The 288,358-nt window shown below is 43.8% G+C and overlaps 3 protein-coding genes across 7 annotated transcripts in view; 2 read left to right on the top strand and 1 right to left on the bottom strand.

Annotated features, from left to right (window-relative positions):
• Positions 1 to 53,645: 53,645 nt before the first annotated feature.
• MED12 (mediator complex subunit 12) lies at positions 53,646 to 214,423 on the bottom strand. 4 transcript variants are annotated; one of them, XM_056537578.1, is made up of 44 exons: positions 214,276 to 214,423; positions 175,233 to 175,337; positions 174,234 to 174,425; positions 171,469 to 171,628; positions 171,210 to 171,382; positions 170,959 to 171,069; positions 170,631 to 170,885; positions 170,347 to 170,493; positions 160,836 to 160,935; positions 160,576 to 160,712; positions 159,751 to 159,882; positions 159,536 to 159,665; positions 150,433 to 150,662; positions 149,453 to 149,533; positions 142,347 to 142,511; positions 135,954 to 136,098; positions 135,750 to 135,868; positions 130,655 to 130,798; positions 130,394 to 130,557; positions 123,981 to 124,112; positions 112,275 to 112,502; positions 112,033 to 112,177; positions 111,621 to 111,741; positions 106,295 to 106,396; positions 106,092 to 106,205; positions 100,029 to 100,192; positions 94,312 to 94,491; positions 84,770 to 84,841; positions 82,962 to 83,119; positions 82,708 to 82,869; positions 82,334 to 82,445; positions 81,473 to 81,562; positions 75,454 to 75,563; positions 73,613 to 73,748; positions 73,324 to 73,485; positions 60,868 to 61,242; positions 60,580 to 60,724; positions 59,824 to 60,017; positions 59,646 to 59,723; positions 55,788 to 56,008; positions 55,542 to 55,683; positions 55,296 to 55,451; positions 54,938 to 55,019; positions 53,646 to 54,732 (listed from the first exon to the last, which is right to left on the bottom strand). In XM_056537578.1, the coding sequence occupies exons 1-44, from the start codon at positions 214,372 to 214,374 to the stop codon at positions 54,689 to 54,691; spliced, it is 6,414 nt and encodes a 2,137-aa protein (XP_056393553.1). In that variant the 5' UTR covers positions 214,375 to 214,423; the 3' UTR covers positions 53,646 to 54,688. The 4 variants fall into 4 exon arrangements, with proteins under 4 accessions (XP_056393553.1, XP_056393551.1, XP_056393552.1 ...); XM_056537576.1 differs by having other exon boundaries at positions 53,647 to 54,732; positions 55,296 to 55,457; positions 59,646 to 59,720; XM_056537577.1 differs by having other exon boundaries at positions 53,647 to 54,732; positions 55,296 to 55,454.
• Positions 214,424 to 214,488: 65 nt separating this feature from the next.
• Positions 214,489 to 222,250, top strand: LOC130290243 (uncharacterized). Of its 2 annotated transcripts, XM_056537579.1 has the most exons (5): positions 214,489 to 214,549; positions 219,809 to 220,556; positions 220,662 to 220,759; positions 220,836 to 220,982; positions 221,301 to 222,250. In XM_056537579.1, the coding sequence occupies exons 2-5, from the start codon at positions 220,428 to 220,430 to the stop codon at positions 221,851 to 221,853; spliced, it is 927 nt and encodes a 308-aa protein (XP_056393554.1). In that variant the 5' UTR covers positions 214,489 to 214,549; positions 219,809 to 220,427; the 3' UTR covers positions 221,854 to 222,250. The 2 variants fall into 2 exon arrangements, with proteins under 2 accessions (XP_056393554.1, XP_056393555.1); XM_056537580.1 differs by lacking the exon at positions 219,809 to 220,556 and having other exon boundaries at positions 214,497 to 214,549.
• Positions 222,251 to 238,723: 16,473 nt separating this feature from the next.
• Positions 238,724 to 288,358, top strand: part of LOC130291895 (G-protein coupled receptor 143-like) — a 190,717-nt gene continuing 141,082 nt past the window's right edge. Inside the window, exons 1-3 of the mRNA XM_056541328.1 lie at positions 238,724 to 239,011; positions 266,155 to 266,221; positions 274,623 to 274,714. Coding sequence (XP_056397303.1) covers positions 238,724 to 239,011; positions 266,155 to 266,221; positions 274,623 to 274,714 — 447 coding nt within the window. The remainder of the gene's footprint in view (positions 239,012 to 266,154; positions 266,222 to 274,622; positions 274,715 to 288,358) is intronic.

Here is a 288,358-nt window from a genome sequence, read left to right on the forward strand (position 1 = left end):
GCATACGGCGCAAAAATGAGCCGACCGGACCGAACGTTTCACTCCGGTCGGCTCATTGAAATGAATGACATACGGGAGCGCATACGGTTACATACGGGAGCGTGAGGTTTTAGCTCCCTCCTGCCGTATGCGCTCCCGTATGGGACAAAACGTAGTGTGGACCCAGCCTTATCCTGTGTCTTTCAGGAACTACTTGCCTCACTGACGCTTCAGGCCTTGGCCCTTTAATTTTTGGATGTTTAGCAGTAGTTAAATACATGCTTAATGCAAATTTCAACATTGATCTTTAGTGAAGGGGTTATGAAACCCTCTTGGGTACTGTGAATGCTTGCTCCTGACTCATCCTGTGTCTTTCAGGAACTTCTTGCTTTACTGATGCTTCTGGCCTTGGGCCTTACATTTTTGGAAGTTTAGCAGTAGCTAATACATGCTTAATGCTAGGTAGTAGATATAGGCGGTGTGTACAAAGGGCAGGGACTTAATAAACCCGAGCTTATGACCTGCACTTAGTTGGAATTCTTCTGTCATGGCAATAATTGCAATCCCTGATCCCTATCACGAACGGGGTTGAGCGGGTTACCCGCACTTGTCGGTGAAGGATAGACACACGCTGGTCCGTTCAGTGTAGCGCGCGTGCAGCCCCGGACATCTGAGGGCATCACACACCTGTTATTGCTCGATCTCGCGATTGATCAAGCAATGTAAGGGGTTATGAAAGCCTCTTGGGTACTGCTGATGCCTACTCCTGACTGCTCCTGTGTCTTTAATCCTGGGCCTTTAATTTTAGGATTTGTGAAATAGATACATACATGCTTAATTAAAATTTTAACATTTATGGTGCAATGTATGGGGTTATTAACCTCTTCAGGACATAGGGCATATGGATACGCCCTGCATTCCGAGTCCTTAAGGACCGAGGGCGTATCCATACGCCCGTGGGAATTCCGGTCCCCACCGCTAGCCGGTTGGGGACCGGAGCCAGATGCCTGCTGAAATCGTTCAGCAGGCATCCCGGCATATCGCCCAGGGGGGGGTCATTATGCCCCCCCATGTCGGCGAAGGCCGCAGATCGCTGGACAATTCAGTCCAGCGATCTGCGGCGATTCCGGGTCAATCGGGTCTCCAGTGACCCGGTATTATTGGCAGATCGGGGCCGTCAGAGACGGCCCCGAACAGCCGGAGCCAGCAGGATTACCGGCCGACCAATCAGGGCGTCTGCAGCGGGTGTCACTCCCGCAACCCGCTCCGCCCCTCTTCCGGAGGACGTGAGCGGGTGCGGGACGTGCACCCCGGGTGCTGGGGACCCCGATCCCCGGCGTTAATGTTGGGATCGGCGGGCCCCAGGAGCCGCGGAGGCGGCGGCGACGAGGGACTGACCTCTGCGGCGAGGATCGTTGGTGGTGAGTGACAGCCTCCTGCTGTTGCTTAGCAACAGCTCCCAGCATGCAAAAAGGGCATGCTGGGAGCTGTAGTTATGCAACAGCAGGAGGCAGACCACCACAACTCCCAGCATTCCCTTATGGGCATGCTGGGACTTATGGTTTTGCAACAGCTGGAGGCACATTTTTTCTATGGAAAAGTGTACCTTCAGCTGTTGTATAACTACAACTCTCAGCTTGCACAAACAGCTAAAGTGCATGCTGGGAGTTGTAGTGGTGTATCTGCTGGTTGCATAACTACAACTCGCAGCATGCCCGTTGGCTGTCGGTGACTGCTGAGAGCTGTAGTTTTGCAACAGCTGAAGGCACACTGGTTGTGAAACTCAGAGTTTTTTTTACCTAACTCAGTGTTTCACGACCGGTGTGCCTCCAGCTGTTGCAAACTCCAACTCCCAGCAGTCACCTTACACCATGCACCGTACATGCTGGGAGTTGTAGTTTTCCAACAGCTGGAGGCACACTGGTTTTGAAACACTGAGTAAGGTCACAAACTACGTGATACATAACCAGTGTGCCTACAGCTGTTGCAAAACAAAAATTCTCAGCATGTACAGTCTGTCAGCGCATGCTGGGAGTTGTAGTTTTGCAACAGCTGGATGTCCCCCCCCCCCCCCCCCATGTGAATGTACAGGGTACACTCACATGGGCGGAGGTTTACAGCAAGTATCTGGCTGCAAGTTTGAGCTGCCGCAAATTTTCTGCCGTAGCTCAAACTGCCAGCGAGAAACTAGTGTGAGCCCCCGCCCCTGCGACTGTACCCTAAAAACACTACACTAACACAAAATAAAAAGTAAAAAACACTACATATACACATACCCCTACACAGCCCCCCTCCCCTCCCCAATAAAATTGAAAGCATCTGGTACGCCACTGTTTCCAAAACGGAGCCTCCAGCTGGTGCAAAACAACAACTCCCAGTATTGTCGGGCAGCCGTTGACTGTCCAGGCATGCTGGGAGTTTGGCAACAGCTGGAGGCACCCTGTTTGGGAATCACTGGCGTAGAATACCCCTATGTCCACCCCTATGCAATCCCTAATTTAGGCCTCAAATGCGCATGGCGCTCTCACTTTGTAGCCCTATCGTATTTCAAGGCAACAGTTTAGGGTCACATATGGAGTATCGCCGTACTCGGGAGAAATTGTGTTACAAATTTTGGGGAGTATTTTCTGCTTTTACCCTTTTTAAAAATGTAAAATTTTTGGGAAAACAAGTATTTTAGGTAAAATTTTTTTTTGATTTTTACATATGCAAAAGTCGTGAAACACCTGTGGGGTATAAAGGTTCACTTAACCCCTTGTTACGTTCCCCGAGGGGTCTAGTTTCCAAAATGGTATGCCATGTGGGTTTTTTTTTGCTGTCCTGGCACCATAGGGGCTTCCTAAATGCGGCATGCCCTCAGAGCAAAATTTGCTTTCAAAAAGCCAAATGTGACTACTCCTCTTCTGAGACCTGTAGTGTACCAGCAGTGCACTTTTCACCTCCATATGGGGTGTTTTCTGAATCGGGAGAAATTGGGCTTCAAATTTGTAGGGGTATTTTCTGCTACTACCCTTTTTAAAAATGTAAAATTTTGGGGAAAACAAGCATTTTAGGTAAAAATTATTATTATTTTTTTTTTTACATTTGCAAAAGTCGTGAAACACCTGTGGGGTATAAAGGCTCACTTTATCCCATGTTACATTCCCCGAGGGGTCTAGTTTCCAAAATGGTATGCCATGTGGGGGGTTTTAGCTGTTCTGGCACCATAAGGGCTTCCTAAATGCAACATGCCCCCCAAAAACCATTTCAGAAAAACGTACTCTCCAAAATCCCCTTGTTGCTCCTTCCATTCTGAGCCCTCTCCTGCGCCCACCGAACACTTTACATAGACATATGAGGTATGTGCTTACTCGAGAGAAATTGGGCTACAAATACAAGTAAAAATGTTCTCCTTTTACCCCTTGTAAAAATTCAAAAATTGGGTCTACAAGAAAATGCGAGTGTAAAAAATGAAGATTGTGAATTTTCTCCTTCACTTTGCTGCTATTCGTGTGAAACACCTAAAGGGTTAAAACGCTGACTGAATGTCATTTTGAATACTTTGGGGGGTGTAGTTTTTATAATGGGGTCATTTATGTGCATAAATGCACTTCAAACCTGAACTGGTCCCTGAAAAATATCGAGTTTGAAAATTTTGCGAAAAATCGGAAAATTGCTGCTGAACTTTGAAGCCCTCTGATGTCTTCCAAAAGTAAAAACTCATCAATTTTATGATGCAAACATAAAGTAGACATATTGTATATGTGAACAAAAAAAATGTATTTGTAATATCCATTTTCCTTACAAGCAAAAAAATTTTCAAATTTTCATCAAATTTACGGATTTTTCACCAAGAAAGGATGAAAGTATCGACAAAAATGTTACCACTATGTTAAAGTAGAATATGTAACGAAAAAACAATCTCGGAATCAGAATGATAACTAAAAGCATCCCAGAGTTATTAATGTTTAAAGTGACAGTGGTCAGATGTGCAAAAAACGCTCCGGTCCTTAAGGCCAAAATGGGCTTGGTCCTGAAGGGGTTAAACCCTCTTGGGTACTGTTTTTTTCAAATTTTCTGATAATTTTCTCAGTAATAAACTTGAATTTTCCAGAATAATAACCATTGAACGCTTGTTGTGTGTCATTTTTTAATAAAAATTTTCAAAAATAATACGGAGATGGATGAACTCTGCTTCTTCATTTCAGAAAACATTACTTTAGAGAAGAATGTCTTTTTGTGGTCCACCGTCCTGCATTATAGAGTCTTCTGGACTCTTGGATATGCGCATGTTCTTAAACAAAAGGTACAAAAAAAAAAAAAAAAGGGCCAGTCAGGGCAATGGAAACGTAGCGCCTACATCTCACGGCCACATGAGCCCTGTGGGGGCTTGTTGGATTTGGTGGGGTATGGGACACTCAAAATTTGATTTAAAATTCTAATTAAAAAATCAGACATTTCAATGGTCTCCTCATGCATCAGCCAACTCCAGGCTGTGTCAGGTAGCATCCGCTATCCAAAATATTTTTTCAAAAATTTCTAAAACTGTAGTGTTTTTTTGGGGGGGGATTGTGAAGCCCTGATGTGTACTCATGCATCAGCCAACTGCAGGCTGTGTCATTCAGGCAATATATGGTTTACTGATGCCGCTGCTGGGCCTGGGTCAGGGAATTTCAAATTTTATCATAGGTAGCATCCGCTATGCAAAATCTTTGGTTTAAATTTCTAAATTCATCTTTTAATCTTAGGGATTGTGAAGGCCTAGTGCCTACTCATGCTGCTGGCAACTCCGAGCTGTGCCACTATATGGTCTCCTCATGCTGCCAACACCTCTACGCTGTGTCATTCAGTCACTATATGGTCTCCTCACACTGATGCCACCACCAGGCTCTGTCATTGTGCTGCTCTGCCGGGATCCATTTCTTTTCTTATTGACTATCCTACCCACGAGCACCACCTCTATGACGAAGTGCCGACAAACCATCTATACCATCGTGCGGCTCTGCGGCAGCGATTCTAAAAGCGATGCCGGTAATCCGCATGTTATTCTGAATAACAGTATTATTTCACTACCCAAGCACGCTCGATATGCATTTTAGAACACAGCAAAGTGTTCTATACTCCTATTGAGGCTGTCTGTAGGCTAGAAATAGCCTTTTTTAATATAGATTCGCCGTCAAAAAGTTTGGATCGAAACAAACTTTCGGAATATTTGGCGAATCGGCCGAATCAAATTTTTCAAAAGTTTGCTCATCTCTAGTGCCTACAGCTGTGTTCTAAACTGCAACTCTCAGCATGCATGGTCTGTCAGTGCATGCTGGGAGTTGTAGTGTTGCAACAGCTGGAAGTTTGCCCCCTCCCCCATGTAAACAAACAGGGTACATTCACATGGGTGGGGGGATATAGTAAGTTTCCACTGCAAGTTTGACCTCGAACTAATTTTCAGCCGCATCTCAAACTCCCTGGGGGACACTCTGTAAACCCTTATCCCTGTTAATGTACCCTAAAAACACTACACTACACTACACAAAAAGAGTAAAAAACTACATATACACCTTTACACTGTTACATCCCCCCTTCCAATATAAATGAAAATCGTCTCATAAAACATCTGTTTCCTAAACTGAGCCTCCAGCAACAACTCCCAGCATTGCCGGACAGCCATTGACTGTCCAGGCATGCCGAGTTTTGTCACAGCTGGAGGCACCCTGTTTGGGAAACACTGCCGTAGGGCATTTTTGGGGGAGAAAGCAAGCACCATCCTTGCATCCGGGACCACCCCTATTCGAATATCTAATTTAGGCCTCAAATGCGCCTCTCACTTGGGAGCCCTGTCGTATTTCAGGCAACAGTTTAGTGCCACATATGGGGTATTTTCAAAAATTTTCACACTAAGATGCTAGTGTTGCCTCATACTTTTAGAGGTAAAAGGAAAAAAAAGACCCCCCCAAAATTTGTAACACAATTTCTCCCGAGTATGGATATACCATATATAGGCACGTAAAGTGCTCTGCTGGTGCACAACAGGGCTCAGGAATGAGAGTGCACTATGTACATTTGAGGCCTAAATAGGTGATTTGCATTGGAATAGCTATTAGTTGTGCGCTTCTGACAAACCAAAAAAGCCAAACAAAAAACACAGACATGTGACCCCATTTTGGAAACTATGCCCCTCAAGGAACATAACAAGGGGTGCAGTGAGCATTTACACCCCATAGGTGATTTTTTGGAACTATGGTCAGAAAAAATGAAAACTGTAAATGCTCACTACATCCCGTTACGTTCCTTAAAAGGTGTAGTTTCCCAAATAGTATGCCATGTGTTTGTTAGTTTTTTATGTTTTTTCCTAAATGCGACATGCCCTCAAAAACCATTTCAGCAAAGTTAGCTCTCAAAAAGCCAAATTATGCTCCTTCTCTTCTGAGCATTGTAGTGTGCCCGTAGGGCACTTTATGTCCACATATGGGGTATTTTCATGCTCAGAAGAAATGGGGTTACAAATTTTGGGGGCATTTTTTCCTAATACCCCTTGTAAAAATGAACAATTTGGGGGAACGCCAGCATTTTAGTGAAGAAAAAAAAAAATCGAATTTTTCATTTTCACCTCCCACTTAAATGAAAGTTGCCAAGCACCTGTGGAGTGTTAAGACTCAATGTACCCCTTGTTACGTTTCTCGAGGGGTGTACTTTCCAAATAGTGTGCCGTGTTTTATTTTTTGCTGTTCTGGCACCATGGGGGCTTCTTAATTGCGACATGCCCCCCAAAAACCATTTCAGCAAAATTAGGTCTCCAAAAGCCCATGGTCACTCCTTCCCTTCTGAGCCCTCTATTGCGCTCGCAGAGTACTTTACATCCACATATGAGTTATTTCCTTACTCAAGAGAAATTGGGTTATACATTTTTGGGGGACTTTTTCTCCTTTTACAATATGTAAAAATGAAAAAAAAAAATGGGGCTACATGAACATGTTAATGTAAAAACTTGAGTGGGTTTTCTCCTAAACTTTCCTGTTATTCCTGTGAAACACCTAAAGCGTTAACAAACATTCTGAATATAATTTTGAATACTTTGAAGGGTGCAGTTTTCATAATGGGGCCAATTATGGGGGGTTTATAACATAAAGATGCTTAAATTCACTTCAAAATTGAACTGGTCCCTGAAAAATTCAGATTTTTAATTTTCAAAACAAATTGCTGCTGTACTTTGAAGCACTCTATTGTCTTCAAAAAGTAAAAACATTTCAACTTTATGATGCCAACATAAAGTAGACATATTGTAAGTGTGAATTAGTAATTTATTTGGCATTTTTGTTACAAGAAGAGAGTTTCAAAGTTCGAAAAATACAAAATTTTCTAAATTTTTCACCAAGAAACGATGCAAGTATCGGCAGAAATTTACCACTAACATAAAGTAGAATATGTCACGAAAAAATCTTGGAAACAAATTCATAAGTAAAAGCATTCCAGAGTTATTAATGCATAAAGTGACAAAGGTCAGCTTTGCAAAAAATGGCCTGGTCCTTAAGGTGAAAAGGGGCTTGGTTCTCAACGGGGTTAAAGATAAAAATGGGGTATCCTATTCCAAAACAGGAGATGACTTCATGGCAGCTTTAGAACCTCCCCCGCCACCGAAGTCACAGTTTTTTCCTCTGCAGTTACGAGGACCATATATTGAATCTTTTTTTTGGCATTGTAGCCTCCGAGTTTAGAAGTATTAATTCGGGTGTTTCTATAAAATATAACTTAACTCCAAAGGAAAGGTGTGTGTTGAAAACACTAGCAGACAACCGCTCTATAGTCATTAAGGGAGAAGGATAATTGTCCAGGATAGGAATATAAGGAGGCCCACCGCATTTTGTCAGACCAAGATTATTATAGTATCCTAGAGAAGGACCCCACTTCCCAATATATACTGGAGTTTGAAGAACCGATTAATGACACATTTATGAAGGAAGTACTAACGGAAAAAAAGTGAGTTTCTTAAAGTTAAAAACCCTAGGATGCCCATGTACTATCATCTGCCCAAGATTCATAAAGACAGATGTAATATACCAGATCGCCCTATTATAGCAGGCATTAAAGGGGTATTCCAGGCCAAAACCTTTTTTTATATATCAACTGGCTCCGGAAAGTTAAACAGATTTGTAAATTACTTCTATTAAAAAAGCTTAATCCTTCCAATAGTTATTAGCTTCTGAAGTTGAGTTGCTGTTTTCTGTCTAACTGCTTTCTGATGACTCACGTCCCGGGAACTGTCAGGCTCCTATGGGGACATTCTCCCATCATGCACAGCTCCCGGGACGTGACATCATCATTGAGCAGTTAGACAGAAAACTTCAGAAGCTAATAACTATTGGAAGGATTAAGATTTTTTAATAGAAGTTAACAAATCTGTTTAACTTTCCGGAGCCAGTTGATATATAAAAAAAAGTTTTTTGCCTGGAATACCCCTTTAATTCTTTAACCTCAAATCTATCACAGTATCTTGATGTACAACTCCAAAAATATGTAGTTAAGCTTAATTCATATCTTAAATATACACCTTTTACAGTTATTTCAGGAATTTAAGTGGTCCGATACCTACCAATGGGCCACTTTAGATGTTGCAGCTTTATATAGCAATAATCCCCATGATAGGGGCATCAATTCCTTTAGAGCTTACCTCAAACAAGATATAGAGATGCCTGATGTGCAGAAATATTTTATGTTGAGGGGCATAGAATATATATTAAAACATAACAGCTTTGAATTTGAATCCAAGATTTATGTGCAAAACCATAGCACCATGTTGAAGACGTCCAAAGGATAGGGAATAAGATATCTGATCACAGGGGTCCCACTGGTGTGACCCCCGCACTCTCTGTGCAGCACCCAGTTTAGAAAACTGGATGCTAGGAGCGAGGTTGTGATGTCACAGCCACGCCCCTTGTGACATCATGCTATGCCCCCTCAATGAAAGCCTATGGGAGGAGGAGTGGCGGCTCACAGCCCCTCCCATAGACTTGCATTGAGGGGGCGTGGAGTGACTTCACACCACACCCCCTCAATGAAAGTCTATTGGAGGGGGCTTGATGGCCGCCACGCCCCTCCCATAGACTTGCATTGAAGAGGCATTGCTGTGATGTCACAAGGGGCGTGGTCAACCCCCACAGCATGAAAACAGCATTCGGAACATTTACTTCTGAATGCTGGCCAGTGGAGTAGCCCTTTAAGTAGTTTATGAACTGTAGCACCTCATATGTCATCTATTTATTGGAATGTTCTTGTAAACTACAGTATGTAGGATACACCACGATGAGCTTGAGGATGATGGTTAATAGCCATTGTTTAAATGTGAATAGAGGCTATGATCTCCATAGTGTTTCCAGACATGCTTTCTCTGCATCACAATCATGATTTATCAGCTTTTACTATTACCACTATTGAACATGTCCTCCCTCAAATTCCAAGTAGATAGGATGTACAGTAGGGCAAAAAAGTTTTTAGTCAGCCACCAATTGTGCAAGTTCTCCCACATAAAAAGATGAGAGGGGCCTGTAATTTTCATCACAGGTATACTGTGATATAATGAGAAAAAAAAAAAATCCATGAAATCACATTGTCTGATTTTTAACCCCTTAAGGACTCAGACAATTTAATTTTTACGTTTTAATTTTTTCCTCCTCGCCTTCTAAAAATCATAACTTTTATATTTTCATCCACAGACTAGTATGAGGGCTTGTTTTTTGCGCGACCAGTTGTCCTTTGTAATGACATCACTCATTATATCATAAAATGTATGGCGCAACCAAAAAACACTATTTTTGTGGGGAAATTAAAACGAAAAACGCAATTTTGCTAATTTTGGAAGGTTTTGTTTTCACGCCGTACAATTTCTGGTAAAAATGACATGTGTTCTTTATTCTGAGGGTCAATACGATTAAAATGATACCCATTATTATATACTTTTATATTATTGTTGCGCTTAAAAAAAATCACAAACTTTTTAACCAAATTAGTACGTTTATAATCCCTTTATTTTGATGACCTATAACTTTTTTATTTTTCCGTATAAGCGGCGGTATGGGGGCTCATTTTTTGCGCCATGATCTGTACTTTTTTTTGATACCACATTTGCATATAAAAAACTTTTAATACATTTTTTATAATTTTTTTTTAATAAAATGTATTAAAAAAGTAGGAATTTTGGACTTTTTAAATTTTTTTTCGTTCACGCCGTTCACCGTACGGGATCATTAACATTTTATTTTAATAGTTCGGACATTTACGCACGCGGCGATACCAAATATGTCTATAAAAAATGTTTTTTACGCTTTTTGGGGGTAAAATAGGAAAAAACGGACGTTTTACTTTTTTATTGGGGGAGGGGATTTTTCACATTTTTTTTACTTTTACTTTTACATTTTTTTTACACTTGAATAGTCCCCATAGGGGACTATTCATAGCAATACCATGATTGCTAATACTGATCTGTTCTATGTATAGGACATAGAACAGATCAGTGTTATCGGTCATCTTCTGCTCTGGTCTGCTCGATCACAGACCAGAGCAGGAGACGCCGGGAGCCGCACGGAGGAAGGTGAGGGGACCTCCGTGCGGCGTTATGAATGATCGGATCCCCGCAGCAGCGCTGCGGGCGATCCGATCGTTCATTTTAATCGCGAACTGCCGCAGATGCCGGGATCTGTATTGATCCCGGCACCTGAGGGGTTAATGGCGGACGCCCGCGAGATCGCGGGCGTCGGCCATTGCCGGCGGGTTCCTGGCTGCGATCAGCATCCGGGATCAGCCGCGCATGACACGGGCATCGCTCCGATGCCCGCGGTTATGCTCAGGACGTAAATGTACGTCCTGGTGCGTTAAGTACCACCTCACCAGGACGTACATTTACGTCCTGCGTCCTTAAGGGGTTAAAGGATTTATTTGCAAATTATGGTGGAAAATAAGTATTTGGTCACCTGCAAACAAACAAGATTTCTGGCTCTCACAGACCTGTAACTTCTTCTTTAAGAGTCTCTTCAGTCTCCACTCGTTACCTGTATTAAAGGGGTACTCCGGCGCTAAGACCTTTCACGCAGCACCCCGTTACCATCAGCCCCCGCAGCATGTTCGCTCCGGGTCTGATGACTGCCGATCACAGAGCCGGAGTATTGTGATGTCACGGCTCCGCCCCTGTGTGATGTCATGCTCCGCCCCCTCAATGCAAGCCTATGGTAGGGGGCATGACAGCCCCCTCCAATAGGCTTGGATTCAGTGGATGGAGTGTGACGTCACAATACTCTGGCCCCGTGATCGGCAGTTATCAGACCCAGAGCGAACATGCTCCGGGGGCTGATGGTAACGGGGTCCTGCGTGAAAGATCACGGGGTCCCCAGCGGCAGGACCCCCACGATCAGGCATTTTATCCCCTATCCTTTGGATAGGGGATAAGATGTCTTAGTGCTGGAGTACCCCTTTAATGGCACATATTTGAACTTGTTATCAGTATAAAAGACACCTGTCCACAACCTCGAACAGTCACATTCCAAACTCCACTATGGCCAAGACCAAAGAGCTGTCGAAGGACACCAGAAACAAAATTGTAGACCTGCACCAGACTGGGAAGGCTGAATCTGCAATAGGCAAGCAGCTTGGTGTGAAGAAATCAACTGTGGGAGAAATTATTAGAAAATGGAAGACATACAAGACCACTGATAATCTCCCTCGATCTGGGGCTCCATGCAAGATCTCACCCCATGGTGTCAAAATGATCACAAGAACGGTGAGCAAAAATCCCAGAACCACACGGGGGACCTAGTAAATGACCTGCAGAGAGCTGGGGCCAAAGTAACAAAGGCTACCATCAGTAAGACACTACGCCGCCACGGACTCAAATCATGCAGTGCCAGATGTGTCCCCCCCCTGCTTTAGCCAGAACATGCAATGGACAGGGATGGCTTTGAGGAGGGACCCGGCTCAAACGGCACTGACCGACCAGGACAAGGTATGGAGGATAAAAGAGTATTTTATTGACCAAGATGCAATGTGTAACAAGGCAGGAACCAGACACAGAAATTAACCCCCTGTGTGTCTAATATTACCCACATTGCGAGTTGCCACAGGCATTCGCAAAATGCGAATCCTGTGGCAAATCGCAATGTGCAGTTAACACGAGAATTATCACCGATATATGAAGTTACAAAAATGAAATAAAAATTACAAAATTATTACAAAGCATACATGTATTTTTATAAAATACATACATAAAAATTATACAAAAAATGTATAACAAAAATTAAATATACCGTATATACTCGAGTATAAGCCGAGTTTTTCAGCACGATTTTTCGTGCTGAAAACACCCCCCTCGGCTTATACTCGAGTGAACTCTCCAACCGCAGTGGTCTTCAACCTGCGGACCTCCAGAGGTTTCAAAACTACAACTCCCAGCAAGCCCGGGCAGCCATCGGGCTGCTATCTTCACCGGGGAGGCCTCTTCTAAGCGCTTCGGGCCCGGCCTCAGAATAGTCACGTTGCCTTGACAACGACGCAGAGGTGCGTTCATTGCCAACGTACTTCTGCGTCATTGTCAAGGCAACGCCTCTATTCCGGGCCGGAAGCGCGGAGAAGAGGCGTCCCCGGTGAAGATAGCAGCCCGGAACCACTATCCCACCGGACCACCTCCTCTCCGGACAGCCCTGCAGGACCGGACCAGCGCCGAGCGGAGGTGAGTACTGTACAGAACTAAAGGGGGGTGAGAGGGGGCTGGATGATGTTGAAGGCCGCAGTGGTCTTCAACCTGCGGACCTCCGGAGGTTTCAAAACTACAACTCCCAGCAAGCCCGGACAGCCGATGGCTGCCCGGGCTTGCTGGGAGTTGTAGTTTTGAAACCTCTGGAGGTCCGCAGGTTGAAGACCACTGAGGGCGGATGATAAGAGGATGATGAAGGGGGGATGTGGGATGATGAAGGGGGGGTGTGGGATGATGAAGGGGGGTGTGGGATGATGAAGGGGGGGTGTGGGATGATGAAGGGGGGGTGTGGGATGATGACAAGAGGATGATGAAGGGGGGTGGGGATGATGACAAGGGGATGATGACAAGTGATGATGATGAGGGTCTGGATGATGACAGGCGGTGATGATGATGAGGATGTTAATGACGGGTCTGGATGATGACGGGGGTCTGGATGATGACAGGGGGGGGATGATGTATTTCCCACCCTAGGCTTATACTCGAGTCAATAACTTTTCCTAGGATTTTGGGTTGAAATTAGGGGTCTCGGCTTATACTCGGGTTGGCTTATACTCGAGTATATACGGTATATACAAACACAATACATGCAGCAAAAACATAAAAAAAATAATATATATATATATATATATATATATATATATATATATATATATATATATATATATATACACACACACACACACACACAGTACTGTAAATAATCACCGAACATTCTCTATTGATTCATTAAGCCCTTGGGGGGTCAATGTGGCAAGCTTAAAAATCCAATAGGATTCACGGTTAATTAGTTTTTGATAATGATTAGGAGTTGTTTCCTGGATAGTTTCTAAAATTATATGATGTTAATCATTAATGTCATTATTATGTACACTAGAGAAATGACGGAATACACTATGTAATTAAAAGTTGTTTTTAATATTTGATCTGTGTTTGCACATACGTGATCGCACAGTTTGAATTGTGCAACCCATGTATTGGAAACGACAGCTACAATACAACAGATATACCACGAACTGAGTATCACAACTCACCCTATGAGTAATAGAAAACATTCGGTTAGTTTGAAAAGAATCAAATACAGTTATGGGTGTACCAATCATGGAACAGCATAAGCATCGTACCTTATTACAGGGATAACAACCCACCATTGTTCATTTAGAAGAAATTTGGATCTCATCAATGCTATTTTTTAATCTAATCGGGGATACTAAACTTTGCAAATTTCTGGACTGCCTAAATGTCACAGGAACAATATCTTTTAAAACAGGATCACTGCAAATAATAGGCCAATTACACCACAAAATACTTCGATATTTCGGTAGCTCCACAATTAAAATTGGTGATAGAATTATACTTCAATTTATTTATTTTGGTCTTTAATTTTATTTGTATTTTTATTAATACATTTTATCATCTTTTTCTCCTTTTGTTGTGATGGTATTATTAATAGTGGTGACTGAGCTTGTTACTCCAAAAAAGAATGAAAATGAAGATCTAAATAATTAATAATACCATCACAACAAGGAGAAAAAGATGATAACATTTATAAAAAAAAAAAATACAAATAAAATTAACCCCTTAACGACAATGGACGTAAATGTACGTCATGGTGCCGTGATACTTAAAGCACCATGACATACATTTACGCTACAGCCATGACTGCGAGCATCGGTCCGGTGCTCGCGTCATGCGCGGCAGATCCCGGCTGCTATCAGCAGCCAGGGACCCGCCGGTAATGGCAGACATCAGATGCCGTGATCAATACAGATCACGGCATCTGCGGCAGTGCAGTACTTTAAATGGATGATCGGATCGCCCGCAGCGCTGCCGCGGGGATCCGATCATCCAGCATGGCAGCCGGAGGTCCCCTCACCTGTCTCCGGCTGTCTCCCGGGGTCTTCTGCTCTGGTCTGAGATCAAGCAGCCAAGAGCAAAAGATCACTGGTAATACTGATTAGTGCTATGTCCTATGCATAGCACTGAACAGTATTAGCAATCAAATGATTGCTATAAATAGTCCCCTATGGGGACTATTAAAGTGTGTAAAAATAAAAAAATAAAAAAGTAAAAAAATTTAAAATAAAGTAAAAAAAATAGAAAAATTCCCTCCCCCCAATAAAAAGGTAAAACGTCAGTTTTTCCAATTTTATACCCAAAAAAGCATAAAAAATACACATATTTGGTATCACCACGTGCGTGAAAGTCTGAACTATTAAAATATATTGTTAATTATCCCGTACGGTAAACGTAAACGTAAAAAAAAAGGTCCAAAATTGCTGCATTTTTGTTACATTTTATTCCATAAAAATGAATAAAAAATAAAACCTAATCGAAAGTGTTACTGATAAAAACTACAGATGTTGGGGCAAAAAATGAGCCCTCATACCACCCCGCATATGGAAAAATGAGAAAGTTATAGGTCGTCAAATTAGGGCAATTTCAAACATTCTAATTTTGTTAAAATAGTTTATTTTTTTTAAGCGGTACAATTATAGAACATCATGTAACATGGGTATAATGTTAATCGTATTGACCCACAGAATAAAGAAAACATGTCATTTTTACCGTAAAGTGTACAGCGTGAAAACAAAACCTTCCAAAATTTGCTAAATTGCTGTTTTCTTTTTAATTTTCCCACATAAATAATATGTTTGGTTGCGCCGTACATTTTATGGTAAAATAAGTAATGTAATTACAAAGTACAATTGGTGATGCAAAAAACAAGCCCTCATATGGGTCTGTGGATGGAAATCTAAAAGAGTTATGATTTTTAGAAGGCGAGGAAGAAAAAACAAAAATGCAAAAATAAATTTGGTCTGGTCCTTAAGGCCAAAATGGGCCTGGTCATTAACACCTTCACGACGTACATGTACGGCGCCGCAAAGTGTCACTTGGCGCGCGGCGACGTACATGTACGTCGCGGGGTTCCGGGATCGCCGCGTCACCGGTAGCGGTGATCGGGCCGGGATGACTGCTGTTATCTAACAGCAGGCATCCCGGCACATCGCCGAGGGGGGTCCTGAGACCCCCCCATGACCACGATGCGCGCAAATCGCAGGTCAATTCAGACCTGTGATCTGCGCGATTCCGGGTCATACGGGTCACTGGTGACCCGGAAAATAAGAGGGATTGGGGGTGTCCGAGACACCCTCGATCCCCCTAAAGGGATAGGAGTTTGGTGGCAGGGGTGCCACCCCTCCTATCCCTGCTATTGGTCGGCCGAGCGACCGACCGATAGCAGACCGGGGGAGGGGGGGGGGTTAAAGTTCGGTTCCCCCGCTTTGCCCACCTATCGGTATCCGGGCAAAACGGGGGAACCGTCCAGGTAAGGTTGGCGCCGAAGGTCCCTACCTGGATCCCGGATCCCCGTTCGCGGTCCTCCCCCACGTGCGGCGGCGGCAGCAATACTTCCGGGTCCTGTTAGGTGAGTTGTTGCCTAGCAACATCCGGAGGGCCACAGTTTACAGTGGTCTCTAAACCGTGGCCATCCAGATGTTGCAAAACTACAACTCCTAGCATGCCCAGACAGCTGTTTGCTGTGTGGGCATGCTGGGACTTGTAGTTTTGCAATATTTAGAGGGGCTCAGGTTGTAGATCACTAAGTGGGCTCAAACTGTAGCCCTTCAGATGTTGCAAAACTGCAACTCTCAGCATGCCCAGAGAGCAGTTTGCTGTCTGGGCATGCTGCGAGTTGTAGTTTTGCAACATCTGGAGGGCCACAGTTTTGATACCACTGGACAGTGATTTACAACCTGAACCCCTCTAAATCTTGCAAAACTACAACTCCCAGCATTCAGGAACAGCATAAGGCTGTCTTGGCATGCTGGTAGTTGTACTTGCGTGCCTCCAGCCATTGCATAACTACATCTCCCAGCATGCCCTTCCGCAATCAGTACATGCTGGGAGTTGTAGTTTTGCAACAGCTGGAGGCACACTGGTTGGAAAATACTGAGTTAGGTCATAGAACCTAACTCAAGGTTTTCCAGCCAGTGTGCCTCCAGCTGTTGCAAAACTACAACTCCCAGCATGCATGGTCTGTCAGTGCATGCTGGGAGTTGTAGTTTTGACCCCCCTCCCATGTGAATGTACAGGCTACATTCACACTGGCGGCAGATTACAGTGAGTTCCCCGCTACAAGTTTGAGCTGCGGCAAATTTTCCGCCGCAGCTCAAACTCCTAGCGGGAGACTCAGTGTAATCCGCCGTCAGTGTGAATGTTACCTAAAAACACTACACTACACTAACATAAAATAAAGAGTAAAACACTAAATATACACATGTACACTGCCCCTCCACCACCCCCCTCCCCAATAAAAATTAAAAACGTATTGTACGGCAGTGTTTCTAAGATGGAGCCTCCAGCTGTTGCAAAACAAAAACTCTCAGCATTTCTGGACAGCAATTGACTTTCCAAGCATGCTGGGAGTTTTACAACAGCTGGAGGCACCCTGTTTGGCAATCACTAGCATAGAATACCCCTATGTCCACCCCTATGCAAGTCCCTAATTCAGGCCTCAAATGCGCATGGCGCTCTCACTTTGGAACCCTGTCGTATTTCAAGGCAACAGAATAGGGTCACATATGGGGTATCGCCGTACTCGGGAGAAATTGCCTAACAAATTTTGGGGGGCTTTTTCTCCTTTTACCCCTTATGAAAAGGAACAGTTGGGGTCTACACCAGCATGTTAGTGTAAAAAAAAATTTTTTTTTACACCAACATGCTGGTGTTGCCCTATACTTTTCATTTTCACAAGAGGTAAAAGGGAAACACGCCCCCCAAAATTTGTAACGCAATTTCTACCGAGTACGGAGATACCCTATATGTGGGCGCAAAGTGCTCTGGGGGCGCACAACAAGGCCCAGAAGGGAGAGTGCACCATGTACACTTGAGGTGATTTGCACAGGGGTGGCTGATTGTTACAGCGGTTCTGACAAACGCAAAAAAAAAAAAACACACACACATGTGACTCCATTTTGGAAACTACACCCCTCACGGAATGTAATAAAGGGTACAGTGAGAATTTACACCCCACAGGTGTCTGACGGATCTTTGGAAAATGAAAAATTTTGCACAGCCCACTGTTCCAAAGATCTGTCAGACACCAGTGGGGGGTAAATGCTCACTGTATCCCTCATTACATTCTGTGAGGGGTCTAGTTTCCAAAATGATATGCCATGTGTTTTTTTTTCTGCTGTCCTGGCACCATAGGGGCTTCCTAAATGCGACATGCCAACCGAGCAAAGTTTGCTCTCAAAAAGCCAAATATGACGCCTTCTCTTCTGAGCATTGTAGTTCGCCCGCAGTACACTTCAGGTCCACTTATGGGGTACCTCCATACTCAGAAGAGATGGGGTTACAAATTTTGGGGGTCTTTTCTGCTATTAACCCTTGCAAAAATGTGAAATTTGGGGGAAAACCAACATTTTAGTGAAAATTATTATTTTTTTTTTACATATGCAAAAGTCGTGAAACACCTGTGGGGTATTAAGGCTCACTTTATCCCTTGTTACGTTCCTCAAGGGGTCTAGTTTCCAAAATGGTATGCCATGTGTTTTTTTTGCTGTCCTGGCACCATAGGGGCTTCCTAAATGCAACATGCCCCCCGAGCAAAATTTGCTCTCAAAAAGCCAAATATGACTCCTTCTCTTCTGAGCATTGTAGTTCGTCCGCAGTGCACTTCAGATCCACTTATGGGGTACCTCCATACTCAGAAGAGATGGGGTTACACATTTTGGGGGGTCTTTTCTGCTATTAACCCTTTAAAAAATGTGAAATTTGGGGGAAAACCAACATTTTAGTGAAAAAAAAATTTTTTTTTTACATATGCAAAAGTCGTGAAACACCTGTGGGGTATTAAGGCTCACTTTATTCCTTGTTATGTTCCTCAAGGGGTCTAGTTTCCAAAATGGTATGCCGTGTTTTTTTTTTTTGCTGTTCTGGCACCATAGGGGCTTCCTAAATGCGACATGCCCCCCAAAAACCATTTCAGAAAAACGTACTCTCTAAAATCCCCTTGTCGCTCCTTCGCTTCTGAGCCCTCTACTGCGCCCAACGAACACTTTACATAGACATATGAGGTGTGTCCTTACTCGAGAGAAATTGGGCTACAAATATAAGTATACATTTTCTCCTTTTACCCCTTGTAAAAATAAAAAAATTGGGTCTACAAGAACATGCGAGTGTAAAAAATGAAGATTTCGAATTTTCTCCTTCACTTTGCTGCTTTTCCTGTGAAACACCTAAAGGGTTAAAAAATTTACTGAATGTCATTTTGAATACTTTGGGGGGTGCAGTTTTTATAATGGGGTCATTTATGGGGTATTTCTAATATGAAGACCCTTCAAATCCACTTCAAACCTGAACTGGTCCCTGAAAAATTGTGAGTTTGAAAATATTGTGAAAAATTGGAAAATTGCTGCTGAACTTTGAAGCCCTCTGGTGTCTTCCAAAAGTAAAAACAGGTCAATTTTATGATGCAATCATAAAGTACACATATTGTATATGTGAATCCAAAAATTTTTTTTGGGAATATCCATTTTCCTTACAAGCAGAGAGCTTCAAAGTTAGAAAAATGCTAAATGTTAAATTTTTTCATCAACTTTTGGGATTTTTCACCAAGAAAGGATGCAAGTTACCACAAAAATTTACCACTATGTTAAAGTAGAATATGTCACGAAAAAACTATCTCGGAATCAGAATGATAAGTAAAAGCATTCCAGAGTTATTAATGTTTAAAGTGACAGTGGTCAGATTTGCAAAAAAGGGCTTCGTCCTAGAGGTGAAAATGGGCTCCGTCCTTAAGGGGTTAAGGGGTAAAAGACCAAAATAAATATAAAGTATAATTTTATGACCAATTATAATTGTGGAGCTACCGAGATTCAAAGTATTTTGCAGCGTAATTGGCCTATTATTTGCAGTGAACCTGTTTTAAAAGATATTGTGCCTGTGACCCCTGGAGTGATATTTAGGCAATCCAGAAATTTGCAAAGCTTAGTGGCCCCGAATAGGTAAAAAAATAGCATTGATGAGATCCAAATCAACAATGGTGGGTTGTTATCCCTGTAATAAGGTACGATGCTTATGTCGCATGATTGGTACACCCAAATACTGTGTTTGATTCTCTTCAAACTATTCAAACGTTTTCTATTATTCATAGGGTGAGTTGTGATACTCAATTCGCGGTATATTTGTTGTATTGTAGCTGCCGTTTGCAATACATGGGTCGCACGATCAAACTGTGCGATCACGTATGTGCAAACACAGATCCAATATTAAAAACAACTTCTTATTACATAGTGTATCCCGTCATTTTTCTATTGTACATAATAATGACATTAATGATTTACATCTTATCATTTTAGAAACTATCCCGGAAACCAGGGACGTGCACAGACATTTTGGAGGGCAGGGGCTCAAATAAAATAAAGGGCACTTTTCATATTATATATATATATATATATATATATATATATATATATATAACATTTTTTGTAAAAGCCTTACATATGTTTAACCCCTTCACCACGAGCGACGTACATGTACGGCGCAGCAAAGTGTCACTTGGCGTGCGGCGACATACATGTACGTCGCGAGGTTCCGGGATCGCTGCGTCATCGGTAGCGGTGACCGGGCCGGGATGACTGCTGTTATCTAACAGCAGGCATCTCGGCACATCACCGAGGGGTCCTGAGACCCCCCCCCCCATGACAGCGATGGGCGCAAATCGCAGGTCAATTCAGACCTGCGATCTGCGCGATTCCGGGTCATACGGGTCACTGGTGACCCGGAAAATAAGAGGGATCGAGACACCCTCGACCCCCCTGAAGGGATAGGAGTTTGGTGGCAGGGGTGCCATCTCTCCTATGCCTGCTATTGGTTGGCCGAGCGACCGATAGCAGACTGGTGGAAGGGGGGGGGGGGGGGGTTAAAGTTCGGTTCCCCCGCTTTGCCCACCTATCGGTGTCCGGGCAAAAACGGGGGAACTGTCCAGGGAAGGTCGGCGCCGAAGGTCCCTTACCTGGAACCCAGGATCCCGGAGCGCGATCCTCCATGCGGGGATCCCGCACGTGCGGCGGCAGCAATACATCCGGGTCCTGCTAGGTGAGTTGTTGACTAGCAACATCCAGAGGGCCACAGTTTACAGTGGTCTCTAAACCGTGGCCCTCCAGATGTTGCAAAACTACAACTGCCATCATGCCCAGACAGCTGTTTGCTGTGTGGGCATGCTGGGACTTGTAGTTTTGCAATATTTAGAGGGGTTCAGGTTGTAGATCACTAAGTGGTCTCAAACTGTAGCCCTCCAGATGTTGCAAAACTACAACTCTCAGCATGCCCAGACAGCAGTTTGCTGTCTGGGCATGCTGCGAGTTGTAGTTTTGCAACATCTGGAGGGCCACAGTTTTGAGACCACTGGACAGTGATTTACAACCTGAACCCCTCTAAAACTCCCAGCATTCAGGATCAGTTTAAGGCTGTCTTGGCATGCTGGGAGTTGTACTTGCGTGCCTCCAGCCGTTGCATAACTACATCTCCCAGCATGCCCTTCCGCAATCAGTACATGCTGGGAGTTGTAGTTTTGCAACAGCTGGAGGCACACTGGTTGGAAAATACTGAGTTAGGTCATAGAACCTAACTCAAGGTTTTCCAACCAGTGTGCCTCCAGCTGTTGCAAAACTACAACTCCCAGCATGCATGGTCTGTCAGTGCATGCTGGGAGTTGTAGTTTTGACCCCCCTCCCATGTGAATGTACAGGCTACATTCACACTGGCGGCAGATTACAGTTAGTTCCCCGCTTCAAGTTTGAGCTGCGGCAAATTTTCTGCCGCAGCTCAAACCCCTAGCGGGAGACTCAGTGTAATCTGCCTCCATTGTGAATGTAACCTAAAAACACTACACCAACATAAAATAAAGAGTAAAACACTACATATACACACTGCCCCCCCCCACCACCCCCCTTCCCCAATAAAAATGAAAAACGTATTGTACGGTAGTGTTTCTAAGATGGAGCCTCCAGCTGTTGCAAAACAAAAACTGCCAGCATTTCTGGACAGCAATTGACTTTCCAAGCATGCTGGGAGTTTTACAACAGCTGGATGCACCCTGTTTGGGAATCACTGGCAAAGAATACCCCTATGTCCACCCCTATGCAAGTCCCTAATTCAGGCCTCAAATGCGCATGGCGCTCTCACTTTGGAGCCCTGTCGTATTTCAAGGCAACAGTATAGGGTCACATATGGGGTATCGCCGTACTCGGGAGAAATTGCCTAACAAATTTTGGGGGGCTTTTTCTCCTTTTACCCCTTATGAAAAGGAACAGTTGGGGTCTACACCAGCATGTTAGTGTAAAAAAATAAACATTTTTACACTAACATGCTAGTGTTGCCCTATACTTTTCATTTTCACAAGAGGTAAAAGGGAAAAACGCCCCCCAAAATTTGTAACGCTATTTCTGGAGATACCCCATATGTGGGCGCAAAGTGCTCTGGGGGCGTACAACAAGGCCCAGAAGGGAGAGTGCGCCATGTACATTTGAGGTGATTTGCACAGGGGTGGCCGATTGTTACAGCGGTTCTGACAAACGCAAAAAAAAAAAAACACACACACGTGACCCCATTTTGGAAACTACACCCCTCACGGAATGTAATAAGGGGTGCAGTGAGCATTTACACCCCACAGGTGTCTGACGGATCTTTGGAACAGTGGTCCGTGAAAATAAAAAATTTTGTGAAAATTTTATTTTATTTTTTTACATATGCAAAAGTCGTGAAACACCTGTGGGGTATTAAGGCTCACTTTATCCCTTGTTACGTTCCTCAAGGGGTCTAGTTTCCAAAATGGTATGCCACGTGTTTTTTTTTTTTTTTTGCTGTTCTGGCACCTTAGGGGCTTCTTAAATGCGACATGCCCCCCAAAAATCATTTCAGAAAAACGTACTCTCCAAAATCCCCTTTCGCTCCTTTGCTTCTGAGCCCTCTATTGCGCCCGCCGAACACTTTACATATGAGGTATGTGCTTACTTGAGAGAAATTGGGTTACACATACAAGTATACATTTTCTCCTTTTACCCCTTGTAAAAATTCTATAATTGGGTCTACAAGAACATTCGAGTGTAAAAAAATTAAGATTTTGAATTTTCTCCTTCGCTTTGCTGCTTTTCCTGTGAAACACCTAAAGGGTAAAAACACTTACTGAATGTCATTTTGAATACTTTGGGGAGTGCAGTTTTTATAATGGGGTCATTTATGGGGTATTTCTAATATGAAGAACCTCCAAATCCACTTCAAACCTGAACTGGTCCCTGAAAAATTGTGAGTTTGAAAATTTTGTGAAAAATTGGAAAATTTACTGCTGAACTTTGAAGCCCTCTGATCTCTTCCAAAAAGTAAAAACATGTCAATTTTATGATGCAAACATAAAGTAGACATATTGTATATGTGAATAAAAAAATTTTTTTTGGGGAATATCCATTTTCCTTACAAGCAGAGAGCTTCAAAGTTAGAAAAATGCTAAATTTTCTAATTTTTCATCAAATTTTGGATTTTTCACCAAGAAAGGATGCAAGTTACCACAAAAATTTACCACTATGTTAAAGTAGAATATGTCACGAAAAAACATTCTCAGAATCAGAATGATAAGTAAAAGCATCCCAGAGTTATTAATGTTTAAAGTGACAGTGGTCAGATTTGCAAAAAAGGGCTTCGTCCTAGAGGTGAAAATGGGCTCCGTCCTTAAGGGGCTAAGGGGAACTCTAGTACAGAACATCTTACTCTGTCCTACTCACAGGATAGGGCATAAGTATCTGATTACAGGGGATCCGACCACTGGGACGCAGTGTTCGGCGGGCGCAGTAGAGGGCTCAGAAGGGAATGAGCAACAGTGGGATTTTGGAGAGAGTTTTTTTGAAATTGTTTTTGGGGGGCATGTCACATTTAGTAAGCCCCTATGGTGCCAGAACAGCAAAAAAAAAAAAAACACATGGCATACCATTTTGGAAAGTAGACCCCTCAAGGCAACGTAACAAGGGGTCCAGTGAGTCTTAACACCCCACAGGTGTTTCACAACTTTTTGTTAAAGTTGGATGTGTAAATGATTTTTTTTTCACTAAAATGCTAGTTTTCCCCCAAATTTTTAATTTTCCAAGGGTTAATAGGAAAGAATGCCCCAAAAATGTGTAACCCCATCTTTTCTGAGTATGGAAATACCCCATGTGTGGACGTCAAGTGCACTGCGGGCGCACTACAATGCTCATTTTTGCTGAAATGGGGGGGTATATCGCATTTCGGAAGCCCCTATGGTGCCAGGACAGCAAAAAAAAAAAACCCACATGGCATACTATTTTAGAAACTACACCCCTCAAGGAATGTAACAAGGGGTACAGTGAGTCTAAACACCCCACAGGTGTTTGATATATATTCATGAAGTGGGATGTGAAAATGAAAAATTAGATTTTTTTACACTAAAATGCTGGGGTTACCCCAAATTTTTCATTTTCACAAGTGGTAAAAGGAGAAAATTTCATTGTAAATGTGTAAATACATTTCTTAGGAGTAAGGACATACCTCATATCTTGGAGTAAACAGCATGCACACCGGTCTCAGAGGTGCCGGAGATCAGTGAGGGTCCTTGAGCTTTGGCTTTCTCCTATGGAGCCAGAACAGTGGGACCCCCCCCCCCCCCCTCAAGGGGCATAACATGGGGTAAATAACTGGGGTACACTAAATAACTAAAATGGGGTACAGTGGGACATAAAATTATAAATTATGTTCCCAGAATGATGACCCAGAGCATAGCCAAAACTAAAAAATATGCCCACCCCAAACCCTGTGCTCTGAATCATCATTCTGGGAATGTGATGTGTGTGGCCGTCCCTAAACCTGTTGCCACAAATGCGCACCCCACTCAGGTAGAGAGAGAGAGCGCTGCGCATTTGAGGCAACATAAAAAGTCCCCGATGATAGTGACTCAGTGATCCATGACCCATTTTTTTGTAAAAAATACCACCAGAGGTCTTATCAGTTTTTTTTTTTGCCCAAGATAAAACATTATTTTGGGCAATTTAGTGGTTTATGGGATTAAAACTTGGAATGTAGTCTGGACTTTGTACATTGGGGTCAAATTATGGAAAATTAAAATGAGAAGGGAAAATGTAGTACTCCATGGAAGTGTGATACTCCCTGAAGCAATCCTTAATGCAGAGGCCCGGATGATCGGGGCAAGTGTCACATTGAGTGGTGGTATCCTTCCGTATCCCCCTCTTGTAACACACTCTGCATCTTTTCTGGGTTCGTCCCTTCTTTCCAGTGTGGGGGACTTCACCTGGAAAGTGTTGGCCTGGGACGATCCTGGCACCTATTACTCCAGTTCCTTGGGAAGTCCGGCCTGCTCTTTCCCGATCGCCAAAGATCAGGACCTTTAGGACTTCTTCTTGGAACTGGAGGAATGTCCCTGTGTTGCCAACATGCTGGGACAGTACAAAAGCGTTGTACATGGCAACCTGTACCATGTAGACCGCAACTTTTTTGTACCATTCCCATGTTTTGCGCATGGCCATGTATGGCTTGAGGACTTGATCAGAAAGATCAACTCCCCCCATATACCGATTGTAGTCCAGAATACAATCGGGCATGAGGACCGGTGTTGTGGTACCTCGCACAGGGACAGTTGAGCTGCCGTTGAATGAATAGTGGTCAGCATAAGGACATCCCTCTTATCCTTATACTTGACCAACAACAGGTTTTCACGGGCAAGGACACGGGACTCACCCTTGGGAATAGGTGTCTTAACAAAATTTAGAGGGAGGCCTCTCTGGTTTTTCCGCACGGTCCCACAAGCGGACGTCGATCTGGCGGCAAGGGATGTGAAGAGAGGGATGCTGGTATAAAAGTTGTCCACGTACACATGGTAACCGTTATCCAGCAATGGGTGCACAAGCTTCCAAACGAGTTTCCCGCTAACACCCAGAGTAGGGAAACAATCTGGGGGTTCAATACGGGAATCTCGTCCCTCATACACTCTAAACTTGTAAGTGTACCCGGAGGTACTCTCACAAAGTTTATAGAGCTTCATGCCATATAACGCCTGCTTCGAGGGAATATACTGGCGGAAGATGAGTCTCCCCTTAAAACGGATAAGAGACTCAACCGAGAGGTCCCTGAGCGGTACGTAGGCCTTCAAAAATTTGGCCCCAAAGTGATCGATGACCGGCCTCACTTTGTAAAGTAGGTCATAGGTGGGATCACTTCGGGGTGGACATGCCTTATTATCTGCATAATGAAGGCATTTCCGAATGGCCTCGAACCGCTTCCGTGTCATGGCCATACTGTAAAACAGGGTCTTGTATAAGACGTCCCCGCTCGGGAAGTGCCTGACACTAGGCTTTTTGTCCAGGCCCATATGCAGCAAGAGGCCCCAAAATGTCCTCATCTCTGCTGCATCAATGGCGCGCCATTCATTGGGCCTGGCCAAAAAAGAATCTGGGTGGTGGACGATGAACTGCCTGGCGAACAGATTCGTTTGCTCCAACATTAGATTGACCAGGCCGTCACTGAAAAAATAACTGAAATAGTCAATTTCAGTCGCCAACAAACTCCGGAACCCGTGGCTGATAACCCTCTGGGGGTCTCCAGACAGGTTCACCGGAAGGGGGCTCCGGTAAACTTGTCTGGGGGGTCAGACTCCTAGTACCAGCGGCATTGTCGCTTGTACTAGTGCCGGCCACTGGGCCACTATCATGGGGGATGCAAGGCCTCGCCTGGCAGCATCTCCGCCGCCGTACAGGGGACTCATCATCAGTACTAGATGATGAGGAGGACGATGAAGAACACAGGAATGTTGGACCTTCATCGTCCTCACTGGCAAATTCGGAATCGGAGGCAAAAAAAGCGTATTCCTCCGCTGCCGAAAATGCCTGGCCATCGCCTTTTTCTACAGTAGAGGGGGGTGGGGGTGTCGGGGGGTGGGGGTGTGTTGGGGGGGGGGGGGGAGCATGTACTGTGTGTGATTGGTGTAACTATAAACTGTATGGGGGGGAAAAAAATGGGGGGCCAAATGCAGTGCCCTGAACCCCTAATAGGGCCCGGGTCACACTGAAAAATTGCGGCGGACCCATGGGGACCTATTAGGGGGTCAGGAATTTTTTTTTTTACTTTTATTTTAATTTTTGCCCTACCTTTCCCTGGGCTGTATTCTTTCCCTGATCTATGGGGGGCTTCTTTCCTTCTGTGGGGACTCCGATCTCAGCAGAGCGGGGGTCCCGGTCTTCCTCCAGCAGCTCTGACCGCTGACTGAACCCAGCCAGCCGCGGGAGCTGCGGTTAACCCCTCCCCTGCCGGCTGCTATTGGCTGGACGATCATGGGGGGGTGACAAAATCGCTACCTCCCCATAGATACAGGAGGTGATCGGGGGTGTATCCTACACCCCCGATCACCTTGTATCTCCAGGTCAGTGGGTCACCAGTGACCCGCATCACCGAAATCGGTGCCTGCTAAATGATTTCAGAAGGCATCCCGGTCCGATCCCCGCCCGGCGGGGACCGGAATTGTCCATGACGTACGCCATGGGTCCTTAAGTATCAGGGTGTCATGACGTACGCGTACGTCAAGGGTCCTTAAGGGGTTAAAGTAATATAATAAAATGAGGGTCTGAGGAAGCGTGCCTATGCGCACGTGCATTGGCTGTCACCCCTTCGTTAGAGCCATGTCCTTGTCTGTATTGAGCACCTTGCCCGCTGTTGTTTAATTTGTTTATCAATGATATAGAGGATGGTATTAACAGCTCTGTTTCTATCTTTGCAGATGACACCAAGCTTTGTAGCACGGTACAGTCTATAGAGGATGTGCATAAGTTACAGGATGACTTGGATAGACTAAGTGTCTGGGCATCCACTTGGCAAATGAGGTTCAATGTGGATAAATGTAAAGTTATGCATCTGGGTACTAATAACCTGCATGCATCGTATGTCTTAGGGGGGATTAAACTGTCAGAGTCACTGGTAGAGAAGGATCTGGGTGTACTTGTAGATCACAGACTACAGAATAGCATGCAATGTCAGGCTGCTGCTTCCAAAGCCAGCAGGATATTGTCATGTATCAAAAGAGGCATGGACTCAAGGGACAGGGACATAATACTCCCCCTTTATAAAGCATTGGTACGGCCTCACCTGGAATATGCTGTTCAGTTTTGGGCACATAAAAGGGACACTGTGGAGCTGGAAAGGGTGCAGAGACGCGCGACTAAACTAATATGGGGCATGGAACATCTTAGCTATGAGGAACGATTAAAGGAGTTACAATTGTTTAGTCTTGAGAAGAGACGTTTAACGGGGGATATGATAAACGTATATAAGTATATTAATGGCCCATACAAAAAATATGGAGAAAAACTGTTCCAGGTTAAACCCCCCCAAAGGACGAGGGGGCACTCCCTCCGTCTCGAGAAGAAAAAGTTTAGTCTCAAGGGGCGACACGCCTTCTTTACCGTGAGGACTGTGAATTTATGGAACGGTCTACCTCAGGAACTGGTCACAGCAGGAACAATTAACAGCTTTAAAACAGGATTAGATACATTCCTGGAACAAAATAACATTAATGCTTATGAAGAAATATAAAATCCCATCCCTTCCCCAATATCGCGCCACACCCCTACCCCTTAATTCCCTGGTTGAACTTGATGGACATATGTCTTTTTTCGACCGTACTAACTATGTAACCTTGCACTTTGTTGGATAAATAAAACGGTTTTCGTCTACGGCAATGGAGTGCGATCAGTCTTCTTTACATTTATATAAATAAAACCTACATAAATTGGGTATCCTTGTAAATTTATGAACCTACAGAATAGACAAAAGGTGTAATTTTTTACAAAAAAGTGCTCTGTGTAGAAACAGAAGCCGCAAAAAAAAAATTAAATGGCGTTCTTTTTTTCTTCAAATTTGTCCTACAAATAATTTTTGTAGATTTTGTGGTGAAATGACTGATGTCAATACAATGTACTATTGGTAGCACATAAAAAAAGTTATCATATAGGTCTGTTGGTGGAAAACCGATACGATTTTTAGAAAATGAGGAGGAAAATACAAAAGTACAAAAAAGGAAAAACGCTCCTTTTTTCTGTTAATGTTTACTTATCCGTATGAGGGCTCATTTTTACACCGTGATACGTAGTTTTTATTGGAATTTTTATTCAGTTTATACATTTTTTTGTCATACACAAAGTTATCAAAAATTTGCAATTCTGGACTTCAGATTTTTTTTTACTTTTATGCTATTGACTGTGCGGATTATATTTCAATTTCCGTGGTGATACCACGTTTATTTTTGTTGTTTATTTTGTATTACATTATTTAATTTGAAAAATGGGAAAAGTGGGGGTGATATAAACTTTTATTAGGGAAGGGGCTTATTCACATTTATTAACACTTTTTTGAAATATTTTATTTACTATTTTGTATTACCACCTCTAGTGTTTGGGGCAACAATGCACTACAACTCCCAAGTGCATTACAAGCTCACAACCTCCAGCACACAAGGCAAGAAGGCACTACAGACTGTGTAGTGCTGGAGGTTATGAGCTTATAATGCACTGTAGTTTTACATACTGGGAGTTGTAGTGCATTGCCACTTTACATGTTGGGGGTTGTAGTGCATTGTCACTTTACATGCTGGGGTTGTAGTGCTTTAACCTTTTGCACATTAGAGTCTGTACTACAAACTTCAATATGTATGGTGACAAAGCACTACAATCCCCAGCATGTATAGTGACAAAGCACTACAATCCCCAGCAAAGCACTGCAACCCCCAATATGCAAAGGGACAAGGCACTACAATCCCCAGCATGTATAATGACAAAGCACTACAACCCCCAATATGCAAAGGGACAAGGCACTACAATTGTTGTAGTGTTTTGCTCCTTTGCATATTGAAAGTTACACACACAAAAAAACACTAAATTAAAACTATTACCGTGGCAGGCAGATCACCAGAGACACTTCAGGAATGCAGACACCTCTGCTGTAATGCTGCGGGGGTCACGTGACCTAGCAGACGTGCGCACGCCTTTTACACAGGCAGCCCCTGCGCTCTAATGTAAGGATCTGGCTAATTAAGAGGAAGAGGACTCCCGGAGGCCTTGGGATAGTTCAGGTACTGGCCGGACTTGAGATAGAGAGCGAGCAAACCGGAGGGGGAGGGGAAAGAGAAGGAGGGGGGCTTGTCGGGGTTGATAATTATGTTATGTGAATCAAGAGTTCTGCTGACAATCTGTGGAGGTTGCGCTGCCCTGACTTGGGCAGTGCTGTAGATGTTTATTTATAAAAAAAAAAAAAAAAAGGGCATTAAAGGGGCAGATGCAAAAAAGGGCAGGGGCTAGAGCCCCCTTTGAAGCCTATGTGTGCACGTCCCTGCCGGAAACAACTCCTAACCGTTATCAAAAACGAATTGACCGTGAATCCTATTGGATTTTTAAGCTTGCCACATTGACCCCCCAGGGGCTTAATGAATCAATATAGAATGTTCAGTGATTTACAGTACTGCATATATATATATATATATATATATATATATATATATATATATATATATATACACATACACAATAGAGATGAGCGAACTTACAGTAAATTCGATTCGTTACGAACTTCTCGGCCCGGCAGTTGAAGACTTATCCTGCATAAATTAGTTCAGCTTTCAGGTGCTCCGGTGGGCTGGAAAAGGTGGATACAGTCCTAGGAAAGCTGAACTAATTTAGGCAGGATAAGTAATCAACTGCCGAGCCGAGAAGTTTGTGACGAATCGAATTTACTGTAAGTTCGCTCATCTCTAATATACACACACACACATTTTTCATGTTTTTGCTGCATGTATTGTGTATATTTTAAAAATATTTTTTTGTATAATAATTTTTTATGTATGTATATTTTATAAAAATACATGTATGCTTTGTAATAATTTTTATATTTTATTTTTGTAACTTCATATATTGGTGTCAATTCTCATGTTAACTGCACATTGCGATTTGCCACGGAATTCGCATTTTGAGACTGCCCGTGGCAACTCGCAATGTGGGTATTAGACACACAGGGGGTTAATTTATCCTGTTTTTTGTCTGGTTCCTGCCTTGTTAAAGAAGGGGTAAATTCTTACCTTTATAAACATGCTGTTGTACCTACTTTGTTATGCCTGAGGAAGCTGAACAAGCGCAGTGAAACGCGTTGCATCTTGGTCAATAAAATCCTCTTTTATCCTCCATAACTTGTCCTGGTCAGTCAGCGCTTTTTGAGCCGGGTCCCTCCTCGAAGCCATCCCTGTCCATTGCATTTACTGGAGGGCAGCAGACGACCTATTATTTGTATGCTATCATCATTGCTGTGTATGAAGCTACACAACCCCCCAGGGTGAGCAGTCATTAGTTTTTTTTCCTCACACTAGGCCTTAACAATATTACCCTATGGAGCGCTTGTTTTTCTACTCCTCAGCCAGAACATGTCCGGGCCCCTCTGAAGTTTGCTAGAGAGTGTTTGGATGATCCAGAAGAGTATTAGGAGAATGTCAAATGGTCAGATGAAACCAAAGTAGAACTTTTTGGTAAAAACTCAACTCGTTATGTTTGGAGGAGAAAGCATGCTGAGTTGAATCCAAAGAAGGCCATGCCTACTGTGGAGCAGGAGGGTGGAAACATCATGCTTTGGGGCTGTTTTGTTGCAAAGGGACCAGGACGACTGATCCGTGTAAAATGAAAGAATGAATGGGGCCATGTATCGTGAGATTTTGAGTGAAAACCTCCTTCCATCAGCAAGGGCATTAAAGATGAAACATGGCTGGATCTTTCAGCATGACAATGGTCCTAACACACTGCCCGGGCAATGAAAAAGTGGCTTTGTAAGAAGAATTTCAAGGTCCGGGAGTGACCAAACAGTTCTGCAGATCGCAACCCCAACGAAAACCTTTGGAGGGAGATGAAAGTCTGTGTTGCCCAGCGACAGACCCAAAACATCACTGCTCTAGAGGAGATCTGCATGAAGGAATGGGCTAAAATACCAGCAAGTGTGTGTGAAAACCTTGTAAAACCTTACAGAAAACATTTGGCATCTGTCATTGCCAACAAAGGGTATGTAACAAAGTACTGAGATGTACTTTTATTGTTGACCAACTACTTATTTTCTACCATAATTTGCAAATAAATTATTTTAAAAATCAGACAATGAGATTTTAGTCCAACAGATGCAGTAGGTTCAGCTCACCCTATTGCCCTCACCTTGACACGGACAGGACCGGACCCCAGTCCCGAGAAATAGCAGACAGAGTAAGGAAGGTCCAGCGAGGTAATTCAAGCAATGCACAATGGTTTATTCAGCAATTAGTCAACATAGACAGGTGACGCGTTTCGGCCACGGTATGCGGCCTTAGTCATACCCATGACTAAGGCCGCATACCGTGGCCAAAACGCGTCACCTGTCATCTATGTTGACTAATTGCTGAATAAACCATAGTGCATTGCTTGAATTACCTCGCTGGACCTTCCTTACTCAATGTGATTTTAAGGATTTTTTTTTTCTCATTATGTCTCTCATAGTTGGGGTATACCTATGAAGAAAATTACAAACCTCTCATCTTATCAAGTGGGAGAACTTGCACAATTGGTGGCTGACTTAATACTTTTTTTGCCCCACTGTATTATGAAAACTGGAGAATTTTAGTTTTTTTTAATGGAATGTTCTAACTCCCAATGGTCTTAATGAGACCATTGAGAGTAATTTTTAAGATAAGCATTCTTTGAGAATTTACTCTTTTTATATTCTTCTATTTTTATGTATAAAATGTACACACACACACACATATATATATATATATATATATATCTATATATATAAAATATTTTTTTCTCTTTTTTTAAGTATAGGATTTATGAATGTTTTGCAGTTATATATCTATATATATGACTATTTATCAATTGTTGGTTAATCGGTATGTTACTATGAGCCATATAATGATGCAAATTGACTTTGCTAGCTGATTAATCTGAAAGTTATAGTATAGTATATTGCATTGTATAGCCCCTCACATGTACACACAGGCTGCCACAACTCCCCCTGCAAAATCTTATGTGCAGATGGGTTGTTGCTCTGTCTTGTGTCACTGCCGATATTCCTGCTGTGTGATTTGTTAGAGCGAACAAATCCGGCATTGAAACTTATAGTCACCCTGGCGAAGCTTGTGTTCAATGACTTCAGCTCATAGCTTGCATTCCATTGCCAACAGGAAGTGACACAGGCCTCAGAGACGTCACTTCCGGTGATGCTGGAATTGCTGCGAACAGCTGCCACTACAGACTGGCTTTTGGGATCATGCAAGTGTTTGTATATACACTGCTCAAAAAAATAAAGGGAACACTAAGATAACACATCCTAGATCTCAATGAACTAATCATATGAAATACTTTCGTCTTTACATAGTTGAGTATGGTGACAACAAAATCACACAAAAAATATCAATGGAATTCAAATTTCCTGTTGATCCATGGCAGCACACAATGGGTTAATGTTTCCTCATTGACCTGGAAATAGAAGTTAGTACAAGCAATAGAGACAAGTAATTAGCTTTAACAAGACCCTCCTGGATACTATATAGATCCCCTGAACACAATGAAAAGGCATATTTTTTTCTCTTCTTGGAAGACAGAAGGTTATAGAGACAAGTTACCCGTTAAACAGGATGTTTACCTGGTCCCTGGTGTGTCCATCGGTGGGCCGCAAACAGGGGGGTTATCCCTGTTCCTCGGCCGCTCCACTGCCTGTACCCTTAGCAGGGTCAGAAGGTAGGAAAAAGGCTTGGTGCTTCTGTGGGGGATTCAGGGAGGTAAGAGATCCCATCCCCTTAGAGCCAGTGTGCAGCAGATTTGGCCAGGTTATGGTCGGAAGCCCGCGACGCGCTGAAGAGAGGGGGCGCATGCGCAAAATTTGAATTTCTGGCGGGAATATTTAAAAATGCCGGGATTGTCATCAGTGGTCTAGCACTCTGCCAATGCAGCAGATCCACTGATAGGAAAGGAGAGCAAGGGGACAAGAGAGGGAGGGGAGAGGATAATACCTTAACCTGTTACTTCTATGCTCCTTTTGCCTCTTTGATGTCGGGAATAGGAGGACAGAGGAAGAGGAAGTCCAAGCATACCGCTTGTATGAAATGTCGGCAGCCCCTGCCGGAGGCTTGGAGTCGGGGTATTTGTGAAGATTGCATGCAGGGTGACCAGCCAGCCCCCATGGATACAGGTGCATTCCTGGGATGGTTTAAAGGGGAACGGACATCAGCTTTCCAGGAGTTGGAAGCCTTGTGCTTCTAGAGAATCCCCAGAAAGGTCAGGATCATCCAGCGCCATTACGGTGTCAGACTCTGGGAGCGAAGAGGAAACAGAGGACCTTTATCTGCTACACAAGGATAAGATGCCAAAGCTTATCTCAGCAGTAAAAAGCGTACTGGAATCTGACAAGGATGTTTCCTCCAAGCCAGCTAAGGAACAGCTGTTTTATTTTCCCCCTAGTATCGCAAGGAAATTACCAGGTCACCAGTTGATCTCGCAGTGGCGCGAGAAAGACTGGGACAAACCGGAGAAGCGTACTGATCCTGGGGCAAAATTCAAACCTTATAGAAAGGGATACAGAAGATCTCCTAGGAGCAGTATTCCTTTCTCAGACTGAAAGGAGAAGGCCGGAACCGGCACCTAAGAAGAAGCCGTTATTCCCCCCCAAAGGCCAATGACGCCAGCCCACCGGTCGGCACCAGGCTTCTGGATTTTGCTAGCATCTGGTCCAGAACTTCCTCAGATGCCTGGATCAAGACCACAATAAGAAGAGGATATTCGCTGGAACTCAAGAGGAGTCCTCCAGGAAGATTTGTAATCAGCAAAACCAATACAACAGTCATTCACCTAGTGAATCAGTTTTGTTCAAAATGCGTTGGAAGAAGTTCCGGATTCAGAAAGGGGCAAAGGACACTACTCTCCGGTGTTCGCAGTCCCCAAATCAGGAGGAGACTGGAGGCTGATTATAGATTTGTCATTTCTGAATCAATTTTTCATCAAGAAGACATTTCGTATGGAATCCATTCGGTTGGCTGTGCTAAACATCCAGCAGGGGGACTACCTAGCATCCATAGACCATCAGGATGCGTACCTGCACGTGCCAATACTGAGGGGTCATCGGAAATTTCTGCGGATAGCGATCCGGGATGGTCAGAACGTTCATCACTTCCAATTCAGGTGTCTCCCGATTGGAATCACCTCAGCCCCACGAGTATTCACGAAGATCGTGGCAGTTATAGCAGCAGATCTCAGTCTCAAGGGAATTCAGGTCACTCCGTATCTAGACGATTGGCTGGTGAGGGCTCCATACAGAAACTTGTTGACTACCCATCTTCAGATGACTATCCAAGTTCTCCAGGATCATGGATTCCTGATAAATCTGAATGAGTCTCATCTCACTCCAACCAATTGCCTCACATATCTGGGGTTTATAATAAACGCACAGGATATGATGTTGCAAATTTCCAGCGAGAGAAGGGTGAACATCTGCCAAACTCTGAGGTTTTTTCTTTCTCTCAGCAGCTGCTCCATAAGATATGCCATAGGACATATAGGTCATAGGACTCTTAACATTTACACTGGACGCAGTTCCCTTGGGAAAGGCGCATATCAGAAGTCTGCAGGAACACATCTTGAGTTCCTGGAACAAACCTCAGGACACCTTGGACTGTTTGGTCAACATCCCCAGCTTTCTCAAGAATTAGAATGGTGGCTGGTTGCAGAGAGGTTTCTTCAGGGCAAATCAATGATCTATGTTCACCCAGTGGTACTAACCACGGATGCATCATCGAAGGGATGGGGAGCCCATATCTCGGATGCTTGGGTACAGTGGACCTGGACCCCGGAGGAAGCGCTCTCTAGTCCAATATGAGGGAATTGAAGGCCATAGAGTTGGCCCTATATCACTTCAAACCTATCTGGACCAAAAAGTTCAAATACAAATGGACAATCTACCAGCAGCATTCTACATCAACAAGCAGGGTGGAACCAGGAGCAAGTTGATGCAGAGAGAATGTGCACAGGTTAGGAGCTGGACAGAATCTCTTCTTTCCATATCTGCAGTTCACATAAAAGGGTCTTTGAATACAACAAAGGACTGGCTGAGCAGGAACATCATTCTTCCAGGAGAGTGGGAGTTGAACCCCAAAATCTTCAAAATCCTGACAGCCAGATGGGGTCTTCCGGAATTGGATGTCATGGCGACTCGCCTGAACAGGAAGACCAATCGGTTCTGCTCAATATCAAAGAAGGACAACCCGGATTTCCTAGACGGTCTGTCTATAGGTTGGAGTCAGAGGTTAATTTATGCCTTTCCTCCTATACCTCTAATCCCCAAAGTATTGTGGAAGATCCAGAACGAGAAAGCGGACGTCATAGCCATCCTCCCGTACTGGCCCCACAGGGCTTGGTTTCAAGCCGCATCAACGCTATCGAAGGGGGAATACTGGGAGCTCCCGGCAAACAAAGATCTCCTCCTTCAATTGGGGATGTTTCATCCGGAGCTGGCCAGGTTGCGTCTGACCGCATGGAGAATGAGAGGTCACTATTAGTTCAGCAAGGTCTTCCGGACAAAGTAGTCTCCATCCTTTTGGAAACCAGGAAGCCTGCGACCAGAAGAGTGTATTCTAGAATATGGGGTCTATATTCTAGTTGGTGTTCCAGATGTAAAATCTCCACATCAGAAGTATCATCTCCCTTGGATTTCCTACAAGAAGGATTTTCTAAAGGATTGAAACCTAATACCTTGAAAGTACAGGTGACTGCAATCAATGCCCAGTTGAACGGGATCTTTGCGAATAATCCTCTCATCTCCAGATTCTTTAAGGCGATCTTCAAGCTCAGACCTTCTTACCATGATCCAGTTCCATCATTGGATCTACCATTGGTCCTAAAACATCTCTGAGAGCATCCGTTTGAACCCATGGATAGCGCTTCCCTAAAACATCTTTCCTTCAAGACTATATTCCTGGTTGCCATTACCTCAGCCAGAAGAGTCAGCGAGCTGCAAGAAAATAAATAGTTCTTCCGGTTTGCACATCTCAAGAAGGAAATATGCCCCTATTAGATGTGAAGAGGGCTATATTGATCTATTTGGAAAAAAAACAGCATCATTCAGATCATCTGAAGGTCTATTCCTCCAATTTCATGGGCTAAATAAGGGTAAGAAGGCGAGCAAATCCACCTTAGCTAGGAAGCTTAGGGATGTCATCCAATTGTGCTACTCCATGGAAGGAATTCAGTCTCCACTCACACTTAGAGCTCACTCTACAAGATCTACGGCAACTTCTTGGGCGGAAAGGTATCATATACCTATGGACCAGATATGCAGAGCAGCAACATGGGCATCACCTACCACCTTCACCAAGCACTACAGGTTGGATGTCGCTGCCTCTCAGGGATTGGCCTTTGGCTTCAGTGTTATCCAAGGAGCTGGTGGCCGATAAAGAATATTTAACCACCACCCCTTTTTTTTGTTTGGTTCCTTGTTACTGCTGGAACTGTCCCATTGTGGGCTGCCACGGATGAACAGGAAGTGGAAAATTTACCTTGTCTGAAATTTTCATTTCCTAGAATCAGTGGCAGCACAAGTATACCCACCCAATAAATATAATTACTGCTGCAAAAAATACGTCTATTAATAGTGTTTAGGGGATCTATATAGTATCCAGGAGGGTCTTATTAAAGCCAATAACTTGTCTCTATTGCTTGTTTTTCCACTTTTCAACCCATGGAGATTTTGTACATGGAGTCACACTCAAAATCAAAGAGTGTGTGTGTGTGTGACCCCTCCACGTGCCCTTACTCCCTACAATGCCTGGGCATGCTCCTGATGAGATGGCGGATGGTCTCCTGAGGGATGTCCTCCCAGACCTGGACTAAAGCATCCGCCAGATTCAGGTCTGGCGAACGGGCGGGCCAGTCCATAGCATCAATACCTTCCTCTTGCCGGAACTGCTGACACACTACAGCCACATGAGGTCTACCAAGGACCAACCACACTAGCATATGGTCTCACATGGGGTCTGAGGATCTCATCTCGGTACCTAATATCAGACAGGCCAAATTAATTGTCTGGTGGATAAAAATAATAATAATAATAACAGTTATCCCTAAATTTCTCAAACTATTTTCTAGTCAATTGCAGCATACATGATGCATCCTACTCTAATTGAACCCATTAAGGACCATGGCCATACGCGTACGTCTAAGCTCCCTGGTAGCTGCTGTCTGGGCATGCTGGGATTTGTAGTTTTGCAAGATCTAGAGGGCCACAGTTTGGAGATCACTGTGTAGTGCAAAAAACTGCAAATCCCAACATGCCCAAACAGCAAACAGCTGTCTAGACAAGCTGGGAGTTGTAGTTGCGTACCTAATCTATATATTATATTTGGGTATTAGCGTAATATTTAACTTTTAGTGGATATTCCCTACAGGAGGGCTTTGGAGTATAATAATATAATAACTACATCTCCCAGCATGCCTTTTGGCGATCAGTACATGCTGGGAGTTGTAGTTTTGCAACAGCTGAAGGCACACTGGTTGGAAAATACTGAGTTAGGTAACAGAACCTAACTCAAGGTTTTCCAACCAGTGTACCTTCAGCTGTTGCAAAAGTACAACTCCCAGCAAGCACGGTCTGTCAGTACATGCTGGGAGTTGTAGTTTTGAAACAGCTGGAGGTTTCCCCCCCCCCCCCCCCATGTGAATGTACAGGGTACATTCACATGGGCGAGTTTACAGTGAGTTTTCTGCTGCAGCGCAAACTCCTAGCGGGAAACTCACTGTAAACCCCCACCAGTGCGAATGTACCCTAACAACACTACACTACACTACCACATAATAAAGGGTAAAACACTACATATACACCCCTTACACTGCCCCCCCAATAAAAAAACATATCGAATGGCAGTGTTTCCAAAACGGAGCCTCCAGCTGTTGCAAAACAACAACAACTAGGATTTCAGGACAGACTGTTCAGGCATGCTGGGAGTTTAGCAACAGCTGGAGGCACCCTGTTTGGGAATCACTGGCGTAGAATACCCCTATGTCCTCCCCTATGCAATCCATCAGGGAGAAATTGCACTACACATTTTGGGGGACTTTTTCTCCTTTTACCCCTTATGAAATGGAAAAGTTGGGGCTACACCATCAAAAAAATAAAAAAAATAAAAAGTATTTTTGTGTACTCACCGTAAAATCTCTCTCTCTTGTAGCCTTCATTGGGGGACACCTAACTGATGGGTATATGCTCTTGCCACTAGGAGGCGCTGACACTAGGAAAAAAAAAAAGCCGTCTCCTCCCTGGCAGGATATACCCGCCCACCTACAATGAGGTAATCAGTTTTGTCACAAAGCAGTAGGAGAAGTTAACAAGGAAATACGTCTGAAAGACCAAAGAAAGGAATCCCGGATAAAAACCTAAGAACCGGAAAGAATAGTCCGGAAAAAAAAAAGATGAAGAAATGGGTGGGTGCGGTGTCCCCCAATGAAGACTACAAGAAAGAGATTTTACGGTGAGTACACAAAAATCCTCTTTTCTTGGTCGTTCTTCATTGGGGGACACCTAACTGATGGGACGTACCAAAGCAGTCCCCTAGGGTGGGAAAAAACAACCACCGGAGAAAAGGAATCATTCCTAAGACTGGACTCACGTGTCCACAAGGCCCGCGAACGAGGCCCCCAGGCTGGAAACACACTAGGCCCATAAGTTGGACTCCTGGAAGAATACCCGTCCAAAGGAGATGGACTAGGACGGCAAGGAAAAGGCCGTCCCTGTAGAGACCCAAGACACCCGGGTCACAGAGAGAAAAAAAACCACAGGAAAAAAGAAAGATGGAAAACAAACGTGCACGAAAAATTATCCGGGTGACAAAACTTCCGTGAAGTAGTGCCGAACAGAAAAGACCGCCTCAAACTAATGGGAGCGCGGAGGATTCTTGGCAGGAACGCGCCACATGCCCAAAGCCTGAACCATCACCCAGGCCCGAGGAAACCGGAAGAGCCGCCAAAAAGGAAGGTACGCCTCCGCATCCTAGGACAGAGTCCAAGCGAAAGAGACCAACCAGTCCTAGACCCTGGAGGTCTAAGCGGTCCAGTGCACACTAAAGAAACATCCTGCCAGAATGGGAACGGAGGGAGGAACAAATGAGAACCCAGTTGGGAGTCTCAGGATCTATGCACAGGAAGGATGACTCCAGAAGACTTTGGTGTCCGTGCAGTACAACTGACACCGACAAAAGGGAAGGAAAAAACACCCCCCTACCAGGGAGATTGTACAAACTTCAACAGAGGAGAGAGCCAGACTGCGGGAGCAGCAGTAGCCAATCAAAAACAGAGAGGGAGCCAGGCTGTGATAGTGGACTGTAAGCCCACAAGCCTAGACAGGAAAAGGCACTGTTGAATGCTTTTAGCAAAAAACAAGAGTCCCGCCAGCTATTCCACCTGTACAGCAGGAAACGACGAGACTGAAACATCGCGGCGGCAGAAAAAATTAAACAAAGTGGACCCTCCAGAGGAGGGAAAACAAGGGTGGTCAAGAGGAAAAAAACTCAAGTACAGACTCCTGCCTAGCACACTGATCCCTGTACCCCCTGTAGAAGGGGAATTGGCAAAGTGCCCCAGGCGCAGGAGGAGCTGGGAAATACTGCCCCACAGCATAGGACAAGCACTGGGAGGAAAGGGCCCCCAGTCCTGACGGAAACCCATCGCTGTCTGGAGGAGCCACCTTGTGTCCCAGGAGGGATCGGAATCCTGTACACTGGGGCTGGCAAAAAACTACAAGATGTGTTGAGAGCCAACCCAGAAAGTGACGGATAGGTGCCTGAGCGACCCCGGACCGAAACCCCAGAAAATATGCCTGGAGGCATAGGGAGGAGCTGAGCTGACTGTCGTCCCAGCAGGCCCCATGTCAGAAAAAAGTGCTCAACCGCCGCAGAACTTGCGGAAACCAAATCACCGAAAACCCTGAGGTACACCCCACCGAACAAGGGGAAGGTGGACTCCAAACCTACAGGGTGGTCCTGTAGCACCTGTAGGAACACAGACATAAGTACCCCCCAACAGCAGTGGGATACTAAATCTGCGGACCCGAAGAAAACCGCAGATATCCACAAGATCAGCAGGAAGGGAGGTATGCCTCTAGCAGACCAACAGTGCAACCTAAGAAAAGAGAACAGAGTGATGCTGCTGTTGCTGAGAAACTCCTGGGACCTGTATAAAAAAGGGGGCCCACCTACCAATGGCGTCAGACACCAAGGCTGCGAACGCAGACTCGGGAGATGAAGAATGAATGTGGAGCAGGAAAAAGTGCAGACACAACGTGACCAACCGGCAGAAAGGGTCCCAAGAACCCACCGGTACACACTCTATGTAAACTGGGGAGATGACCAGGTGGATTAGAACACCATGTAGACACAATCTGGCTATGTGGCAAAGGGACCGTGGCCACGCCGAATTCCGCATATGAAAACACACAGTAAAGTGAGAGAGTAGACAGAGTAGCAGGCAGCAGAGAGGGGCCTGACCTGTAAACCAGTATGTGGTGCCTTGTATAAGGCCCATGGGGCAACCTGTGGAGACCCACTCAAAACAACACCATGGTAGTGGGTAACCTGGACTACCGTCCACTGTGTGAAAGTGTATGGTAGTTGAGTCGACATTGTAAGCCATGCGGAAACCCGTCCGGTCGGCAGGAGTAGGATTCCTCAGCACCATGGTCACTCCAATCAACCTCCCTCGAAAACGGGGTACTGGAGTGCGGACTAACCAACGGGCGCCCCAGTGGAGTAGAAACCAAAAGACAAAGGATTGCTCAACTAAAAGCAACCCCGAAAAAACTTGCAGGGACCCTACTACAGATCCCGCCCCCAGCAGTGAGGTACGGGAAAACTGACTATATCAGCAGCAGCCCAGGAGGTCAGAGACAGATGGCGGCGGAAACACAGGCAATAATAGTGCGCCTATGTCATAGGTGGGAGGGCGGGGAGGCTGAGAAACCCAACCCCCTGGGAAATAGAGGGCGGCAGGGGAGCCGTAAAAAGCAGCCATGACCTCTCGTATAGTGTCAATGGGACACGTTGGTCAGTTGTACGTATACCGCGCACAGCAGTGGAGTATCGGAACACCAGCCGCTGAGATGAGGGACAGGCAGTGTAGTAAACTATGCAGACCGCTGTGTGGCTTACTGGTATGGAGCCATAGCGAACAGCGAGTCACTCCGAGGGAAACCCCGCACAATAGAGAGGTACCAGAAGACCAGTCACAGATACATCAGCCGTGTGATGTTCGACAGATTGAGAAGGAAACCTGCAGACCACTGTCTGGCTTATATAAGTCATTTCATCGGCACCTCGCATAGCAGTGAGGTACCGGAACTCCAACCGCAGAAACATCAGCCATTTCATGTGTGACAGGCGGCGTAGGCGACCATATAGACCACTGTCTGGCTTACTGGAAGAGTCCATAGTAGGCAACGGGACACTCCGTCGGACGTCTCACAAATAGTGAGGTACCGGAAATCCGTCCGCAGATACATCCGTCATTTGATGTAGAACAGGCGGTGTATGAAAACCATGCAGACTAATGTCTGGCTTACTGGTATGGGTCCATAACAGACAATGAGTCATCTCGTCGGCACCTCGCACAGCAGAGAGGTACCAGAACGCCAGTCGCAGATCCAAAGAAGTCTGATGTAGGGCAGGCAATGTAGGCAACCATGCAGACCAGTGTCTGGCTTACTGGTATGGGTACATAGTAGATTTCGATCCATCCCGTTGGCACCTCACACAGTAGTGAGGTACCGGAACTCCAGCAGCAGATACATCAGACGTTTGATGTATGACAGGTGGTGTAGGGAAAAAAAACCTGCAGACTACTGGTATGGGTCCATAGAAGACCATGGGACACCCCGTCGGACACCTCCTACAGTAGTGAGGAATAGGGATACCAGCCGCAGATGCCTCAGATGTATGACCGGCGGTGTAGGTAACTATGTAGACCACGGTCTGGCCTACTGGTAAGGTTCCTGGTAGACAACGGGACACCCCACAAGTAATGGGATACCAAGTGTGAGCTGTGGACGAAGCAGCCATGAATTGAGAAACAGGAGAGACTGGCATAAAATCAGGGCTAATCCATGCCCGCAGGAAAATTCCCCTGCGGACCGTGTGCTGTATAAGAGGACCCGTAGTACTAGCCCTGGATGCGCTAGCCTGTGGAGAAGGAAATCCCATAGCATGACAGACCAAGAACCCCCCCCCCCCGCCCCCCTAGGATGGATGGATAGCAGACCTGACAGATGAGGAATCTTAAAAGAAACCTGAGCGACTGCCAGGAACGCCAAATAACTCGCCCGCTGTATGGGAATCAGTGGCAGAAGGGAAGACAATAATGGAATATGACCCCCCGATTTCAAGGGGACTAGAGTCCCTGGTAACAACCCGCCATGGCAGATATCATGTGCGCCAAGAAGTGAGCAACCATAAAAAAAAGAAACTATAATACAAGTGTTGGCCACAAGAGGGCGACAAACACCAAAAAATGGTCTAAGTGACCAAGAATTATGTACATTTATGTATTACAATTATAATTTTTTATTTTTTTTACAGAAAACATTGAAGTATGGTCTTCAGCCGTCCATAACTACGGGAAGGGGAACATTGCCCAAATGGAGCTTATAAATTATCACCCCGCTAATTTATTTGCCATATGTCCTGGGATCTGAACCCAGGACACCAGCACAACAATGGAACAGTGCTAAACAGTGAAACACCATGCTGCCCTTCCATAAGCGGCAGCAGAAAGTCCCTAAGGAGGGACGGCTCATAGCAGTGCTACAAGAGTCTGCCAAGCCGCGGCTCCGGAATGGGACAGCTGCGGGCCGGACCGCGAGCTCTCGACAGCAGCTGCCGCGGGAGCCGAACCCACTGCCCATGCCAACTCATAGTTAGTACGGTCGAAAAAAGACATATGTCCATCAAGTTCAACCAGGGAATTAAGGGGTAGGGGTGTGGCGCGATATTGGGGAAGGGATGAGATTTTATATTTCTTCATAAGCATTAATCTTATTTTGTTCCAGGAATGTATCTAATCCTGTTTTAAAGCTGTTAATTGTTCCTGCTGTGACCACTTCCTGAGGTAGACTGTTCCATAAGTTCACAGTTCTCATGGTAAAGAAGGCGTGTCGCCCCTTGAGACTAAACTTTTTCTTCTCCAGACGGAGGGAGTGCCCCCTCGTCCTTTGGGGGGGTTTAACCTGGAACAGTTTTTCTCCATATTTTTTGTATGGGCCATTAATATACTTATATCATATCCCCCCTTAAACGTCTCTTCTCAAGACTAAACAATTGTAACTCCTTTAATCGCTCCTCATAGCTAAGATGTTCCATTCCCCATATTAGTTTAGTCGCGCGTCTCTGCACCCTTTCCAACTCCGCAGTGTCCCTTTTATGGACAGGTGCCCAAAACTGAACAGCATATTCCAGGTAAGGCCGTACCAATGATTTATAAAGGGGGAGTATTATGTCCCTGTCCCTTGAGTCCATGCCTCTTTTGATACATGACAATATCCTGCCGGCTTTGGAAGCAGCAGCCTGACATTGCATGCTATTCTGTAGTCTGTGATCTACAAGTACACCCAGATCCTTCTCTACCAGTGACTCTGCCAGTTTAATCCCCCCTAAGACATACGATGCATGCAGGTTATTAGTACCCAGATGCATAACTTTACATTTATCCACATTGAACCTCATTTGCCAAGTGGATGCCCAGACACTTAGTCTATCCAAGTCATCTTGTAACTTATGCACATCCTCTATAGACTGTACTGTGCTACAAAGCTTGGTGTCATCTGCAAAGATAGAAACAGAGCTGTTAATACCATCCTCTATATCATTAATAAATAAATTAAACAACAGCGGGCCCAGTACAGAACCTTGGGGTACACCACTAATAACCGGGGACCAATCAGAGTACGAATCATTGACCACCACTCTCTGGGTACGATCCATGAGCCAGTGTTCAATCCAGTTACAAACTAAAATTTCCAAACCCAAAGACCTTAACTTACCTGTCAGACGTCTATGAGGGACAGTATCGAATGCTTTAGCAAAATCTAGAAACACTATATCCACAGCCATTCCTCTGTCAAGGCTTCTACTCACCTCTTCATAAAAGCAAATTAGATTGGTTTGACAACTTCTATCCTTAGTAAAGCCATGCTGGCTATCACTTATAATACAATTATCCCCTATGTATTCCTGTATGTAATCTCTTATAAGTCCTTCAAACAATTTACCCACAATGCACATTAAACTTACCGGTCTATAGTTTCCTGGGGAAGACCTAGAACCCTTTTTGAAGATTGGCACCACATTCGCCTTGCGCCAGTCCCTTGGCACAATACCAGACACCATAGAATCTCTAAATATCATGAACAGGGGTACAGATATTACTGAACTTACCTCTCTAAGAACTCTTGGGTGTAGTCCATCCGGTCCTGGGGATTTGCTTACATTTATATCACTTAACTTACCTTGTACCATCTCTACATTAAGCCAGTTCAGTACATTACATGATGTGTTACCAGCACTGACCTGTCCAATGTCAGCTCCTTCTTCCTTAGTATATACAGAACTAAAGAACCCATTCAGTAGCTCCGCCTTCTCTTGATCGCCTGTGACAACCTCCCCATTATCATTATTAAGGGGTCCTACATGCTCTGTCCTTGGTTTTTTTGCATTTATATGTCTAAAAAAATATTTAGGATTAGTTTTGCTTTCTTTGGCCACCTGTCTCTCATTTAGAATTTTTGCTGTTTTTATTACATTTTTACAGATTTTATTAAGCTCCTTGTACTGTTTAAATGGCCACGGGGAAGGAGGGCAGCGAAATAACTCCCTTTGCAGCACGCAAGCCAGAGAGGAGGATCTTCGATCTCCCGGCTTCACGCGCTGAGCCGGGGAGGAAGAAGGGCGAAGTTATACCGCCATAGTGAAGGGGAAAGAAGAGAGGCGGCCATGCGCCGTCAGGACCCTGCACTCCCGGAAGCTGAGTTATACATATGCCGCCGCAGAGTGGAGTCGCCGAGAGAAATGCCCGGCGAGAAGGAACAGCGAGGCAGTTTACGAGGTGAGCTGGCAACAGCTCCTGTGGAGGGAGCCGCCATGAATGCGGACAGCTGTCCTCCCCAGGACTCAGTATACATAATACACAATCCCCCCCCCAGGGAACCTGAGGGAGCCCCATATGAACCCCCAATAAATGATACAGTCCCTATGAACCCCCAATAACCCACAGGGAGGGGGGGGAAATATATATATACATACATACACACATACATACTCACCTGTCTTCCTATACTTACCTGAAGATGTCTTCAGCCAGCTTTTTAGTCACCTGCATCCCGTCATGCTGTTTTCTCAGACCAGGACGAGCAGGGATATAGGGAGACCCGGACCCTAGGTGCAACCCCAGGCGCTGGCCGTTGGCGGGAAGGGGTTAATGGTGCATTTGGGCTTTATGTCCCATGCTCCTTAGCCGCATATGGCGTTGGCGGGAAGGGGTTAACGGTGCATTTGTATCTTATGTCCCGTGCCCCTTAGCCACATATTGCGGAACAGGTAGCGCCATGCTCCTGAACCCCCACCTGAAAAAAGGAAACAAAAGGGAATAAAGAATCTAACTAAACAGCCCTTACTAAAAAACAAAAATATCAAAAAAACACAAGGTCTGGGGAGCTCCCACACCTGTGTCTTGCCTCCTAGCTGACACTAGTTAAAACGGATTACCTCATTGCAGGTGGGCGGGTATATCCTGCCAGGGAGGAGCTGACTTTTTTTTCCTAGTTTCAGCGCCTCCTAGTGGCAAGAGCATATACCCATCAGTTAGGTGTCCCCCAATGAAGAACGACCGAGAAAAGGAGATTTTTTTTAGACTTACCGTAAAATCTCTCTCGAAGGATCCATTGGGGGGGACAGACTCTGGGTATATGCTGCTGTCTCTAGGAGGTTGATACTATGGTAACCAAAAAGTCGGCTCCTCCCAGCAGAATATACCCGCCTCCAGGCCACTGAGCAATTCAGTTTCGTCTCAGAGCAATAGAAGGAGACCGACAGGTCAAAGGAAAAAAAAACATGAACTGTCCAAGAACCCAAAGTAACAAAAACTTAACACTCCCTCGGACAGATAACGAAAAGGAACCCCAGAAAAAAGGGGCGGGAGCTGTGTCCCCCCCCCCCCAATGGATCCTTTGAGAAAGAGATTTTACGGTAAGTCTAAAAAAATCTCCTTTTCTCTATCGGCTCCATTGGAGGGACACAGACTCTGGGACCTACCAAAGCCGTCCCTTGCGTGGGCGGAGAATAAAAAAAGGTCAGGCAGTCGGCTGTACCACCGCCGCCTGCAACAACTTACAGCCCAGACTAGCATCAGCCGATGCGAAGGTATGATACTTATCGAATTTTTAAAAAGTGTGCAAAGACGACCAAGTGGCCGCTTTATAGATCTGCGAGGCCAAAGCCTTGTTTCGGAGAGCCCAGGATGCCGCCACAGAGCGGGTGGAATGAGCCAGAACCCTTAAAAAGGTGGGGTCCTCCCCTTGCAGCAGTAACCTTCCGAAATAGCACATCGGATCCACCGAGAAATGGTGGCCTTAGAAGCAGGCTGTCCCTTCCGACGGCCTTCCTTAAGAACGAAAAAAAGAATCGCACTGACAAAAGGAAGAGGTGACGGAAAGATAAGTCCGAACCGCTCGAACCACATAAAATTTGTGAAGCAAACGCTCCCTGGGATGAGAAGGAGCGGGACAAAAGGACGGCAGGACGATGTCCTCTTTGAGATGAAAGGCCGAAACGACTTTAGGCAAGAAGGACGGATCTGGTCAGAAAACAACCTTGTCCTGATGAATTATCAGGAAAAGGGAACGGCAGGAGAGAGCTGCCAGTTCAGAAACTCTCCTAATGGAGGTAATAGCTATGAGAAAAGCCACTTTCCAGGAAAGGAGGCGAAGGGGAACCTCCCTAAGGAGCTCAATGGATGCGCCCTGGAGAGCGCCTAGAACTAAGTTCAAGTCCCAAGGGGGAGAAGGGGACCGGTAAGGAGGGGCCGCATGTGCCACTCCTTGAAGGAAGGTCCGGACATGAGAATTGGAACCAGACCACGTCGGTGTACCATGCCCTTCGAGGCCAGTCTGGAGCCACCAGAATGGCGGGGACTCCTTCCGCCTTGAGCTTCCTTAGAACCCTGGGTAGGAGAGGGAGAGGAGGGAACAGGTTGGGCAGGACAAAGCCCAACCACAGAATTACTAAGGCATCCGTGGCTAGAGCCAGGGGGTCCCTTTTCTTTGACACAAACTTCAGAACTTTCCGGTTGTGTCGAGACGCGAAGAGATCAACGTCTGGGGTCCCCCAGAGGTCGCAGACCTGCGAGAACACCTCCGGAAGAAGAGACTCGACTGAGGACCGACTGAGGAAATCCGCTTCCCAATTGAGAACTCCCGGAATGTGAATCGCCGAAATGGCTGGAACCACTCCAGAGGAGGATCTTCGACACCTCGGACATGGCCGCTGAGCTGCGAGTGCCGCCCTGCCGATTGATGTATGCCACGGCAGTGGCATTGTCCGACTGGACACGGACAGGGAGACCCAGAAGCAGGGACTCCCAATGCTTCAGACACAGATAAATCGCCCTCAGTTCCGGAATGTTTATGGAAAGAAGGGCTACTTTGGGAGGCCAGAGGCCCTGAACCGTCTGATTCCTGAAAACACCCCCCCCCTGCCGGACAGGCTGGCGTCCGTCGTGACCACCTGCCAGTGGAGGGGGAGGAACGAACGCCCCTGAAGAAGAAGAGGGGAGCGAAGCCACCAGCGCAGAGACCACCGAGTCCGGACCGGAAGAAGTATCCTGCGATCGAGAGAGAGAGAGGGGACCTATCCCATCGTGCAAGAATCGCCAGCTAAAGAAGACTGTAATGAAACTGGGCAAAGGGTACGGCCTCCATGGCTGCCACCGTCCGACCTAGGACTTCCATGCAAGTACTGATGGAGACCGTGGATGGTGTCCGGAGGGAGCGGACTCCCGACAAGAGGGCCAGACGTTTGTCCGGCGGAAGGCGAATCCGAGCTGAGGCAGAGTCGAACTGAAGCCCCAAGAAGACCAGAGACTGGGTGGGGGAGAGAACCGACTTGTCTCGGGTGACCATCCACCCGAAGCAACATAAGGTCTGAAGAGTGATGCTCACATTCTCCAGAGCCTGGGCTCTGGTGGGGGCTTTGATGAGAAGGTCATCCAAGTAAGGTATCACTGAGACCCCTCTTGACCGTAACAGAGCTACCACAGGCGGCAGAATCTTCGTAAAGACTCGTGGCGCTGTGGCCAGACCGAAGGGGAGAGCCACAAATTGATAATGACCTTCCGGAACTGCAAAGCGGAGGTACCGCTGGTGTCCGGGAAAAATTAGAACGTGAAGGTAGGCATCCTTGATGTCCACCGAGGAAAGAAACTCCCCTTGATCCATAGATGCCACCACCGAACGGAGAGATTCCATTCGGAAATGGTGGATCAGAAGATGTTGGTTGAGACGTTTGAGATCCAGGATTGGCCGCACAGAACCATTTTTCTTGGGGACCACAAAAAGATTGGAATAAAAACCCAGAAAGCATTCCCTTGAAGGAACTGGGACAATGACGCCCTGGACGAGAAGGGACTGAAGAGCCTCCCGAAATTCCCTTACAAGGAGGGAGACCGGGGAGCACGGGACTGGAAAAAAACGATCCCTCGGAAGGGAGGCAAATTCTATCCGGTATCCATTGGATACCACATCCCTGACCCAGGAGTCCTGAATGTGCGTGGTCCAAACGTCTCAAAAAACCAAGAGGCGACCTCCCACCTTAGAAAAAGCTGCGGGTGGGGGCGTCCCTTCATGCAGAAGTGGGTTTGCGGTTGCCCGATTTGGCCGCAAAACGGTCGGGACGGTTGGTGTCAGACTTCCACGAGGGATGCGCCTTGAAAAAAGGGGACCTTCTTGTCCCGTGGAGGCGCCTGGCTTGACCCTTTAGAAGGGCCAGACGTCCGAAAGGAAGAATACTTCCTGCGGAAGGAAGTGCTAGACTTGTTTCGAGGTAATAAAGAGCTCTTGCCCCCTATCGCCTCAAAGATAATCTCATCCAGGCGCTTTCCAAAAAGTCGGGAACCAGTAAAAGGAATCTCTGTAAGAGACTTAGATGCAGCGTCCGCGTTCCAAGTTTTAAGCCAAATGGAACGATGGAGGGCCACTAGATTACCGGTGGCAAAGGCAGCGCAGCGAGCTGAGTGCAAGGAAGCAGAACACAGGAAATCTCCAGCTTTGGAACATTGGAGGGCCAGAGCAGACCGTTCTTCCGGGGGAGAACCTGAAAAAATGCCCTGACAGAGTTGGGAATGCCAAACCGAGAGGGCCTAAGACACCCAGATGGAGGCGAAGGCAGGAAACAGGGAACAACCCGCTGCTTCAAAGGCATACTTCGCTAACAACTCAACCTATTTGTCTGCAGGATCCTTGAAGGCAGCTGCATCCGCCAGCGGCAAAGTAGTTGCTTTAGAGAGACGGGAAATCGGAGGATACACCGACGGAGAGGAAGTCACTTTGGAGACAAGGTCCTTGGCGAAAGGATATCACGCTTGGACTTTTTAGAATCTGCCTGGAAGCACCCTGAGAAGTTTCAGGGACTAAAGAATGGCCTCAAATTCAGCGTGAGAGCTGAACACCTTGGGTGCCGGTCGGGCACGATTTAAGGATACTTCTGGAGCTGTGTCCGAAGTTCCTGCGTCCTCTAGGTTAAAGGTGTGTCTAATGGCCATAACCAATGAGTTCACCGTGTCCACTGAGTCCGAACGGTCCTCCGAATCGGAACCCTCGGCCGCTAGCTCTCCAGGAGAGTGAGAACGAGTGGAGGCGGCCCTGGAAGAGGGAGACTCCGACCTAGTACGTGGCTCGGGAGAGCCATAGCGGCGACCACGGGAACGTCCTCTGGAAGAGTGACGCGTGGGCCTGAAGAAGTGGTCGGGCGAGACCTGCGAGAGGAACGCCCATGTCTACCAGAAGACTCGGGGGACGAGTCAGAGGAGAAACCCCTATTACGCTTATGCGAAGCGTAGGGAGAAGGGGAACGGGACCTTCTAGAGGGCCGGTGAAGGGTAGACCTCTCCAAGGCAGTCACCACAGAACAGGAGACCTGTGCCAAGTCGGATATAGACGGGTAGAGGGAGGAAACTCAGGCTGGAGGGGCGGCCGAACCCACCGGGTCTGAGAGGGCACCTGCGTTAGAAATAGCAGGGGGGTCTGGGAGAGCAGTGGAGCAGGCAGAACAAGTGGGTTCAGCAGAACCTGGCATTTTTGCAGAGCAGTTTTTACAAGTGTAATGGGTAACTAATATTCCCGATATCTGCTTAGAGGGAGGAACAGTTCTGGGCACGGACATGACTAAAAAATTAACAGTCTCACCCAAGTCTGTGTCCCAAGGCAGCTGCTGTGAGGAGAACTCCGCACCGTGCTGAGGGAAGAGACGCCGGCCAATAGGAGGAAGAGGCCGGGTCAGGGCAAGGAGCTCTGTGATTGGCCCCTGCACGGCCCCAGCACACGTACCGCGCTGATTGGTGGCCATTTCACGCCATCGAGGCTCTTATGCGGCCAGGTGGGCGGAGCTAACGCCCGCCGAAGGATACAGCGGGACTCACTCTGTAATGGCGCCTGCTCCGAACCCCGAGCGCACACGCTGCCTGCAGTGAGTTCTGTGCGCCCGGGGACGGAGCAGGCGAAGTGCCGTCGGCAGCCGTGGCTGCCAAAAGTGAAAGTAAAAAAAGTGCACCCGCCCGCAAGGAGAAGCCTGCTGCGCGTGTACTATAAAGCACACACACTTAATAAAGGCCCCCTTATTGTGCTTGTACTGTAGCCACTGCTCCCCCAATAATAAAAAACAATACCCCTGCAGGGAAATAAGATAACTCAGGCCAGCCCCAGCAGGATAGGGCCAAAAACTGTTGCAAGACCTAGGGAGTAAAAATTTGTCCGGAATTGAAGGCCATGTGTGTTAAAAAGCCCCCATAGTGCCACACCCCTCACAGAATGTAATAAGGGGTACAGTGAGCATTTACGCCCCACAGGTGTCTGACAGATTTTTGGAACGGTGGTCCGTGAAAATTAAAAATGTAATTTTTCATTTGCTCAGCCCACTGTTCCAAAGATCTGTCAAACGCCAGTGGGGTGTAAATGCTCTCTGCACCCCTTATTAAATTCTGTGAGGGGTGCAGTTTCCAAAATGGGGTCACATGTGGGTGGGTCCACTGTGCTGGCACCACGGGGGCTTTGTCGACGCACATTGCCCCTGACTTCCATTCCAAACGCTCAATGGCGCTCCTCCTCTTCTGAGCATTGTAGTGCGCAGCAGAGCACTTGACGTCCACAAATGGGGTATTTCCATATTCAGAAGAAATGGGGTTACAAATTTTGGAGGTGATTTTCTCCTATTACACCTTGTAAAAATGAAAACTTTGGGGAAAAACCAGCATTTTAGTGAAAAGGCTAAGGTGTTAAGGCTCCCTGTACCCCTTGTTACGTTCCTTGAGGGGTGTAGTTTCCAAAATAGTATGCCATGTGTTTTTTTTGTTTTTGCTGTTCTGGCACCATAGGGGCTTCCTAAATGCGACATGCCCCCCCCAAAAAAAATCTGCAAAATTTGCTTTCCAAAAGCCAAATGTGACTCCTTCTCTTCTGAGCATTGTAGTTCGCCCACAGAGCATTTTACATCCTAACATGGGGTGTTTCCATACTCAGAAGAAATGGGGTTACAAATTTTGGGGGGCATTTTCTCCATTACCCTTTGTAAAAATTGAAAATTTGGGAAAAAAACAACTTTAGTGAAAACATTTTTTTTTTTCATTTACACAGCCAACTTTAACGAAAAGTCGTCAAACACCTGTCGGGTGTTAAGGCTCATTGGACCCCATGTTACATGCATTGAGGGGTGTAGTTTCCAAAATGGTATGCCATGTGGGGGTTTTCTGCTGTTCTGGCACCATAGGGGATTCCTAAATGTGACATGCCCCCAAAAACCATTTCAGAAAAACTCACTCTCCAAAATTCCATTGTAGCTCCTTCCCTTCTGAGCCCCCTTCTGCGCCCGACAAACACTTGACATACACATGAGGTACTTCCTTACTCGAGATAAATAGGGTTAGAGATTTTTCTCCTTTTACCCCTTGTAAAAATTCAAAAACTGGGTCTACAAGAACATGCGAGTGTAAAAAATGAAGATTTTGAATTTTCTGCTTCACTTTGCTGCTATTCCTGTGAAACACCTGAAGGGTTAACACACTTGCTGAATGTCATTTTGAATACTTTGAGGGGTGCAGTTTTTATAATGGGGTCTTTTATGGGGTATTTCTAATATGAAGACCCTTCAAATCCACTTCAAACCTGAACTGGTCCATGAAAAATTCTGAAAATTTTGTGAAAAATTGGAAAATTGCTGCTGAACTTTGAAGCTCTCTGATGTCTTCCAAAAGTAAAAATATGTCAACTTTATGATGCAAACATAAAGTAGACATATTGTATTTGTGAATCAATATACAATTTATTTGGAATGTCTATTTTCTTTATAAGCAGAGAGCTTCAAAGTTAGAAAAATTCAAAATTTTCAATTCTTTCATAACATTTTGGAATTTTCACCAAGAAATCATGCAAGTATCGACAAAATTTTACCACTAACATAAAGTAGAATGTGTCACGAAAAAAACATCTCAGAATCAGAATGAAAGGTAAAAGCATCCCAGAGTTATTAATGCTTAAAGTGAAAGTTGTCAAATGTGCAAAAAACGCTCTGGTCCTACAGTGAAAATTGGCCTGGTCCTTAAAGGGTTAAAGGTATTTAATTTAAGTATTTCGTTTTAATAAATTTCTGCAAAGTCAATAAATAATTTGTTTGTCAAATAATATATACTGTATCATTGTTTACTATTTAAATGCAAATCAAATATTTGCAGGTCTATATATATATAAAAAATGCAGCTCGAGACCCAACAGCCCAATATAGCTTAAACTAAAAGTATTTTGAGTAGAATATTTTTAAATTTATATTGGCATGTGATTTTCTTTAATTTCAACAATGCCAATTTTTCCAACTGCTTCAAGTGGTGCAGAAACAAAATGAGAAATCTAGTAATAAAAACAAAGTATAGTTGCTTTTCTGAATGTCGTGATGACAGTGACCGCTATGAGGAAGGTATGAACTCCTACTTTAGGCACGTACGCAAAAAGAAATAATAATAAAAAAAATTATCAAATGGTGTGTGCATATAAATACCAAAACAAAATATTGAGGGGAAGGTCTAATTTCATCATGAAAGCAATTAAAATACCAATCAGTTATGTGTGCCACCAATTGAAAAACATCTATATAGATCATATATATATATACATACATACACATACACACACACACACACACACACACACACACACACACACACACACAGTCATTTAGGGCATTTTAGAGTCTATAATTAGCTGCTTACAGGAATGGGGAAAGAGTTACCACGTTCATACATGTGCCTGAGATCAGGTTGCCATATAAATAGATTAGAAAATGACAATTTAATCATTTGATTATCAAAATAATAAAAACTTTTTTTTTTCTTTTTTTTTCCGAAAGGTAAAAGATCCACAAGACTTAAAAGCCCTTGCTCTTAATTTAAGGGGAGCAATGTGGCAATCTGGTCCCCCCCTCAATGATATACAAGAGTCCAGGTTTACTAATTTCATGTGCCATGACACCTAGTCACTGTCTTTCTCCTTCACAGCAGTTCAATAACACTACTTGGCTTTATTCAGTTTCACAGGTCTGTCTTCTGTCTCAGGAGGAAGCCAAAACATCACCAATAGGCTAGGAGCCATAAATCAGAAACGCCCAAATGGATTGGAAGCTTGCTGTGGTTGTGTGTCTGAAAAAAGAACGTGAATATTAGAAAAACTGCACCTGCAGGCTACTGAACAGGAAGGGAAACAACAAAGCATAACATGCAGCATACACTGTTGTAATAGTTTTCACAGTTTCAGGGCACTCAAGTAAGTATGCATTATTTAAAGCAAGGTATACAGGGATAGACTAGGTTAAATGGAACATGCACTCGTACAGGGAGTACTCACTGGATAGCTGCTGTTGTAGTTGTCTTACAAGAGCTGCTGTCTGTTGCTGCTGCTGAGTTTGCTGGAGGCCTTGCCTTGGAAACTAAATATAAAAAGCAAAATATATAGAAAAACCAAATACATATGTTTGATTTAAATATTCCCTTGAAGACTATTTACTCAAGCTTTGTTTCTGGTGTTGCATTTGTAGAAGACAGCCAGAACATAAAAGCCATAGGATAAGTCTTTATTGTCACATATCCCCTGATTGCTACATTTTTTTTTTTTAATATTATTTTAAACAAAAGTATTTATCTTCATTCAATTATGTTTGAGTCTAATGGAAAACACATAAAACTTAAAAAGGTCACTATTTTACCATAGGCTGCTGTGGAGCCAGTGTCTGCATGCCAAGTCCTGGGGGCTGTCCTTGTGGCTGGGCCTGTGGTACTGCTGCTACCTGCTGAGGTGGTGGCTGTGGTTGAGGAGGGGCTTGGGGCTGAGGAGGGGCCTGAGCTTGTTGCTGCTGCTGCTGCTGCTGCTAATGAAGTCATGAATACCTGTTACATAACTAGATTTAAAAAAACTTAGACAGAATGTTTCTCCAAATGTTCAATGCACTTACCCGTAAAAGTTGTTGCTGCCTCAAATACTGCTGTTTGTCTGGTAACATCTGAGTGGGCCGTATTGTACCTGGTACATTTTGTGCAGTCATATGACCCATTCCAGTCATCATACCTGCCTGTTGCATTTGTTGGTGTGGAAATCTAATGAGGGACAAACGTACATTTTACATTTTTCTTTAATAACATTTATATCTCTAAATTGATATGAAATCACAACCAAAAAAAATTATACAAGGTTTACATACCTCTGTCCTGTTTGGGGATTATGACTATAACCAGATGCCTGCTGATGGACATAACCACTTGGCCTTTGCGGCATCTGTCGCACAGACTCAAGAAGTGTTCCACTGGATGGTGGAAGAGTATTGGGATATGACTGTGTATTGTATGTAGATGCCCCTAAACCACTTGTTTGCGATTGAGGAGGATGCTGTTGCATGGGCAGGGAAGTGTATGTTGTATAACCCTAAAACAAAAAGTAGTGTAAAATCAGAAAGCAGGACATGTTTTCCCATGTTTTAATTTGACAGACTGTGTTCCAAGGTGGAATCAAAGCATAAACAAGTCAGTCATTCTCAAGAGATTTTCAAATGTTTAGAATTCTCATTATTCATAAAGTATCTACTTTATTTTAAAAATCAAGCATTAAGTAATGGTTAAAACAAAATTATTTTACATAGTTTCACTAAAACTAAAGCGTACCAGTCATTTCAGGTGACTTATCAGGATAAGCTGCACTGTGTGTATGTACATGAGAAGCAGCACTGTTTCTAGCAATTATTTAACTTGAATACGGTATTTTTCAGTGGATTTCTGTCCTGCAGGCTTCATATCTAATTTGCATTTGCTCCCTACTCCATATACTTCTATTGCTCGTCTTGCAGACACAGGACAAAGCAGAGCTAATCAGTGTAAATGCATTAAAGTGTACCTGTTTTTTTCTAAAACTTTTTAAATAAACATTTTTAGCCAATGCATATTACAAAAATACATGTGAAGTTATCTATTTTTGGTGAAAAAAAAAACCCCTGGCTTGTCCCAGCAGCTATTGCCTGCGTTTGTCTGTGCAGAGACAAAACACAGGAAGTGTTGGTAGACAAGTAGGTGCACTGAGGCTCTGTGACACCCTATCCTGGCTCACACAGCAGGTTAATTGACGAGCCAGGAGCCTATGCAGAGCCCCCACTTCCTGTATTTTGTCTCTGCACAGAGACACAGACAACAGCTGCAGGGACTGTATTTTTTCACTCAAAAATATACCTTTTTTTCAACCAATGGATATTGCAAACATACATATGTTATTATCCACATGATATAAAAAACTTTTGCAAATGACAGGTGTTTGTAATACACATTCTGTTTAAACTCTGCTGTGAGACAACTTAGGAGAAGCTTAAAATGCTGTCCCCTTAAGAAATAAATCTGTGTAGTGGAGAAGGATAAGGAAAAGGCCAATCTATTAAATGCATTTTTCTCTACTGTATTTACACAAGAAAATCCAATGTCTGATAACAGGGGAAGGCATAGTGTAAATCCCTTCCCCTGGAGCAAAAGGTAACATTAAGTCTGTGCTGCTCCATAGCCACTCATACAAGACTGTACAGCTTAAAAGATATTAGGAATCTGGATGGCAGAATTCCAGATCATTAATTTTTTTTTCTCTTCACTTTTTTAAATAGAGTTTTTGGAAAAGTTTTAATCTATTTTCACTGGTCAGGCAATATAAAAAATTTTATCATTTTGTCATATTTTCCAATCCCCAAGTAATGAAAACCTGCATAGAGGAAAAGTGTAGTTGCCTATAGCAACCAGATTGCTTCTTCCATTTTTAAAGCACCACTCTTCCTCTACACAGGTTTTAAGAACTCTCTTCCTATGGGTGCCCTATACTCACATAGGAAAAATATTTTGCAGATTTTGCAAGCAGACAAGAGTACCACCATAAGATGACATACAGAAAGTGCACATCAGCGTTTGGAAGCTCATTTACATACTTCGTTTAGGGCCACAAAACAAAGATGAACGTGTCCATTGCCCAATGGACAACAATGGATCCTGACAGATCCTACTGACTTTAACCCCTTAAGGACCGGGCGTTTTTCCGTTTTTGCTCTTTCGTTTTTTCCTCCTTACCTTTAAAAAATCATAACTCTTAAAATTTTGCACCTAAAAATCTGTATTATGGCTTATTTTTTGCACCACCAATTCTACTTTGTAATGATATCAGTCATTTTATCCAAAAATCTACAGCGAAACGGGAAAAAAAAATCATTGTGCGACAAAATTGAAAAAATACAGCCATTTTGTAATATAGACTTTTGGGGGTTTCCGTTTCTACGTAGTACATTTTTCGGTAAAAATGGCAACTTATCTTTATTCTCTAGGTCCATACGGTTAAAATGATACAAAATCAAACCTCTACAAGTAGGGTATTACTTCAGAAAAAAATCATAACTACATGCAGGAAAATTTATACGTTTAAAATTGTCATCTTCTGACCCCTATAACTTTTTTATTTTTCCGTGTTCAGGGCGCTATGAGGGTTCATTTTTTGCGTCGTGATCTGAAGTTTTTGTCGGTACCATTTTTGCATTGATCTGACTTCTTGATCGCTTTTTATTCATCTTTTCATGATATAAAAAGTGACCAAAAATACGCTATTTTGGACTTTAGAATTTTTTTTGCGCGTACGCCATTGACCATGCGGTTTAATTAGCGGTATATTTTTTTAATTCGGACATTTCCGCACGCGGCGACCACATATGTTTATTTTTGTTTTTATTTACACTTTTTTTTTATTATTGGAAATGCCGGGTGATTCAAACTTTTATTAGGGGAAGAGATAATTCAAAGGGTTAATGATTTTTTTACACTTTTCTTTTGCAATATTATAGCCCCCATAGGGGGCTATAACATGGCATTTACTGATCTTTAACACTGTTCAATGCATCTCCATAGAGATGCAATGATCAGTGTTTTCGGCGATTGATTGCTCAAGCCCGGATCTCAGGCTTGAAGCATTCAATCGGCGATCGGACTGCAGGAAGGAAAGTAAGAGACCTTCTTCCTGTAGTACAGCTGTTCGGGATGCCACGATTATACCGCGGAGATTCCGAACAGCTCCCTGAGCTAGCCGGGCACTTTTACTTTCACTTTTAGCCACGTGGCTCAGCTTTGAGCGCGCTGCTAAAGGGTTAATAGCGCGCGGCACCGCGATCAGTGCCGCGCGCTATTAGAGGCGGGTCCCGGCTTCACTATGACGCCGGGCCCGCCGTGATATGATGCGGGGCTCACCGTGGGACCCCACATTATATCACGGGAGCGGGACCAAGGACGTACTCATACGTCCTTGGCCCTTAAGGAGTTAAATGGGTTCTGTAGAGTTTCCCTTAAGTGTCTGTTTAGTTTCAGGATCTGATTGGAGAAAAAAAAAAATCTTTTTACAGAATTTATTTCCTCCACTCACATCCCACATTTTAAACTGAGTAAGAACAGAGTTTAGTAGTGAGGTGCACTTAACATATCTCATCCACATGGTGAGAAATTCTAATTAATGATGGGAGTCAGCTGCACTTAGCCACCCATGTACAGGCATAAACAGGTTAATAAAGAGGTGCATGGTTCACAGTATAGTGTAAACTTCTTCCCCCAGTTACCTCCAGAGCTGGCTTTCTGTAGACTGTAGGGCAGATCAGGACAGGAAAATATAAAGGTTATTTATTTCTACTAGGTTACTTCAGGAGCAGAACAACCATCCATGGCTTTTGGTCTCCATGAATGGTGCTTAGCTCCACTCTACTACTTCAGACTATAAGTGACCGGCCTTTTGCTGCTGATCATGCGCAAGTGTGGTTGAAATGTAACTAAACAGGATGACAGCCATACATTATGTCTTATACATGCTGTACAGCATCTGCACCTGTGTTGTGCAGTGACACAGGCACAGATGCTATTAGACATGGTAGCCCTGAATAAGTATTGATAATAAAAATAAAAAAAATAACTATAACACTGAATAAATTAGCATTTACATGTATAATAATATATTACAAATCTAATAAAAATGATTTTATTAAAAATGATGACAGTTTCTTTATAGATACCTGGGAGGGCTGCATAGATCCATATGGGGGGGTTGGAGTCATCTGTCGAATAGGTTGAGTCATCATACCCTGTGTCTGCTGAGGAAGTGAAGACAAAAGTAATAAAATACAGTGGTTGACAGTTTTGTTTTAATTTTTTTTATTTTACACTGGTTTTATGCACTCTAATATCACTCACCAATTTTGCCTGAAGATGCTGTCTTAGTAATTGACCCTGGGGAATAGGAGGCTGTTGTCTGTACATTATAGGCTTGTAAGGATCCATCATGCCCCCTACGCCTGGTGGGACACCACCACCATACGGAGGTCGCGTCTGAACCACCTTTACCATATTCATACGAGGAGGTCGGTATGGGTCCAAACGAGGCCCACCTGAACAATGGAGACAAATTGACAAAACCAGACTGCAATGCAAGCAACAATCAAACTGTTCTCGTGCTGTGCCGAGTAGCCTAGTTTAGAAAGTATTTTTTTCTCCTTGGTTTATTGTTTAAAGTGTACCTGTCGTTAACAAAAACGTTTTATATAAAAGTAGCTAATACCATACATTGGTTAAAAAGTGTGTACATTTTTTGTCCCTACAGCTATTGCCTGTTTGTCTCTGTGAGGAGTTCAAATACAGGAACAGGGCACTGTGGACTGAGGACAAGCAGGACTCTGTGCAGTGAGGCTCTGTGACATAGCCCCGGCTCACACAGCAGGATGATTGACAAGCCAGGTGCCTGCACACACAGACAATAGCTACTGGGACTGCATTTTTATCATCCAAAAATACACACATTTTTCAATGTATCTTACACACACAATAGTATTATCTACATTATATCAAAAGTTTTTAACAACATGTACACTTTAACCCCATTCTCAATTTTATTTTACAGAAGTGACAGCACTCTAAAATTATGGGATTACCCAGACTAATCTTAAAACTCACCAGGAGGTAAGGGTTGATTCTGTGTATACACACTCTGTGCTCCATAAGGCAAACGAGACATAGACCCAGCTCCTTGGGGGTGTAGAAGGTCAGTGGGAACTCCCATTTGGTAAGGAATTGAACGTCCTCCTCCAAGCCCATAATCCTGAAAAAATAAAAAAATAAATATTTTAATCTACAAACATTTGAAGTGCTTTTCAAAGCATTTCCAAATAGAAAATAATCTGCTACCTAAGACATGCCTAGTAAGGAAGTACATTGACAGGTATTTTTCTTTCTTATATATACCTCTCCTTTGTTTGCTGGTTGGCGAGCCTTCTTGTTTTTCTTGCCTTTATTCCTTTTTTCATCACTTGCACCTGTGCCTCCTCCACTCTTATCCACCTTAAGTGGCTCACTGAGCTTCTTGTCTGGCTCACTACTAGTTGGTGTTGGTGGCTCCTCATCTTCAGGAGGAAGAGACAATGGCTCCAAATAGTAATTGCGTGGCTTAGGCTTTAAGTGTGTATGATACAAAAGTAATCTCTGTTGCTCCTCCAACCGAGAAACACGTCTGTCTACACGCACTGTACCAAACCATCCCCAGGAAAGAGGAGCAGATTGTTTTAGGCCTTCAAAAAGGTCCCAAGGGGAAATTTTCTGCTTAGTGGAGACTTGAAGTCCCTATAAATGTAGTTCAAAAAGAAAAAAAAGTTATTGCAAGAATAAGGCTGTGTTTCCATTTGCACCAGAGCTCCTTTTGGGGAACTCTTAGATTTTGTTTATTTTGCAGGATCTGCAAGCAGTAGTTTTTTGTCCAGTCAAATCCTGTTAAATAGACAGACACCAATCAGACTCCACTGAAGTCAATGGGATCTCTTGGAATGAGTCAATGTCTATCTAGCAACATACCATCCGGCTCAGTTTTCTAGCCCTGAATGGAGTCTGCAATGGAGGCCCCTAAAATAGCCCCAGCACAAAAGTGAACTTTTCCTAGTAATATGTACAGCTAAATATTTTAAATATTTTTGATGATAAATTCAGCTAGCTTTAACTTTTCACACAAGACGTTTAAAATTCTTCAGGTGTTAGCAAAAGCTTAACCTGCACAGGCCAAACTCTTCCCATAGGTTAGGCTCCTTTCACACTATCGGTTGTGTCAGGTAGGCCGTTAGGAAGATCGCGGGAGAAAAAAATTTGTGTCTGTGCCTTCTTTTTCTCCCGCTATGTTCGGCCACATTAACGGGTGTAATAAGGGATATCAGAGAATCCCATTCAAGTGAACGGGATCCTCTTTGCTCGTTATTACACCCGTTCTGCTCTGTTACAATAACGAACGTTAATGGCAGGAAAAGTAGGGGGGAAAAAAAAAAACCATTAATGTCCGATTGTAACGGAGCTTTAAACAGTGTGTTAATAAGGTCTACCATTTTTTTCTTTTGCTGTATACATTTTAATGTACCAAAGAAAAAATTTGTGGCTAACACACTCTATCAAATATAAACACAGCGTGCTTTACTGCTGCAATTTCTTGGAGGTCATGCCTTCATCCTCATGCACAGCTTCCAAAATGTTGCAGCAGGAGGGACACAGTTTACAACATAGAGGTTTGTGTAATAAATATAGTTTCTAATGCTAGATTGCCTGAAAAGGTGTGATCTGGAAACCCCTATGTGCTCATAATGCATTGCAAGTTAAGATCAAGGTAGAGCTACTGAATGTGTAGTGTACTGCTGAGATTTGATATTTTTGCTGTCTTTGTGTGGGCTACACTTATAACATTTTCACTTAAATTACTGCGAGTATGCCCAGCCATTTCCTTCAAAGATAGGACTAGAAAGTAGGAATCAGTTGGGCAATAGCTGGTAATTAATGCTTATAATGGCAATTGGTTATCACGATATCTTACATTAAACCTATATTCATTTATCTGTTCTGCTACAACTAGTTAGAAGAAATGTATTTTTAGCTAAATATAATAAAAATAATTCAACCACGATTTCAAATTAGGCTTTTTTGCAAAAACTACACTACAAACAAAATTTACAAACATTGTGCAAAATAAAGTATACCTGTCATGTGCAAAAACTTTTTATATAATGACGATATGACATGTCTTGTCCCTGTACAAAGACAAAATACAGGAATTGAGGGCACGACAATAGGGCTCTGTGCAGGCTCCTGGCTTATGTGTCAGCCTGCTGTGCACAGAGCCCTGCTTGTCCAGGGATGTGGAAATTCTATCGCCCGACGCCCAGGACAAGTAGTTTTGGGCGCCGGGCAGGTGAATTGTTTATAGATTTAGCCCTGTATCGGGCTAGCAGGGAGAGACCAACTTCCCCCTTATTTTTCTTTACTGCCGGTGTGAGGCGCAGGAGCGAATGCAAGTCTGCACCTCACATCGGCGCTCAGAGTGCATGGAGGGGGCGGCGGCAGCCCCCAGCTGACCGCAGAGCCCGAGGTCGCACGTTCGCATTACATAATTGAGCCACGCCCCTTATCTAATCCTCCCGGAGGATGGAGGACGCAGCTACACATAACACAAGAAGACAGGGGGAGAGAAAGGATGTCCACAGCTCGGCACACAGCTCCTCCCCTCCTCCGCACACAGCTCTATCCCTCCCCCTGCTCTTTCTTCACAGGACCTAATCCACCACGGGGAGGTTGCATGTTTGCACAGGGAAAACACAGAGCGGGGGAGGGGAGAGAAGAGAGGACGTCCGGTGAGGGGAGATTCTCAAACCCATGCAACCTCACACCGGCCGGGACTACAGCTCTGATGTCCACTCATGGCCGGCTCAGGTGAGGAGGCAGAGAATGCAGGCGGCAGGAAGAGTGTATGTAATGTATAATGTGTGTATGAGGTCTGTCTGTGTGTGATGTGTATGTAATGTATAATGTGTGTATGATGTCTATCTATGTGTGATGTGTATGTAATGTATAATGTGTGTATGATGTCTGTATGATGTCTGTCTATGTGTGATGTGTATGTAATGTATAATGTGTGTATGATGTCTGTCTATGTGTGATGTGTATGTAATGTATAATGTGTGTATGATGTCTGTCTATGTGTGATGTGTATGTAATGTATAATGTGTGTATGATGTCTCTCTATGTGTGATGTGTATGTAATGTATAATGTGTGTATGATGTCTCTGTGTGATGTGTATGCAATGTATAATGTGTTTATGATGTCAGTCTGTGTGATGTGTATGTAATGTATAATGTGTATGATGTGTATGTAATGTATACTGTGTTTATGATGTCTGTCTATGTGTGATGTGTGTATGTAATGGATAATGTGTGTATGATGTCTGTCGATGTGTGTATGTATGTGATGTATGATGTGGGGTGGGCAGCGGTGTATGTATGATGTGTGTGTATATGTATAGTGTGAGTGTATGTGTGATGTGTGTATGATGTCTGTGTGATGTGTGTGTGATGTGTGTATGTAATATATGATGTGGGGGGCAGTGGTGGGTGTATATGATGTGTGCATATGTATGGTGTATATGTATGGTGTGAGTGTATATGTGTATGATGTATCTGTGATGTGTGTATGTAATGTATGATGTGGGGGGGGCACTGCCGCCGCCAGTTGTGCCATCTAATTTTATTTATTTTTAGTCTCTTCTGGCCACCCGCACTGAATTGCACCCCCAGAATAACACCCCCTTCATACTCACCCGCCGACCAAGCGCCCCACGGATGCACACAAACACGCCTGAACCAAAACTACAACTCCCAGCATGTTGCACCATAACCTAAACTGTAGAACTATAAAGTGCAACATGCTGGGAGTTGTAGTTTTGGATCAGGTCAGCTGCAGAGCCATAGGCTGCATCAGGGCATGCTGGGTGTTGTAGTTACTAACTGCAATTCCCAGTATTCCCTGACACAGCCTATTTCTCTGCAGCTGACACAAACCAAAACTACAACTCCCAGCATGTTACACAATAACCTTAACTGTACTACTATACAGTGCAACATGCTGCAACACCCACACAACCATAGGCTGTATCAGGGCATGCTGGGAGTTTTAGTTATCTAGTAACTAAATGCAACTTCCAGCATTTTCTGGCACAAAATGCACCACAAACTGGAGAAGCAGAACCCCCCCCCCCCCAGTAACACATAAGTCCCTATGAAGACTGAAAAATTGTGATTAAAATATTTTAAAAAGTGCGTATATATGTGAATAAGCCCCTTTCCTAATAAAAGTTTCCAATTTTCTTTAAATAAAAATAATGTACAAAAATAAACATAAGTGGTATCGCTACATGTGGAAATGTCCAGGCTATTAAAATATAATGTTAATTAAATCGTACGGTGAACAGTGTAAATGTAAAAGAATAGTCCAGAATTGTTCATTTTTGGTCACTTCATATTAGAAATTTTTTATGGTGATCAAAAAGTTACATCTAGACTTTTCTGTGCTTGTCTTGGGCGTAAAAGGAGCTACAGCCCTCCCGCCGCTAATAGCCTGGCATGCTGCGATCACCGTGGCCGCTATTAAACCATTAGATCACCGCTGTCTAAGTTGACAGCAGTGTCTAAAGGAATCTAATATCCATCCCTGGTAGTCTAGTGGGGGGGATCAGACTATTTTGGTCGAAATTATTTTGTCTACCAGGACAAGTGGATTTTCTTGAGGGACAAGTAGATTGTGTTCCGCTTTAGTCCCTTGGACGAGTAGTTTTTTTTAAAAATTTCCACACCCCTGTTGTCCCTCCCACGCTTCCTGTATTTTGTCTCTGCACAGAGACACACAGGGAATAGCTGCAGGGACAAGACAGTTTTTTATTTATTTATTTTTTTAACCAAAATATATATACACATTTTTTATTCAATGTATATTGCAAATATACATATGTTATCTGCATAATATAAAAGGTTTTTGAAAATGAAAGGTAAGCTTTAAACAAGAACAATTTATATAGCTTAGCATAGCTAACATAACACGTGGTTTCTTCAAATTCAACCCAATCTGACACTTTTAGGGTCTATTCACACGTACAGTATTCTGCACAGATTTAATGCGCAGGATTTCAAGCTGAGTTCAGTTTACATAGAAATCTGCAGCAGAAAATCCTACGCATCAAATCTGCGCAGAATGCTGTACGTGTGAATAGACCCTAAACCTCTAGAGGACGCAGGACGTAAATGTACGCCCTTGCCACCTGGTAATTAGGGCACCAAGGCATACATTTATACTCTGCAATGTGGACTATTTATAAAGTGTCCACATTGTCAATAATAGTGCCCTATGGGGTCTAATAAAATGTATAGTCTGTAAGCGTAATTCATAGTTTATAAGTTTGAAAAAAAAAAAAACATCAAGTCTATGAGTCCATCAAGTTAAAAATAGAACTCTATTATGCTGATCCAGAGAAAGACAGTATCATCCCATATGAGGCTGATGTCAATTTCCCCATAACAGAGAAAAACATTTCTAACCAACTCAAATATAAAAAATAAAAAACACACCTGGATCAACATTTTATACCCATACATCTAGCATCCTAAGCTTGTAATATTATATTTTTCCAGATAAACATTCAGGCTTCAACACAAAAAAAAAAAAAAAAAACACACCAAACTGTTATATATTACTCAGTACCTAATTCTGATCATGTCATTTTTATGTCTATAGCACCCATATTTCACGAAAAAATTGCATATTAACACTGCTCACTTTTATCTTCTCATAGGGAGGGGGGGTGTCGTCCTCTTGACTGCACTGTGCATGACTAAGCATTCTCCTTCACTCTGCTGACTTACTGCACTTGGGTATGAGCCTGGCAGCCCTGCTCTGTAACCCTTTCCTCTCTGGTTTTATGCTGTACACACACACAATGATTATTGAAGATTGCTTGTACTCTACCACCAAATACAATATGGCGAATGTATAATAACTTAGATCTTCCTAAATTAGTGCAAAAGTTCAGTGCTAAATTTACAGTGCATCATGGGGTGCATCAATAGGGGCATAGCTGCCCATGACAAGGAAATAACGCTACCGTTATACAAATCACTAGTCAGACCACACATGGAATACTGTGTACAGTACAGGGCACCAGTGTACAAGAAAGACAATATGACCAATAAACACTGATCAGTGCTATGCCCTATGCATCGCACTGAACAGTATTAGCAATCGAATGATTGCTATAAGTAGCCCCTATGGGGACTATTAAAGTGTAAAAATAAAAGTAAAAAAAAAAATATGTGAAAACCCCCCTTCCCCAATAAAAACGTAAATTGTCCCATTTTCCCTATTTAAAAAATTTTTTTTTTATATACATATTAGTATTGCTGTGTGCGTAAATATCCGAACTATTAAAATATAATGTTAATGGTAACGTACGGTGAACGTAAAAAAAAAAAAAAAAGTCTAAAATTGCTGCTTTTTTTTTAATAACATTTTATTCCCCCAAAAAATTATAAAAAATGTATTAAAAGTTTTATATAAGCAAACATGGTATCCATAAAAAGTACAGATCACAGCGCAAAAAATTAGCCCTCATACCGCCGCTTATATGGAAATGAAAAAGGTCTAGGTCTTCAAAATAGGGGTATTTTAAATGTACTAATTTGGTTTAAAAGTTTGCAATTTTATTTTAAGCGCAACAGTAATAGAAAAGTATGTTATAATGAGTATCATTTTAATCGTATTGACACAAAGAATAAAGAACACGTCATTTTTACCGTAAATTGTACGGCGTGAAAACGAAACCTTCCAAAATTTGCAAAATTGCGGTTTTATTTTTAATTTCCCCACACAAATAGTATTTTTTGGGTTGCGCCATACATTTTATGGCTAAGTGAGTGATGGCATTACAACGGACAACTGGTCGCACAAAAAACAAGCCCTGATACTAGTCTGTGGATGAAAATATAAAATAGTTATGATTTTTTTGAAGGAGAGGCTGGGAAAAACGAAAACGTTAAAATAAAATTGGCCTAAATGGGCTGATTCCTTAAGGGGTTAAGTTATGTACATCTGAGTGTGGGCATGAGGACCTTAAGCCCACGTAACTGTTACACATTGCATTTCACGCTGCGCAAAATCTGCTGCTGCAGACGGCTTTCAGACGGCTGCCCTGTGTGTGCAGTGAGTTTGGGAGGCGAGGCCGTACGCCACAGTCACGCTGGAGTGCGGCCCCGCATCCAAAACTCACTGCACACACAGGGCTGCCGCTGGAGTTACCTCCTTGTAACATAATGTGCTTGAGGGTTAAGGGAAGGGGTGTAAGTGAAGGAAATGGTTAGATAATTAAGGACCCTTCTCTTTGGGCCACAATGGCCAGAGGGTCTTAAAGCCTGGCCAGGTAAGCTCAGAGCTTCTGGTTCAGGGAGACACAAAGAGGACAATGTCGAGGTTACCCACCTGTGGCAGATAAGGTGAAAGATCTATGAGTGAAGGGACCATTCTCTATAATCCAGCCTTTTTCAACTGAGAAAAACTGCATCCCAGTTGTCCACTTCCACAATGGGAACTGCAGTGACCTAAAACTCACCCAATAAAGGCTTTCAGCACCCTCTTGCATCACTACATGGCATATGCCTGCTTGGTGGTTCAGATAGGTAAACATGGAGAAACTGTTGGTCTGAGCTCTGACCAGATGATTCTGGAGAAGGTGCGTCCAGTGGGTAGGGAATAAGAATATGACCCTCAACTCCAGAAGGCTAATATAAAGAGAAGTCTGTAAATCTGCAATCACTGAGCCATGAGGGAACAGAAGAGTGCACCCCACAACTGGAGGGGATGGCATGAGTGGATAGCTCTTAAGAGAAAAAAAATAAATAACAGGGAAGCCAACACCACTGCTGGCCTAGGAAGTCTCATTAGATACTTACACGTCTGACAGCTTCAGGCACGCGCCCGTAAAATATACACACACACGGGGCTACTGGCACTCCAACTGCAGGAGCAGTAGTCAATGTGATGGGTTACCAGAAAAGCATGCAGTGTTTCATGGCACACTCAGGGAAAATACATTTAGAGTGGAAGCCCACTGTGAGGACACCACAAAGGGGGTATATATAATCATCATAATTAATGGACTCCTCATAATTGCTAAGGCACAAACATTTAAAGGGGTACTCCGGCCCTAAGACATCTTATCCCCTATCCAAAAGGATAGGGGATAAGGTGCCTGATTGCGGGGGTCCCGCTGCTGGGGACCCCCGCAATCTTTCATGCAGCACCCCACTATCATCAGCCTCCGGAGTGAACATCGCTCCGCGTCTGATGAATCACGATCACAGGGTGGTGTATCACAGTATGGTGATGTCATGGCTCCGCCACCTCAATGCAAGCCTATGGGAGGAGGCGTGGCGGCTGTCACACCCCTTCCAATAGGCTTGCATTGAGGGGGAGGAGCGTGACATCACACGGAGCAGAGCCATGATGTCATGATACTCCGGCCCCATGATAGTGATTCATCAGACCAGGGGCGATGTTTGCTCCGAAGGCTGCATGAAAGATTGCGGGGGTCCCCGCAATCAGGCACCTTATCCCCTATCCTTTGGACAGTTGATACGATGTCTTACGGCCAGAGTACCTCTTTAACATTTCTTAATTTATAATGCTACCACTAATTAACCACTAATGTTTGAGCTGTGATTGTTTTGAGCGGTATACAAGAGTGTGAAGTATACAAGTGAGTGTGGGTATAAAAGTGAGAGGGACTTAACATGAAGGGACTTTAAATTCAGGGAGTTTAATTGACATATTTGATTGTTTTATTTTTATTTTTTTTATTTACTGATATTTTTGCAATCCCCAAACCTAGAATGGCCTCCATGTTGGAAAATGCAGTCTGGTGTGCATCTTGTACAATGTATGCAATCCTTGAGCAGCAGTTCGAGGGTGAATATTGTTGTGTGAGATGTGAGCGAGTGGTTCGTTTGGAAGCCCAGATCCTGGATCTAGAGGAACAACTGGCAACATTGAGATGCATTGACAACCCGGAGAGGAGTCTCCTGCTCACTGAGCAGGCACTCTCGGGGGTAGAGGTGGGGGAGGACAGTGGGACGGAGTTACAGGACAGTCAGGCAGCTAGCTGGGTTACAGTTAGAAAGCGGGGTAGGGGAAAAAGTGTCAGGGAGGCTAGTCCTTAACTGGCACACCCCAACAAGTTTGCCCGCTTGGCAGATGAGGGGGATGCCATTACAGAGCTAGCAGAACTGCAGCAGGATACTGCCTCTGACCACCAGGGGGGTGTCTGCTCCAGTAAGGAGGGAGGGAGGAGTGCAGGCAGGCCAGACAGGTACTAGTGGTGGGGGGACTCAATTATTAGGGGGACAGACAGGGCGATCTGTCACAAAGACCGGGATCGCTGAACAGTGTGTTGTCTACCTGGCGCTCGAGTTCGGCACATCGCGGATCGGGTTGACAGGTTGCTGGGCAGGGCTGGAGAGGACCCAGCAGTCATGGTACATATTGGCACTAATGACAAAGTAAGAGGTAGGTGGAGTGTCCTTAAAAATGATTTTAAGGACGCTTAAGGCAAGGACCTCCAAGGTAGTATTTTCTGAAATACTACCAGTACCACGAGCCACATCAGAAGCAGCAGGAGATTAGGGAGTGGCCACAAGTGGCTCAGAAGCTGGTGTAGGAAGGAGGGGTTTGGGTTCATGGAGAACTGGGCTGACTTCGGACTTCGCTGTCGGTTACCGGCTCTACCGTAGGGACGGGCTGCACCTCAATGGGGAGGGTGCAGCTGTGCTTGGGGAGAAGATGGCTAGAAGGGTGGAGGAGTGTTTAAACTAGGGACTTGGGGGGAGGGAACCTACAGCAAAGAGGGGGAAGATAGCATAGATAGAGAGGTGGGAATTATTAATGTACCTGGGGGTGGAGCGAAGGGAGGGGTTAGAATAGTTAATAGGAATAGGCTTCATAGGAAAATAAAACATATACCCTTGAATCCCATTAACCCCAATAACAAAGGATGGAAATGTAAAGAGTATGTTCACAAATGCCAGAAGCCTAGCAAATAAAATGGGGGAGCTGGAGGCCTTGATACTGGAGGAACATATTGATATAGTTGGAGTTACTGAGACATGGCTGGACTCCTCGCATGACTGGGCTGTCAATCTGCAGGGGTTTACATTGTTTCGCAAGGATCGAATGAACAGGAAATGTGGTGGAGTCTGTCTATGTAAGAAGTGGTATGAAAGTCAGTGTGAAAGATGCCATCGTGTGTGATGATTCTGAGGATGTGGAATCACTATGGGTAGAATTACAAAAGGAGGGAAATACTGAAAAAATAATATTTAGTGTAATCTACAGACCCCCTAATATCACTGAAGAGATAGAAGGTCGGCTGTATAAACAAATAGAGAGGGCCGCCCGGGCAGGTACAGTGGTAATAATGGGAGATTTTAACTATCCAGATATAGATTGGGGTCGGGGGTTGGCTAAAACTTCAAAAGGGCGACAATTCCTAAATTTATTGCAGGATAATTTTATGGGCCAGTTTGTGGAGGACCCAACAAGAAGTGATGCCTTGTTGGATGTTATCATTTACACCATGCAGAGCTGGTTGGTAATGTAACTGTGCGGGAAAACCTTGGTAATAGCGACCACAATATAGTTACTTTTGATTTAAAATGTACAAAACAAAGACAGACGGGGAAGGCAAAAACATATAACTTTAAAAAGGCAAATTTCCCTGGGCTGAGATCTGCACTACAGGACATAGACTGGGGGGAGGTATTCTCAAATATTGATACAGAAGGTAAATGGGACATCTTTAAATCAACTCTAAATAACTATACAGCTAAATATATACCAAAGGGGAACAAATATAAACAATTAAAACTAAATCCTACATGGCTGACAAATGATGTTAAAAGAGCAATAAACAACAAAAAAAAATAGCCTTCAAAAAATACAAATCTGATGGGTCAGCTATAACATTTAAACAGTACGAAGAGCTTAATAAAATCTGTAAAAATGTAATAAAAACTGCAAAAATTCAAAATGAGAGGCAGGTGGCCAAAGAAAGAAAAACTAATCCTAAATATTTTTTTAGATATATAAATGCAAAAAAAAAACAAGGACAGAGCATGTAGGACCCCTTAATAATAATAATGGGGAGGTTGTCACGGGCAATCAAGGGAAGGCGGAGCTACTGAATGAGTTCTTTAGTTCTGTATATACTAGGGAAGTAGAAGGAGCTGACATTGGCCAGGTCAGTGCTGGTAACACATCATGTAATGTACTGAACTGGCCTAATGTAGAGATGGTACAAGGTAAGTTAAGTAAATGTAAGCAAATCTCCAGGACCAGATGGATTGCACCCAAGAGTTCTTAGAGAGGTAAGTTCAGTAATATCTGTACCCCTGTTCATGATATTTAGAGATTCTCTGGTGTCTGGTATTGTGCCAAGGGACTGGCGCAAGGCGAATGTGGTACCAATCTTCAAGAAGGGCTCTAGGTCTTCCCCAGGAAACTATAGACCGGTAAGTCTAACGTGCATTGTGGGTAAATTGTTTGAAGGACTTATAAGGGATTACATACAGGAATACATAGGGGATAATAGTATTATAAGTGATAGCCAGCATGGGTTTACTAAGGATAGAAGTTGTCAAACCAATCTAATTTGCTTTTATGAAGAGGTGAGTAGAAGCCTTGACAGAGGAATGGCTGTGGATATAGAGGGGCATTTACTAAGGGGTTTAGTAATTTTTTTCTGACAATTTTCGGCACTAAATTGTCGCAATTGCCCCAAACCTATTTTTCGTGCGACTTTCTCTAGCAAGAGCTAGAAAGTCAAAAAATGTTTTCCCACTTGATTTACGCTAGTTTTCCTTTTTGACTTGCAGTGGTCAGGTATTAACTGCGACAGTCGCAGCTGCGCAATAAACTGTCGCAACGGCCGTAAAAATTGACAAAATTTACTCCAGGCCGGTGGGGGTAGGGGGGTTTGGGTGTATGCTGACGGACCCCCCCTGACAGACTCCTATATCCCCTAATCAGGTCACTGTTCCGGTCGGGTCCTGTGATTGGCTGCTGGTCCTGGCCAATCACAGGACCCAGCGGGAAATGTGAAATGACAGCAGGGGATTTATGAGTCTGCGGCGCCGGTATGTTATAAGGAGCCAGGGCTGACATTACAGTGCAGCCGCCCGGGCTCCCGATACTGCCTCCCTGCTACCCTCACGGGGACACTGATATCCCCGCCTTGTCTCCCGGCCGCGTCGCTCAGCTCCCGCTGCTACAGAACTACAACTCCCAGCGTGTCCTCACTGTAAGGGCATGCTGGGACTTGTAGTCTTGCAACAGTTAGCAGACAGATGGGAGTTGTGTGGTGCTGGCAGGTGAAGGGGGGGGGGGGGGATGTAAATCACGGCAGTGTCCCTGTAGCGAAGTGAGGGTAGCGGGGAGAAAGTATGTCGGAGCCCGGGCGGCAGAAGCTTTTCCTGCTCCGTGTTGGAGCTGGAGTAAATTTTGTCAATTTTTACGGCCGTTGCGACATTTCATTGCGCAGCTGCGACTGTCGCAGTTAATAAATACCTGACTAAACCAAGTAAAGTTTTCAAACCCACGTACCGTAGTCAAAAAACAAAACTTGCTCTTCTTGCTCGCATAGATGATTGTCGCATGAAAAGTCAAGGTAAGTCAAGTCAAAAGTCAGTAGCGACTTTTTTGCTTCAAATTTACACAGAAAATCTCGGATAAAAGGGTTGATAAATGCCCCTCTTTGTCTTCAGGTGACATTTTTTTTTTTCCTTTTTAAAACACCTTATATTCACCTCTTTTTTGAAGATAGAGTCAAAACCAGCAATCTTGTTTCCTTTGGTGTCAATGAGAGATCCCTGAGGTTCACAAGTTATTACATCCCGCGTCTGCTTTGGTAAGGGCAACAGCTGGCGTACTTTCTCCAAACTTTCTGACTGTCGGTCACCTAACTCTTTCTGCAATAACATAGAAAAAAAAGAGGAAAAGTGTAAGTGTGTGCAAATGGGAGAGTATGGGAATGAGAAAGATGTTTTGGATAACATAAATATACATATAAACATATTTAAGTAGAAAAATAATTACCCTGAGCTTTTTCACTAAATTCATATATGCCCTTTTGTTCTCTTCCATGCTGCCTTGTGAGATACTCGACATATCAGCAGCCAAAGTTCCATTAATAAGCACACTCAGCATGTCCAGGACAGTGGTGAAAAGCTCACTGCAAAGTAAAGAGAAGTTAATACAAATTTTAAGACATGGAACAGAAATTTCATCAAGAACTTCAGAAAATGGCTTAGCTTCCAGACCTCTAAATTCTATTGTTATAAGGACGTGCGCCCCTTGTGAAGAATGTAGTAAAAATTTCTGGTATACGGTAATGGAATCTCATTCAGTAGATTGTGTTGAGCTGAGAGGGTTAATTTAAGTGTTATGAACCATAAACATTAAGTAAAGATCCAATTGTTTAAAACGCACAAAACCCAATGTTTCTGGTCTAGGAATAGACTCTTCATCAAGTTAGTGCATCTAGTTGCACTAACTTTAACCCCTTAAGGACGCAGGGTTTTTCAGTTTTTGCATTTTCATTTTTTTCTCATCACCCTCTAAGAATCATACCACTTTCAATTTTGCACATAAAATTCCTTATGACGGCTTATTTTTTGCGCCACCAATTCTACTTTGCAGTGACAGTCATTTTACAAAAAAATCCACGGCAAAACAAAAAAAAAAAAAAAAATTAATTGTGCGACAAAATTGAAGAAAAAAAATTTCATTTTGTAAATTTTGGGGGCTTCCGTTTCATCGTAGTGCATTTTTGGGTAAAAATGACACCTTATCTTTATTCTGTAGGTCCATACAGTTAGAATGATACCCTAGGTTTGATTTTGTACTTCTGAAAAAAAATCATAACTACATGCAGGAAAATTTATACGTAAAAAATTCTCATCTTCTGATTCCTATAAATTTTAAATTTTTCTGCGTACAGGGCGGTATGAGGGTTAATTTCTTGTGCCATAATTTGAAGTTTTATCGGCACCATTTTTGTATTGATCGGACTTTTTGATCACTTTTTATTCATTTTTTCACAATATAAAAAGTTACCAAAAATACGCTATTTTGGACTTTAGCCAACTAAAGTTGTGTAGTTCCTTCCAGTCTGACCCAAGTGCTCACTGCTGACACCTCTGTCCGTGTCAGGAACTATCCAGAGTAGAAACAAATCCCCATAGCAAACCTCACATGGACAGGACAGAGGTGTCAGCTGAGAGCACTGTGGTCAGACTGGAAAGAACTACATAACTTCCTCTGTAGTATACAGCAGCTGATAAGTAAGGAAGGCTTAAGATATTTAAATAGCGGTAATTTACAAATTGTTTAACTTTGAAAATATTTTTATCCCACCGGAGTACCCCTCCAATGTTTAAGATTCGTGACATTTGAATTAGCGCCTCCAAAGAAAGTGCAGCCTGGAGTGCTGAGGCGGGTGTGTCCAGCCTCATCCAGTCATAGCTCCTCACATTTAACTGCCATATGCTGTTGGTTGGACACACACACCCTCAGCACTCCAGGCTGCACTGCCTGTGTTTGGGCTTTGGTCCAAAGTCTGTGTCTGGGATGGGGGGAAATGTGCTCTTGAGCTTTTTTTAAGCACAAATAAAACATAGAAAACTTCATTTTTTTTTAAACAAAGTATATTAAAAATATTTTTGATTTACAATAAGGAGTGCAATAGCAAAAATAAGTTTTAATGAGAGTTACCATTTAAACATGTCTTAATGCAATATTTGTGGCTAACAACTTCTGTTATCTTTTAAGTTGAGAAAAAAAAAAAAAAAGAAAAAAAAAAAGTTTGTCAAGTATCTTTTGCCACCTCCATTGGGTGAGAATGAATTACAAATTCATAAGGTGCACAATGTAATTACTTATTAGACTGCATGTCCACAGTGCCACTGCTTATAATATCCAGAAGAAGTACTGCCCACTCTGTTGTCTGTAAAGTGCTGCGCTGAACAGTATCAAACATTCCACCGACCTGAAGATTCAAAGAAATATATTATAATAAAAAATACTAATATATGTGTTATAATATATATATATATAACTTAATATACATTTATACACTATATTTTTGGCCCAAATACAATATTATGAAATACTCCTGTTTGCCAGTATATTGCAACTTTGGCTGCCGCTTCTTTACAAATTTTCTCTGCCCCTGACCACTTTCTATGCAAGGAATCGCACTGCCCCATACAAGTTCTTGTGATTGGCAGGAGTCCCAGGGGGTGGACTGCCACCAACACTGTAAATCATTCATTTTCCTGTGTGAATCCAGGAGAAGAATTGATTTGCTTTTTCCTCATCACAGTCTATAGTTGCTCTGTTTTAAGTTTTAAAGGGCCAACGCTTTCATTTTTAAACCTCTTTTTATCATTTATGTAGTTAAAGAACATTTTGCGGTTAGTTTTACTCTTTGGCAATGAGTCTGTTCACTTTTGATGATTTTTTTTTTCTTTTCCCTATAGCTTTTTTTTTTTTTTTTTTTTTTAAAGCTCCTTCGCTGATTTCCTATTTTAGTAGCATGAATGCTTTTTTGCCATTTATTACCCCCATGACATTTTTTTTAATTCACATTGGTTTTCACCTGTTCCTTTGTTTTATTTCCATGAGGTATGTACCTTTCACAATGAGAATACACAATATTTATTTAACATCCCATTTAGTGTCTGTACTCATGTTTTTGAGATCATCATAACAATTTAAAATGTTTGAGTACTGAATGCACAGCATGTATGTTATGTCTAAACCTTGGCAACAAAAGGGAGTACACCCATAAGTGAAAAAGTCCAAACTGGGCCCAAAAAATGTTGTGTGGCCACCATTATTTTCCAGCACTGCTTAAGCTGTGGAGTTCAAAATAGCTTCATAGGTTGCCACTGGAGTCCTCCTCCACTGCTCCATGACAACAAGAGCTGGTGGATGTTAGACACCATGCGCTCCACCACCTTCCATTTGAGAATGCACCAAAGATGCTTAATAGGGTTTAGGTGTGGAGACATGCTCAACCAGTCTATTACCTTTACCCAGCATTTTTTTTTCTTTTTAGCAAGGCAGTGGTCATCTTGGAGGGTCATTATGACGATGGAATACAGCCCTGCGACCCAGTCTCTGAAGGGAGGGGACCAGGCTCTGCTTCTGTTTGTCATAATACATGTTTGATGCAGCATGTGGTATATCGTCTGGGCACTGACAGGCTGACGACCCCCCCCCCCCCCCCCCACATACGTCTATTTCCCAAAGACAACCTCTGCATATGACGAGCTTGCACATAACCTCTTTGGTTGACCATGGCAAGGCTTGTTCTGAATGGAATCTGTCCCGTGAAACCACTGTATGGTCTTCTCCACCATGCTGCGACTCATTTTCAGGATTTTGGCAATCTTATAGCCCAGGTCATCTTTATATAGAGCAACAATTTTATTTTATTTTTTTCTCCAGATCCTCAAAGGGGTCTTTGGTATGAGGTGCAATGTGGAATTTCCAGTGACCAGTATTAACCCCTTTACTCAATAGCCTGTTTTAACCTTAACCCCTTAAGGACAAGGCCCATTTTCACCCTTAGCAACAGGCCAATTATTTTCGTTTTTTCCTCCTCACCTTCTAAACTCTTTTATATTTCAATCTACAGACCCATATAAGGGCTTGTTTTTTGCGTGATCAATTGTACTTTGTAATGAAACCTCTCATATTACCATAAAATGTACAGCAAACCCCCAAAAATATTTTTTTAGGGAGGAAATTTAAATGAAAACCACAACCACCTATAACTTTTTCATTTTTCCGTATATAGGGCGGTATGAGGGCTCATTTTTTGCGCCACCATCTGTACTTTTTATCAATACCACATTTGCATATATAAAACTTTTATATCTTTTTTTTATAAATTTTTTATTTTTTTATAAAATGTGACAAAAAAGCAGCATTTTTGGACTTCAATTTTTTTACGTTTACGCCGTTCACCGTATGGGATCATTAACATTATATTTTGATAGTTCGGACATTTACGCATGTGGCGATACCAAAAATTTTATTTAAAAAAAAAATAACGCTTTTTGGGAGTAAAATGGGAAAAACTGACAATTTTTATTGGGGGAGGAGATTTTTCACTTTTTATTTTTACATTTTCCAACTTTTTTACATTTTATTTACACTTTTTATGTCCCCATAGGGGACTATCTATAGCAATCATTTGATTGCTAATACTGTTCAGTGCTATGCATAGGACACAGCACTGCTCAGTATTATCGGCTATCTCCTGCCCTGGTCTGCTCGATCTCAAACCAGAGCAGGAGACGCCGGGAGATGGACGGAGGCAGGTGAGGGGACCTCCGTTCGCCATTACAGATGATCGGATCCCCGAGGCAGTGCTGTGGGCGATCAGATCTATTTTATCATGCACATTGCAGCGATCTGTACAGATCACGGCATCTGAGGCGTTAATCGCGCGGATGTCCGCCATTACCTGAACCTACTGTGTATGACGTGAGCACCGCTCCATTGCTCGCGGTCATACACAGGACGTAAATGTACGTCCTGGTGAGCGAAGTGCCGTCAAACCAGGACGTACATTTATGTCTGTGGTCATTAAGGGGTTAAAGGGGTACTCCCGTGGAATTTTTTTTTTTTTTTTTTATCAACTGGTGCCAGAAAGTTAAACAGATTTGTAAATTACTTCTATAAAAAAAAATCTCAATCCTTCCAGTACTTTGTAGGGGCTGTATACTACAGAGGAAATGTTTTTCTTTTTGGATTTCTTTTATGTCACGACCACAGTGCTATCTGCTGACCTCTGCTCTCCATTTTAGGAGCTGTCCAGAGCATCATATGTTTGCTATGGGAATTTTCTCCTGCTCTGGACAGTTCCTTAAATGGACAGCAGAGGTCAGCAGAGAGCACCGTGGTCGTGACATAAGAGAAATCCAAAAAGAAAAACATTTTCTCGGTAGTATTTAGCCCCTAAAAAGTACTGGAAGGATTAAGATTTTTGTAATAGAAGTAATTCACAAATCTGTAACGTTCTGGCACCAGCTGATCAAAAAATAAAAATAGAAAAATGTTTTCCACGGAAGTACCCCTTTAACCCCTTAAGGACCACGGACGTACCGGTACGCCCTGAGTCCTTTCCCTTTCTATAACGCGGGGCCACAGCCCGTGGCTAATAGCGCGCGGCAGTGATCGCGGTGCCGCGTGCTATTAACCCTTTAGACGCGGCGTTCAAAGTTGAACGCTGAGTCGAAAGTGAAACCATGCTGTTCGGGATCGCAGCGGCGAAATCGCGGCGTCCCGAACAGCTGTTAGACACGAGGAGGGTCTCTTACCGGCAAATGACTGCTCAGTGCCTGAGATCCAGGCATGAGCAGTCAAGCGGCAGAATCATCGATCACTGGTTTTCTATGAGAAATAAGTGATCAATGTAAAAGATCAGTGTGTGCAGTGTTATAGGTCCCTATGGGAGCTATGATGCTGCAAAAAAAAAAAAAAGTGAAAAAAAAAAAGTGAATAAAGATCATTTAACACCTCCCCTATTAAAAGTTTGAATCACCCCCCTTTTCCCATTTAAAAAAATAAAAAATAAAAAAAACAGTGTAAATGAAAATAAAAATAAACAAGTCGTATCCCCGCGTGTGGAAATGTCCGAAATAAAAAAATATATCGTTAATTAAACTGCACGGTCAATGGCGTACGTGCAAAAAAATTCCTAGGTCCAAAATAGTGCATATTTGGTCACTTTTTATATCATGAAAAAAAGAATAAAAAGTGATCAACAAGTCCGATCAATACAAAAATGGTACCGCTAAAAACTTCAGATCACGGTGCAAAAAAAATTAGCCCTCATATCGACCCATACGCGGTGGGTCAATTTTAAACGTATAAATTTTCCTGCATGTAGTTATGATTTTTTCCAGAAGTACGACTAAATCAAACCTATATAAGTAGGGTATCATTTTAATCGAATGGACCTACAGAATAATGATGAGGTGTCACTTACTGCGTAGAAACAGAAGCCCCCCAAAAGTTACAAAATGGCGTTTTTCAATTTTGTCTTACAATGATTTTTTTTTCCGTTTCGCCGTAGATTTTTGGGTAAAATGACTGATGTCATTACAAAGTAGAATTGGTGGCGCAAAAAATAAGCCATCATATGGATATTTAGGTGCAAAATTGAAAGGGTTATGATTTTTTTTAAAGGTAAGGAGGAAAAAAGAAAGTGCAAAAATGGAAAACCCACTGGTCCTTAAGGGATTAAGGACCATGGCAAATTTTCAAAATCTGACATGCGTCCACTTATTTGGTAATAACTTTGGAACGCTTTTACTTATGAAAGATTCTGATATATTTATAAGTTTTGCATCAATTTTCCAGATTTTCAAGAAAAGTTCAAAATCTGATTTTTCAGGACCAGTTTAGTTCTGAAGTGGAACTGAGGGGCCTGTATGTTAGATACCTCCATAAATCACCCCATTTTATAAACTGCACCCCTTAAAGTAGTCAGAATTATATTAAAAGAAGTTTATTAACCCTTTAGGCGTTTCACAGAAATGAAAGCAAAGTGGAGGCGTATTTAGAAATATCCCATATGACGCTTTTATGCGCTACATGTCTCTCACACAGGCCTCAGACAAGAAGGTGTGCTGCATGAATTTTGGGGCGTCCGTTGACGCTTTCATTGGTACCATTCTGGGGTACATGTGAGACACTGATCGTATTTTATTTTTTATGAGGTGATATACATGAACAACCAAAATTTATTTTTATAAAAAAACAACTGCAGAATAGATTTTTTTCGTCATGCAGTATAAATCACATGTTAACTTTACTCTGCAGGTTGATACGGTTATGGCAATACAACATTTTTATACATAATTTAAAATTTTAGTACATAGCATGAAAACTTTTTTTTTTTAAATCACATTGTAAAAGAGTCGCCGTATTCTGTGAGCAATAACTTTTTTATTTTTTTTCACTGATGCAATTGCATGAGGACTCTTTGTGGGACCTGACTTTCTTTTGGGGGGGGGGGACTATTTTTGGGTTTTATATATAAATAATTTATTTTATTTTTTATTTTATTTTACTTTTTTTTTTTTTACCACCCCCCCCCCCCCACACACTTTTTTTTATTACATTTCTTTCACTTTTTACTTCATTTTTTAATTTTACTATTATACTAATTCAATGACATACACATCTGTACTCTGTTGAATTATGCCTATGTCTGACATAGGATAGATCAGTCACTACCTTAGGTAAAGACTGATCTGTTGCCATGACAACGGAAGCTATTGTCAGTCCTCTGGTTGCTATGGCAACCATCGGCGCTCTGCTTTCACTTTGCAGAGCGCCGATCGGTGACAGAGGGAGCTCCCTCCCTCTGTTACACTAATAGATGCTGCGGTCACAGTGACCACAGCGTCTACAGCGCAGCTCCGATCCCGAGTGCCCGTGGGTGGCCTACTCCGATGAGGCCCCCCTCACCACCGATCACTTCACTATGTGAAGCGACAGAGGAGCAGGGGAAAGAAGGAGACCCCCGCCAGATCCCTGCGATAGGTCCGTCTGTAATGACAGACCAATAGAAGCGATCTCCGGCCGGGGACCGCTGTGATTGGTCCCTGGCCGGCTTCAGGGAGGCCCAGCTTTGCAGCAAAGCCGAGCTCAATAAACTGTCACAGCGCCCGGCAGCGCTGTGACAGTTTACTCTCATCAGGTACATGTACATGGTGTTTTGGGAAGTCATCCCTAATCACCACGTACATGTACCCGATTTTGCGGGAAGGGGATAAAGAGAATGAGAACACCAAAACACCAAATTTAAAAACACCTGCTCCCTCATCTGGGCTATGCCGGGAACTCAGCTAGCATGGTAATACATTTACTCACCAAGTTCAACCTGAGCTTTAATACATCATGAAGAAGCTGAGGAGTTTTACAGTCATCTTGATACTGATCATCTCGCCAGTTGCTAACAATCTAAAAATATACATGCCATTATTAAAAAAAAAATCTAAACCTTTCAAATCTTTTCAAAAGTTAATTATAGATGTGTATTTATTTATTAATTTTTTATATATAAAGGATTATAGTGTTTCGGAGAATACCAGGATACCTACAAGCCCTGTTCCCTTTATATTACAGTTTTCTGCCAGCGGTACTGTCATATACTTGTATGTCCTGATTGAAAGCTTCAAGGTATGCCGCTATATACAAAGTCTCAATTGTTCTATACTGCAAGAAACTAAAATTTATGACAACATAAGGAATGCCAAATAGAAACTATTTTGGCCTTTGTTAGGTGAACAGAGCCCTATGGAGATGTTTGACATTTGTCAGCTTTCCCAGAATATGTAGGGCTTTTATGTGATGTTAACAGACCTATACTAGCACCAACTTGACAGTTCACTGCCAAACATTTCATGAAAGAGAAACTGAATGCCTGCCTCAGACTCTCAGATAAAATACATTGAAACACTATTATAAGCCCTCAGACTGACATAGAGGCAAGTCACTAAACAAAACTAGACATCCATGCAGTTTAGTGTATATTTGAAAACCGCACAAATTACTTTATTGTACATGTGCCTGTTTCTGAACCACTGGCCTATATAAAGTTATTTTCAACACTGATTTTTATTCAAAAACTAAAAAAATATATATAAAATTAAATATGACACTGCACACTGTAGAAGCAAAAATGGTCAAGCAACAAACTGTAGGAAAGACTGCTTTATCAGAATCACTTACTTGTTGCACCTGACTGTACAAAGAAGTCAACAGCCCCTCCCTCTGTTCATCTTGCCCCTTTAAACAGGTTAACACCAATGATAAAAATGGTTGCTGACTGAGTAGAGACATACTGCCAGGAAAGAATGAGGAAAAAATGTTACCATTATTTAAAACCCAAGGAAAACAGTTCTCCTTCTGAGAATCCACACCTCTGCTGAAACATGACAGGGTTACACTTCGGTGTAAAATCTACAGTGAAAACTAGACAAATTGAAATTCTCTTTCCAAATACATAAATATACCGTAAATGTTACAGAGAAAGGTCTCTGTTCAATGCCATTTCCAATTTATTACTTCATTTTCCAAATAAATGCATTATCATTTGTACTGACCTTTTCTGCTTTTGGCGGTCACGCTCCTTACGAGAAGATGATCCAAGATGTTGTCCTTTCTCCAGCTCCTCCCCAGCTGCTTTGAGAACATGACCTTGAACAGATGTTGGCAGCTTGGCAATCAGTGGAGCTACAAGCCAAACACCAGACCTCTCCAAAGCACTGATATAAGACGAAGTAGAAGAAAGGAGCCTGCAGTTAGTAAAACCGCTATGTGCAAGTCAAGGTTATAAATATTAACTATCTGCATTTACCTGAGCACAGGCTTAGATTTAGCATTGGGAGTTGCATTGCTACTTGGGATATTGTTAGGGGGTGCAGTGTTAGCCGGAGTTGAACAGACATTTTCTGCTGATTGTTGGAATACTTCAATCGTAGCTTTAGCAATATTTTCCAATAGTGAATTAATTTCCTATATTAAAAAATGAAATAAAAAAACATGTACATAAAATAAATATGTACAAGACACTACTAACTGTTGAAATGTTAGCGAAATTCTCCTAATCCAGGTAATTACATCACTTGTGTACAATATTTCTAAAAGGGAGGTTTATTTTTCCTTTTTGAAATTCTGCAAATACTAGACCCATATGTTAGTACTAGTCACCGACTCCTGCTGCAATAGATAGATGCAAAGATGCTGCAATAGATAGTTTTGGCGATTTGAAAAAGCACTGTTCCCTCAGATATCTAGATCTAAGAATATGCACCAAATTAAAGGGGTATTCCAAGAAAAAACTTTTTTTTATATGTATCAACTGGCTCCAGAAAGTTAAACAGATTTGTAAATTACTTCTATTAAAAAAAATCTTAATCCTTTCAGTACTTATGAGCTTCTGAAGTTAAGGTTGTTCTTTTCTGTCTAAGTGCTCTCTGATGACACCTGTCTCAGGAAACGCCCAGTTTAGAAGAGGTTTGCTATGGGGATTTGCTTAATTTGGCATTTCCCGAGACAGGTGTCATCAGAGAGCACTTAGACAGAAAAGAACAACCTTAACTTCAAAAGCTCATAAGTACTGAAAGGATTAAGATTTTTTAATAGAAGTAATTTACAAATCTGTTTAACTTTCTGGAGTCGGTTGAAATATAAAAAAAAGTTTTTTCCTGGATAACCCCTTTAACATTCTTAGCACAAAAATCCGAACACATAGGCCCACCCAACAGGGTGGAGCCATTTAAGTTGGGATATGATCAGCTTTTTAAGTATATAAATAGTCCATACAAAAATATGGGGGAAAAACTCAGGTAAAACCCCTCAAAAGACAAGGGACACTGTCTCACCCCCTGCCAGCTGTCTCACCCCCTGCCATAGACTTACATTGAGGGGCGGAGCGTGAGGTCACGATACTCCCTCCCCATGATCGGCAGTCATCAGACCCGGAGCGATGTTCGCTCCGGGGCCTGATGAGAGCGGGGTGCTGCGTACGAGATTGCAGGGGTCCCCAGCGGTGGGACCCCGCGCGATCAGGCAACTTATCTCCTATCCTTTAGATAGGGGATAAGTTGTCAGCACGGTAGTACCCCTTTAATACATATGCAGAAATAAAGATTTACATTCCCTCTTCTTCATTTACCCATGCATATTTATTTTAACTCCTTCGTTGAACTTTATAGACATGTCTTTTTTCAACCATACTTAATATGTAACTATGTGGTTATGTTATGGCACCTCTAATTGGCTGTTGTCTAGTGAAATTGTATTTGCCTTGGTGTAATATTTTCTTTTTCAGTAATAGCATGGTGATTTTATTTTTCTGTTAGTGGTATTATTTGGTAATTATCGCTATTACTCTCACAGACACCTCTGCAGTAAAAATACAATACCTGGGTGGAGGAGGTGTTTCAGTATATCTGTGCTACATTTTTCTCCCCACAACTGCTCAGATCTTTTTTGCTTTGACTACTTTAAAAGCATGGTTTAAATTATAAACATATGTCTTTATTCAACCGTACAAACTATAATTATGTTACATTAACCTGACGAAAGAGTTTTTAAAGCAAAATTCATCCTATAGATTTTATATCCTCACTTTCCTAACATGCACAAAACTTTACTACTTACATTATTAGATGTCTGTTTGATCATCAGCTGAAGCTCCAGTGCTGATTGACGCATTGTCCACTGATCTAGGCTCTGATGGGTGAAAATAATGATAATACATGTAGAAATAATGAAAAGTTGTACAGGTACATACACGGTTTTACAAGATAGAAGTACAGTGACACAAAGACTTGTCCCCAAACACAGTACATTCACTAGAGAATCAGCCAGTCTAATAAAAGATAAATCTTTAGCCACCAAACTGAAGTGTTGCATGGTAAATAATTGACTAACTGGTGTGCTGTCCATATCTCTTCTATTCAAAGTGGGCCCACTATGATTGTGATAGAATTTGCCAACCATGATGAAAGTATTTTTTCCTCAAGCCTCAATCTACATGGAAATTGAAATTTACACTACCCTTCAGGAGAATATGACAAACTAGAAAGAGTCCCTTTGTCTCTAAGGGTCCCATAGCAATTGTATGGTCTGCCTCCATGGTATACACCTCCTTGGTATGCTTAACATGAAACTATTTAAGTGAAACCGCTTATAGCTTAAAGGTCCTGGGAGCTCAATATATTTACAGCAATACAATTTGACATTGCCAACTAATATTCAGGCTCGAAGAATGAGAAAAATTGTAGATATGAAAAGTACAGGATCAGAAACAGGAATATTAAATGATCAAAAACAGGTGTCTGTCTAGATAACATCAGTCACAACAAGCCTCTTAAACCCTAAGGACCAAGTCTAGTTTGATGTTAAAAGCTTTTTTTTTTTTTTCACAAAACAAAGCTGGTAAAGTTTGTATATTCAGGCGTGTACCACATACATATACAATGCATTTGGAAAATCTTCAGACCCTTTCACTTTATGCACATTTTGTTATGTTAAAGGACCTGTGCTTAAAGGGGTACTCCAGTGGAAGACTTTTTTTTTTTTTTTTTTTTTAATCAACTGGTGCCAGAAAGTTAAAACAGATTTAGAAATTACTTCTATTAAAAAATCTTAATCCTTCCAGTATTCATCAACTGCTGTATGATCTATAGGAAGTTCTTTTCTTTTTGAATTCCCTTTCTGTCTGACCACAGTGCTCTCTGCTGACACCTCTGTCCATTTTAGCAACTGTCCAGAGCAGGATAGGTTTTCTATGGGGATTTGCTCCTACTCTGGACAGTTCCTACAATGGACAGAGGTGTGAGCAGAGAGCACTGTGGTCAGACAGAAAGGAAATTCAAAAAGAAAAGAACTTCCTGTAGATCATACAGCAGCTGATAAATACTGGAAGGATTAAGATTTTTTTAATAGAAATTATTTACATATCTTTTTAAATTTCTGGCACCAGTTGATTAAAAAAAAGTTTTCCAGAGGAGTACCCCTTTAAATAAATCATCAAGTACCCGCCATCAATCTGCACTCAAACCATAATGCCAACGTGATAACAGCCTGCCCAAAGTGTACTACTCCTCTAACAGATACGTGGCACGGGGTGTGGTCTTGCCCCAGGACGGTGGAATATTGGCGTATGGTCCTAGGTTACATCCGTGACACCTGGAACCTTACCCTTCCCTTTACACCATGCGCATTATTCTTTCACCAGTTCCGCCCCCCCGGAGGATGATTCCATGCCACCTCCAAAAGGTACCCCACTTAGTGCATGTGGTTCTGCTAGTAGCTTTGCGTTGCATTTCGCTTCCTGGTTGTCCTCTACCATCCCTACCCGTGATATGTTACTTTCACAACTCAAATTGTTCTGCCATGTTGACAGGCAAGACACGGAAAGACACAAAATGACTCGCACAACCAAATTTTTTGCAAAATGGGAAGTCTTTATGACGACAGCGTATACCACGGCTGAAATTGAGGACATAGTGAGACCTTTTAGATTTACTGAGTGGTATAGCAGAGGTGACTTGAGTGACTCTAGGGGCCCTTCGACTTTCTATGATCTGATGGCTGATTGAATTCTGACTCTCATTCTGTCACAAGTGCCTTTGGTTATTCCTTCTTCTGTTTTATCTGACGGTATACCTCATGTAACCCATTTAGTCCTGGAAAATGTACTGTTTTCTCAGCCCTGATGTTTTGGGCTAAATGTTTGTTATACTGCTCTTTTGTTGTTTTACTTGGAAAAATTAATAAAATGTGTTTTAAAAAATAAATAAAAAATAAACCATAATGAGGACGTGAAAAATTTGTGGGGTCTCCAATTTCTCTTGACCATCTTTGAAATGTTACTACAACCCCGATTGGAGTCACCTGCAGTAAATTCAGCTGATTAGACTCAATTTAAGACCAGGCCAGTTTCTTTTTCACACATTCACCCTGCAGTCAAACTAATGTGTTATCTTGATACTTTAGGTCGGCACAATAGTTTGCATCATGTTTTACTAATTTAAAAAAATTCTAAACTTTTTAGAAAAAAAAACATTTTTGAACATGCCATTTTCTGACCACTACTACTTTTTATTAATTTTTTATTTTGTTTACTGGGCTCTATGAGGGCTCGTTTATGCGCCGTAAATTGTAGTTTCTATCGGTACTATTGTGGTATTGACTGGACTTTTTGATTGCTATAAATTTTTTCTGGGGTATGATGTGATTTAGAAAAAACGCAATTTTGGGCTTCGGTATTTTATTACAGGAAAAATAATGAACATTTTCATAGTTCTGACCATTACGCACGCGGAGGTACCAAATGTGTTTATTTGTATTAGGTTTACAATTTTTTTTATATGGGTTTTTGGGAAAAGTGAGGTGATTTAAACTTATGATATAGAAGGGGTTAATGTATGTGAGTTATCCTTTTTTTTTCCTTTTTATTTCAACAACAATTATACATTCCTTATAAAATCATATACATTTCCATTTTTCTTTGTCTTATCAATATTTCAGAAGAATTTTCCTTTTTACCCTTCCCCCCCCCCTTATACATTTCTCCAATCCGATTCCAGTGCCCTGTCCGACCCTCGCCATCTGAATATTCCTTTTGCCTTATCTAATACTAACTCTCCTCCTCTTCCCCACCCCCCTTCCCCTTAATAAACCTTCCTGTAACTTATTTTTTTGGGAGAGAAAAAAAAAAATAATAATATATTATTCCCACATTATACCTTTATCTAAGACTCTCCACCAAACAATCTCTCTCTCTCTGTCATACCTTCAATCCACCTATCCCAAATTACGTGGAACTTAGCCAAGCACCCAACCTTAGCTGCCAAACAGAACTCAAAATTCATCATCTTGCTTACTGTAGCCTTAAGTTAGTCAATATTTGGAGCTTCTTTAGACATCCATTTTCTTGCCCCCAATAGTCTTGTTGCAAATTGAACTTTCCCTCTTAAAATCTTGTCCGTCTTTCATCCTTCCGTTCTTACTCCCCCTAATAACCAAGATATCAATTTATCTCCTTCCTTCAACTCTAGCCTTCCTTCTGTCATCCTTACCACCTCCATCCAGAATTCTGTAAAGGGTAGCTCCCACCATCCTATTTTTTTTTTTTGCTAGCCCGTTCCCCCCCCCCGCATCCCCCGCTACAGGACTAGCCAGTTCCCTCCTCCCCCACCTCCGCCCCGCCTACCCCGTTTCCTCATTACACTTGCAGTTACTGCAGAGTCCGGCAGCGGGCGTGCAGGGACAGCGGCGGCAACGAGGCGGCGGCGATGTGCGGGAGGAATGGCCTCCCAGCCAATGGCCGCGGAGCCAATGCGTTCGCTCCCGCCTGTCTGATTGACAGGCAGGGAGCGAGTGCAGCCTAACTGAAAAAGGACTGATTGCCACTCCAAAATCAGTCCTTTTTCAGTGGCCGGTTTATAAATGTAAATTAAACCTTTTTAATGAAAAAAAAAATTATAAAAGTATATTAGAGATATGTTGTAGTACTTAAGTACTACAACATATCAAAAAATAAAGCTGGTGACAGTGCCCATTTAAGCACGGGACACTCATAATACATATGGAAGAACCCCATTCCTTCATTCTCACATCTTGGGCATTTGTATTTTTTACATTTGTCTATTTTTCCCAGGAATTGCGGCGTGTAAAAAACTATGTGTTATAAAAAAAATTGTGTAACTCTATGTGAGCTATTTTTAATAATATTCAGGTTCTCTTCCCAAATCCCCCTCCATTCCCTTTCTGTTACTTGTCCTATATCCTTCTCCCATTCCTTTATACTAAAGTGCTTTTCTCCCTTATTTTTAATATCCATCTTTTTCTTTTATCCATGCCTTCTCTTAACACCTTCATTATTGGGCAGTCATTAATTCTCAATCCTTCTTTCTGATCTATCTGCAGATTTCCAAACAATCTTCTCACATTGTCTGCTGTAGTTCTTTCACTCATGAATCCACATTGATCTTTTGAAATTAATAGGGGCATTACCTTCGCCAATCTCACTGCTAGAACCTTTGCCAATATCTTCGTATCGATATTCAGCAGCGAGATTGGTCTATACGCGTCCGGCTCTTTTCCAGGTTTAAGAATTAACGTTATTACTGCTTCCTTCATTGAGGGGGGCAGTGTTCCTCTCTTTAAAATGTCTTTAAATAGTTTCACTAACCTAGGAACTAAAATACTCGCATAATTTTTATACATATCGAATGGTATCCCATCCGGGCCTGGAGCATTTGATCTGGGTGCCTCTTTTACCACCTTCCATACTTGGAATTCTTTCCTGTTCTTTCACTATCCGACCCTTTTTATCCTTAATGGCTGCTATTAACGTTTTTCCTTTTCCTTCTTCTATAAACCTGGCCAACCACCTTCCTGGCTTCCCTCCTTCTAAATCTCTCTTTTCTGCCTGGAACAGTTTTTTCTTTGCTCCCGTTGTTAATATTTCTTTATACCTCCCTACTACCTTCTCCCATTCTTTTCTATCTTTTTCCAGCCCTGTTGCTACAAAGCGTTGTTCTGCTTCCTCTACTTTACCATCTCTTCTTCCTCTTTCTCCGATCTTTTCTTCATCCTTACTATTCTCTCCTTACAAATACCTCGCAATACCGCCTTGAAAGCATCCCAAATCATCTGTTGTCTATCCCAACAACTAGCCTCAGCTACCACCTGCAGTCATTTTCAAACACTGAAATAAATGTCTATCATTAATCGAGTATTACACTTCGGGCAGGATCAAGCAAACATCAAAATACATCAGTTTTTAGAGTTAATCATTTAGAATTCCCAGCCATAGGGGGAAGCTATCCATCAAAATCCCACGAAGGGGTAGCAAGTTCTAATGACATGGTTACTTGCAGTTTTTATATCAGTATTAGACCTATAACTGAGCAATTAGAAGTTAGTCACTGAGTATAGAAGTTAGTAAAACATTAACATGTGACAATTCCAGAGATCCAACCTGGAGCAGCAAAATAAATTATTAGGGGTTATTCAGAGAGTCCTAAATAGCACAGCAGCACAATCATTCCAAAAGTGAGCCAGATTTCCTGACCAGACCTAAAACCGTAGTTTACTACGGTTTTAGGTCCGATCCAAAACCGCATACGGGTCAAAACTGAGCCGACCGGAGTCACCGTTTAATGATCCGACCGGAGTCAAAGTAAATGGAGTAACAGGCTGATCTGGCCGGGGTACAGGAGCGCCCAGTTTGCCCCTCCCCCCGCCGGATCCGGCACCCATATGTACAAAACGTGGTGTGAATGCACCCTAAGTTATTAGTTGTTAGTAGGGAAGTCGCAAACACCACAGCAGAACAACCATTCCAGGAATGTGAGCCCGCGTTACAAGTCAGATTGTTATCTATAAGACAGACCCCATATACCGCTGCTAGATATAGGTTCAGCAAGCTGCCAAGTATCCATTAACAGTGGTATAGGCCCCTCTCAGAAATCTAATTACCCCCTAAACCCAAGGCCCCCTTACTGCTAAAAACAAATCCAGGAGTTTTCCTATTGTTAGTTCTTTGTTCCAAGTTATACACAGTCTGGAGCTCTGGCCCTCTCACCACCACCGCTCCTTACTCTCCACTCTGTCTCTCCACTCTCGCTCTCCAGAGCCGGCAACCTACGTGGGTCTCCACCTTCTCTCACTCCTCAGAGTACAGCCGACGTCTCTCTGCTCCTTCACCAGTCTGGTCCCACAACTCCTGAGGGCTCTCAACAGCAGCAGTCCCTCCACGGCGACCTCCTCACTTACAGCCTTTTCTTCACACCAGCGGCAAGCGGCACTGGCTATCGCCACTCAGGTACGGCGCTCTTGGGATCCCAACAGCTTACTTGCAGCGCTCAACAGCAGCAGCACACAGGCCCTCAATCACAAGTGCAGGGGATCAGCTCATCCGCTGGCTAACTGCACCGGGTGCTCAGAGTGGAGTACCCCTTGAAATAAATCATCAAGTACCCACCAATCTGCATTCAATAAACCATAATGAGGACGTGAAAACAATTTGTGGGGCCTCCAATTTCTCTTGACCATCTTTGAGATGTTACTACAATCCCGATTGGAGTCACCTGTAGTAAATTCAGTTGATTAGACTCCATTTAACCCCAGTCAATTTAAGACCAGGGCAGTTTCTTTTTCACGCATTTACCCTGCAGTCAAAATAATGTGTTATCTTGATACTTTAGGACGGCACAACAGTTTGCATCATGTTTTAGTAATTTAAAAAAATTCAACACTTTTTAGAATTATTATTATTTTTTTTTAAATTGCCATTTTCTGACACTATTACTTTTGTACATTTTTTGTTTTGTTTACTGGGCTCTATGAGGGCTCGTTTATGCACCATGAGGTGTAGTTTCTATTGGTACTATTGTGTTATTAACTGGACTTTTTGATTGCTATTCATTTTTTCTGGGCTATGATGTGATTTAAAAAAAATGCAATTATGGGGGTTTGGAATTTTATTACAGGAAAAATAATGTACATTTTCATAGTTCGGACCATTACGCACGCGGATATGAAAGAAAGAATTTCCAGCGCAGGATACAATGCAACAGGTTCTTTATTCCGAATCACATGGAATGCACAGAAAACACCAACGTGTTTCAGGTCAAGCTGGACCCAAGTTCTGTGGACCGATGAGGTTAAAATTGAACTTTTTGGCCGGAATGAGCAAAGGTACGTTTGGGGAAGGGGAACAGAATTTAGTAAAAAGAACCTCTGTCCAACTGTTAAGCATGGGGGTGGATCAATCATGCTTTGGGGTTGTATTGCAGCCAGTAGCACAGGGAACGTCTCACGAGTAGAAGGAAAAATGGATTCAATAAAATTTCAGCAAATTTTGGATGCTAACTTGATGCCATCTGTGATAAGCTGAAGTTTAAGAGAGGATGGCTTCTACAAATGGATAGTTATCCTAAACATACCTCGAAATCCACGGGGGATTACATCAAGAGGCATAAACTGAAGGTTTTGCCATGGCCTTCACAATCTCCTGACCTCAAAATAATTGAAAATCTATGGCCTTAAAAGAGCAGTGCGTGACAGACAGCCGAGAAATCTCAAAGAACTGGAAGACTTTTGTAAGGAAGAATGGGCAAACATACCTCAAACAAGAATTAAAGACTCTTGGCTGGCTACAAAAAGAGTTTACAAGCTGTGATGCTTGCCAAAGGGGGCAGTACAAGATATTAACTCTGCAGGGTGCCCAAACTTTAGCAGGCACCATTTTTTTGTTTTCTGTTATTTTGAAAGTGTAAATGATGGAAATAAAATCTAACTTTTGTTGACATATTATAAGAATGTCTAATCTGTAATTTGATGCCTTTTGGAGATTTTTCCATATTTCCTTGGCTTCTTTATGCACATTAATACAAATTTTTACCTGGGGTGCCCAAACTTTTGATCCCCACTGTGTGTGTGTATATGTATATGTATGTATGTGTGTGTGTGTATATATATATATATATATATATATATATATATATATATATATATATATATATATATATAGATATATATATAGATATAGATATAGATATAGATAGATAGATCGACAGATAGACAGAGAGATAGACAGACGTTTGAAGCCAAAATGATACTGTTTTTTTACTCTAAAAACAGTGGACTCAATATGGATTTGAGCTTCTTACCTCATTATCAAAATTTTTTATAACATGTACTGGATTCTCTTTTGCATGTCACTTTGTCCTGCTTATTTACCAGTCTCTTCCCCGGTCCCCCTCCCTTCCCCTTTTTTTTCTCATCCTTATCTATTTAGTCAATGTTCCTACAGCAGGACAATTTATGGCCCATCTTAGTGTGAATTCTCCACATCTATTGTCTTAACACCGGAATCCTGAAAGCTTGTCTCTACAAAATTCTGTTAGTCCAATAAAAAAGGTATTACAAGATACTGCAAATTTTTTGATTTACAGCATGGTAGTGATCACCTGAGTATGCCTGATGAAGCAGTCTTACTGTGAAACGCATTGCATCATGGGTGAATAAACGTATCCCTTTTCTTTTTGCTGTGTGTCCAGCTCCCTCTTACTACTGTCGTAGGTTTGGAGGAAGTATCTATATTGTGCTTGGTTTCATTAGACGTGGAGCGGCTGCAGGCTTCTCTATCATATGCTTTTTCCATGGTTACACTTGGTGGAGTGTAACTATATGGGATAAGCGCCACCTTACTTGTTATTACACCTCGGAGCGCTGTCTCTATTTTGTTTTAAAATTATAGCCTGGCAGGTATATACTAAAATCCCCTTATGGTGGATAACCCCTTTAAGTTTTTACCGAGTAAAGGGTCTAAATACTTGTGTCAAAGCAATATTTAAGTTTTTTCCTTTTAAATAAAATTGCAAATATTTATAACATTCTGTTTTCACTTTGTCCTCATGGTGAATTAAAGGGGCTGTCCAGCGAAAACTAACCTATAGGGGATAGTTAGCTGATAGCAGGTGGGTCCGAAGCACTACGATTTCCAAAATGGGACACCACCTCTCAGTGAGGAGCGTGTGGAAAATAAAACGCACTCCATTCATTTGTATGGGAACACCGAAAGAGACACGCAAACAGCATTCGGGCATCTCCACCGCTCCTATAGAAATTAATGGAGTGTGTGGCGTCTACCGCACATGCTCCTCACTGAGAGTCAGGGGTCTCATTCTAAAGATTGCAGGGGGTCCTCAGCAGTCAGACCGCCTGCAATCAGGTGCTTTTGCTGGAAAAACCCTTTAAGTGCAGAATGATTGGGGAGACCACAAATTTTCTAAATAAAAAAAAAAGAAAAGCCACACAAATTTAAAAATCACTGCAGAATTGTCTGAGCCATTAAAATGTAACATTCGTGATCCTGTATGGTAAATAGCGTAAAACAACGGGGAAAAAAAATGCCAGAACTGTGTTTTTATTTTTGTCACATCACATTCCTGAAGAAAAATACAACAAAAAGTCCCATCTACCCGAAAATGGTAAACATAAAAAGTAAAGATCATAGCACAAGGGGAAAAAAAATGTTTGTAATTTTTTTTTTTTTAAGTAGTAACCAAGGTCAGCAGGTTATCAAAACAAATCAAGCACAGGGAGATTAGGAAGTAAATATATATCTCAAATAGGAATTTTTGCAGAAAGGTTTCATTTACCATAATATTTGACTATACCTGTAAGATATGTTTGATGCGTTGTCTTTGAGGATTGTCTCCTTGCTCTGCATCACTTAGTCTGTGTGGATAACAAATCAACTGCATCAGACGTTGTGCCTGGGCACTGCTAAGAACCGGGTCCTGAAGATCAATAGAGTCTTCACATAGGGAGCGAACACATCTCTCCCCTACCCATTCCTGAAACATGGAGAAAGCAATGACAAAACCTCAAGAGATATGTTAAAGGGGTATTCCAGGATTTTTTTAATTTTTTTTATTTGACAATGCTACAGGGACTGTAAAGTTAGTATAGTTCATAATATAGTGTCTGTACCTGTGTGACGGTGGTCTAGCAATTCTTATGTATTTCTGTCCCAATATTTATTTTTAACAGCATACATACAAAATTACTCCTGTCTCGGGATTTCCCAGGTTGCAGTGCGTTGAGACCTAACATCCCTAGTCAGGTGTGCAAAGGGAGCCAGTCTTGCTTCAATGGGTGGAGCTACAGAGAGATCATTTTGCAACAGCTTTGGGCACCCTGATTAGAAAACACTGATCTTTTAAGCTTATTTGTGCAGCAATTTGTGGGGTGGCTGATGTGTGAGAGGGAGGAATGTAACTTCACACTTGGGAAATGTAGCATGGAAGTATGGGAAACTCCAACAGCAAATACCCAGATAGCCTGGCAGGTATGTACTAAAATCACTTTATGGTGGATAACCCCATTAATTCCTTCAGGACGAAGGGCGAACCAGTACGCTCCTCGCCCGGTCCCAGTGTTTAAAACGGGGTCACACCGGGTCGGTCCCGGCTGCTAACAAAAGCCGGGACCCTGGGCTAATAGCGTGCGGCACCAATTGTTGAGCCGCGTGCTATTAACCCTTTAGACGCGGCAATCAAAGTTGATCGCCGCATCTAAAAATGGAAGTAAACTCTTCCCGGCAGCTCAGTAGGGCCGATAGGGACATAGCAATAAAATCATGATGTCCCGATCAGCTAATACGCGAGCAGAGACCCCCTTATCTCAATCGAGCCCTTATCTCGCTGATCCATGCAAAGCTATGGCTTTGCAGGGATCAGGGTAAAAGATCAGTGTGCACAGTGTTATAGCCCCCTATGGGAGCTATAGCACTGCAAAAAAAAAAAGTGAAAAAAAAAAAAAAAAAAGTTAACGAAAAGGTCATTTAACCACTTCCCTAATAACAGTTTGAATCATCCACCTTTTCCCATAAAAAAAAAAAAACTGTAAATATAAATAAACATGTGGTATCGCCGCATGCGGAAATGTTCGAACTATAAAAATAAATCATTAAACCGCACGGTCAATGGCGTATGCGCAAAAAAATTACAAAGTCCAAAATAGCATATTTTTGGTCACTTTTTATATCATGAAAAAATTTATAAAAAGCGATCAAAAAGTCCGATCAATAAAAAAATATGGTACCGATAAAAACTTCAGAACACAGCGCAAAAAATGAGTCCTCATACCGACCTGAACACGGAAAAATAAAAAACCTATAGGGGTCAGAAGATGAGAATTTTTAACATATAAATTTTCCTGCATGTAGTTATGATTTTTTCCGAAGTACGACAAAATCAAACCTATATAAGTAGGGTATCATTTTAACCGTATGGACCTACAGAATAAAGATAAGATGTTATTTTTACCGAAAAATGCAATGCGTAGAAACGGAAGCCCCCAAATTTAGAAAATGAAATTTTTTCTTCAATTTTGTCGCACAATGAATTTTTTTTCTGTTTCGCCGAGGATTTTTGGGTAAAATGACTAATATCACTGCAAAGTAGAATTGGTGGCACAAAAAATAAGCCATCATATAGAATTTTATGTGCAAAATTGAAAGCGTTTTGATGTTTAGAAGGTGATGAGTAAAAAATGAAAATGCAAAAACTGAAAAACCCTGCATCCTTAACCTGTTGGGGACGAAGGGCGTATCCATACGCCCGTGGGAATTTCGGTCTCCGACGCGCGCCGGGCTGGGGGCGGACCGGGGTGACTGCTGATATCAATCAGCAGGCACCCCGTGCAAATGCCCAGGGGGGCGGTCATTAGACCCCCCCCCCATGTCGGTGATCGGCGCAAATCGCAAGTGGATTCACACTTGCAATTTGCGCCGATTCCGGGTCATACGGGTCTATGGTGACCCGGAATATAAGGGGGATCGCGGTTGTCTAAGACACCCACGATCCCCCTGAAGGTAGTCTAGACGCGACCACCAATAGCAGATCGGGGGTGGGGGGGTATAACTTTCGTTTTCCCCTCCTGCCCACCCACAATAGGCGGGGCAGGACAGGGAAACCGGCGGGGATCGGCGCCGAAGATCAACTTAACGATCCGGAGGCTGCGGGCGACTGATCGGCGGGCGGCGATGACATGCGGCAGAAGAGGACGGCTCTCTGGATCCTATGGAAGCCGGTAAGTTGCCTAGCAAAATCTGGAGGGCTACAGTCTGAGACCATTATACAGTGGTCTCTAACCTGTAGCCCTCCAGATGTTGCAAAACTACAACTTTGAGAGGATTGAGAGCGCACCATGTACATTTGAGGCCTAAATTGGTGATTTGCACAGGGGTAGCAGATTTTACAGCGGTTCTGACAAACGCAAAAAAAAAAAAAAAAAACACCCACATGTAACCCCATTTTGGAAACTACACCCCTCACGGAACGTAACAAGGGGTATAGTGAGCCTGAACACCCAACAGGTGTTTGACGAATTTTCATTAAAATTGGATGGGAAAATGAAAAAATATATTTTTCTTCACTAAAATGCTGGTGTTACCCTAAATTTTTCATGTTCACAAGGGAAAATAGGAAAAAAGCCCCCCAAATTTGTAACCCTATTTCTTCTGAGTAAGAAAATACCCCATATGTGGATGTAAAGTGCTCTGCGGGCAAACTACAATGATCAGAAGAGAAGGAGCGCCATTGGGATTTTGAAGAGAAAATTTGTCCGGAATTGAAGGCCACGTGTGTTTACAAAGCCCCCTTAGTGCCAGAACAATGCCCCCACGTGACCCCATTTTGGAAACTACACCCCTCACGTAATGTATTAAGGGGTGCAGTGAGCATTTACGCCCCACAGGTGTCTGACAGATTTTTGGAACAGTGGTCCGTGAAAATGAAAATTTTTATTTTTCATTTGCACAGCCCACTGTTCCAAAGATCTGTCAAACGCCAGTGGGGTGTAAATACTCATTGCACCACTTATTAAATTCTGTGAGGGGTGTAGTCTCCAAAATGGGGTCACGTGGGGGGGTCCACTGTTCTGGCACCACGGGGGGCTTTGTAAACGCACATGGCCCCTGACTACCATTCCAAACAAATTCTCTTTCCAAAAGCTCAATGGCGCTCCTTCTCTTCTGAGCATTGTAGTTCGCCCGCAGAGCATTTTATGTCCTAACATGGGGTATTTCCATACTCAGAAGAGATGGGGTTACAAATTTTGGGGGGCATTTTCTCCCATTACCCTTTGTAAAAATTGTAAATTTGGGGAAAAAACTACACTTTAGTGAAAAAAAATGTTTTCTTCATTTACACATCCGATTTTAATGAAAAGTCAAACACCTGTGGGGTGTTAAGGCTAACTGGACCCCTTGTTACGTGCCTTGAGGGGTTTAGTTTCCAAAATGTTAGACCATGTGGGGTTTTCTGCTGTTCTGGCACTTTCTAAATGTGACATGCCCCCCAAAATCCATTTCAGCAAAATTCACTTTCCAAATTGTCGCTCCTTCCCTTCTGAGCCCTCTACTGCGCCCGCCGAACACTTGACATACACATATGAGGTATTTCCTTCCTCGAGAGAAATTGGGTTACAAATTTTGGGGGGCTTTTTCTCCTATTACCACTTGTAAATATTCAAAAACTGAGTCTAAAAGAACATGCGAGTGTAAAAAAAAATGAAGATTTAGAATTTTCTCCTTCACTTTGCTGCTATTCCTGTGAAACACCTAAAGTGTTAACACACTTGCTGAATGTCATTTTGAATACTTTGAGGGGTGCAGTTTTTATAATTGGGTCATTTATGAGGTATTTCTAATATGAAGGCCCTTCAAATCCACTTCAAAACTGAACTGGCCCCTGAAAAATTCTGATTTTGAAAATTTTGTGAAAAATTGGAAAATGGCTGCTGTTTGAAGCCCTCTGATGTCTTCCAAAAGTTAAAACATGTTAACTTTATGATGCAAATATAAAGTAGACATATTGTATATGCGAATCAATATATAATTTATTTGGAATGTCTATTTCCCTTACAAGCAGAGAGCTTCAAAGTTAAAAAAATGCAAAATTATAAAAATTTTCATCAAATTTTTGAATTTTTCACAAAGAAATGATGCAAGTATCAACGGAAATTTACCACTACCATAAAATTTAATATGTCACAAAAAAAACACTCTCGGAATAAAATTTATAAGTAAAAGCATCCCAGAGTTATTAATGCTTAAAGTGACAGTGGTCAGATTTGCAAAAAATGCTCCCGTCCTTAGGGTCATAATGGGCTCCGTCCCCAAAGGGTTAAGGGGTTAAAACTACCATAAGAAAAAAAAAATCTATACAAACAAGGTCATTTTTTTTTCTCTACTGTTTAAAGGGAACCAAGCATAATATTTTACCATATATAATGCTAGGCAATGCGTTATATATGACAAAATCATTATCCTCACCATCCAAAGGGGACGTTTTTGCCCCCAGGGATGGTGAGGCTATGAAGTTTGTAAGTCATCCCCTGAGCGGGGAGCTATACAGTGACCCCCCGACTTATGATGGCCCCGACATATGATCATTTCAACATATGATGGCCTCTCAGAGCCCATCGTATGTTGAAGGCAGCATCGACATATGATGCTGCTGTGTGTCGGGGCCATCGTACAAACAGCTATCTGACAGCGCTGACAACTTCAGCAACTGACAGATAGTTGTTTAATGTCCCCATGTGCCCCGTTCTGCCTCCTGTTACTCACATGCTGTCCTGCTAACTAACGCAGGCTTCCACTGTTAGCTCCGTGTAAGCCCCCCCAGTGCAGCCATAGCCAATAGCAAGATGCTGCAGGTGTCCAATGAGCTGCTGGCTGCCCTCCCCTTCCTTTCCTATAGAGCTGTAGTCGGCAGGATCGTAATGGAGGACATTCTGTCCCCCCCTGAAGGTATTTAAAGAACTGTACAGTACTGTATGCGATGTCACACATCACATACAATACATATACACACACAATACATGCCATACATCAATGTTTCCCTATCAGTGTGCCTCCAGCTGTTGCAAAACTATAACTCCCAGCATGCCCAGACAGTCAATGGCTGTACATGCAGTCTGGGAGTTGTAGTTGTGCAACAGCTGGAGGCACCCTGGTTTGTTAAACACTCCCCATACACTCCCCATACAATGGTCATCCCAGAACCAATTAGCAGTTTCCCATAGAGATATGTATTCAACATACAATGGTTCCAAGGCCCCAGAACCAATTACCATTTTTACATAGACATATGTACTCGACATATGATGGTTTCAACATATGATGGTTCTTCTGGAACTAATTAATATCATATGTTGAGGGACCACTGTACTTAGATAGTCCTGCCACTCTGGCAGTAGTGACACCCTCTTAGCATGATTGACAGCTCGCGTCACTGGTCTACTCAGTCTTCCAAGCGTTATATATGGCAAAATCTAATGCTTGGTTCCCTTTAAATAGACTAACATGCTAACAAAAATTTACCTGTTGGCAGATGCTGCGTAAAACATATTTGGCATACACATCTAAACTTGCAGTCTCTATGGATACAGACCGTCCACCTGCCCTGTTTGATGCTAAATCTTCATCAGCAATATCATCTGTACCGGCAGGTAATGAAAAGCCAGAGCCTTGCAACTCTGCATCACCTAAAAAACAAAAAATATGAGACATGGAAATTTTATTTACAGTTATTGTAAGGTTAGATTAACATTAGCATAGACCTATTTTGGGGTCCGTATTGTTACTACAAATCCCAGTTGTCTGGCAGCTGTTAGTTAGGGTCATCAAACACACAGTCATGACATGTAGCCATATTAAGGACACAATAATGCGCCCACATTATGCAGGTGTGAGCAACCCCTTAAAGTGCTAACATCTGAATTGCTGTTCAACGAATGTATTAACCCTTTACTGACTGCCAATATGCTATTTTTTGGTGGCTTGAAAGGCATTAAAATGAGAGTAGGCTCAGGTGCTGTGCCTGCTCCATATGCAGTAAGTGTCGCCTTGCCAGGAACTGACTGCAGTTCGATCCAAACAGTTTAATTCTTTAGATGTCATGGTCAATAGTGACCACAGCATGTAGAGTGTTATCTGATAGGTGTTCTACATGTTAGGGTGCTGATCAATAGCCTCATGATGCAACACGGAATTTTGATAGGTGTAATAAAGGGCTCTTTGGCTGCTACATAAGCTCTATTACAGCCTGATCAAACAAGGCTGGTGGGGGCAAGAAGCTGATAAGGACCAACGCAATGACTTGTTTAGGCAGCATGAAGGTGATGACCGATTCCTTTGAAAAGCCTGTTCGCTTGAACTAAACCCAATACACTGTTTATGGTGGGTGTGAACAGCATTATAACGACGGTTCACTTACATAAAATCGGTCCAGTGGATTAAAAGTTCTGCCTCCCAGTAGCTGCAATGCTACAGCACTTCTGTGCAAAATGGAGGCAGGGATTCTCGAGATATCTTCCTCGTTGCTGGTATGTTCATGTTTAGCTCTGCACAATGGAGGCGGGTAACAGTTTACCAAGCTGTATCCCATCCCTTGGGTCCTGCTCTCCCATGCACCTCCCCACAGGGAGCAAAGATATCATGCATATTCATGATGGGGGAGAAGAGAGTGGGACCCAGGGTATGGGAAACAGCTTGCTAAAAGTGCAGGAGCCAGTCTCCATTGTGCAGAGCTAAACATTAGCAATGAGGAAGATATCTCAACAATCCCTTAAAATATCAAAACCAGGTAAAAGCAGTTTTTAAAGGGGATAGCCCCCACTATATACATGTATATTCAGGTTAGTGCAGGTGATACGGCAGTCAATTTCACTTTAATTTTGCCAAAGCAGTTTAAGACTACAAGTGGAGCTCTACATGGTTGGTATGGGTAACAAGGCAAGTTTTTATTTTAAAGCGGTATTCCAGGATCTTTTTGTATTTGACTATGCTAAAGGGGCTGTAAAGTTAGTGTAGTTCATAATATAATGTCTGTACCTGTGATCTCACAATTCTTCTGTGATTATCGCCCAAATATTAATTTTTTTAATAGCATACAAAATTACTCATGTCTCAGGATTTCCCAGATTGCAGTGCAGCAAGACCTGACATCACTAGTCAGGTGATCAGAGGGAGTCTGTCCTGCTGTACTGGTGTATTGCACTGAAGAGATCACATGTGTGTTTCAGTGGGTGAGGTGGCTGATGTGGTGGAGGAAAGCAACTTCATACTTACAAACTATGGAACTATGGGATGTGTAGTTTAGAGAACGAAATTCAACAGGAAATAGTTCTGGCAGGTACGTACTACTAAAAATGACCTTATAGTGGGTAACCCCTTTAACCCCTTAAGGACTGAGCCCTTTTTCACCTTAAGGACTGAGCCCTTTTTTGCGATTCTGACCAGTGTCACTTTAAGCATTATTAGTTTGTTTTTTTGTGACATATTCTACTTTAACACAGTGGTAAATTTTCGGCGCTACTTGCATCCTTTCTTGGTGAAAAATGCCAAAATTTCATGAAAATTTAGCATTTTTCTAACTTTGAAACTCTCTGCTTGTAAGGAAAATACCAAACCAAATAAATTAACAAACCAAATAAATTATATATTGATTCACATATACAATATGTCTACTTTATATTTGCATCATAAAGTTGACAGATTTTTATTTTTGGAAGACATCAGAGGGCTTCAAAGTTCAGCAGTTCAAAATCGGAATTTTTCAGGGACCAGTCCATTTTGAAGTGGATTTGATGGGTCTTCGTATTAGAAATACCCCATAAATGACCCCATTATAAAAACTGAACCCCCAAAGTATTCAGAATGACATTCAGAAAGTGTGTTAACCCTTTAGGTGTTTCACAGGAATAGAAGCAAGGTAATGGAGAAAATTCAAAATCTTCATTTTTTACACTCGTATGTTATTGTAGAGCCAGTTTTTGAATTTTTACAAGGGGTAAAAGGAGAAAAAGCCCCCCAAAATTTGTAACCCAATTTCCCTCGAGTAAGGAAATACCTCATATGTGGATGTCAAGTGCTCTGCAGATGCACTACAAGTCTCAGAATGGAAGGAGCGACAATGGGATTTTGGAGAGTGAGTTTTTCCGATATGGTTTTTAGGGGGCATGTCCCATTTAGGAAGCCCCAATGATGCCAGAACAGCAAAAAAAAGAACAAACAAAACATGGCATACTATTTTGGAAACTACACCCCTCAAGGAACTTAACAGGGGGTACAGTGAGACTTAACCACACAGGTGCTCGACAAATTTCCGCTAAAGTTGAATGTGAAAATGAAAAATTAGATTTATTTTTCACTAAAATGCTGGTTTTACCCCAAAATTTTTATTTTCACAAGGGGTAATTGGAGAAAAAGCCTCCCAAAATTTGTAATCCCATTTCTCCTGAGTATGGAAATATGTGGATGTAAAGTGCTCTGCGGGCGAACTACAATGCTCAGAAGAGAAGGAGCGCCATTGAGCTTTTGGTGAGAGAACTTGGTTGGAAAAGAAGTGGGAGGCATGTGCATTTACAAAGCACCCTTGGTGCCCGAACAGTGGACCCCCTTCCCCCCCACATGTGACCCCATTTTGCAAACTGAACCCCTCACAGAATTTAATAAGGGGGGCAGTGAACATTTACACCCCACTGGCATTTGAAAGATCTTTGGAACAGTGGGCTGTGCAAATGAAAAATTAAATTTTACATTTTCATGTACCATTGTTCCAAAAATCTGTCAGACACCTGTGGGGTGTAAATGCTCACTGTACCCCTTATTACATTACATGAGGGGTGTAGTTTTCAAAATGGGGTTACATGTGTGTGGGGGGGGGGGGGGTGTTCTGGCACTATGGGAGCTTTGTAAACACACATGGCCTTCAATTTCGGATACATTTTCTCTCCAAAAACCCAATGGCGCTCCTGCTCTTCTGAGCATTGTAGTTTGCCCGCAGAGCACTTTACATGGGGTATGTTCTTACTCAGAAGATATGGGGCTACAAATAAATTTTTTAAATTTTTTATTTACATATCCAATTTTAACAAAAATTCGTCAAACACCTGTGGGGTGTTAAGGTTCACTATACCCCTTGTTACATTTCGTGAGGGTGTAGTTTCCAAAATGGGGTCACATCTGGGTATTTGTTGTTTTGTGTTTATGTTAGAACCGCTGTAAAATCAGCCACCCCTGTGCAAATCACCAATTTAGACCTCAAATGTACACGGCCCGCTCTCACTCCTGAGCCATGTTGTTCACCCGCAGAACACTTTACACCCACATATGGGGTAGTTCTGTACTCAGGAGAAATTGTGTTACAAGTTTTGGGGGTCTTTTTTCCTTTTACCGCTTGTGAAAATTAAAAGTATGGTGCAACACCAGCATGTTAGTGTAAAAATTACTATGTTTTACACTAACATGCTGGTGTAGACCCCCAACTTTACCTTTTCATAAGGGGTAAAAGGAGAAAAAGACCCCCAAAATTTGTAACACAATTTCTCCCGAGTACGGAGATACCCCATATGTGGCCCTAAACTGTTTCCTTGAAATACGACAGGACTCCAAAGCGAGAGAGCGCCATGCACATTTGAGGCCTAAATAGGGGATTTGAATCCTCCACAAAAATACCCTACAGCAGTGTGTCCCACATGCGGTGTCTCCAGCTGTTGCAAAACATCCAGCATGCCTGGACAGTTAGTGGCTGTCTGGCAATACTGGGAGTTGTTTTTCAACAGCTGGAGGCTCCGTTTTGGAAGCAGTGCCGTACAAGACTTAATTTATTTTTATTTTTTTTACTGGGGGGGGGACTGTGTAGGGGTATGTGTATAAGTAGTGTTTTACTTTTTATTTTGTGTAGGTGTAGTGTTTTTAGGGTACATTCACACGGACGGGTTTATAGTGAGTCTTGCTGGGAGTTTGAGCTGCGGCAGAAAATTTGCCGCATCTCAAACTTGCAGCAGAAAACTCGCTGTAAACCCTCCTGTGTGAATGTACCCTGTACATTCACGTGGGGGGACCTTCAGCTGTTGCAAAACTACAACTCCCAGCATGCACTGACAGACTATACATGCTGGGAGTTGTAGTTATGCAACAGCTGGAGGCACATTGGTTGCGAAACACAGAGTTTGTTAGTTACTTAACTCAGTGTTTCGCAACCAGTGTGCCTCCAGCTGTTGCAAAACTACAACTCCCAGCATGTAGTCTCTCAGTGTGTGCTGGGAGTTGTAGTTTTGCAACAGCTGGAGGCACACTGGTTGCGAAACACTGAGTTAGGTAACAAACTCTGTTTCGCAACCAATATGTCTCCAGCTGTTGCAAAACTGCAACACTCAGCATGCATTGACTGTTGAAGGGCATGCTAAGAGTTGTAGTTTTGCAACAGCTGGAGGCACACAGCTACAACTCCCAGCATGCCCTTTGGTAGTCTGTGCATGTTGGGAGTTGTAGTTATGCAACAGTTGAATGCACACTTTCAAAGAATAAATGTGTCTCCATCTGTTGCATAACTACAACCCCCAGCATGCACAGACTACCAAAGGGCATGCTGGGAGTTGTAGTTGGAACTCCAGCTGTTGCAAAACTACAACTCCCAGCATGCCCTTTGGCTTTGCATGCTGAGAGTTGTTGCTAAGCAACAGCAGGAGGTGAACAGGCCTCACCTCCTGCCACCGGGACCACCGTCGCTGCTGCCACCGATCCTGCTGCTCCTGACGCCGCCACTGCTCCTGAGTGGACCCCCCGCCGGACCAGGGAAAGGTGGGAGATCCCCGCCAGCCCCGATCGCCGTCCCGATCACCACCCTGCAGGGTCGCGATTGGTCGGTCGTTCCGTCCAATCAATCACGTGATCGTGAGGCGGCACCTGTGCCACCTCACTTCTGTTGGGTAAGGGTGAATGGAGCTGTCTCGGACAGCCCCATTCACCCTTTTTTCCGGGTCACGAGAGACCCGATTGACCCCGAATCGCCGCACATCACTGGTCTGAATTGACTCAGAACCCCCCCCAGGGGTTTGCACAGGGTGCCTGCTGATAGATATAAGCAGTCACACAGGTCCGGTCCCCGCCCGGCGAGTGGCTGGGACCCGAATTCCTATGGGTGTACCATACGCTCTCAGTCTTTAAGGACTTTGAAACTGGGGGCGTATGGATATGCCCGGCGTCCTTAATGGGTTAAGATGGTTTTAATTTATCCCCCCAATATTGTTAGTGGGATAACTCATAAATAAAAAGTGTGCCTAGTTGCGTAAGCTAACTTACCCTGACAATTAGCTCATTATAGTATCTATCTCTGTACAGTAATAGGGGATATTTATAAAAACCTGCCTAGAGGAAAAGTTGATGAGTCGCCCATAGCGACCAATCAGATTGCTTCTTTCATTTTTCAGAGACCTTTTCAAAAATAAAAGAAGCAATAGATTGGTTGCTATGGGCAACTCAGCAACTTTTCCTCTGGAACGGTTTTGATAAATCTCCCCTATAGTCTTTTACATTAAGGTAAAATGACCAAAAAAATCCTATATTACAAAACAAAAAAGACAAGGAAATACAACTTACCCAACATAAATATTGCTTTAAGCACTGCAAAAAGCGCTCCTGGTACTATGCGATTCTGAGATGCTGCTAGAAGATGACGGTCACAAGAAGAACGAATTCCAAATGTTGCTTTATCTGAAATGAAAACATAGGTAAAACATAAAATATTTACCTGTCATGCATTAATTATTAAGAGGGGTACACATTTAAACTCTAAAACTTACTGCTGTCGGGTTCATATGGATTTAGCTGAGGAGTTCTAAACAGATGAAGCAAAATACGGCAAGTGAGACGCGCTCCAGATTCAGAATCCTGCTCACTACATGCTGTAAAAGAAACAAAAGCAGGTGTTACAATAGCTAACAGAAAGGATGACAGATGAAGTGGAAAGAAAACATCTTTACCAAGTATGCTCATGAAATAATGAGAGGGACAATATTTCATTAACAGCAAACAATATTACCCTCTCTCATAAGTACAAACAATTGTAAAGTAATTAAGGGGAATGTGTAATCATACACAACACCTTTCAATTAATTCTCAACCTGCTGCTCTTTTTACACTTCCCACTCAATGCACAATATTGTATGTACGAACAGGAAGACTATCTGCAGAACCCTAAAATAATTATTTTCTATCAATTTACAGCTAATCAAAGACATCAGGTAAAAGAACAAATTGCAATAAAGATGTTCGTATTAACATCTTTAATAAGAATGGCCTACTGTTTAAGTTTTAAAAGTTTATGTTAAACATTAAAGAGTACTTGTCATTTGCAAAAACTTTTTACATAATGTAGATATTGGCCCAGATTTATCACACTGTGTAAGAGAAAAAGGGGAGTAATTTTCCCACAGCAACCAATCACAGCTCAGCTAACGAGCTCTGGTAAAGTGAAAGCTGAGCTGTGATTGGTTGCTGTGGGAAAATCCCTCAACTTTTTCCTTCACACAATATGATAAATCTGGGCCAATATGTTTATTTGTAATATACATTGTTTAAAAAAAAAAAAAAAATGCTATATTGCCTGCGTGTTTCTGTGCAGAGACAAAATACAGGAAGTGTTGGCGGACATAGCCTCGGCTCACACAGTAGGCTGATTGACAAGTTGGGAGCCTGCAACAGAGCCCTGCACATTTCCTGTATTCTGTCTCAGCACACAGACACAGAGGCAATAGCTGTAGGAACGACATTTCCGACAGCTCAGTCGGGCTTATCAGGACCACCTCAGTGAAATAGCGATATCCTGATCAGCTAGGACACGAGCAGAGGGTCCGTTCCCTGCCTCTGGAGGCACGTAAGGGGGCACCCTTGTTGGTTTCACTGGAATCTGTCCAGGTACTGCTGTACTCTTTGGCACCCCTGATGTGGTTTACAACTTCATTTGGTTTCTTTCTTCATGCAACTTGTACTGTACTATCTGGCTCTCTAGAGACCGGTTTGTTTTCATTTCCTCCTTTAACCTGTTCTCTTATTCCTAATCCCTCTTTCTTGTCTGTCTTTCATCCAACTGATTTCCGGTGGTGGGTTGCCCAAAAATTGACAATAGTCTGACTTCACAGTACGTTAAAAAAAAAAAAAAAACACTTTTGAGACCTTCACTGATCCATTTCATCCGCCTGTCCTTCCTACTCAAATTTTTTTCATATTTAGGTACGATTGTTTCGGGTTGGTGTCTCTATCACTATGTCTCTATCACTATGTCTCTATCCCTATGCTTGAGCCTTGCATTCACCCCTTTCTAAGGGCCTCCTGTCTTTATACTATGCCAAACTTAATGCTCCTAAAAAACCAGAAGCTACGCTTTATGTTACAATGGGAGGACGACATTCAGTTTACTCTCACACTGCACCCTTGGCAGGCCTGTTCTGATGTTCTCAGTAAAAGGTATTTGGCAGGTATCCCTGATGAAGACATCTCTGAAAATTCTGAATAGAGCTTACAATAAGCCTGCATGTCTCTATTTCATGTTTTCTAGCTCCTCATCTTTCTGTTTTAGGGGTTGTGCCCAGATCGAGGACATGCGCCATATGTGGTGGACTTGCTCAATGGTGCACAGCTTTCGGGATCTATTTTTCTCCCTTATTCATATTGTTACTGTTTTTTAAAGCTCCTTGACCCCTGCTTTCTGTTTATTGAGATCTCAACGCTCCCGTATACCGATCAAGCGGTTTCTTCTCTCTAACTATATTAATGATGGCACAAATACATGTTAGAACTCAGTGGAAACAGCCTGATTTGTCCCATTATAAGGTTATCACCCGGGTTAACTATTGTCCTTTCTGAGAAGCTGAATGCTTTGAGGAAATATACAATGAACAAAATGAGTGTGGTGTGGGAGCCCTGGATGCCCTTTTCTCACTGCTCAGACCTAGGCTACGGCTTGTAATTATATTGCTACCTTTGATTTGTCATTTATCCCTGCCTGTCTTGAACCTGGACCTCCTGGATTGTTTGCTGGCCATATGTGTTCCCTGCTTACTTGTTGTGGACTCTTGTTGTATACTGTACTTTAACAAGTTATGCAAGTCTATGGGACTTCCGGGCAATCTCCGCAGCCCGAGTGTAACACGATTAAGAGATGTAATGGGAGTTTTAGGGTAGGGTCACACGGAACGGATCTGCATCGTATTTTACGCTGTGGATCCGCTGATGATCCAGACCCTGAATTGCTCCGCTCCGAACAGCCTGCAAGTCACCGTGCATACTCGCAGTGTACTCCCAGACATTGCAAAGCTCCCACAATGTCCCTGTGTGTTACACGGGGGAGTGCATGTGTGTGTGTGTGTGTGTGTTTGGGGGGCTGGGGGTTAGGGACAGCTGGAGGCACAATTTAGGGTTGGGTCATCAAAGGATCCGCAGCGTAAAATACACTGCAGATCCGTTCCGTGTGACCCTACCCTTAAACATCCTGCTACCAAGCCAACATCATGGCAGAGTTGACAGGCAGGTGTAAAGACTAGTTGGTGCGGGAAAAGAAGACTTTATGGGTTAAGAAAATAGTGAGGGGTGGGGCACATCAGTGCAGGGGCAGGAAGAAGGCATGCAGTGTGGAGTGCATGGAGGACACATATATGTTGGCTAAGTTAACCTCACTTCGGATCTGTGAATCCGTTCTAATCAGCTATTGTAACATATTTTGCTCTTTTTAAACATTTACAACTTGTGAAGCAAGATGGTAAAAATAAGCCTAACGTTGCATAGAAGTTATAAAATACAATATTCTTTAATCAAATAGAATATTTTTTTTTATTGTAATTTTTACTAATAAAATATTGTGTTATTTATATTTGCTTTCCTTTTCCACAAGGTTTAGGTTGGCAACGCCAGGAGCTTAGCTAGTATGATTATATAAAAATACCTTATACAAAGTCCAGTAACCATAATTATGTATGCCATTAAAGGAGTAGTCCAGTGGTGAAAAACTTCCCCTATCCTACAGCAATCTCCGGCTCTGCCATAGCAATGTATTGAGGAGGTGTGTCGGCCGCCGCTTCGTGTGGTGGTCAACACGTGCTATCTGGCCAGCGAGCCGGGGCCCTGTACAGAGAGATTGTGGGGGGCCCCACTGGACTACCTCTTTAAATAAAACACATCTTATAAATAAATGCCAAAAGCATGATCCACAGGTGAGCAACTGTTTCAGATACATATGAAGCCGATAAGGATAATATAGTAAGTACAAATGCAATAACTACATCGACCTAGTCACCTTAAATATCTAAAGTGCATCTCTATTGGGCTCATGAGTGTGGTCCTATAACCTCCTATATGATTTACCAGCTCAATTTTTGGGGCTAGGAGATAGTTAAATAAATACTTCTAAATACCCAAGGGCCACACCCCCAAGTATATTAACGATAGATATATAAACTAAACCATGGCATGCATACCTAAAGTAGAATTGTGTGGGCACAACCTGCATGCCAAACACACGTTTCCAGATTTCTTCAGGGGAGTGCTATCCTTAGTATGCCCTGTTCTGTTATTTATACTTATGGAGATCCCTAGGTGTGTACTGGGATTTCTGAATGTTGGCATATGAGTTGGGACTCAAGGGAGTATTATGCATCTCCGATTCTTTTGTTCCAACGTCAATGATGTCCAGAAGCTAAAAGCTAGACTGGACATGCGCAGTGAGCCTAGGATCACTGGGAGGAAGCACATTTCAAAAAGAAGGGCCCAGCGTGTGTGCACTGATGTAAGCTACTTTATCTTTTAAAAAGGATTTAAATAGGCACTGTCAGATAGAAAAACTTTTGATATGTTGTAAAGCATGCAAAACCAAGAGATTTTGCAATTGCTTTCATTAGAAAATTTTCTGTATTTCATACTGAAAAAGCCAGTCAAACAACTTCCCCCCCCCGTCTGCTTGGACACATACTAGTCCTGCTGTGTCCATGCATCATCACCTATGTCATGGACACACTTCCTTGACTGACAATTGTAAGCGCAGGGCTCACAACTGGAGGAAATATCCTCCCACTGTCAGCTTGTCTCCCGCTACTCTCAGTGAGGACAAACTGGGAGTTGTAGTTTTACTAATGCTAGGGGAGATGTGATCAGAAAGCATACTGAGGGAGGGGGCGGAGACCTGCACAGTGAGGACACGCCCCCTCCCTTTGAGAGGAATTCAGACTAGTGAGCTAAATTAAAAGTGTAATAAAAAAATAAAGATGCTAGACACATAAAAATTAGATGTAAATGGTCTGGATTAGGTACGCTTTAGTCAAGTTTTTGCCTGCATAAATGTGTCTGTTAGATTTTTTTTTTTTTTTTTTTTTAATACATAATACACAAAATTAAGAAAATGTGTCCCAACATGTATTGCAACTTCTTTATATTTCGAAATGTTAAATGACTCTAGTGAACCAATTACTACGTTCTAGGCAACATCAATACAGTAACCCCCCGACCTACGATGGCCCCGACATATGATAAAATCGACATACGATGGCCTCTAAGAGGCCATCGCATGTCGATGTCAGCATCGACATACGATGCTTTTATATGTCGGGGCCATCGCATTAACTGCTATCCGACAGCGCAAAATGCTTAAGCTGCTGTCGGATAGCAGTTTAAGCATCCCTGGCAGGTTCGCTTACCTATTCCCGCTGCTCCGGGTCCACTTCGCGATCCTCCGGTGTCTTGCGCATCTTCTCCACCCCACTCCACACGCCGCGCCGGCGCAGCAGCGTAATAACGTCACCAGAAAGCGAGGCCCAGACCCTGGAGAAGATGCGCAAGACACCGGAGGATCGCGAAGAAGAAACTGGAGGATCGCGAAGAAGACACCGGAGCAGCGGGACAGCATCGGGAGCCCCTGGGACAGCATCGGGAGCGGTGAGGACCTGGTCCGGAGCGACGGGGACAGGTGAGTATAACTTCCTATACTTTACATTGCACGGATCCCTCAACATACGATGGATTCGACAAACGATGGGTCGTTTGGAACGAATTACCATCGTATGTTGAGGGACCACTGTACTTGCTAGGCAAATTCATATAACTAATGCCCATAATGCAAATAAGAGCAAATTTTGGACTTACCTGCTGTAAGAAGGGATGGTATGGCTGCACAACGGATAAGATCCTCAAGTGGAAAACACTGACGAGCAACAAGAATTGCAACAAATGTTGCAAGCGAATCATGGAAAGACAAGTCACTGACCTATAATAGTTGTAAAAAATATAAACAAAAAGTAAAGCAGTGAACTGTTAAACAATTGCTTTGTATGATAAGCTAATTTAAAACTAAGGATTTGCAGCACTGTTAAATTTTGTTCCTCCCAAATATCTCATTAACATAGAAAATACGATTTGCTTTAATAATGAACACTTTCAAAAGTTTTGAACGGCACACTTATTTTAATAAGTGGCAAGCATTTAACGCCATATCAATCACTTTCAATGAAAAAAAAAACAAAAAAAAAATTGTGGAAACAATGTAAACAATACTCACATCTACATTACACAGCAAGTCATTGAAGCCACAGGTTCCATTATTAGATGAGCAGCACAGAGCTTTCAAAACACCAAGCCATTCAGAGCTCAGATCTTTGCAGGATCCAGTCAACTCAGCACACAGAATAGCAATGTCATTAATTCTGTACAAGGGAAGAACATTTTAATACAATTAATTAGCTCTGTAGTATGATTTTACTTCTGCCCCTACTGTAAAAATCAAAAAGGCTAAATATTTACCCATCAGTGTCATGGTCTCCAGCACACACATGTACAAGTGCATTGCACACAAAGCTATAGCGATTGGTAGGAGAATCTCTCAAAAGCTTTCCAAGCATGCCAAAGTTATAATTATGTTCAGTCGGATTAGAGATGGTTTCTAACATAAACTCCTGTTCCCACAACATGTTTGAGTCAGATGGATCCACTATACAGTAAATAGTGTTCTTTACTTTGGAGCAGAAATCACTATATTAAAAATAAAAAATGAAAGTTATTTCTGGAGAGCAGTCACTGATGGTAAAGGAAAACAGTGAACAGATTAAAATTTAACAAACATCTTTATAAAGCCTACCCAGAGGAAAATAAAATAAAGGCAAGTTATGTTCTCTAAAACTCATAAATAAGCCTTTTACACTGCATCATACAGCATATGTCAGAGAGATTCCCTGACTGATATAGTGCACACAGCATAGGTTTTTTTACTGCACATCTTTGTATGGAATAGCACAACAGACCGCCGTATACCTGACATGTATCAGGCCAACAGATTCCAAGAAGACATTCTTTTGGCATCCATAGTGAGAACAGGAATCTATGGACAAGTATGTACAGGTAGTAAGTACACTGTGAGAAGTGCTTGAGCCTCAGAGACAAGAAATAAACAGACTGTTCACACACTAATCAAAGTGTAGATTGTAGGGATGTGCAAAAAGCGCTGCCACGAATCAGGTGCAAAAATTAGAAAAAGTGCAATTACAAACATGTAACGCGTTTCAGGGATGGTCCGCCCCTTTCATCAGACATGTAGAACATAGACAAAACCATCAGTTAATACATACAATATGACCGGAATTGACGTTACAATCAAAGCAAACATGCAAAAAAACGGAATAAAAGTAAAAAACGGAGTACAATCCATCAACTTCCACTTAACTTTGCATTGTTCTCTCAATGGTCTCATTAAGACCAAGCGGCCAAAAGAGTAAATCTTGAAGATCCAGAATGATTCACAATTGACAAGTCTCTGGCAACAGTCGGAACAACTTTCAGGTACATTTTCTAAAACACACAGCTTAACGCAATCTAGATTGCCATTATGCTCAGCAGCACTATGCATCACAAAGATTCATCTAGCTCTAAAAAGTGCTTTATTGCACCTATTCCCTTATCCTCCAAAAATCTGGAATATAATGAGCTAACATCCAATGTCAAGAAAGCAAACTCATTCTCCAAAGGTAGATTGTAAAGTTCATTAATAAGTTGCGTGAATCATTTAAATGAGTGGGGAGATTCTGAACATAAATCTTGTCAAAACAAGTCCACATAGTGAGAAAGATGGCTACTTATTGCTCCGATCTATTCAATATTGCAGACACCCCCCCCCCCCTTTTGTCAGCTGGTCGACTAATTATCTGAACATTGTTTTTCAGGGTATTTAAACCTTCTCGTTCAGACTTTGTTAAAAGGAGATTTTTTTTGTACTCACCGTAAAATCTCTCTCTCGTAGCTTTCATTGGACACCTAACTGATGGTTATATGCTCTTGCCACTAGGAGGCGCTGACACTAGAAAAAAGAAAAGTCGTCTCCTCCCTGGCAGGATATACCCGCCCACCTGCAGTGAGGCAACCAGTTTAGTCACAAAGCAGTAGGAGAAGCCAACGAGGAATTACGTCCGAAGGACCCTAGAAAGGAATCCAGGAGAAGCTGAGAAACAGAAAAAGAAATGGGTGGGTGCGGTGTCCCCCAATGAAAGCTATGAGAAAGAGATTTTACGGTGAGTACAAAAAAAATCTCCTTTTCTCGGTCGCTTTTCATTGTGGAACACCTAACTGATGGGACGTACCAAAGCAGTCCCCTAGGGTGGGAAAAAACAACCACCAGCGAAAGGGAGACAGTCCCAAGACTGAACTCACATGCCCGCAAGGCCTGCGGACGAGCCCCCAGGTCGAAGACACATCAGGCCCAGAAAGAGAGCTCCCAGAAGAACTCCATTCAAGGAGATGGACCAGGAACCAAGGAAGGGTCCGGCACCTGTAGCGACCCAAGGCACCTGGGTCAAATAGAGAGACAAGAAAACATAGGAAAAAAGGGAAACAGATGTCCATGAAAAACTCCCCTGGCGAAAAAACGGCCATAAGAAGTGAAGGAGTGCAGAACAGAAAAACTGCCAGACGAATGGGATCGCGGAGGAGTCGGGGGGCCGGCCACTACAAATGTCCAAGACTGGAACCATCACTAAGGCTCAAGGAATCGGAAAGCCGCCTGAAAAGAAGGCACCCGCAGTAGTGCAGGACAGGGCCCCAATAAGGACCGAGTAGACCTGAGCAGTCTTAACATCCCGTAGAACGGGAATGGACGGAGAACCGATGAGAACCCAGCTGGGACTCCCAGGGTCTGGGCATAGGAAGGATCACTCCAGAAGACTGCGGCATCAATGCAGTACACCTGACAAGACAAAAGGGTAAGAAGGACACACCCCTTCCAGGGAGAGTACTAGGCTGTGATAGTGAACAGAAAGCACACAAGCTGAGGCAGTAAAAAATCACTGTCGAATGTACTGCAGCAAAAAAGCAAAACAGTCCCTCCATAGGAGGGAAAAAAACCAAGGGTGGTCGAGACGACAACTCAAGGACAGACCGACGACAAGTGCCCTGAACCCCGCACCCCTTGTGGAAAGGGGATTAGCAAGCGCGCTAGGCGCAGAAGGAGCAGGAAAAAGCAATGACTTCGTGGTAGAAGCCCCCAGGTTTCAGCAGCAACCCTCACCGCGTGGAGGAGCCACCTTGCGTCCCAAAAGGGATCGGAACCCCATACACTAAAGCTGGGTAACAAATTCAAGACAAATTGAGAGCCATTCCAGACAGTGACCAGTAGGCACCTGAGTCACCCCGGAAAGGAACCCCCAGAAGAACAGGGAGGGGCTGAACCGACTGGTGCCCCAGCAGGCCCCATGTCAGAACAGAGGTACACAGCCACCTCAGAACCGCGGGAACGAATCACCGAACCAAGGGAAGGAGGGCTCTGCTCCTACAAGCGGTCCTAGCATATGTAGGAACACAGACATTGGGAGCCCACAGAAAAAGAGGCGTACTAAGACTGCAGACACTAAAAAAAACACGACCCACAGGGGGGGGTGAGGAGAGAGAGAGAGAGAGAGACACAGAGACAGAGAGAGAGAGACAGAGAGAGACAGAGAGAGACGGTGTAGGCAGCCATGCAGACCACTGTGTGGCTCACTGACATGGATCCACAGAAGACAACTATTCCTAACAATCGGCAACTAGCTCAGTAGTGAGGAACCGGAACTCCAGTTGCAAATACATCAGCCGTGAATTGTGTGAGAGGCGATGTAGGAAACCATGCAGACTACTGTCTGGCTTACTGGTATGGGTCCTAAAGACACATCGGGTCAGTTCTCCATATACCGCACCCAGCAGTGGGGTATCGGAACTGCAGCCCCAAACACAACGGCCGTAAGCCGTGGCACAAAAAGGCAGAGGAAACCATGCAGACCACTGTGCGGCTTACTGGTATGGGTCCTGAAAACACATCGGGTCAGTTCTCCATATACCGCACTCAGCAGTGGGGTATCGGAACTGCAGCCACAGATACCTCAGCTGTGAGACATGTGACAAACGGCAGAGAAAACTATGCAGACCACTGTCTGGCTTACTGGTATGGGTCCAGAGCAGACAGCGAGTCATTCCATCGGACATCTCGCACAGTAGTGAGTTACCGGAACTCCAATTGCAGATACATCGTTTGAGTGATGTGTGACAGGTGGTGGACAGGTGGTAGAGGAAACCATGCATCCCACTGTGACTGACAGGTATGGGTCCCTAGTAGGGAACGGTCAGGCCTTTGGACACCTCGCACCAGCAGAGAGGTACCGAGTGCCAGCTGCTGACACAGAAGCTGGGAGATGAGAGACAGACGAGACCACTGTTTGGCACAAAGACGTCAGGAGGAAACCCTGCCCATACAGGGATATACCCATGGAGACCTAGAACTGGATGTGAGGATCCGGAGCACTAGACGCCTAGCCTGTTGAGAAGGGAACTTATAGTATGTAATGCTAAGAACACCCCAGGGTGGGTGGCAGCATATATGACAGATGAGGAGCCTCAAAGGCAACCTAAGTGTCTGTCAGGAACGCCAAGAGCTTGCACAAGGTTAGGAAAGCTCATGTATAGCATACATCAGGACACCATCTGGGGACAAACAATTAAAGCAGCCCCGATGCAGACTAAAAGAAGAAAAGATCTTGTCGGTCGCTAAGGCCTCAATAGAATTAGGATGCAATACTAAAATTTGGCAACAAGAGAGCGCCAAACTACACCAAACGGTCTCCAAGGCTGCATTTAAAAATGTAAAGATGTATAGTAAGTAATCCTACAGGAGGACTGAATAAAACTTCTCGCACATGGCCAACTAAGGCGGCAGTAGTGCAAGATTGCCATATGGGGGAGCTGGAACCCAGACCGTGGAGAGCATTTATTTAGATATATATACACACACACATATTATATAAATAGAATGACCACTGCCCCAACTCCAACCAGCCGGGGTGCGAAATAGAACCCCACTTCACTAATATAAAAGGGGAGAGAGGGCAGAGATATGTGCCGACAGCGACACAGCCGCCGGCATCAGAGAGGCTGCGGGAGAGGGACAGCACCTGGAGAGACGGGTCCCGATATGAGGAGAAAGGGACGGGGGCGGAGCAAAGCTCCGAGTCCCCGTCCATCCGGTGGCAGAGGGAGAGCTGCGGAGCCCGGCTGGGAAGTATCCCACCGGCTAGAAAGTTACGGCCCCAAACCAGGGAGTTAGAGGATTGATACAGCCTCTGATATCCCTGGTAAAACTAAAGACCCCTGCAGCGCGCCAGACCAGAGCGCTCACTGCGGGGAGGAGGGGGCGGAGCTAGGCTCCGTTAGGAAAAGCACAGATTCTCTCCTGTCGGCGCTGTGAGGGCAGCGCCGGCACAGGGACCCCACAGTAGAAGACACAGTAGTACACTGATCCCCGCTCTGAACTCGGGAAGAAAGGGGGTGGAGCTACTAGCCGCCATTATGGCACCCACCGGCCACACAGCGCCGTAGGAGCCGAGAGCCGCAACTGCGGCTCATAAAGTATAGGGGGCTGCCGCAAAGGTCGCCGACTGCCCTGAGACATCACAGAGAGGAGAGTCTTAAAGTGAGAGCCCGGACCCCATTAAAGAACAGGCCAATGACCTCCATTAAACTGCCCCAAACGACCCATGGGAACCAAATAACCCCATAATTTCTGTGGGGGGAGGGGGGCACATACTCACCCATGGATTCCACCTTTGTATACTCACCTGTCTTCTTATTCTCACCCAAGATGTCTTCAGCCAGTCGCTTACATCACGTCATGCTGCTACAGCCCAAGACGAGCAAGGAAAATAAGGTACCTGGACCCACGGTGCAACCCCAGGCGCTGGTCGTTGGCGAGAAGGGCTTAACGGTACATTTGTATTTTATGTCCCGTGCCCCTTAGCCGCATATGGGGGGAACAGGTAGCGCCATGCTCCTGAACCCCCACCTGAAAAAGGGAAACAAAAAGGAATAAAGAACCTAACTAAACAGCCCTTAATAGAAAATAATAAAAAAGACAAGGTCTGGAGAGCTCCAGACCTGTGTCTTACCTCCTAAGTGACACTAGCTAAAACTGGTTGCCTCACTGCAGGTGGGCGGGTATATCCTGCCAGGGAGGAGCCGAATTTTCTTTTTTCTAGTGTCAGCACCTCCTAGTGGCAAGAGCATATACCCATCAGTTAGGTATCCCCCAATGAAAAGTGACCAAGACATTTTTTTTTTTTTTTTTTAAAGAGGTTGTAGTTTCATAGTTCTAAATTCACTACTCACCATAGCATAAAAAGCATATAAAATTCTATAAAAAATGGATCTATGATGAAGATCAACATGTTAAGAAACCTCATTATCAAAACTCCCCGAATGCATGGGATCATTATCTGTAGTTAATTTTTTTTGTGTTTTGGATTCTTGTATAGAAAAATATCTAGCTAAAGTCAATTTTCGAGTATAATCATTCAGATTCAAAAAAACTGAAAGGGATCAGGTAATGAGAGGTGACAAAATGATAGCCCCGTGGATAATAATAAAATGTCTTTATCACTCAGCATATGGTCAGATAAATTAAACAATATAACTGTAAATGGGGTATTATCTATTTTGATGGTGTGTTGTGGGCTCTCTTTCTTCCCTCTCGGAACCCTCATTTTCTATTTTTCTTTTTCCTTTTTGTGGTGTTTTTATTGGAATTTTTGAGTTTTTTGTGGAAAAAACTTATCTTGTGCAAGTGAGATGGTTCATGTTTAGATTGACTATCATGAATAGTACAGATGGAAAGATCAAGGGTTTCACTAGTATTTTCCATTTCTGGTATAATTGATTCAGAAACATACATAGGTCCCATTTCAGATCTTAACGGTAATTTTTCCCTGTCAAAACAGTGTATAGAGGATACGTTACTGTTCAAAGGGTGAGAAACAGATTGTGATAGAGCTAACATAGTATTACCGAGATTCAGACCCCCATTGTTGTATGATTTAAATTTTTCATAACATCTCGGAGCAGGTTTTTCCAAGAAGAATTTTCAATGGTTCTAATACCAGAAGGTGGGTACGTGACACCCTGTGTCTTAGAGTATTGATGTAATTTTTTTGGATCTATATTTGGACCATGGTATAGCTCTGCGTTGACTCCAGATGCTCGTTGAATAGTCCTTTAAGGACGATGTGGCATTTACGAAGGCATGGGAGCTGTACATGGAAAAATGCTCTGTGGAAATGATGTTGCGTTTTAAAGTAAAAAGACAGGCTTTAGCTTTAGAATACATACAGAAAATTCAGAATATAATAAAACTATTACCATATCAGAAAACAATGGAATTTCTAAAACTTGATAGATCTTTAGTACATCATTTGAATAAGCTTGAATCTGTGATTATTAATAAAAAGACAGCAACATATTATAGAGACAGAGGATTATGCAACTAACCAAATAAGGAAATTGCCAAAAAATAATTATCATAACAATAATAATAAAAATGATAATATAAACAAAGACCCATAGTAATAAATTGAGGTTGGGAAAAAATTAAAATAAAGGCTACACCAGTAGGCATATATGATGATTCTCTTACAGGAGATTTATCAATTACTGTCAACTCAGTGAGACCAAAGAGAACTGATGTAAGGGATGGTTCCAAATCCTACGATGCTAAGAGACAGGGTGTCACGTACCCACCTTCTGGTATTAGAACCATTGTAAATTCTTCTTGGAAAAAAACTGCTCCGAGATGTTCTGAAAAATTGAAATCATACAACGATGCGGGGTCTGAATCTCGGTAATACTATGTTAGCTCCATCACAATCGGTTTCTCACCCTTTGAACAATAACATATCATCTATACACTGTTTTGACAGGGAAAAATTACAGTTAAGATCTGAAATGGGATCTATGCAAGTTTCTGAATCGATTATACCAGAGATGGAAAATACTAGTGAAACCCTTGATCTTTCCATCTGTACTAGTCACGCTATACATGAACCATCTCTGAACTTCCCTGACATCTCTATTAGTTTTTTAGACTCCCATCCTGTCCTTGTGGACACTGCGACGATACATACCCCGATTTTGAATCAGAAAATGCACAAGATAAAGATAAAATTTTTCCACAAAAAGCCAATGTAAACATGAAAATTCAAATAAAAACACCACAAAAAGGAAAAAGAAAAATAGAAAAACGAGGGTGCCGAGGGAGGAGAAAGAAAAAGAGCTCACAACACACCATCAAAATAGATAATTCCCCCAGTTGTTACAGTTAAAATAGTTTAATTTATCTGACCATACACTGAGCGATAAAGAAATGGGGGTTATCATTCTGTCCCTCCTCATTACCTGATCCCTTTCAGCTTTTTTTTGGATCTGAATGATTCTCGAAAATTGACTTTAGCTAGATATTTTTCTATACAAGAATCCAAAACAGTAAAAAATGTAACCAGGGCTGTGGAGTCGGACCAAATTTTGGGTACCTGGCGTCTGAGTCAGCAAAAAATGCACCGACTCCGACTAAATTTTGATTGGAATGTCCCAATTCACAAAAAGTTATAATTAATGGCTTCTCTACTGTTAGAATAAAGAAAAATGCATGAGATGAGGTGCCTCACGTAACCGCAAAACGAACATGTTAAAGGGGTATTCCGGCCAAAAACATCTTATCCCCCTGTGAAAGCATATATACAACAGAGTGTAGTAAACAAGAAAAAATATAAAAGTTTATAACCACTTTTAATTCTGCAACACAAAAAATTAGAAAAAAAATGAAATATTTTTAATAAGCACTGACCGATTTATTCAAAATGAAATAAAATCCTCCCTAAAAAAAACGGGTTTAACATTTAGATGTGCTAAAACACTTCGTAACCATCTAGCTCCCCAGCCGTCTAAAGGAGATTAAAAATAATGTAGACAAAGAGAATGCTGTTTTTTTTTGGATGCACCAGGCACTTTCCATTGTGGGAAAACCCTCTGCTTTATTGATTCCAGTACCCGCAATTCACTCCATAAAGCCCCATTCTTCGGGTGAGAAAATTACTGTACAATTCAGCCATTACGTGCCCATATGAACAAACAGACACAACATAAGCAAAAGGTTTCCCCTACACAGCTCGTCGCGACACATTGCTGCTGAGCATAATGACAATCTAAATTGCATTAAAGGAAAACTGTCAGCTTGCTCCCCCCGCACTAAGCAGCGGTACTGGCTGATCAATTTGATGCCTACTGTGCCCGGATCTGCCCGGCCGCAGCACCACCCAGCTCATCAATATTCCTTCCCCTCCCTCCACCTCTCCCTCTATTCCCCGCTCTGTAATGTAGAGGGAGAGGCGAACGGAGGGGAGGAATATTGATTAGCTGGGCGGCGCTGTGGCCGGCGACCGCTGACATCAGAGTGCCAGTTAGCACTTAATTAGCATATAAGGAAAAATTTAGATTTTGGCCAGGCAGATCTGGGCACAGTAGGAATCAAACTGATCAGCATCCTCCGCACTGTCAGTCAGTACTGCTCGTTAGTGCGGGTGGAGCAAGCTGACAGTTTTCCTTTAAGCTGTGTGTTTTCGAAAATGTACCTGAAAGTTGTTGCGACCATTACCAGAGACTTGTCAATTGTGAATCATTCTGGATCTTCAAGCTCTGTGGCCGCTTGGTCTGAATGAGACCATTGAGAGAACAATGCAAAGTTAAGTGGAAGTTGATGGATTGTACTCCGTTTTTTTTACTCTTTTATTCCGTTTTTTGCATGCTTCCTTTGCATTGATTGTGACGTCAATTCCAGTCATATGCATTGATGTATGTAACTGATGGTTTTGTCTATGTTCTACATGTCTGATGAAAGGGGCGGACCGTCCCTGAAACGCGTTACAGGTTTGTAATAAATTTGCACTTTTTAAAACTTTTGCACCTAATTTTTGCACCTGATTCATGGCAGCACTTTTTGCACATCCCCACAATCTGCACTTTTATTAGTGTGGGAAAAGCCTGTTTACTGCCAACTCCACATGGATACGTGAGTGAAGGGTTGAAGCAGCAGCCAAGATGGATTCTCCATTAACAGCATTCGAGCCTGCAGGATGTGAGTGTCCATTGAATCTTTTGAGCGTTGTGCCTCAGTTATTGCACAATGAAAATTGGTGAGTTTTATCCTACCTGTGGATCCCTTTTATTTATTTGGGAATCATTGCACATTGGAGCACTCGTCTGCTTTTGTTTTCTAAGAAGCAAACAAAGGCACATATATTTTGGCAATTTTGATGATACAAGGCCACACAACTTTCATCCACTGAACCCCCCACCTAGTTATCCATCACACTCTGGACTTCTGTATTGATAGATATCACCCAGTAATCTTCATCAGTAACTGTTTTTTGTCTCACCATGAAGAGTCTGGGTGAAAAAGCCCATGCAATTTCATATCACACAAGTTCTAGTGTCTGTAATGCAGAAATCATCAAAGACTAAACTAAAATAATATGTCACTGAACCCTACATAACAGTATGCAACAGCTAAGAGACTGATGCATTGAATTAGTTTTAGACTTTTCTTTAAACACCAATCCATAAACCAATTGTTCTGCAATAACAAAAAAGATCCTCCACTCTAGAGCCAGAAAAGTTCACTTTACAAGCAGGACATTGACCAAATAAAATTGCCTGCAAGCCCAATAAGAAGTATACCTGCAAGTTATTACAGTAGCTATATTTGCTACATTCAGGATACTAGTCCACTTACTAAACAACAACTAAGGCTAGGTCAATACTGCGCTTTTGGCATAAATTCTGTATGTACATCAGAAAAGGTCCAGATATTAATGCTAACCATGTCCATAGGTTTCATTTGTCATTTATCAAAATTAATCTTGCAAAATAAAAACGTACCATATACCGTATTAGCCTATGTATGACAGATACGAAAGCATGGCATATGTCACGGGCATCTGTCAATCATTTACCTTGGGAAACTTCAGTAATGTCAATAAATATGAACCACACACTTTAAAGCTTTCTAAGACCTGCAGAGAACTCATTCACTACCTCAGCTTCCTTCAGAATGGTGACACTAAAGGAGAGCCACTTGGCACACATTTTATGAATTTTACCTGCAGGGAGCGCAGAAGACAGACAGGAAGGCTACAGAGCAGTGCTAACATGGGGAGTTTGGCTCTATAGCAGTGGTCTCAAACGTTGTCGGCCCTCCAGATGTTGCAAAACTTCAACTCCTAGCATGCCCTGACAACAGTTGGCTGTCTGGGCGTGCTAGGAGTTGAAGTTTTGCAACATCTGAAGGGCCACAGTTTGAGACCACTGCTCTAGTGTGATAGGTGGCTGCCTGCAGTACTAACACTGCAGGGAACTTCGTTCTAGGACAGGCATAGGCAACCTTCGGCACTGCAGATGTTTTGGACTACATCACCCATGATGCTTTGTCAGCACTTTGGACTACATCTCCCATGATGCTCTTACAGCCAAAGTGCTGACAAAGCATCATGGGTGATGTAGTCCAAAACATCTGCAGTGCCGAAGGTTGCCTATGCCTGTTGTGGGAGGTGATCTATCCCACTGTATGCATATAAAGTGGAATACATTGCAGCCTTTCATTGGTGGTATAGGTCAGAAGTCCTCCCAATATGTCTTACACTGAAGCTTATAAATGCAGTGTGAACTCAGCCTTAAAAAAGGAGGTATGCCACTCTTTATACAAAGCCAATTTAGGAATCCAACATGAGGGTGAAATTTCTGAAAAGCAAAGGAAAGCTTGCACAGTTGCCAGTGGCAACCAACCAGATTTCACCTGTCATTTTTCAATTGCCCTTTGGAAAGTGAAAGTGTCAGCTTTCTGGTGGCCATGGACAACTGCTCCACTTTACCTTTACTCCAGTTTTTAAAACTCCCTCATTGTGTGAGAAACGTAGACATCAGATTTTAATGTGAAGAAACTGCTCCTTGAGATTAAGCATAATAAATACTGAAGGGAGTATTGTCTTGGAGCATAAGCGGTGTTACAGCAACTTCCATATGCTGCCAAAACACTGCACATCTGCTCACCATGAACTGGTTAATATGCTTAATACATGTAGGAGATTGCATACTTTTGATAATTAAATGCATTTCACTCACCTAAATAGTTCTCCATATTTGCTTTTAAGATGACTGCAAGACATGTATAAGTCATACAAATACGCAAGAATACAACGTTCAGCAGAAGAACCATCTGACCGGTTCATACCATGTTTCACCACTCCACACAGACTGTAAGGAAGAAATAACTGATGGTAAAACAATCATGGCACAATGATGTCAGCTTACTAAAGATGGTTGTCTGCCTTCATGCCCAATAACAATAATAATAATGTTTATAAAATGCCAACAAATTCCACATTACTTTACAATTTTAATGGTACAAATAAATACAAGTATCAGACATTACAATATTACACACTAAATATTCAAACAGGAGGAGTCAGGGCCCTGCTCACAAGGTCTTACAGTCTATGAGGAAAGGGGGTGAGACAAAAGGAAGAAAGTGCTTTAAAAATACAATGGTCCAGCCAGGTTTTATGAATAGGATAGGTTACAAGTGCACAGAGCTTACTGTAAAGTATGGCGCTTTAGATGTCTCCAAGTCTAAGAGGTCTCAAAAGGGGGCGAAGTGATATCAGGGGAGACCAATTAGGGCATGCTTTAGGCTTGCATGAAGAGATGTATCTTTAGGGCACATTTAAAACTGTGGATGTTGGGTATGAGTTTAAGTGTTAGGGATACTGGATTCCTGAGAACTGGAGCAGCACAAGCAAAGTCTTAGAGACTAAAGTGAGAGGTTCCATTTATGAAAGATGTTAGTTTTAGATCATTGGAAGAGTGGAGAGCAGTGTAGAATGGTAGACAAAGACGAGGAGTTGGGGGGGGTTATATAGGGAGATGCAGCACTGTGGAAAGTTTTCTATAAAGATGCACCATACACTTAAAATATCCTGTTTAAATATTTTCTTTTTACTTTTAACTCTTAATATTAACCCCTTCTCAACCAAGTACGTCATGGCTCGGGTGGGCAGACATGACGCGTGCCCCACTACCAGTAATGCTGCAATGTCTGTCATTTAACTGGTTAAATATCATGATCTATACAGATCACTGCATTTAAACACTAAATGCCGCTATTCCCTGGTGTCTAGTGGTCCCATTGCTAGGGAAGCCTGTGGCCTTACCTAGACCTCGGCATCGTCCCTGGCTCTGCCTTTGGCAGCCCTTAGCAATAAAGCACAGATTTCAAGGACCAAAGTAATGCAATAGCATTACATTGATCTATGTAAGCCATCTAATGATTGCGTAAGGGCTGGGGAGGGCATTGCGCGCATGCGTAAGGGCTGGGGGGCATTGCGCGCATGCGTAAGGGCTGCGGGGGGGCATTGCGCGCATGCGTAAGGGCTGCGGGGGGCATTGCGCGCATGCGTAAGGGCTGCGGGGGGCATTGCGCGCATGCGTAAGGGCTGCGGGGGGCATTGCGCGCATGCGTAAGGGCTGCGGGGGGGCATTGCGCGCATGCGTAAGGGCTGCGGGGGGCATTGCGCGCATGCGTAAGGGCTGCGGGGGGCATTGCGCGCATGCGTAAGGGCTGCGGGGGGCATTGCGCGCATGCGTAAGGGCTGCGGGGGGCATTGCGCGCATGCGTAAGGGCTGCGGGGGGGGCATTGCGCGCATGCGTAAGGGCTGCGGGGGGCATTGTGCGCATGCGTAAGGGCTGCGGGGGGCATTGCGCGCATGCGTAAGGGCTGCGGGGGCATTGCGCGCATGCGTAAGGGCTGCGGGGGGGCATTGCGCGCATGCGTAAGGGCTGCGGGGGGCATTGAGCGCATGCGTAAGGGCTGCGGGGGGCATTGAGCGCATGCGTAAGGGCTGCGGGGGGCATTGAGCGCATGCGTAAGGGCTGCGGGGGGCATTGAGCGCATGCGTAAGGGCTGCGGGGGGCATTGAGCGCATGCGTAAGGGCTGCGGGGGGCATTGAGCGCATGCGTAAGGGCTGCGGGGGGCATTGAGCGCATGCGTAAGGGCTGCGGGGGGCATTGAGCGCATGCGTAAGGGCTGCTGGGGGCATTGTGTGTGAGGCTGCAGGAGGCATTGTGTGTGTGTGTGTGAGACTGAAGGTATTTGTGGGGAAAAAGATTATGCTAGAAAAGTACAGAGCCTAATATGTTTTTGTTTTTTTAAAGGTTCTGTGGTGAAGAGTTGTGACTGAAAAATCATCATGAAGGTCTGGGCCAGATGGAAAAGAAAAGTGAACGACTCCAATCAGAGAAGACATCACCTGTGAGTCCTGCATATAGCAGCACTGTAATCTACATAGCTAACAGATATATAGGTGATGCGTATTGCTTCTTTTTAGCCATTTTTTTTCACGCGTTGAATATTATTCGGTAGCGGTGCCCCGTGAAATATTTTTTTTGCGAGGGGTGCCCCGAGCAGAAAAGGGTTGGGAGCCACTGGGGTAGGGTAATCACCACAGAGGACGATAATATTATAGAGGGATGTGGGGAAGATGGAGGCTTTGGCACAGACATGGCAAATAAAGTTTAATAAAGATAAATGTAAGGTTATGCACTTGGGCCATAAAAACAAGATGTACAATTATGTGCTAAATAATTAGACATTAGGTAAAACTTCTACTGAAAAAAAATTGGGTACTGGTTGACAGTAAACTCTACTTTATTGATCAGTGCCAGGCAGCTGCTGCCAAGGCTAACAAAGTCATGGGATGTATCAAGAGAGAAATAGAGGCTTGTGACAAGGACATAGTTTTGCCTCTGTATAAATCACTAGTCAGACCACATATGGGAGTATTGTAAGAAGGACATGGCTGAACTGGAGAGGGTGCAGAGGGGGGCGACCATGGTATGGGAGGATTACAGGACCAAGACAGGTTATCAAGCTTGGGGTTAGTTAGGAGAAAAGACGTCTTAGGTGCGATTTGATCACAATGTACAATACAGAGATCTTTCTAGTGATCTTTTTATACCTAGGCCAGTAACCATCCTCTACGTCTAGAGGAAAGAAGGTTTTTCATCATCATCACAGACAGAGATTCTTTACTGTAAGAGCAGAGACTATAGAACTCTCTGCCATATGATGTTGTGATGTCTGACTCAATAAATAAGTTCAAGAGGGGCCTGGATGTTTTTCCAGGACAATATAATATTACAGGTTATGTATACTAGATTTATGGGGATAGACCGTTGATCCAGGGATTTCTTCTGATCCCTATATTGGGGTCGGGAAGGAATTTTCCTCTGGCATCAGGCATCAGCCTCATTCAGGTTTTTTTCCATTTCTCTGGATCAACACAGTAGGGTTTAAGGTTAAACTCTATGGACTCTTGTCTTTTTTCAACCTTACAAACTATGTTATTATAAAACTATTATATTTTCATAGATAGCTAATATATGCACAGCAATACCACATAAGTTTAAGATTATATTAACCCCTTAAGGACGCAGGGTTTTTCCGGTTTTGCATTTTCATTTTTTCCTCATCACCTTCTAAAAATGATAACGCTTTCAATTTTGTGTGCATATGATTGCTTATTTTTTGCGCCACCAATTCTTCTTTGCAGTGACAGTCATGTTACCCAAAAATCCATGGCGAAATGGAAAAAAAAATTCATTGTGCGACAAAATTTAAGAAAAAAAATTTCATTTTGTAACTTTTGGGGGCTTCCGTTTCTACATTGCATTTTTCGGTAAAAATAACATCTTATCTTTATTCTGTAGGTCCATGCGGATAAAATGATACCCTACTTATATAGGTTGGATATTGTCGTACGTCGGAAAAAAAATCATAACTACATGCAGGAAAATGTATATGTTAAAAATTCTCATCCTCTAACCCCTATAACTTATTTTTCCACGTCCGGGCCGGTATGAGGACTAATTTTTTGTGCTGTGTTCTGAAGTTTTAGCAGTACCATTTTTGTATTGATCGGACTTTTTTATAGTTTTTTTTTTTTTTTTTTTCATGATATAAAAAGTGACCAAAAATACACTATTTTGGATTTTTGGAATTATTTTGCGAGTACGCCATTGACCGTGCGATTTAATTAACAATATATTTTTATAGTTCGGACATTTCCACACATGGCAATACCACATATGTTTATTTTTATTTACACAGTTTTTTTTTTTATGGGAAAAGAGGGGTGATTCAAACTTATTACGGAAGGGGTTAAATGACCTTTGTTAATTTTTATTTATTTATTTTTTACTCTTTTGTGCAGTGTTACAGCTCTCATAGGGAGCTATAACACTGCACACACTGATCTTTTACCCTGATCCCTGCAAAGCCATAGCTTTGCATGGATCAGCGTTCTAGGGGCTCGATTGCTCAAGCCTGTAGCTCAAGCTTGCAGCAATCAAACCCCGATCGGACGCCGCGGAGACAGGTAAGGGGACCTCCACTTGCGTCCTAGCTGATAAGGACATCGCGATTTTTTCTCAATGTCCCGATCAGCCCGACTGAGCTGCCGGGAAGCGTTTACTTTCACCTTCAGACGCGGCAGTCAACTTTGATCGCCGCGTCTGAAGGGTTAATAACGATCGGTGCCGCGTGCTGTTAGCCCAGGGTCCCAGCAGTGTGATGTGGGGTCACGGTGTGACTCCGTTTTAAACACCGGGAGTAGGGCGTACAGGACTCGGGATTTTTCAGTCTTTGCATTTAGTTTTTTCTCCTTACCTTTAAAAAATCATAACTCTCAACTTTGCACCTAAAAATACAAATGAGTTGTTTTTCGCGCCACCAATTCTACTTTGTCATGACATCAATCATTTTACCCAAAAATCTATGGCGAAAGGGCAAAAAATCATTGTGAGACAAAAATAAATAAATAAATAAATAAATAAATAAATAAATAAAAAAGCCATTTTGTGAATTTTGGGGGCTTCCGTTTCTACACGGTACATTTTACAGTAAAAATGATACATTATCTTTATTCTGTAGGTCGATATGATTAAAATGATACCCTACTTATATAGGTTTGATTTTGTCGTTCTTCTGGAAAAAAAATAACTACATGCAGGAAAATGTATACGTATAAAATTGTCATCTTCTGACCACTATAACTTTTTTATTTTTCCGTGTATGGGGCAGTACGAGGGCTAATTTTTTGCGCCGTGATCTGAAATTTTTTGCGGTACCCTTTTTGTATTCATAGGACTTATTGATCACTTTTTATTAATTTTTTTCACTATATAAAAAGTGACCAAAAATACACTATTTTGAACTTTGGTGCGTACGCAATTGACCGTACGGTTTATTTAATGATATATTTTTTTTATAATTCGGACATTTCTGCACGCAACAATACCACATATGTCTATTTTTTACACTTTTTTTTTTTTTTTTAAATGGGAAAAGGGGGGTGATTCAAACTTTTATTAGGAAAGGGGTTAAATGATCTTTATTCACTTTTTTTTTGCAATGTTATAGCTCCCATGGGGGTCTTTAACACTGCACACACTGATCTTTTACATTGATCAATGATTTCTCATAGGAAACCATTGATCAATGATTCTGACGCTTGACTGCTTATGCCTGGATCTGAGGCACTGAGCAGTCGTTCGGCGATCGGACACCAGGAGGTAAGGTAAGGGACCCTCCTGCTTTGTTACAGCTGTTCGGGATGCCGCGATTTCCCGGCAGACAACCCGAACAGCCCCCTGAGCTAACCAGCAATTATTTACTTTCACTTTAGACGTGACGTTCAACTTTGAACGCCACGTCTAAAGGGTTAATAGCGTGCGGCACCGTGATCAGTGCCGCGCGATATTAGCCACGGGTCCTGGCCGTTGTTAGAGGCCGGGCCAGACATGTTATTATAGAACGGGAGTGTGGCCCCGCATTATAGAACGGGAGCGGACTCATGACGTACCGGTACGTCATGGATCCTGTAGGGGTTAAAATGTAGGAAGGCAGATCAGAGCAGAAGACCCCAGCATAGCAGCGGAGGCAGGTGAGGGGACCTCCGTCCGCAATCTTGGCTGATATGATCCTGTGGCCGTGCCGCAGATGCTGTGGTCTATATTGATCACAGCATCTGAGGGGTTAATGGCGGAGATCAGCGCGATCGCTGATGTCTGCCAATATCCGTGGGTCCCCGGAGCTCGGGTCATGTACAGGTCGTAAATGTATATCTTGGTGCGCAAAGTACCAGAGCATCAAGATGTACATTTACGTTCATTGTCGTTAAGGGTTTAATGTTTGCTATCTATATTGAAGTAGGGAGTGTGCGCTTTATGGCAGCAATGATAAATGGGAGCCAACGGTCAGAATGTCAATATAAGGAACTGGCAGAAGGATACATTCAATGTCTTCTCTGTGGGTAAAGTGTAACTACCTACTTTATGCAGATGTCAAATAATACTATAGAAATCTTGAAATCTTATTAAAGCCACATACTCTACACACTCTACTGAACTCTTCCCAGCCTGGCAACACTTTAAACACTAAATATAGTCTTTTTTGTACTTCTTGGGCATTGCTCTCACCCTTCAAAAACCTGTGCCGTCTGCTCCTGGTTCAGAATTAGACAGGTGTTATAATGTCTTAGGACAGCCACAATGCACAAACACAGTCCCATTGTGTAACTACCAACAAGGTCAGAAGACTTAAGCAGGAGTTCCGCTTCAACAACACTCAGCTCATTAAGCAACTGTATTATGAAAGGAAAAACAAAGATAACATTAAATCAATTATAACAACGAATAAAAAAATAAAAATAAAAAGGTATACAATATACTAAGACAAACCTGAATGGCAAAGTCAATGAGACCACTAATATTAAGAGAATATTCCATCAGGTCAAAGATGAACTGGACATGTTGCACCAGAGGAAGATGATAAGATAAACCCAAAGCAAAACTTGTAATCTGTTCCAGGACATTTCGAGAAACCTGAAATTTAAATAGTTAAATGTTTTCATCAAAGAATTCTATTTCACACATTGCAATACAGAGTGAACTATGTATTAAAATCTCCATGTAACAAAAAAATCCTGCTGCTAAATAATAAACTACTTTTGTAACAGATCAGGGATTCTAAATAGGCATAAACAAAGTTGCCACACAGTTGTTTCAGCTGTTGTATGAGTCTGAAAGAAACATTTTTGCTCAAAAACCACCCAAAAGCCCTATTAGTAGCAATTTTTGGAGCCATAAGGCTTACAATGATTCAAAGATACTTTGGGTTAACATAGCCTTATACGGATTTTAGACAGAAGTAATAGACAAGTATGTGTGTGTGTGTGGGGGGGGGGGGGGGGGGATCAATAAAAACGATATATGTCTTTACACAAAGAGAGACTTTGCAAGATGTCATGGCACTAATATTTAGGTGACATTAGTCAATCACAATCCATGCATAGCATATGAAATGTGTTACACTACTTTAATTTTGATAAAGTGATGATGCCCGCTTCATCAAACATAAGCTTTTTTTTTTTTTTTTTTTTTTTTTTTACAGGGAAAGATCAAAAGCAATATAATATTTCCAGAATTACTAAACACAAACATTTATCAAAACCTGTGCAGAGGAAAAGTTTACCAGTTGCCCAAAGCAGCAAGTCAAAGCACTTTCTTAAAGGGAATCTGGGTAATAGTGTGGGTGGACAGCTTTACAAAAAGGGGTCACTTCTTTAAATCCACTGAGCATATGCAGAGTTCCGGCACCCTAAAGTTCCTACTACTTTGCTATTTCCTGCGCATTGTCCGTCTGACCAGCTCCCTTCTATCATATGCTAATGAATGCCACGGGTGAGCAATCTGCTCTGTGTGCTCACCCGTGGCCTTCACAAGCATAAAAGAGAAGGGGGCGGAGCAGTCGGACAATGCGCACTGGATAGCAATGCAAGCAGGAAGTTTACAGTGCCAAAATAAATTTAAGTAATTGACCCCTCTTTGTAACGCTTTTCACTCGGACTATAACCTAGTATATTGGGTTTAGCATGGGTGAACAAGGTGTAAGAGTCTTTAATTTTGCAGAGGGTTTTTAAAAAATTAAATACGCAATCTGATTGGTTGCTATGGGCAACTGCTCCACATTTCCTCTGCACAGGTTTTGATAGATTTCCTCTAAAATGTCTACAATGCAATACCATCTTTAGGGTACGTTCACACATACCCAGATTTGATGCTCAGGATTTTCTGCTGCATTTTTCAATGTAAACTAAATGACTGGGCACAACTTCTAATCTCCAGTTACAAATCCTGCACATCAAATCTGCACAGGATCCTGTAAGTGTGAACATACCCTTAAAGGGGTACTCCCCTGGAAAACATTTTATTTTTAAATCAACTGGTGCCAGAAAGTTAAACAGATTTGTAAATTACTTCTATTTAAAAAGCTTAATCCTTCCAGAGGAAGTTCTTTTCTTTTAAAATTTCCTTTCAGTCTGACCACAGTGCTCTCTGCTGACACCTCTGTCCATTTTAGGAACTGTCCCGAGTAGGAGCAAATCCCCATAGCACACTTCTCCTGCTCTGGACAGTTCCTAAAATGGACAGATGTGTTAGTAGAGAGCACTGTGGTCAAACAAAGGAAATTAAAAAAAAAAAAGAACTTCCTGTGGAGCATACAGCAGCTGATAAGTACTGGAAGGATTAATATTTTTAAATAGAAATAATTTACAAATCTGTTTAACTTTCTGGCACCAAATGATTATAAAAAAAATGTTTTCCAGGGGAGTGCCCCTTTAACCCCTTAAGGACACATGACGTACTGGAACGTCATGTGTCCACTCCCGATCTATAACGCGGGGCCACGGCGTGGCCCCGCGTCATAGCGGGTCGGGCCCGGCCTCTAACAACGGCCGGGACCCGTGGCTAATAGCGCGCGGCATTGATCGCTGTGCCGCGCGCTATTAACCCTTTAGACGCGGCGTTCAAAGTTGAACGCCGCGTCTAAAGTGAAACCGAAAGCATCCCGGCTAGCTCAGTGGGCTGTTCGGGATAGCCGCGGTGAAATCGCGGCATCCCGAACAGCTGACAGGACAGCGGGAGGGCCCCTTCCTGCCTCCTCGCTGTCCGATCGCCGAATGACTGCTCAGTGCCTGAGATCCAGGCATGAGCAGTCATCCGGCAGAATCGTTGATCACTGGTTTCTTATGAGAAACCAGTGATCAACATAGAAGATCAGTGTGTGCAGTGTTATAGGTCCCTATGGGACCTATAACACTGCAAAAAAAAAGTGAAAAAAAAAAGTGAATAAAGATCATTTAACTCCTCCCCTATTAAAAGTTTGAATCACCCCCCTTTTCCAATAAAAAAAAAAACACAGTGTAAATAAAAATAAAAATAAACATATGTGGTATCACCGCGTGCGGAAATGTCCGAATTATAAAAATATATCATTAATTAAACCGCTCGGTCAATGGCGTGCGCGCAAAAAAATTCCAAAGTCCAAAATAGTGCATTTTTGGTCACTTTTTATATCATTTAAAAATGAATAAAAAGTGATCAATAAGTCCTATCAATGCAAAAATGGTACCGTTAAAAACTTCAGATCACGGCGCAAAAAATGAGCCCTCATACCGCCCCATACACGGAAAAATAAAAAAGTTATAGGGGTCAGAAGATGACAATTTTAAACGTATTAATTTTCCTGCATGTAGTTATGATTTTTTCCAGAAGTCCGACAAAATCAAACCTATATAAGTAGGGTATCATTTTAATCGTATGGACCTACAGAATACATATCAGGTGTCATTTTTACCGAAAAATGTACTACGTAGAAACGGAAGCCCCCAAAAGTTACAAAACAGCGTTTTTTTTTTCAATTTTGTCGCACAATGATTTTTTTTCCCGCTTCACCATAGATTTTTGGGCAAAATGACTGACGTCATTACAAAGTAGAATTGGTGGCGCAAAAAATAAGCCATCATATGGATTTTTAGGTGTAAATTTGAAAGAGTTATGATTTTTTAAAGGCAAGGAGCAAAAAACGAAAATGCAAAAACGGAAAAACCTCCGGTCCTTAAGGGGTTAATGATCCCAAGAACTCCAATAAGGCTATGTTTACATCACTGTTGTTCAAAAAAATAAAATTAAAATTAAAAATGTTATTTTTGGGGCTTCCGTTTCTATGCAGCGCATTTTTCGGTAAAATTGATACCTTGTCTTTATTCTGTAGGTCCATACGATTAAAATCATACCCAACTTAAATAGATTTGATGTTTTTCTTCTGTTAAAAAATTATAACTTTATGCACAACAATAAGTAGATTTACAATTTCTTCTTCTGACCCCTTTAACTTTTTTATTTTTCCATATACGGGGTGGTATGAGGGCTTATTTTTTTCCACAATGATATGAAGTTTTCATTGGTAATATTTTTGTTTTGATGGGACTTTTTGATCGTTTTTTTAAATAAATTTTATACAAAGTCACCAAAAATAAGAAGCTTTGGACTTTGGATTTTTTTGACTGTACGGTTTAATTAACATTATATTTTTATAGTTCGGACATTTTCGCACGCAGCTACACCACATGTTTATTATTATGTTTTTATATATTTTATGGAATTTGGGAAAAGGGGGGTGTTTTAAACTTAAGAAAGGAGTTAAAAGGTGTTATCCAGGAAAAAAATTTTTTTTATATATATCAACTGGCTCCAGAAAGTTAAACAGATTTATTAATTACTTCTATTTAAAAAAATCTTAATCCTTTCAGTACTTATGAGCTGCTGAAGTTGAGTTTTTCTTTTCTGTCTAAGTGCTCTCTGATGACAGCTGTCTCGGGAAATGTCCAGAGTAGGAGCAAATCCTGATAGCAAACCTGTTCTACTCTGTGCAGTATCATTGACATACAGAGGTGTCAGCAGAGAGCACTGTAGTAAGACAGAAAAGAACATCTCAACTTCAGCAGCTGATACATATTGGAAGGATTAAGATTTTTTAATAGAAGTCATTTACAATAGAAGTCACCCAGTCAGAGGCCATATGCCCAGCAGAAGGTGAATTGATTTAGCATGTTCGGGTCCCATCCGAAATGAGGCCACCTCCGTGTGGTGGATGGGGGATACGTTTTGATCGAGAAGTGCGCTAGGAGCTTCCATTTTTGGACCAAGAGTGCTGCTGCAACCTTTCTTTGTTTTTTGTACACTCTGTATTTGCCACAGCAGCGTGAACCCGTGTATTAGGTAGTCATGCTGGATATTTTTCTTTTTTGTGTTTTTTCTTTACAAGCAATGGGGAGTCGCCCCCTCTCTAGCCGTGCACCCCTTCCTGTTCACAGGAGGTTTTAAATTGGTAGTGGATCCCGCATGTCCCCCAGTCAGAGGCCATATGCCCAGCAGAAGGTGAGTGAATTAAGCATGTCAGGGTCCCATCCAATATAGGGCCACCTCATAGGAGGTTTGTAATTTCTACAAGAATCAGCTGAGGGACGGCCGTTATGGCGCATGCTCCTGACTCATACCCCATTAACGCCAAATGGATGTGTATACATGTCCTTGGTCATTAACCAGTTAATGGTAGTAAAATGGTAATAGACTTTAATACTTGCATACAAAATAACAGACCATCAATGTGTCTGTCTATTTTCTTTATGTCAATTTTTTAACCAGTCTTTTTATCTGAGAATGCTCAGTAGCATTAACAGAGGTTACTTCCATCATCATAGACTTCAATGTAAAAAAAAAAAAAGACTGGTATTTATTCTTCGTTATAAATAACGAAAATAAATTACTGATGATAACGACAACAGAAAAAAAAAAAAAAAACATAGGAATGACTGTGATCCGTTACCTTTATTTTCCATTCAGTTTCTCGATTTCTATAACGAAATGGAGTAACAGAAATGATGGATGTGAACCCACCCTAATGCAACAATCTTAATCTAGAATGGGTTACCTGAGCTGTAACTTGATGCTGATCAAAGTGTGAGAGCTGCTGAAACCTGTGAAAAATTTCTTCTGCTGTAGGAAAAGCTTCAGGTTTTACCCTTCGTCTACGTTGTCCTTCATTTGACCCTGGGAGAAAATATTTAATGTCATTCATATACCTGTGTATGTCAGAAATGATGGAATTGTGGAGATTCACCCCTGCGATTCTCACCTGTCTCTGCAGTGCTTTTCCTGTTCAGCACCTTAAGAATATCTCTAGTAATCTTTTTGATCACATGACGAGCATCATCTCTTTGCCTGCCCACTCCGAACAGAACAACCAATCGCTGGTTGCACTCATGGCTACAAGATTCTTCCTAGGGGACAGAAAGTTGAGAGCATGAAACAAAAGGTAATGTAAGCAAAAAATTTGTGTGTGTGTGTAATATATATATATATATATATATATATATATATATATATATATATATATATATATATATATATATATATATATATATATATATATATTTTTTTTTTATATATATATATCAAATAATCCAACAGCACTCCAGTATTGTGAAAAACCAAGGTAGTTTATTCACCCGTGTCTATGCGACGTTTCGGCTACCCACTCACTTGTAGCCATTTTCAAGCATGTATAATATATGTAATATTACACACAAATAAATAAATAAATAAATAAATAAAAATATAATATATATATATATATATATATATATATATATACACACACACACACATATATATATTTATATACATACACACACATATTATATATTATAATATATGTCATAAATATTGCCACCCATTACATTTTTCAAGAAAATGAAGCATTTCTCACAAAAAGGACTGCAGTAACATGTTTTGCTACATGCATTTATTCCCTTTGTGTGTATTAGAAAGAAACCAAAAAAGGGAGGGGAAAAAAGCAAATTGGACATAATGTCACACCAAACTCCAAAAATGTGCTGGCCAAAATTATTGGTGCCCTTAACTTAACCCCTTCCCGCAGAATGTCATATATAAACGCCGGGTTGTGCAGTGCGTTCGCGCATCCCGGCGTTTATAAATGACATGCAGTTAACCCGGCGATGCGCAGCATCGCACGGGTTAACTGGCAGATGTCCCGCTGTTTCCAGCAGGGGACAACTTCTGCTTCACCCCCAGGACCATCAATTGATGGTCCTGGTCAGCGATCACTGTGATTGGTCCCTGTGGACCAATCACAGTGATCTGGGGTGAAAGATCAGATCCCCCGCACTGCCCGCCCCTGGAAGTCGGGCAGAACGGGGGACGAAGGCTGCAGGGGCTCGCGGGGACCTGCGGCATTCGGGGGGAACACGTGGGGACCGGCGGACTTACCTGATCCAGCGGCGGGACCGAGGAGCAGCGCGGGACCGGCCACGTGGACGAGCAGCGACGGGTAAGTATGTGGTCCTCAGAGGCAGCAGTGAAGATCTTCACTGCTGCTTCTAGGAGTCTGAAAACTACAACTCCCAGCATGCCTAGACAGCCTTTGGCTGTCTGGGCATGCTGGGAGTTGTAGTTTTGCAACATCTGGAGGGCCTCAGTTTGGAGACCATTGTATAATGGTCTCCAATCTGTGCTCTTCCAGCTGTTGCAAAACTACAACTCCCAGCATGCACTGACTGTCCAGGCATGCTGGGAGTTTTAGTTCAGCAACATCTGGCCCTTCAGATGTTGCCGAACTACAACTCCCAGCATGCCCTTCAGCTGTCTGGGCATGCTGGGAGTTGTAGTTTTGCAACAGCTGGAGACACACTGGTTGGGAAACATTGTTTCTAACTCAGTGTTTCCTAACCTGTGTGCCTCCAGCTGTTGCAAAACTATAACTCCCAGCATGCACTAAAAGACCATGCATGCTGGGAGTTGTAGTTTTGCAACATCTGGAGACACACTGGTTGGGAAACATTGTCTGTTTCTAACTCAGTGTTCCCTAACCTGTGTGCCTCCAGCTGTTGCAAAACTATGACTCCCAGCATGCACTAACAGACCATGCATGCTGGGAGTTGTGGTTTTGCAACAGCTGATGCAAGCCCCCGCTTCCCCCCCCCTCCCCCCCCCCCCCCCCCCGCCACGCCACCCCCATGAATGTACAGGGTACATTCACATGGGCGAGGCTTTTACAGTGGGTTTCTCGCATCTTGAGATGCAGCAAATTTTGCGCTGGGAAACTCGCTGTAATCCCCCGCCCATGTGACTGTACCCTTAAAACACTACACTACACTAACACAAAATAAAATAAAAAGTTAAAAACACTACATATACACATACCCTTACACAGCCCCCCTCCCCCAATAAGAACGTCCGGTACACCACTGTTTCCAAAGCAGAGCCTCCAGCTGTTGAAAAACAACAACTCCCAGTATTGTCAGACAGCCGTTGACTGTCCAGGCATGCTGGGAGTTTTGCAACAGCTGGAGGCACCCTGTTTGGGAATGAATGGCGTAGAATACCCCTATGTCCACCCCTATGCAAATCCCTAATTTAGGCCTCAAATGCACATGGCGCTCTCACTTTGGAGCCCTGTCGTATTTCAGGGCAACAGTTTAGGGCGACATATGGGGTATCGCTGTACTCGGGAGAAATTGCGTTACAAGGTTTGGGGGGCTTTTTCTTCTTTAACCCTTCATGAAAAGGAAATGTTGGGGTCTACACCAGAATGTTAGTGTAAAATTTTTTTATTTTTTACACTAACATGCTGATGTTGCCCTATACTTTACATTTTCACAAGAGGTAAAAGGGAAAAAAGCCCCCCAAAATTTGTAATGCAATTTCTCCCGACTACAGAGATACCCCATATGTGAGCGCAAAGTGCTCTGGGGGCGCACAACAAGGCCCAGAAGGGAGAGCGCACCATGTACATTTGAGGTGATTTGCACAGGGGTGGCTGATTGTTACAGCGGTTTTGACAAACGCAAAAAAAAACAAAACCCCACATGTGACCCCATTTCGGAAACGACACCCCTCACGGAATGTAATGAGGGGTGCAGTGAGAATTTACCCCCCACAGGTGTCTGACGGATCTTTGGAACAGTGGTCCATGAAAATGAAAACTTGTACAGCCCACTGTTCCAAAGATCTGTCAGACACCAGTGGGGGGCAAATGCTCACTGTACCCCTTGTTACGTTCCTCAAGGGGTCTAGTTTCCAAAATGGTATGCCATGTGTGTTTTTTTTTGCTGTTCTGGCACCTTAGGGGCTTCCTAAATGCGACATGCCCCCCGAGCAAAATTTGCTCTCAAAAAGCCAAATATGACTCCTTCTCTTCTGAGCATTGTAGTTCACCCATAGTGCACTTCAGGTCAACTTATGGGGTACCTCCATACTCAGAAGAGAAGGGGTTACAAATATTGGGGGGGTATTTCCTGCTATTGACCCTTGGAAAAATGTGAAATTTTGGGGGAAACACATTTTAGTGAAAAAAAATTTTTTTTTTTTTACATATGCAAAAGTCGTGAAACACCTGTGGGGTATTAAGGCTCACTTTATTCCTTGTTACGTACCTCAAGGGGTCTAGTTTCCAAAATGGTATGCCATGTGAGGGTTTTTTGCTGTTCTGGCACCATAAGGGCTTCCTAAATGCAACATGCCCCCAAAAACTATTTCAGAAAAACGTACTCTCCAAAATCCCCTTATCGCTCTTTCCCTTCTGAGCCCTCTACTGCGCCCGCCGAACACTTTACATAGACATATGAGGTATTTGCTTACTCGAGAGAAATTGGGCTACAAATATAAGTATACATTTTCTCCTTTTACCCCTTGTAAAATTTAAAAATTGGGTCTACAAGAACATGCGAGTGTAAAAAATGAAGATTGTGAATTTTATCCTTCACTTTGCTTCTATTCCTGTGAAACACCTAAAGGGTTAAAATGATGACTGAATGTCATTTTGAATACTTTGGGGGGTGCAGTTTTTATAATGGGGTCTTTTGTGGGGTATTTTTAATAAGAAGACCCTTCAAATCCACTTCAAACCTGAACTGGTCCCTGAAAAATAGTGAGTTTGAAAATTTTGTGAAAAATTGGAAAATTGCTGCTGAACTTTGAAGCCCTCTGGTGTCTTCCAAAAGTAAAAACTCATCACTTTTATGATGCAGACATAAAGTAGACATATTGTATATGTGAATAAAAAATTTTTTTATTTGTAATATACATTTTCCTTACAAGCAGAGAGCTTCAAAGTTAGAAAAATGCAAAATTTTCAAATTTTTCATCAAATTTTAGGATTTTTCACAAGGAAAGGATGCAAGTTACCACAAAAATTTACCACCATGTTAAAGTAGAATATGTCACGAAAAAACAATCTCAGAATCAGAATGATAACTAAAAGCATTCCAGAATTATTAATGTTTAAAGTGACAGTGGTCAGATGTGCAAAAAACGCTCTGGTCCTTAAGGCCAAAATGGGCTTGGTCCTGAAGGGGTTAATATTTGTTTGCACACCCTTTGGAAAAATAACTGAAATCAGCCGCTTCCTAAAACCATCAATCACCTTCTTACACCTCTCAGCCGGAATGTTGGACGACTCTTCCTTAGCAAACGGCTCCAGGTCTCGCTTATTAGAAGGACGCCTTTTCCCAACAGCAATTTTAAGATCTCCCCACAAGTGTTCAATGGGATTTAGATCTGGACTCGTTGCTGGCCACTTCAGAACTCTCCAGTGCTTTTTTGACATCCATTTCTGGGTGCTTTTTGACATATGTTTGGAGTCATTATTCTGCTGTAAGACCCAAGATCTCGGACGCAAACCCAGCTTTCTGACACAGTATGACCCAAAATCCATTGGTAATCCTCAGATTCCATGATGTCTTGCACACATTCAAGGCACCCAGTGCCAGAGGCAGCAATACAACCCCAAAACTAGGGATCGACCGATCTAGATTTTTTTTAGGGCCGATACCGATAATCTGTGACCTTTCAGGCCGATAGCCGATAACTTATACCGATATTCCGGTATAAGTTATCGGCTATTTACCACCACCACCCCCTCCGACCCCCCCACCCCACAGAAGCCGCTGTAGATCAATGATTTAAAGCGGGCACTTTAAATCAATTAACTGCAGCAGCTTTTGCAGGGACAGAGACCGCCGCCGCCACCCGCTTCTCTCCACCTGCCTGTCCTGGGGTCCTCCCTAGTCCAACCACCACCGCCACTGCCCCATTGCCTCCCTGGTTTTATAACTACCTGTTTCCGGGACCCGCGCTACTTCTGGCTACAGCAGCGTCCTGAGCGGTCACTGTGTGCACTGACTGTGACGTCATGTTGAGGACGTCACTCATCATTGCGTTGCGCAGCGCGCAGGAGCCTTAAGTAGCGTGGACCCCAGGAACAGGTGATTATAAAACCGGGGATGGGGGATGCAATGGTGCAGGGGTGGTCTCTGGCCGGGGAGGCGGGGCATTATCGGCAAGGTAATTGCCGATACCGATAATGTCCAAAATCATGAATATCGGCCAAACCGATAATCGGTCGATCACTACCCAAAACATAATTGAACCTCCACCATATTTCACTGTAACGTACTGTGTTATTTTCTTTATAGGCCTCATTCCGTTTTCAGTAAACAGTAGAATGATGTGCTTTACCAAAAAGCTCTATCTTGGTCTCATCTGTCCACAAGACGTTTTCCCAGAAGGATTTTGGCTTACTCAAGTTCATTTTGGCAAAATATAGTAGTTTTTTTTTAATGTCTTTGTGTCAGCAGTGGGGTCCTCCTGGGTCTCCTGCCATAGCATTTCATTTCTTTTGAATGTCGACGGATAGTTCGCGCTGACACTGATGCTCCCTGAGCCTGTAGGACAGCTTGAATATCTTTGGAACTTGTTTGGGGCTGCTTATCCACCATCCGGACTATCGTGCATTGACACCTTTCATCAACTTTTCTCTTCCGTTTTCCCCCAGGGATATTAGCTACAGTGCCATGGGTTGCAAACTTCTTGATAATGTTGCGCACGGTGGACAAAGGCAAATCTAGATCTCTGGAGATTGTTGATATTTTTCCACAATTTTAGTTCTCCAGTCCTAAGACTGTTCTCTTCTCCTCTTTCTGTTGTCCATGCTTAGTGTGGCACACACAGACACACAATGCAAAGACTAAGTGAACTTCTCTCCTTTTTATCTGCTTTCAGGTGTGATTTTTATATTGCCCACACCTGTTACTTGCCCCAGGTGAGCTTAAAGGAGCATCACATGCTTGAAAATCTTATTTATCCACAATTTTTAAAGAGTGTCAACAATTTTGTTCGGGCCATTTTTGGAGTTTGGTGTGACATTATGTCCAATTTGCTTTTTTTTCCTCCTTTTTTGGTTAAGTTCCAATTCACACAAATGGTATAAACATGTGTATAGCAAAACATGTGTTACTGAAATCCTTTTTTGTGAGAAATACTCAATTTCCTTGAAAAATTTCAGTGGTGCCAACATTTACGGCAATGACTGTATATGTATATATGTGTGTGTGTGTGTGATATATATATATTATATATATATATATTTTACACATACACAGACCCAATTATATAATATGATATGAATAAAATAAATAAATAAAAAAAAGCATTTTAAGTCAAAGCTAACCTGTGGGATAGGAAAATGAGTTGCATACTGAATGTGACGTGGTTGATCATAAAGTGAAGCCAACAGTCCATTACCACTTGCAGTCTTCACTGGCCGACGGCCTTCACTCTCTCCCTCATCAGGGCCTGGACTACGTCCTTCACAACGCATGGCAGGTGAGAACATCTAAAAAGATATCCAGTAGTAACTTACTAGAACAAATAATTAATGGAACTTTAATACAGTGGCTTATTTTATTAAAAAATAAACAAACAGGTCCTACCCATACTAGTCATCAGCTAATTCTTCTCTAAAACAATAAAGGGGTACTCCGATGGAAAAAAAAAAAAGTAAATCAGAAAATTTTATTGATTTGTAAATTTCTTCTATTTAAGAATCATAACTGTTCCAGTAGTTAACTGCTGTATAGTAAAGAGAAAAGTAGATTTTTTGTGCTTACCGTTAAAACTCCTTCTTGGAGGATCCAGAACCGTGGGTATATGCTCTTGCCACTAGGCATACAATATGCTCTTGCCACTAGGCATACAATATGCTCTTGACAGTAGGCATACAAAGAAAAAAGTTGGCCCCTCCTGGCAGGAAATACCCCGCCTACTAACCTTGAGCTAATCAGTTTAGTCCCAAAGCAGTAGGAGGCAAAATTAACTTTTCTCGGTCAGAACCATTGGGGACACAGAACCTTGGAAAGTACCGAAGCAGTCCCTGGGGTGGGAAAAAAGTACCCCACAGAGGACTGAGCCACTGCCGCCTGCAAAACCTTGCGGCCAACACCGGCGTAAGCTGACGTGAAAAGTGTGTACTTGATAGAATTTGATTAAAGTGTGCAAGGACGACCAGGTGGCCACCTTGCTGACTTGCAGGGGCGAAGCCCTATTACGGAGAGCCCAAGAAGCCCCAACAGAACGCGTGGAATGCGCCGTCACCCGAAAGGGCGGGACCTTCCCTTTTTGATGGTATGATTCCAATATGGCAGAACAGATCCAGCGTGAATTGGTCACCTTGGAAGCTGGAAGACCCTTGCGACTACCCTCTGGAATCACAACAAAGGAGTCACCCTGCCGAAAAGAGGTGGTGACCGAAAGATAGATCCTAACCGCCGAACAACGCCCAGACTGTGCAAGGAACACTTAGAATTGGAAAGAGCCGGACAAAAAGAAGATAGAACTATCTCTTTGTTTACATGAAAGGGGGAAACCACTTTGGGCAAAAAGGAGGGAGGTGGACGAAAAACCACCTTGTCCTGATGAAGAACCAAAAGAGGAGAGCGACAGGAAAGAGATGCCAACTCAGAGACCCTTCTAATGAAAGTGATAGCGATGAGAAAGGCAACCTTCCACGAAAGGATGCGAAGAGAAGCGTCCCGAAGAGGTTCGAACAGAGCTTCCCTCAAAGTCCCAAGCACCAGGTTGAGGTCCCAAGGAGGAGTGGGGGACCTAAAAGGTGGTGTCGCAAGTGCAGTGGTAAATCCTGGCAGAGGAGGGCTTTTGTGCCCTAAGCATGGTGCGAATCACCCTGGAGGAAAACCCCCGAGCCCTCAAAAAAGCAGTTTCAACTGCCATGCCATCAAATACAGCGACAGTAAATTGGGGTGGCAGAGAGGGCCCAGGGAGAGCAGATCGGGACGAAGTGGAAGACGCAGCGGAATGTCGGCGACAAGCCGAATCACGTCTGCTTACCAGGCGCATCTGGGCCAGTCTGGGGCCACCAGAATGGCGGAAACTCCCTTCACCTTCAATTTCTGCAGAACCCTGGGGCATGAGGGGAAGAGGTGGAAAAAGGTACGGAAGGACAACCACAGAATGACTAGAGCGTCCACCGGCAGAGCCAGAGGGTCTCGCAACTTCGCCACAAAGCGGGGAACCCTGTTGTGGCGAGACACAAAGAGATCCACGTCTGGGGTCCCCCAAAGATCACAGATCTGTGGAAACACCTCCGGATGGATAGACCACTCCCCCCGGATCCGTTGAAGAACAGCTGAGAAAGTCCACTTCCCAATTCTCCAACCCCGGAATGAGGATCGCGGAGAGAGCGGAAACTCTAGCCTTGGCCCAGGCCAGAATCCTGGAGACCTCATCCATCACGCAGCGACTTTGCGTGCCACCTTGGCGATTGATGTATGCGACAGCCGTCGCGTTGTCCGATTGAACCCAGACCAGCCGATACTGAAGGAGGAACTCCCAATGGAGGAGGCAAAGAAAGAAGGCCCAGAGCTCCAGAAGATTGATGGGAAGACAAGCTTCCGGAGGAGACCAGTGACCCTGGACCGTAAGGTCCCAAAACACCCCCCCCCCCCACCCCCAACCAGCCCTGGAGACTCGCATCAGTCGTAAAGATCTGCCAGTGGAGGGGGAGGAAGGACCTCCCCTGAAGGAGGGGAGAATAGAGCCATCAAAAGGAGGGACCGGCGAACAGCTGGTGGCAAAAAGGATCCGCCGATCCAGGGATGACAGAGACCTGTCCCACCTGGCAAGAAAGGCCAGCTGGAGGAGACGATAATGAAACTGGGCGAACTGAACCGCCTCCATTCGTCCCAGAACCCTCATGCAGAAATGAATGGGAATCAAGGAGGGACGTCGCGGGCGACTGACACCCTGCTGTAGAGAGTGCCGTTTGTCCAATGGAAGGCAAACCCGGGCCGCTGCAGTGTCGAAAAGGCGGCCCAGAAATATCAGACTGGGATGGGGACAGGTGAGACTTTTCTCGATTGATCACCCATCCGAAGGAGGTCAAGTGTCCGTAAAGTGAGATGAAGGCTCTCCAGGTTTTGCGACCGAAACGGGGCCTTGATCAAAAGGTCGTCCAGGTAGGGGAGAACTGAGATACCCCGAGTCCGAAGGATGGCAATTACTGCCACCATGACCTGGTGAAGACCCTGGGAGCTGTAGCTAAGCCAAAAGGGAGAGCCATAAATTGAAAGTGACCCGCCGGGACAGCGAAACAAATAAAACAATGATGGGCTTGGAAAATAGGGATGCAGAGATAGGCGTCCCGGATGTCCACCAATGAAAGAAACTCCCCCTGGTCCATGTAGGCCACTCTGGAGCGTAGAGATTCCATTCGAAAGTGATGCAGTCGCAAATGACGGTTGAGTAACTTGAGGTCCAGAATAGGACAGACCGTGCCCTCCTTCTTGGGAACGACAAAAAGGTTTGAGTAGAACCCTGAAAAATGCTCCCCTGGTGGAACTGGTACTATCACTCCCTGAGATAGGAGTGTACTTAAAGCGACAAGAAACACCCTTGACAAAGAAGGGGAACGAGGAGGGTGGGAGCAGAAGTTAATTCTGTCCGATAACCCTCCGAAATGACATCCCGTACCCAAGAGTCCTGAACCTGAGCTAGCTAAATGTCCCGGAAAAAAGGACAGACTACCTCCACCCGAGAGGACGACGGGGGTGCCCCTTCAAGAAGAGGAAGGCTTACGGGTACCAGACTTGGCAGCAAAACCGCCGGAACGATTGCCAGACTTCCAAGAAGGGCGTGCTTTGATGAAAGGGGCTTTCCGAGCTTGGGAGGGTGCCTGTTTGGGAGGATGACCTGGTGCAAATGGTCAAAAGTATGTCGCCTTCCGACGGGGATCGGAGCGACGAAACTTGTTCTGCGGAAGCAGAGAGCTCTTATCCTCCGTAGCTTCGGAATTAATTTAATTTAAATAATTTTCCAAAAAGCCGGGAACTGGAGAAGAGCAACTCTGTGAGAGATCTTTTTGGAGGCTGCATCAGCATCCCATGCTTTCAGCCACATGGAGCGGCGAATGGCATATCAAGTTACCTGAAGCAAAAGCCGTGCAACAAGTGGACTCCAAAGCTGCATAGCAGAGAAAATCACCAGAGTTGGCGAGCAACATCCACTAAGTCCTCCCAGGAAACACCCGAAAGGATGCCCTGGCGAAGTTGGGAAGCCCAAACCGAAACAGCCTTTGCCACCCAAATGGAAGCAAAGGTGGGACACAAGGACAGCCCTGCCGCTTCAAAGGAAAATTTCGCCAAGTTCTTAATCTTCTTGTCTGCAGGATCCTTAAGTGATGCTGCGTCTGCAAGAGGTAGGGTGGTGGATTTGGACAGGTGGGAGACTGGAGGATCAACCTTAGGCAGCACCATCCTCGTGGAAAGATCCGGAGGAAAGGGGAACTGAATATGAATTTTCTTGGTTCCCTGAAGGCGTCTGTCTGGGTGCTTCCAAGCCGTGTCCAACAAGGCGTCAAATTCCGCATGAGAACTGAAACAATTGGGAGATTGTGGAGAGCGGCAAAAGGAAACTTCTGGATCAGGATCCGAAGTTCCTGGGTCCTGGGTCCTCCAGATGAAAAGTGTCCCTGATGGCTGACACTAAAATGTCCACCATTTCAGACACTGCAGAGTGGTCTTCCTGATCAGAGGTGGATTCCAACCCGTAAGCTGCTATTTATCCTAGGGAGTGGGAATCTGCGGAGGTAGCCTTGAACGGAGGAGTGTGAGACCTGGAACAAGGAGACGGATGACCTATGATGTCCCGGAGAACGGCCCCTATATAGGGGGCGCTGCAGGTGAACCGGGGAAGAGGAGCGAGACCTGCAGGAAGAATGTCTATCCCGACTGCGCGACTCTGGAGAAGAGCTGGAGGCGACCACCTTAGAGCGCTTATGAGTGCATTGGAAAAGGGAGTCAGGGGATTTAGAACAAGACTCCCTGGGAGAAACTCGTAGGGAAGACCGCTCCAAGGTGGAAGCCACCAATTTGGAGACCTTAGCCAGTTGAGAAATCGACTGGGTAAGGTGAGAAACCCACTCTGGGGGAGGGACGGACCCCACGCATTCCAGGGGAATATCTTGTGATACCAGGACAGACGGCATGGCGAGCTTGGTGGAGCAGGTGGATTCAGTGGAAGCACCGGGAATTTTGGTCTTACAACCCACACAAGTATGATAGGTGACCGGGAGTTGGTCGGTCTGGGGTCGGACATAACAGCTAGTAAAAGTAGTCAGCAAAAAGAAAATGGAGCAATCTCCCCAGTTCTGTGTCCCTCTGAAAGCTGGGGTGCCGGAGCTGAGGGGCCAGGAGCAGCTGCGGTTCACATAGTAAGAGAGAAGAGGGGATTGTCCCAGGTGGAGGCTCTCTGCCCAGTACATCCCTCATTGGTGGCGAGTGACCCCTGAGCGTGCACACCACACTGATCGGTACATCAGTGACCCCCTGCTGCGCGCGCAGTCATTGGCCGGCCGCAAAAAAAGTGGGCAGAGCTCTGCAGCGCAACCAAACACGAGCGGAGAGAAGCTCCGGCCCCAGCCGCCGCCATTAAAGTAATAAGAGTGCCCCACACTGGAAAAGACCGCGCTGTAAATGCCGGCGCACACGAAATGAAAGATGCTGGCCGCTCGAGAGCCGCTGTGGCCGGCATCCAGAGATGGGAGAAAATGAAAGTAAAGACGCCTGCCGGGCGATCACAGCGCAGCTGCCGGAGCTGCGGCCAGAATGAAGATAAAGCTGCCGTCTTGCCTCAAAAAAGTAAGCAGTAGTGGGGAGGCAGGAGGGGAGGGGGAGGAAACTGCCCCGCAAACCCCAAGGCCCCGGTACTGAGGAGAAAAAAGACCCCCAAATCCCCTAGAGAAAATGAAAAAGGAGAGAAGTCCCCTTTTTTTCCTCCACAGGAGATCCCGAGATAAGGGGCTCCGCAGAAATAGGTAGTAGGGGGGGGGAAATCAGGGGATATACTTACCCTTATCCGCCATACCTACCTACAGACGTCTTCAGCCAGCTTTTTAGATACCTGCATCATAACAGGCTGCAACAGCGGGACGAGCGGGGAGAATAGGGGGGACCTGGACCCAGGGTGCAACCCCAGGCGCTGGCCATTGGCGGGAAGGGGTTAACGGTGCATACCCTTATGTCCCATGCCCCTTAGCCACAAACGGGGGACAGATAGCGCCATGCTCCTGAACCCCCACCTAAAAACAAGAAAATTAAAAGGATAAAAGAACCTAACACAGGCCCTAACTAAAAAAAAACTAAAAAGGCCAGGCCCGGAGAGAGCTCCAGACCTGTGTCTTGCCTCCTATGACACTAAGCTAAAACTGATTAGCTCAGGGTCAGTAGGCGGGTATATCCTGCCAGGAGGGGCCAACATTTTTCTTTGTATGCCTAGTGTCAGCGCCTCCTAGTGGCAAGAGCATATACCCACGGTTGTGTGTCCCCCAATGGTTCCGACAGAGAAAGTTCTTTTTTTAATTTCTTTTCTGACTGACCACAGTGCTCGCTGCTGACACCTCTGTCTGTCTCAGGAACTGTCCAGAGCAGGAGCAAATCCCCATAACAAACCTATTCTGCTCCGGACAGTTCCTGACATGGAGAACTAAGTCACATTACACACGAATGAACCAGCAGAAGCTCAAAAGCTGTCAAGTTGGCTTTTACCTAAAATGTATGGCAAGCTAAAATGTTAAAGGACATGTTTGTCAGATGCCAAGTAGTGGTGACAACAATTTTGCCTTATGGCTCTAGCCAAATATCAAAGTACTTTAAGTCACAATTGCAATTTAATAACAGTGCTTTAATACTCCGATGAAGGAGGAGGCAATCGGAAGCTGAGATCGCGCTGTTGCTGATGCCAGTGCCTGCTGCTGTGCACTTCCTGCACTTGTGCAGGAAGTGCACAGCAGCAGGCACTGGCATCAGCAACAGCGCGATCTCAGCTTCCGATTTCCTCCTCCTTCACTGTCTCTTACACGCCGGTGGATCCAGCGTGGGAAGCCGCAGCAGTTGTTACATTAAACCCACATCTTCGTTGTGCCTGGAATATGCACAACCTGACCAGGTGAGTGCGTTCCTCACTCACCCACATTATCCTATTTGGTCTGGAAGATCGCAAACAGAAGCGCTCTGTTTTTTGTCTTAATACTCCGATAACCTTTTCCTACAAACTGCACTAGTGCTATGCAGAGAGCAACCTACAGCCTAGGCACTGACAAATACCTGCTGAATGGCTCATTTGTCTAAATCCATTTAAACATGAATGTGGTTCCACTAAACAGTATTAGCTTTAAATTAAATGGACACTGCTTAGCTGAAGTCCTAACTTTATAGTGAACATCCAAAGGGGGAATGTTGAACATATAGACAACAACAAACTTACCTGAAAATCACTTTTCTCCATATCATCAAATAAAGCTCCTGAACTGTGATCAATATCCATGGTTTCTGAAAGTGTTGTGTCCTAAATAGAGACACTGTATAAGCTGCACAGACACCATGGAGTGAAATTCAACAAAGACAATCCACTGACAGAAAGGTAAACCTTTCTCAAAATAGCTCAGAATAATTATCTAAATTGTTTTACATATAAAAAGTGTTTTTTAAATGCAAAATGTGAGGTTGACTGATTGTTTCCCTAATTTCAACCAAACACTGACACTATTGCCCACAGTTACTAATATTGTCAGGTTTTCAAAATCCTGCCACATTCGGATTTTATTTCTCATTCTGCTAGATTTATAATCTTCTAATTTCAGCTTAGCATATTTGGCTGGTTTTACACACGTGACTCACATGTGCACCAATCACATCATTAATGTGTAAACAGACCAGTTTAAAAGTTTGTCAGAAAAGTGCAACCGCCATTGGTCCATTATGCCATTGAGATAATTTGCACCAAAAACTGTAGGAAAACCCTGAGTAAATACTGGAGAATATATAATGGAAAATAAAGATACAGCCCTTTAGGCTTTCTGACCTGCTTTGTTAGTCGCCTTGGAAAATAAGGCAAACACCAGGCACACACTTAATAAATCAGTTGTGAAAAATCAACACCCTAAAAAAGCAATCAAAAAGTTACAAACTGCACTAGGTTAGACTTGCATAAACAATTAGCGATTTTACAACTTTACACTGTGCTCACCAACACTGTGAAGCCTATATCTATCTAGATATCTCCAGTATATCTATCTTAATAGTGGGGGAAAAAAACTTCAAGGAAATGTTCAACATAAAAATAGTTTTTAATATAATTACTATTTCCGAGATACTCCATCTCAATCTTCACAGTAGATCACTATAGCTACCCACAATCACTCACCAATGACCACTACATACCAAACAGTTCTCTCAACAACATACCTCTAGTTTTATGCTATTGTTTGTCTCTCCCTCTTTGCGGTCTGTATCATCTGTCAGATCCTCGTATGGAGAACGGGGTCGAGGTGCATGGGGATCCAGTCCCAGGTCACCTCTTGATATAAGTGTGCACATATACATGTTGTGAGAAAATACATCATGTCTGATCAGCTCACAAAAGAGCAACACCAGATTAAAGAATTCTACTCGTTCTCCCTCATTTGTAGGGTCCGCTATGAAAGAAAACAAAAGTAAAATAGTAAGGGGAAAATTAAAAAAAAAAAATTAGTGTACAGAATACAGTTTACTAATGTTTATCACAGTCATATCACGTCCATGCAACCCTACTGGGATCAAAAACATGAGAACATTTTACCTTAAAAAGTGTACCTGACAAAAAAAAAAATGTCAATACTTCTGATAGGTCAGGGTGTGAGAGCTTAGACTCCCACTGATCATTAGAACAATCCCACAGATTTCTATTGTAATTTTTTCTCGCTTAGCATGCTTTTCTCTTGGCTCGTTCTAATGATCATTTAGGGTCTGGACACTAAGACCCCAACAAATCAAAACTTACGATTTATCTCTACAACATGTCAAAAGATTTATGTACCCACTAGAGTAGAGAAGAGTTGACAGAAATTGTAACTGACGTTATACAAAAGATGACCTATCCACTTTCTTGGTTTACCAAATATTGTTTCTGTAACTTATTAGACCTGTGTTTTTACCGTTTCTGGAATTATATGAATAAATTGACAAATGGGCATAACCATTTTTTGTCAATAGGGAGTGTACCTACACTTTCAGCACTGAATGTAGAGACAAACCCTATAAATGAAGGTAATGATAAAAAACCAGCTGTCATTTTATTCAAGGTGAATTACTGAAGTACTTTCCAGTACTGTGGGGAGGCGCTACCAGACAGTCCGTCAGTGCATGCACTTCAGTAATATATTCTTTTTTTTTTTACCAGTGAAATGCCCATTCTGATGGATCAGCTCTTCCAGCCATTGACTCATTTTGCAGATCTGGACTGTCCATAGAATATTATGGAGAGTATGGTTACAAGTTACAATGTTTCGAAAAAGATAACTGTGTTGAAAATATTGTAACCTAAGGGATCACTGTAAAAAGCACAAAAACACATGGGCTTTAAGCCTGAAAAAAAAAACTAAAAAAGTGAAACACCCATTTCATACATTTCGAGGAGAAATAAAGAGGATAAGTCGAATTTTAGAACTGATGTGAAAAGTGTTTTTAATCATTGAATTCAAGTGTTTCATTCATTCCCATTATCATAGGTGCATATAATCAAGCAGCTACTATTGCAGTCAGCATTTCCAAAAATGAGTAATTTTGACCCCTTAACCCATGGCTTGGAACTTGCTATAACTGTAAAAAGGACTGACGAATGGGTACATAGTTACATAGTTTATAAGTTTGAAAAATAAAAATAAAAAAATAAAAAACGAGGCTGATGCCAATTGCCCCACGTGAGGAAAAATTCCTTCTCGATCCCAATAAAGCGATCAGAAGAAATCCCTGCATCAACGTTCTATCCCCGGAAATCTAGTAAAACCTGTAAGATTATACATTTCTCGAAAAACATTCAGGCCCCCCTTGAACTTGTTTATTGAGTCAGACATCACAACATCACGTGGAAGAGAGTTCCATAGTGCCACTGCTCTTACAGTAAATCTGTCTGTGATGATGGTGAAACCTTCTTTCCTCTTGTCAAGGGATGCCCCCTTGTCATGGTTATTGGCCAAGGTATAAAAAGATCACTAGAAAGATCTCTGTACTGTCCATTCATATACTTGTACATTGAGATCAAATCGCCCCAAAGAAGTCTTTTCTCCAAACTAAATAACCCCAAGACCCCTGTCCTGGTCCTGTAATCCTCCCATACCATTAATTATCTTTGTCGCCCTCCTCTGCACCCTCTCCAGTTCATCCATGTCCCTCCTATACACAGGCGCCCAAAACTGGACACAATACATGTGCGGTCTGACTAATGATTTATACAGAGGTAAAATTATGTTTCTATCCCGAGCCTCTATGCCTATCTGGATACATCTCATGACTTTGTTAGCCTTGGCAGCTGCTACCTGGCACTGGTCACTAAAGTTAAAGCCTACCCATTAGATCCAACAAAAAAACATTTATTTTTATTTTTTATATATATCATGACCATGTACATCTTAATTTTTGTGTCTCGCACCTTTATTTTTTTTATTACACTTTTAATTTAGCTCACTAGTCTGAATTCCTCTCAAAGGGAGGGGCGTGGTCTACCTGTGCAGGTCTCCGCCCCCTCCCACAGTATGCTGTCTGCTCACATCTCCCGTAGCACTACAACTCCCAGCTTGTCCTCACTGACAGTAGCTGACAGTGGGAGGATTTTTCCTCCAGCTGTGAGCCCTGCACTCACAGCTGTCAATCAAGGAAGTCTGTCCATGACATAGGTGATGATGCATGGACACAGCAGGACTAGTATGTGTCCAAGCAGGCGGGGGGGGGGCAGTTTTTTGACTGGCTTTTTCGGTATAAAATACTGAAAATTTTGTAATGAAAGCAATTGCTAAACCTATTGGTTTTGCATGCTTTGCAATATATCAAAAGTTTTTGTATCTGACAGTGCCCATTTACGCTTATTGTCAACTAATATCCCCAAGTCTTTTTTTAATTTATCCAACATTAAACTTAAATAGCCATGTCTGTGCCCAAGCCTCCAACTTTCCCAGATCCCTCTGTAATATGTTATCCTTCTCTGTGGTGATCACCTTACCCGGTTTAGTGTAATCTGCAAATATATAAATTCTACTCTGTATTCCCTCTACAAGGTCATTTATAAACATATTGAAAATAAGTGGACACAGTACTGACCCCTGTGGTACCACACTTGTAACTCAGTAAGTTCCATTGATCCCCACCCTCTGCTTCCTGTCACTAAGCCAGTTGCTAACCTATTTACGTATATCCTCCCCTAGTCCCAGCATCCTCATTTTATGTACTTACCTTTTGAGTGGCACAGTATTAAATGCTCGTTACCCAAGAACAATAAAAGGCTATCTGAGAACCCCTATCACTTGGTCAATTTAACATGGAAGCACCAAAAAACAAGGATCATAGTGAAACAAATCCATACAAAATTAATAATAGAGAAACTTTATTGATGTACAAACATACATAAAATTAGCATAAGAAGCAGAAAGGGAGTGGGTGCACAGAATGCACAGGCAGATAGTTGCGAGGTGAAGGTGATCATATAAACATCATGATGCGGGTGGCTGTCTGGAAATGTATCATCATGGTAGGTATCAGCACCAAATGCAAATGGAGGTTAACTAAACAGATGAGGCCCAAAAATATATTAAGGGTATCTATACAGGTATACGCCACAGGGCTAAGGAAATGAAGTAACTGTCTACCACATAGATAAGATACATATATAGATTATAAGCAATGGAATGTCACAATGCAACAGAACAGCATGCAAATACACTGCTAAAATAAAAATAAAGGGAACACTTAAACACAATGTAACTCCAAGTCAATAACACTTCTGTAATATCACACTGTCCACTCAGGAACCAACACTGATTGACAATCAATTTCACATGCTGTTATGCAAATGGTACAGACAACAGGTGGAAATTATAGGCAATTAGCAAGACACCCCCAATAAAGGAGTGGTTCTGCAGGTGGTGACCACAGACCACTTCTCAGTTCCTATGCTTCCTGGCTGATGTTTTGTAAAACAAAATAGGCAGACACGGAGCGCTCCCTGTGTGGAATCAATGGTAAAACCAGGGTGATGCAAATCTGCTGAAAAACTCGCTCACCTGGTTAGGTTGTGCTGGAAAGGCACAACGCTCGGGAGGACAATGGAATATGGTTGACTGCAGCAGCTTCCCACGCTAACTGGATGAGCGTGAAACAGTGGAGAGCAAAGGTGCAAGCAGGAAAAGGAAGCTTATGATCTCGCTGTCAACTGAGAAAAAGCCAAAGTAATGATAACATTTATTGTAGAATCATGTGCACGCAACGCATTTCAAAACCATCCGTTTTTTTCATCAGGCGTGCTCATACTAAAACATAGCAGTGATTTATCCAGAATATAACCCACACATCATAAACGGACATGACTTATAGTGAAGTAGTAAAACATGGAGCAAAAGTCCAGATCATGATACAAAAAATTCCATTACTGGTGATGACAATAAAAACCTGTGCAAAAATGCAGATAAATATACATTAACACATAAGAGAGCACAAAAAAAAAAAAAAGAATTAAATTAGAATATATATAAAAATACATACAGCTAAAAGGTAGTTTTTTCTATTGATTCATTTAGTCCCTGGGGCCACAAAGAATTTATATAAAAAATCCAAAACGATTCCCTATTAATAAGTCCCTGATATCTGTTGCGTCTCTTCAGAAATGGCTTCAATTATTTGAACTGTCAGGCATTGTGGGTCACCCGCATGAATAGTGGAAACATGTCTCGATATGCTATGTTGCATACATTTAGTATGAATATTGTACCAATGTTTATTTATCCTGGCCCTAAGTGTCTGTACCGTCCGGCCAATATATTGCATTCCACATTTACAGGTGAGCAAATAAACTACAAACATGGAAGAACAATCATATTTTCCTATGATAGAGAAAGGCTCACCTGTGGAAATGGATTTAAAAGTAGAAATATTGTTGTCAGAGATCTATGAACAGCACAGACACCTAGAATGATTACATTTGAAAGTGCCAGTGCAAGAAGAAGGTGCCCTTATTTCTTTTTGGGATGACACAGCCTTGAGGCGACCAGGTGCAAGCTAGCTTCTCAGTGTACGAGCTCTCTAGTAAGTAATCAGAGGCTTAGAGGGAATTTTCTGTTTTAATATCGGATCACTTAATAGTATTGCCCAATGTTTCTTTAAAATATTAGGATTTGTTTAAATGTGGAATGCAATATATTGGCCGGACAGTACAGACCCTTAGGGCCAGGATGAATAAACATTGGTACAATATTCATACTAAATTTATGCAACAAAGCATATCGAGACATGTTACCACTATTCATGCGAATGATCCACAATGCCTGACAGTTCAAATAATTGAAGCCATTTCTGAAGAGACAACAGATATCAAGAGACTTAATAGGGAATCGTATTGGATTTTTTATATAAATTTGTTGTGGCCCCAGGGACTAAATGAATCAATAGAAAAAAAATACCTTGTAGCTGTATGTATTTTTATAAATATTTATTCTAATTTAATTCTTTTTTTGTGCTCCCTTATGTGTTTTATGTATATTTATCTGCATTTTTTGCACAGGTTTTTATTGTCGTCACCAGTAATGGAATTTTTTGTATCATGATCTGGACTTTTGCTCCATGTTTTACTTAGGTCTTCCAAGTTTTACTACTTCACTATAAGTCATGTCCGTTTATGATGTGTGGGTTATATTCTGGATAAATCACTGCTAGGTTTTAGTATGATCACGCCTGATTAAAAAAACGGATGGTTTTGAAACGCGTTGCGTGCACATGATTCTACAATAAATGTTGCTATCATTACCTTGGATTTTTCTCCGTTGACAGCGTGATCACAAGCTTCAGTTTCCTGCTTGCACCTTTGCTCTGGCTGATGTTTTGGTCACTTTTGAATGCTGGCGGGGCTTTCACTCTAGTGGTAGCATGAGACGGAGTCTACAACCCACACAAGTAGCACAGGTAGCGCAGCTCAACCAGGATGGCACATCAATGCGAGCTGTGGCAAGAAGGTTTACTGTGTGTCAGCTACCAGGAGACAGACCAGTACATCAGGAGACATGAAGGAGGCCGTAGGAGCGTAACAACCCAGCAGCAGGACCGCTACCTCCGCCTTTGTGCAAGGAGGAGCAAGAGGAGCACAGCCAGAGCCCTGCAAAATGGCCTCATGCAGGCCACAAATGTGCATGTGTCCTCTCAAACTGTCAGAAACAGACTTCTTGAGGGTGGTATGAGGGCCCGAAGTCCACAGGTGGGGGTTGTGCTTACAGCCCAACACCGTGCAGGACGTTTGGCATTTGCCAGAGAACACCAAGATTGGCAAATTTGCCACTGGCGCCCTGTGCTCTTCACAGATGAAAGCAGGTTCACACTGAGCACATGTGACAGATGTGACAGAGTCTGGAGACACCTTGGAGAACATTCTGCTGCCTGCAACATCCTCCAGCATGACCGGTTTGGCGGTGGGTCAGTAATGGTGTGGGGTGGCATTTCTTTGGGGGCCGCACAGCCCTCCATGTGCTTGCCAGAGGTAGCCTGACTGCCATTTGGTACCAAGATGAGATCCTCAGACCCCTTGTGAGACCATATGCTGGTGCGGTGGGCCCTGGGTTCCTCCTAATGCAAGACAATGCTAGACCTCATGTGGCTAGAGTGTGTCAGCAGTTCCTGCAAGAGGAAGGCATTGATGCTATGGACTGGCCCGCCAGTTCCCCAGACTTGAATCTGTGAGCACATCTGGAACATCATGTCTCGCTCCATCCACCAACTCCATATTGCACCACGGACTGTCCAGGAGTTGGCAGAAGCTTTAGTCCAGGTCTGGGAGGACATCTCTCAGGAGACCATCGACCACCTCATCAGGAGCATGCCCAGGCATTGTAGGGAGGTCATACGGACACGTGGAAGCCACACACACTAATGAGCCTCATTTTGGCTTATTTTAAGGACATTACATCAAAATTGGATCAGCCTGTAGTGTGGTTTTCCACTTTGATTTTGAGTGTAATTCCATATCCAGACCTCAATGGATTGATAAATTTGATTTCCATTGATAATTTGTGTGTGATTTTGTAGTCAGCACATTCAACTATGTAAAGACGAAAGTATTTCATACAATTAGTTCATTCATTCAGATCTAGGATGTGTTATCTTAGTGTTCCCTTTATTTTTTTAAGCAGTGTACAATAGTTGGAAATTGACCGTGCACCCTATCAGAACACATCTCACCTCTACCCCATACGCGTTTTCACTGAATTGCTGTGTCAGGGGGCATGTATTAAATGCCTTAGAAAAGTCCAGATATATATAACATCCACAGCTTCACCCCGGTCCAATCTATAACTGACCTCCTCATAGAAGCTGATCAGATTAGCCTACCAGGACTGATCCCGCAAGATATTTCAGAATAGCATCTTCTAGAAAACCCTCAAAAATCTTACCCACAACAGATGTTAAACTTACAGGCCTATAGGTCCCAGTATCCCTTTTTGACCACTTTTGGAAAATTGGTACCACGCAGTCCTGTGGGACAATCCCTATTATCATAGGTGCATATAATCAAAGGTGCTACCATTGCAGTCAGCATTTACTAAAATGAGTAATTTTAAGCCCTTAACACCCCATGGCTCGGAACTTGCTATAACTATAAAAATAAAAAAAAGTTACCATATTTTTCCCTTCCTGCTATGGGATGAATGGGTACAGGGGTGTGGAAATTTAATAAAAACTACTTGTCCACGGAACTAAAAAAAGAGCGAAATCTACTTGTCCCTCATGACGATCCACTTGTCCTGGCCAATTTTCGCCCTAGTGTTTCCTCCTCGCCCTATAATAGCCATAACTAACTACTATAATGATACCTTTTAATTTTTCCATAACATTCTCCGAACCAAAAAAAAATATTGGTGAAGTGAAATTGAAATCGTAAAAGATAATTTTGCTAATTTGGTGGTTTTCTTTTCTATGCCATTTACCTTGTGGTTGAGTTAACATGTTATTTTTACTTTAGGCCGGCCTGATTACAGCAATACCAGATTTGTATAGTTTCCATCATGTTTAACTACTTAAAAAAAAAAATTCAGAACTTTTTCGAATTTTTTTAATTGCCATTTTCTGACCCCTGTAGTTTTTATAATTTTTTTTGCATACGAGGCTGTATGAGGGCTCATTTTTTGTATCAGTACCTTTTTGTTATTGATCTGACTTTGTAATTGCTTTTAACTTTTTTTTCTGGGATATTATAATATTTGCAATTCTGTGGTTTGTTTTTTTTTTTTACATTTACGTAATTTATTGTACGGGATACATATTGTTATATTTTAATAGTTTGTACAATTACGCATGCAGTGATACCAAATAGGTTTATTTTTAGTATGTTTACATGTTTTTATGTAAGAAAAGGGTGTGATTTGAACTTTTAATATGGAAGGGGTTAATGTGTGTCTTTTAAACTTTTATAAAAATTTTTAATTTTTAATTTTATTTATTAGGGGACTTTTAGGAGGAATCATCAATATAGTTCTATTGAACTCCATTGATCGGTGTGCTCTGCGATCCATTGAGAGAGCCTAGTCCAGCAAGACTCTACCAATGACAGAGCCTCAGACACCAGGGAAGAAGAGGTAAGCCCTACAGTTCTGTCTATAGTGGATCGCCTCCCCCCACGATCAAGAGGTGGGGAGGCGATCCACCTCGCTTGTCCACCCGGGAGCATTCACATGTTCCTTTAGATCTAAAGGGTTATTAGCCAGCCGCAACGATCGCCACATGCTGGCTATTAGCGGCGGCACCCAGCTACTGAAAACTGCCGGGGGCTGCAGAGTATGGAGCGGGCACGAGATCGGAGCCCACTCCATACTCACAGCCGTGCTTGCCCGAAGCAGGGCTAAGGGCCTGAAAAATTCACCTGCCCGGGACTGCATGTCCTCGGCGTCGGGCAATAGGAATTCCACATCCCTGGGGTATGTTTTTGCAGTGGGTATGTTCCCGCAACAGGAAATATGCATACGTCCAGCCTATTCTCAGCTCTGCGGGATCCACTGAATGAGATCAACAGTAGGAGACGTCTGTCAGTCACAGCCAGGATCCCGCTGCAACTGCCAAGACCGGGATTGCGCTGGTCTCCGCTGTTTTAACCTCATAGAAGCAGTACAAGATTTCAATAAAGAAATACAAAATAAAGCTCTATATTATCAAATAAAAAACAAGGTTGATAATCCAAATATAAGTCCTAGAACACTGTTTAATCAACGTCACAAGTAATACAATGCTAAGCACAAAACAAAAAAGATCACAAAATGCTGATTACATCTGTGAAGCTTATACTCACTTAAAACTGGGGCTTGTGTATCAAGAAACTGGAGAAGGACATCCTGGAAAACAGGGGGTGAACTTAACGCAGACAGTGACCCCGATGACACAGATCCCTTTTCATCAACAGCTTCAGAGTCACCACATCTCTAAAACAATGGAAACAAAAAGCTGGCATTTAACCAAACAAGCAAATTAACAGTTTTGATAACTAAATGGCTACACGAGAGCTACCTCAGCTTCAATTTCCATCTGCCTCTTCTCTAGCAATTTAGCTACAACTAAGGCACGATGATGTCCATAGCGCTTGCAGCTGACAGCCCACTCACATAAAAGTGCAACAACAGCATCATCATCTGGTGAGATCTACAAAATAAGAAACACTAATTACCACAGACATTACTGTCAGTCAAATAGATGAAAAGAAACAGATCACGTTCAAAATGTGGTCCAATCTGCAGGCAATGCATTAGACATATATAGTTTTGTGGGAAAAGTTCCAGGATAATTTTTTCATTATTCATATAAACTTTAGCTTATTCTGGGCTAAGTCGTCAAGTGTGCTGTCGTGCGATTGACAGCTCTTTCTATATACACACTTAAAGATGACTACTTAAGTGGTTGTCCAATGAAAGACAACTTATCCCCTATCCACAGGATAGCGGTCAGGCCCCCTCTCCACGGTCTCCAAAACAGTGTGTCAGCTCTCAGAGAGAGCATGTGCTGAAGACTGCATGCGCTTCATTAATTTCTATGGGAGCGCTGAAAATACAGAGTGCAGCCCCCCCCCCCCAAAGAGCTGTCACTGAGGAACACTTGACTTCTTAGCCCAGAATAATAGAATTAAATGGAGCCCATGTTGTCTGCAGCTTGCGTAGAGCAGAGGCCCTATTATGGAGATCACAGGGGTCCCAGGAATCAAACCTTCCTCAATTTGTTTAGCTCCTCCTGCGCTGCTTCATAATGCCTGCAGATTGGACTGCATTTTCAATGTGGCAGGTTCCATTAAAAATATATTAACAGTACAGCTTTTAGAATTGTCAGAGACTGCACCATCACCTCATGACCATCCTTGCCAAGACCCAATCCAAAGATGCGGTTATAAAGAGAGTCTAAGTTGTTACTAAAGTCAGACTTCTCAAAGCTGTGGCTATCCAGAACCTCCAGAGTATGAAGAACACGTCCAATGGGAAATCCTAAAAAAATTGTAATCCATTTTTAAAAATTGGGGGGGGGGGGGGGAAAAAAAAAAAACACACACACACACACACCCCTTAGTAAGAACCTATACAATCTAAAAAAGGCACAATACGTAGTACCTGCTGTAGCTTCCTGGCATTTATCAAATGACCATCGGACCTCTACTGCTCGTCCACGTTCCTTTATCTGCTGCTCCATTTCCCGAAGTTTCCTCCTGACCTAAGATACACAAGAAAAAATACAACTGAAACCAAGAAAAACTATTGAGTAATAAGGTGTCCTAAGAAATCAAAAAAAGGTAAATACAGTATCTCACATAAGTGAGTACACATTTTATTATATCCTTTCAAATGACAATGCTACAGAAATGACACTACAATGTAATGTAGTGAGTGCACAGCTTGTATAACAGCGTTTAATGTTATGTCGTTTCAAAATAACCCACACAGCCATTAAGGTCTAAACCTCGGCTACAAGTGGAAATGTCCAAATTGGGCCCATAGTGTGGTCACGCCGTCACATGGGGGCGGATTCGTGACGTCACGATACTCTGTTCCCGTGGTAGTCACATGGCAGATTCTGAGCTGGCAGCACGGCGTGCAGCTCCCCGAGGTGGGTGCTGAATGCAAGATTGCGGGAGTCCCCCGCGATCAGACATCTTATCCTTAGGATAAGCTTTTTGGCCATGAAATTCATCAGAGCTTCACAGGTTGCCACTGAAGCCATCTTCTACATCATAGAGCTGGTATATGTTCGAAATATATATCTCTCTCTCTCTCTCTCCCCCCCCCCCCCCCCCCCTCTCCCCTCTCTCCCTTCCCTCCTCCCTCTCCCTCCTCCCTTCCTCCCTCCCCCTAGCGGGACCATTTTTGTTGTGATCAGACTTTTCAATCACTTTTTATTAACTTTTTTGTGGTATAAAAAGTGATCAAAGATGCGCTATTTTGGACTTTGGAATTTTTTTGCGCGCACGCCATTGAACGTGCGGTTTAAAAAGCAGTATATTTTTATAATTCAGACATTTCCGCACGCGGCGATACCACATATATGTTTATTTTTATTTACACTGGGTTTTTTTTATTCTTGGAAATGCCGGGTGATTCAAACCTTTATTAGGGGAAGGGATAATTCAAAGGGTTAATGATATTTTTTTACACTTTTCTTATGCAATATTATAGCTCCTATAGGGGGCTATAACATTGCATTAACTGATCTTTAACACGGATTGATGCATCTCCATAGGAATGGATCAAGCAGTGTTTTCGGCGATTGATTGCTCAAGCCTGGATCTCAGGCTTGAAGCATTCATTCAGCGATCGGACAGCACAGGAGAAGGTAAGAAAACCCCCTCCTGTGCTACAGCTGTTCGGGATGCCGCGGCGATCCCGAACAGCTCCCTGAGCTAGCCGGGCACTTTCACTTTCGTTTTTAGCCACGATCAGTGCGGCGCGCTATTAGCGGCGGGTCCCAGCTTCACTATGATGCCGGGCCCGGCGCCATATGATGCGGGGGTCGCCGTGTGACCCCGCGTTATATCGCAGGACCGGGACTCATGACATACGCGTACGTCATGGGTCCTTGAGGGGTTAAAGACCCGTTATAATGTCCCATTATGAAAACCCTTAAAAACGTCCATTAAACGGCCGCTACAAAATCCTGTCAAAGTCTATGGGATTTTTACATTATCAGTTTTAACCCATCATAGCCCGTTATAAATAACGGACATTTTGTAACGGGAGAAAAATAGTGCATGTAAAGTTTTTTTTCTCCAGTCACAAATAACGTCCGTTATTCATAACCGGCTAAGACAGGTTAAAACGGATAATGTAAAAATTGCATAGACTCTAATGGGATTTTGTGATGGCTGTTTTTAAGCATTTTCATAACGGGACATTATAACGGGTCTTTAAAAACGGAGGAAGTTTATAGTGTGAAAGCAGCCTTAGAGGTGTGTTTGTGCCAGCAGTACTTATGCAGCCCCAGACAATAACACTCCCACCACCATGCTTGATTGTTTTGATACTCCTCATCTGGTTGTCCCCACACACGCTTAACACTAGAGATGAGCGAACTTTTGAAAAATTTGATTCAACCGATTCGCCAAATTTTCCCCAAAAATTGGGTTCAGACCGAATTTATTCACGGCGAATCGCTATTAAAAACTCCTATTTCTGGCCTACAGAGAGCCTCAATAGGGGTGTAGAGCACTTTGCCTTGTCCTAACACGCATAGGGAGTGTGCTGTGTTAGTGAAATAATACTGTTATTCAGTATGACATGCAGATTATAGGCAATGCTATTAGATTCACTGTTGCAGAGCGTCGATGTGGCAGCAGGAAGACCATATGGTGTCAAAAATTAGGAGTACCCATTCTGGTGAGCATCGAGCTGGCGGTCCTCCGCCAGGCGAGATACCACCTGTTCCAGCCCCTGCCTCTCAGCACTCCCCTGACTATGAAAGTGCAAATGTTTCATTGTTATTGCTCCAAGCTATTTTTATTGGATTCGTGTGATCATTCCACAGGCAATATGACGCAGACAATCATAGGGCCTCAGTCTTGAAAAGATTACATTGTTTTAAATTTAAGATTTACATTAGATTTCAAAGTTTAATGTCCCGGTGTTTACTTTGAACTAATACTGTATGACTACAAAACCCAATCTAACAAGGAGTCACATGGCGGCACAATGACAGAGCCTGGAGGTGGCAGCAGCATGAGGAGACCATAATCTGGCAGAATGACACAGCCTGGAATTGGCAGCAGCACGAGGAGACCATATAGTGGCAGAACGACCAAGTCTGGAGGTGGCAACAGCCTGACAAGACCACAGGGCCTCACAATAAATCATTAAAGATATTTTTGAAATTTTAAAATTGAAGATTTTATATACATTAAAAAATTAAGTTTAATTTAAGGTGCCAACGCCATAAGAAGATCATATGGTGGCACAATGACACAGCCTGGAGCTGGCGGCAGCATAGGGCTTCACAATCCCTAAAATTAAAAGATACATTTTTAAAATTGAAAATATATGGTAGCTAGTGCTACCATAAAATATTTTTAGGTAATGTCCCAGGCCCAGCAGCATCAGTAAACCATATAGTTGCTGAATGGCACAGCCTGGAGCTGGCAGCAGCATGAGTAGACAATAGGGCTTCACAATCCCTAAGATTAAAAGATGAATTTTAAAACTGAAATTGAAGATTACACTCCCATGTTTTAATGCCCCGGGCCCCGGCATGTGGTTACAAAGGACCAAATCTAACAAGGAGTCACATGGCGGCACAATGACAGAGCCATAGGCGTGCACACAGGGTGTGTTAGGTGTGCCTGGGCACACCCTAATCCAGCCTCAAACTTGAGGCCAGTGGCGTAGCTATAGAGGTCGCCACTACTCTATACTACCGCCGCAGGTCAGGCCCTCAGGCACAGCGTGAGGTCCCGGGCCTGAAGGGGAGGCCTGTCGCTGCCAGCACCAGGCCCAGTGCTAGCCTAAAAATCCCACCCCCCCAGAGCTCGCCTGAAATCACCCCCCCCCCCCAGCACATGCAGGCACGCACCGTGGGCTCCCTCGCCTCCAGCACAGCGCTACCTCTGTAGGGACCCGATCAAAGGCCCGATTATATATTCTTCCGACTGTCCCATCAGCAGGAGTCACTTGTAAGTTCCACAGTGATTATGGGTGATGCTGTACCCTGATCTGTGGCTCTCCAGCTGTTTCAAAACTACAACTCCCATAATGCCTCCAGACACGATGGGAGTTATAGCTTTATAACAGCTGGAGAGCAACTAGAACCAAGGTGATTGGGTGATTGTGGGGGTCCCAGCAGTGGGCTGCTTATTCTTAAATGTCTGTTTTGTTTGTCTGGCCCTGCCCGTTAGTCACTTATATCATTGTGTATTCTCCTGACTGTGTCCCATCAGTGCTGTAGTCACTGATATCTTTGTGCGGCCGAGTAAGGGGTCGTTCAGAATTGGGGGAAGGGGGTTGTCAGGTGGTAGAGGGCTCACTGCTTTTTTTCGCACCAGGGCCCTGGGGTTTCTAGCTACGCCCCTACTTGAGGCTCTATCACCTCCGTGCTGCACTGCTTTGCCATGCATTTGTTCAGGCCCATCGCTACAGGACAGGCAAACCCAGCAATTGCTTGGGGCCCCGAGCAGAGACAGTGCTTGTTGTGCCAGGCCGTCCTCCTGCCCCTATCCCGATTCGGCAGCTCGCCCTGTCAGCCGGCCGGGACAGGAGTGTGAGAGCCTGGAGCGGGAGGCAGAGACTAAAGCCGCTCGTCCTCCTGCTCCTATATTTGTGCCCGGCTCCCCTGTAGTTGCCGGGAACTCAGGATGTCCCCACCCCTCCCCCAGTTAAGTGCTGTACAGCTACGGGTATCTGCCTCATATTGATGTCATGTCACGCTCCCAGAATTCAAGGGCTGGCATTACTACGTCCTGACGCGAGCCCTAGGAATTCTGAGAGCGTGACGTGCGTGAACATCATTACCGCGCGTTAAGCGTAGCTGTGCAAGCCCTTCTCTGGGGACTGGGGAAGGCTTTTCCCTAAATTCCCGGCAACTGCAGCAGCAGAGGTACCAGCCAGGGGGTCTAATCTAGGGGTACTACCTGCCTACTGGGGGGAGGGGATTAATCTGGAGGTACTACATAACATGCCTACTGGGGGGGAGGGGGTTAATCTGGGGATACTACCTGCCTTCTGGGGGGAAGAGGGTATATACCTCTATATGGTCCTGTATAGGTAAAGTGGGGAGTCCTTCATGTCTATTTTGCTTGGGCCCCCCAAACGGCCCTGGATTTGTTTCCCTGCCGATCCAATCCTCCTACACTATGCGATTGTTCTGATCTATTGTTTTAAAATTGCATGATACTACATATTGTTCACACAGAGCACCTGACCTGGGCTGGTTTACTGAGTGCAATTCACATAGCGATCACGAGAAAATTGTGCAGGTCTGTTTATGTGTGCATGCAAGCAAGAGTGTGTGTGTATGTATGTATGTAAGTAATCCAAAGAGAAACAGCACTCCCAAAGCTCAATATTAGTGGGTGCACGCATGACCGGACCATGGTCAGAGGTCCAAAACTTCACAGCAAATCCAAAAAAAAAAATCGGCAACACACTAGTCCATTCGGTGAAAAAAAAGGAAAATTTATTCCATTATGTGAATGTCATACAGCGATGTTTCTGCTGGCTCTCCCAGCCTTTCTCAAGCTTATTTATGTATTTATTATATATGCACGCCTATGGACAGAGACTGTAGACTCAGGCTGCTGCTGATGGAGCTGGTTCTGCTCCTGCCACCCCACCCCAGCAGCCATGGCAGTGGTGTCGATAGGCATCGGCCAATAGACTACATAGGATGTCTCTGTAGTAGGTCAGTTTGTCCTCCCTCTCAGTGGGTGTGAAAAAGGCCCCTATGTTGTGCCAGTATTGAGCTTTGCGGTGTACGAGTAGCTGAAATGCATGCAAAGTTCCTTCCCATTATCTTGCAAATTGGGGAGGGGGAAACTTCAGGAACAGCTTCACAACAAGATTGAACACGTGTGCCATGCAGGGCACATGGCTCAGCCTTTCCAGCCGCAGCGCATACAAGATGTTCTTTCCGTTGTCAGTCACCATGGTTCCCATTTCCAGTTTTCTTGGAGTAAGCCATGCTCTGATTTATTTACGAATGAACTAGCAGTTCCCCCCATGTGACTCCGTTCGACAAGGCAAACAATGTGAAGAACAGTGTGACACAGCCCTGCCCTGCACACATGGTGTGCTGAAGGGGCACTGAGACTTGTCTGGGCAGTGGAGGCTATGGACACTGTGGAGGATGAGGCGGAGTCGAACACTGTCACGGGACCAACGGCCTGAGAGAGTGGATTGTTGGCAGAATGACTGACTAAAAGTAGTTGGAGCAGAAGCATCTGGAGCGACAGAAGGTGGGTATGTCACACAGCTCCCTTTGGCTGAGGAGGTGGAGCCTTGGCTGGCTGAAAGAGGGAGCGGTGTGCCACTGGGTGATGCAGCAGGCTGGACCACTACATCGGAGCCACGGTTCTCCCAGGCTGCTTTATGGTGGCGCAGCATATGTTGACGCAGGGCCGTGGTGGCAACATTGGGACCCTGGCCACGCTTCACCTTCTGCCAACACATCTCTCATGTGGCTATGTTAACCTCCTCCGGATGATGAAAAACCGCCACACTGCCGAGTAGCTGAATTTCCCACCAACAGTCCGCACTAATTGGCTGCTACTGCCGCAATCTTCAGGAACCCCTGTTCCACTACCTCCTGGGAAGGTATGCTGCCATGAAGCAGGTGTTCTCCCCGGACACGTTTGGGTCCAGAATTTTCACTTCTGCCACCATGCTGACTGCCAACCATGCTACCACCTTGCTGGCTCAGCTGCTGCCTCACGGGCAAACTGCAACCCTCTTCTCCTGGTGATGATGAAGCAGCCTCTTCTGCACCTGGCTTCCAATTGCGATCGGCTTTATCATCATCAACAAGTGTCTGCACGTCACTGATGTCCTCCTCAGGTTCCGAAACAGTGTCTGCTTCAGGACCCTGAATGCTGGCAACACCACCTCCCACATCTCTCTCCTCATCACTACTTGCCTGCCTAGCGGAGGAAGCGTCAGATGTCTCCTCCACTTCTTGGCTGTACAATAGCTGCTGACTGTCCTCTATTAGATCGTTCTCATCGAAGAGTGGAGCTGAACCCACAGCATAAGATACTTCTGTAGGGGAGGGAACAGCATAGGACACAGGCAATGGGAGGAGAGGGACTGCTCCCGGGCCATGCCAACTGAGGGTGGTGTCTGAGAAACCCACAGACTGTTGACTGGGGGTGTCAGATGTCACTTGTGATGAAGTGGATGACCGTGTTAACCAATCGATGACGGCAGATGGGTTGCTGTTCGAGACACGACCACTAGCTTATACCGGGAGCTCAGGCTTCTCGCTGCGCCTCCTGATGCCACTCTCCCCCTAGTCTGCTGCAACCTCTTCCTGATGAATTTAGGCCTCTGCCACTCCTCTGTGCAAGTCCTGGCACTTCTCTGCCTGACATACATAGGGGAGTACAATACGCTTCACTACACTTAAAACAGTATTTGTCTAGAACAGCAGCAGATGTGCACTTTTGCCTGGACTTTCACAGTATCTAGGCCCTTGACAGATTAACAGCTAAAAAATAGTACACTACATAGATGTAGGTATGCACTTATGAGGGCAGAAAAATGCGCTTCAGTACGCAAAAAAAAGTATTTTTGTAGAAAGTGACTGGGAGGTTACTGGCTGCAGTAAAAACCATTTTCAGTGAAAAAAAAAAAAGCACTGCTCTCCGAGTCGCTGTCCACCAGAATGGTGATGAGACTAGGAGGTGAAACACTGCTGGAAAAGGCTTTTCTGTGTAACACACCCACACACAGGCTGTTGTCCTCTCTCTGCAGTGTAATGAATGAATATGGCTGCCGATTATATAGGGCTATGACATTACAGGGGTGACTGGTTGCTGATAGGCTGCATCCTGCATGTGATTCAGGGTCATCCCACCTACCGTTGTTCTCGCCTTCCCATTTTAGATACCCTGGACCCCACTAAATGGAGTTTAATGATGCGATTCGCGCATGCGGCGATATTCGCATTTGTTGCGAACAGAATTTTTCATGAAATTCATAACGAATTTGGATTTGTCAGCTTCGATTCGTTCATCTCTACTTAACACCATCTTGACTAAACAAGTTTATCTTGGTCTCATCGGGACCACAGTTCATGGTTTCAGGAATCCCTGTCCTTAGAATGCTTATCTTTAGCAAACTGTTCGCTGGCCTTCTTGTGGATCATCTCTAAAAGAGATTCCTTTCTGGGATGACAGCCATGCAGACCAATATGATGATGTGGGCAGCATATGGTCCTAGCACTGACAGGCTGACTCCACACCTTTTCAACCTCTGCAGCAATTCTGGCAGCACTCACATTTATTTCCCGAAGACAACCTCTGGATATGATGCTGAGCATCAACTTCTTTGATCGACCATGGCGAGGCATGTCCTGTGAAACTGCTGTATGGTCTTGCCCACTATGCTGAAGCTCAGTTTCAGAGTCTTGGCAATCTTTTTATAGCCCAGGCCATCTTTATATAGAGCAACAATTATCATATGTGCAGAGTTCTTTGCCAAAAGGTGCCATGTTGAAATTCCAGTAAATCAGTATTAGGCTGGGTTCACACTACGTTTTTCAACTACGGTTCCCGCATACGTTTTCTATCAAAAACCGTATGGGGAAGAAAACGGATGGAACAGTATGGGAAAAAGTAAACCGTATGGGTTTTTAAACAGTATACTGTTTTTAAAAGTGCATACTGTTCCGTCCGTTTTTGTAGAAAAAAAAACCATACGTTTTTGAAAATTTTGTCCATTTTTAATGAGAGGGGTCTTGGGTGGGGACTTTAGGATTCAAATGCGCATGTGCAAAGTAAAAACGTATACGTTTTTCCCGTATGGAACTGTATACATGTGCGTTTCCCATTGACGTCCATGTTAAAAAAAACGTATGCGGTTGCAGTACGGTTTTTAAACCGGAGACAAAATCGTGGTCAACCACGGTTTTGACTCCGGTTTAAAAACCGTACTGCAACCGCATAAGTTTTTTTTAACATGGACGTCAATGGGAAACGCACATGTATACGGTTCCATACGGGAAACACGTATACGTTTTTACTTTGCACATGCGCATTTGAATCCTAAAGTCCCCACCCAAGACCCCTCCCATTAAAAATGGACAAAATTTTCAAAAACGTATGGGTTTTTTTTCTACAAAAACGGACGGAACAGTATGCACTTTTAAAAACAGTATACTGTTTAAAAACCCATACGGTTTACTTTTTCCCATACTGTTCCATCCGTTTTTTTCCCATAAGGTTTTTGATAGAAAACGTATGCGGGAACCGTAGTTGAAAAACGTAGTGTGAACCCAGCCTTAGACAGTTTAAGAGTGATAAAGACCAAATTTAAGACACCTGCTACCTTTTCACAGTTGAGACCTTGTAACACTAACAAGTCACATGACACCATGGAGGGAATATTAGCTAATTGGGCCCAATTCAGACATTTCCACTTAGGGGTGTACTCTTTTGTTGCCAAAGTTAATTGGCTGTGTGTTTTTTGAGGGGACAGCTAAATTAAACCCTGTTACACAGACTGTGGATTCACTACTTTACATTGTAGCAGAGTCTTTTATTAGTGTTGTCACATGAAACTAAATTATGAAGTATTTACAAAGATTTGCACACCTGACTAAAATCTCCCTCCAGCACAGGGGCATGCTGGATTTATGTAGAGGCACAGGTATCTGCACAAATCCCGGCACATCTGGGCTGCTGTGCACCTTCGTTGAAATCTAAGCCAGCTGATGAAGGCTGCTGTAGATATTAACTACAATTAATGCCTGCTAACCATACCCCATCAGCCCTAAGCCCTGCCCATTTAACTTTGATGATCTGTGCTATGCACAGATTAGATAGCTGTTCGCCTTAGTGTCTTTTGTGACAGTGTGGCAAGGAAAGGGTGTATTTCCCTACCTGATCCTGGAGAAATAGCAATATTCTCTGCCAACTTTCAGAACTCATACCTGCTGCATGAATACAGAATTGCCACTTGGCATGGGCAGACTTGAAGGAGCAATAGGAAGATGATCAAGAGGTGAACCAGTCTTTATTCGGTTGTCAGTCAAAGAGTAATGCCATACAAGAGCACTTGGACAACACAGAACAATACTCTGAAAAAAAAAAAGTGGAAAAAAAATGTTTATTATAATGTAAAGAGAGACGAGAATATATTAATTAGATTCAGGCTATCTTATTCAAATGTTGTGAGCAATGTTGTATGAAAAAATATAAGACTATATAACAGTACCTGCAGCATGCAGCTTAACCCAAACACAAGTGGCCGATGTTGTGAGCATTGTAGGAGATCACTGAATGGGGAGGATGGAGCAGATCCAGAGGGTGGGGGTGGTGCAGGTGCAGGAGGCAGAGCTGCACCACTTTGTGTTGAAAGCAGGTGCCCTGTATGTCCCCCACTACTTTCCAACAGCTGTGCTAAGCGCCTTGTGCAAAAATAGGCAAGCCGTCGCGACAGGTAAGCAGACTGGACCAAAGAACCAGAATACTGTAGAGAAAAGAAGACAATAATAAGTAAAAAGATGTATAAACAAAACCTTTTACTGGGATATTACACTCACACGAAGAAGAAGAGGAAGCAGCAGCTTCAATAGCTCATCTTCTCCTGGACGGATCTTCTCAAAACATTCCAGGACCCATGTCAAGAACTCGTGTCTATCCAACATCCCATCCTATATTATACAAAAAACAAAATATAAAATAAAAATTTTCTGCATATACAAAACTATGCTGCTATTACGTAGCACCCTGCATACAGAGAGTGCACTGTCTTTAGTATGATTCATATAAGTATGTGTAATATCATTGTTACCTGGAACATAAACATTGCTAGTTTCTCATTATATTCCCACTGTTTAAGGGATAGCTCAACCTCTGGAGGCATAGGTCCAGTTGGGGATCCAGAGCTACTAGTTACTTGCCGGTAATACTCTGCAATCTTTTGTAGCTGCTCCCATAAATAGCGAGTAATGATTTGGGTCCACTCTGCAAAAATGGAAGAAGTCAGCAAAACAACATATTTATACTCTTCTAATAATAATCCAAAACTAAAACTGCAAGAAGCGTTTTACCTATAAATGGATCCATGACATGTCTTTTTTTCACTTTGGTTTCTGTAATGGCAGCATAATAAGCACATGTCATCTTAATAAGCCATGCTGCCCTCATAACTGGCACAGAATAGCGTGCTAGAAACCCAAAAACCTCTTCCTTCTTCCCAAAAATGGGAACCTGTTAATAAAAAAATAAAAAAACATTAAATCATATCAAAGCCTTAACTTCTTAAGGACATAGGACGTCGTGACCCCGCATCATACCGGGTTGGTCCCGACGGCTAATGACAGCCGGGACCCTGGGCTAATAGCATGCAGCACAGTTGATCGCCGAGTCTAAAATGAAAGTAAAAGCTTCCCGGCAGTCGATGCTGATCGGGACTATCACGATAAAATCGTGATGTCCCGATCAGCTAGGATGCGAGCAGAGGCCCCCTTACCTTTCTCTGTCGCATCCGATCAGCGTTTGAGTACTCCAAGCCTGAGTTACAGGCTTAAGCAATCGAGCCCCTAGAATGCTGATCCATGCAAAGCTACGGCTTTGCAGGCATCAGGGTAAAATATCAGTGTGTGCAGTGTTATAGCCCCCTATGAGAGTTATAACACTGCAAAAAAAAAAAAAAAAAATAAGTTAAAGGTCATTTAACCCTTCCCTAATAAAAGTTTGAATCATCCCCCTTTTCCCATAAAAAAAAAAAAACTGTAAATAAAAATTAAAATAAACATGTGGTATCGCCGCGTGCAGAAATGTCCGAACTATAAAAATATTTAATTAATTAAACCATACGGTCAATGGCGTACACGCAAAAAAAATTCCAAAGTCCAACATAGCGTATTTTTGGTCACTTTTTAAAATGAATAAAAAGCGATCAAAAAGTCCGATCAATACAAAAATGGTACCGATAAAAACTTCAGAACATGGCGCAAAAAATGAGCCTTCATGCCGGCCCGTACGCCGAAAAATAAAAAAAAAAAGTTATAGGGGTCAGAAGATGAGAATTTTTTACGTATACATTTTCCAGCATGTAGTTATGATTTTTTTTCAGAAGTACGACAAAATCAAACCTATATAAGTAGGGTATCATTTTAACCGTATGGACCTACAGAATAAAGATAAGGTCTAATTTTTACCGAAAAATGCACTGCGTAGAAACGGAAGCCCCCAAAATTACAAAATGACGCAAAAAATAAGCCATAATATGGAATTTTTGGTGCAAAATTTAAAGTGTTATGATTTTTAGAAGGTGATGAGGAAAAAATGAAAATGGAAAAACCCTGCATCCTTAAAGGGGTATTCCAGGCCAATATTTTTTTTTATATATCAACTGGCTCTGTAAAGTTAAACAGATTTGTAAATTACTTTGATTAAAAAAAAAAATCTTAATCCTTCCAATAGTTACTAGCTTCTGAAGTTGAGTTGTTGTTTTCTGTCTAACTGCTCTCTGATGACTCGCGTCTCGGGAGCTGTGCAGTTCCTATGGGGATATTTTCCCAAAATGCACAGCTCCCGCGACGTGACATCATCAATGAGCAGTTAGACAGAAAACTTCAGAAGCTAATAACTATTGGAAGGATTAAGATTTTTTAATAGAAGTAATTTACAAATCTATAAACACATGTTATAGTTCACACGTTCCGCTGCTGAAGAAAAAAACGAGGATGGTTTTGAAACGCGTCCAGCGATTTTAAATACGCGATATTGAGCCTGACAATATAGAATATCTGCCTGACAGTACTAGCGATCATCCGACAGATCCAAGGCATTTATTACAGTGCGCTCTCTCCTGAGCGCGTGACCTGTGCACGAGGAACGCCGCCGGGTTACTCACTCTGCATACCGCATCCAGCCGTTACATTAATTACAAGTGAAAAGCCAATCGGGCTATCCACAATAAGGATTTGATGCTTGCTGACCGCCATCTTTCCCAGTTGGTCTGACCAAGGGACTCCGCTTGACAGCGCTGCAGTCCCCCTAAACGGTGCCCACCACCAAGTGCTGCGCTCTTAGGAGTCGGCTGAGACTCCAGCAGCACGATCCCTGACTGAGGCAAATCACCGGGCGAAAGACGCTATACAGCCGGCCCACAGGACTACACCGAAGGGAGATCTGTGGTATCCCGGGAGTGGTGAGCATTGTATGGAGCTTATTGCCAACTGGCTGATTTGATATTTTGATGTGCGGTATACACAGAGATGCTTAAAGATTGATTTTAAGTGACTGTTCACTGTTCAGAAAGCGCTACATTGTATCACTATATCAGTGGGATCGAATTGCCACTGGCTGGACAGATACAATACCACTGTATCAATTGACTAACTTATCTGTAGCTGCTACATTGTATCTGCTTTATATTGAAGAGCTCCGAGAACAGGAACAATTGAATGAACGTTTGCACTGTGCTGTTCCACAGGATTAGTAGATCGCCATATTGATAACACAGGCTCAAATCGCAGAATAATTTTATAGTTGTTATTCTTAGTTGTTATTTTTATATTGGGATTATTATATTTTATTATTGTGTATTAAATTAATTAGGGGAGTACAAGGGCCCTGTACATTCCCTATTTAATCCATTTTCATTCTATATTAATAAATACTAATTATTTTAAACCAGATATCTTTGACCTTTGAGCCCCATTTACTTTTAACATAATTTACAAATCTGTTTAACTTTCCGGAGCAAGTTGATATATAAAAATAAGTTTTTGCCTGGAATACCCCTTTAAGGGGTTAAATTAGATACAGATGAAAAATGTTTACTCGTGCAAGCTACAATGCTCACCTTTTTAGCAAGATGTGTAAGAGGTTTGGTTCCTGCAAGATCTGTAAACCAGTTATTAATAGAGCTTTGGGAGCGAGCAGTGACAAGCCAGAAGTTGTCCTTCTGGTTAACTTGAGGCTTTCTTCGTCCAGTGTCTGGTAGGGTATTGCAACGCAGCTTCTCTGCCATGATGTTACTGAAATTGGAGCTAATCTAAAAGTAAGAAAAAATTGACAACAAAAAATAAAAGGAGAACACAAAAATCACCTTATAAAAATAAATTAACACAAAGAAGATGCACAAAGAAGAATGTGAGCTCAACTAATATAGATCAACAAATTCTTCTATTAAAGGGGTATTCCAGGAAAAAAAATTTTTTATATATATCAACTGGCTCCAGAAAGTTAAACAGATTTGTAAATTACTTCTATTAAAAAATCTTAATCCTTTCAGTACTTATGAGCTTCTGAAGATAAGGTTGTTCAGGAAACGCCCAGTTTAGAAGCAAATCCCCATAGAAAACCTCTTCTAAACTGGGCGTTTCCCGAGACAGGTGTCATCAGAGAGGATTAGACAGTAAAGAACAACCTTTACTTCAGAAGCTCATAAGTACTGAAAGGATTAAGATTTTTTAATAGAAGTAATATACAAATCGGTTTATCTTTCTGGAGCCAGTTGATACATATAAAAAACGTTTTTTCCTGGAATACCCCTTTAAACATGTATACAGGTGCAACGTAGTGCATCCAGAGAAACTAGGTATTAGCAAAAAGACAAAGCTGATACTCTATAGTGCAATGGACACCCTTGAAAAATTTAATTAACAATATGTAGCAAAAATAATCTTTACTAGTAAGTATGCAAATCTGGTACAAAGTAGAAAAAAAAACATTGGTTAAAAACCAATTAAAAATAACGGTTTGAGCAATCTAGTAGTGCCATTTTTCAAGAGTTAGCATTTCACTATAGAGTATCCACTTAGCATGTGACAAACTTCCAATGACATAAAAGAAGAGTTACCTTGGCTGGGTTAAAGTTGACATTTTTAGCACTGCCATGTTCATCTCCTGATACAGCTGGTTGGTTATTGAATCCTTGCTTTACATTTAACGCTGTAAGCTCATCCTACAAAAAGAAAAGTGACAGACATGGAATAAGCATGCTACAGGCTTTGGGCTCATTCATAAGGTTTTCACTACAACAAACAAGACATGTACAACTTATTAGGGTGCTTTCACACCACGATTTCAGCCTACGGCTCCCGTACCCAAGCCAGACTGGCGCTGAAATCCATTCACTCTATTGAGCCGACCGGACTCAAACGGTGACTCCGGTAGGCTCACTTTTGACCCGTATCCGGTTTTATGACAGGACCTAAAACCGTAGTATACTACGGTTTTAGGTCCGGTCACAAAACCGGATATGGGTCAAAACGGGTACGGGTTGCGCCAAGCAGCCCCAAAAACGGGTTGGAGCACAACAGACTCAGAGTCCTGACAGATCCCACTGGCTTGAATGGGGTCCATTGGACATCCGGTAGTTTAACTGAATTTTTTTTTCTCCGTTATACTGAACGGAATTGCCGATGGAGCTCCACGGCAATGTAAGAGGCCTAAGTTGTAACAGTCAAAATAGTATTGCATGTTGCACTATGTTTGCAGAGCTGGATATTTATTTAGCCATATTTTTTTAATGGGTCACAAAGGGTTGAGATGTGGCAGAACAAAGAATGAGAACAGTTTGCAAGCAAATGAATTATTAGATGTAAGGTCAATTCCGTGACAAAGGAATCTGTAAATTGTACTTTACTGTAGTACAAATACACGAGCTGTTCTCACCACAAGCTGGGTAGATGCTATAAACGATCTATGGTGAGAACCCATTTAGGGTAGAGTCACACGTGCATTATTTTGCTGCTGTGTTTTTCCTATCCAGTCAATGGATAACAAAATATGCAGTCGACTTTGCTACCCATTAACTTCAATGGGTAGGAAAATATACAGCAGCAAATACGCAGAAAATTATGGCACGTGTGACCATTTCCTAAAGAAATAAACAGTGCTAAAATTTCACATATGGATATGTGGAATGGTTCATATATCAGCTATATATCCCATAGCTATTATTTTTGGCCTAAAAGCAACCCACCAGCACTACCAGAAGGGAACTAAAAGAGGTTAATTAAAGAGGACATGTGATAACCCTCAAAAAATTAGATAAATATGTATAAGGGCAGCTCACGAATACTACCAACCAAAAGCTAGGAGGTAAAACACTAAGGCACCAATACCCAAGGTGCCTAAAACAAAAAGTGCACAATGGAAAAGAGAATGTGTTGTACTCTAGGTGACTCAGGGAAAACTGCATAGTGTGTTTTAACTAAATTACCCTATAAATCCAATAAACTAACAATAGTACATATAAATGAATTTTATGATGACTAAGATGCAATAAAAACGTAAACGCAGGACCTGATTTGTAATACATATACTGTAAAATGAATAAAAGAAAATTTATAATAAAATAAAATGTAATAAGTTTTACCAAGTCTATTTAACCCCTTAAGGACACAGGACATAAATGTACGTCCTGGTGAGGTGGTACTTAACGCACCAGGACGTACATTTACGTCCTATGCATAACCGCGGGCATCGGAGCGATGCCCGTGTCATGCGCGGCTGATCCCGGCTGCTGATCGCAGCCAGGGACCCGCCGACAATGGCCGACGCCCGCGATCTCGCGGGCGTCCGACATTAACCCCTCAGGTGCCGGAATCAATACAGATCCCGGCATCTACGGCAGTGCGCGATTTGAATGAATGATCGGATCGCCCGCAGCTCCCGGCGTCTCCTGCTCTGGTCTGTGACCAGAGCAGACCAGAGCAAAAGATCGCCGATAACACTGATCTGTTCTATGTCCTATACATAGAACAGATCAGTATTAGCAATCATGGTATTGCTATGAATAGTCCCCTATGGGGACTATTCAAGTGTAAAAAAAAAAAAAATGTAAAAAAATGTAAAAGTAAAAGTAAAAAAAAAAGTGAAAAATCCCTTCCCCCAATAAAAAAGTAAAACGTCCGTTTTTTCCTATTTTACCCCCAAAAAGCGTAAAAAAATTTTTTATAGACATATTTGGTATCGCCGCGTGCGTAAATGTCCGAACTATTAAAATAAAATATTAATGATCCCGTACGGTGAACGGCGTGAACAGAAAAAAAAAAAAAAGTCCAAAATTCCTACTTTTTTAATACATTTTATTAAAAAAAAATTATAAAAAATGTATTAAAAGTTTTTTATATGCAAATGTGGTATCAAAAAAAAAAAGTACAGATCATGGCGCAAAAACTGAGCCCCCATACCACCGCTTATACGGAAAAATAAAAAAGTTAGAGGTCATCAAAATAAAGGGATTATAAACGTACTAATTTGGTTAAAAAGTTTGTGATTTTTTTTTTAAGCGCAACAATAATATAAAAGTATGTAATAATGGGTATCATTTTTATCGTATTGACCCTCAGAATAAAGAACACACGTCATTTTTACCATAAATTGTACGGCATGAAAAAGAAACCTTCCAAAATTAGCAAAATTGCGTTTTTCTTTTTAATTTCCCCACAAAAATAGTGTTTTTTGGTTGCGCCATAAATTTTATGATATAATGAGTTATGTCATTACAAAGGACAACTAGTCGCGCAAAAAACAAGCCCTCATACTAGTCTGTGGATGAAAATATAAAAGAGTTTTAGAAGGCGAGGAGGAAAAAATGAAAACGTAAAAATTAAATTGTCTGAGTCCTTAAGGCCAAAATGGGCTGAGTCCTTAAGGGGTTAAAGGGGTGCACCCAAAATGCCCCAAAGCAACCACAATACCTGTTCTGTTTCCCCTGTAGTTAGCCTTGCCAGCTCCTGTGACCCCCCTGTTGTCTCCTGGATATTCTTTTTCCTTGCTTGCAGTCAGTGCGGCTCTATGCAAAGGCTGCCAGCGAATTGCTTTTGCTATCTGTGTGCATGCTGTGTTTTTGTAAACACATAGGGGAGATTTATCAAAACCTGTGCAGAGGAAAGTTGCCCAAGTTGCCCATAGCAACCAGATTGCTTCTTATATTTTTGACAAGGCCTCTGCAACATCTGATTGGTTGCCATGGACCACTAGGCAACTTTTCCTCTGCAAAGGTTTTGATAAATATCCTCCATAGCACACACTGTACATGTCTTTTCTTTCAAACAATCCTTCCCCCCAGCAATAGAAATCATGCAATGCTCTGAATGGCAGCAGTCAGTGATTAGATCTACAGCAGGCAAAGAGCAGAATGATGTGCTGAGGAGACACTGAGCCGTTTCTCTCCCAGCAAGATACTCACACAGAGTGTGTGGCTGTGAAGCCTGACAAGACAAAAATCACGTGGTGTTTGTCTTTCAGGAGAGTGGGGGCTACTCTTAGTAAGGTCTTTGCGCAAAGACAAGGTGGATCTGATAATGACATCTTTGTTTCACTCCCTGCATGTAAGCGACAGCTGAAAGAGGGAAACTGCTCTATATGGATAATGAATAATATTTAGACAAATAGGTTGTGAAAGGGAAAGGATGGGCTATGGTTTCAGTTCCCCAGAGTACCCTTTAACCTGAGAAGTCCACTTTAAAAATGAACTGACACATTAAGTCTGTAAAAATATAGTTGGTTCATAGCAATATAGCGCTTATTCCTAGTTGGAAATTATATAGTGCTGATGGAGAGAGAGAATGCTATGCTGAAGATGTCCCTCGTCACTCTCAAAGTTACCTACTATGTCTTTGCGCTCAACCACCGATAGCCGACAGGTCAGTGGCTCAGTCGAATCCCAGGTTGGGAGAGGTCTGATTGATGCAGGCTTTTGCCTGATAGGAAGGAAGCAGCATCCTCCTCGTGCCTTTGAGCGTGTGATTCTCCATCACTGCAAGAATTCCAGTTACAGGGAGGAGTGCTGTAAGTTGATATCCGTGGTGCCAATACATAGGAAAGAATGTGGTAGAACCGAGATGTGCTGGTCATTTACTTATGCTAGACACGTTTCAGAAGTCCTACTTCTTTCTTCAGTGGCTCATATGTCTAATGGGAATTATTCCACTAATTATAATGTGGATAATCGGCTAATCTGTAACTCCTGGACTGGATTCTCCCCAGTACAGACTAAACCCCAGGATGGAATCATGTATAGAAAATAGACTTCTTGGAAGTTATCATGCACAGATAAAATAAACTTATTCTCAATTAGAATATCATTGGTCAAACATCCAAAATGGGATCTAAGGGGGACATGTATCATTATTTGTGTATGGTAGAAGCAGTTTACCCCCTTTTGCCAAATTCTAAATAATGCGCAGAAGTGTTAAATTTATCAATCAAGCGCAATGAGTTTCATAAATAGCGGGCAAATATAGTAATCACCTCAATCCACTCTTTGAAAAATGGAATCAATGATTTAGTGCATCTTGCTACGTGCAGTCCAAGATGGCTTATATTGGCGTAAAAAATATCGTCAGTGCGCAAGATTTCTGCGGGTAAATGAAATGGAGTCCGAACGCTGGGACACAGCAGGACTCCCATAGAACTGAATGGAGGAGCCTTTTAGTGAGGTCAACAACACAAACATTAGCTGTGAAGAGCTGTGGCAGTTCAGGGGCCCGTAGGGTCCCTGCGGTCGGACCCCTGCAATCAGACACTTATCCCTATCCTGTGGATAGCGCCTAAGTTGTCTATGGCTGCAGTACTCCTTTAACACTGTCTAGATGCATACATAATCAGTTGGAGATGGATCATTGGTATGGTGCACACTGAAATGCATAGACAGTGGGTGTTTTAGATTCCCTTTCTTAATGTTATAAATGTGTTTTTCTATCAGTACTTTCAATTGTCTCATTGGCCTTCCTATATATTTTGTTTCCCGCAAGGGCATTCTATTTCATAGATTACACTGTGGCTGTAGCATGTCAATAGTTTTGAGATTTTCCATTCAAAGCTATTGGACTTCGATTTGATTATTTCTATTTTCTGGGTAATTGAGTTAATCTGCAATTATTGCATATGCCACAACATAAAAACCCTTTCATCTGAAGCCAGGTATTATTCAGAGGGAAGCCTAATAGAATGTTCAACTTTTATCCCTAAGTTTGGGGCTCGTGTATAGACCATATGTGGTCTTCTTGGGAGAGAGGTGCCTAGGACTTTATCATTAAAAATTAGGTGCCAGTGTTACTGTATTATTGCCTCCACTCTTATGTGATCCTGATTAAACTGTATAATTAGTTTATGCTCAAATTTTCTCACTTTTTACACAGAATCTTTTAGAATGTGTTTACAGGGTATTCTTTCTCCAAAATTTCTGTCATAGCTATCATCTCATGTTCACACCTTTAATCAAGTATCCCAATGTAAAACAACTGAATAATACTTGGCTTAAATGGGCACTGTCAGATTAAAAAATTTGTCATTTGTACTAAGGTGTACATTTTGGCAAAACATTAAAGGGGTACTCCGGTGAAAACCTTTTTTCTTTTAAATCAACTGGTGGCAGAAAGTTAAACATATTTGTAAATTACTTCTATTAAAAAAATCTTAATCCTTCCAGTACTTATTAGCTGCTGAATGCTACAGAGGAAATTCCTTTCTTTTTGGAACACTGATGACATCACGAACACAGTTCTCTCTGCTGACATTATAATAATAATAATAATAACTCTTTGTCAGCAGAGAGAACTGTGTTCGTGATGTCATCAGTGTTCCAAAAAGAAAGGAATTTCCTCTGTAGCATTCAGCAGCTAATAAGTACAGGAAGGATTAAGATTTTTTTAATAGAAGTAATTTACAAATATGTTTAACTTTCTGCCACCAGTTGATTTAAAAGAAAAAAGGTTTTCACCGGAGTACCCCTTTAAAAGGGGTTATCCAGGAAAAAACTTTTGATATATTGTAAGGATTCCTCCTTGGGGATAGCTCCGGGATCATCCTGGACACTACCACGGGACACGTTTCCACTCAAACCCGCAGACAACGGTTATTCATGCAAGTCTGGCACCTTGCCAGCTTTATTTAGACAGGTCGCAGGGGAAAAACAAACATAACGCAGGAACAAAATAAACTCCTAGACCTTCTGGTCACTGACTACACATATCAGCATGCCCTGACTACCAATTGGTGAGCTACTCTCAGCCAGTTAAACATGTGACTTCTGCAACCTGCTACTCACAGTTCACACCACTTCTTGGACCACTCACAGTTCCAGCTGCGTGCTTCCTCAACAGGGTCCGAGTGTCTCCCCCTACAGCGACATGCTGTTTCCCAGGGAGAACCCAGACTATTCTGTTTCCTTTCCTTATATCTAGACTTATATCTAGGCACCTGATGAGCATATCTGCTAGCTCAGCTAGGATAAAGGACTGGGAAAAACACCCTTTCATTGCCCTCAAACCTGCCTTAGTGCCACAATACATACATACATACATATATACACACTGGCTCCAGAAAGTTAAACAGATTTGTAAATTATAAAGAAGAAAGTTGCAACAGCACTCTAGGTCAAAAAATGGAGGCTCTTAGCGCACTTTTTGATCAAAATGTGTCCCCCCCCCATGCACCACGCGGAGGTGACCTCATATCGGATGGGACCCTAACATGATAACTCACCTCTGCTGTGCATATATCCTCTGACTGTGTGACATGTTGGATCAGCCATTGACTAAACCACCTCCAGTCTGAGAGGGGTGGGGTGCACGGCTAAAGAGGGTGCCACACCCCCCAAGTTATCATGTTAGGGTCCCATCCGATATGAGGCCACCTCCGCATGGTGGATGGGGGGGGGGGGGGGGGGGGGGACACACATTTTGATCAAAAAGTGGGCTAAGAGCCTCCATTTTTTGACCTAGAGTGCTGTTGCAACTTTCTTCTTTGTACATTTTGCATTTGCCACAGCAGCAGGCACCTGTGTACTGGGTTGTTGTGCTGGCTATTTTTCCTTTTGTTTTTACTTTGTAAGTTGGGGGGTGTGGCACCCTCTTTAGCCGTGCACCCCACCCCTCTCAGACTGGAGGTGGTTTAGTCAATGGCTGATCCAACATGTCACACAGTCAGAGGCTATATGCACAGCAGAGGTGAGTTATGTTAGGGTCCCATCCGATATGAGGCCACCTCCGTGTGGTGGATATGGGGGACGACGACACCTTTTTTATCAAAAAGTACGCTAAGAGCCTCCATTTTTTTACCAGAGTGCTGTTGCAACTTTCTTCTTTGTACATTTTGTATTGGCCACAGGAGAGGGCACCTGTGTATTGGGTTGTTGTGCTGACTACTTTTCCTTTTGTTTTGATTTGTAAATTACTTCTATTTAAAAAATCCTTTCAGTACTTATGAGCTGCTGAAGTTGAGTTGTTATTTTCTGTCTAAGTGCTCTCTGATGACACCTGTCTCAGGAATTGTCCAGAGTAGAAGCAATCTAAATCAACAGCAGTAACTACTGCAAGAAGCGCACACCAATATGAAAGATATTATACTTTATTAATTATATCATAACAAATAGAAAAGAGCAAAGGCTAAAATCAGTTAAAAAAACTCTAAACTAGAGCACACAACATGGGAGAGGGACCATGAACTCCCCCTCCACACTATCCCGTCTGCAATGTACAAATAATACATAAACAATTCGGACTGTGGAAACAATGTACACAATATGCATAGGTAATGACAAAAATAAGCCACAACAAGCTACAGACAGACAATCACTATGTTGATACCAGATGGGATGTCAGAGCCCCACGCGTTCCGTCACACTGTGACTTCCTCAGGGGTGTTGTGAATAACTGCCATATACCTCTTTTTATATGCCTATTGATAAAACAACATACCTTACAGGTGTATATCAGATTCTCCCATTTGCCGACCTAGGTGGCTGGCGTGGACTTCCGTCCCAGCGCGTCAGCTTCCGGCTTTGCCTATGACTAGAAGCGCCATGCCTACTCACGTGACCATATCGATCACATGACCGCAAGATGTCTGCTGTTGGTTTAGATTGTTACTATAAATTACGGATTAGCAGCACCCGTAGTATTTATTAATTAGGTTGAGCCCTCCCCTCTGTATTTGTTTCCAGAGTAGAAGCAAATCAACATAGCAAACCTCCTCTACTCTGTGCAATTCCCGAGAAAAGCAAAGATGTCAGGAGAGCACTGTTGGCCAGCCAGAAAATAACTCAACTTCAGCAGCTGATAATTATTGGAAGGATTAAGATTTTTTTTTTATATAAGTAATTTACAAATCTCTTTTCCCGGACGGATTATTCCTGGCTGTCAATAGTGGACACAGTTCATAAGTAGCGTTTGTGCCAGTGGATATGTATACAGGTCTAGACGCGTTTCAGGGTTATGTAATGTGACCCTTTCCTCAGTAATGTGACCCTTTCCTACTGAGGAAAGGGTCACATTACATAACCCTGAAACGCGTCTAGTCCTGTATACATAGCCACTGGCACAAACGCTACTTATGAACTGTGTCCACTATTGACAGCCAGTTATCTTCTGTGAACTGTTAAACTACAGTGTATCCAGTCCAGCATTTGTCTGGTCCAGCTATTACAAGTCCAACTCTGGTGCAGAGTTTCCAGCTCCAACATCTGCTGACATCACACGCAGGTAACACGAGGTAAGCTCCTTGTATCCAGCGTGCGGTCTCCGGTTCCATCCAGCCAGCATTGAAGCCCAGCAGTGAGGATTCTTTCATCTCCAGCGCCAACGGTTTCCCGGCATCTTGTGTACATCAGCGCCTGCCAGCGCCATCAGTCCGAGGTGACCACCACCGCTTTTTAATAGGACTCTGCTTGGCTATTTCTCCAATACCATCTAGGACCGCCGCACAGAGGACTCGGTGTGTTAAACCATCCAGGCACTGTTACAACATTACCTGTTTCCAGTGTGAACTGCCCGAGTTTGTTACAAAAAGGACCGGTAATATTTTCAAAATTGCTACAAACTGTCTAGTAATACAAAAAGGACACATTTATACTTTTGAACATTCCAATGTGGGAACTAGCCAAATAGGCTCTTCCTACTGTGCAATAAGTATCTGCTTGTTTTATAAATAGGCATTTGCTCGTTGTACACAATAAGCCATACATTTATGCCAGCGGTACAATTTTATGCTTATTATTCTATGTATATCTAGTATTAATTTATTGCCTGCATTTTTATGTGTTCTCCACACACGGGCCCTGTGAGGTGTAACCTTTTACATTGGGACATTTTAATAAATGAATTGCATTATTATTGAAGCACGATCCAGCTATTCATTTTATATTCATTTATTTTTATATAGTTTATATCCACCTATAGCATATTTTATATCTCTAAATTTCTATATATAGTCTATTTATACTCACCTAGAAGGTCCGGGCAAAATATTTTGTGTTTTTGGTTCCCTCATTCTGCAACTGAGGTATAGTTGCATGACCTAGTTTGACCTCGGTGTGTATTATTATGGTAATTGTGAGCTGCACACACATTTTTTCCTTTTTTCTAATTTACAAATCTGTTTAACTTTCTGGAGCCAGTTGATATATATAAAAAAAAAATAAAATAAATAAAAAATCATAGAATACCGCTTTAACCTTTCTTATAAACGTCATAAGAAAATCTTATTTCCTTTTTTCCTTCACTCCTCTGTGCTCTCTCCTGTCCTATCAGACAGGAGGAGTGCTAGCCCACACCCACTTAAAGGACTTTATCCATGCCTGTGCTTCAGCTTGGACAAAGCCATGATTTTGGTAAAAAGGAAATAAAATTTTCTTAGGAAGTATATTAGAAAGGTTAATGTCTTGCCAAGGTGTACAACATAAAAACTGTTTATGTATCTGACAGTGCTCCTTTAAGATGAATTGGGTTTTCCATTGTGGCATCTGCATTAATTGCAGATTAACAAAATCCCCCAGAAAAAAAGAAATTATCAAATCGAGGTCCAATAGCTTTGGGTGGAAAATCTCCAAACTACTGACATGCATCAGGCAGTGTAATCTATGTAAGGCAGGGTTCACACTACGGTTTGTCATTACGGTTCCCGTATACGGCTGGGAGGAGGGGTGGGCGGGGCTTAATCGAGGTGCCCACACTCAGCCGTATTCGGGAACCGTAGTTAATGTATGTTTATGAGCCGACCGGAGTGGACCGCCGCCTCCGGTCGGCTACTTTTTCGGCCGTATGCGGTTTCCCGACCGCAAGTAAAAACGTGGTCGATTAAGAACCCCGCCCACCCCTCCTCCAAGCCGTATATGGGAACCGTAATGACAAACCTTAGTGTGAACCCAGCCTAATAGAACGCCCTTGTGGGAAATATATAGGAAGGACAAAGATTATTAAAAGTACAGATAGCAGAATAGATTTACAAAACATTAAAGGACAAGTATCATGAAAAAAACGTATCCCCTATCCGAAGGATACGGGGATAAGTTTTAGATCGCGGGGGTCAGAGTGCTGGGGCCCCTTGCAACTTCCTGTTTGGAGCCCCGGTTCTCTAGCAGAGGAGCACATCACGACCTCCACCCGAAGCGTAAGCCTTTACTCCCCATCCATATAGCTCTAAGGGAGTGCCGTTCGGCAATCTTCGGCTCCATATTTTTTTTTATTCTCATTCTGTGCATTTACATTTTAACAAAATTACAAAGTTACATTATGCATAACTAATGATTACATTCATAATCAACTCTCAATCCTCTCCCATACAGTGGTGCCTTCCTTTTCCTATATATTTTTATTAATTTCCTACTGGTGTGCTTCTAGCTATATATTTATTAATATATTTTATCTGAATCTATACATTCCAGCATTTTAATAACAATTATCTCTGTTTCTCCCTTAAAATCTATCCACTACGCCCATTTCTGATAAAATTATGTAGTTTCGTTCATTCCCATCGCTATTATTTCTTCAAATTGATAACAATGTTGTACCATATTTACAATTTCCTCCATATTCAGGACTGCCGCTTGTTTCCAGTATCTACATAGAGCTAATTTTGCTACTACAAGAATCTTGCAGATCAAGAACTGCGTCCTTACTGGATATATTTGAGTTTGTAATAATAGTAACGCTGTTTGTGGAGACAGCTTAATTGGAATATGAGTAATGTTCATTAGAAGTAATTCCACCCTATACCAATATTCTTGAGTTATTGGGCATTGCCATAAAATATGTATAAGAGACCCTGTCTTCGGCTCTATATTAATGAGTGAATACATCTTTTAAATACTTCTCTATCTTGTATGTACCCTTAGATCCCATTTTGGATATTTGACCAGTGATATTACAATTGGGAATAAACTTAAACTTTTAGCACTCCTCCCTGTAACACGAAGTTCCTGCAGTGACAGAATCGCATGCTCAAAGACACAAGGACGACAACGCTTTTTTCCTATCAGGCAGAAGCCTGCATCAATCAGACATCTATCTCCGCGGGTCCGGACGGCTGTGGGACATGCCCTGCATAGCAGCGATGGACTGGTGAGAGGTGCATAGTGATCTCTCTCCCCTCCTCCCCCAGTTTTGTATTGCAGTATACTACTGGCGAGAAGAACACCCCTACTCTTCTTTACAAGAGCGAACTTTGTTTTTGTATTTTAGGAGCGAATACAGAACTGTGTTTTTCTTTACAAGGATGTGCTGCAGTGCCCAGAATTACAGGGCTTATTAAAGACTGACTTATATTACACTATCAATGCTATATAGTTTCCAACCAGGAAAAAGCAATATGTTGCTACGAACCAGCTATATTATTACGGACTTTATGGGTGTACCAGTTCATTTCTGAAGTGGACTTTTCAGGTTAAATACACCGCTCAAAAAAAAAAAAAAATAAAAGGGAACACTTAACACAATGTAACTCCAAGTCCATCACACTTCTGTGAAATCACACTGTCCACTCAGGAAGCAACATTGACCATCAATTTCACATGCTGCAAATGGAACAGACAACAGGTGGAAATTATAAGCAACTAGCAAGACACCCCTAATAAAGGAGTGGTTCTGCAGATGGTGACCACAGACTACTTCTCAGTTCCTATGCTCCCTGGCTGATCTTTTGGTCACTTTTGAATGCTGGCGGTACTTTCACTCTAGTGCTAGCATGAGACGGAGTCTACAACCCACACAAGTGGCTCAGGTAGTGCAGCTCATCCAGGATGGCACATCAATGCAAGCTGTGGAAAGAAGGTTTGCTGTGTCTGTCAACATAGTGTCCAGAGCATGAAGGCGCTACCAGGAGACTGGCAGGTAAATCAGAAGACGTGGAGGCGGCCATAGGAGGGCAACAACTAAGCAGCAGGACCGCTACCTCCGCCTTTGTGCAAGGAGGAGCACTGCAAGAGCCCTACAAAATGACCTCCAGCCGGCCACAAATGTGCATGTGTCCACTCAAACGGTCAGAAACAGACTGCATGAGGGTGGTATGAGGGCCAGACATCCACAGGTGGGGGTTGTGCTTACAGCCCAACACCGTGCAGGACGTTTGGCATTTGCCAGAGAACACCAGGATTGGCAAATTCACCACTGTCACCCTGTGCTCTTCACAGATGAATGCAAGCTCACACTGAGCACATGTGACAGACGTGCCAGAGTCTGGAGACACCTTGGAGAACGTTCTCCTGTCTGCAACATCCTCCAACATGACCGGTTTGGCAGTAGGTCAGTAATTGTGTGGGGTGGCATTTCTTTGGGTGGCCGCACAGCCCTCCATGTGCTTGCCAGAGGTAGCCTGACTGCCATTAGGTACCGAGATGAGATCCTCAGACCCCTTGTGAGACCATATGCTGGTGCGGTTGGCCCTGGGTTCCTCCTAATGCTAGACCTCATGTGGCTGGAGTGTGTCAGAAGTTCCTGCAAGAGGAAGGCATTGATGCTATGGACTGGCCCGCCCGTTCCCCAGACCTGAATCTGTGAGCACATCTGGGACATCATGTTTCACTCCATCCACCAACGTCACGTTGCACCACAGACTGTCCAGGAGTTGGCAGAAGCTTTAGTCCAGGTCTGGGAGGACATCCCTCAGGAGACCATATGCCACCTCTTCAGGAGCATGCCCAGGCATTGTAGGGAGGTCGTACGGGCACGTGGAGGACACACACACTACTGAGCCTCATTTGGACTTGTTGGATCAGCCTGTAGTGTGGTTTTCCACTTTGATTTGGAGTGTGACTCCATATCCAGACCTCCATGGGTTGATCAATTTGATTTCCATTGATAATTTTTGTGTTATTTTGTTGTCAGCACATTCAACTATGTAAAGACGAAATATTTCATACGATTAGTTCATTCAGATCTTGGATGCGTTATCTTCGTGTTCCCATTTTTTTTGAGCAGTGTAGATTTTTGTGCATCACTTGGTGGAATTGATCATCATTTAATTTTATTTATCTTATTCATTTTTACAATATATGTATTACAAATTAGCTGCAAGGGCTCTGCGACTGGTCCTGCATTTACGTTTTTATTGCATTTTAGTCATCATTAAATTTATTTTTACTACTATTGTTAGTTCATTGGATTTAGAGTAATTTAGTTAAAACAATTATGCAGATTTACCTAAGAGTCAATTAGAGGACCTCAAAAATGTTTTTACAGTTTCCTAATACACCTTTCCATTTTTGAGATATAAGGGTTTAGTTTGTCTTACAATGCATGGAAACAGATTCCGCAGCACTTTGCAAACAGACATTACAGTATTATACAGATGAGAAGATTAGCCCAAACACTATTGTTACAGATTTCTGTCAGGAGCAGTTTTTTTTTTTCATGGAGGCCATCATTTTATATATGTTATGCTGGCACAGGCCTCTTTAATAAATATGGTGCCTCTGACTATCCCTGTGCCACAATCTACGCCTGATATAAGCTGGCATAGATATCTGCGATAATTCATTTTTGATGTGAATTATAGTCTTTAAACTGCTCCTCATTACGGAAAATGTGTACGTTATGTACCACTTTACACTAATGCTTGACAACCTTGAAGCAGAAGTTACTGTATTTGAACGATTCCCTTAATCTATAAAGTTGGGCACAACTGCTAATTCATTTTACTTTTAACCTTTATTTCAATACCACATTACAAATACAAATATTTTGTATGAACTTCCTTTCACAATGTAATTATTCAGATACATGTCTTAGGCTAGGTTTGCATAAACGTTTTGCATCGCCGTTGCTCAAATTAGTTATGGAAATGAGCAAAGGAGATGAAGAAGTAAGGAAACGCATCCCATTCATGTCTATGGCTTTTTTTCCCCCTTTAAATCTCCACTGTACTTCTATTGTCCGTTCGTATTAAATTAGCTTTTTTGCAGGAGAGAAAAGATGGGCATGTAGAAATGTTTTCTCCATCATGAATAACAGATGGGTGTAATTTAACATTGAAGTCTATAGTGACAGATGTAACCTCTGTTAACATTTGTTATTTATATTAGTTATTCCTACTGAGCATGCTTAGAAAAAAGAAATTATTAACCCCTTAACGACGCAGGACGTATATTTACGTCCTGCGCCGGCTCCCGCGATATGAAGAGATTCCCCGCATCACATCGCGTCGGTCCCGGTGCTCATCAACGGCCGGGACCCGCGGCTAATACCACACATCGCCGATCGCGGCAATGTGCGGTATTAACCCTTAAGAAGCGGCGGTCAAGGATGACCGCCGCTTCTTAAGTGAAAGTGAAAGTATCCCGGCTGCTCAGTCGGGCTGTTCGAGACCGCCGCGGTGAAATCGCAGCATCCCGATCAGCTTACAGGACACCGGGAGGGCCCTTACCTGCCTCCTCGGTGTCCGATCGACGAATGACTGCTCCGTGCCTGAGATCCAGGCAGGAGCAGTCAAGCGCCGATAACACTGATCACAGGCGTGTTAATACACGCCTGTGATCTGTGTAAAAGATCAGTGTGTGCAGTGTTATAGGTCCCTATGGGACCTATAACACTGCAAAAAAAAAGTTTTAAGTGTTAAAGGTCATTTAACCCCTTCCCTAATAAAAGTTTGAATCACCCCCCTTTTCCCATAAAAAAAATAAAACAGTGTAAATAAAAAATATAAACATACCGTATTTATCGGCGTATAACACGCACTTTTTAGGCTAAAATTTTTAGCCTAAAGTCTATGTGCGTGTTATACGCCGATACCGCCCCAGGAAAGGCAGGGGGAGAGTCCGTCGCTGCCCAGTTCTCTCCCCCTGCCTTCCCTGGGGTCTAGAGCCCTGCTGCCAGCCCTTCTCACCCCCTGGCTATCGGCGCCGCTGCCCGTTCTGTCCCCCTGACTATCGGTACCCATTGCCGGCGCCGCTGCCCCGTTGCCTCCCCCCATCCCCGGTGGCATAATTACCTGAGTCGGGTCCGCGCTGCTGCAGGCCTCCGGCGTGCGTCCCCTTCGTCGTTGCTATGCGCTGCACGGCGCGGCGCATGACGTCAGTGCGCCGTGCATAGCAACGACGCAGGGGACGCACGCCGGAGGCCTGCAGCAGCGCGGACCCGACTCAGGTAATTATGCCACCGGGGATGGGGGGAGGCAACGGGGCAGCGGCGCCGGCAATGGGTGCCGCTGCCCCTTCTCTCCCCCTGGCTGTCGGCGCCGCTTCTCTCCCCCTAGCTATCGGCGCCGGTACCGATAGTCAGGGGGACAGAACGGGCAGCAGCGCCGATAGCCAGGCGGAGAGAAGGGCCGGCAGCAGGGCTCTAGACCCCAGGAAAGGCAGGGGGAGAGAAGCGGGCAGCGACGGCCTCTCTCCCCTGCCTTTCCTGGGGGTATATCGGGGTATACAAGTGCACACACGCACCCTCATTTTACCACGGATATTTGGGTAAAAAACTTTTTTTACCCAAATATCCTTGGTAAAATGAGGGTGCGTGTTATAGGCCGGTGCGTGGTATACCCCGATAAATACGGTATGTGGTATCGCCGCGCGCATAAACGTCCGAACTATAAAAATGTATAATTAATTAAACCGCATGGTCAATGGCGTACGCGCAAAAAAATTTCTAATTCCAAAAAAGCATATTTATTGGTCACTTTTTATACCAATAAAAAATTTATAAAAAGTGATCAAAAAGTCCGATCAAAACAAATATCATACCGATAAAAACTTCAGATCACAGTGCAAAAAATTAGTCCTCATACCGCCCTGTACGTGGAAAAATAAAAAAGTTATAGGGGTCAGAAGATGACATTTTAAACGTATAAATTTTCCTGCATGTAGTTATGATTTTTTCCAGAAGTACGACAAAATCAAACCTATATAAGTAGGGTATCATTTTAACCCTATGGACCTACAGAATAATAATAATGTGTCATTTTTACCGAAATATGCACTGCGTAGAAATGGAAGCCCCCAAAAGTTACAAAATGGCGTTTTTTCTTCGATTTTGTCGCACAATTATTTTTTTCCGTTTTGCCGTGATTTTTTGGGTAAAATGACTAATGTCACTGCAAAGTAAAATTGGTGACGTAAAAAATAAGCCATAATATGGATTTTTTGGTGGAAAATTGAAAGGGTTATGATTTTTAAAAGTAAGGAGGAAAAAACGAAAGTGCAAAAACTGAAAAACCCTGAGTCCTTAAGGGGTTAAGAAAAAAAACATAATGGACATTAACCGAGATAAATGGATGTTTACGATCCATTATTATATATGCAAGTTTTACTAAACCTTTTGCCTTACTTCCGTTAATATACCTTATGAATGATCTCGCTTATGTGACAGTAACGTATACATAATGGATTTGAACAATGCTGATGTGAACATTGCCTTACATGACTTGTCACTTGAAAAGGTCTTCCAAGTGTTTACAATAATGTAACATGCCCACATGCTGTATGAAAATATCCTAAGGCTCAGATTCATACAACTAAATTTTGAACTAGTTGCTTTGTGGACTTCATGTCATCTACAACAAAATCTTCATAAATTTAACTCTAAAAGAAAGCATTCTATTTCATGTAGTGAGCATGATCACCTATTGCAGCTATACATACAGAATCTGCAGCATTTACAGTAAAAAATTAGAAATCTGAGGATATATCTTTGGATTCATGACAACCAAGATTTTTTCAGTGTAAACATTCATTTTCTGCAAGGTGCTTTAGAGTATATTAACATTTGCTTTGTAGCATGTGCATGTAATTCTGCTTTCTTACATGAACGGTACAGCTCCAGAAATTTCTGTATTGGAGATTTGCACACAGTACACATTAAAGGACAACTGCGGCTTAAATTTATTATGTCCCCCGGTGCCCGGGCTGCAAAAACAAACTTTAACTCCCCTTCCTACGTTGCCCTGTTGCGGAGATGTCGGTGTCCCGTTCCTCCAGTGCTGCTGGCTTCTGAGGCTCAAAACGTCACAGTGCAGGCAGCGTATCGCCGGCCGCAGCAATGTCCCACCTCAGCCGGTTATAGGCTGAGCCTAAGAAGCCAGCAGCACCGGAGGAATGGGATGCAGATATCTCCGCAACGGAAGAACGTAGGAAGGTTAAAGTTAGTTTTTTACGTTTTTTGCAGCCCGGGCACAGGGGGACTTAAAAATTTACGCTTCAGTTCTTCTTTAATATTATATCTTTTCATGTGACAACACTGAAGAAATAACACTACTACATTGTAAAGTAGTAAGTGCACAGACTGTATAACAGTGTTTATGTTGTGTTTCCTCAAAATAACTCAAAGCTATAGGGGGGCATTTACTAAGGGGTTTAGTCATTTTTTTCTGACTATTTTTGGCGCAAAATTGTCGCAATTGCGCCTACCCTATAAATTGTGCGACTTTCCCTAGCAAGAGCTAGAAAGTCAAATTTTTTTTTCCCGCTTAATTTACGCAAGTTTTCAGTTTTGACTTGCAGTGGTCAGGAATTTATTAACTGAGACAGTCGCAGTTGCGCAATAAACTGTCGCAACGGCCGTAAAAATTGACTAAATTTACTCCAGCTCCAACATGGAGCAGGAAAAGCTGCTGCCGCCCGGGCTCCGACATACTTTCTCCCCGCTACCCTCACTGCGCTACCGGGGCACTACAGTCACTACAGTGATTTACATCCCACCCCTCTCACCTGCCAGCGCCACTGGTTGGGAAACACTGTTTTAGGCCAGTGTTTCCCAGCCAGGTTGCCTCCAGATGTTGCAAAACTACAACTCCCAGCATGCCTAGACAGCCTTTGACTGTCCAGGCATGCTGGGACTTGTAGTTTTGCAACATCTGGAGGCACCCTGGTTGGGAAACACTGTTTTAGGCCAGTGTTTCCCAGCCAGGTTGCCTCCAGATGTTGCAAAACTACAACTCCCAGCATGCCTAGACAGCCTTTGACTGTCCAGGCATGCTGGGACTTGTAGTTTTGCAACATCTGGAGGCACCCTGGTTGGGAAACACTGTTTTAGGCCAGTGTTTCCCAGCCAGGTTGCCTCCAGATGTTGCAAAACTACAACTCCCAGCATGCCTAGACAGCCTTTGACTGTCCAGGCATGCTGGGGCTTGTAGTTTTGCAACATCTGGAGGCACCCTGGTTGGGAAACACTGGCCTAAAACAGTGTTTCCCAACCAGGGTGCCTCCAGATGTTGCAAAACTACAAGTCCCAGGTTGGGAAACACTGTGCCCGGCCTCCGCCCCACCTTACTGTAAGGGCATGCTGGGAGTTGTAGTCCTGCAGCTGGGGGCAGGGGACAAGCTTGTCACATTTATTATCACCTGCTCACACATCTCCTGCACCACACAACTACAACTCCCAGCATGTCCTTACTGTAAGGGCATGCTGGCAGTTGTAGTCGTGCGGGGCGGGAGATGTGTGAGCAGGTGATAATAAATGTACTAACCCATTTTTTTGTTTTCTTCTCATTTCAGATCCGTTTATCCTGTGGACTCCTTCGGATTCGGTGGACTACTTCGATGACCAGCGTTTTTCTTTGTTTGATTTTAATAAAATGGTTAACGAGGGCTTGTGGGGGAGTGTTTTTTGTAATAAAAATTTTTTAAAACCTGTTGTGTTTTTTTCTTACTTTACTAGACAGGCTTAGTAGTGGAAGCTGTCTTATAGACAGAGTCCATTACTAACCTGGGCTTAGCGCTAGCCACAAAAACAGCTAGCGCTAACCCCCTATTATTACCCCGGTACCCAACGCCACAGGGGTGCCGGGAAGAGCCGGTACCAACAGGCCTGGAGCGTCAAAAATGGCGCTCCTGGGCCTAGGCGGTAACAGGCTGGCGTTATTTAGGCTGGGGAGGGCCAGTAACAATGGTCCTCGCCCACCCTGGGAACGTCAGGCTGTTACTGTTTGGTTGGTATTTGGCTGAGAATGAAAATAGGGGGGACCCTATGCGTTTTTTTTTTTTTAAATAAATAATTAAATATATTAAAAAAAACGCATAGGGTCCCCCTATTTTTATTCTCAACCAAATACCAAGCAAACAGTAAGAGCCTGACGTTACCAGGGTGGGCGAGGACCATTGTTACTGGCCCTCCCCAACCTAAATAACGCCAGCCTGTTACCGCCTAGGCCCAGGAGCGCCATTTTTGACGCTCCGGGCCTGTTGGTACCGGCTCTTCCCGGCACCCCTGTGGTGTTGGGTACCGGGGTAATAATTGGGGGTTAGCGCTAGCTGTTTTTGTGGCTAACGCTAAGCCCGGCTTAGTAATGGACTCAGTCTATAAGACAGCTTCCACTACTAAGCCTGTCTAGTAAAGTAAAATAAAAATAAAACACAACAGGTTTTAAAAAAAATTTATTACAAAAAACACTCCCCCACAAGCCCTCGTTAACCATTTTATTAACATCAAGCAAAGAAAAACGCTGGTCATCGAAGTAGTCCACCGAATCCGAAGGAGTCCACAGGATACACAGATCTGTAGAAGAAGTAACCAAAAAAAAAAAAAGTGTAAGTACATTTAGGGAGAAAAAAAACTGTGTTAAAAAAAATGTAATAAACACACACACACACACACACTAAACGCCGTTTACCACTTCTGAGCCATGACTACAATTTACAGTGATCCCTCAACTTACAATGGCCTCAACATACAATAGTTTCAACATACAATGGTCTTTTCTGGACCATCGTAAGTTGAAACCAGACTCAACATACAATGCTACAGACAGTCCAGATCTGTAAAACGTGTCAATGGCTGGAAGAACCAACCAATCAAAATGGGCATTCACTGGTAAAACCCCTGTATTACTGAAGTGTATGCACTGACTGGTATTACATGTTCTGTACACTTTACCTGTATCAGGGTTAGCTGCTCTTTTGGACACCAGGTGAGGGCAACTCCATTACTTGTTTTGGACATTGCCTGTACTGTACAGGACCCCTGAAGAAGCTCCTGTCCTCTACATAGACCAGTGTTTGCCAAGCAGGGTGGCCCCATTTTTTGCAAAACTACAACTCCCAGCATGCCCGGACAGCCTTTGGCTGTCCAGGCATGCTGGGAGTTATAGTTTTGCAACAGCTGGAGGCTCCCTGCTTGGGAAACACTGACATAGACAGTGATTTACAGCTCCCAGCAGATCTTTCTTACTTTTATATGTAAGGATTTGCTTTATCTATATCAGTTATCTACTTATTTTTCTTTGTCACTTTTTCCTATTTTTGGATGACATTTTGGTGCCTTTAGAACCAATTACCCTGTTTCCATAGAGTTATGGTCTCAACATACAATGGTTTCAACTTACAATGGTTTTCCTGGAACCAATTAATATTGTAACTTGAGGGACCACTGTAGTTATTGAATTATTTAGATGTGGTGAAAAAGCTAAAAAAAACTCAAAAACAAAAGATCCAGAAGGAAACCAGCAGCCAAACCTATTCAGACAGCAGGAAAAAGGAACAGACTATTTTTTCTACTACATGAAGTAAATTTCCCACTTTTGCCTATGTGTGCCAAATTTATTAATGCCGTGCAGCAATTTAGTAAATTTGTCGCACATAGTCAAAAATGAAGTAGAAAAAAACAGGGTAAAAACCAGACTACATAGTAAAAGATTAGTAAATGCCCCCCATAAAGTCTACAAAGTCTAAACCTAGGCAACCAAAGTGAGTACACCCTTAAGTGGAAAACTCCAAATTATGCTCAATTAGCCATTTCCCTCCCAAATGTCATGTGACTTGTTAGCACTAAAAGGACTTGGGATTGACCACCTGGAGACTAAGTTTGAGGAGTTTTCTTCCTCACACAACATCCTCATAGACTCTCACACAGATCTGGATGAGGAAGTGGCGGCGCTTAAAGCAAAAGTGGCAGACCTTGAAGACCGCAGTCGCCGCAATAATATAAAATTGCGCGGAGTGCCTGAATCTATTCCACCAGCGGACATACCAGAATATGTCCGCTCGCTTATTAAAGCGGTATTGCCATCATGTTCTGACCAAGAAGCTGCAGTGGACAGAGCACATAGGATACCTCGGCCGAAACACCTTCCAGACACCACCCCCAGAGATGTTTTGGCTAGAGTGCATTTTTTTACAACCAAAGAAAAAGTAATGGAACTTTCACGCAGACGAAATGGTTTACCAGCTCCGTATCACCAGATAGCGGTCTACGCGGATCTATCAGCGACAACCCTTCAGGCGCGCAAACTGCTTCAACCAGTGACCCAAGCTCTACGTACAGCTAACATCGCATACCGTTGGGGCTTTCCGGTTCGCCTGCTGATAAAGAGAGGGAACTCCATACATACTATCCGCTCCCTGGATGAGGGACGTGCGCTTCTTCACATCTGGAATCTAGACTTGGCACAACTTGCGCGGCCATCCACAGCAGCAGTCCAAGCGCGGCTGACCCAGGACTGGTCTACAGCTTGAGCGGTAGATGGCGGTAACTATGTTCCTTTCATATGGGTGGGATATGGGGCCCTGTTGGTGACCTGTCCCCGTCCGGTTTCAGAGTGGACTGTTGCCCTCCTACAGATGCTGGTACCTTTCTAAGGTGCCATGCATTATTGTTTGTTTGTTTTATGTTGTTTTTTATGTGTGCTTTTTGTTTAAAGCTTGAGTATATGCCACCCTACACTATTGATTTAGACCTATGTGCCTTGCCTACTCTATGTGAGAGGGCGCGTGCTGGCTGGGAGGCGCGCCTGCTCCTATTTTTGTTGCTGACAAGCTTATATATCGTATTTGATCTGCTTATACAATGGTGATAAAGATAGCCAGTTTAAACGTTAATGGTCTCAATGCTCCTCACAAGCGTTCCCATTTCTGGAGGGAAGTCAGATCCCTGGGTTGTGATATTGTCTGTGCACAGGAGACTCACCTCCTCTCCAGGGATGCTCATAGAGTAAAGCATTCTAACTTTCCACACATCTATCAATCACATTTCTCTTCCAAATCTAGGGGGGTGTTGGTAGGAATTAGAAATACGGTAGCCTTTCAGCTGCAGGAGATGGTGTCTGATCCAAAGGGGAGGTTTGTTATATTGCGATGCACGATCAATAACATACGTCTAACTTTAGTAGTGCTGTATGCACCTAATAAGGGCCAAATTAGGTTTTTAAACAAACTCCTGACATTAGTTAACAAACAGACTTGGGGCTCCTTAGTGCTCTGTGGGGACTACAATACAGTCATGGAACCCTCTGTGGATTCGACCTCACAATCTAGATTGCCCTCACTTTCTCTCTCATCTTGGGCGTGGAAGCATGAGTTATATGATATCTGGCGTATTCACAATGCTCTAGCGAGAGAATATACCTTCTTATCAGCGGCGCATAATTCTTATGCTCGGTTGGATATGTTCCTGGTGGACAGCTCACTTCTTCCGGCTTCGGCCAACTCCTCGATAGAAATGATAACATGGACGGATCATGCAGCTATCACCCTGACTCTTGCTGATGAAGTATCATCCCCTCAAGCTCACATGTGGCGTATGAGTCAGTTCTTGCTGTCCCACCAGGAATATTCCAAACGATTGCAGAGTGACATACAGGAATATTTTCTATCAAATCAACAGTCAGTCTCTTGCCCATTTATTTTATGGAATTGCCATAAAGCAGTAGTGAGGGGACTGTGCATTAAATTTGGGGCGACACTTAAAAAGCAAAGGGATACTCAGATTAACCAACTGCTAACCCAAATAAGAGATCTGGAGGCAATTAACAAACTTACCCCCTCCATCACATTAGCGACTCAACTTGGGACCCTGAGACGTGACCTGCGATGCTTTATGTTGACAGCTTATGAAAAAGCTTATAGGAAAACCAGAGCGACCTATTACGCTCAGGACAATAAAGCTGGGAAGCTTCTAGCTCACCGTCTCAGGGCTCAACACGAACGATCTCGCATACCTAAACTGATACACCCAGACAAACAGACCCCCCTATATACTCCCAAGGATATAGCAGAGGGATTTCAGGCGTTCTATATGCGCCTTTACAATTTGCAGGACTCCATGCCCACATCCCCTGACGCCTCCTTGGCCATCCAGACTTACCTAGCTAAACTAAACCTTCCTACTCTTTCAGCTACTCAACTAGTGAGTTTAAACAAGGAAATTCAGTCTGAGGACATTGAACATATAATACGCTCCCTCCCTTCGGGTAAAGCCCCAGGGCTGGACGGATTTACCAGTTCCTACTATAAAACCTTTTGCACCTCCCTCTCCACCCCCCTAAGAGATTTTTGCCGACAAGCTATGTTGACGAGTCAGCTACCTAGGGAAAACCTACAGGCCTTAATAACAAACATCCCCAAGCCGGGTAAAGCGACAGAGTTCCCCCAAAATTATAGGCCAATTTCGCTTTTAAATCAAGACATAAAAATATATGCAAAGCTTTTAGCAAACAGATTATCAGCAATTCTCCCCTTCCTTATATCTCCCGACCAATCTGGTTTTGTTGCCGGTAGGCAGACGTCGGACAACACTAGAAAACTGCTCCATCTCCTTCATCACATTGAGTCTTCTCACACCCCCGCCGTGGTGCTTGCACTAGATGCCGAAAAGGCTTTTGACAGGTTGCGTTGGCCCTTTGCTTTTGCAGTACTGAGGAGTATGGGTTTTTCGGGAGGCTTTTTTTCTGCGATCTCATCATTATACTCCCACCCGTCAGCTCGTGTGCTAGCAAATGGTACCTTGTCCTCAGAATTTTCTATCAGCAACGGATCACGGCAGGGGTGTCCACTCTCCCCTTTACTTTATATCCTCTCCCTGGAACCACTGGTACATACACTACAATCAGATCCCCGCATAACCGGTATCCCCCTGGCCTCTAAGACCCATATTATATCCTTGTATGCGGACGACATATTGTTATCCCTAACGAACCCTACAGCTTCCCTCCCAGCGGTCTTAGATAATATAGCTGAGTATGGTTCTTTATCATACTATCATTTAAATAGCTCAAAAACACAGATCCTTTCCCTTAACCTCTCTAGGGAATCTGAATCCCTTCTACGATCCCGTTTTTCCTTTGATTGGAAGGCACAGGGAATAGATTATTTAGGCCTACATGTCACCTATCCACACTCTACTTTATACAATGCAAATTATGTCCCCATGTTGGCGGTGATGGAGAGGGATGCAAAGTTCTTTTCCAGGTATGACATTTCATGGACAGGGAGAGTGGCAACTTTCAAAATGTTTATGCTCCCGAAACTCTTGTATCTTTTTAGAACTCTCCCCATATCGCTGCCCTCTACTTTCTTCCACAAAACACAATCCCTGCTTTCTAAATTTATTTGGGCTGGGAAAAGGCCTAGGCTAGCATCCAGTATAATGGCACGGTCGCCCCAAGCGGGTGGAATGGGTGTTCCCAACATTAAAGGCTACTATGTGGCGACAATAGTTGCCATGTTAAAAAATTGGTGGTGTATGAAGTTAGATACTCCTTGGGCTTTTATAGAAAACAAGCTAGCCTTTCCCTACAATTTACATGATCTTCTTCTTCTCCCCGCGTGGTCACTCCCAACCCCGCGCCTAACTAACCCGATAATGAAAGCGTCATACTCAGTTTGGGCGGATTACCAGACAGCTATAAAACAAGACATGACTTCTGACTTAGAAGACTTACCTATTTCCTTGGCTCAAGCCTCTCTCTCTGACTTATCACTTGAACAGTGGATAGATAATGGCATCACACATGTTAAGCATCTTTTTGTTCAGGGTAAACTGCAAACCTTTGAATTTCTACAGTGCAAGTATCATCTACCACACGTAGATTTTTATAAATATCTAAGGGTCAGGCATTTCCTGCAATCTTTACGCCCCTCAGGGACTGGAGTACATAGGACTACCTTTACTCTCCTAGCCTCCCCTCTGAAGGGCCTTAAACCTTTCTATTCTTATTATTTGCATTCAAACACTTGTGTTAAAACTTACCCCCTAAGACTATGGGAAATGGATCTTGCTATACAACTGGACGTTGATGACTGGCGTCATGCATTTAAGTATGTACGTAGAGCTTTTCAGTGCTCCTCCCACATTGAATCTGCATATAAGACAATGTTAAGGTGGTATTTTACACCAGACAAGATAGCTAGGATATACCCCGGATCTTCGGATCTTTGTTGGAGAGGGTGTGGCTGTAGGGGGACTCTATATCACATTTTATGGCTTTGTCCGGCTATCCAATTATTCTGGGCCTATTGTGAAAGTCTAGTGAGAGAGATATGTGGCTCCAAGCTCAATCTGACCCCTAGTTTAGCATTACTCTTTATAGGGCTACGCACGGTCTCCCCTGCAAATCGTGAGGTTTTGTGCATCATATGTGTAATTGCAAAAAACCTGCTAACAAGTAGATGGAAGACTGTCAACATTCCATCTTCAGTAGAACTCATTGAAAGGATTAACACCACCTATTCTTTTGAAAAAATTCTAGCATTAGGTTCCGGCAGGGTGACTAGCTTTCAAAACAGATGGAGGTCGTGGGCAGACTCACCCTATTGTAAAAATATTTGACCCTAGCATCTTTCTAGTTGGCATGGTTTTCTTACTCCCCCCCACCCCCTCTCCCTTTGGCAATACTCCCAGGGAAAGATTGAGTGGAAAGAGACCCTACTCCTGGTCATTATTCACCTAAGAGAGATGCCAAATGAGTGTTTCTAGAGGTATTAGGCACAATAGAGTAACATTGATTTGTGTACTTCTATAACTTTTGTACTTGTTTGTTTATATGAAAAAGTTCGACAGCTGCGTCTGTCCCTACTGCTTTACATTGTAATAATTTTGTGAAATTGCTAATAAAAAACTATTGAAAGTAAAAGGACTTGGGAGTGAATGGCGAGCAGGTATCTTAAAGCGCAACTGTCATGAAAATTATACCCCCCAGACTAATAACATGATAGTATAGATGATGATACGTGTAATGCAGCTGTACTTTTGGCTGCTGTTTATCACTCTTTATCAGCAGGAAAATTGTTTTATCGTGCGGTCAGCAACAGTCTGATAGGCGTGGCTGGGGATCGTAATGCCCCACCTCAGCCACGCCTATCCCCTGTAAGTAAGCGCTGGACCACTGTGTGATTGACACACACGTCCCCCACCCCCCGATGGCCATGATGTGCGGTCCGGCGTGACTCCACTGAGCCTATACATATAATGTGCACCTTTATGTTATATGAAATACAGTGTCCGTACTCCTCTTCTTTCTTCTCATGGTGCCGGAGACGCGCTGCTTCTGCTTTCACTACAGGCAGTGAGCTCACTCCCTGCCTCTAGCACTGAGCAGGCGCACTGAGCTGGCGGCAGACAATGGGAGCGAGCTCTCTGCCTATAGTGAAAGCAGAAGCAGCGCGTCTCCGGCACCATGAGAAGAAAGGAGTACGGACACTGTATTTCATATAACATAAAGGTGCACATTATATGTATAAGCTCAGTGGAGTCCCGTCGGCCCGCACATCATGGACATCGGGGGGGTGGGGATATGTGTGTCAATCACACAGTGGTCCAGCGCTCACTAACAGGGGAAAGGCGTGGCGGGGGTGGGGCATTACGATCCCCAGCCACGCCTATCCGACTGTTGCTGACCGCTCGATAAAACTATTTTCCTGCTGATAAAGGTTGAAGAGGTTGGGGAGTCTGCCTGTCAGTGCTCAGACCATACGCCACACACTGCATCAAAAGGCGGTATAGCGGTTCATACCAAATACCGGTGTGTTTTTTTCAGTTCAATATAAATTTTTCCTTATACTGCAATACCGGTCGGGCCCCTCCCCCCCCTCAGCTGCAGGCTGTTCCCACATCGAGGGACTAATCATGTTATTTGCAGGCGCTGCTCTCCTCCTCCTGTGAGCCGCGGTGCTGGAAATGATCAGAAGTTCAGCTGCGTCCGCGGCCCACTTGCTTTCTGTGCTTGCAGGGGGAGGTGACAGCAGTCCTGCACCCATGGCTCACAACTCTCATTTCCAGCACTGCGGCTCACAGGAGGAGAAGGAGAGCAGCGCCTGTGGGTAACATAATTAGTCTCCCCGATGTGCGGCTGATGATTCCTTCAAGGGGGGGGGGGGGGTTGGTTAGGGGGAAATGAGTGGAGAAAAAAAAAATACTGTCAAATACCACGGAACTGCAATAAGTTTGAAAAATACCGTGATACACATGTTTGGTCATACCGCACAGCACTAGCATGGCTGTTGCCTTTTAGCCCCTAAATGTCCCACTCAATCTCCCCTTACCCTCCCATGCTTCTGGGTGCCTTTTTGAAGTGCACGCACTTGCAGGATCTTTTAACGCACGTGAGACACTTCAGCACGCACCAAAATCAACCTATGGTTGACCTAAGGAAGGCGCATGCCAGCGCTGAAACTTGTTGTCCAGTATCTTTTTATTCTAATAAATCATCCTATGCATCTGTGGCATTCAAAGTCTCTTTCTTGCAAGCAGTAGCGATCCAACAATCTCACATTTTTGTCTCTTCTACCTATTCCTATATTCCGTACTCTCGGGGATACAGATAGGGGCATCGAACTACAAACTGCATATACCAACTCCACCCTAAGCCTACCACAGTGTTGTGCCTGCTCTGTTGGACAACCCCAACAGGTTAGTACGACACCATAGGTGAGGTGGTGGGTTACACCCATTCGATCTCACAACATTACACGCCCCCTATTTTGTTCTTTATACCTTGTCCTAGAGTAGGAGAGGTTTGCAATGGGGATTTGCTTGTACTCTAGTCAGTTCCTGACATGAACAGAGGTGTCAGCAGAGAGCACTGTGGTCAGACTGTAAAGAACTCCAGAAAGAAATACAACTTCCTGTGGAGAATACAGCAGCTGATAAGTACTGGAAGGATTAATATTTTTAAATAGAAGTCATTTACAAACCTGTTTAACTTTCTGGCACTAGTTGATTAAGAAAAAAAATTCCACTGGAGTACCCCTTTAACCCCTTAAGGACCCAGCCCATTTTCACCTTAAAGGGGTACTCCCATGGAAAAAAAATGTTTTTAAATCAACTGGTGGCGGAAAGTTAAACATTTGTATACAGCCCCTAAAAAGTACTGGACGGATTAAGATTTTTTAATAGAAGTGATTTACAAATCTGTTTAACTTTCTGGCACCAGTTGATTAAAAAACAAAAAAAGTTTTCCACGTGAGTACCCCTTTAAGGACACGGACATTTTTTGCACCTCTGACCACTGTCACTTTAAGCATTAATAACTCTGGGATGCTTTTACTTTTCATTCTGATTCAGAGAAAGTTTTTTCATGACATATTGTACGTCATGTTAGTTGTAAAATTTGTCGATACTTGTATCATTTGTTGGTGAAAAATTCCAAAGTTTGATGAAAAAATTTTAAATTTCGCATTTTTTCTAACTTTGAGGCTCTCTGCTTGTAAGGAAAACAGACATTCCAAATAAATTATATATTGATTCACATATACAATATGTCTACTTTATGATTGCATCATAAAGTTGACATGTTTTTACGTTTGGAAGACATCAGAGGGCTTCAAAGTTCAGCAGCAATTTTCCAATTTTTTAGTTTTGAAGTGGATTTGAAAGGCCTTCATATTAGAAATACCCCACAAATGACCCAATTATAAAAACTGCACCCCTCAAAGTATTCAAAATGACATTCAGTAAGTGTGTTAACCCTTTAGGTGTTTCACAGGAATAGAAGCAAAGTGAAGGAGAAAATACAAAATCTTCCTTTTTTACACTCTCATGTTCTTGTAGACCCAGTTTTTCAATTTTACAAGGAGTAAAAGGAGAAAAAGCCCCCCCAAAATTTGTAACCCAATTTCTCTCGAGTAAGGAGATACCTCATATGTGTATGTCAAGTATTCGGCGGGCTCAGAAGGAAAGGAGCAATAATGGGATTTTGGAGTGTGAATTTTGCTGAAATGGTTTTTGGGGGGCATGTCGCATTTAGGAAGCCCCTATGGTGCCAGAACAGCAGAAAACCCCCACATGGCATACCATTTTGGAAACTACACCCCTCAAGGGGTCCAGTGAGCCTTAACACCCCACAGGTGTTTGACGACTTTTCGTTAAAGTCGGATGTGTAAATGCAAAAAAAAAATTCTCACTTAAGTGCAGTTTTTCCCCCCAAATTTACCATTTTTACAAAGGGTAATGGGAGAAAATGCCCCCCAAAATTTGTAACCCCATCTCTTCTGAGTATGGAAATACCCCATGTTAGGACATACAATGCTCTGCAGGCAAACTACAATGCTCAGAAGAGAAGGAGTCACATTTGGAAAGCAAATTTTGCTGAAATAGTTTTTGGGGGGCATGTCGCATTTAGCAGGCCCCTCTGGTGCCAGAACAGCAAAAAAATAAATAAATAAATAAAAAAACACACCACATGGCATTCTATTTTGGAAACTACACCCCTTAAGGAACACCTCACAGGTGTTTGACGACTTTTTGTTAAAGTTGGATGTGTAAATAAAAAATGTTAAAAAAAAATCTCACTAAAATGCAGTTTTTCCCCCAAATATTACAAGTGGTAATAGGAGAAAATGAACCCCAAAATTTGTAACCCCATTTCTTCTGAGTATGGAAAGTATGGTATTTATTTTTTTGCGTTTATGTCAGAACCGCTGTAAAATCAGCCACCCCTGTGCAAATCACCAATTCAGGCCTCAACTGTACATAGTGCGCTCTCACTCCTGAGCCTTGTTGTGCGTCCGCAGAGCATTTTACGCCCACATATTGGGTATTTCCGTACTCAGGAGAAATTGCTTTACAAATTTTGGGGGTCTTTTTCCTTTTACCGCTTGGGAAAATAAAAAGTATGGGGCAACACCAACCTGTTAGTGTAAAAAAAAATTACACTAACAGGCTGGTGTAGACCCCAACTTTTCCTTTTCACAAGGGGTAAAAGGAGAAAAAGCCATGCGCATTTGAGGGCTACATTAGGGATTGTATAGGGGTGAGCATAGGCGTATTCCACGCCAGCGATTCCCAAACAGGGTGCCTCCAGCTGTTGTTAAACTCCCATCATGCCTGGACAGTCAGTGGCTGTATAGAAATGCTGGGAGTTGATGTTTTGCAACAGCTGGAGGCTCCGTTTTGGAAACACTGTCGTACGATAGGTTTTTCATTTTTATTGTGGGGGGGGGGGGTGGGGGTGCAGTAAGTGTTTTACCCTTTATTATGTGTAAGTGTAATGTAGTGTTTTTTAGGGTACATTCACACTGGCGGGCGTTTACCTCAAACTTTGAAGCAGAAGACTCACTGTAAACCCGCCCGCATGAATGTACCCTGTACATTCACATGGCGGGGGGGGGGGCAAACCTCCAGCTGATTCAAAACTACAACTCCCAGCATGTACTGACATACCGTGCATTCTGGGAGTTGTACTTTTGCAACAGATGGAGGCACACTGGTTGGAAAACCTTCAGTTAGGTTCTGTTCTGGTACCTAACTCAGTATACCTTACACAGTATTTTCAAACCAGTGTGCCTCCAGCTGTTGCAAAACTACAACTCCCAGCATGTACTGATCACCGAAGAGAATGCTGGGAGATGTAGTTATGCAACAGCTGGAGGTACACAACAACAACTCCCAGCATGCAGAGACAGCTGTTTGCTGTTTGGGCATGCTGGGATTTGCAGTTGAGAGAGATCTGCACAGTGATCTCCAAACTGTAGCCCTCCAGCTGTTGCAAAACGGCAAATCCCAGCATGCCTAAACAGTTGTCTGGGCATGCTGGGAGTTGTAGGTTTTGCAATATCTGGAGTAGGGATCGACCGCTATCGTTTTTTTTTAGGGCAGATACAGATAATCTGTGGCCTGTCAGGCCGATAGCCGATAACTTATACCGATATTCCGGTATAAGTTATCTGCTATTTCTCCACCCCCCAAGAAGCTGCTGCAGATCATTTACTTAAAGCGGGCGCTTTAAATCAATGAACTGCAGCGGCTTTAGCTGAATCAGAGACCACCGTCGCCACCCGCTTCTCTCCCCCTGCCTGTCCGAGGGTCCTCCCAACTACTGCCGCTGCCCTCCAGCCATCCCCCCCTACCCCCGCACCGCCGCTGCCCCATTGCCTCCCCTATCCCCGGTTTTATAATTACCTGTTCCCGGGGTCTGAGGTCCGCGTTACTTCTGGCTCCCGTCCTGCGCTGTCACTGTGCGCACTGACGGTGACGTCACGTTGAGGACAGCGCACAGCGTAACGCAGGACACAGCAGGAGCCAGAAGTAGCGCGGGCCCCAGACCTCAGAAACAGTTAATTATAAAACCGGGGATAGGGGAGGCAATGGGGGCGGGGCAGGACATTATCGGATTATCGGCAAGGTAATTGCCGATATCGATAACGTCAAAAATCGTGAATATCAACCAATAATATCAGCCAAACCGATAATCGGTCGATCCCTAATCTGAAGAGCTACAGGTTAAAGACCACTGTATAGTGGTCTCAAACTGTAGCCCTCCAGATGTTGCTAGGCAACTCACCGGCTTCCGTAGTCTGCAGCAGGGAGCCAGCCTCACATCATCACCGCCAGCCGATCGTCGCCTCAGCCACCGCCGATGGGTAAGAGACCTCCGGCGCCGGTCAAAGGACGGTTCCCCCGTGCTGCCCCACTATTGTCGGTGGTCAGGTGGATCGTGGGTGTCTTGGACAACCGTGATCCCGCTTATATTCCGGGTCACCATAGACCCGGAAACGGCGCAAATCGCCGACATAGGTGATCAAATACGTCCTGGATTCTTAAGGGGTTAAGGACATGGGCCGTAAATGTACGGCGCTGCTTAGCACATCTTAACGCACAGCGCCATACATTTGATCGAACAGGGTGATCGGGGCCGGGACAGCTGCTGTTATCAAACAGCAGCCATCCCGGCATATTGCCGAGGGGGGTAGTGAGACCCCCTTGCCGTTAATTCAGACCGGCGATCTGCGTCGATTCCGGGTCCTACGGGTCTCCCCTGAACAGATAGGAGTTAGGTGGCAGGGGTGCCACCCCCCGTATCCCTGCTATTGGCGGGTCAGAAGCAACCTACCAACAGCAGATCAGGGGGGGTTAAAGTTCAGTTCCCCCATTCTGCCCACCGATTGTAATCAGGGCAGAATGAGGGAACTGTCCAGCGGCGGCGGCGGAGGTCCCTTACCGGCGATCCTCTCCGGCCCCCCCCCCCCCCCCCCCCCCCCCCCGGTGCAGCGATCCTACGGAAGCCGGTGAATTACCTAAAATCTGGAGGGGTGCAGTTTGGAGACCACTATACAGTGGTCTCTCAACTGTAGACCTCCAGATGTTGCAAAACTGCAAATCCCAGCATGCTAACTAAATTTGTAGTTTTGCAACAGCTGGAGGGCCACGGTTTAGAATCCACCGCACAGTGATCTCCAAACTGGAGCCCTCCAGCTGTTGCAAAACTACAAATTCCAGCATGCACTGACAGATACTGCATGCTGGGAATTGTACTTTTGCAACAGCTGGAGGCACACTGGTTGGAAAACCTTCAGATACGTAACAGAACCTAACTCAATATTTTCCAACCAGTGTGTCTCCAGCTGTTGCAAAACTACAACTCCCAGCATGTACTGATCTCCAGTACATGCTGGGAGATGTAGTTATACAACGACTGGAGGTACGCAACTACATCCCCAGCATGCCCTTTGGCGATCAGTAAATGCTGGGAGTTGTAGTTTTGCAACAGCTGGAGGCACACTGGTTGGAAAATACTGAGTTAGGTAACAGAACCTAACTGAAGGTTTTCGTACCAGTGTGCCTCCAGCTGTTGCAGAAGTACAACTCCCAGCCTGCACAGTCTGTCAGTGCATGCTGGGAGTGGTAGTTGCCAACAGCTGGAGGTTTGCCCCCCCCCCATGTGAATGTACAGGGAACATTCACACGGGCAGGTTAACAGTGAGCTTCCTGCTTCAAGTGCTCAAACTTGAAGCAAGTTTTCCACCGCAGCGCAAACTCCTAGCTGGAAACTCACCGTAAACCCGCCTGTGCGAATGTACCCTAAAAACACTACACTAACACATAATAAAGGTTAAAACACTACAAAAACGGAGCCTTCAGCTGTTGCAAAGCAACAACTCCCAGCATTTCCGGACAGCCACTTACTGCTGGGAGTTTAGCAACAGCTGTAGGCACCCTGTTTGGGAATCACTGGCGTAGAATACCCCTATGTCCACCCATATGCAATTCCTAATTTGGTCCTCAAATGCGCTTGGCGATCTCTCATTTAGGAGCCCTGTCGTATTTCAAGGAAACAGTTTAGGGTCACATATGGGGTACCTCCGTACTCGGGAGCAATTGAGTTACAAATTTTGGGGGTCTTTTTCTCCTTTTACCCATTGTGAAAAGGAAAAGTTGGGGTCTACACCAGCCTGTTAGTGTAAAAAAAAAAAAAAAAATTTACACTAACATGCTGGTGTTGCCCCATACTTTTTATTTTCACAAGAGGTAAAAGGAAAAAAAAGCCCCACAAAATTTGTAACCCCATTTCGAGTAAGAACATACCCCATATGTGGATGTAAAGTGCTCTGTGGGTGAACTACAATGCTCAGAAGAGAAGGAGCGCCATTGGTCTTTTAGAGAGAAAATTTGTCCGGAATTGAAGGGCACGTGTGTTTACAAAGCCCCCATAGTGCCAGAACAATGGACCCCCCACATGTGACCCCATTTTGGAAACTACACCCCTCACGTAATGTCATAATGGGTACAGTGAGCATTTACGCCCCACAGGTGTCTGACCGATTTTTGGAACAGTGGTCAGTGAAAGTGAAAAATTTAATTTTTCATTTGCACAGCCCACTGCTCCAAAGATCTGTCAAACGCCAGTGGGGTGTTAATACTCACTGCTCCCCTTTCTGTGAGGGGTGCAGTTTCCAAAATGGGGTCACATTTGAGGGGTCCACTGTTCTGGCACCACAGGGCTTTGTAAAGGCCCCTGACTTCTATTCCAACCAAGTTCTCTCTCCAAAAGCCCAATGGCACTCCTCTTCTGAGCATTGTAGTGTGCCAGCAGAGCACTTAATGTCCACACATGGGGTATTTCCATACTCAGAAGAAATGGGGTTACAAATTTTGGGAGGCACTTTCTCCTATTGGTATATATAAAAAAAAGGATGTATAACAACAAGTGTATACAAGAACCAGTCCTCTAGAGCCAGTAGAAATAAGAAAATAGGAAAGAAAAATAGAAAAGAGATGAAAATGGATGAAATGAAAAATTAAGAAATTCTAAAAATGATAAACATAATACTGTAGTGAATTAAAAGATGGAAATTAGATATATATTCCTTAATAGTCCCGAATCAAAGTTGGCAACATAAAAAAAGATATAACACATTTATTCATAATGTAATATACATCAGTGCAGGGCCCTTGCACGAGATGTATTACAACTGTTAAAAACATATACTAATAAAAAATATATAAAATGATGATATGCAAAATTATATATCACAATCAGCCACCTTTAAATGAATGTCAATTTGCTAAAGAAATAGTCTATAATAAAGTGATGTCCGTGCAGCAGGTAATGATATATAGAGTGCCAGACTTGTTCACAATGTTTTAAAGGAGTTTCCGAAAACGCTGTACATACAGTGTGGTACCTGTAGTCCGCAACGGGATGTAGTTCACGCTGTCCTGCGGTAATGATGGCGCTCGGAGCTGGCACAGAGCTGCATTATGCAATTCTGGCTACTGAAGAATGAGACCTTTGTCTTGAAACGCGTATAGCCCTGTTTGCCATCTTTACCTACTTCTATCAGCACCTTTATCATTATCGGATACCCACGATACAGCCCTCTGCAGCGCTGCAGTACCCTCATCTTGGATTACTATTGGGATCGCGCGCGCGATCCAGCACGAGGACGCCAGCTCACTTACCTGTTTATACCATCCAGCAAACGCTACGGCCGGACGCAGATCCGTGCCCACCTGTACCCCGCCGGGACCGCTGGAGCAACCACCTCTGGGCCGGAGGCAGCTCTGTGCCAGCTCCGAGCGCCATCATTACCGCAGGACAGCGTGAACTACATCCCGTTGCGGACTACAGGTACCACACTGTATGTACAGCGTTTTCGGAAACTCCTTTAAAACATTGTGAACAAGTCTGGCCCTCTATATCATTACCTGCTGCACGGACATCACTTTATTATAGACTATTTCTTTAGCAAATTGACATTCATTTAAAGGTGGCTGATTGTCATATATAATTTTGCATATCATCATTTTATATATTATTTATTAGTATATGTTTTTAACAGTTGTAATACATCTCGTGCAAGGGCCCTGCACTGATGTATATTACATTATGAATAAATGTGTTATATCTTTTTTATGTTTCCAACTTTGATTCGGGACTATTAAGGAATATATATCTAATTTCCATCTTTTAATTCACTACAGTATTATTTTTATCATTTCTTAATTTTTCATTTCATCCATTTTCATCTCTTTTCTTTTTTTCTTTCCTATTTTCTCATTTCTTATTTCTACTGGCTCTAGAGGACTGGTTCTTGTATACACTTGTTGTTATACATCCTTTTTTTATATATACCTTTAGGTCTGTGGGGTATAGACCTACCCAGTTAACCTCGAGTCAGCCCTGGCTGAGTGAGCTACACAATTTTTGTTGCACTTTCTCCTATTACCCCTTGTAAAAATGTTAAATTTGGGGAAAAACCAGCATTTTAGTGAAAAAACAAATTCATTTACACATCTGACTTTAACAAAGTCATCAAACACTTGTGGGTTGTTAAGGCTCATTTTACCCCTTGTTAAGTTCCTTGAGGAGTGTAGTTTCCAAAATAGTATGCCATGTGTTTATTTTATTTTATTTTTTTTCTGTTCTGGCACCATAGGGGCTCCCAAAATGCGACATGCCCCCCAGAAACTATTTCAGAAAAACTCACTCTCCAAAATCCTACTATCGCTCCTTCCCTTCTGAGCCCTCTACTGCGCCCGCCGAACACTTGACATACACATATGAGGTATTTCCTTACTCGAGAGAAATTGGGATACAAATTCATGCGAGTGTAAAAAATTAAGATTTTGAATTTTCTCCATCATTTTGCTGCTATTCCTGTGAAACACCTAAAGGCTTAACAGACTTACTGAATGTCATTTTGAATACTTTGAGGGGTGCAGTCTTTACAATGGCGTCATTTATGGGATATTTCTAATATGAAGTCCCTTCAAACTCACTTCAAAACTGAACTGGTCCCTGAAAAATTCCGATTTTGAAAATTTTGTGAAAAATTGGAAAATTGCTGCTGAACTTTGAAGCCCTCGGATGTCTTCTAAAAGTAAAAACACGTCAACTTTATGATGAAAATATAAAGTAGACATTTTGTATATGTGAATCAATATATAATTTATTTGGGCTGTCCTTTGGCGGTTCTGCTATGCTTTTATCTTTGGTTGGTTTTCACCTATTTTTAAACATATAAAATACATTTGAAGTCTTCCTATACAAGTTCATATGGCGGTGAGCTGTTTTTTTCTATAGTGACTCTTTTTTGTTTCTATGAAAGAGAAAAGCCTTAGACAGTGCAAGCATTCTGGGAGTTGTAGTTCTGCTACAGCTGGAGCCAAATTGGTTGGGAAACACGAGATTAGGCCCTGGTATACATATATAGATGTTGTCTGACTTCTTTTCCCTCCGGCACTGTAGAAAATGCGCCAGAGGGAAACTGATGCCAGAACTGATCCCATTCATTTGAATGGCACAGTTCACAGTCCAAACTGAGATGCCAGATGGTTGAACTCGTCGGACTGGCAGTGGATAGGGGAACGTAGCTTGTTGCGATCCCCTGTCCGGATTTCAGAAACAAAACAACTGATGACAACTGATGCATGTTTTCATCAGTTGTGGCATCAGCAGGGCCCGATCATTATTGGCGCTCATGGAGTGCCTGCTCCGGGCCCCCGTCACATTCGGGACAGCCCCGTGTCCCAAAAAATCTTTTCAGGACACAAGGATGTCCCTGTTACCTTTCTGCGGCCCAGTGTTAACTTTAAAAACGCAGGGGCCGCCGGGAGGTAGCGCACGCAGGACCAACAATATGATGAAGGGGGGGCTCAACTAATCTATACAAAGATGTGCAGCTCCAGTGAAGGAGACACACAAGACAACAACCAAGAAAAAGTCACCACTGACAATGAGTGCACACCTCCTGAGGAAGTCGCTCTGCGACGGAACGCGTGGGGTTCCGGCGTGACCCCGTCCCTGGATGTCCTTCGCCTAAGTATCAGACAGCATTGTTATTATTGCTTGGAATATTTTTCTTTCTCTGATTTAGGGACAGGATTGGTGGCTGTGACATAGTGTTATTATATTTTTTCTGTCACCTATATACCAACTGTTTATTGTGGACGGGGTCACTTATCTGTGGGAAGGGGTTCATGGCCCTTCCCCAGGGCTGTGCTATGCTCTGTATTTGGCTAATTTTAACTGTTTTTAACATGTCTCTTTTTCTATGGCTTTGTTGATATGTCCATGAAATAAAGATAGTATATTATTTCATTATAATCTTAGTGGTGTGCGCTCATTGCCAGTGATTACTTTTTCTTGGTTGTCGTCATGTAGCGCATGCAGGGACGTCACTGACGTCCCGTGCGTGCGCCCATAGAAGAGCGGACCGGAACAGTGAGGAGGACACGCACATGGTAAGTCACCACTCACCAGCATGTCATCTTCAGTGTTCCGACCACTGCTCCTCTCCGGTCCCGGGACCTACTGCTATGGCCCATAGGCCATAGCAGTAGATCGTGACCCCCGGACCGGAGGAGCAGTGGTCGGAACACTGGGGCAGTAAACGGGCATACAGCCTCAAGTCATTACACTTTATATGGCTGAAGGCTGTATGTCTGTGGGGGACTTATACTGCACCCCCTAATGTGAGGGGAACTTCATAATGAAGTGCTCCATCTTCCAGGCAGCCTTAATCTGGCCCTGGGCATCAGTTGCATCGAGATTTAGGCTGGGATTACGTTTACAGACACCAGACATGTGTGAACACAGCCTTAGACAGTTTTGACAAATCTGCGCAAAAACAACTCAAGTTTAGGGCAGATTTATCAAGCTGTCTTATAATAAGATTCTATGTCAGTGGTCTTCAACCTGCGGACCTCCAGATGTTGCAAAACTACAACTCCCAGCATGCCTGGACAGCCATCGGCTGTCCGGGCATGCTGGGAGTTGTAGTTTTGAAACATCTGGAGGTCCGCAGGTTGAAGACCACTGTTCTATGTGTAGCAATCAGAGCTCAGCTTTCATTTTACCAGCTTAGATGAACCATGATTGTTTTGGGCAACAAAGATTCTTACTATGAGACAGCTTGATAAATACCCTTTCTTAATATGCACGTTCAGCTTCACACACACAGGACACAGGGTATAAACTGACCCCGTTTAATATATTTCCACCAATGCAGACGATGAGAAGTGCGCCGCCTACTGGGAATTCCCTCTTTCCACAGTCCCTGCATTGCTCTTCCTCCGCACCCAATGCCCCTCAGGTTATTGTCCCGCACTCCTCCATCACCTCAGTGCTCTGTCCCCACAACCACCATACAGCAGCTGTGCTCTCCTGGCATTCTCCCTTTATGCCCACGATTACATAGAGAACAGCTTCCACCCTTCCCTAGAGCTCCCCACGCTGCCTTCCATTGCTGTACTCGCCTCCTTCTGTTTGGCGTCCTGGGGGTAGACGTCAGGCGGTCCCAACCGGGGTCTTTTCAGCGGCCGGTGTTCGTAGCTTAGTATACCGAAGGCCGCCATCTTCCTCCCCTTCTAGGTGGCGCGCATGAGATGACGTATAAAGGAAACAACTATCGGGACCAAAACCCAGCTAGGGAACGCGCTGATTACGTCACTGGCAGTAAGGGCAGAGACGTCGAGGCCGCCATGTTTACACTTGGCAGCTAGCTGTGTTGTGGGCTCAAGCGCTATGAACGTGAGCAGAGATAATACAGACGCTTCACTAGTCTAGACCGCCATGTATTTTTCGCTTATTGGCGCACACACACACTGGAGTTACATCTGTTTGGATCAGGCACTTTGGCCACGCCAAATAATAACTAGGGCACACCCCCATAACGTTTTCATAACTAATAGATATGATGTTGTTTGGGTGTGTATACGTTGTATCGCACTGGTACGGTGTCATGGCGTGTGTGATATACATGTTTTATACCGTTTTCCTTGTGGTGTATTTGACGTAGCTGGGGCTCATTTGGCAAAAAGTTGCACTGTCTTCCAGGAATTGTATAGTAGGTTGGAGTAGTCATATTAGTCCAGGGATGCAGAGGCAAAATCATAGAATGTTGCTTAATCCTCTAATACCTTTTTTATTATAGAACTAAGGCTGGGTTCACACTACGATTTGAACTACGGTTCCCGTATACGGCTGGGAGGAGGGGTGGGCGGGGCTTAATCACAGCAGCCGTATTCGGGAACCGTAGTTAACATATGTCTATGAGCCGACCGGAGTGAACCGCAGCCTCCGGTCGGCTGCTTTTTCGGCCGTATGCGGTTTCCCGACCGCAGGCAAAAACGTGGTCTACCACGTTTTTGCCTGCAGTCGGGAAACCGCATACGGCCGAAAAAGCAGCCGACCAGAGGCTGTGGTTCACTCCGGTCGGCTCATAGACATACATTAAATACGGTTCCCCTATATGGCTGAGTGCGGGCGCCGCGATTAAGCCCCGCCCACCCCTCATCCCAGCCGTATACGGGAACCGTAATTACAAACCGTAGTGTGAATCCAGCCTAAGACAAGCTTTGGAGAATCCTCCCTTTGCAGTTTCTAAGGATATACACAGAAAATATACAAATTACATCTCACAAATATACATGGGTTAAAACAACAGATGTGGAGAATTCACACTAAGTTAGACTATAAATTATCCAGCTATAGAAGGATAGACTACATAGATAAGGATGAGAGGGGTGGGGGGGCAGAGGTGACAATGGTGATGGAGCAATACAGGAGAGAACACAATCCAGCGGATCCGCCGGTGACCCAACCCATAGTTTGCCTTCAGTTGTTGCCACCCCCAGCCACGCCTGACCCCGCCCCCTTGCCTGCTCGCAGTGGCAATCTGCCACTCCGAGCAGCCACACAGGAGCCTGCGAGTCGCTGCGCGCATGTGTAGTGTACTCATTCATCGCAGCTGCTCCGCAATGTCTGAGTACACTGTGAGTGCACTCCTCGTTTCGCAGGCCCCTGTGTGGCGAGCAGGCCAGGGGGCGAGACGAGGCGGGAGGGATGTCAACTGCTGGAGGCACACCGTGGGTCGGGTCACAGGCGAATCGGCAGCGTAAAATACAATGTGGATCCGTTACTATTTCCCACTTTGTGCATTGTATTATGTATACCACACTCTCAGTTGTACAGGCGTAAAGTCCCTTAAAGGGATACTCCGGTGCAAAACAACTTATCCCCGATCTACAAGAAATTAGATAAGTATCTGATCGCATTGTCCTGACTTTTTCCATGCACTGACCGGGCATTGCTCTATGCACTGAGCTGTGTCCACCACCGTACATGCATCTGCATATGGGAGATCCGAGATACATGAGCACTGTGTCTACTGCTCTCCCATAGAGATGCAATGAGGGGGCGTCTTGCCACAATGTTCTCTGCTGACATCTCTGTCCATATGAGGAACTGTCCAGAGCAGGAGGAAATCCCCATAGCAAACCTATCCTTCTTTCAGCAGAAAGCACTGTGGTCAGACAAAAAATAATTCAAAAAGAAAAGAACTTCCTCTTGAGCATATAGCAGCTGATAAGTACTGAAAGGATTAACATTTTTAAATAAAAGTAATTAAAGGACATCTTCAGCGTGATTAACACTTATCCCCTATCCACAGGATAAGGGATAAGTGTTTGATCGCAGGGGGTCCGACCGCTGGGACCCACTGTGATCTCCTGTACGGGGCCGTGGCTGTCCCGTGCAGGGGGTGTGCCAGCCGCAGCATGACGTTGCAGCCGGCACGCCTCCTCCATACATCTCTATGGGAGAGGCGGGGAGGCAGCGTTCGTGCCTCCTCGCCTCCCCCAATAGAACTGTATTGGGATGGGGAGGAGACAGGGCGTCACCATCGACCTCTAGGTCGACGCTACGCGCCTTAGCGCTCACTATGAGCGCTAATGGCAGCGCCCCGTTAGGGAGATCGCGGGGAGTCCCAGCGGTAGGACCCCCCGTGATCAAACACTTATCCCCAATCTTGTAGATAGGGGATAAGTGTATATTGCGCTGCAGTTGTCCTTTAACAAATCTGGATAATACAAAGTATAGGAGAGGCTCTAAATAACCTAGTTCCCAATGACCCGAGCAGCCCAAATGGCATCTGATACCCACGGTGTCAATTGAAAATAAATAATGGAATTAGATATTGAGGCTCAGGGTGTTGAATATTTGGTTAAAATAATTTATTAAATATATATTGTGTATGCCAATCTCAAAGGGCCCTTGTGAGTTAGCAATTATACAATAAAATCAAGGTAATAGCATAAATATTGCAGAAGGCAAAAAATTGTAGACAAGATCAAATAAAATAAATAAAATACGTATAGTTAATGTATAATAGAGGTATATACTTTGCATTCAAATAAGGTGCATTTAATCAGTGACTTTGCATCTGTAATCCAGCCAAATGTCATGAATGAATGAGAGGATCGCACTTTGTAATCCAAAGGGTGATAGTACAATGTTAATAAGTATCCTTTGTAGAAACAGATACTTTGTATGCACTTGTGATGATGTGTCTGTACTTAGTTCTCTATACAAGAGGTTCGCTGCTGGAGACTCTGCCGTCTCAGCGGTATGCAGCGATATTACAGATAAGTAACTGTTCTTCAAATTTGTTATGATACATGCATATAGTTAATAGTGGATGGTAACACAATCCCTTTAGGCAAATGGTCCACTGCTAGAGGCCATGCAGTCTCAAAAGTATGCAGTGGAATAGGTGGGCTAATTTGTTGGGGACTGCAGCGCTTCAATTGTATAACACATCCATGTATATAGTACCTGGTATGCGGCTGACAATCCCGACAGTGGTTGAAGGTGACTTTTAGAGACACGACCGTCTCATGTGATGCAGCAAGGAGATGGATAGCAGTGGGTCCGGTAAGTGGAGAAGTCTTTTGCGGTCCATGCAGTTGAATCAATGTGGCGTGTCCTCGTGGCTGTGGCCCCGCACTTAAGTAAGGTATGCAGTAGATAGGATGGCTCTGTATCCCAAATAGGGCTGGATGATGCGGCACTCTAAGGTATAAGCTGGACGCCTTTCAAGTCCTCCATAGGACTTTTCCTCAGCAGCTAAAGTAAACCTCACCATTCACCATTACCATACCATCCACCATTAACCATATGCATGTATCTTAACAAATTTGAAGAACAGTTACTTATCTGTAATACCGCTGAGACGGCAGAGTCTCCAGCTGCGAACCTCTTGTATAGAGAACTAAGTACAGACACATCATCACAAGTGCATACAAAGTAAATGTTTCTACAAAGGTTACTTATTACAATTGTACTATCACCCTTTGGATTACAAAGGTGTCCTCTCATTCATTCATGACATTTGGCTGGATTACAAATGCGAAGTCACTGATTAAATGCACCTTATTTGAATGCAAAGTATATACCTCTATTATATATTAACTATACCTATTTTATTTATTTTATTTGATCTTGTCTACTATTTTTTTGCCTTCTTCAATATTTATGGTTTTACCTTGATTTTATTGTATAATTGCTAACTCACAAGGGCCCTGTGAGATTGGCATACACTATATATATTTAATAAATTAATAAAGTATTTTAACCAAATATTCAAGACCCTGAGCCTCAATATCTATTTCCATAATTAACAAATCTGTTTAACTTTCTGGCACCAGTTGATTTAAAAAAAATTGTTTATAGCGGAGTACCGCTATAAGTAGTTGTATAATCAGGTCTGACGACAGAATGGAATGGAGTAAGTGGAATGGATCAGAGAGCAAGGGAAATAGTATAGGAAAGATAAGGAAGGAAGACTGGATCTGGATATTTGAGTTAAAGGGGTACTCCACTAGAAGACATTTTTTTAATCAACTTGTGCCTGAAAGTTAAACAGATTTGTAAATTACTTCTATTAAAAGATCTTAATCCTTCTGTCACGATCACACCCTATCGGTCCAGCCAAGACGCTAGAGAGAGTGTGATCGTGCAAGGGTTAAAGCCACCAGACCTCTGGGTATCCACTACTAGTCCAAGCAAGTCACCAAATTAACCCTTTTATAAACATATTTCACCAGAGCTTCCATCAGAAAGGTGAGCTCCTATATTTCCACTTGTTTTTTTTTTTTTCTGGCAGTTTTTGGAAAACAGGCACTGCAGTTTTTGAGCCAAAGTCAGAAGTGGATCCATAAGGGAGGAGTAGTGTAAGTCCTTACTTTATATGTCCCATTCCTTTTGAATACACTTCTGACTTTGGCTCAAAAACTGCAGTGGCAGTTTTAAAAAAAACTGCCAGAAAAAAAAACAAGTGGATACTTAGCCTGATCACTGACCTGAGCTGATTAATTAAACATTTAATCTGAAGAAAGGTATCACAGTGCTACGTATAAAATAAACAAATGACATAGAGGTACAAAAATATATAAGAGTTCGGCAAAACAGAAAACAAAAATAAAAGTCCTCACAGCATAATGGTATAGCAGTCCTTGTGAGTGAAAGTCCAGCTGTATCTTAGGATTTCTTGTCAGCTTTTGCCACAGGCTTGAACAAAAGTTTATCGAGCATCCAAGTTTTATAGTAGTTTTTCTGGAGGAACAACTCCCCCCCCCCCCCCCCCCGCCCTGATCCCACCAGGTGGGGGGCATCTCTCTTCCAGGTCCCTTATCTCAGTTTGATTTTATGATGGGACCAGAAACATCTCATATCCTGCTGCTACAAAGGCTTTTGACGTCAGAAGAAGTATACCACCGACAGCCCCCCAAATATAACTTCAATACACAAAACAGATACACAGTCAGAATGAACCCTCACCCATGTCTTGAATTATACATTATACACAAATTCAATTATAATACACATGTATGATTACGTAATCAGGCCTTGGGCCTGACACCTCGCCCTTAATTTAGATGGGGCATCTTGCCTCTCCAGGCTGATAGATCTGTCTCCATTACCCATCTATTTCTCTTCTTGACACCACAGGCCCTGCATTCCAAGACAAAGATGGCACTGAAGGGGCTTATTTCCTCATTTAGCTGCCTTTTCTTTGCAGCTGAGAGCTGCGGATTGATCTCCACATCCTGAAGCTTCTTCCACTAGGTCCAGTAAGGCTAGGTTCAGACTACGGAATTTCCAACAGAAATTCAGACGTAAAATTTCCTCTAGAATTTCCGCTGGCTATAAAGTACATGCGAGTCAATGGGATTTCCGTGCACCTGTTCTACTGCAGAATTTTTCCATCATAATTTCCGTTGCGAATTTCCGCTCGAAAATTTCCACCTGAAGAAAGGGGGTGCTCTTTCTTCAGACGGATTTCCGCCGCAGAATCCCATTGAGTTCAATGGGACTCTCATTTCCCTGTGGATTTTTAGTCAAACGTGGAACGTAGGCAGATTGCAAGCGGATTCCATGCAGAAATTCCGTCCGGATTTGAGTCTGAAATTTAAATATGATCAGCCCACTGCTTCTTGGACTAGCCCACATTCTTCCAATAAAACACTCCCCGTATCCAGGTTGCACTCTCCATTTTCCTGTTTAGCTTGTTCTTGTGGCTTGGTGTTTGGCTTCTTTTCTGCGTTTTCACCACCAGAATTTTCCGATAATGTCTCATCTGCCTTGTCCTGCAATCATTCCTGCCGAGAACCCACCAATTAGGCACTTGCAACCCCCTGAGATGCGTGCTTTGATGAGCATTTTGGTGAATGTTTTGTGTCGTCGCAGGCAGCGTCAGGTAATTTTCTTTGCAAACTTTTTTTTTTATTTCATGGATGTTGGAATCAACTTTACATGTGTTGGACCAATGTGAACTAGCTTTCATTTTGTATGTTGTTTTTAGTTGGAAGCCAGGAGGCTTCACCGTTATTGGGTTCACCCCATCAATCTGCTGCGTGACGACCGTGGTCATATTGGTCATCTTTATGCTGAGCTCAGAAGGTATGTGTGTATATGTCTCCTGTCTTTATTTTGTTTATTTGTTCCATATTTACAATTTCGTTAATTTCTATTGTAGTTTTCCGGACAAATTCTATAATTTTGTCCGTATGCCGATGGAGGCATTTGATAATCTTTTGGCCATTGATGGACCACATCTTCATCATTCCAACACACATTTGCGCAAAGCAATCTTCCCAATGGAGCGTCTGTTGATCACCTTGAGGTAAATCTAATATACTTTTGGGATTCCTATGTGTAGTTTAATTATCCAACATTGTATTTTGTCCTCTTGAGGCTACGTTTCCACTTTGCATCTTTTCTGGCCGTTTTTGTAAAACTCCCACTGAAGTTTTTGAGCCAAATCCAGAAGTGGATCTAGAGGGAAGGAGAAGTAGAATTCCTACCTTTATATGTCCTATTCCTTCTGAATACACTTCTGGCTTTGGCTCAAAAACTGCGGTGGCAGTTTTCCTAAAACTGGACGAAAAAAAGCCAAGTGGCAACGTAGCCTGAATGTTTTTTTTTGTTTGTTTTATTTTAGATTTCTTGCGACTGGGGAGAGTTATGCCTCATTACATTTGCAGTTCCGTGTGGGCAAATCAACCATCAGCGGGATTGTGACGGAAACCTGCACCATGATTTGGCAGTATATGCAGCCAATTTTGTTGACCTGTCCAAACCAAGAGAGATGGCTTCAGGCAGCATCTGGATTTCAGTCCATTGCCCACTTTCCCAACTGCCTAGGCGCTGTGGACGGGAAGCATATTTGTGTCCAGCAGCCACCGGGATCAGGATCACGATTCTACAATTATAAAAAATATTTTTCCGTGGTCCTGATGGCGGTGGCTGATGTTCATTGCAAGTTTCTGGCTATTGAAGTTGGCGCCTATGGCAGTAGCGCGGACTCACGGGTGCTGATGTCTTCTAAATTTGGTCGCCATGTCATTAAAAATCAAGTGACTCTGCCTCCACCCCAGCCACTTCCTGGTACCATGAATCTCCTTCCCTATGTTTTTGTCTCTGATGAGGCTTTCCCCCTTCTGCCGAACCTCATGCGCCCATACCCACAAAGGGGAATTGATGACCGTAAGTGAGTGTTCAACCAGAGGCGTACCCGGGCACGGCGCTTTGTGGAGTGCGCATTTGGGATCATGGCTGGGAAGTGGAGGATCTTGAGCACTGCTATTCAGTTGGATGTTGACACAGTAGACTCAGTCATTAAAGCCACATGTGTTCTCCACAACTATATTCTGGACTATGCTAGCCCCGATCTAGAATAGGAGGAACATGTGGCATGGGGTGTGTCTGCTGGGTCATGGGGTTCTGGACGCACATCTCAACAAGCAAAAGAGGTTAGAGAAGCCTTCACTTCCTATTTCCTGTCTCCTGATGGTGCTGTTCCCTTGCCTCCCCCTTGGTAAATGTTGTATCCTGCATAATTTTGAGTGTTGTATTTTTGTTTGGAAAAAGTCTGAGTAGTAAAATCCAAATTATAATTTGCCTCAATGTCTTCTAAATTATTTCTTCACCATATCCTGTATTAAACATTATGTATTTTGTTTCAACTTGATTTGGAGATGTATTTTCCTTGTCATACTCTTCAAAACAAATTAGACTCAAATGTCTTTAAAATTGTGTGTGAAGTAACCATGGCATCCTGAGGTCCTGTGTGTAAAATAGTTCAAAGGACGAGATATGGCCATATCCAGGACACAAAATATCAATGGTCAGTGTGATTAGATTATAGTGTAAGTAAGAATGAAAATAATTATAATGACAATGTCATTGATTCTAAAATCTGACAATTTCTACAAATCTACATTCAATTCCCATGTTTAATCAACTAGACTTGACCATGGATATGTTGTAACCACAATATCCAAATATAAAGACCTGAGCAAGTTTACAGACACCCTAACTCCATGCGGATCTCATAACATTTTGAGAAGAAAATCACTGATAATAAAATGGGTTTGTTAGGGCAATTGTTAATTTCACAAAATAGCCCGCAAATTACACTTTATAAACATTTTTTACCATTTTCAGGCAACAAGGCATTCACAAGCTATTTTAACAAGATAAAGATCTCTAGCAAAAATGTACAAACAATGCTACAACAAAAGATGTGGACCAACTTCAATGATGCTCATGTGAAAACTCAAAGATTGTAATATGTGTTTTCGTTTGAAAAAGACTCCAAGGCAGATGATGCTGAGGGGTTGTGGTGGCTACTTACACTGCTAGGGTATTGGGGTGGAAAAGGAGGATGGTAGGGGTAAACCCCAGAAGAGGACCGAGAAGACGGGGGGGGGGGGGGGTTTAAGTACCCACATAAAATTCCTCGGCTTGTGTTGCAATATTGTGTGCAGGTGGTGGAGGGCTGGGGGCCCTGTGTCCAGCTGTGATGTTCAAATTTTTTATCATATCCTCTAATGGAGGAAGGGCCTGGGGGGCTATAAAGACTTGCGCTACAGCGTGACAGTATGCTATAAAATAGTTTTGCCGGTCAAGAGGCACATTACAGCAGCAAGATGCCATTTCATAATCAAAATAAGAACTGTCATCACTGCTGTCAACCCTCCGAATAAATAATAGAGCTTGACTTTCAACCTCAAGCTGACTATCAGTTATTCGGAGGGATCTACGGGTCTTTCGAGCAGTGGGTGGTCTGGTCGTTGTTTGTGAAGAAGGTATATTTGTTGCTTCTTCCATCTCTTCAATCTCACCAGCAGCTGGTGTCGGTGTGCTGCTGGGAGGAAGATCTATGCTAATGTTAGACATATCCTCCTCTACATCCAGATCTTGGTCCAAATCTTCCAACGGATTTGAGGGGCCTGGTGCTTCAGATTCCAAAGGTGTGCCTGAAGGGCCTGGCTGAGACCTTGGCGCTTCATCGGCATCTTGGTGTTGGGTATTGGATGGTGCCCGAAAGTTGCCTGAAGTTCTAGAATAACCAGATGTGAATTTTTGATTATTTTTTTGGTGGGGGGGGGGGGGGGGGGGTTAAAGGGGGAGGATGGGTCAGAAACCTGCCGGCTTAAAACTCTGAGAACTCTGTTAGGGCATAAAAATTGAAGTTGGTCGCTTGCAGATTTCCATCTGTTGCTGATGTCCTTTACTAGATATGATTTGAAACGGTAAAAGAAAAGAGTAAAACAATCTTTTCGGGTAAAAAGATCATACATCAAGATACAGATCAAAAAACTAAAGATGACTCATCCGTTACCAAAATTTTTGCTGATTGTCTTGCAATATAGAAGGCTATGATTAATGTACAGGTGTGCACCAAGGGAAGCTAAACACAAAGATAAATAGGGATAGAAATAGTTGGAGAAACTTCGACTAGATTTCGATTTTTTAAGAAGATCAAAGGGTACACCAGTAATTACATGTACAAAGGTTTATGTTACTTGGAAAAAGTAGATTGACATCCTTTTCCTTATTTTAGGTGGACAAATTGGACAAGGTTGCCCAAAAAAAACCAAGAAAAAAAGCTACTTACAAATATCATTCTGAATTGAAGAAGATATTTGCTCAAAGTTGTCAAATATGGCTACTGCAATCTCACGTTTTGTTCGATTAAAATAATCACCATGGCCCTTATCCCAAATCCAGGGACGATACTCTACCTAAAAATAGATTTTATGGACAAAAAAATAAAATGAATACCAGATTCACCATAGTTTGAAAACAACATGTGCTTGTCAAAATGCAATCTCCGCAATCCCAGAGTACACTTTACATGCTCCCTTTAACAAAGTGTGGATATTTGTAAACATGTGCTTGGCTAAATGCAGATCTACTCAGGCCATGAAAACATAGATGCCTATTTTGTGCCCATTTTAGCAAACATTACTAAGAACAAGCAAGATACAAAGTTTACTTGGGCTCAAGAAAAGAGCATGTGACAGAGTTTCTACCTCACTGATGACATCCTCAGTGCTTATACACATTTGCAAATAGCCTTGTCTGGTCATGTCTGGTCCACAGCACCTTACTTCCACAGCAAAACTTGCAAAGATTGACAGACCTGGGTCGGGTCATGTGATAACATGGTCCAAAAGGGGCTGAACTTGGCTCTCAGGGCACTCCCACCGTTTTGAAGCGGAAATTGAAGGTGGATTTTGTGGCGTCATTTCCGTGCGGAATAGCGGCGGATTACTCGTGAAAATGAAGAAATTACTCAGGAAACTGAAAAACACATTTGGAGGCGGAAAATAGGAGCGTAAAAATTTCCTGGCAGACGGTCAGAACTTCCGTAGTCTGAACCTAGCCTAAGGGATCACCACCCAGCCCTTCCTCTGGTGCACTGCATACACTGAGTACAACTACCTCAGGGTCATAGTATGCCTTTAGCATATTAATGTGGTACTGTCTCTGCCTCTGACCTTTCTCATCAAGGGCTACTACATATGTGGTGGGTTCTAGGTGCTGTAAAATGGGGAAGGGACCCTCCCAGGCAGCCTGGAACATATTCTGCCTGATGGGGTTCAAAATCATTACCTTTTGTCCCACTTCATAGACCCGGTCCCTTGAATTGCGATCATACTATTACTTCTGCATGGACTGTGCTGCTATGAGGTTGTCATGTACCAGACCAGTCAATGCCTGTATCCTGTCCCTGAACTTCAGAACATACTCCACCATAAAAGCTACCAAGTACTGTACATTTACCTTTTTACAACTGTGTGCCCTGATCAGTGAGCATTTCTCTGGGGAACCCCACCCTGCAGAATATACTGATCAGTGCAACTGCCACCTTATCTGCCCGGACGGAGGATAAGGCAACAGCCTCAGGGTACCTGGTTGCATAATCCACCACAGTAAGAATAAATTGCTTCCCTGTGCTGCTGGGTATAGCTAGATACCCCAAAATATCCACTGCCACTCATTCAAATGGTACAAATATGACTGGTAGGGGCACTAGGGGAGCACAAGGGGAGCAACATCCCCAGACTTACTGTAAGACTCACGTTTCTGAAGACAGGAACTTGGACCATCAGATGACACGGACCGTACCAGCGAGCGGGGTCTAAGGCAGAGGCAGGAGAAAAACCTAGAGAGTAACGGACTGGGGCTCGCATGTGGGCACATCCCGCGATGCGAGTCCCAGCCCTGTCGGCAGCAGAAGGTAAGGGGACAATACGCTCACAGCCAGCGTGTGTGGCCGGAGCGCATAACGTAACACTCACCCTCTGGCAGACACAACGGGATCTACAGTAATTTGCAACAGCAGTACCCATACCTGGAAAGTAGAAATTGTGTGCCAACCTGGACTTTGTCTTGGCCACTCCCAAATGTCCTGCCAGGGAGGTCTCATGGGCTAACCTCAGCAGCTCTTTCCTGTACTGCCTAGGAACTACTAACTGCCTGTCTCTCTCCTAGGGCCCTAGCATGCCTTTGGAAGGGGACTCCCAGTACAAGATATTGTTTTCCCAATATACCCTATGCCCATCTGTGTAAGCACCTGGCTGTTCTGCATGTTGTTTCAGCCCTTCAGGGAAGGGTCACTGCACAGAGCTTCCCGGAAATGCTCATTGCCCTCCCCCCATCTCGTGGCATCAGGGAGCACATTTCCATCAGGTGAACTAGCATCTCCACCTTCCTCTTCTTGCAAGTCACACAGCTTGCCCCTTTCATCACCATCCTCCCTTCTTTTTACAGCTGCAGCCCTGGCACTCTGCTGACGTGTTACCACTGCCACCATTGGTATGCGTCCCTGGGGTTTACCTTCCTCCCCTCTGTTACAGGCATCATACAAAGGCCCATCACTCCTTCCCTCCTCCACAGCCATCTCAGGCTCACAGGATTGGGACATATCACTCACTGCTGGTCCCTCATCCTTACATGTCACCAGGGGCACACCAAACCCTCCCCCTAGCCCATCTCCACTAGGTTTTGGCATTGGTATTTCATTGTCATCACATTTTACAATACACCCCATTTCACTTTTGAAAAAACATCACTGGTTCAGTCACAGGTAAACATTTATCAATCCCCTGCTCTCCCTCCCAGTTATCACATTTCACAGTGTCCCCCAAAGTCTTGCACAGTACCTCAGAATGAACCAGGCTCTCTCCTAGCCCATCTGGTGTGCAGGTAGTGTCCTCCGGAGCATAATGACAGAGCATCCGACCCAAATCATTCCCGAGCAGAACATTAACAGGGATGTCCTCAGAGACCCCCACCTCCCGCAAACCTTTGTCTGTACCCCAATCCAGGTACACACGGGCCATGGGCACAGCAGGTCGCACACCTCCAATTCCTTTTAAAGCCATGGTTCTTCCAGGGATGATGTCCTCTGTATCCACCACTTCAGACCGCGCAAGGTAAATGATGCTCCAGAATCTCGTCACCCACAGTTACACTCTGTAGGTTATCCCCTCTTTTCTCCACCTCTCCAGACACCAGAAGAACGGCTGTGTGTCCTCCAGCTGCCGGTGAAGAATTCTTCTTGTTGGGGTAAGTGGCACTCAGGTGCCCAATCTTATTGCATCTGTAACATCGGCGGGTATCCCCCTGACCCATTGTGGCTCCTGTTGCTTTTGGTGATGATGACAGGAATTTCCTGGCTGACCTGGTGGTGTTTTGTGGTTGTGTGGCTCCCCTCAAGGTACTTTCTCCAGCTTGTGCAGATCCATGCTTTGCTGTTGGTGCCCGGTTATTTGCAAAGTCATCTCCTAGTTCTAACAAGAACCTACAACACATTAGCCCAAAAAGTTTTAGCCAAAATATCAATCTTTATTAAACATACAACAGGTAGAAAAAACACCCTTAAAATAACACACCCTTAAAAATTCCCCCCAACAAAAGCCAAGCAGGACTCCACCAGGATATATGAATCACAATATTTACCAGTAGTACAAAGTATACAATGTAAGTATAATCAGCACGCTTTTACAATATCTTAAGCCAATACTTTACCTGATTGTGACATGCTGACGGATCCCTAGGTGGTTGTCCCGCTACCTCGACACGTGTTTCGGGCAATCCCTTTCTCAAGAGGCGCTACTGAGAGTGGGAACTACCTGCTCTTTATACACCATGCCCTCCAATGGCGCATGCGACGGGATTGGACGCCGGCCGACTTCCGGATGGCGTCATCAGCGTATGCGCGTCATATCATGAAGCACATCCGCCCTTACTGACAGCCCTGCGAAAGACCGCACCGCGCCACGGACCCGCGCATGCACACCGGGCATGTACAGACCTCAATACATATCAGGTAACCACCAAGGGAGCCGCATCACATATCAAAATAATAGGTAAAATAATATGACCAAACTTTCTCATTTTTATCTATACTGTATATTTCCATAATTAGAGTCATTACATCGTGCGTTTGGTCATAATAACAATAACTGTTTTTGTTATCTATAATATATACCTTCATCAAAACCTAACATGAAAATTATGATAATACATCCTTAGTGCCATTACCCCACACTTAATAGTATAATTAATAAATAAATGATAAACAACCATATTAATTCCCAATAATCCTTCAAGGACACAGCCCTAAATATAAGGCCACACATAAATCTAATTTCCCAACTGTGAATAATCCAAATGATTACTCACATATGTCCTAAACGACAAAATAAAAATATTGAAGTATAATATAGTGAATAAGGATTAAACTAAAATAATAATAATATAATAATAAATAATGATATAAATACCCATACCCAAACCAAGTCATAATAGGAATCTCTCTGCCTTTCACCCATGTAACCCCTACTAATAAGGGTACCACCTATAGAGTACCATGAGGACTCGCCCATACCCTCCAGCAGCATAGACCCAGATATCCAATACCCTAATCCCACCACCAAATATATAAATAAATTGTGAATTGATAAATGTCTATGTTTATATATATATGTGTGTATATGTGATCCATAACATAGTGCATGTACGATGAATATCAGTTCAATGGTAATCCCAAATAACCCCATAAGAGAGCAAAACTCATATACCCACGTGCCCAGTGCCCCCCCCCCATGAAAAACAAACCCCTATCCTAACGCCCCACCTCCCACTTGGCTCCCCCCACTCCCCCCCCCCCACACACACACCCATACCAGTGATACCCAGCACCCACACACGCATCCCCACTCACAATTCTATAACAATGATATATTAATCATTTCAATAATTGAATCACATTATCATAATTATCATAGCTGGACAGTATTGCATTTTCAACAACACATCAACCAACTTATACTCAGGAGAAAAATCCCCCTCTGTTATAAACATCCAATAATATTGCAATCCAAGTGCCACGCTGCCGGAGATTGTATATACAAGTCCACATCCCTCCAAGGTGGTTCGTCCACACAATTCCAAAATGATTCATACAGTGATGCTGAATTTCTTTATATATTATTCATTTTCCATCGTCACTCATCTCTTGGTGTCCTCAAATTCGTCACTTCATCATAAAGAGCATGATAGTACCTCAATAAAAAAAACATAATTAAAAACATATCCCAAATTATAGAAAAGAAGAGAAACTCAAATGTTCATTTAACCCTTTGGGGGTCATCGTGTCTAATTTTACAATCCATTTAGTCTCCTTGCGTAGAAGAGCCCTTGTGGTGTCACCTCCCCTATTACCCATATAAATCCTGTCAATACCCTTAACCTTTAACAACCTCCAATTGGACCGGTGCACCATCTTGAAGTGTCTCGCTAGAGGTTTCCCACGCAGGCCACCCTCATCTGTCCAGTCATTACGTGCGGAATTTTTGATGTCTCTGATGTGCTCCATCACGCACGCTCTCAAATCCCTCGTGGTCATGCCCACGTAGATTTTATTACATGGGCAGCGCGCGTGATAGACAACACCAGAGACACCACAATTGATGGTATGGACAATCCTGTATTCCCTGGTCCCACTAGAGTCATCAAACTTCTGTGTCCTCTCCATTACAGAACAAGCACCACACTTACCACACGGATAGTTACCCCAGGGTGGTCCCCTGGATCCAAATAGATATTGCCCTGACTTAGGAGGGACATAGTGACTAGTCATCAATAAGTCCCTAAGATTGGGTGCTCTTTTGGGTGTCATGAGTGGCCTATCTGGTAGTAAATGCCTGAGCTTAGTATCACTTCGTAAGACATGCCAATGGCGTGTCAAGATCCTACGCATCCCTGACCATTGTTTGTTGAACCGTGAGATAAACCTTGTGTGTCCACCATCCTCATCCTCTCTCCTCTCCTTCTTATTCATAAGTGTCTGTCTTGGTATTTGTTTTACCTTGATCCACTCCTGCACCACCCTGTCACGTTGGTACCCCCTGTTTGTAAATCGATTAACCATATGTCAGGGGGCATTATATGTGGGGGCACATGACAGGGGCCCCCCGTCATGTGCCCATATAATGCCCCCCTGTCATGTGCCCCTCACATATAATGCCCCCTGACATTTGCCCCTGACTTATAATTCCCCCCTCTCATGTGCCCATCACTTATAATACACCCTGTCCTGTACCCCTCACATATAATGCCCCGTGTCCTGTGCCCCTCACAAATAATGCCCCCTGAGGGGGCAGGACAGGGGGCATTATATGTGAGGGGCACAGGACATGGAGCATTATATGTGAGGGGCACAGGACAGGGGGTATTATAAGTGAGGGGCACATGACAGGGGGCATTACATGTGGGGGCACATGACAGCCCCCCCCCCGCCCGGCATGTGCCCATATAATGCACATATAATGCCCCCCTGACATCTGCCCCTGACGTATAATGCCCCCTGTACTCTGCCTTTCACTTATATTACCCGCTGTACTGTGCCCCTCATTTATAATGCCCCATGTCCTGTGCCACTCACATTTAATGCCCCCTGAGGGGGCAGGACAGGGGACATTATATGTGAGGGGCACAGCACAGGGGGCATTATATGTGAGGGGTGCAGGACAGAGGGCATTATTATTATGTGGGGGGAACAGGACAGGTTATAATTATTATTCTGTGGGGGCACAGGATGGGGCATTATTACTATATATGAGGGGCACAGAGTGTTTTGCATTTCAGAGGTATAGGCCAGCATTTATCATTGTAGGTGTACATGAAACATTTTTCTACACCTTTTTTTTGTGTGTGCTGGTAATGTGTAGGAGCACCAAATGTATTAAAAGGTAGCAGACCATTTGATACATCTTGTGCAGGTAGACATTTTCTAAAATTTCACTCTTCACCAAAAAGCTAAGCTAAGTCTGGGCTGTTGTAGTTTTAGAGACTTTTTGGTGGTTTTGCGCCTTTTTTGTGCCTTTTCACAAAAAGGCGCAGTTCATAAAACCCTTCCATATCATGAGTATTGCCAAAATCAGTGGATTGTAACTCAAGCGCAAAAAAGGCGCAAATAAACCCTGCTTGCGCCTTTTTTGCTCCTTTTCTCAAAAATGGCGCAGTTCATAAAACCCTTCCATATCAAGTGTATTGCCAAAATCAGTGGATTGCAACTTAAGTGCAAAAAAGGCGCAAATAAACCCTGCTTGCGCCTTTTTTTGCGCCTTTTTCACAAACAAAAAAACTGTCTAAAGACAATGATACATTTTGGCCATAGTGTATATTATAAGGAATTTTTGGGGTAGTATGGTTTTTATGGGCCACAATACATTACGGTATTGTATTCAGAGGGTGTATGGCATGGTTATATTCAGAGAGCACAGTATGTGGTAGTATTATATTCAGAGGGTACAGTGTGTTGTAGTAATATATTCAGAGGGTTCAGTGTATAGTAGTATTATTTTCATAGGTTACGGTGTGTGGCGGTTTTATATACAGAGGGTACGGTGTTGGCGGTATTATATTCAGAGGGTACAGTGTGTTGTAGTATTTTCAGAGTGTGTACAGTACAGAGCATTCGTTATTTCGGATCTATTCGTTATATAAATCATTCGTTTCACTTTAGTTTTCAGATGATTTCGTTATTCGTTTTAATGCTTATTTCTAACGCTTATTTCTAACACAGGCCTTGCTGATCCTCTCTTGTAAAAAATAGAAGGTGTTACCTTAGCTTGTTTTGCAGTTTTCTCTGTGCCAGAAGCCAAGTTTTCAGCCTCACTAAAAGGCTAAAAGGTATCATGTAACAATGAACTCCGATCATGTGACCTCCCAAGGACCAATTGAAAAATCAAATTAATTATTTACTATCGTTTTACGGTTAACGAATGCATTCCTTATCTTATGAATGCATTAGTTATTTTACGAATGTATTCGTTAATCTGATGTTCGTATTATCGTGGTTATTTGGAAGTGTTTTTGTGCGTTCGGATCAATCCGAAAACTGTAAAGTTTGTAATATTTGTGCGCTTTATTATTAAAAGTTTACGGACTACGCGTTGCAAGGGTGTGGTGACCACGGGTGAGGTCCGCAGCCACCGCTACGCTGGGGTTAGCTACTTGGTTCTTGGGGGGGTTATGAACCCAGGGTCGGATGGTATTAACCCTTAATGTCACGTGACGCCACTGTAGTCTTGGTATCTCCCAGGGTACTACAGGTCCGGGGAACTCCGTCTCCCCACAGGCTAGCAAGGAAAGAATTGACTCTACACTAGGTTGCAGTTTAACAGAGGCTTTACTAACTTGAAGATAGGTGGTACAATCAGACATATATAGTCGGTAGAGATGAGCGAATCGAAGCTGACAAACCCGAATTTGTAACAAATTTCATGAAATTTACGCAAATCGCTTCATTAAATTTCATTTTACAGCGTTCCTGGCTAAAGCAGACCTAAAATGGTGGATCCACATGTCAGTATATGGGGCAGGGGATTATGGGAGGGCGGGAAACTACGGCGAGAATTAAGGTAGGCGGGATGACCCTGAATCACATGCGAGATGCAGCCTATCAGCATTCATTGACCCCTGTGATGTCACAGCCCTATATAATCGGCAGCCATCTTGCTGCTGCTCATTTCATCCATGCACTCAGAGAGAGAGAGGACGGACTGCGTGTGTGCGAATTGCTTATACCACAGCGTACCACTGCAACTGCTAGTCACATCAGCATTGCGGACAGACAGGAGTGCAGAGCTTTGGTGTTCTCACTGAGAAGGATCTTACGATATATAAACCTCCTATTCACATTATTGAACATTGCATCAGAGAGGGGCAGATAGCTTTCCGTTGCCTCATACAGATCAACAAGCTGCCTGAACTTTATGAATCATCTTATCTCCTAATTTTTTCAGGGCAATTCTGTGCTTTTTTTGCTCCACAAATCATCTGCTTCTCAAAATTGTGCATGGACTGTATAAAAACCAGTGCACACCATTTTTAACACTCTGTGACAGAGTGCAATTCTAGATACAGGGAAAGTCCTGTCAAAAGTAATCACCTGCTGGTGTTTTTCAAAAATACAGATTTTTTTTCTGCGTATTGTTGCGCATTTTTCTGCCCTCATCAGTGCATACCGCATACGTACATCCAAATAGTGTACCATTTTGTACCTGTTAATCTGTCAAGGGCCTAAATACTGTGAAAGTCCAAACAATAGTACTCACCGGCTGGTGTTATACAAAAATACAGATTTTTTTTCTGCGTATCGTTGCTAATTTTTCTGCCCTCATCAGTGCATACCGCATACGTACATCCAAGTAGTCTACCATTTTGTATCTGTTTTGTAGACTGTATAAAAACCAGTGCACACCATTCTTAACACTCTGTGACAGAGTGCAATTTAGGGTTTAATCCCTGTTTTCTTTTTTTTTGTGGTGCTGCACTGTTGGGTCCTGCTGCTGTTCACAAATACGTTTTTTCAGTGGACTGTAGTGCATTTGTCTGCCCTCATCATGGATACCACATGCCTACATCAAAGCAGTCTACTATTTTGTATCTGTAACAAGTCTAGATACAGGGAAAGTCCTGTCAAAAGTAATCACCTGCTGGTGTTTTTCAAAAATACAGATTTTTTTTTTTAGTATTGTTGCTAATTTTTCTGCCCTCATCAGTGCATACCACATACGTACATCCAAGTAGTGTACCATTTTGTACCTGTTAATCTGTCAAGGGCCTACATACTGTGAAAGTCCAAACAATAGTACTCACCAGCTGGTGTTTTACAAAAATACAGATTTTTTTCTGCGTATAGTTGCGCATTTTTCTGCCCTTATCAGTGCATACCGCAAAAGTACATCCAAGTAGTGTACCATTTTGAACCTGTTAATCTGTCAAGGGCCTACATACTGTGAAAGTCCAAACAATAGTATTCACCGGCTGGTGTTTTACAAAAATACACATTTTTTTCTGCGTATTGTTGCACATTTTTCTGCCCTCATCAGTGCATACAGCATACGTACATCCAAGTAGTGTACCATTTTGTACCTGTTAATCTGTCAAGGGCCTAAATACTGTAAAAGTCCAAACAATAGTACTCACCGGATGGTGTTTTACAAAAATTACAGAGTTTTTTAGGCTCATTGTAGCGCATTTTCTGCCCTCATAAGTGCATACCGCATACGTACATCCAAGTAGTGTACCATTTTGTACCTGTTAATCTGTCAAGGGCCTACATACTGTGAAAGTCCAAACAATAGTATTCACCGGCTGGCATTTTGCAAAAAAAAAGATTTTTTCTGAGTATTGTTGCGCATTTTTCTGCCCTCATCAGTGCATACCGCATACGTACATCCAAGTAGTGTACCATTTTGTACCTGTTAATCTGTCAAGGGCCTACATACTGTGAAAGTCCAAACAATAGTACTCACCGGCTGGTGTTTTAAAAAAAATACAGATTTTTTTCTGCGTATTGTTGGGCATTTTTCTGCCCTCATCAGTGCATACCGCATACGTACATCCAAGTAATGTACCATTTTGTACCTGTTAATCTGTCAAGGGCCTACATACTGTGAAAGTCCAAACGATAGTACTCACCGGCTGGTGTTTTACAAAAATACTTTTTTTTTTCTGCGTATTGTTGCACATTTTTCTGCCCTTATTAGTGCATACCGCATATGTACATCCAAGTAGTGTACCATTTTGCACCTGTTAATCTGTCAAGGGCCTACATACTGTGAAAGTCCAAACAATAGAACTCACCGGCTGTTTTTTTTTTTACAAAAATACAGATTTTTTTTCTGCGTATTGGTGCGCATTTTTCTGCCCTCTTCAGAGTGCATACCGCATATGTACATCCAAGTAGTGTACCATTTTGTACCTGTTAATCTGTCAAGGGCCTACATACTGTGAAAGCCCAAACAATAGTATTCAACGGCTGGTGTTTTACAAAAATTACAGAGTTTTTTAGGCTCATTGTAGCGCATTTTTCTGCCCTCATCAGTGCATACCGTTTACGTACATCCAAGTAGTGTACCATTTTGTACCTGTTAATCTGTCAAGGGCCTACATACTGTGAAAGTCCAAACAATAGTACTCACCGGCTGGTGTTTTACAAAAATACAGTTTTTTTTCAGCGTATTGTTGCACATTTTTCTGCCCTCATCAGTGCATACCGCATACGTACATCCAAGTAGTGTACCATTTTGTACCTGTTAATCTGTCAAGGGCCTACATACTGTGAAAGTCCAAGCAATATTATTAACCGGCTGGTGTTTTACAAAAATTACAGAGTTCTTAGGCTCATTGTAGTGCATTTTTCTGCCCTCATCAGTGCATATCGCATATGTACATCCAAGTAGTGTACCATTTTGTACCTGTTAATCTGTCAAGGGCCTACATACTGTGAAAGTCCAAACAATAGTACTCACCGGCTGGTGTTTTACAAAAATTACAGAGTTTTATAGGCTCAATGTAGCGCATTTTTCTGCCCTCATCAGTGCATACCGCATACGTACTGTAACGCACCAGTTAGGAGACAGGAGGTGGATCCACTGAACCAGAGGGGTGATGACGTGGGCCGTACCAGGGGAACGGAGTCTAAGGGACTACTGGTCTTCACCAGGGCCCGCCGCAAAGCGGGATGGTCTTGCTGCGGCAGGTAGCCCCCAGGTCATTCCACCCGATAGCGGCTCGACCCCTCTGGTAGCTGAGAATGGCGCGGTACAGGAGGAGCAGGCAGAAGCATAGTCGGACGTAGCAGAGGTCAGGGCAGGCGGCACAAGTTCACAGGCGATAGTCAGGCAACAGGTCAGGGCAGGCAGCACAGGTTCACTAGCGGTAGTCACGGGCAACGGTTTGGCAACAGGCAACACTGAACAGAGGGAACGCTTTCACTAGGCACAAGGCACTAAAGATCTGGCGAGGGCAGGAAGGGGCAGGAGACATTTATAGAACAGTGAGGGCCAGGCACCAATCAATGGTGCGCTGGCCCTTTAAATTTCATGAAGCCGGCGCACGCGCGCCCTAAGGAGCGGGGCCGCGTGCGCCGGGGAACAGAGGCAGCACACGAGGACGGAGCTGCAGGTGAGGAGGAACGGGATGCGGCGCGTGTGCGGTTATCAGCCGCCACGCTAACTGCAACCCCGCCGGAGGAATCCCTGTGCTCTCGGTCAGCGTGTCTGACCGGGACGCGCCAGGGAACAGCAGGCAGAGGCCGAGGCAGCGAGCGCTCCGGTACAGAGGATGGGACCGGAGCGCTCACTGTTACAGTACCCCCCCCCTTAGGTCTCCCCCTCCCCGTAGCTTGGAACCCGGAATTGGATATATTTGGAGGAGAGACAAACTTTGTCACCAGGAGAAAATTCTGGAGGAACTTTGAGTTTCTTGTCGGCCTGGGACTTCATGCGGGCAGAGGCTTTGAGGAGAGCAGTGCGGGTTTCTCGCCAGATGGAAGAGAAATCCCGGACAAGGTCGTCAACAGCCGGTACGGGAGAAGAGGAGGACAGCGGCAGAGGTGGAAGAGGATGGCGACCAAAGACTACAAAAAATGGAGACTTGTTAGAGGCAGAGGAGTGTTTGTAATTATAAGAAAATTCTGCCCAGGGAAGCAAATCAGACCAGTCACTGTGGCGTGAGGACACGAAATGACGTAGATAGTCTCCCAAAATTTGATTCACCTGTTCCACCTGGCCACGTGAGGACACGAAATGACGTAGATAGTCTCCCAAAATTTGATTCACCCGTTCCACCTGGCCATTGGACTGAGGGTGATGGGAAGATGAAGTCCAACTTGACCCCGAGCTAACCACATAGAGCCCTCCAAAATTTGGAGACAAATTGTACCCCACGGTCAGAGACAATGTGCTTGGGAAGACCGTGGAGGCTAAAAATATGCTGAAAAAACTGTTTGGCTAACACAGGTGCAGACGGAAGGCCAGGCAGAGGTACGAAGTGGGCCATCTTTGAGAAGCGGTCAATGACGACCCAAATGACCGTCATTCCATGGGAGGAGGGGAGATCGGTAACAAAGTCCATGGCGATGTGAGACCACGGAACCTCAGGAATAGGGAGAGGCAAGAGGAGACCAGCAGGCTTCTGACGAGGCGACTTGTCCCCAGCACAAATCATGCAAGCTTGGACGTAATCCGAGACATCTTTCTCCATAGTAGGCCACCAGTATCTTTGGGAGATGAGCTGGAGATTCTTCTGTACCCCAGGATGACCTGCGAATAAAGAGGCATGGCCCCACTTGAGGACTCGTAGGCGCTGACGTGGAGGCACATAGGACTTGCCTGTGGGGATGGAGCGCAGTTCCACTGGAGCAGCTGCAATTAGGCGCTCAGGCGGAATTATATGCTGGGATGTTAACTCGTCTCCCAGCACGTCAGAAGAGCGGGAAAGGGCATCAGCCCTGATGTTCTTGCTCGCAGGACGAAAATGGATCACAAAATTAAAGCGAGCAAAGAACAAGGACCAGCGAGCCTGACGTGGATTCAGCCTTTGTGCGGATTGGAGATAGGCAAGGTTTTTGTGGTCCGTGAAGATACTCACAGGGTGGATGGAGCCCTCGAGAAGATGCCTTCACTCCTCAAGTGCCAATTTTATGGCCAATAGTTCCCTATCGCCAATAGAATAATTTCTCTCGGCGGGAGTGAAGGTCTTGCAGTAGAATCCGCAAGAAAGAGTCTTGCCCCTGGGTGACTTCTGGGTAAGTATGGCACCCACTTCCAGGGAAAATGGCTTAGTGGGGTCAGGTCTGGAGAGTACTGGTGCGGAGGCAAAAGAGGCTTTCAATGACTGGAAGGCCTCTTCTGCTTGAGAAGGCCAAGATTTGGGATTAGCCCCCTTTTTGGTCAGAGCTACAATGGGTGACACCAGAGTGGAATAATGGGGAATAAATTGCCTATAATAATTGGCGAAACCCAAAAATCTCTGAATAGCACGGAGTCCAGAGGGGCGTGGCCAGTCCTGTACCACTGAGAGCTTGGCTGGGTCCATCTGTAGACCCTGGGCTGAAATGATGTACCCAAGGAAGGGCAGGCTGGACTGCTCAAACAGACACTTCTCGATCTTGGCATACAGGTGATTCCTTCTAAGACGTGAAAGAACTTGACGGACATGGATCCGGTGTTGGTCCAGGTTGGAGGAGAAGATGAGGATGTCGTCAAGGTATACGACCACGCAGGTGTAAAGCAGATCTCTGAAAATGTCGTTGACAAATTCTTGGAATACAGCAGGTGCGTTGCAAAGACCGAATGGCATCACCAGGTATTCAAAATGGCCATCCCGTGTGTTGAAGGCGGTCTTCCACTCGTCGCCCTCTCGGATTTGGATCAGATTGCAAGCTCCTCGCAGGTCCAGCTTGGTTAAGATCCTAGCCCCACGGAGGCGGTCAAATAGCTCAGAGATCAAGGGAAGAGGGTAATGATTCTTGACAGTTATCTTGTTTAAGCCTCTGTAGTCTATGCAAGGACGGAGGGAGCCATCTTTATTGGTAACAAAGAAAAAAACGTCCCCAGCGGGAGAGGAAGATTTCCTTATGAAACCTTTCTGCAGATTTTCACGAATGTACTCTGACATGGCGAGAGTCTCTGGTGGTGAGAGTGGGTAGATTCTACCCCGGGGTGGAGTAGAACCGGGCACCAAATCGATTGGACAATCGTTAGGTCTATGAGGCGGAAGAACTTCGGCTTGCTTCTTGCAGAAGACATCAGCGAAGCAGTGGTAAGGCTCCGGAAGACCCGGTGTCGGAGGAACAACGGGGTCACGTTTGACGAGCACAGAGACAACGACCGGAGCAGGAGGGACCACACTTCAGGATCTCTCCAGAGGTCCAATCAAGGATGGGACAGTGGCGCTGAAGCCAGGGCAACCCCAAGAGGAGTTCTGAGGAACAGAAGGGAAGAACCAAGAACTCCAGCGTTTCAGTGTGCGAAAATCCTACGCCCATCAGTAATGGTAAGGTGCGGTGCTGCACAGTGGCAGAATGTCTCTCTCCATTGACAGTGGAAATGAAAAATGGTTTGGGCAAACGGACCACAGGGATTTGATGCTTGTCAACCAAGGAGGCATGGATGCAATTGCCAGCAGATCCAGAATCCAAGAAGGCGGTGGCAGTGAAGGTAGACTTGGAGGGAACGGAAAGCTGCACTGATACCATAAGACGTGGAGAGGAAGAATCCACACCTAGCAAAATCTCTCCTACGTTTACTAGGTGCGAGCGTTTCCCGAACGCGGTGGACGAAGAGGACAGTCTCTGAGGAAGTGCTCGGTACTAGCACAGTACAGACACAGGTTCTCGTCTCTGCGATGGCTCCGTTCCTGCGGGGTCAAGCGAGACCGGTCCACCTGCATGGCTTCCACAGCGGGAGGCCCCAAGACGGGTTGCGGTGGACGCTGAAAAACGGGAACCAGACGAGGATAGCGTCTAGGACGAGCTCCCCCTTTCTCCTCTTTCTCTCTCTTGTCTTTCGGCGAATCGCTTATCAATCCTAGTGGCCAGCAGAATAAGGTCACTGAGGGTAGACGGTATTTCCCGTGCAGCTAAGACGTCCTTAACTTCACTACTTAGTCCCTTCTTGAAAGTGGCACAGAGGGCATCATTGTTCCACTTCAACTCGGAGGCGAGGGTACGGAATTGGATGGCATATTCACCCACGGTAGAGCCTCCTTGGGTCAGGTTCAGCAAAGCAGATTCTGCGGGGGTAACCCAGGCAGGTTCCTCGAAAACACTCCGGAACTCTTGACAGAAGCTCTGGATGGAGGTTGTTACGCCGAGCGCTCCGGGTCCCCGCTCCTCCCCGGAGCGCTCGCTTCACTCTCCCTGCGGCAGCGCTCCGGTCACGTCCTCTGACCCGGGGCGCTGCGATTCCGCTGCCAGCCGGGATGCGATTCGCGATGCGGGTAGCGCCCGCTCGCGATGCGCACCCCGGCTCCCCTACCTGACTCGCTCTCCGTCTGTTCTGTCCCGGCGCGCGCGGCCCCGCTCCCTAGGGCGCGCGCGCGCCGGGTCTCTGCGATTTAAAGGGCCACTGCGCCGCTGATTGGCGCAGTGGTTCCAATTAATTGGCTCCCACCTGTTCCCTGGCTATATCTAGTCTCCTCCCTTGCACTCCCTTGCCGGATCTTGTTGCACTTGTGCCTAGTGAAAGCGTTCTCCTGTCTGTTCCTAGTCCGTGTTCCTGACCTCCTGCCGTTGCCCCTGACTACGATCCTTGCCGCCTGCCCCCGACCTTCTGCTACGTCCGACCTTGCTTCTGCCTACTCCCTTGTACCGCGCCTGTCTTCAGCAGCCAGAGAGGTTGAGCCGTTGCTAGGGGATACGACCTGGTCACTACCGCCGCAGCAAGACCATCCCGCTTTGCGGCGGGCTCTGGTGAAAACCAGTAGTGACTTAGAACCGATCCTCTAGCACGGTCCACGCCAATCCCTCTCTGGCACAGAGGATCCACTACCTGCCAGCCGGCATCGTGACAGTAGATCCGGCCATGGATCCCGCTGAAGTTCCTCTGCCAGTTGTCGCTGACCTCACCACGGTGGCCGCCCAGCAAGCCCGACAGATCGCCCTTCTAACCCGTCAGCTGTCGGAAATGTCCACCATTTCGCACCAACTTCAGTCGCAACTTCTCCAGCAATCTTCTCCTCCGCCAGCTCCTGCACCTCCTCCGCAGCGAGTGGCCACTCCTAGCCTCCGCCTGTCCTTGCCGGACAAATTTAATGGGGACTCTAAGTATTGCCGTGGCTTTCTTTCGCAATGTTCCCAGCACTTGGAGATGATGTCGGACCAGTTTCCTACTGAAAGGTCTAAGGTGGCTTTCGTGTTCTGCCTTCTGTCTGGAAAAGCCCTGTCATGGGCCGCACCGCTCTGGGACCGCAAGGACCCCGTCACTGCCTCTGTACACTCCTTCTTCTCGGAAATTCGAAGTGTCTTTGAGGAACCTGCCCGAGCTTCTTCAGCCGAGATTGCCCTGCTGAACCTGGCCCAGGGTGTTTCTTCCGTTGGCGAGTACGCCATTCAGTTCCGTGCTCTTGCTTACGAGTTGTCCTGGAATAGTGAGGTTCTCTGCGCGACCTTTAAAAAAGGCCTATCCAGCAACATTAAAGATGTTCTGGCCGCACGAGAGACTCCTGCTGACCTACATGAACTCATTCATCTAGCCACTCGCATTGACATGCGTTCTTCCGGATGGCGTCTGGAGCTCCGCCTGGATATGGACTTTGTTCGCACGAAGCGTTTTTTCTCTCCGGCTCCTCTCTCCTCTGGTCCTCTGCAATCTGTTCCTGTGCTTCCCGCCGCGGAGGCTATGCAAGTTGACCGGTCTTGCTTGACACCTCAAGAGAGGACACGACGCCGCATGGAGAATCTTTGCCTGTACTATGCCGGTACCGAACACTTCCTGAAGGATTGTCCTATCCGTCCTCCCCGCCTGGAAAGACGTACGCTGACTCCGCACAAAGGTGACACAGTTCTTGATGTCAACTCTGCTTCTCCACGCCTTACTGTGCCTGTGCGGATATCTGCCTCTACCTTCTCCTTCTCTACTATGCTCTTCTTGGATTCCGGATCTGCAGGAAAATTTTTTTTGGCCTCTCTCATCAACAGGTTCTACGTTCCTGTGACCAGTCTCGCCAGACCCCTCTACATCTATTGTTTTTACAATAAAAGATTGGACTGTCTCGTACGTTTCCACACAGAACCCCTCCTAATTTGCATCGGACCTCATCACGGAAAAATTGAGTTTTTTTTCCTCAGGTTCTTTGGCCCTAAGAAGAGGGGGAGACCCAAGGGGGGGGGTACTGTTACGCCGAGCGCTCCGGGTCCCCGCTCCTCCCCGGAGCGCTCGCTTCACTCTCCCTGCGGCAGCGCTCCGGTCACGTCCTCTGACCCGGGGCGCTGCGATTCCGCTGCCAGCCGGGATGCGATTCGCGATGCGGGTAGCGCCCGCTCGCGATGCGCACCCCGGCTCCCCTACCTGACTCGCTCTCCGTCTGTTCTGTCCCGGCGCGCGCGGCCCCGCTCCCTAGGGCGCGCGCGCGCCGGGTCTCTGCGATTTAAAGGGCCACTGCGCCGCTGATTGGCGCAGTGGTTCCAATTAATTGGCTCCCACCTGTTCCCTGGCTATATCTAGTCTCCTCCCTTGCACTCCCTTGCCGGATCTTGTTGCACTTTTGCCTAGTGAAAGCGTTCTCCTGTCTGTTCCTAGTCCGTGTTCCTGACCTCCTGCCGTTGCCCCTGACTACGATCCTTGCCGCCTGCCCCCGACCTTCTGCTACGTCCGACCTTGCTTCTGCCTACTCCCTTGTACCGCGCCTGTCTTCAGCAGCCAGAGAGGTTGAGCCGTTGCTAGGGGATACGACCTGGTCACTACCGCCGCAGCAAGACCATCCCGCTTTGCGGCGGGCTCTGGTGAAAACCAGTAGTGACTTAGAACCGATCCTCTAGCACGGTCCACGCCAATCCCTCTCTGGCACAGAGGATCCACTACCTGCCAGCCGGCATCGTGACAGAGGTAGTGGCTGGATCAAAGCGGTCCCATAAAGGTGTAGCCCAGGCCAGGGCCTTCCCGGAGAGCAAGCTGAGTATGAAAGCCACCGTGGCTCGTTCGGATGGGAACTGGTCGGCCAGTAACTCGAGATGGAGTGAGCACTGCGACAGGAACCCACGGCACTGCTTCGGATCACCGTCGTACTTGTCCGGCAAGGACAAACGGACTCTGGCACTGGAGACGACTGCAGACTGTGATGAAGCAGCAGGTGCAGGTGGAGGTGACGGCTGTTGCTGGGCAGACAGGAGTTGCTGCATCATGGCCGCCAACTGAGCCAAATGTTGACCTTGCTGGGCTATCTGCTGATTCTGTTTAGCCACTACGGTGGTAAGATCCGCAAGGCTAGGAAGAGGCGTCTAAGCGGGATCCATGGCCGGATCTTACTGTAACGTACCGGTCAGGAGACAGGAGGTGGATCCTCTGATCCAGAGGGGCGATGATGTGGGCCGTACCAGGGAAACGGAGTCTAAGGGACTACTGGTCTTCATCAGGGCCCGCCGCAAAGCGGGATGGTCTTGCTGCGGCAGGTAGCCCCCAGGTCGTTCCACCCGATAGCGACTCGACCCCTCTGGTAGCTGAGAATGGCGCGGTACAGGAGGAGCAGGCAGAAGCGTAGTCGGACGTAGCAAAGGTCAGGGCAGGCGGCACAGGTTCACAGGCGATAGTCAGGTAACAGGTCAGGGCAGGCAGCACAGGTTCACTAGCGGTAGTCACGGGCAACGGTTTGGCAACAGGCAACACTGAACAGAGGGAATGCCTTCACTAGGCACAAGGCACTAAAGATCCGGTGAGGGCAGGAAGGGGCAGGAGACATTTATAGAACAGTGAGGGCCAGACACCAATCAATGGTGCGCTGGCCCTTTAAATTTCATGAAGCCGGCGTGCACGCGCCCCAAGGAGCGGGGCCGTGCACCGGGGAACAGAGGCAGCACACGAGGACGGAGCTGCAGGTGAGGAGGAACGGGATGCGGCGCGTGTGCGGTGATCAGCCGCCACGCTAACCGCAACCCCGCCAGAGGAATTCCCGCGCTCTCGGTCAGCGTGTCTGACCGGGACGCGCCGGGGAACAGCAGGCAGAGGCCGAGGCAGCGAGTGCTCCGGTACAGAGGAGGGGACCGAAGCGCTCACTGTTACACGTACATCCAAGTAGTGTACAATTTTGTACCTGTTAATCTGTCAAGGGCCTACATACTGTGAAAGTCCAAACAATAGTACTCGCCGGCTGGTGTTTTACAAAAATACAGATTTTTTTCTGCATATTGTTGCGCATTTTTCTGACCTCATCAGTGCATACCTGTCAGGATCCGGACTGCTATGCAGCGAGGACACTGGTGGTGGATCCTCTGTGTCAGTGGGGTGATGGCGTGGGCCGTACCAGGAGAACGGAGTCTAAGGGGTTACTGGTTTTCACCAGAGCCCGCCGCAAAGCGGGACGGACTTGCAGCGGCAGGTAACCTCCAGGTCGTTCCACCTGATATCGACTCAACCCCAGCTGACAGCTGAGACAGGCCCGGTACACAGGGACAAGGCAAGAGCAAGGTCGGACGTAGCAGAAGGTCAGGGCAGGCAGCAAGAGTCGTAGTCCGGGGCAACAGCAGAAGGTAAACTGGGTAAACAGGCTTTGGAACACACTAACGCTTTCACAGGGCACAAGGCAACAAGATCCGGCAAGGACAGGAAGGGGAAGTGGGTTTTTATACACATGGCGCAGGTGTAGGTACTGATTGGGCCAGGCACCAATTAATAGTGCACTGGCCCTTTAAATTTCAGAGAGCCGGCACGCGCGCGCCCTAGAGAGCGGGTTCGCGAGCGCCGGGACAGAACAGCAAGAGGACGGGGCAGGTGAGGAGATTGGGATGCGACACGCGGGCGGGGTGACACCAGTGCAGCGCTCCCGGTAACAGGGCATAGCGATAGCCATGCCCCCTCCCATAGACTTGTATTAAGGGGGCGGGGCATGACATCACGGGGGGGGGGGCTGAGCTGCTGCCGGAAAAGCACGCGAAGAAGGCCCGCGCTGCGCCACGCCCCACCCCTGGGCGTGGCTGCCAAGTTGCTGTATCACAGCCGAAAAGGAACTTGGAGATACAGGAGTTGTCTCTGGAAGGACCAGGAGTCGGGGCTTCACCGATGACGTCGTTCCTGCCGGCCGCCATTTTGGGGAAGCCCACTATAAAAGACACCACGCACACCGACCTCTTCAGTCTGCACAGGGAGCCGGAGAGTACAGACATGGCGGAGAGCAGCATTCCACGTGGTGAAGATGGCAAAATGGCGCAGGAACAGCGGAAAGTTGTGGCAGTCGCAGCCCGACTTTTCCAAGAACTTGCTGACCGTCTGCAGCGGTTGTCATTAGACGAAGAGGGAGCCCGCAATCTTCCGCCACTGCCTGATGATGATGACGATTGGCCAGAGACACCTCCAACGGAGAGCGCATGGACACCTGGAGGTGCATCGCCGGTGAGACTGTCCCCTCATCACAGAACTTGGGGCTCGTGGGCTGAGATCCCATCGGAGGAGTCTGCAGTGAGTACCCCGCCAGAGGCGGCCTATTCTTCTTCCTCCAGTCCGGGAGCTAAAATACCCTTATCTGCTTTCCCAATTGAACGACCGTGCTCACCAGATTTGCCCCAGTGGATCTTTGGGGACGAGCCGGGACTCATCGAGTATATGCACGCTGTTCTACAACCTATACCTGGAAAGCCAGTCCCACCAATTCCAGCTGCACAAAGGGAAAGGGCGCGTCAAGAAGCCGAGCTGGCTGAACTGATGGACAGATTAAAGGCCCGACACAGAGAACGTACAGTGCTCTGCCCCTAAGCATGTGCATTTGCCTCCTGAGGAAAGAATTCGCTACTGTGAGAACACTAAAGAGATGGAAGCTTTATTCATCCGCAAATGGAACCATTCCCGAGAAGGTGAGGAGCCTCTAGAACGACGAAGAGCAACTGTGGCCAAGTTCGACAAGGTCAGGGGTTATGGGACACTCCTATATTGCCACACAGGGCAAACCATCCTTATAAACCGGCGAACAGTACAGAGGCCAAATCTTCATAAAAAGTTCTACTCCTTGGAGGTGGGTGAGATTGTGGAGTACACCCCGTCCAGAGCCTGAGTGGAGAATGGGCTGCAGCAGTCACAAGACCAACAGCCCCAACACAGCTTCCCTTCAAATACTTTCCGTCTATAGATTGGGAATCGGATCCCTTCAACCTGAGGCCGAAATGGTCTGCTCCTGATGCCTCCACCAACGTACTCAAGGAGGAGGAGCCTCTACAGCATCAATCATCTTCTGTGTACAGTAAAGTGCCAAGTCCTGCTCAAGTTCAAGAAAGTAAGCCTAAATTGCGGGCACCAAAGACCGTACCTATACCCTCTCGGAGCAATGAGAGTTTGTCTGTTCCAGAGGTACCAACGCACGTACCTAGGCCCTCTCGGAGCAATGAAAGTTTGCCTCCTGCACAGGTACCAACATATGTACCAAGGCCCTCTTCTAACATGGAGAGTTTGCCTGCTTCTGGGGTACCGACGAAAGTGTTTTGCCCCACTCCTGATATGGCGATGGTGCTAAAACCCTATGCACCAACTGTGATCCCGGCCAGTAAGCCGCTGGTCACCCTAAATCCTACTGTTGCCCATTCTACTCTCGCCAATGTGGTGTGGGAGAGTTACATTAACTCCTCGCCTGCCTTAGATGTTGGCAGATATAGAGGATCTACTAGAGGCACAAGAAGATTCAGAAGAAATGTCTTTTGAAGGACTGTAAAGTAATGTTTATTGCTTTTCTATGCTAACCACTTTTGTTTTTCAGTAACCAAGTTCAAGACATGTGCCTAGCAGGACTGTGCTAAGATTGTTCCAGTTTTAAGTTCAGCAACGCAACCATCAAGCTTTGTGCCTGACCATCAGGTCAAGAGACTCCTAGCCAGTAGGAGATCCGTAAGTTTTGTGCCCGGCTGATTGTGGTAAAGCCGTATTTGTCAGGATCCGGACTGGTATGCGGAGAGGACACTGGAGGTGGATCCTCTGTGTCAGTGAGGTGATTGCGTGGGCCGTACCAGGGGAACGGAGCCTAAGAGGTTACTGGTTTTCACCAGAGCCCGGCGCAAAGCAGGATGGACTTGCAGCGGCAGGTAACCCCCAGGTCGTTCCACCCGATAGCGACTCAACCTCACTGACTGAGTCAGGCGCGGTACAGAAGGACTAGGCAAAAGGCAAGGTCAGACGTAGCAGAAGGTCAGGACAGGCAGCGAGGTTCGTAGTCAGGGGCAACAGCAGACGGTCTGGGTACACAGGCTTGGGAACACACTGTAACGCTTTCTCAGGGCACAAGGCAACAAGATCTGGCAAGGACAGGAAAGGGAAGCGGGTTTTTATATGGAATGGGAGTGATTACAACTGATTGGGCCAGGCACCAATAAGTGGTGCACTGGCCCTTTAAATTTCAGAGAGCCGGCGCGCGCGCCCTAGAGAGCGGGGCTGTGCGTGCCGGGACATGACAGCAGGGGAACGGGACAGGTGAGACAATTGGGATGCGACCCACGGACGGGCGTGTCCCGCTACGCGGATCGCATCCCCGCCGGCAATAACAGTGTAGCGCTCCCGGTCAGCGGGTCTGACCGGGGCACTGCAGACAGAAGAACGCCGCGAGCGCTCCGGGGAGGAGCAGGGACAAGGAGCGCTCGGCGTAACAGTACCCCCCCCCTTAGGTCTCCCCCTCTTTTTGGAGCCCAGGAATCTGCAGACAAGCTCCTTGTCAAAAATGTTGGCCTCAGGTTACCAGGACCTCTCTTCAGGGCCACAATTCTCCCAATCAATTAAAAAAAATCGGACGATCTTGGAGGCAAGGATCTCTTTCACAGCGAAGACATCAGAGGAGCCAGAAACAGGAGCGGGAACAGTAACCTTGGGAGAAAAGCGGTTAAGCACAAGAGGTTTGAGAAGAGACACATGGAAAGAGTTAGGAATGCGAAGAGAAGAAGGAAAATGAAGTTTGTAAGAGACAGAATTAATTTGATTCTTGATTTTAAAAGGACCAAGGTAGCGAGGACCCATCTTGTAGCTGGGGACACGAAAGCGTATGTATTTGGCAGAGAGCTACACTTTGTCCCCAGGGAGAAAGACAGGAGGGGTTCTTCTCTTTTTATCTGCATGTCTCTTCATTTGAGACAAGGCCAGTAGGAGCGACTTTTGAGTCTCCTTCCAGATAGCGGAGAAGTCCCTGGTTACTTCATCCACGGCAGGAACTCCAGAAGAAGTGGGAATGGGGAGGGAGGGCAGAGGGTGACGGCCGTACACCACAAAGAATGGGGATTTGGCGGAGGATTCAGAATTTTTGAAATTGTACGAGAATTCAGCCCAGGGCAGAAGGTCGACCCAATCATCTTGGCGGGAGGAGACAAAATGTCACAAGTAGTCAACAAGAATCTGATTTACTCTTTCCACTTGTCCATTGGATTGAGGGTGATAGGAGGACGAGAAATTTTATTTGATCTTTAATTGATTGCAGAGAGCTCTCCAAAATGTTGACACAAATTGAACGCCTCTATCCGAGACGATATGCGTGGGAAGCCCGTGAAGACGAAAATTCTGCAGAAAAAATTGCTTCACCAACTGTGGCGTAGAAGGAAGGCCTGGAAGCGGAATGAAGTGAGCCATTTTGGAAAAACGATCAACGACCACCCAGATGACAGTGTTGCCATGGGATACGGGAAGATCTGTAATGAAATCCATGGCAATTTGGGACCATGGTTGCTCAGTGACGGGCAAAGGATGGAGGAGTCCAGCAGGCTTCTGGTGAGGAGTTTTATCCCGGGCACAAACAGTACAAGCCCGAACAAAATCAGTAACGTCACCCTCCAGTGTAGGCCACCAATACAGACGGGAGATTAGCTCAATGGACTTTTTAATGCCAGAATGACCAGCCAGGTGAGAAGAATGCCCCCATTTGAGGATCCTGAGGCGAAGGCGTGGAGGAACAAAAGTCTTTCCAGGGGGGGTTTGCCCCAGTGAGGCTGGGGCAGAGGAGACCAGGCACTCAGGAGGTATAATATGCTGCAGAGGGGCTTCAGACTCAGAGGCATCAGAGGAACGAGAAAGGGCGTCAGCTCTGACATTCTTTTCAGCGGGACGGAAGTGTATCTCGAAGTTGAAGTGGGCAAAAAACAACGACCATCTAGCCTGGCGAGGATTCAGACGCTGAGTGGACTGGAGGTAAGACAAATTCTTGAGGTCAGTGTAAATGACAATGGGGTATTTGGAACCCTCCAAAAGATGTCTCCACTCCTCGAGTATTAACTTGATTCCCGATCTCCAATAGAGTAATGTTACGATCTCCAATGTAATGTTACGTCCAGTAGCCTTTTTTTGCAGAAGTATGGCTCCGGCTCCGACTGAGGAAGCATCTACTTCCAGGAAGAATGGTTTCAACGGATCAGGTCTGGACAAAACTGGTGCAGAGGTGAAGGCAGCTTTGAGACGTTTGAAGGCCTCATCCGCTTGTGGAGGCCACGACTTTGGATTAGCATTCTTCTTAGTCAGAGCCACAATAGGGGCCAAAATGGGGGAGAAGTGGGGAATAAACTGTCGATAATAGTTGGCGAATCCCAGGAAGCGTTGGATAGCACGGAATCCAGAAGGGCGTGGCCAATCCAAAACCGCTGACGGTTTATCTGGATCCATTGGAAGCCCTTGGTCAGAGACTAGATAACCTAGGAAAGGAAGACTGTTGTATTCAAAGAGACATTTTTCAAATGTAGCGTACAGGTGGTTTTCACAGAGTCTTTGGAGCACTTGACGGACATGATGACGGTGTTCCTCTAAGTTAGAGGAAAAAATCAAGATGTCATCCAAGTAGACCACAACACAGGTATACAATAAGTCCCGAAAGATCTCATTAACAAAGTCCTGGAAGACTGCAGGGGCGTTGCAGAGCCCAAAGGGCATAACTAGATATTCAAAATGTCCATCTCTGGTATTGAAAGCGGTTTTCCATTCATCACCTTTACGGATGCGAATAAGATTATACGCGCCCCTTAAGTCCAGTTTGGTGAAGATACTGGCTCCACGTAGACGGTCAAAGAGTTCGGAGATCAAAGGCAGGGGATAGCGGTTTTTGATGGTAATCTTGTTTAACCCGCGGTAGTCAATACATGGGTGTAAGGATCCATCCTTTTTAGAAACAAAGAAGAACCCCGCTCCAGCAGGGGATGAGGATAAAACCCCTCTTTAAGTTCTCCTGGCTATACTCCGTCATGGCTTGAGTCTCTGGGGCTGACAGAGGGTAAATCCTGCCACGGGGAGGAGTGGTACCAGGAAGGAGGTCAATGGGACAATCATAAGGTCTATGTGGAGGTAAGACCTCTGCTTGTTTTTTGCAGAATACATCTGAATAGTCCTGGTAAGCCTTGGGAAGTCCCAGTAAAAAAGAAGCCTCGGGGGTTTGACTAGAGGAAGCAGATGTGAGACATCGCTTGTGACAAAAGGACCCCAACTTTTGATCTCCCCGGTGGTCCAGTCGAGGGTTGGAGCATGATGCTGGAGCCACGGCAAGCCGAGAAGAACTTCAGAGGCGCAGTTAGGCAGAACGAAAAATTCAATTTTTTCATGGTGAAGTCCAATGCTCATGGGCAGGGGTTCAGTGCGGTAGCGCACAGTGCAGTCCAATTTCTCTCCGTTTACTGAAGAGATGAAGAGCGGCTTGATGAGACGGGTTACTGGAATACTGAACCTATTAACGAAAGAGGCCAAGATAAAGTTTCCTGCAGAACCAGAGTCCAAGAAGGCCACTGCTGAGAAGGAGGAGTTGGCGGAAGGAGAAATCCGCACAGGTACAGTCAGACGTGGAGAGGCAGAATTCACACCAAGTGTGAACTAGGTGCGTGCGTTTCTCCTGACGCGGAGGGCGGATAGGACAGTATTTTAGGAAATGTTCGGTACTAGCACAGTACAGGCACAAATTCGCTTTTCGGCAGCGAGTCCTCTCTTGTAGGGTCAGGCGATACCGATCCACTTGCATAGCCTCCTCGGCGGAAGGCACCGGAACAGATTGCAAAGGACGTTGGAAGAGAGGAGCCTGGGAGAAAAACCGCCTGGTGCGAACAAGATCCTTTCTCTGACAAAGTTCCTGGCGTCTTTCCGAGAAACGCATGTCGAGTTCCGACAAATTAGCAGGCATTTCTCGTGCGGCCAGTACATCTTTGATGTTACTGGATAAGCCTTTCTTGAAGGTCGCGCAGAGGGCCTCATAATTCCAGGATAGCTCGGAGGCGAGGGTGCAGAACTGGATGGCGTATTCGCCCACAGAAGAACTCCCTTGGACAAGGTTCAGCAAAGCAGTCTCGGCTGAGGAAGCCCGGGCTGGCTCCTCAAATACACTACTTCTGAGAAGAAGGACTGGATTGTAGCAGTGGCAGGATCATTGTGGTCCCAAAGCGGTGTTGCCCATGACAAGGCCTTTCCAGACAGGAGGCTGACCACCAACGCCACCTTAGACCGTTCTGTAGGGAATTGATCTGACATCTCCAGGTGTAGGGAACACTGAGACAGGAATCCACGGCACTGTTTGGAGTCCCCATCAAACTTGTTCGGTAGAGACAGGCGGAAGCTGGGAGCCGCCACTCGCTGTGGAGGAGATGTAGGAGCTGGCAGGGGAGATGGTTGCTGTTGTTGCGGCAGAAGCTGTTGCAGCATAGCGGTCAACTGAGTCAACTGGTGTCCTTGTAGCGTGATCTGCTGTGATTGCTGGGCAACCACGGAGGTTAGGTCAGCGACACTGGGCAGCGGAACCTCAGCGGGATCCATGGCCAGATCTACAGTCAGGATCCGGACTGGTATGTGGAGAGGACACTGGAGGTGGATCCTCTGTGTCAGTGAGGTGATGGCGTGGGCCGTACCAGGGGAACAGAGTCTAAGAGGTTACTGGCTTTCACCTGAGCCCGCCGCAAAGCGGGATGGACTTGCAGCGGCAGGTAACCCCCAGGTCGTTCCACCCGATAGCGACTCAACCTCACTGACAGCTGAGACAGGCGCGGTACACAAGAACTAGACGGAGGTGAGGTCAGACGTAGCAGAAGGTCAGGGCAGGCAGCGAGGTTCGTAGTCAGGGGCAACAGCAGACGGTCTGGGTACACAGGCTTGGGAACACACTGTAACGCTTTCTCAGGGCACAAGGCAACAAGATCCGGCAAGGACAGGAAGGGGAAGTGGGTTTTTATATGGAATGGGAGTGATTACAACTGATTCGGCCAGGCACAAATTAGTAGTGCACTGGCCCTTTAAATTTCAGAGAGCCGACACGCGCGCGCCCTAGAGAGCTGGGCCGCGCGCGCCGGGACATGACAGCAGGGGAACGGGACAGGTGAGATGATTGGGATGCGACCCGCGGACGGGCGCGTCCCGCTACGAGGATCGCCTCCCCGCCGGCAATAACAGTGCAGCGCTCCCGGTCAGCGGGTCTGACCGGGGCGCTGCAGACAGAAGAACGCCGCGAGCGCTCCGGGGAGGAGCAAGGACCCGGAGCGCTCGGCGTAACAGTGTTTCTCATAGACTCCTAGTGTAGGTGGACTGCAGATCCTTACACGTCCATTTTATGTACATAACCCTATATTTATAGGACTCTCTTGCTAAAATGTGCACTTATCAGGTGTATGCACCTGAACCTTGTTGGAGTGTTGATAAATGTATAATGAAAATGTATATAATTCCTGTACACAGAAAAAATAGCTTCGTGTCTGTGTATCTAAAAAGTAAGTCAAGGTTATACACAGAAAATTGTCCGCTATATGCACGTGTAAACCAAAAACAAAAATGTAAATAACTCTTGTACACATGTACATACAAAGGTATAAAAATGCTAAAAGGTGTTTTAGTAGTTGCTCAATAGGTGACTCTCTTGGCTCAATAGGTGACATTGTTTCTAGTCGCCAATCGCTAGCACCTGTCTCAACAAAAAAAAAAAGGATAACTTACCCTTGCACACATAGTACTTAAACTACTCACTTAAATGTACTACTTCAGTCTACTTCAGTACATACACAAAAACAGAATGTATCTCACTTAAGAAAATATTTTAGGGATTGTAGCCTATTGTCATTCAATTCCTGCCACTGTTCGGTACACTTCTCTTTCCTCTTCCGTACGTGTGTGAGATGCTCTAACTGGCCAGTAGGTGCTCTTGCGAGTTCAAAATGAAACACGTAGTTCTAAAGGTAACCTAGGTAGGTTATTTTGAAGTGCTCTAGGGGTAGGTAGCGTGTAGCCGATAGACCCTAGCAGCCAATTTTACTGTGACCTAGCTTCCGGCTAGCCAGTGTACCTTTTGTGTACTAACAGGTAACTCATTGTTGGCGAAAAAAATGTGTGAGATAATAAAAATGTTTAGTCAGCTTGAAACTAAAGGTATAAAGAGCTGTGCTACTGTTTAGTTAGCCTCGTAAAATGTGTAGAGAGCTAATAAAAATGTTTTAGGAGCTAGCAACTAATTGTCAGATAGCTGCCTAATTGTCTAGTAAGCTTTAAAATGTATAGTGAGCTTAATAAAAATGTCTTAGAAGTTAGAAACTAAACGTCTAGATAGCTTCATATTTGTCCAGATAGCTTCATAAATGTCTTGGAAGCCTTTATAAGTGTTTAGTAGGATTACTAGTCTAAACATGTTTAAAATGCCTAGAAAAATATCTAGTAGGTTTAAAAGTACCTAATGTGTATAAAAGTTTTTTGTCAGGATATAGATCCTGTTCTACCTGACCTAGTCCCTCTGCCTTAGGGGACAGGCGTCGAGGTCGACTTGTTTTAAGTAAGGGGGTTTGAGGTGTCCCGGTACCGGATTGAGGCCTCCAAAGTCAGAGTCCCTAGGTACCGGTGAGTGTCCTTATCAATAGTTAGCCCCTTGTCACCCCTTTAATAGTGATGTCGCGAACATAAAATTTTCGGTTCGCAAACGTCGAACGTGAACTTCCGCAAATGTTCGCGAACCGCCATTGACTTCAATGGACAGGCGAATTTTAAAACCCACAGTGACTCTTTCTGGCCACAATAGTGATTTAAAAGTTGTTTCAAGGGGACTAATACCTGGACTGTGGCGTGCTGGAGGGGGATCCATGGCAAAACTACCATGGAAAATTACATAGTTGATGCAGAGTGTGGTTTTAATCCATAAATGGCATAAATCACCTATTATTCCTAAATTCTTTGGAATAACGTGCTTTAGCCCCCTTTAGGCAGCACATAGAGCCCCCCTTTAGGCATCACATAGTTAGATCCCCCTTTAGGCAGCACATAGATTCCTCCATATTAGACAGCACATAGTTAGAGCCCCCTTTAGGCAGCACATAGGTAGAGCCTCCCTTTAGGCAGCACATAGAGCCCCATTTAGGCAGCACATAGTTAGACCCCCCCTTTAGGCATCACATAGATTCCCCCATGTTAGGCAGCACATAGTTAGAGCCCCCCTTTAGGCAGCACATAGAGCCCCCCTTTAGGCAGCACATAGATTCCCCCATATTAGGCAGCACATAGTTAGAGCCTCCTTTTAGGCAGCACATAGAGCCCCCTTTAGGCAGCACATATTTAGATCCCCCCTTTAGGCAGCACATACATTCCCCCATATTAGGCAGCACATAGTTAGAGCCCCCCTTTAGGCAGCACTGGTTTTATTTCAAAGCCAAAAAAGGTATTTTTTTTTTATTTGAACAACTGTCACACCAAATGTGATTTGCACTAGTGTGACAATGAGCAAAAAAGGTTGCCAGTGGAGTTCCCCTTTTAAGCAGAGGTCCCCAACCAGGGTGCCTCCAGCAGTTGCAAGACACATGGACTGAACTTATAGCCCTTTTAATACTGTAGTTAGTTGCTTGAAGGAACATAAGTTTTACACTGGAGTACCCCTTTTAACCAGCGGTTCCTTCCCAACCAGGGTGCCTCCAGCTGTTGCAAGACACACGGACTGATATTTGAGCCCTAAAAAGGGCTTTTTTGGGTGCTGTCCTTAAAGCAGATGTTACACTAGTGCTTTAGGAGTAAAGTGGACCCTGAATACCCCACCTAGCAGCAACCTAGCTATCGCTTTCCCCATTACAGCAGGAGCAGCTTCTCTGTCCCTCCCCTTTCTAAGCCTGCAGCATGCCGAATGAAGGTACAATGGCGTCCGTGCAGGAGGTAGGAGCATCTGGAAGGGAGGGACTGCTGCTGATTGGCTGTAATGTGTCTGCTGACTCTGACTCACAAGGTCAAAGTTTACCGCAATGTTAAAGTAAAGGGGGCGAATCAAACTTCATATATGTTCGCCCGGCGATGCGAACGCGAACATGCTAAGTTCACCGGGAACTGTTTGCAGGCGAACAATTCGCTACATCTCTACCCTTTAATAGTTAAAATTATTCAAATTCAATGTGTATATATGTAAATAAAGTGTACTTACCTTGTTGTGGTGTTGCAGGACCTGCGGGTCACGTGATGCGTTCCAAAAACTTTATGGTTTTCTGGTTCAAGGACCTTTGCAGGAAGTCAGGTGATCGCCCACCATGCATTGTAACGGTGAGTGACAGCTGACACGGACCAATCCAAAACGGCCCTGCCCTTGCCCATATAAGGGAGCGGCGGCCATTATTCCCTCTCTTTTCTCGTGGGCTGCTGTCGTCAGCAGTGACTAGGCCCAAGCCTTGCGGCAACGGCCATCTTTACAAAACTGTGAGTTATCTCAATCCCTGTTAACTCCACAAGATCACTGGACCTAAATAGACCCCTAAATCCGGACGGATCTCTGCACCAATCCTAATTCTAATAATCCTTTGGATAAGTCAATGGTCCTCAGCATCTGTCAATCACTGCCTTGCTGTATAGAGACTGTATTGCTAAGACTGTTGCTGTTAATTGGATGTACCGCAAGTGCCTCAGTAAAGTTTATGCAAGTTCAAGTTCATCTCTATTGTGGACCTTCATTCATTTAAGCACGCACCTATCGTTTCTGGGAAGGGTGACGATAGGCCGAAGATTTACCTCAGCGTATTAACCCTCACCGTGGCGTCACGAGTGACAGGGGTTAAATTAACCCCTCATATACCGAAGCAACACCCCAACTTCACTACACCCCAAGGCAGTTACCACAGATATATATTTACGTCCGTGGCCGGCTCCCCTAATGGGAAATGCACTAAGACGCTGAGCGTGCTTCGTATCTGCAGGGTCCCATTGCTATCAGCAACCAGGAGCCGCGGCAAATACCGGACATTGCCGATCGGGCTGATGTCTGGTATTAGCCCTTTAGACGCCGTGATCAAAGTTGATCGCAGCGTCTAAAACAGGAGAATACACTGCCAGTTAGCTCAGCGGAGCTGTTAGGGACCGCCGCGGTAAAGTTACGGTGTCCTAAACAGCTGAGAGGACAGCGGGAGTTTTCTTACCTCTCCCGGCTGTCCAATCGGTGCTTTATTGCTCCATGCCTGAGATACAGGATTGAGCAATCGACCGCCAATAACACTGATAAATGCAATGCTATGGCATAGAATTGATAAGTGTATTGAATCAGTGTAATGTATGTTATAGTCCCCTATGGGGGCTATACCATTGCAAAAAAAAGTGTCAAAAAAGAGTTACTAAATGTGATTTAACCCCTTCCCTAATAAAAGTTTGAATCACCCCCCTTTTCCTATTTAACCTGTTAACGACCATGGACATCTATACTCGTCCATGTGCTGTTAACGGGGTATGGCGCGGGCTCCTGACTCGAGCCCGCTTCATACCGTCTTCCCCCAGCTGATTCCTGTCGCTGGGGTTCGGCGTTAATAGCTGACATGCGGCGATCGCCGTGGCCGGCTATTAACCCTTTAGATTGCCACTGTCAAAGCTAACAGTGGCGTCTAAAGGTGCCTTTACTCCGTCCCTGGGGTGGTCCAGTGGGGGGGATGATTCTGAGGTAGCTTGAGGGCTTACCTTTCCTTCACTGGGACTAAAAATGTAGAAAAGAAAAGTAAAAAAAAAAGATAAAAAACACACATTAACCACTTCCTTATTAAAAGTTTAAATCACCCCCCTTTTTCAAAACTCCATATAAAAAATATATAAACATAATAAAAATAAACATATGTGGTAAATGTCCGAACTATAAAAATATATCATTAATTAAACCGTGCGGTCAATAGTGTATGCACAAAAAAATTCCAAAGTACAAAATAACATATTTTTGGTCACTTTTTATACTATAAAAAAAAGAATAAAAAGTGACCTAAAAGTCTGATCAAAACAAAAATGGTATCGATAAAAATTTAAGATCACGATGCAAAAAATGAGCCCTCCTACAGCCCGGTACGCGAAAAAATAAGAAAGTTATAAGGGTCAGAAGAGGACAATTTTAAATGTATTAATTTTCGTACATGTAGTTATGACAAAATCAAACCTATATAAGTAGGGTATCAATTTAATCGTATGGACCTTCAGAATAAAGATAAAATGTAATTTTGTACTGAAAAATGTACTGCATAGAAATGGAAGCCCCCAAAATTTATAAAAGGAAGTTTTTTCTTCAATTTTGTCATACAATGATTTTTTTTTCCATTTCACTGTAGATTTTTGGGTAAAATGACTGTTGTTATTACAAAGTAGAATTGGTGGCCCCAAAAAAAGCCCTCATATGGTTTTTTTAGGTGCAAAATTGAAAGGGTTATGATTTTTAAAAGGTAAGGAAAAAGAAAAGAAAAAGTGCAAAAACAGAAAAACGCTTGGTCCTTAAGGGGTTAAAAATGTAAATAAAAATAAATATAAACATATGTGGTATTGCCGATTGCGTAAATGTCCAAACTATAAAAATATTTCATTAATTAAACCGCATGGTAAACCTGTAAAAATTTTTCCAAAATTGCATATTTTTGGTCACTTCTATAACATAAATAAATGAATAAAAAGCGATCAAAAAGTCCGATCAAACCAAATGGTACCAAAGAAAACTTCACATGACGGCACAAAAAATTAGCCCTCATAACACCCCGTATACTGAAAATTAAAAAAGTTATAAAGGTCAGAAGAGGACAATTTTAAACATCTTAAACCAAAAAGTGCACTGCGTAAAAGTTTTTTTTCCCAATTTTGCCCTATAAATATTTTTTTTCTGGGTTTTCCATTAATTTTGTCATTACAAAGTACAATTGGTGGCGCAAAAAATAAGCCCTCATATGAGCAAAATTGAAAGCGTTATGATTTTTAGAAGGTGATGAAGAAAAAAAGCACAAGTGCAAAAACGGAAAAACCCATGGTCCTTAAAGCGCAACTGTCATGAGTTTTTAGCCCCCCCAGACTACTAATATGTTGTTACAGATGTACATAACATGAGTGTAACCATACCTTTATGGGTTTTCCTCCTTCTTTTATAACTTATAAAATACATTTATTCAGCGGTCTGGCACAGTCGGATAGGCGTGGCTTGGGGTTTGCAAAGCCTTGCAGCTGCCACGTTTATCCTCTCCTTTCAGCGCTGGGACCTTAATCTCATGACAGTTGCGCTTTAAGGGGTTAAAACCCACATGGCATTTAAAAAGAAAAAAATTCATTTTTTTTTTCACTCTCATAGATTTCTACAGGAGAAAAGCTGCAAGACTTCTGTGATAAAAATGCCAGAGTCTCAACATGCTGCGATTTAGAAAAATTGCCAAGGAGCAGGAAAACGCCAAAGAGGAGTGAAAAAATGGCAAAAAAAAAAAAGAAAAGAAATGGCAAACTGAGAAACACCGAGTGGAAATAGCATTTTGTGATTTTCTATTCATTTACAGTTAACATCTGGCCACTGTGTTTTTTCACCGAAAAAACACAGTGCGGCAGATTTGCCATTATACTTGGCGTTTTTTAAGAAAAACAACAAATGGAAACTTAGCCTTAGTCGTATCCATTGGCAGTCTCCCAAAAACAAGATGCCAACATTTACTGTAATTGGGAGCAGCCAAATCCATTGATTTCAATGGCCCGAACTAAGTAACTCGTACTCAAAAAAATGAACTGTTGCACTTTTGGGTATAGTTAACCTCTGCAGGACGCAGGGCGTATGGATACGCCCTGCATTCCGAGTCCTTAAGGACCGAGGGCGTATCCATATGCTCGTGGTAATTCCGGTCCCCACCGCTAGCCGGTTGGGGACCGGAGCCGGATGCCTGCTGAAATCATTCAGCAGGCATCCCGGCATATCGCCCAGGGGGGTCATTTTGCCCCCCCATGTCGGCGATGGCCGCAGATCGCTGGACAATTCAGTCCAGCGATCTGTGGCGATTCCTGGTCAATTGGGTCTCCAGTGACCCGGAATTACTGGCTGATTGGGGCCGTCTCTGACGGCCCCGAACAGCCAGAGCCAGCAGGGGTGAGGTGGCACTGGTGCCACCTCATGATCGCCCTGATTCGTCGGCCGATTTACCGGCTGACCAATCAGGGCGCCTGCTGCGGGTGTCACTCCCGCACCCGCTCCGCCCCTCTTCCGGAGGACGTGAGCGGGTGCGGGAAGAAGACCCCGGGTGCTGGGGACCCCGATCCCCGGCGTCCCTGTTGGGATCGGGGCCCCAGGAGCGACGGCCGCGGCGAGGGACTGTCCTGCGACGGAGCAGCAGCAGGAGGTGAGTGACAGCCTCCTGCTGTTGCTTAGCAACAGCTCCCAGAATGCAAAAAGGGCATGCTGGGAGCTGTAGTTATGCAAAAGCAAGAGGCAGACCACCACAACTCCCAACATTCCCTTATGGGCATGCTGGGACTTATGGTTTTTCAACAGCTGGAGGCACATTTTTTCTATGGAAAAGTGTACCTTCAGCTGTTGTATAACTACAACTCCCAGCTTGCACAAACAGCTAAAGTGCATGCTGGGAGTTGTAGTGGTGCATCTGCTGGTTGCATAACTACAACTCCCAGCATGCCCATTGGCTGTCGGTGACTGCTGAGAGTTGTAGTTTTGCAACAGCTGAAGGCACACTGGTTGTTACATAGTTACATAGTTACATAGTACGGTCGAAAAAAGACATATGTCCATCAAGTTCAACCAGGGAATTAAGGGGTAGGGGTGTGGCGCGATATTGGGGAAGGGATGGGATTTTATATTTCTTCATAAGCATTAATGTTGTTTTGTTCCAGGAATGTATCTAATCCTGTTTTAAAGCTGTTAATTGTTCCTGCTGTGACCAGTTCCTGAGGTAGACCATTCCATAAATTCACAGTCCTCACGGTAAAGAAGGCGTGTCGCCCCTTGAGACTAAACTTTTTCTTCTCCAGACAGAGGGAGTGCCCCCTCGTCCTTTGGGGGGGGGTTTAACCTGGAACAGTTTTTCTCCATATTTTTTGTATGGGCCATTAATATACTTATATACGTTTATCATATCCCCCCTTAAACGTCTCTTCTCAAGACTAAACAATTGTAACTCCTTTAATCGCTCCTCATAGCTAAGATGATCCATGCCCCATATTAGTTTAGTCGCGCGTCTCTGCACCCTTTCCAACTCCGCAGTGTCCCTTTTATGGACAGGTGCCCAAAACTGAACAGCATATTCCAGGTGAGGTCGTACCAATGTTTTATAAAGGGGGAGTATTATGTCCCTGTCCCTTGAGTCCATGCCTCTTTTGATACATGACAATATCCTGCCGGCTTTGGAAGCAGCAGCCTGACATTGCATGCTATTCTGTAGTCTGTGATCTACAAGTACACCCAGATCCTTCTCTACCAGTGACTCTGACAGTTTAATCCCCCCTAAAACATACGATGCATGCAGGTTATTAGTACCCAGATGTTAGTACCCAGATGAAACTCAGAGTTTTTTTTACCTAACTCAGTGTTTCAAAACCAGTGTGCCTCCAGCTGTTGCAAACTACAACTCCCAGCAGTAACCTTACACCATGCACCGTACATGCTGGGAGTTGTAGTTTTCCAACAGCTGGAGGCACACTGGTTTTGAAACACTGAGTAAGGTCACAAACTCAGTGATACATAACCAGTGTGCCTACAGCTGTTGCAAAACTAAAACTCTCAGCATGTACAGTCTGTCAGCGCATGCTGGGAGTTGTAGTTTTGCAACAGCTAGATGTTCCCCCCCAATGTGAATGTACAGGGTACACTCACATGGGCGGAGGTTTACAGTAAGTGTCGGGCTGCAAGTTTGAGCTGCGGCAAATTTTCTGCCGCAGCTCAATCTGCCAGCGAGAAACTACTGTGAACCCCCGCCCGTGCGACTGTACCCTAAAAACACTACACTACACTAACACAAAATAAAATAAAAAGTAAAAAACACTACATATACACAGCCCCCTCCCCAATAAAAATGAAAAACGTCTGGTACGCCACGGTTTCCAAAACTGAGCCTCCAGCTGTTGCAAAACAACTACTCCCAGTATTACCAGAAAGCCACTGTCTGTCCAGGCATGCTGGGAGTTTTACAACAGCTGGAGGCCCCCTGTTTGGGAATCACTGGCATAGAATACCCCTATGTCCACCCCTATGCAATCCCTAATTTAGGCCTCAAATGCGCATGGCGCTCTCACTTTGGAGCCCTGTCGTATTTCAAGGCAACAGTTTAGGGTCACATATGGGGTATCGCCGTACTCGGGAGAAATTGTGTTACAAATTTTGGGGGGTATTTTCTGCTTTTACCCTTTTTAAAAATGTAAGATTTTTGGGAAAAGAAGCATTTTAGGTAAAAAAAAATATGTTTTTTTTTTACATATGCAAAAGTCGTGAAACGCCTGTGGGGTAATAAGGTTCACTTAACCCCTTGTTACGTTCCCGAGGGGTCTAGTTTCCAAAATAGTATGCCATGTGGTTTTTTTTTTTGCTGTTCTGGCACCATAGGGGCTTCCTAAATGCGGCATGCCCCCAGAGCAAAATTTGTTTTCAAAAAGCCAAATGTGACACCTGTAGTGCGCCAGCAGAGCACTTTTCACCCCCATATGGGGTGTTTTCTTAATCGGGAGAAATTGGGCTTCAAATTTTTGGGGGTATTTTCTGCTTTAACCCTTTGTAAAAAATTTAAATTTTTGGGAAACCAAGCATTTTAGGTAATTTTTTTTTTTTTTACATATGCAAAAGTTGTGAAACCCATGTGGGGTATTAAGGTTCACTTTACCCCTTGTTACGTTCCCCGAGTGGTCTAGTTTCCAAAATGGTATGCCATGTGGGTATTTTTTTTGCTGTCCTGGCACCATAGGGGCTTCCTAAATGCGGCATGCCCCCAGAGCAAAATTTCCTTCAAAAAAGCCAAATGTGACTCCTTCTCTTCTGAGACCTGTAGTGCGCCAGCAGAGCACTTTTCATCCCCATATGGGGTGTTTTCTGAATCGGGAGAAATTGGGCTTCAAATTTTGGGGGGTATTTTCTGCTATTACCCTTTTTAAAAATGTAAAACTTTTGGGAAACCAAGCATTTTAGGTAAAAATCTTTTATTTATTTTTTTTACATATGCAAAAGTTGTGAATCACCTGTGGGGTATTAAGGTTTACTTTACCCCTTGTTATGTTCCCCGAGGGGTCTAGTTTCCAAAATGGTATGCCATGTGGGTTTTTTTGCTGTTCTGGCACCATAGGGGCTTTCTAAAGGTGACATGCCCCCCAAAAACCATTTGTCGCTCCTTCCCTTCTGAGCCCTCTACTGCGCCTGCCGAAAAATTAACATAGACATATGAGGTATGTGCTTACTCGAGAAAAATTGGGTTTCAAATACAAGTAAAAATGTTCTCCTTTTTACCCCTTGCAAAAATTCTAAAATTGGGTCTACAAGAACATGTGAGTGTAAAAAATGAAGATTGTGAATTTTCTCCTTCACTTTGCTGCTATTCCTGTGAAACCCCTAAAGGGTTAACTCGCTTGCTGAATGTCATTTTGAATACTTTGGGGGGTGCAGTTTTTATAATGGGGTAATTTATGGGGTATTTCTAATATGAAGACCCTTCAAATCCACTTCAAACCTGAACTGGTCCCTGAAAAAAAGCGAGTTCCAAAATTTCGTGAAAAATTGGAAAATTGCTGCTGAACTTTGAAGCCCTCTGGTGTCTTCCAAAAGTAAAAACACGTCAATTTTATGATGCAAACATAAAGTAGACATATTGTATATGTGAATAAAAATTTTTTTTATTTGGAATATCCATTTTCCTTACAAGCAGAGAGCTTCAAAGTTAGAAAAATGCAAAATTTTCAAATTTTTCATCAAATTTTGGGATTTTTCACCACAAGTTACCACAAAATTTTACCACTATGTTAAAGTAGAATATGTCACGAAAAAACAATCTCGGAATCAGAATGATAACTAAAAGCATTCCAGAGTTATTAATGTTTAAAGTGACAGTGGTCAGATTTGCAAAAAATGGCCGAGTCCTTAAGGTGAAAAAGGGCTCAGTCCTTAAGGGGTTAAAATAACGCATAATTCCAGGAACGTAGTAATAAGACGACTCTGCCCAGGCCACTATAATCAATGGAGTGTGCTGCTCCAGTTTACAGCATCCTGTTTATGGTAGGATGCCGAAGGATACGACTTCCGGGAGCACTAATGCAGTGTAGACCTATCCTATCGCAGTGTAAACCTAGACTTAGGGTCTATTCCCTGGGCAAAATTTCCGCTTGTGGAACTCCTCTTGTGAAATTTTACCTAAAATGAAAGCCCAATAGACTTCTATGGGATTCCACACTTCTGAATTTCCACATGCATAAATTCCGCACCAATACCACACAAAATCAGCACAAGCCAGAAATAACCCAAAGGAAGCAGAAGCGGAATTTCGCCTGTGTGAATAAACCCTTAGGGGGAGATTTATCAAAACCTGTGCAGAGGAAAAGTTGTCCAGTTGCCCATAGCAACCAATTGAGCAACGAGCTGATTGGTTGCTATGGGCCATTGGGCAAGTTTATCTCTGCATAGGTTTTGATAAATCTCCCCCTTAGGGTATGTTCACACTGCGGATTTCCGTGAGTTGAATCCCGCTCAATGAACATTACCATCAGTGTAAATGGGTCTTCCGCAAGACCCGTTCACACTGAGGAATTTCAGCAGTGGACAACCCTGCTGCGGAAATTGTTCCGCACAGAAAATAAACCTGTTCATTCTTTGTGCAGAATTCCACGGGGTACTACTGCCGCCAGACAGAATCTCCGCTCGCGGAATTCTGAGAGCAGAGATTCCACAGTGTGAACATACCCTTAATCTATGGGTTGTGGTTTGGCATTGGGTAATCATAGAGTTAAGTTTTTGTTGTTCAACACCTGTTGTCACTAATCTACATAAAAATGCCCCCACCCTCTTTCACTTGTTGTTCTTGTCAATGGCATCCTTGAGGCTTCCACGGCTTTGCTGCCTGGAGAGGGATGCTGGAACTGATCTGGTGCTTGGATTGAAGCTCTATCATGCAGTATGTGGAGGCAGCGCTCTCTTGGGACTTATCGGTTTGGCCATTTGCTATAGCTGCAGTAAAAGAAGAAACAGCCAAGCAATAAAGATGGGTTGGAGAGTTCTTCTGGCCAGTGCCTTGGTCACAACAGGTTTGACTAGATAGCAACCATTAACAAACTCCAGTGGCTAATATATGTGATTCTTTATGTATATGGCTGTATTATAGCTCAATTTTGTATATAATAGAGCTCCCTTTTTAGGTGCATGTTGACTCCAATATACTTGTACCATTTTCTGTTCTCTTAGTTTGTTCTGTAGATCCATTGAATCTCCTTTGTTTGTTGGAGAGAATAGCTCCTCTAGAAACAGCATCTGTTGGAGTCTGTGCTGCTGTGTACTATGGGGCTGTGTTGCTTTAGTGCACACCAGCCATGCCCCATGTAATTCATCCAGTGGGAACCTTTTCAAGATCTGAAACTCGCAATTCTAATGGGTAGCTGTCCATGTAATGCATGGTTTGCTGAAGTTACCTGGACTCTAACTTTTAGACAGGCATCACAAGAGAACTCTTCTATAATGCCCTAGTGCAGGGTTTCACAGACCTGTAGTACCTCCAACAGGTCATAATTTCAGGATATTGTACACAGAGTATTTCTCGTGTTTCACCAACCAGAGTTATATCACCTGTGAAAGACTATTGAAATCCTGCAAACATGACATGTTGACCTGTTGGGGGTACTTGAGGACTGTCCTGGCGGGCCCTAACCCCTGCTCCCATGTACATATAAAAACAAATCAGTTTAGCCTACCGATTTTGGTAGGATGGGTGGGCTGTCTAATATGTCCACCTTTCTCTCTACAGATAATTGTGGGGGGGGGGGGGGGGGGAAAGAGAGGATCATGTGTTAATAAGCATCTAATACAGCAATCCAATATGGAAAGAAAATCGCAACAGTGGCCCAGATTCACCAATCTGTCTGAGAACTTGAAATGTCTTGTTTTCCTGTAGCAATTTTCATACCCCTTTTTATTATTTTATTTTTTTAAAAGGGGTTATCACGTGTTTCCATTCTGCTACTCCCTTAATGCCGCTGATCTGTCTTTGGCCCCAGTCTTCAGCATTCTAGGGCTGACACCTCAGACTGTGCTGGGCTTATCAGCCGGTGATAGGCTGAGTGGCAATGCAATGTAACAGGCCTGGTCTTCTTCCTGATGCCAAGGCCCGTTACATCACACTGCTGTGTATCACCGGCCGAGGCGGGACATTGCTGCAGATGGTGATAAGCTCAGTGAAGTGTGATGTGCTAGGCCACAGAATGCAGGAGAAGACCAGGGCCAAAGGGGAGCATTTTTATTATTATTTTTTTTTCCTATTCCCCCCCCCCCCCCCCCCCCCAAAAAAAAAAGTGGCTAACCCCTTAAGGACCCATTTTCACCTTCATTTTTCCTCCTCCAGTTCTAAAAACCATAACTTGTTCAATTTTGCACCTGCAGACCCATATGAGGGCTTGGTTTTTTTTTTTTTTTTTTTTTTTTTTTGCGTCACCAATTGTACTTTGTAATGACATCACTTATATTATAAAATATTCTGTGGTGAAACAAAAAAACATATTTGTGTGGTGAAAAAACAAACTAAAAAAAACACACGCAAAAACCATTTTCAACTTTTTAGAGCTTCTGTTTCTATGTAATGCATTTTCAGTAAAATTGACACCTTATTTTTATTCATAAGGTCCATACGGTTACAAGGATACCCAATTTATGTAGGTTTTATTACTTAAAAAAATTATAACTACATGCACCAAAATTTGCATTTTTTTAAAAAATTGTCATCTTCTGACCTCCCAAAGTTTTTTTTTTTTTTTTTTTTTTTTTTCCCACACATGTGTGGGGGCTAATTTTTTTGCACCGTGGTCTGTAGTATTTATTGTTACCATTTTTGTTTTGATGGGACTTTATAATCGCTTTTATATGAAGTGACCAAAAATGCACAATTTTGGATTTGGTATTTTCTTAAGTATACGCTATCAACCGTGCAGTTTAGCTAACCTTATATTTTAATAGTTTGGATATTTATGCATGCGGTGGTACCACAAATGATGATTTTTATTTTTGGGAAATTGGGGGTGACTCAAACTTTTATTAGGGGAGGGGCTTATTCACATTTATTAACTTTTTTTTAATTTATATATTTTTTTTGATTGCATACACTGTTCAATGCTATGCCATAGCTCTCCTGCTCCAGCCTGCATGGTAGTCTTGGAGCAATAGAACCCCGATCTGATTTCAAGGAGGCAGGTAAGGACCCTCTCGCAGTCCTCTCAGCTTATCGAGATATTTTGTCCTGATCAGCTCTGGTAAGCTGCCGGGATGCTTTGTTTCATTTTAGATTCTGCAATCAACTTTGATCTGCCAGATCGGTGATGCCCGGCATTAACCCGTACAGGACCCAGGGTGTATGGATATGCCTTCTGTCCCTGGGTCTTAAGGACCCAGGGCTTACCTGTACGCCCATGGGAATTTCGGTCCCCGCCCGAGTGACCGCTGATATCGATCAGCAGGCACCCCGCGCAAATGCCCAGGGGGGTCCATTAGGACCACCCCCCCCCCATGTCGGCGATCGGCGCAAATCACAAGTGAATTCACACTTGCGATTTGCGCCAATTCCGGGACTATGGTGACCTGGAATATAAGGGGGATCGCGGATGTCTAAGACACCCACGATCCCCCTGAAGGGATAGGAGTGAGGTGGCAGGGGTGGGAATGAGGTGGCCACCCCTCCTATCCCTGCTATTGATCGTCAGATGCGACGATCAATAGCAGATCGGGGATGGCGGGGTTAACTTTCGTTTTCCCCGTTCTGCCCACCCACAATAGGCCGAGCAGAACAGGGAACCAAAGGGGACCGGGCGCCGAAGATCCACTTACCCTTCGGTGGAGGCTGCTGGACGCGATCAGCTGCGGTGATCGGCGTGGGCGGCATGTCGTGTGGCAGAAGAGGACGGCTCCCTGGATCCGACGGAAGACGATAAGTTGCCTAGCAATATCTAGAGGGCTACAGTCTGAGTCTGTAGCCCTCCAGATGTTGCAAAACTACAACTCCCAGCATTCCCAGACAGCTGTTTGGGCATGCTGGGATTTGCAGTTTTGCAACAGCTGGAGGTCTACAGTTAAGAGACCACTGCACAGTGATCTCTATACTGCCCTCTAGATCTTGCAAAACTACAACTCCTAGCATGCCCACACAGCAGTTTGCTGTCTGGGCATGCTGGGATTTGTAGTTTTGCAACATCTGGAGGTCCACAGTTTGGAGATCACAGTGCAGTGGTCTTTAACTGTAGCCCTCCAGATGTTGTGAAACTGCAAATCCTAGCATGCCCAAACAGCTGTCTTGGCATGCTGGGAGTTGTAGTTGCGTGCCTCTAGCTGTTGCATAACTAAATCTCCCAGCATGCACTTCGGCAATCAGTACATGCTGGGAGTTGTAGTTTTGCAACAGCTGGAGGCACACTGGTTGGAAAATACTGAGTTAGGTAACAGAAGGTTTTCCAACCAGTGTGCCTCCAGCTGTTGCAAAAGTAAAACTCCCAGCATGCACGGTCTGTCAGTACATGCTGGGAGTTGTAGTTTTGAAACAGCTGGAGGTTTGCCCCCCATGTGAACATACAGGGTACATTCACACGGGCAGGTTTACAGTAAGTTTCCTGCTTCAAGTATGAGCTGCGACAAATTTTCACCGCAGCGCAAATTTCTAGCGGGAAGCTCACTGTACACCTCTGCCAGTGTGAATGTACCCTAAAAACACTACACTAACACATAATAAAGGGTAAAACGCTACATATACACCCCCTTACACTGCCCCCCCCCCCCCCCCCAATAAAAATGAAAAACTTATTGTACAGAAGTGTTTCCAAAACAGTGCCTCTAGCTGTTGCAAAACAACTCCCAGCCTTTCCGGACAGCCACTGACTGTCCAGGCATGCTTGGAGTTTAGCAACAGCTGGAGACACCCTGTTAGAGGTGATTCCCAATGTCCACCCCTATGCAATCCCTAATTTAGTCCTTAAATGCGCATGGCGCTCTCACTTCGGAGCCCTGTCGTATTTCAAGGAAACAGTTTAGGGCCACATATGTGGTATTTCCGTACTCGGGGGAAATTACACTAGAAATTTTGGGGGGGGCTTTTTCTCCTTATACCCCTTATTAAAAGGAAAAGTTGGGGGCTACACCAGCCTGTTAGTGTGGAAAAAAGAAAAAAAATTACACTATGTTGGTGTTGCCCCATACTTTTCCTTTTAACACTTGTGAAAAAAAAAAAACATTTGTAACGCAATTTCTCCTGAGTACGGAAATACCCCAGATGTGGGCGTAAAATGCTCTGTGTGCACACAACAAGGCTCAGGAGTGAGAGCGCACTATGTACATTTGAAGCCTAAATTGGTGATTTGCACAGGGGTGGCTGATTTTACAGCGGTTCTGCCATAAACGCAAAAAAAACACGTGACCCCCATTTTGGAAACTACACCCCTCATGGAACATAACAAGGGGTATAGTGCGCCTTAACACCCCACATGTGTTTGACGAATTTTCATTAAAGTTGGATGGGAAAATGAGAGAAAAAATTTTTTTAGCACTAAAATGCTGGTGTTACCCAAAATCTTTCATTTTCACAAGGAAAATAGGAAAAAAAAACAAAGTTTGTAACCCCATTTCTTCTGAGTATATAAATACCCCATATGTGGATGTAAAGTGCTCTGCTGGCGCACTGCAATGCTCAGAAGAGAAGGAGCACCATTGGGATTTTGGAGAGAAAATTAGTCCGGAATTGAAGGCCACGTGTGTTTACAAAGTCCCCATAGAGCCAGAACAGTGGAACCCCCCCCCACATGTGACCCCATTTTGGAAACTACACCCCTCATGTAATGTAATAAGGGGTACAGTGAGCCTTTACGCCCCACAGGTGTCTGACAGTTTTTTGAAACAGTGGTTCGTGAAAATGAAAAATGTAATCTATCTTTTGCACAGCCCACTGTTCCAAAGATCTGTCAAATGCCAGTGGGGTGTAAATACTCACTGCACCCCTTATTAAATTCTGTGAGGGGTGTAGTTTCCAAAATGCGGTCACATGTGGGGGGTTCCACTGTTCTGGCACCACGGGGGGGCTTTGTAAACGCACATGGCCCCCGACTTCTATTCCAACCAAATTCTGTCTCCAAAAGCTCAATGGCGGTCCTCCTCTTCTGAGCATTGTAGTGCGCCAGCTGAGCACTTGACAACCACACATTGGGTATTTCCATAGTCAGAAGAAATGGGGTTACAAATTTTGGGGGTCATTTTCTCCTATTACCCCTTGTAAAAATTTGGAGGAAAAAAACAGCTTTTTAGTGAGAATTTTTTTTTTTCCATTTACACATCCGACTTTAACAAAGTCGTCAAACACCTGTGGGGGGGTTAAGGCTCACTGTACCCCTTGTTTCGTTCCTTGAGGGGTGTAGTTTCCAAAATAGTATGCTATGTGGGTTTTTTTTTTGCTTTCCTGGCGAAATGCCCTCAAAAAAACTATTTCAGCAAAATTCGCTTTTCAAAAGCCAAATGTGACTCCTTCTCTTCTGAGCATTGTAGTGCGCCAGCAGAGCACTTGATGTCCACATGGGGTATTTCCATACTCAGAAGAGATGGGGTTACAAATTTTGGGGGGGCATCTTGTCCTATTATCCCTTGTAAAAAAAAATTTAAATTTGGGGGGAAAACTAGCATTTTAGTGAAAACAAAAGTCGTGAAACACCTGTGGAGTGTTAAGGCTCACTGGACCCCTTGTTACGTGCCTTGAGGGGTGTAGTTTCCAAAATAGTATGCCATTTTATTTATTTATTTATTTTTTGGCTGTTCTGGCACCATAGGGGCTTCCTAAATGCGACATGCCCCACAAAACCATTTCAGAAAAACTCACTCTCCAAAATCCCATTGTCGCTCCTTCCCTTCTGAGCCCTCTACTGCGCCCGCTGAACACTTGACATACACATATGAGTTATTTCCTTACTCGAGAGAAATTAACATATTTTAGGAAGATTTCTTTTACCCCTTGTAAAAATTCTAAAACTGGGTCTACAAGAACATGCCAGTGTAAAAAATGATTTTTTTTTTCTCCATCAATTTGCTGCTATTCCTGTGAAACACCTAAAGGGTTAACAAACCTTTTGAATACTTTGAGGGGTGCAGTTTTTATAATGGGTTCATTTGTGGGATATTTCTAATATGAAGGCCCTTCAATTCCACTTCAAAACAAAACTGGTCCCTGAAAGTTCGATTTTGAAAATTTTGTGAAAAATTGCTGCTGAACTTTGAAGCCCTCTGGTTTCCAAAAGTAAAAAAACATGTCAACTTCATGATGCAATCATAAAGTAGACATATTGTTTATGTGAACCAATATATAATTTTTTTGGAATATTAATTTTCCTTTTATAAGCAGAGAGCTTCAAAGTTAAAAAAATTCAATTCTTTCATCAAATTCTGGAGTTTTTCACAAAGAAACGATAGTGCCTTTTTTTTTTTTTTTTATTTTTTTTTTTTAACTGGTGCCGTAAAGTTAAACATATTTGTAAATTACTTCTATTAAATCTTAATCCTTCCAGGACTTAATAGCTGCTAAATACTACAGAGGAAATTATTTTATTTTTGGAACACAGTGCTCTTTGCTGACATCACAAGCACAGTGCTCTCTGCTGACATCTATGTCCATTTTAGGAACTGTCCGAGCAGCATATGTTTGCTATGGGGATTTTCTCATACTCTGGACAGAGGTGTCAGCAGAGAGCACTGTGCTTGTGATTCAGCAGAGAGCTCTGTGTTGGCAATATTAAAAAATACTACAGAAGAAATTATTTTCTAAGTACAGGAAGGATTAAGATTTTTTAATCAAAGTAATTTACAAATCTGTTTAACTTTCTGGCAGATGATCATCATCATCTTCATCAATAATCCTCAATCATCGTCATCCATCTGATGATTCCACCTGTGTCCTGGCTACAGATAGTAGTAGTCGGGACCCACCAGGTTTAAAGCTTTCTCTGCTTGTGAGAATGCTTTAAATGCCGGAAAAGGGCATACAGATCTGCCCTGCGTCCTAAAGGACTCTGGTGCAAGGGCATACCTGTACCCCTTGCGTCCTTAACCCCTTAAGGACTCAGGGTTTTTCCGTTTTTGCACTTTCGTTTTTTCCTCCTTACCTTTTAAAAATCATAACCCTTTCAATTTTCCACCTAAAAATCCATATTATGGCTTATTTTTTGCGTCGCCAATTCTACTTTGCAGTGACATTAGTCATTTTACCCAAAAATGCACGGCGAAACGGAAAAAAAAATCATTGTGCGACAAAATCGAAAAAAAAACGCCATTATGTAACTTTTGGGGGCTTTCGTTTCTACGCAGTGCATATTTCGGTAAAAATTACACCTTATCATTATTCTGTAGGTCCATACGGTTAAAATGATACCCTACTTATATAGGTTTGATTTTGTCGCACTTCTGGAAAAAATCATAACTACATGCAGGAAAATTTATACGTTTAAAAATGTCATCTTCTGACCCCTATAACTTTTTTATTTTTCCATGTATGGGGTGGTATGAGGACTCTTTTTTTGCGCCGTGATCTGAAGTTTTTATCGGTATGATTTTTGTTTTGATCGGACTTTTTGATCACTTTTTATTCATTTTTTAATGATATAAAAAGTGACCAAAATACGCTTTTTTGGACTTTGGAATTTTTTTGCGCGTACGCCATTGACCGTACGGCTTAATTAATGATATATTTTTATAGTTCGGACATTTACGCACGCGGCGATACCACATGTTTATTTTTTATTTTTTTTACACTGTTTTATTTTTTTTATGGGAAAAGGGGGGTGATTCAAACTTTTATTAGGGAAGGGGTTAAATGACCTTTATTAACACTTTTTTTTTTTACATTTTTTTTGCAGTGTTATAGGTCCCATAGGGACCTATAACACTGCACACACTGATCTCTAATGCTGATAACTGGCGTGCATTAACACGCCTGTGATCAGCATTATCGGCGCTTGACTGCTCCTGCCTGGATCTCAGGCACGGAGCAGTCATTCGTCGATCGGACACCGGGGAGGCAGGTAAGAGCCCTCCCGGTGTCCGATCAGCTGTTCGGGACGCCGCGATTTCACCGCGGCGGTCCCGAACAGCCCGACTGAGCAGCCGGGTCACTTTCACTTTCACTTTAGAAGCGGCGGTCAGCTTTGACCGCCGCTTCTAAAGGGTTAATACCGCACATCGCCGCGATCGGCGATGTGTGGTATTAGCCGCGGGTCCCGGCCGTTGATTAGCGCCGGGACCGACGCGATATGATGCGGGATCGCGGCGCGATCCCGCTTCATATCGCGGGAGCCGGCGCAGGACGTAAATATACGTCCTGCGTCGTTAAGGGGTTAACGGGTTAATGAGGTCTGGAAAAATGAAACCTGAGCTGTAATAGTTTAAGAGAAATTATGCAGTTTCTTTCATCAAACAGATTGGTAAAACTGTGTGTGACCCTCTATCCTAATTCACTTGTTAGGGCCCTACAGAGCAGTTATTGGCCAAACTTCATGGGGCAAACACTTGTTCTTTAGCTGATGGGGTTGTTTTGACCCACTAAATCATCGCACACCTTCCCCTGTCTCCTCTTCCTCCTCTTCCTTCCTTCTCCTCTCTGACCTTGTAGAAGGATTATAGAGTAGAATTTCTATGTTTGCAGATTATCCTAAACTGGGAAAGACAATTGCCACAGAGGAGGATCACTTAAAGGTTCTGTAGTGAAAAATAACGCATTTTCTGGCGTACAAGACAACCCACAACTTTTACAGTTAAAATACAGTTTGGGATATTCTTGCCGTTTAAGACTACCCCTCATAGTTATTCCCCCCCCCCCCCACACATTAGGTAGGCAGTGGCCCCCCACAGACATACAGCCTTCAGCCATATACAGTGTATGGCCTCACCTCAGTGCTCTGACCACCGGTCTGGGACTGGAGGAGCGGTGGTTAGAGCACCAAAGATGATGATCTGCTGGTAACTTATCCTGCGCGCGTGTCCTCGCTGCTGCACTCCGCTCTGCCGTTTCTATGGGCACATGCACAGGACATCCCTGTGTGCGCTACCTCCTGGTGGCCCCTGCATTTTTAATGTTAACTTAAAGGTAACCATGACATCCTTGTGTCCCAAAAAATCTTTCGGGACACAGGGATGTCCCGAATGTAACGGGGGAAACTAATCTCGGCCGGGGCGCCCAGAGTATGAATAATCTATACCCCGGGCATCCGGGCCGACTGCAGCACCCGACGTATATGACTACCCCCGACTTCTGACAACATTTTACCGGGTTTAAAAGTAGTCTTATACGCTGGAAAATACAGTAACTTATCCCTTATCCAAAGGGGGGGGGGGGGGTACAAGCGCTGGGACCCCCACGATCTCCTGAACAGGGCCCCAGCAGTCTGCTGGAAGGGGCGTGCTGACCCCTGCACATAGCGCCATCCAGGGCACAGTTCAGGTGATCGTGGGGAGTCCCAGTGGTTGGGCCCCCCTCCCTTGCGATCTAGAACTTATCCCCTTACATTTTGGATATGGGATAAGTTCATTTTCTCTGCATTACTCCTTTTAATAATAGAGGGATCTGGGGAAGCTGGAGGCTTGAGTACAGACATATCAAATTAATTTTAATGTGGATAAATGTAGGTTATGCACTTGGGCTGTAAAAAACAAAGTACAATTGTGTCTTAAATAATAAAACATTAGGTAAAACTACTACTGAAAAGTAAGCTCTACTTTAGTGATCAGTGCCAGGCAGCTGCTGTCAAGGCTAATAAAGTCATGGGATGTATCAAGCGAGGGATAGAGGCTTGTGACAAGGACATATTTTTGTCTTTGTATAAATGATTAGTCAGACCACATATGGAGTAGTGTACAATTTTGGGAACCTTTTATATAAGCACATGGTTGAACTAGAGAGGGTGCTGAGGAGAGTGAGAGATAATCGATGGTATGGAAGGATTACAGGACCAAGACAGGTTATCAAGCTTAGGGTTATGTAGTCTGGAGACAAAAGACTTGTTAGAAGCGATTGGATCACAATGTACAAATATATGAATGGACAGTACAGAGATTTTTCTAGTGATTGTTTTATACCTAGACCAGTAACCACGATACATCTAGAGGAAAGGTTTTCCCATCAACAGTGATTCTTTGCTTCAAGAATGGACGTGTGTGTTTATTTTTCTTCTATGAAATCACAGCTCATTAATGGGGCACTTCAGACTGTCTAATACGGCCCTTATTTAACTGCTTTCTGCCCCATGATTAGTATATATTATGAAATTAATTGCTCATGTGAACTGCCATGCGTGGAGCAGGCATCAGCTGTGCCCACACAATCTTCAGTGGATGTCAGCTGTAACTAATAGTTGGCATCTCAGGATCAGAGATGGCACACATCCTCAATGTTTAACCCCTTTAATGTGTATGGCAGAGGCTAACAGGTTGCCTGTCATTCATTATAAGTTTTTAGGAGCGTTAAAAAGAATGCATGAAATTGTAGGTCTGTATAGAAAGAAGGGGGAAAAAAAAGTGAGAATATTTTTAATAAAGTGGAAAACCTTATATAATTCTGACAAATATATTTGTATTGGTCTCTAAGGATTACTTCTGCACTCAATACTGTCGCTCATCGCTCCCAATTTCTTGACTAGTCAATCCTGGCTCTCGCATATCACCTGTGTTTTCATCTCGGTGAGTCATTGTTGGTCTAGACTTACATTTTATTTTAATTTTTTTAATATGGTAAATATAAATAATGTATTTTTTATTTTTTAAATCTTATGCATTGACCTGTTTCAGGGTCCGTTCTGCACATCAGACCCTTCTGTTGAATGGGCTACATCCGGGATCTGATTGTTTACTAGAGAAAGTGTATGCTGACATTACAGGTGCTAATCTTGAAGCTGTACGGGTTAGGCTTCTTTCACTGAGCTGACGACTATGTGAAAGAGGACTAATCCATACAGCTTCAGGATTATCTGTAATGGTCTACTAGCTCACAATTGTAGAAGATAACATCTAAATACTCAAACAGTTTAAAATAGAAGCAGAAAAATGAACTGTGCAAATATATTAGAAAGGCATGGAAAAAATGCTGCACATGCTGCTGAAAAATAGATGTTTTTATTTCTTAAAGAAGCACTCCAGGTATGTATGTGTGTGAATGTAATGTAATTTTTTAGATTTTTTTTTTTTTTTTTTTTTTACTTTCCTTGCTTCTATTGGTGGTTATAATATAATAATGTAGAGGTTCTAGTGTATGCCTTGTGCTTACCTGTTCTAGCTGATGGAGCAGCCATATATTTTCAGTCATACTAAATGCAATTTCATCACTCAAATCTCTTCTTACTGCTGCCTACCTTTCCCATGAATCCTTTTGGCTATGGAATTTTATCAGTGACTTGGAAAATGTATTCAATGGGCTGGTCATAAGTGCTCTAATGCTAAAGAGACCTATCTTTGTGTGGGCTATTCCCTGACTGGGCCTCTGAGGACTCTGTCACAAGAAGACGAAACACGTAGGGAGTGTCTAGGGTGAAATAGGGTACAATAGGGACAGGTTCCAGCGTGGGGCCGCCCTTCTTAGAGTGAGCAACAATTGTCAAGAATTGTGAACCAGGGCAAGTGGATGGGAGATATAGGAGAAAAAATAAGATGGAGATAACTCTTTATAGTGCCGGTTATCTGCAGTATTTGTGGGGAGTGGAATATAGAAGTAACGGACCTGCTAACCTCTGTAGGTTGTGCTATTTTACAGGCACAACACTGATAATCATTTTGGTCAGGTTGCTGGTGTGCCGGGAGCAGCTGGCCGTCAGTCCCGTCGAGGACGGTGAAGAATGCAGGAATACAAATGTGGGAATCCTGGAAGGGGTTTCCTTTACAGTGGGGATCAAAAGTTTGGGCACCCTGGGTAAAAAATTGTATTAATGTGCATAAAGAAGCTAAGGAAAGATGGAAAAATCTCCAAAAGGCAACAAATTACAGATTAGACATTCTTATAATATGTCAACAAAAGTTAGATTTTATTTCCATCTTTTACACTTTCAAAATAACAGAAAACAAAAATGGCGTCTGCAAAAGTTTGGGCACCCTGCAGAATTTATAGCATGGTCTGGCCCCTTTGCAAAGCTGAGACCTGCCAGTGTCATGGATTGTTCTCATTCATCATCTGGGAAGACCAGGTGATGTCAATCTCAAAGGTTTTAAATTCCCAGACTCATCTGACCTTGCCCCAACAATCAGCACCATGGGTTCTTTTAAGCGGTTGTCTAGAAATCTGAAACTGAAAAAATATTGTTGACGCTAACAAAGCTGGAGAAGTCTATGAAGATAGCAAAATGTTTTCAGATGTCAATATCCTCTGTTCGGAATGTAATTAAGAAATGGCAGTCATCAGGAACAGTGGAAGTTAAAGCAAGATCTGGAAGACCAAGAAAAATATCAGACAGAACAGCTCACAGGATTGTGAGAAAAACAATTCAAAACCCACGTTTGACTGCACAATCCCTCCAGAAAGATCTGGCAGACACTGGAGTTGTTGTATACTATTCCACTATGGAGATACTTGTACAAATATGGTCTTCATGGAAGAGACGTCAGAAGAAAACCTCTTCTACGTTCTCACCACAAAAATCAACATATTAACTTTGGAAACACATAGACAAGCCTGATGCATTTTGGAAACAAGTTCTGTGGACCGATGAGGTTAAAATTGAACGCTTTGGCCGGAATGAGCAAAGGTACTGTCACGATTCGGCTGGCTGGTGGTGGGTCCTCTGTGTCAGAGAGGGATTGGTGTGGACCGGTTCTAAGTTGCTACTGGTTTTCACCAGAGCACGTCACAAAGCGGTAGCGGCTCAACCTCACTGACTGCTGAGACTGGTGTGGTACAGGAGGACTAGACAGAGGCGAGGTCAGACGTAGCAGAAGGTCAGGGCAGGCGGCAAGGTTTGTAGTCAAGGGCAACGGCAGAAGGTCTGGTAACACTGGTTAGGGCACTCACAAAACGCTTTCACTAGGCACTGAGGCAACAAGATCCGGCCAGGACAGGAAGGGGAAGTGAGTTTATATACACAAGGAGCAGTAATGCACTGGCCCTTTAAATCTTAGAGAGCGGAGCCGCGCGCGCCAGGACGTGACAGCCAGGGAACGGGACAGGTGAGTAGATCGGGATGCGACCCGCGGGCGGGCGTGTCCTGCTACGCGGATCGCATCCCCGCTGGCAGTGACAGTGTAGCGCTCCCGGTCAGCGGGTCTGACTGGGGCGCTGCAGAGAGCCCCGTGAGCGCTCCGGGGAGGAGCAGGGACTCGGAGCGCTCGGCGTAACAGGTACATTTGGAGAAGAAGGAACAGAATTTAATGAAAAGAACCTCTGTCCAACTGTTAAGCATGGGGGAGGATCAATCATGCTTTGGGGTTGTATTGCAGCCAGTGTCACAGGGAACAGAAGGGAAAAAATGGATTCAATAAAATTTCAGCAAATTTTGGATGCTAACTTGATGCCATCTGTGAAAAAGCTGAAGTTAAAGAGAGGAGGGCTTCTACAAATGGATAATGATCCTAAACACACCTCGCAATCCACGGGGGATTACATCAAGAGGCGTAAACTGAAGGTTTTGCCATGGCCTTAACAATCTCATGACCTCAACATAATTGAAAATCTATGGATAGACCCCATTAAAAGAGCAGTGCGTGACACAGTCCAGAAATCTCAAAGAACTGGAAGACTTTTGGGGGGGGGGGGGGGGGAAATGGGCAAAGATACCTCAAACAAGAATTGAAAGACTCTCTTAGCTGGCTACAAAAGTGTTTACAAGCTGTGATACTTGCCAAAGGGGCAGTACAAGATATTAACTCTGCAGGGTGCCCAAACTCTTGCACACACTATTTTTGTTTTCTGTTATTTTGAAAGTGTAAATGATGGAAATAAAATCTAACTTTTGACATATTATAAGAATGTCTAATCTGTAATTTGGTGCCTTTTTGGCGAATTTTTTTTTTTTTTTTTTTTTTTTTCTCTCCCATCTTTCCTTGGCTGCTTTTATGCACAATACAAATTTTTACCTTGGGTGCCCAAACTTAGACATAAAGTAACATACAGGGTTGGACTACGCATTTCGGAGGGGCTCCCTCCTTCCTCAAGTCCAGGTTTACAGTGTATAGGTGAAGCATCATATATACACATACATGAATACATTAACATATTACACATTTGAATTTTGATGGGTTTGAAGGCCATTGGAGGCTGAGTGTGATGTCAGCCTCCATGGTCTTTGGTACAGGTCCTATCTGGTGTATAGGAATGAATAGGCTGGGTCTAGAGCATTTGTGAATTTTTGTAAAAAAATTTTTTGCCCATTGAAACCAATAGGCCCATTGTGGTCTATGGGGATATTGCAACACCCCGGGCAGAAAGGTAAACCGCAGGGTCCTGGTAGTGTCGTGGATGGGAAACCTCGGTGTAGTCCTGGGCTGAGAGATAATATTGTGGTTATTCTTTACTTGTGATAGACATATGTGGATCAATTGGTAATTAAAGTGTTTGAACCGTGAGAACTAGGTCAAGTGGATACCATATGTGGGCAACTAAGTTAATGGGAACAGGAAAGATTGTATATAAAGTGTAATGTAGTGTCAATGGGGGCTTGTGTGTTATGAATGGAGGCATTTAAGTAGCACATTTCACCAGTAGATGGCAGCAAATCGTTACATAATACACGTGGGTAACTAAAGTAAAAATAAATGAAAATATAGATTTAAAAAAGAGGGGTTATGGTGGCATCAGAGTGGCAATGTTGAGTTGGGATAGGATGGTTCATCGGATTAACTCTGACTTTGTTAAGCCCTTGCGGTTGTAGTGTAACGAGGCAAAATATCCAGAACATTTCCCTTTTGATGAGGGTTTGAAATGTCAGGAATATAATGGGGCAAATAGTGAAGGGGTCTTCATCAGCTGGGTGCTGCTTGGTACAGTGTCTTGAGATACTGTGGAGTAAAAATGTATGTTTAATGTTTCTGTTTGAGACAGCAGTGCAGTTCCTGTGTCGTCCTTCCCAAATACTGCTGCTTGCATTTGCAGATGATCAGATATATGATGTAGCTGGTAGAGATGAGCAAAGTAACAGTAATTCGATTTGTCACAAACTTCTTGGTTCAGCAGTTGCTGACTGTAGCCTGCATAAATTAGTTCAGCTTTCAGGAACTCCGGTGGGCTGGAAAAGGTGGATACAGTCCTAGGAGAGAGTCTCCTTGGTCTGTATCCACCTTTTCCAGAGCACCCGAAAGCTGAACTAATTTATGCAGGCTAAAGTCAGCAAACTCAGAGCCGCGAGGTTCGGGATGAATCTAATCACTAACTTCGCTCATCTCTAGTGGTTGGATTTGCAGTTGAAGTTTCTGACTGGGCACTCTTCGCCGTTGGTGCTGCTTTTAAAGGTTTTTTTGATTGTGTTGTGTTCTTACAGCACAGACATTTAGTGCTCCCGCATTTATGTTCCTTTTTATGGGTAGAGTACTGGTAGTATTCTTGGGTTGGTTCTGTTGCTTCAATTTGCTTGGGGCAACATGTTTCGTAAGGTTGGTGCTCTTCTGAAGGTTATGATGGGTTTCTGTACTGGGTCAGTTTGTAGTATCTACCTATGTTTACTGAGTGCTGTGCGGATGGATGGCTTTGTGTGCAAAGTTGTACTTAGTGATGAAGTTTAAACAGATGTTTTCTGTTGCGTCGATGGGTACAGTTTGGGATTCCTTTGGTTTGAGGCAGTCGTCGTGAGTGTCTGTCTTGTTGGTTGTTTCCATGGGCTTCTTTTTAATGGGTTCCGGGTATCCTTTTGCTATGAATATTTTATGTAGGGTTTTGGCTTGTTGTTTGAAAGTTTTGTTCTTGGCACAGTTTTTGCAAATTTGCTTGTACTGACTGGTACATTTGTGCTCCATTTTCATGTAGTGTCTGCTGTCGAATGACAAGTAACTGTTCGGATCTACTTTCTTGAAATGGGTTGCTGTGATTATTTCTCAACTTTCATTGCTGATCTCGAGGTCAAGGAATCCTATCTTCTCGTTGGAATGGTTGGATGTAAGTTTTTGAACGGCCCCCCCCACCCCTAGTCGTTGTGGTTGATGTTCTCCACAAAAGGTTGGATGAGGTATGGGGGCCATTTCCATAACATGAAGAGGTCATCTATGTAGTGTCAGTAGATGACCACATGGTCTTTGTACAGTGTCTGGTTTGTAATGAATTTTTCTTCAAAGGCCCCCATAACAAAGTTAGCATAAGACGGTGCCACTAGAGTGCCCATCACGGTGCTGCACATCTGGTGATAGGTGGCGCCATCATATCTGAAATAGTTGTTGGTGAGAGTGGTCCAGAGGCAACTGAGAAGGAATTATTTTTGATTTGGGGGGGTATTGTATGGTTTTTCTCGTGCAGTCTAGGCCGATATTGTGTTTGAATACAGTGCAGTGACATCTAATGTTATGAATCTGAAGTCTTTTTTCCCATTTCAGGGGATGTCATTGGAGCTCTTTAGATAGCCAGGGAGTAGTTTGACCTAATCCTGAAGAATGAGGTCTAGGTAGTGTGATATTTGCGATGTGTGGCTGTTTATGCCGGAGATGATTGGGCGACCGGGTGGGTTTGTAGTGTTTTATGAACTTTCAGTAAGTGGTGGTAGAATGGTATAGATAAGTTATTGATGAGTAGGAAGCGCTTCTCGTTTTTGCTGATGGTGCTCTGACTTAGTGCCTGGTCCAACGTGTGTTGTAGGTTGTCTTGTAGTGGTGGAAAAGGGTTGTAGTCCAATTTGCAGTAGTATTCGGGGTTGTTCAAAATGTTAATTGCTTCTTTATGGTAGTCTTGTATGACAAGTCCCCCCCACCTTTTTTATCCATGGGTCTGATTACTATATTTTCAATTTCTTTTAGATCTTTAACCCCTTAAGGACGCATCCCTTTTTTCACCTTAAGGACTGGGCCCTTTTTCGCAATTCTGACCACCGTCGCTTTACGAATAACTCAAACCCTTTTACAGAATATTCTGATATTGTTTTTTCGTGACATATTCTACTTTTAGTTTGGTGGTAAACTTTCGGCGTTACTTGCAATTTTTTTTTTTTTCTGAAAAATCCCAAAATATCATGAAAATTTTGAAAATTTAGCATTTTTCTAACTTTGAAGCGCTCTACTTGTAAGAAAAATGGATATTCCCAATAAATTAAATTTTTCTTCACAAATACAATATGTCCGCTTTATGTTGGCATCATAAAATGGACCTATTTTTGCTTTTTGAAAAAATTACAGGGCTTCAAGCTAGAACAGCAATTTTCAAAAATTTCATGAAAATTGCAAAATCTGAAGGGACAGATGTTACAGAACTACAACTCCCAGCATGCCTGGGCAGTCTAGGCATGTTGATTTGTAGTTTGGCAACATCTGGAGGGCTACCGTTTGGGCACCACTGTAACAGTGGTCTCAAAACTACAACTCACAGCATGCCCAGACAGCCTTTGGCCAGGATCTTTGCAGTCTCCAGCTACTATCAGCGGTTCCCAGGCATCTTCTCCTCCAGGTACCTGCCTCCATCTTCTACCCATGTTCCCCTCGACATCCAGGGGTGGGCAGAATGGGGGGGTTGCCATGGCAACCCACTGTCCTGCTCTGCCATTGGTCAGAATCTGTTCTGACCAATGGCAGGGGATAGGAGATCGCAGCACTGTGACCTCACTCCTAGCCCTCAGGATGATCGGGGCTGTCACTGACAGCTCCGATCATCCCTATTTTCCGGGTGATCTGGTCACCAGAGACCCGATCAGCCCGGAATAGCAGAAAATCGCATGTCTCAATTGACATGCGATTTTCTGCGATTGCTGACATGGACCCCCCTGGGCGATGTTCCGGGATGCCTGCTGAATGATTTCAGCAGGCATCCCAGTCCCCAACCGGCTAGCGGCGGGGACCAGAATTCCCACAGTCTTATGCATACGCCCAATGTCCTTAAGGACTCGGGATGCAGGGTGTATGAGGTGAAACATTGGGTTTGTGGCTGGGACAGAATGAGTTTATTTATTTTTTTTTTATGGGAGTTCAATTTTTGAGAGGAGAGGTAAAAAAATTTAACGAGGGTGTCTTTTGACTGAGTTATTATTCATTGTTGCTATATCTTCAATTTCCTTATCTGGTTTGTTTTAACCCCTTAAGGACAATGGACGTACTCCTACGCCCCCGTTTCCGAGTCCTTAAGGACCGAGGACGTAGGAGTACGTCCTGTCCTTTCCCGGCCCCCTGCCGCTAGCCGGAGGGGAGCCGGTGCCCGATGCCTGCTGAAATCGTTCAGCAGGCATCGCGGCATATCGCCCAGGGGGGTCATTATGCCCCCCCATGTCGGCGATGGCCGCAGATCGCTGGACAATTCAGTCCAGCGATCTGCAGCGATTCCGGGTCAATCGGGTCTCCAGTTACCCGGAATTACTGGCTGTCAGAGACGGCCCCGAACAGCCAGAGCCTGCAGGGGTGAGGTGGCACTGGTGCCACCTCACGATCGCCCTGATTCTTCGGACGGATTACCGGCCGACCAATCAGAGCGCCTGCTGCGGGTGTCACTCCCGCACCCGCTCCGCCCCTCTTCCGGAGGACGTGAGCGGGTGCGGGACCCCGATCCCCGGCGTTAATGTTGGGATCGGGGCCCCAGGAGCGACGGCGGCGGGACTGACCTGTGCGGCGATCAAGCAGCAGCAGGAGGTGAGTGACAGCCTCCTGCTGTAGTTATGCAACAGGAGGAGGCAGACCACCACAACTCCCAGCATGCACTTATGGGCATGCTGGGACTTATGGTTTTGCAACAGCTGGAGGCACATTCTTTCTATGTAAAAGTGTACCTTCAGCTGTTGTATAACTACAACTCCCAGCTTGCACAATCAGCTAAAGTGCATGCTGGGAGTTGTAGTGGTGCATCTGGTTGCATAACTACAACTCCCAGCATGCCCGTTGGCTGTCGGTGACTGCTGAGTTGTAGTTTTGCAACAGCTGAAGGCACACTGGTTGCAAAAGACTGAGTTTGTTGCCAAACTCGGTGTTTCACAACCTGTGTGTCTCCAGCTGTTGCAAAACTACAACTCCCAGCATGCACTGATAGACCGTACATGCTGGGAGTTGTAGTTTTGCAACAGCTGGATGTTCCCCCCCAATGTGAACGTACAGGGTACACTCACATGGGCGGAGGATTATAGTAAGTATCCGGCTGCAAGTTTGAGCTGCAGCAAATTTTCTGCTGCAGCTCAAGCTGCCAGCGAGAAACTACTGTGAACCCCCCCGCCCAGGCGACTGTACCCTAAAAACACTACACTACCACACAATAAAATAAAAAGTAAAAAAACACTACATATACACATACCCCTACAATAAAAATGAAAACGTCTGGTACGCCACCGTTTCCAAAACGGAGCCTCCAGCTGTTGCAAAACTACAACTCCCAACATGCACTGATAGACCGTACATGCTGGGAGTTGTAGTTTTGCAACAGCTGGATGTTCCCCCCCCCCCCCCCCCCCCATGTGAATGTACAGGGTACACTCACATGGGCGGAGGATTACAGTAAGTATCCGGCTGCAAGTTTGAGCTGAGGCAAATTTTCTGCCGCTGCTCTAACTGCCAGCGAGAAACTACTGTGAACCCCCCGCCCGTGCGACTGCACCCTAAAAACACTACACTAACACAAAAAATAAAATAAAAAGTAAAAAACACTACATATACACATACCCCTACACAGCCCCCCTCCCCTCCCCAATAAAAATGAAAAACGTCTGGTACGCCACTGTTTCCAAAACAGAGCCTCCAGCTGTTGCAAAACAACTACTCCCAGTATTACCAGATAGCCACTGACTGTCCAGGACTTTTACAACAGCTGGAGGCACCCTATTCTGGAATCACTGGCGTAGAATACCCCTATGTCCACCCCTATGCAATCCCAAATTTAGGCCTCAAATGCGCATGGCGCTCTCACTTTGGAGCCCTGTCGTATTTCAAGGCAACAGTTTAGGGTCACATATGGGGTATCGCCGTACTTGGGAGAAATTGTGTTACAAATTATGGGGGGTATTTTCTGCTATTACCCTTTTTAAAAAGCAAAAATTTTTGGGAAACCAACATTTTAGGTAAATTTTTTTTTTTTTTTTTTTTTTTTTTTTTTTTTTTGCTGTCCTGGCACCATAGGGGCTTCCTAAAGGTGACATGCCCCCCAAAAACCATTTGTCGCTCCTTCCCTTCTGAGCCCTCTACTGCGCCCGCTGAACAATTAACATAGACATATGAGGTATGTGCTTACTCGAGAGAAATTGGGCTACAAATACAAGTAAAAATTTTCTCCTTTTTACCCCTTGCAAAAATTAAAAAATTGGGTTTACAAGAACATGCGAGTGTAAAAAATGAAGATTGTGAATTTTCTCCTTCACTTTTCTGCTATTCCTGTGAAACACCTAAAGGGTTAATACACTTATTGAATGTCATTTTGAATACTTTAGGGGGTGTAGATTTTATAATGGGGTCATTTATGGGGTATTTCTAATATGAAGACCCTTCAAATCCACTTCAAACCTGAACTGGTCCATGAAAAATAGCGAGTTTGAAAATTTTGTGAAAAATTTCCAAATTGCTGCTGAACTTTGAAGCCCTCTGGTGTCTTCCAAAAGTAAAAACTCATAAATTTTATGATGCAAACATAAAGTAGACATATTGTATATGTGAACCCAAAAAATGTTTTATTTTGAATATCCATTTTCCTTACAATCAGAGAGCTTCAAAGTTAGAAAAATGCAAAATTTTCATTTTTTTCATCAAATTTTGGGATTTTTCACCAAGAAAGGATGCAAGTTACCATAAAATTTTACCACTAAGTTAAAGTAGAATATGTCACGAAAAAACAATCTCGGAATCAGAATGATAACTAAAAGCATTCCAGAGTTATTAATGTTTAAAGTGACAGTGGTCAGAATTGCAAAAAACGCTCTGGTCCTTAAGGTGTAAAATGGCCTGGTCCTTAAGGGGTTAAAGTCTCCTCCTTTCTTTCCTTTCTCCTCATTTCCCCCTTCTATGTTGGTGGTGGTTGGGTGTTTGTTGTTGTGTTATTTTTTATTTTTATTTTTTTTTATTTATTGATCAGGAGGAAGAAATGCTCCATTTTTTTTTTCCAATGCGGTTTCAGGCTGGCCGCCTGAAAATCCAGCATATTTTCGACTGGTTTCTGGTTCTTGTCGCTGCATGGTTTCGGTAAGGGGACAGGTTTGTACTGAGTTTTTGGTGTTATCAATAGTGATGACGTCTTCCTTGGCGGATTCTGATGTCCCCTCCATTGGTGATAGCATGATTAGAGGGTCGGAGCTGGGTGGTGGTTGGTCAGCATCGATAGTTGGGATAGTGATCTCTTGGGTGGAAGGGGAACCAGGGGATGGTATTGGTTGGGTATCAATGACAGAGGAGTTGAATGGGTGGGATGTGGGATGGAGGCTGAGGGGATTTGGGAATGTTTGAGTCTGTCCAGGGTAAGCATGATGTCTTGTTTCTTGGGGTGGGGGGGGTGGTGGGTTGGTCACAAGTAAAGAATAACCATGATATATCTCAGCACGGAACTCTAACCCACACAGCGGTCTCTCATCCACTACACTACCAGGACCCTGCTGTTTACCTTTCTGCCTCGCATGTTGCAATATCCCCATAGACCACAATGGGCCAATGTTATAGACCCAGCCTATTTGTTCATATACACCAGATAGGACTTGTACCACAGACCCTGGAGGCTGACATCACACTCTGCCTCAAATGGCCTTCAAACTCGCCAAAATTCTAATGTGTAATATGTTAATGTATTACTGTAAGTGTGTGTGTGTGTATATATGATGCTTCACCTATACACTGTAACTTGGACCTGAGGAAGGAGGGAGCCCCTCCGAAATGCGTTTTTTTTTTTTTTTTTTTTTTGTACTTTGTCTTTTTTGTTTGTGGTGCTTTGGGTCACTAATATTATATACACTATTAGCCTCTTACTCTAATTATTAAAAGTTACGTTTTTGTGGTGAGCCACGGGGGTGCAATGAGGTGTATGGGGCAGATGTTATAGCCCAGGGTCAGATGGTGTTAACCCCTAAATGTTCATGGTGCCAGGGTGTGATTTTCCCGGTAACCACCCGGGTAACTATCCCTAGGTTAGGCAGGGTAATAATAGTCCAAGACCAGGTTAGGGTTAACGGTAGCTTTACTGAGGTAGACAGATGGTAACAGTCTTTACAGCTAGGCCAGGATCCTAAAGAGGTGGCAAGTAACAGAAAGGGGGGGGGGGGGGCCTTGCAGCTTGCTGGGACTTGCAGTGACTTGACAAACTTTAGGACAGCCACACTGACTATAATAGACTAGACTTGACAGAAGATGGTGACAGCAGACAGATGACTTGACTTACTGACATGTGGCTGTAGGTTAACCTGAGGCCTCCAGGTGTGCTGGACACTGGCTCTGAGACATCTGGACTGAACTTGACCTCAGCAGAGAATGAATCACAAGAGAGTAAAAGAGGAAGATTGCAGCTCCTCCCTTCCTTATAAAGCACGGCTTAGCAAAGAGCTGATAGGTCAAGCTGCAGGTCACCTGGTTAGCTGGGGCTCTCTGGGTAACAAACATGTGAATTGAACATGTGACTAACTCAAAGATCCTTTACACATAATACATATAACACTATGGGGGAGACGCTGCAGGAGAGCCCCTAGGACACAGAGGGACTCAACCTGACAGGGCCTAAGTACTGTATGGAACCACATCCCATACTGGGACATCATAATACCCCCTACTTAACAGAAGTCACCCTCGACGAAAGGCCTGTCGGGCTTGAGGATCGAAGCGGCCCTGGGGCAATGAAAACTGATTATGCAATAGTCTCTGTATCAAGGTCCATAAATGATCTGGTAGATTTTTGTATTAACAGAGAATAACATGCCTATGACTATGGTATAAACATGACTTATGGACTATGACATTTTATGACATTTGACTATGCATAACACTTTATACATGACTAAGACATAACACTGGCGGCTTGGATTGCTGGAGGCTTTCTTCCCAATGCCTTGGCTACTGGGGTCCCTTGGCATTACACACTTCTCCCCAGAACACTAGTTATTTTTATGCTAGACACTTTTTCAGATAACATTTGACTTTTTTTTTTTTTTTTTTTTTTACCTTTTTTGACTTTTTTGTTGCGTGCTTTTGTGGGTAACAGGAATATCTTCTGGCCAGCAAAGTATCCTGAGCATGAGGACACAAATCACATTTTGACATTTGTATGGACAGTGTGGTTGTGAGTTGTACACATGTTTAATGTACAGTAGGACTGTATCTGTTACGATGGACTACTTGCGGCTCGTACCCTGGCTTCTGGATTGCATACACGAGTCTGGGTAGGATATGGCCGTCACTGTGTAAGGCCCAGATGGAGTCCAGTTTATGGGTCCTCCGGAACATCCGCAGCCAAACCTTGTCGCCTAACTGGAATGGTTTGATGGAGGCATGACTGTTGTAGTCTTGCTGTGTTTTATTTTTTATTTTTAGCTAGGAGCCGAGGAACGTGCTCTCAAATCGCCCAAAGTGCAAGAAAAAAATGCAAGTCTTACACAAAAAAAGTGCACAAAGGATGCAGTCTATCGCAAGCCCTTCTCTGATAGAGGCCCCCCAACATAACTTACCCTTTGCCTCCGGACCAAAAGGTACCTGCGAGGTTCCAGGTTCCATGTACATCTTTGCTGAAGCTACTAAGAGACCACAAATGCTCCCAGCATCCTCCTTGGCGTTGGCCAAGGTATCTGCCGATAATGGTCGGTACCCAGGGGGGGGGTTGTAGTCTTGCTGTTGCCTCTGTAGAGCTTTGCACATCTCTTTATTGACAATCTCTTTTGCTTCCTGGATCCTTCTTTGGTGGTTAGAGACCCACTCCATAGAAGCTTGTGGAGAGTTGTTGAAGTCTGTAGTCCAAACGGCAGCTGTCTGTGTCGCACACCTATTTCTTCTTTTGCTGTTTTTTTTTTTATTTTTTTTTGCATGTTGAGGATATCCTCATTGTTCATCAGCACACATGTATACTTTCTGAGAGACTTGACCTGACCTACTTTTGAAAAATTTGATTCGGACAAATTTTCGGAAAATTGTTTCGATCCAATTTTTTTTTGCGGCAAATCGATATTAGAAAAGGCTATTTCTAGCCTACATACAGCCTCTATAGGGGTATACAACACTTTGCTGTGTTCTAAAATGCATATAGAGTGTGCTGGGGTAGTGAAATAATACTGTTGTTCAGAATAACAT

The sequence above is a fragment of the Hyla sarda genome, chromosome 9 (assembly GCF_029499605.1).
Source record: "Hyla sarda isolate aHylSar1 chromosome 9, aHylSar1.hap1, whole genome shotgun sequence".
Taxonomy (NCBI): domain Eukaryota; kingdom Metazoa; phylum Chordata; class Amphibia; order Anura; family Hylidae; genus Hyla; species Hyla sarda.

What these genes read in the sequence shown, in the direction of transcription:
- MED12 (XM_056537575.1), bottom strand. Translation starts at nt 214,374, where the DNA reads ATGGCGGCCTTCGGTATACTAAGCTACGAACACCGGCCGCTGAAAAGA. An exon ending in GAATCAACCCTTACCTCCTG is followed by an intron (nt 60,018 to 60,579) that starts GTGAGTTTTAAG and finishes TCCATTGTTCAG; the next exon opens with GTGGGCCTCGTTTGGACCCA. An exon ending in GATCTATGCAGCCCTCCCAG is followed by an intron (nt 56,009 to 59,645) that starts GTATCTATAAAG and finishes TTTTTGTTTTAG; the next exon opens with GGTTATACAACATACACTTC.
- LOC130290243 (XM_056537579.1), top strand. Translation starts at nt 220,428, where the DNA reads ATGTCTCATCTGCCTTGTCCTGCAATCATTCCTGCCGAGAACCCACCA. An exon ending in GTCGTCGCAGGCAGCGTCAG is followed by an intron (nt 220,557 to 220,661) that starts GTAATTTTCTTT and finishes TGTTGTTTTTAG; the next exon opens with TTGGAAGCCAGGAGGCTTCA. An exon ending in CGTCTGTTGATCACCTTGAG is followed by an intron (nt 220,983 to 221,300) that starts GTAAATCTAATA and finishes GTTTTATTTTAG; the next exon opens with ATTTCTTGCGACTGGGGAGA.